Source organism: Camellia sinensis, chromosome 5 (genome assembly GCF_055761805.1).
Source record: "Camellia sinensis isolate YWXY chromosome 5, ASM5576180v1, whole genome shotgun sequence".
Lineage (NCBI taxonomy): Eukaryota > Viridiplantae > Streptophyta > Magnoliopsida > Ericales > Theaceae > Camellia > Camellia sinensis.
In genome coordinates, this window is record NC_138965.1 from 122,825,967 (window position 1) to 123,114,324 (window position 288,358).

At 38.1% G+C, this 288,358-nt stretch overlaps 4 protein-coding genes and 2 long non-coding RNA genes across 7 annotated transcripts; 4 read left to right on the forward strand and 2 right to left on the reverse strand.

The window, feature by feature from the left end:
• The first annotated feature begins 6,626 nt into the window (after positions 1-6,626).
• Positions 6,627-230,680, forward strand: LOC114268854 (uncharacterized). Its single transcript, XM_082869715.1, has 6 exons — positions 6,627-6,759; positions 20,330-20,369; positions 221,436-221,527; positions 228,601-228,780; positions 229,697-229,836; positions 230,429-230,680. The coding sequence occupies exons 3-6, from the start codon at positions 221,463-221,465 to the stop codon at positions 230,482-230,484; spliced, it is 441 nt and encodes a 146-aa protein (XP_082725841.1). The 5' UTR covers positions 6,627-6,759; positions 20,330-20,369; positions 221,436-221,462; the 3' UTR covers positions 230,485-230,680.
• On the forward strand, positions 33,811-35,634 carry LOC145790840 (uncharacterized). Its single transcript, XR_014330099.1, has 3 exons — positions 33,811-33,950; positions 34,902-35,030; positions 35,382-35,634. It is a non-coding gene; the product is annotated as an uncharacterized LOC145790840 (long non-coding RNA).
• Positions 185,908-189,331, reverse strand: LOC114319244 (protein TIC110, chloroplastic-like). Of its 2 annotated transcripts, XM_082868007.1 has the most exons (7): positions 189,233-189,331; positions 189,044-189,138; positions 188,638-188,774; positions 188,402-188,502; positions 186,875-187,091; positions 186,356-186,510; positions 185,908-186,277 (listed from the first exon to the last, which is right to left on the reverse strand). In XM_082868007.1, exons 2-5 carry the CDS (start codon positions 189,124-189,126, stop codon positions 187,035-187,037), a joined length of 378 nt encoding a protein of 125 aa, XP_082724133.1. In that variant the 5' UTR covers positions 189,127-189,138; positions 189,233-189,331; the 3' UTR covers positions 185,908-186,277; positions 186,356-186,510; positions 186,875-187,034. The 2 variants fall into 2 exon arrangements, with proteins under 2 accessions (XP_082724133.1, XP_082724134.1); XM_082868008.1 differs by lacking the exon at positions 185,908-186,277 and having other exon boundaries at positions 188,638-188,765.
• Positions 206,478-221,425, forward strand: LOC145790841 (uncharacterized). Its single transcript, XR_014330100.1, has 3 exons — positions 206,478-206,616; positions 219,792-219,831; positions 221,309-221,425. It is a non-coding gene; the product is annotated as an uncharacterized LOC145790841 (long non-coding RNA).
• Positions 230,681-258,466: 27,786 nt separating the features above from the next.
• Positions 258,467-259,668, forward strand: LOC114260569 (uncharacterized). Its single transcript, XM_082872054.1, has 2 exons — positions 258,467-259,072; positions 259,228-259,668. The coding sequence occupies exons 1-2, from the start codon at positions 258,467-258,469 to the stop codon at positions 259,666-259,668; spliced, it is 1,047 nt and encodes a 348-aa protein (XP_082728180.1).
• Positions 259,669-271,983: 12,315 nt separating this feature from the next.
• EMB3127 (Amino acid dehydrogenase family protein) lies at positions 271,984-276,790 on the reverse strand. The gene is made up of 5 exons (XM_082869716.1): positions 276,448-276,790; positions 274,025-274,350; positions 273,357-273,593; positions 273,063-273,230; positions 271,984-272,358 (listed from the first exon to the last, which is right to left on the reverse strand). The coding sequence occupies exons 1-5, from the start codon at positions 276,635-276,637 to the stop codon at positions 272,188-272,190; spliced, it is 1,092 nt and encodes a 363-aa protein (XP_082725842.1). The 5' UTR covers positions 276,638-276,790; the 3' UTR covers positions 271,984-272,187.
• Between the last annotated feature and the right edge of the window lie 11,568 nt (positions 276,791-288,358).

The following is a 288,358-nucleotide window of genomic DNA, read 5'->3' on the forward strand; positions in this document are numbered from 1 at the left end:
TCTCAGTTTCAATAAAATGCTTAGTAGCTCGAATTGAGCCGGGGGGGGTTGGGTAGCTCGGTCTTGGCAAGCTATTCGTTATCTCGATTAAAAGGAAGGCTCAGTCAAACCGGTTGAGCCTCTAGGGGCAGTTTTCTGAGTTCGGTCTAAAAAACTTAGAAAGCTGGCTTAGCCCCAAAGACTTAGCTCGATCGAAAGATAAGGTTTCAGTATGCTACGTTCTGACTTAGTTCGGTTCACTTACCTCGGCTAAAGATCTATCAAGAAAAGGTTTGACTTAAAGAAACTACTGGTAGGAGTGTTAGTTCGGTTGTATAGTCTGGTCTAACTGACATCAAACTACAAACGGTTTATTAGTTCGGTTATGTGTAATTTTGGATCAAAAGCAGTGTTCTACATGTTATTTCATGAATGCCTGAGGATTATACTAACATGGTGTTTTCAGAAGAAGCAAAGCACATGGAAAAAAAATGTATTTTACAAAACACACAAAACAAAGTACGAAAACAAAGGAAAGCAAGATAGAGGAGCAATACTAACCAGATGAAGAGGCAAGAACTGGAGATGGAAGCAAAAGGCAGCAAAACACGAACTCTTTCAGAAGACGAAGAACAGTGAAGAACTCAGTGAAAAGGAAGAGGATGAATGGTAGAAGTGGAGGGATTTTTTGCCTTAGGATTTGTTTTTGTTAGAGAGCCCAAAATTTGGGTGGGACTGTTCAAAAAACAAGGAGTACGAAGGCGGCGTGACAGTTGCATTGAGCCAATCAGTGCCTGCCACGTGTCATTGGAATAAGAAGCGATTCAGTTGCTGTGATTGAAGAGACGTTTCGACCAGACAGCTAGAGCCCGATATGAATTTAGCTCGGATTGGATAGGCTAAAGAGTTTTAGCTCGGTTGGAAAAGCTAAAGGGTTTTAGCTCGGCTGGGAAAACTAAAGGATTTAAGCTCGGCTGGAAAGGCTTAAAAACCTTAGCTCGGCTGATAAAACAGGTAATCCCTATCACGCTACGCAGATGGAATTAAGGGGCAATTGAGAGGGTAATTTATATGAAAATTGGGCCGAGCTGGGTAATGGGCCATCATGGCCGCAATACAAAGGGCTGAGTAAAAAGGCTTTAAAGTTAGTCCGGTACAAGAGCCCCGAAGCTAGTCCGGCCCGGAGGAGACTTGAAGTTAGTCCGGTCTAAAGACACTTGGAAGTTAGTCCGGTCTCGGAGTTAGCTCGGTCATGGCGTATTGTGGCTAGAACGGTCAGAACCTACTATTCGGTAGCTCGGTCTGATCATACCATGGTTTGTACATGAGAGAACCGAGATAAGGTGTAGCGGAAGGGAGAACCGAACTAAGGATAGTTCGGCCTACTCTATGGCTCAACATAACCATGATTATTTCGGTCATATAGGAGTTCGGCCATGGTAAAAACCATCTCACTTGGTTTAAGCAGTGAGGGGGGTGTTGAAGGATAAGCATTATCTTTCAGGAGTATGAATCCTAGGAGGACGCTGCATGGAGGAATAGAAGTCCTATTAGGATTGTGCCACACAAAACATATAAAAGCTCACAAATATCACCTTTGGAGAGGTAACACACAACTTTGCTTTCTGAATACATAGAGCTTTTGTCTATTTGTCAAGCTTACTGACTTAGGCATCGGAGAGGTTTCCGGCACACACCCGCCGGCTAGCTCACGTTTGTGTTTTTAGGTGATAAAACGACGACGTACAGAGGAGTGCAGACTTGATCAACAGGATTATACGAGAAGGTTTATTTCTTTCCCGTACACCTTACAAACCTAATCTCCTCTGAGCTAAGAACAACATCAAAGTTATGAATCTCCTCTGAGCTTTTATTGTAGTACTCCTTTCGTTTTATGGAGTTGTAGTTGTCCAAAAAACTTCCACTCGTTGTTATTGCTGGAGAAGTGTAAGTAATGAAATGGTTGCCACCGTTAACGCTAGAATATTGTTGCTAAAGGGTTTTCAAGATTTTGAGAGTGGATAAATTTTAAAGTTGAGATTTGGAGAAGATGAATGAGTGGTGATGGAGGTGGGTGCTCACATAAACCCAAATTCATGATATAGTAGGTGTGTAGATTTAATTGTAGGATGGGGTGTCCCAAAATTAATGATGCATTTTTTAGTAATTTCATTTAAAGTTATTATTGTAATAAAAAAAAAACTAAAAATTGGTAATTTATGGGGTGTTAATAGCACCCCTCTATTTTAATTGTTGATATTTCTCTGTAGCCTGATGGCATCTACAAGTTCAAAATAAATAAATAAATGAATAAATAAATAAATAATAGTGTGGCTTGCTTTTTTATATGTTGAAGATCAAATTAATACACTTTAAATATTAGAAATCAAAATTAATTTCACTTTGGGCCAAAAAAAATATTTAAACCTTTTATTTATTTAGATAATGAATTAAAAAAAAAAAAATCTTCTAGGCTTTGGCATTTGAGATTTGAGAATAGAGCCCTCTGCAAAATCTTGAGCGTTACTCCTAATGAGAAGTTATTTGGTGGTCTAAAAGTATTGTTCTACATCATTCATATTTAGACAAGTGTCTAATTGTCTTTCCAAGACAAACAAATAATGAGACCCATTATTTTAACCAATAATATTCAAGTTGGGACATTACCTAAATTTGCCCTAGAAACAAATTATAATTTCGCCATTCTCACACCATTCTTCAATCTTCTAGGCTTTTGCATTCCAAAAGATCTTCTTCAATCGATTTCTTCCTCAACATCTCAAAGGGTAAGTCACTCTCTTGATTATATATGTGTGTATCTCTTACTTTTATTTTTGCATTTCTCATCTCTGTCATGTTTTCTACTTCTTTTTCATCTATTCATTTTTCTTCATCTATGATCAATGCCTATCATTTTGGCAAGCCAAAGCTATAGATGATCTACCTTTCTCGTCCCTGTTCTCCTTTTTCATCTCTTCATTTTTCTTTGTATGCAGATGTTTGGGAAGTTACTATTTTAGTAGGTTATTTTAATTTTTGGCTATTTTAGGAGACTAAAATTTTTGTATTTAGAAAGATAGTAATTGGATGTGATGTTTGTGAGAGAAAAAAAGTGAAATAATTATGGGTTTAATGTGATATTTTGTCTTATTGACTATTTTAACCTATTTTGTCTTTTAGTGCTATTTTAACCAAAAAGACTAAAAAAGTTTCTTCCCAAACACCCATATGATCATTGCAACCCAAAGTTATAATTTGACGTGTTAGATCATTTCCAATCTTTCATCAAATCCTTCATCAAATTTAAATTTGATAAAAAATAGTGGTGAAAATATGGTTCAATCCTTTCATCGAACTTGTATCAAATCAAGGGAGAAACATATTTTTCATTAAATTTGATGTAATTGTTAAAACATGAAGGATTGGAGTGGGGTTTTTTTTTTAAACCAAAATTGATGAAAAGTGAAATTTGAAATGAGAATGTAATTTTTTAAAAAGATTTTAATGAAAATTTGATGAAAGAATTGAAATAGTTCATATTAATATTTTTGTTGATTTTTATCTATAATTTTTTTTTTTTTTTTTTTTTTTTGTTCTTGTTGGTACTGTTCTTGTTGTTGTTCTCATGTTCTTGCATGGCAGATTTTACTTTGGCAACTCCTATAACATGCCACTGGATAACCCTTTTCTGCCCAAGCTAATGGTAGCTGTTTTAGCTAACCATTGGAGTAGCTAGCCTTTTTTTAGCTTTTTTTTCCTCTCTTTCTTATTTTATTTTTTTATCGTTGATCTCCACATCTTTATTTTTATTTTTCCTTCCCCGTCCCTATTTATTTTTTTTGTCTTTTGTTTTTTATTTTTTCTTCATCTATGTTACCTCTTTGCTATGTTTTTGTTTGTTTATTTCATTTTCATCTCCGTTACTTATTTGTTGTCCCCTTTGCCTATAGCTTTACACCTCTCTCTCTCTCTCTCTCTCTCTCTCTCTCTCTCATCTTTGATCTGCACCCTACATGTCCGGTTACTCTCTCCTTCTTCATCTCAGTCTATTTTTTTTTTTTTCATTTTTTTCATCTATGCTTTCCATATGGTATATTATTTTTTATTTTATTTTATTTTTATCTCTATTACTTGTGTGTTTTCCCCTTTTCCTATAGTTTTATGCCTTTACCCTCTTTTGTCTCTCTGTTACGGTGTCGTATAACTAATGTATGGAATCGTATAACTAATGCATGGAATAATAATTTTTATATGTAATGTTTATGCTCCATAATATTTTTATATTTTAATAATCTTGATAGGTAATGTTTGAATGGAATGCTTCTTCAGGTTTGTTTGAGTGTGGTTTTTTTATTTATTTTTTATTTCAATGGAAATGAGAAGTGTTTCAATTTGTAATACTATACTCATTTATACGTCATGAAAATAAGATTTGAATTTTTTTTTTTAAAGAATGATGATAATTTTTTACCACAACAATGGCAACAATTTTATGGCCGTGTTTGTAGGGATTAGATTAAAACCTTGTTGGGCAATTTCCTCATTGGCACAAGTACAATTCCATTTTTTGATATTAACAGGCAAGATTGCAACAAAATAAGTAATTACACCTCTTTTTTTTTCATTGTCAATTCATACGGTCGTTTTTTGTTTTCCTTTATGTGTTTTGTTGAAACTCAATTAACTAATGTTGACATAATTTTCTTAAACTACTTAAATGAATAGTAAAACTAAATTTTTTCAAGATAAAACTATATTAATCCTATTACCCTTTTATGTGAATCAAATGCCTTTTAATTGTGAAAATTATTGATTTGATTAAGTGTAAATTCTTGTACATGTTTGCAAGATAAATATCAATTTTCACATCAATTATATCTCCAATCATCATGCAATTTGAAGTGTTAGACTTAGCAGAAACACTTACACAATCTCTTAGAAGTTCGATTTGAATTTGGAGGAAGAACATTGTCACACTAAAAATAACTTTAATAAATTTTGAGTAGTTGAGTTGGTTGCTATGAAAAAGGATTGAGATTTGGCATTTCTCTTTAACTTCAATTTGTATTTAGGCCTTGTTTGGCAGCAGGTTGGTTTAGTTAAAAAGTTATTAAAAAAATTAAAAAGTCAAAAAGCTAACAACCCATACTAAAAAGTCAAAGATTCTCTTTTCTCTCTACCTTTTGCACATCTTTTCGTAAAAAGTCAAAAAATCATCCCAAACATACTAGGTTTTTTTAGCTCATATTTTAGTCAAATAGTCAAAAAGTTACTAAATTAGCATGCTCCCAAATGAGGCCTTAGTAAAATTTTAAAAGATTTTTTCAATTTTTTTTTTAAGTGTACCTAAATTAAGTAAATTAAAAAGTGAAAAAAATAAATATTAAAAAATATTTACAAAATATGAATTAAAAACTCAAAATTGTTTTTAAAAAAATCTAAAACTAATTCAAAATCAGAATTGTTTGGGGAAATTTCAATTAAGTTAAATTTTTTTAAAATTTACAAATAACTGGTAATAATTTCTTCTACATAATTCTAATATTTATTTTTTTCAAATTAATTTGTAATTTTTTTTAAAAAAAAAAAAAATCCCAATACAAAACCCGCGGCAGCCCAATCCAATTTTCGCCCTAGAGTTGAGTCTTCAGTGCTGCTCTTCTCCTTCTTCTTCTCTCTATTCTCGGTGGGTACTTTTTGGATTCCTCTGTTTTTTCCCCTTTTTCTCAGTTGGGTAATCCTCTTTCCCTCTCTGCTTGGTGGCTATTTTTTGGGTTTCTCTGTTGTTTTTTTTTTTCCTTTTCTTTCTATCAGTGGTAATATTCTTTTCATTCTTCTTCTTGTCTGTTGTTCAGACCAAATGTATGGAGTTTGATCATCACGACCTCGAAGAAAAAATAGCAAGCATTAGCCCATGTAAACGGAAACGCCCCGAAACTCGGGTAGTAAAAAATTGGTTGTGCAAAGCTGTTGGTTTTAATTTTGTTATCTCTATATATATATATATATTTAATTTTTAAATAATGATGTGAATAACAGGTCCCTACAAAATTATTGTGCATTCTTTTTGGGGAATGAAAAATGTGTAAGACCTCCTTTTTTTTTTTTTTTTTTTTTTCACCTCCTTTGATTCTCTCTCTCTCCCTCATTGGTTAGATTTTTTTTTTTCTTTTTTTTATTTTCCTTGTCCTCCAATCATCAGCTACCACATGTGTGTGGGGTGATGGGGTGGTGATTAGAAAGGATCTCCATCACTCCTCTTGAAAAAATTCGTTGATTTAAGGGTTGTGCATCGGATCTGTCGACCTGTCAGAACCGCCCAACCCAACCCCAAATGAATGGTTGTGTGGTGTGTGGCGGACGGGCGAGGCCCAATGTTTCAAGTTGTCGGGTTCGGATTGGGAGACGGGTGATCTGCCATTTTACCCCGCAAACCCGTCCCGCCCGTGCCTTTTTTTTTTGTTCCTTTTTTTCCCCCAATTTTATACACGCCTCAGGCCCTTTTGTGTAGAATTGGCCCTAATTTCTTCACAGACACAGACCCAACACGCTGATACTCTCTCTCTCTCTCTCTCTTTCTCTCTCTACCCTACCCTACCCTACCCCACCGTCCGACGGTAACCTCCGGCCGACGATCTACACTGAACGACCGACGATCTACACGTCTGAACGACGATTTGCTTGCACTGAACGACGATCGATCTACTACACTGATACATATGCTAATGTGTACTTGGATATTGATATCAAAAGAGCTGCTTTGAAAACTTCTCCTCACAGGTAGGTATTTAATTACTACATTATTATATGAGTCCTGCTTTGCTCAATACAATTTTAATTCTACAATAAAATTTTAATTCTTACATATATGTGCATTTGTGTGTGTATATATATATATAGAGAGAGAGAGATTGTTGTCTAGGTGTGAAGGCATTATTTATGGGGTCTAGCACTATCATAGATTGTGAGAATGTCAATGGTACATACTTAAGTACTATTTTAGCATCTGCTAGTCTCCTTAGGTCTTCTGCGGTACCCGAGGATATCAAGGTCATTATTTCAATAAAAGTATTTTTTTTGGGTGCAATACAATACTATTCAATGTTTTTCAATGTGCTAAAATAATGGTACACTATTAAATATTACTTCCACTAATCTAATACAGTCCAGCTTGCCAACAAAATTTTCATACTGAAATTTGGTGGAAGAGTAAGCAAGATGGTAAAGAAAGTGAATATATGTAGTAGCACATGGTAAACACTTGTAAACAAATAACTAGATCAGAGGAGAGGAGGGGAGAGAGAGAGTCCAAAAAATAGTTAGTTCACCAGTAAACTCAAGAGAAGAAAAAGAGAAAGGAAAGAAAATACATCGGGAGAGTAACACACCATAACGATTTTGATTTATTAGCAACACTCACACGTCCACCAAAGTCGAAGATAACATCATTCCTGAATTCCAAGTTCCTTCCACACATGAGAGGAAAGATATTGAAAATTAAGGTTTAAATCATCCAATGTGAGGGAAACAGTTGAGTGTGGTGTGCTAAACCTCCTTTTAGGATTTGTGAAACCTCTTCACAACCAAAGGTGCATCAATAATATTGCAGAAATTGGGCAGTGCACTGTAAACACAAAAGTACATTAGAGATCTGAGGGTTAGATGGGCCAGCCCATTTGGAGTTGAGTAAGAACAAACATACTTGGGCAATATCTTGGAAGCTGAATTAGGAACTTGCAATGAGAATGATCCTGTGATATGTGCATCAATTGTAAAGAAGTGTAAAGAACCATATAAGATGAATTAACCTAATGAAAAATCAATTACCACAACATACATCAAACAGAAAAACTTGGAACTTTGTAAGAGCAAATGTTCAAGCACCACTATAATCACCAAAGTTTCATATTAACTTCACACTTCTCCAATCGAAAAGAGGAATCCAAATAGGAGAGCAAGTCCCCAAGAAGATGATAATTCAATAGAAGAAACTGTAGTTTCACCTGCCAAACTGTCAAATAATGATCATTTCCACAAACATCCAAATGACTAACAAACAAATATTTTTCCTACTTGACTCACAAAGACACCAAAATATGATTATCGTATCTACCAATAATGATCATAACAAATTACCATTTTTTTATCATCAACAAAATAAACTTGTCCATATCCAACAAAGAAAGAGATACAATGCAAAGTACATTACCCCACAACAATAACAAAATATCAGCAAAAATAGAACAAGAATGACTAAAATTAGCAACATTCATTGAAGTATATCATTGCCAATAGCTTCTTAAATTCCATGTTCACAATATCCATTGACACCCCATGTATGATTCAATCAAAACAACTACCTATGCCCCTTTCCCCCGCTGCTAATCTGTAGAGAATGCATTTTTCTTTTACCTTTGTCTTTGACCTTGCGTTTTATCCAAGATTGAGGTAAGCAATCTTGACAGAATTTTATTCAGCTACTTAAATGAATACCGAAAGAAAAAATATTCAAGATAAAGCTATTTATGCCTACCACCCTTCCATGTGAACCAAAGATAGGCGCCCCAAATGACCCAATCATGCCATGAAAATTATTGATTTGAATCACGTTTAACTTCTTGTGTAGCTCAGCAAGGTCAACATTTTTCTTGGTTAATTATATCTCCAACCATGCTCTAGCTTGGAGTTGTAGACCTAGGAGAAACACTTGACTCTGAGTATCTCTTGCAGCTCGATCTGGACTTGGAGGTGGAGCATTTTTACATAGAAAAGCAACTTGTCCTATGACCAAGCTATAATATAGGTTCGCTAGGTGAGATATAGCATAAACTTCCATTTCTAAGTCAATAAAATCTTCATTGCCAAACTTGGCAAAGTTAAATTCAACCCCTTCCCCTAGATTATCTATCAGTTTCACCAATGCTAAATCTCACTCTCTATTTACCGAAACCAATTTGGCTGGCCAAAATTCTTATTCATCTGCATGGCGAAGAGTTATCGTTTCAAGATTATCGGGTTGGATGTGTGCACATGTCAAAACAAGCCCACCTTGTTTAAAATGATCCCATCACAATGTACCACATTCATTATGTTTGATGGCTTTCCAACTAAGGAATACTTGCATTTGCCACTCTCATTTCCAGCCAAAGAGAGATTTTTCAAGGAGGGTATTTAATCTAGTCTCTATAAGCACCACAACTTGTTTTATTTTGTCATAAAACTGGGGCCTTTGTTATAGTAAAAGACAGTGTTCAAAGCTGATTTTCATGACCTATAAGAACAATGAGTACTGGATTACAAATTGAAACAATTCTTATATCCATGATGGAAAAAAAATATAGATAGGACAAAATATTGATGGAGAAAGGGGAAAAATAAACATGAAGAAAAAAGAAATAGATAATAAAAAATTAAAAAACAAAGACACAAACACAGACATGAAGAAAAACGTTATGCAATAATAAATTCAAGCATTACCCTGTAAATGTTACTAAAACATAAAAACTTTATGTAGTTTATAAGTAATACTTGGAATGTTGCATAAAGTTTTTATATTTTAATAATCTTTACGGGCAATGCTTGAATTTACTGTTGCATAATGTTTAATCTTCATATCTATGTTTGTGTGTCTTTATTTTTTTATTATCTATTTCGTTTTTGTTCATGTTTGTTTTCCCCTTTCATCCATTTTTTTCCCATCTCTGTTGTTTTTTTCATCATGGAAATAAGAAGTGTTTCAGTTTGTAATCCAATAATCATTGTTCTTATAGGCCATGGAAATCAGTTTTGAACAAGAATTTTCAAACAATGATGATTGCCTTTTACTACAACGAAGGCCACAATTTTATGTTAGAATGAAACATGTTGTGGTGCTTATAGAGACAATATTAATACCCTTCCTGAAAAATCCCTCTTTGGCTGGAAATGAGAGTGGCAAATGGAATTATTCGTTAGTTGGAGAGCCATAAAACATAATGAATGTGGTACATGGTGGTGTGATCATTTTAAATGAAGTTGGTTTGTTTTGACATTTGCACACATCCAACCCGATATTCTTGAAACGATAACTCTTCGCTGTGTAGATGAAGAAGAATTTTGGCTAGCCAAATTGGTTTCGGTAAGTAGAGAATGAGATTTAGCATTGGTGAAAGTGATAGATAGTCTATGAGAATGGGTTGAATTTAACTTTGTCAAGTTTGGCGATGAAGATTTTATTGATTTAAGAATGGAAGTTTATGTTATATGTCATCCGGTTGACCTATGTTATAGCTAGGTCGTAGGACAAGTTGCCTTTCCATGTAAAAATGCTCTTCCTCTTTCAAGTCCAAATCAAGCGGCAAGAGATAATCGGAGTCTTAGTGTTTTTCTCCTGGGTCTACAACTCCAAACTAGAGGATGGTTGAAGATGTAATTAACCAAGAAAGATGTTGACCTTGCTGACCTACACAAGAAGTTAAACGTGATTCAAATCAATAATTTTCACAGTATGATTGGGTCATTTGGTGCACCTATCTTTGATTCGCATGGAAGGGTGGTAAGCGTATATCGCTTTATCTTGAATAATTTTCACTTAGGTGTTCACCGAAGTAGTTTAAGAAAGTTGTGTCAATATTGCTTACCTCAGCCTTTGACAAAATGCAAGGTCAAAGACAAAGGTAAAAGGAGAATGCATTCTCTATGGATTGGCAGCGAGGGGAGAAAGGGGCGTAGGTACTTGTCCATATCCAACAAAGAAAGAGATACAAATGCAAAGTTCATTACCCCTACAACAAAAACAAAATATCAGCAAAAATAGTACAAGAATGACTAAAATTAGCAACATTCATGGAAGTAGATCATTTCCAGTAGCTTCTTAAATTCCATGTTCACAATATCCATTGACACCCCCTTGTATGATTCAATCAAAACAACTGCCTATGCCCCTTTCCCCCGCTGCTAATCCATAGAGAATGCATTTTCCTTAAGCAATCTTGACAGAATTTTCTTAAACTACTTATATGAATACCGAAGTAAAATACTCCTATCACCCTTCCATGCGAATCAAAGATAGGCTCCCCAAATGACCCAATCATGCTATGAAAATTATTAATTCGAATCACGTTCAACTTCTTTCTTGGTTAATTATATCTCCAGTCATACCGTAGTTTGGAGTTGTAGACCTAGGAGAAACACATAGGGTATGTTTGGTTTGTGTTTGAGAGATGTGTTTTAGAGATAAAAAGTACGAAAAGTCGTTTGGTTTGGTTTTTTTCAAAAGATATTTTGGAAAATTATTTTGATAGAGAGTTTTGGAAAAAGTGATTGATGTGATGTGTGTGAAAGGGAGATTTGTTTGGAAAACTTGTTTGGTTTACAAGTTTTGAGAAATTTTTTTGGAAAAATTTGTTTGGTTTGATTACTTTTAAAAACTTATTTGTAGAGAAAATTTCCCAAAATTTTTTCAGAAATACAAACCAAACGAACCCTATGACTCTGAGTATCTTGCAGCTCGATCTGGACTTGGAGGAGGAGCATTTTTACATGGAAAGACAACTTGTTCTATGACCAAGCTATAATATAGGTCCGCTAGGTGAGATATAGCATAAACTTCCATTTCTAAGTTAATAAAATCTTCATTGTCAAACTTGGCAAAGTTAAATTCAACCCCTTCCCCTAGACTATCTATCAGTTTCACCAATGCTAAATCTCACTCTCTATTTACCGAAACCAATTTGGCTGGCCAAAATTCTTATTTATGCAAAGTTAAATTCAACCCCTTCCCCTAGACTATCTATCAGTTTCACCAATGCTAAATCTCACTCTTTATTTACTGAAACCAATTTGGCTGGCCAAAATTCTTATTCATCTGCATGGCGAAGAGTTATCGTTTCAAGATTATCGGGTTGGATGTGTTCACATGTCAAAACAAACCCACTTTGTTTAAAATGACCCCATCATCATGTACCACATTCATTATGTTTGATGGCTCTCCAACTAAGGAATACTTGCATTTGCCACTCTCATTTCCAGCCAAAGAGAGATTTTTCAAGGAGGGTATTTAATCTAGTCTCTATAAGCACCACAACTTGTTTTATTTTGTCATAAAACCGGGGCCTTTGTTGTAGTAAAAGACAGTGTTCAAAGCTGATTTCCATGACCTATAAGAACAATGAGTACTGGATTACAAATTGAAACAATTCTTATATCCATGATGGAAAAAAAATATAGATAGGACAAAATATTGATGGAGAAAGGGGAAAAACAAACATGAAGAAAAAAGAAATAGATAATAAAAAATTAAAAAACAAAGACACAAAAACAGACATGAAGAAACACGATATGCAGCAATAAATTCACGCATTACCCTGTCAATGTTACTAACATATAAGAACTTTATGTAGTTTATAGGTAATAATTGGAATGTTGCATAAAGTTTTTATATTTTAATAATCTTTACAGGCAATGCTTGAATTTACTGTTGCATAATGTTTAATCTTCATATCTATGTTTGTGTGTCTTTATTCTTTTATTATCTATTTCGTTTTTGTTCATGTCTGTTTTCCCCTTTCGTCCATTTTTTTTCCATCTCTGTTGTTTTTTTCATCATGGAAATAAGAAGTGTTTCAGTTTGTAATCCAATAATCATTGTTCTTATAGGCCACGAAAATCAGTTTTGAACAAGAATTTTCAAACAATGATGATTGCCTTTTACTACAACAAAGGCCACAATTTTATGATAGAATGAAACATGTTGTGGTGCTTATAGAGATAATATTAATACCCTCCCTGAAAAATCCCTCTTTGGCTGGAAATGAGAGTGGCAAATGGAATTATTCGTTAGTTGGAGAGCCATCAAACATAATGAATGTGGTACATGGTGGTGTGATCATTTTAAATGAAGTTGGTTTGTTTTGACATTTGCACACATCCAACCCGATATTCTTGAAACGATAACTCTTCGCTGTGTAGATGAAGAAGAATTTTGGCTAGCCGAATTGGTTTCGGTAAGTAGAGAATGAGATTTAGCATTGGTGAAAGTGATAGATAGTCTATGAGAAATGGTTGAATTTAACTTTGCGAAGTTTGGCGATGAAGATTTTATTGACATAAGAATGGAAGTTTATGTTATATGTCACCCGGTTGACCTATGTTATAGTTAGGTCGTAGGACAAGTTGCCTTTCCATGTAAAAATGCTCTTCCTCCAAGTCCAAATCAAGCGGCAAGATATACTCGGAGTCTTAGTGTTTTTCTCCTGGGTCTACAGCTCCAAACTAGAGGATGGTTGAAGATGTAATTAACCAAGAAAGATGTTGACCTTGCTGACCTACACAAGAAGTTAAACGTGATTCAAATCAATAATTTTCACAGCATGATTGGGTCATTTGGTGCACCTATCTTTGATTCGCATGGAAGGGTGGTAAGCGTATATAGCTTTATCTTGAATAATTTTCACTTAGGTGTTCACTTAAGTAGTTCAAGAAAGTTGTGTCAATATTGCTTACCTCAGCCTTTGACAAAATGCAAGGTCAAAGACAAAGGTAAAAGGAGAATGCATTCTCTATGGATTGGCAGCGAGGGGAGAAAGGGGCGTAGGTACTTGTCCATATCCAACAAAGAAAGAGATACAAATGCAAAGTACATTACCCCTACAACAAAAACAAAATATCAGCAAAAATAGAACAAGAATGACTAAAATTAGCAACATTCATGGAAGTAGATCATTTCCAATAGCTTCTTAAATTCCATGTTCACAATATCCATTGACACCCCCTTGTATGATTCAATCAAAACAACTGCCTATGCCCCTTTCTCCCGCTGCTAATCCATAGAGAATGCATTTTCCTTAAGCAATTTTGATAGAATTTTCTTAAACTACTTAAATGAATACCGAAGTAAAATACTCCTATCACCCTTCCATGTGAATCAAAGATAGGCTCCCCAAATGACCCAATCATGCTATGAAAATTATTGATTTGAATCACGTTCAACTTCTTTCTTGGTTAATTATATCTCCAATCATACCGTAGTTTGGAGTTGTAGACCTAGGAGAAACACTATGACTCTGAGTATCTTGCAGCTCGATCTGGACTTGGAGGAGGAGCATTTTTACATGGAAAGGCAACTTGTCCTATGACCAAGCTATAATATAGGTCCGCTAGGTGAGATATAGCATAAACTTCCATTTCTAAGTCAATAAAATCTTCATTGCCAAACTTGGCAAAGTTAAATTCAACCCCTTCCCCTAGACTATCTATCAGTTTCACCAATGCTAAATCTCACTCTATTTACTGAAACCAATTTGGCTGGCCAAAATTCTTATTCATCTGCATGGCGAAGAGTTATCGTTTCAAGATTATCGGGTTGGATGTGTGCACATGTCAAAACAAACCCACCTTGTTTAAAATGACCCCATCACCATGTACCACATTCATTATGTTTGATGGCTCTCCAACTAAGGAATACTTTAATCTAGTCTCTATAAGCACCACAACTTGTTTTATTTTGTCATAAAACCGGGGCCTTTGTTGTAGTAAAAGACAGTGTTCAAAGCTGATTTCCATGACCTATAAGAACAATGAGTACTGGATTACAAATTGAAACAATTCTTATATCCATGATGGAAAAAAAATATAGACAGGACAAAATATTGATGGAGAAAGGGGAAAAACAAACATGAAGAAAAAAGAAATAGATAATAAAAAATTAAAAAACAAAGGCACAAAAACAGACATGAAGAAAAACGATATGCAGCAATAAATTCACGCATTGCCCTGTAAATGTTACTAAAATATAAAAACTTTATGTAGTTTATAGGTAATAATTGGAATGTTGCATAAAGTTTTTATATTTTAATAATCTTTACGGGCAATGTTTGAATTTACTGTTGCATAATGTTTAATCTTCGTATCTATGTTTGTGTCTTTATTTTTTTATTATCTATTTCGTTTGTGTTCATGTCTGTTTTCCCCTTTCATCCATTTTTTTTTTTCCATCTCTGTTGTTTTTTTCATCATGGAAATAGGATGTGTTTCAGTTTGTAATCCAATAATCATTGTTCTTATAGGCCATGGAAATCAGTTTTGAACAAGAATTTTCAAACGATGATGATTGCCTTTTGCTACAACAAAGGCCACAATTTTATGATAGAATGAAACATGTTGTGGTGCTTATAGAGACAATATTAATACCCTCTTTGAAAAATCCCTCTTTGGCTAGAAATGAGAGTGGCAAATGCAAGTATTCATTAGTTGGAGAGCCATCAAGTATAATGAATGTGGTACGTGGTGGTGTGATCATTTTAAATGAAGTTGGTTTGTTTTGACATTTGCACACATCCAACCCGATATTCTTGAAACGATAACTCTTCGCTGTGTAGATGAAGAAGAATTTTGGCTAGCCGGATTGGTTTCAGTAAATAGAGAATGAGATTTAGCATTAGTGAAAGTGATAGATAGTCTAGGAGAAGGGGTTGAATTTAACTTTGCCAAGTTTGGCAATGAAGATTTTATAGACTTAAAAATGGAAGTTTATGCTATATCACCCTCTTGACCTATATTATAGCTTGGTCGTAGGACAAGTTGCCTTTCCGTGTAAAAATGCTCCTTCTCCTTCAAATCCAGATCAAGCGACAAGAGATATTCGGAGTCTTAGTGTTTTTCTCCTGGGTCTATAACTCCAAACTAGAGGATGGTTGGAGATGTAATTAACCAAGAAAAATATTGACCTTGCTGACCTACACAAGAAGTTAAACGTGATTCAAATCAATAATTTTCACAGCATGATTGGGTCATTTGGGGCACCTATCTTTGATTCGCATAAGGGTGGTAAGCGTATATAGCTTTATCTTGAATAATTTTGACTTAGGTGTTTACTTAAGTAGTTTAAGAAAGTTGTGTCAATATTGCTTGCCTCAGCCTTTGACAAAATGCAAGGTAAAAGGAAAATGCATTCTCTATGGATTAGCAGCGAGAGGAGAAAGGGGCGTAGGTACTTGTTTTGTTGGAATCATTCAAGGTGGTTTCAAAGGATATTGTGAACACAGAATTCAAGAAGCTATTGGAAATGATCTACTTCTATGAATGTTGCTGATTTTGGTCATTGTTATGCTATTTTTGTTGATATTTTGCTATTATTATGGGTGGGTTGTATTTTGCTATTGTTACGGGTATATGTACTTTGCATTTATATCTCTTTCTTTGTTGGATGTTTCTTGTATGGGCAAGTGCTAATTTTAGTTTTTGTTTTTGTTGCTTATAAAAAATAGTAATATGTCATGAAAATTGATAGGTATGAAAATTTTATTTTGGTGTCTTTATTGATAATTTATAAGGGCCTGAAATGTTACTGGTGTAAGTTTTCTGAATGAAACTATATATTCAATTGTATCTTATTTACAAAGAGTCATCAATTTATATAAACCTATGACTGAAAACGGAAATACAACTAATTCAAATATTTACACCACAATTGTTCCTAGTTCCTAATTCCTAATATACCCAATCATGCCAAATTGAGAATATGTGTATATTCTCACTTCCCCGCTCAAACTCAAGGTGTTGTAGTAGAAAACATTGAAAGTTTGCCAAGAAGAAATAAGTGGTAGTGTAAGTCTTGGTGAAGAAGTTCGTAAGTTGCAAAGCCAAAGAGACAAAAGGAAGCGAGATAGAGCCAGACTGCAGATGTTGCCCGACAAAATGACAATCAATCTCAATGTGTTTCGTCCATTCATGGAAGACAATATTGTGGGCAATCTAAATAGCACTGCAGTTGTCACAATAGAGGGAGGTCGGAGAAGATTGAGGGACACCCAAATCAGATAAGAGACAACGAAGCCAAACAATCTCAGCAGTACCATGAGCCATAGCACGGCACTCAGCTTCGGCAGCAAAGCGAGCAACAACAATTTGTTTCTTGTTTTTTCTAGAGATCAAGGAATTGCTAAGAAACATGCAGAAACTAGACGTAGACTTGTAATCAGTAACATTACTAGCCCAATCAGAATTAGCATAAGCCACCAAATCTAGAGAAGAAGTAGAGGACAATAGTAAATTCTGAAACATAGAACCTCGAAGATAGTGAAGAATCCGAACCAATGCAGCCCAATGTGTGGAGCGAGGAGCAGAAACAAACTGGCTAATCATATGAGCAACATAGGCAAGATCAGGATGAGTAACTGTCAGATAGGCTAAGCAACCCACAAGCTCGTGATATAAAGTGGGATCAACCAGAGGGACACCATCAGTAGAGTTGAGCTTCACATTTAGCTTAGTAGGTATATCAGAAACCTTAGTATCAGTGAGACCAGCACAGTGAATGACCTAATAGCATACTTAGCCTAAGATAGAAAATAGCCCTTTGGAGAAAAAGTAACCTCAATACCAAGAAAATACTGCAATGGACCCAGATCCTTCATCTCAAAGGTGCAGAAGAGATGCTGCTTGACCTCAGAGATAGCAGAAGAGTCAGAGTTAGTGATGATCATATCATCCACATATAGTAAGAGAGCAACAAAACCAGCCGACGTATGTCACAAAAACAAAGCAGAGTCAGAAGCAGAAGGATAAAATCCAAGCTTAGTAATAGCAGTCTGAAAGTGACCATATCAAGTACGAGGAGATTACTTTAAACCATACAGAGCGCGCCGAAGACAACAAATTTGTCCTGAGGATTGGGAAAGGCTAGGGGGTGGACGCATATAGACCTCCTCAGTGAGATGACCATTAAGAAAAGCATTTTTAACATCCATTTGATAGAGGGAGCAATGTCGAATAACGGCAACAAAAATCAAGGTACGGACAATAGTCATCTTGGCAATAGAGGTAAACGTCTCATCATAATCAATATCGTACTCCTGCAAGAAACCCTTGGCAACTGGGCGAGCTTTGTTTCGCTCGAGAGAACCATCAAAATGAGTCTCAACTTTATAGACCCATTTACAACCAACTAGATTCTTGCCAGCAGGCAACGGGACAAACGCCCAACTATTAGTCTTCTGTAAGACAAACAACTCATCCTTCATAGCTCGAACCTAATTGGGATCCTGGCAGGCCTCCTTGTAAGATAGAGGTTCTAAAAAAAAAAAAATGAATAGCAGACAAAAAAGTGCGATAGGAAGCAGAAAAACTTGTATTAAACCAACCTAACCTGTTTGGAGAATGACGCTCTCTAGTAGGATATTTGTGTGCAGTAGGATCAGAGTTGTCAAAAGCAGAAGGGTCAACAGTAGGGGCAAAGACAACTTTTGGAGGGAGAGTTTGGCGACGAGAATAAACTAGCCATGGAGGAGGAGGAGGAGGAGGAGGAGGAGTAGGCTGGGGAGAAGGAGGAGAAACAGAGCAGATTCATGGGGTTCAGTGGAAAAAGAGGGAACAAATTCAGGGGGAACAGTAGAGATGTACTCATCAAGAGGGACTTCAAAAGGAAAAGCTTTGATACCAAATTGAAAAGCCCAACCCACACTTCACCTTAAAACCCAAGTATTAAGGAGAGGGAATCTAGAGGCTTATAACTAGCGCAGATAGGGCAACTCCAAACAATGTGGGACATATTCTAACACACTCCCCTGGAGGACAACATATACTAGCCGGACAAATGCTACACCAATCACAAGCCCAACCAAGCTCTGATACCATGTAAGTTTTCTAAATGAAACTGTATATTCAATTGTATCTTATTTACAAAGAGTTCGTCAGTTTATATAACCCTAAACCTATGACTAAAAAAGGAAATACAGCTAATTCAAATATTTATACCACAATCGTTCCTAATTCCTAATATACACAATCATGCCAAATTGAGAATATACACAATATATTTTCACAACTGGACTCTTCAAGGTTAACTAATTTCAGCTAAAGCTTATTGCTTGTGTTCATTTAAATTCTTTTTCGAGGGATACCTAGATTGATTAGTGTTGTTAGTAGCTACATATACATTAGGAGTGATGTTAGAAGCATCTATCCTTAGATTTTTCTCATTATACTAAATTTTACTCTTTGCATTTGTCACTTGGTAAGTGATATTGAGTTGTGTTCATGCTTATACTTGATTTGGTATACAATTGCTTGTTTGTTTGAATCAAGTGATATCTTTCAAATGTGCAACTAAATTCTTCAGTGCTATGGAGTCGAATGCTCAATGTTTACATATTTAGGTTTAACTTGCTGGACTCTTCAATTGGTAGGTCAACTAATTTTAGCTAAAGCTTATTGCTTTTGTTCATTTAAATTCTTTTTTGAGGGATACCTAGATTGGTTAGTGTTGTTAGTAGCTACATATACATTAGGGATGATATTAGAAGCATCTATCTTTACATTTTTTTCATTATACTATATTTTACTCTTTGCATTTGTCACTTGTTAAGTGATATTTAGTTGTGTTCATGTTTATACTTGATTTGGTATACAATAGCTTGTTTGTTTGAATCATGTGATATCTTTCAAATGTGCAACTAAATTCTTCAGTGCTATGGAGTCAAATGCTCAATGTTTTAGTACAAATTTTGGTTTTAACTTACTCTCTCTCATGTTATATACTCTTGAAAATCAATCAAATATCCATGTTGAATACCCGATACTAGAACGAGGGTGTGACATATATATCAAATACTTTCCATTAGACACTTTTTATATATTTAATGCTATCACTATATGTAAATATGTTATTGTATAATTATTATAAAATAAGTTAACTATATAATTAATTAATTTTATCAAAATATGATTAATTTTTACTGATTTGACATATTCTTCAATTTAAAGTGCCTCCAGTTTTTTTTTTTCTTTTTTTTTTTTTTTTTTTTGAGAAACAAAGTGCCTCTAGTTACCATATGAGTTACCATAAATTTTTTTTTTTTTATTTGAAAAACTAATAAAACTTTAATAAAGTAAAATTTATAAAAAAAATAAATAATATGACATAAAATAAAAGTGTTAATTTAACAAGCATAACATCTTTTTTACATCTATAAAGAATTAGGACCAATTTTACCCCAAATTAAAATTTCCTCCAAAATTTTGGCCAAATCCCTCCTAAATTCTTGAACCCTGAAGGACCCTCTCCTGGATTACCTCTCTCTCTTTTCCTTCTCTCTCTAATCCCCGTCTTTCTCACACAATCACTTAGTAACTCCTTCCTCTCATCCCTCTCTCACGGTCCCACGACATTTTCTTTTGGGATATTTTCTTCGTCATTTATCTCATGCCACTGCTGTAACGCCGAAATCCAAGCCACTGTGAATTGAACAACTTCGACCATTACGATTTTGCAGTTGTGTCCTCACCAGGCAACTCTCTCTCTCTCTCTCTCTCTCTCTCTCTCTCTCTCTCACTCTCAATTTCTAAACCCTAACTATATGTATGTTTTCTGCAGTTGCATATTCTCACCAGCTTATTGTTCTTCTTTCAAATCGGTGAGTTACTCTCTCTTCCCTCTCAATTTCTCTTTCCATTACATTTTTTGATTCAGCTCTAATTTTAGTATGTTCATTATTTTCAATTTTAGATTTTGATTTCAGTGTTTTCAATTTTAGATTTTGATTTCAGTGTTGTCGATGCCATTTTCTATTGATTTTAGGTGGCTTTCAAAACTTGTGTTGTTGTTGGTTTAGTTGTAGAGTTCAAATATTTGCTTGCATTTCTTGTTGCGTTTGATAAGTTTTAGTTTTTTGTGGTTGTTTGTTGAATGAGCTTGTAGATATGTTAAAATTCAATTTCAGTTTTGACAAATTCCCTCAATGTATCATGTAATTTTGGTGATTTGCATTGTCGTTGAAAATTTGATTGTTGAATTTCTACAATGAAATCATAATATTATTCAATTTTGTTTCCTGCTGATGTAATTTATGTTTCTGAAAGAATAAAACATTATGTGCCTCTGTAATTAATTATTTTTCCATCAACTTACTGCTATTTCAATCTATGATCACGGTTCATATTACCTTGAATTTCCTCATGCAAGCTTCAACTGTTCAGTGCTTTTTTTTTTTAATTATATATACATGTGTGTGTGTGTGTGTATAGTAGGGCCTTCTACATTGAATTTATATATTGTGGTTAATTTATACTTTAAAATGTTGTAGTTGTGAATCAAGATTTGCCAATTGATGTCGTAATTGTAATGAAATGCTACCATAAGCATAGCAGCAAATTTATGTTTCCAATATGATTTTTTTCAGACAGATTAGATGTGGTGTTTGAAGCAAAATATTCTCTATTTCATGAATGAGTTCCGGTTGCTTCCATATATATATATTTTTTTTGAACGGTGGGAATATATATAAAATCAACTAACAGAAAAAGTTACATCACCATTAAGGAGAGCAGCAAGAGCTGCAGGTGGGTTAGCCACCCAATTCAAAGGCAAGAGATTGCAAGCATGATTCTTTGCTACCCAATGAGCAACCTAGTTGTTGTTTCTGTTAGTCCACTTCAACTGCACATTCCCCACTCTGACCAGATGGCGGATGTCAAGAAATATTGCCAATCCTTCCCACGGGGGCACGGTTTCACCCACTCCCAGTTTTATAACTTCAAAACAGTCACAGCATGGGCTTGGGTCCTCATAGCCGCCATTCTCACAGCATGGGCTTCAGCCACAAAGGCAGAGGAAGCTGGAAAGGAGGAGACAAAGCCATCAATAACATGGCCCGCAGAGTCTCTCATAATAGCAGCAGCAGTTGCTATGGCTTTGTATATGTTAAAGCTTGCATCATAATTGATTTTACACTCCCCAAGAGGTGCAGGTTGCCATCCCTCAGCCTCCACCAGTGCTGGAACTAGTGTAGCAATGTGAGCAGTGTGGCCTATTTGGCAATGTGCATGGTATTCATACCACACCTGAGCGATTTTCTCAATTGTAGCCATGGGGTCAATAGGGACCTGATTGAATAAGAAGGCATTTCTCGCTTTCCAAATATGCCACCCAATGAATACAATTTTGTTGAGGACCAAATCCATGCCATCAACCTGCCGCTGTAATTGCATCCAACTATTCGTTCATTCTGCCACATTCACCAGACCCTTTCTCAATTCTAATATTCAACAGGCTGTCTAACCACACAGCTTGAGTCCACGGACAATCAAATAACAAATGTTCTACCAATTCGTCATCCTTCAAGCAAATAGGACAAACCTGAGAGGTTGAGCATCGCCGTCGATGGAGATTAACCTTAGAAGCCAAAAGATTCTTACAAAGTGCCACCAAAAGTGCTTGAGTTTGGGAGGGGCCTTAATGTTCCTCCGATTCTTCCAGAACCCTTGGGAAGTTGAAAAGAGCTGGACGGTTGTGACTGAGAACTCTCTTGCTTGGACATCTTTGCCACCCAATAATCAAATTTTACCGAATACAGCCCAGACTTGTTAAGATGCCAAACCAGCCGGTCTTCTCTGTCCACCAGCGAAATGGGAATGAGCTGAATTGCTTGGGAATCACCACTAGACAGAAAGTGTTGAATGTTCTCAATTTTCCACTGTTTCCTTATGGGATCAATTGCATCTAAAACTGTCACAATGTGGAGGTTTTGGGGAAGAAATCTGAAAAGAAGGCACTGTTGGTATCCATTTATCATCTCAGAACTAAATAGACTCACCATTTTGGACCTGCCATCGCATCCCTTTGTTCAAGAGATCCCTCCCCTTAAGCAAACTAGTCTAGGCCCACGAAGATCTCGCTCCAGTTGTAGCACGGAGGAAATTGGTATGTGGTAAGTACAGTCCTTTGTAGAGTTGTGCCCAGTAGGAATGTGGATTGGTGATAAGTCTCCAACCCTGTTTAGCTAACATGGCCTGATTAAAGGCTGAGAAGTCATGAAAACCCATACCCCCATGGAATTTTGAAAAACTCATTTTCTCCCAATTGGCCCAGGGAATTCCTCTATTCATTGGATCTCCCTTCCACCAAAAGTTCCGAATGACTCTATTAACCTTAGCACCAAAAGATTTAGGAAAGGCAGAACACGCCATAGCATATGAAGGAATTGCTTGGACTACCGCCTTTAACAAGACTTCTCTTCCAGCATGGGAAAGTAGTTTATTCTTCCAACCTTGCATTTTGGAAACCATCCTGTCCACCAAAACACCATAAGCAGTAGATTTGGATCGGCCCCACCATGATGGGAGTCCTAAATATTTGGCATTTGGCCTGGCAAGTGGAGTGCTTAGCAACTCACAGATCTGCCCTTTCAACTTCGGAGGAGCGTTGGCTGAGAAGAAAACTTCCGATTTACCGAAATTGAGGTGTTGACCCAAAGCCGAGCTATATACCTGGAGAGTCTGAGCCATTGCCATACTCTCCACAAGAGTAGCCTTGAAAAATAGAAGAACATCATCGGCGAAGAAAAGGTGGGACAACACTGGGCAAGTCCTCATCTTGATGCCTGTAATTTGGTTGTCCCAAACTTTCCCATCGATCAACTTGGACAAAGTCTCAGCCACCAAGACAAACAGATATGGAGACAACGGGTCGCCTTGTGTAAGGCCACAGGAGGGTGTAAAGGATGCCCTCTTTTCCCCATTCGCAAAGATGGAAAACTGGACTGTAGTAACACACGTCATTACCCAATAGATCCAAAGGTCATGAAAACCCATTTTCTGAAGCACAGCTTTGAGGAAGTCCCATTGAATACGATCATATGCCTTGGAGAAGTCTAGTTTTAAAGCTAAATCCGCTTGTCTCCCCCTTTTTTTTCTGCTTCAAATAGTGAAACCCTTCATGTGCCACCAGAATACTATCTTGAATTAGTCTGCCCGAAATAAAGGCCGCCTGATTTGGGGAGATAAGAGGGTGGAGAAAGCGTTTGAGTCGGTTGGCCATAAGCTTAGTGATAATCTTCATTTTGAAATTACACAGGCTGATCGGTCTATATTGTGAAAGTTTCTCCTAAGTCGCTTCCTTGGGAATTAAGACCGAATTAGTGTTGTTCCATTTAGGAAAAACAGACCCCACATTAAAGAAATCCCGAATTGCCAATGTTAAACCCACTAAACCTAACCCACTACTACCACCTACCACACACACTCACCTCCTCACCTAACCTACCACTACCACCTCCACTTCATCCCCTACCACTTCACCTACTACCTTCTTCTCTTCTATATATTTGATCATTGTATACATAACAAAAATATCAATATACACAACAATCTTGTAATCAAAAAATCAATCAATAATAATACATACAATTTATTCTCTCTCTTTCTCTATACATTATTTCTTACATGGTATCAGAGCGGGTTTAAAACCTAGTATTTTCGCTTCCCCGGCGGGCGGCAACCTCACCTTAGCCGCCCGCCGGACCTCAACCTATTCCGCTGATAAAATCAACAAAGATTTGTGCAACTGTAGTCATGTGTGAGGCTGATGGAGAAGAATTCTTCACCTCATATGACGAGACAGTCTGGAACTGGAAACACTGCAACATTCTGCTCTGGAATTCTGCAGCAGCTAGATTATAGCTTGGTTGAGTGCCAAGCTTTGGTTCTTCCACCCACTCTTGAACTTGCCCAGCAAAGTGTGAAGGTTCATGCTTGTGTTGGAGGGACTAGTGTGCGCGAAGATCAGCGCATTCTCTCCAGTGGGGTTCATGTTGTTGTTGGTACTCCTGGTCGTGTGTTTGACATGTTGCGGAGACAATCACTTCGCCCTGTTTACATCAAAATGTTTGTCTTGGATGAAGCTGATGAAATGCTGTCACGAGGTTTTTAAAAATCAGATCTATGATATTTTCCAGTTGCTGCCACCCAAAATCCAGGTTGGGGTGTTCTCAGTTGCTGCCACCCAAAATCCAGGTTGGGGTGTTCTCTGCCACAATGCCACCAGAGGCTCTTGAAATCACCAGGAAATTCATGAATAAGCCTGGAAAGAGAAAAAGCTCATGCTAGGATTTGCGAAGTGATTCGCTGCAGGAATTTTGGCTTTGGATGAAACCCTTACCATACTCCACTCATTCTCTCCAACTGTTCTAACTTTTTATTTTTATTATTATTATTATTATATCAAATAATCAATGCACTCATGTTCCCCACTAACAGTGTCCACTTTTGACCCAAACCATTTTCAATCCATCATTTCTCCTTCACCTTTTGCACCCCACTCACCGACTCTCTCTCCACTTTATCACATGGGTTTGTCCCTCTCTCTCCTCCATTTGATTTCAAAAATCACTTATTTTTATTTATTTTTTCCAAGTCACTTTTCCTCTTTTTTAAATACCCCACTTTATTTTGAAACAATCGCACTGATGTTTTTCATATAATCCATCTATAAATATTTTTTATCTATTTTCTTTCTCCCTTGTTTTCTTTCATTTTATTTTTATTTTTTCAACAAAACATTCCCAAAAAAAAAAAAAAAAAAAACATTTTACAAACTTGTCATTTCTTCATGCCGGGGATCAACCCCGATCAGCATTTTACACCATAAAAAAAAAAAAATAAAAAAAAATAAAAATAAAAAAACACAAAACAAAACAAAACACAACCAACACAAATCGGAACAGTGGGATTTTTCTTCTCGCCTATTCCGCCGGTCTTTTCTTCTTGCCACCGTCTTGGGCGGCCCTTGCCGGTGTTGCCTCCGTGTTTCCCACTCCACTGGGCATGATCAGTACTCCCTGCTCCTCCACTGCAGCATATGGCGGCCCTCCAAATCGGAACATAAAACTGGCCTTCCGCTTCAGCTCCTTGTTTTCCGCCTTTAGCACACTTATCTCTGCTCGCGCATCCTTATACATGCGTTGGAGCAGAGCCAGTTGGGCGTTTAACTGCTGCACCTCATTTGTCCTACTCTGCAGCCGGTTCGACAAATTTGTAACCGCAGTCATGGTTTCCACACATGACTTCAAGGTATACTGATTGGCCTCCACATCCGACTGCACCGCCATTTTTTGCTCCACCGACCGCATCGGAAAGTTCAACGGAGCAAAACCAGAGGTGTTTGGTTGAGGTTCACTGGCCACCACACCAGTTATCTCTCTTGTTGACTCGTTGAGGTCGGGAAAGAGAGTGAGCAGACCACGGGAAGATGAGGCCATGTTCTGGGTAGCTGAACGGGAAGAAGAGGCCATGTTTTTTGGGTTGCTGAGTGTTTCCGAGAAGGGTTAGATACAGAGTATTTACAGATTGTTTCAGAATGACAAGTTCAGAGGTTTCAGTCTGGTTTGGTTTCCACCGCCTCCGCATTGGTTTATATTGACACTGACGACGCGGCCGACACGCCGCTCTGTCGCTCACGTGCCTCGCCGCGTCTCCGGCTCACCTTTTGATGGCTCGACGCTTTCTGTCGGGCACGACTTTTGATGAAGTGGGCGCGCATTTTGAGGGCGCAACTTTTGATGGCACACCTTTTTATGGATTGGGCACGCCTTTTGATGGCACGCCTTTTGACAAATTGGGCACACCTTTTGAGGGTGCGACTTTTTAAGGGTCCGACAAGACTCTGTAAACTGTCCCGACATAGATTCCGGTTAGTTTCTACAAGGGTTCGACAAGACTCTGTAAACTGTCCCGACATAGATTCCGGTTAGTTTCTACAAGGGTCCGACAAGACTCTGTAAACTGTCCCGACATTGTTTCCGGTTAATTTCTACAAGGGTCCGACAAGACTCTGTAAATTGTCCCGACATTGATTCCGGTTAGCTCCTTCATGGGTCCGACAAGACTCTGTAAACTGTCCCGACATTGATTCCGGTCAGCTTCTACAACGGTCCGACATGACCCCATAAACTGTCCCGACATTGATTCCGGTCAGCTTCTACATCGGTCCGACATGACCCCATAAACTGTCTTCTACAACGGTCCAACATGACCCCATAAACTGTCTTTTACAACGGTCTGACACGACCACACAGTGTCTGCTACAACGGTCCGACATGACCCCGTAAACTGTCTACTACAACGGTCCGACAAGACCCCATAAACTGTCTTCTACAATGGTCCGACATGACCCCGTAAACTGTCCCGACATTGATTCCGGTCAGCTGCTACAACGGTCCGACATGACCCCATAAACTGTCTTCTACATCGGTCTGACACGACCACACAGTGTCTGCTACAACGGTCCGACATGACCCCGTAAACTGTCTACTACAACGGTCCGACATGACCCCGTAAACTGTCTTCTACATCGGTCTGACACAACCACACAGTGTCTACTACAACGGTCCGACATGACCCCGTAAACTGTGTCTTCTACAACGGTCTGACACGACCATACCGTGTCTCCTATCCTGTTTTATTTTATTTATCAGTTTATTTTTCTGTTTTGTAACTCTCTCCAAACTCAAGTTGGTTTGTGTCTAACCTCCTTGAGTTTGAGGGGGGCTGTTAAACCCACTACCTTCTTCTCTTCTATATATTTGATCATTGTAAACATAACAAAAATATCAATATACACAACAATCTTGTAATCAAAAAATCAATCAATAATAATACATACAATTTATTCTCTCTCTTTCTCTATACATTATTTCTTACAGCCAAACACACTGCAGGACCCACAATTTCCTAGTGATTGTGATAGAAGATGCCTGAATACCCATCTGGCCCTGGAGCTTTAAGAGAGCCAAGTTGAAAGGCTGTCGACTTGATCTCCTCATCGGTAATAGGTTTAATAAGCTCAACATTTATGTTAAAATGTACCAAAACCTACCACTACACCTACTCCACCTACTACTCCACCTACTACCTACCTCCTTTAATCTTCTATATATAGGACTCATTGTAAACAATAATATACATCAATCAATAATACAATTCTCTTTATACATTGAATTCCAACATGGTATCAGAGCAGGTTTAGAACCTAATATTTTCGCTTCACCGGCGGGCGGCAACCTCACCTTAGCCGTCCGCCGGACCTCAACCAATTCCGCTAAAGTTTTCTACACAAACCTTGACTCCGCTGCCACTAAACCCACTTCAACATTCACCTTCAAGATCAGAGCCTTCTCGAAGTGTATTGCCTCAACCACCGAGCTCCACCCAGAGTGACTCAACAAACCCACCCACTGAGTCGTGACTCAGTATCTTGCGTTGAGGCACCCAGCTCGTCCACACCACCCCGCGTCCCTTCATTCTGTCCTCAAACCCATCTGGCAACTTAACAACATCCGTTTCACCCAAACCACGTCGCGTCCTCAGAGCCCAAACTGGTTCTGCGATCTCGGTTTAAGCAATCTCTCTCTCTCTCTCTGCACCTGGTCTCTCTCTCTCTGGCACGAACTGGTTGTGGATTTGACTGTGTAGAGGAAGGGCGTCAAGCTCAGTCTGACTCATGGCTGGAACATCGGTCTCTCCGATACCGATTCTGAAGGATGAACTGGACATAATCATACCCACGCTTCGTAACCTAGATTTCCTGGAGATGTGGCGGCCATTTTTTCAACACTACCATCTCATAATCGTCCCAGACGGTGATTCGAGCAAGCTCCTCAAGGTCCCCGAAGGATTCGACTACGAGCTCGTGCCTTCTCCTCATCTTGATTATTTTTTTATTGATTTCCTCCTTCAACCACAGAGAGCACCCATCCTGAGAGAGCACATGCCTCTGTGTGTTGTTTTTTCTCTCTCCTACACTGGTCCAGTCCTCTGATGCTTCCCTTACCTTTCTTTTCTTTTACTCTCTCTCTCTGTCTATGTTTATTATATTCTCACCCATACCTCTCTTTTTTTTTATTTTTCTTCTGCAGCCACTTCCCCTTTTGCACCCACGTTTCCCTTACTTTACAACCAAACCTCTTTCTTTTGTCAGACTCCACATCCCCCACAATGTGCTGTTGCCCAAACCCATCATTCCTTCCACTAGAGTCTATAGAATATATATATATATATCTATATTTTTTTTTATCACCACCACACCACAACACAAACCAACTTCTGATTCCACAAAAAAAAAAAAAAAAAAAAAAGAAAAAAAAAAAAGAAAAAAAAAGAAGACGAAAGAAGAAGCGGAAGAACTGCACACCAAACTTATTTTATTCATGTCGGGGTTCACCCCGATCACCATTTTACACCACCAAAAAAAAAAAAAAAAAAAAAAAAAAACAAACAAACAAACAAACCAAAACCAACAGCTTTGTTTTCTTTTCTGCAGCCGGCCACCCACCGACCTCACTTCTTCGCCTATTCTGCCGCCGGTCTCTTCTTCTTGCCTCCGTCCTGAGCGGCCCTTGCCAGTGCTGCCTCCGTGTTTCCCACTCCACTGGGCACGATCACTACTCCCTGCTCCTCCACTGCAGCATATGGCGGACCTCCAAATCGGAACATAACGGTGGCCTTCCGCTTCAGCTCCTTGTTTTCCGCCTTTAGCACACTTATCTCTGCTCGCGCATCCTTATACATGCGCTGGAGCAGAGCCAGCTGGGCGTTTAACTGCTGCACCTCATTTGTCCTACTCTGCAGCCGGTGCGACAGGTTTGTGACCGCCGTCATGGTCTCCACACATGACTTCAAAGTATACTGATTGGCCTCAATATCAGTTTGCACCGCCATTTTTTGCTCCACAGACCGCATCGGAAAGTTCAACGGAGCAAAATCAGAGGTGTTTGGTTGAGGTTCACGGGCCACCGCACCAGTTATCTCTCTTGTTGACTCGTTGAGGTCTGGAAAGAGAGTGAGCAGACTACGGGACGAAGAGGCCATTTTCTGGGCAACCGAGTATTACAGAGTGTTTCAAGATATGCAGCTCTTAGAGACAATCTCTCAGAAAACGAATATCTCTCTCAGAAAATGAAGAGTTTTTTCAGAAGTTTTTTCACAAAGTTTTTTTGTCTTCGCTTCTGTCTCAAGCACAGCCTCCGCCTCAGTTTATAAAGACCCTGACGAAGAGGCAGACACGCGCATTATGCGCCGTTCGGCGCTCGACGACGACATGGGCGCGCCTTTTGATGGCCCGTCTTTTGATGGCACGCCTTTTGATGGCACGTCTTTTTATGGATTGGGCACGCCTTTTGATGGCACGCCTTTTTGAAAGATTGGGCACACCTTTTGAGGGTGCGACTTTTTAGGGGTCTGACAAGACTCTGTAAACTGTCCCGACATTGATTCCGGTTAGCTCCTTCATGGGTCCGACAAGACTCTGTAAACTGTCCCAACATTAATTCCGGTTAGCTCCTTCATGGGTTCGACAAGACTCTGTAAACTGTCCCGACATTGATTCCGGTTAGCTCCTTTATGGGTCCGACAAGACTCTGTATACTGTCCCGACATTGATTCCGGTTAGTTTCTACAAGGGTCCAGCAAGACTCCGTAAACTGTCACCACAACTGTCACAACATTGTCTGCTACAACGGTCCGACATGACCCAATAAACTGTCTTCTACATCGGTCCGACACGAGCCAGTGTCTTCTACATCGGTCTGCCATAACCATACAGTCTTCTGCAACGGTCTGACACGACCATACAGTGTCTCCTATCCATTTTTTATTTTTTCAGATTATTTTCTTGGTTTGTTACTCTCTCCAAACTCAAGTTGGTTAGTTCCTATCCCCCTTGAGTTTGCGGGGGGCTGTTAAAATGTACCAAAACCTACCACTACACCTACTCCACCCACTTCACCTACTCCACCTACTACTCCACCTACTACTCCACCTACTACCTACCTCCTTTAATCTTCTATATATAGGACTCATTGTAAACAATAATATACATCAATCAATAATACAATTCTCTTTATACATTGAATTCCAACAATTTACCTCCACGGAAACTTCGCTTGTAACCATCGAAAGGGCCTCTGTAAAGTCCCTGTCATCCGTTACTTGAAAAAGATTTTGAAAATAAGAGAGTAGGTGCTAATTGATTGCTCCATCCGACTCTAACCACTCCCCTTCCTCAGATAGCAATTTCACCAATTGATTTCTCTGCCTCCTCTAAACCACTGTTGCATGGAAAAATGAGGAGTTTTTGTCCCCGTAGTTAAGCCAATTAACCCTAGATCTCTGGTGTTGGTACATTTCCTCTTGGTTCAACACAGTTTCCAAATCCCTCTGTAATTCGCGAATTGTAGCCATTCTTGCATTAGAGTAAGGGCAAGCTTGAAGCTGTTGAATTTCGGATTTGAGAGAGTTTATTCTGATCTGGTTATCCCCAAATTTGGCCTTTCCCCAAGTGACTAATCTACGGTTGTAAGACGTGAGTTTTGTATAGAGACGGAATATCGGTGACCCATGATTGTTTTTTGCCCAGCAAAAGCTAATAACCTTAGCACATTCAAAATGAGAGGTCAACATAGACTCAAACTTGAAAAGTCGAGGAATTCTCTTCGGAGGGAGCGAGCAATGTAATAGCAAGGGACAGTGGTTGGACCCGATGAGAGCTTCGTGATGGACTTGAGCATAAAGAAACAAGTGTCGCCAGTCCACGGTGGCCAAAGCTTTATCCAGCCGTTCACAAACATTCGCCTCTCCTCCCTGATTGTTTGTCCATGTGTAGGGAGCCCCTTTAAACTCTAGATCCATTAATTCACAATCCGTCATAAACTCTTGGAAAAAATGCATCCTGGCTCTGTTGCCCTCTCTGACCCCTTGTTTTTCCCAAGACCAGCCAATCTCGTTGAAATCACCTAAACAAAGCCAAGGATAGCCATTCAAGACTGCCATCTCGTGAAGGGCATTTCAAAATCGTTTCCTTTCAGCCCAACGAGGAGGAGCATACACAAAGGTAGTTAACCAAGCTGTGCTAACATCATTGGAGGCAATGATACACCTAAAGACATTCTGAGATTTCATTCACACTTGGAGATCCACCTCGTCTTTCTACCACAAAGCGAGTCCTCTAGCAATACCCATCGGATCTACATAGCAATGGTTGGTAAAATGGAGTCTTCTCCTAATCCTTTCCAAATAAGATTGTTTATTCTTGCTTTCCATGAGAAACATTATTGCAGGGCGATGTGTCTGGCACAACCCTCGGAGGATCTGGACTGTTAGGGGTCACCCAAGCCCCTAACAGTTCCAGCTGATAATCAGCATATGTCTTGTGGCTTTTTAGGGGCAGCCACCAAAGCTCATGGGTTGACAACAGAATCATTTTCAGTTTCGGGGTACGAATTGGGGACTTGGGAGTTACAATCCTCAATCTCAATAACAGAAGGAGTGAAAGTTACCTGGCTCGGTATCGGTGTCTCAAGATCTGGCTCAGCAGTCTGAATTACCACATCCACCAAAGATAAATCCCTTAAAGGAGTAAGGCATTTGCCTCAAGGTCTTCCCTGTTTGCCTTTCTTCTTATCTGCTGGAGTGGAACTATGGCCAACTGAGTTGATCATTGGTATGAAAACCTGCTAGTTCGAGGCTTCCAGTGGTAGTGGAGGTAGAGCCCCTCTTACCCTCTAACGTTTTTTCTAATTAGAGTCTAGGTCTTCAGAAGCAAAGTCTTTCCTCTTAAGAGTCAAGTGTTGGAGGGCTTGAGAAAAGCAGCCTTCAAGTGCAAGGCCTGAGGTAAAGGGAGATTTGTCTGGAAAAGCCTCATTTAAACCGTGCTGTGGAGGCCCCCAAATTTGGGCTGGGTCAATATTGCCTATGGTCCCAATGTGGTTTGGGCTATCCGGAGGTTCTGTCACAAAATAGATGGGCCTAGTGGGGGCCCCAGATGACGGCTCATGAGGTGGATCAAGTCTAAAGCTGGGCCTTAGTCTAGGTGGAGGCCCACTATCCGCCTTATGTTTTGGAGAGGGTAATGGGCTTACCTGGCTCAACAGTTGTATGGGAGTAATCGTAATGCCAACGGCAGCATTAGAAGGAGCTTGTCAAAGTCCCCCACGTGGCGGTGTTGGGAGGTTGGAGCTCTGTCCTCCGCATGGCTCTGCCAAAGAAGTGGGATTTAGAGGCTGTGAAGGAGTGCTGCACGTATCTGTACGTGGCGACAGCCCTGGTTTTGGCCGTACTGTTGAAGCACACTCTGGTGGTTTGTTCCGGCCAGTTAAGATAGGTGCCAAACTATCTTCTAATTCATCCACTGCCCGGTGATAATATGCATTAGGAAGGCCAGTATTTCCAGCAGTAGTAGTTCGGAGCTCTGGACCATAGTGGGATGATGCACGTTCCTCTGTAGAGACAAACTTGCAAGAATTATGCTCATGTCCCAACCTTCCACAATCATAGCAAAAATTAGAGAGTTTCTCATATTTGAAAGGTGTGTTTGATTGCCTAAGGTTGTTTGAGTTTTTGCACATGAAGATTGCTCTTTTTTTTCTTTTCTTTTTTCCGGGAGGGGGGAATGTTAGTTTATCTCTTTTAAGCTTCAATGAAGATGGAAAGTAAAAGAAATATTTGGTGCAAGCATCAAGATGCACTTGCATATTTGTAGCTTTGTTCATATTTCTAGACATAAATAAATATATTAAAAATCATTATACCTATAAATACTATTGCTAATGCATCGAATTTGATGAGGTGAATATCGTTTTTATCTCTTTAGAATTCAGTTCTTTAATTTAGTGTGATTAATATAATGAACATTATGTGTATACTAATCTATACATATGCACGAATATTATGTGTATCCTCGATACAGATACAAACATTATCAACTTCAAATTCATGATTCAAACATAGCCTTACCGTTTTTTGTTTTTCTTTTTCTCATGCTTTTATGGAGGTGCATAATGATTTTTGAGAGTACATTGCTTTTTGAAATAGTATAATCTTATCCTTGTTTGGAATATAAAAAAGCAGCATGAACTATCTTCATCATCATTGTTGTTAGATGTACAATAATTGAGAAAAAACCCTATCGGTAGCATGGGTGTGACTTAAGTATAGTGTTGGTCACTTAATTGACTTGAAGGCTAATTTTCATGGTTAAACCTTTTCAGGACCAAGGTGGTCTCCATTGATTCTATTTTCCTTACGATTAATCATGGGTGTTACTTCTACGGAATAATATGGGACAAGGTTGGGAAATTGGTAGAGGTGGTTGTGATAAGAGAAAAAGGCGATGCCCCTTTGAATCTAACCATGGTTGTTGTTGATACTAGTCCCGATAAATTTAACAGGTAACTATATCTTGTATGCATTTTCATTAATGTCTACATATATTTCTATCAATCTTTAAAATGGGTGTGAATTCATGTGGTTTTTATGATATTTTGTCAAAACAAAATTGGATTTATTTTTGAGTAGTGTTATTAGCACTCGAAGAATTAATTTGGACCCCCTATTTTTTTGGATCCCTATTTCTAATTTTTGAAATGCTAAAAATTTCTTTGGACCCCCCAAATAATGTCAAAATTATCCTTAAACATTCTACGCAATTGAATGTGCACCCCCACACTCCCAAAAAAAACTTCTATTCCAAAAAAGACCTAACAAAACCTCATCCTTTTCAAACCCACGAACAAGAAGTGTAACTCTGTGACTCTGATATGCTCTCTCTCTCTCTCTCTCTCTCTCTCTCTCTCTCTTATCCGATTATGGCCAGAAAGATAGATTTCTGACATGTTTATCTGCCTTTTCCTCTCTGTCTCATGTCTACTGTTGTTATTTTGTGGTTGGTACTTAGGAAATTTTAAGAATTTTAACCATTCAAATTGTTGACAAATTTTCATGTTCGGACTTGTATTCCTGAACAAATAAGCTATGTTCGGGAATGTGTTCTCGAACAAATTAGTAATGTTCGGGCCTGTATTCCTGAATTTGGAAAAATGAAAACTTCTAGGAGGTCCAAATAATAAATGTTTGGTTAGCAGTTCTCGAACAAATAAACAAAATTCGGGCCTATGTTCTCGAATTTTGATCATATGTTCGGGAGTTCAGTCTCGAAAAAGTGACGAACATATTTTAATATTTCTATCATTTTTTTTCAAGAAACTTATCCTTACAAGGTCAATCTCCTCTGAGCTAATAACATCAAAGTTATGAATCTCCTCTAAGCTTTTATTATTGTACTCCTTTCGTTTTATGGAATTGTGATTGTCAGAAAAACTTTCACTCATTGTCATTGTCAGAGAAGTTTAGGTAATCAAATGGTTGCCACCGTTACCGTCAAAATATTGCCGCCAAAGGTTTTTCAAGATTTTGAGGGTGGGTAGATTTTGAAGGTGGGATTTGGGAAAGATGGATGGGTGGTGATGGAGGTAGGTTCTCTCACAAATCTTAATTTGTGTATAGATTTAATTGTGAGTGGGGTGTCTCAAAATTAATAATGTCTTTTGTAATAATTTTATTTGAGATTATTATTGTAATAAATAAAAAATAAAAAATAAAAAATAAAAACTAAAAATTGAGATGTCCAAAATAATTAATGGAGTGCTAATAGTAGCACTCTTATTTTCTCAGCGACTATGAGATTAGTGGGATTTATTTTTTCAGTAGTCTAGAATTTTTTCCGAGGATTCATTTCTTTGCCATGAGGTGGATGTATTAGTTACGATAACAATTTTATTGTGCTTTATTCTGATTTTGTACTGTGTACCTTTTCTTTTCAGGTGGCTGCTCCCGGATAAATCAATGTCATCTGTTTAAAAGAATTCGATTTCGATAATATGTATGAACACAAGTCTAGGGAATTATTGAATGTGATGTTTACTTTGTGCATGTTAAAAAAAAAAAAAAAAAAATTGTTCAATTGTAAATAGTTTATATTTTTCACCCTTATTTGTTTTGTATATAAGAAAATTTACCTATAAATCTCATCTTGAGAAATAATGATTCATTTAGTCTCAAATTTTTTTTTATAAACGAATTAGTCCCATTGATTTTAGAAAGATAGATTTAATATATTATTTAAAAATTAGATTTACAGTTATATCTTTATTTGTATTATGTTTATTTCTCTTTTTTGTTTGTGTTAGAAAGTGTGCACAATTTATGGAAATCAAACTTGGGTTGAATTTCGTCCAAACAAAAAAAAAAATTGGGTTGAATTTTTATATGAGAATTTTTTTTGTTTGGAAAACATTTTAAAATGAGTATAAAAAAGACTTGAAATATGAAATTTTTTAAATATTTTAAAATGATGTGGGATTCTTTAAATATTTTAAAAGGAATACAAAAACTTCTTAATAAGTTTTGAGTAAATGTACAATTTCAAATTGTAGCACTTCAATAGAACACTTTCAAAAAAAAAAATCTTTAGTGTGTTTTTTTTAAACGTAACATTCTAATATAATATTCTTAAAAAACTCAATAGTGCAACACTCTAATGTAACACACACAAATTTCTTAATATATTTTTCTTAAATGTACACTCCAATGTAACATTTAGGTTAGGTTTTTGTAATTGAAAATTTCGTTTGATAAAATTCTTTTCAGTTGTAATTTTATCTGTGAGAGTTGAATTACGAATTGAGTGGATTATATCAAAGGGTTTGTTTAACTTGTTTTATTCACAAAAAAGAGAGTTGTTCTTCGTTAGATTCTGTGAAATTTGGATTTGAAATTTTGGTGAATTCTGGAGTGGTTTATCGTCATGGATTTGACATCGGCGTCACGGATTCAACATTGAACAAGACAATTTCGAGGTGAAGACGGTAATGGAAAAGGCACATTGGGGTCGGTTTAATTTAGGCATGGATTCGCTAGATAATTGAGAGTATACTTGTATAATTCTTTTTTTGTTTTCTTAGTGAATTGTTTTGTGACTTTGACCCGTGGTTTTTTTTATCACAATTGGAGGCGCTCCAGTTGTGAGTGTCAATTTATCTTTGATTGTTTGATTAGTATTGTTATTTACTACTTAAAATTAATATATAATCACAAATCAATATCTCGGAAATTTTGAGATTTTTCAATTTCAAAAAAAGGATGTGGGATTCAAATTATTTTAAAAGGAGTACAAAAATTCTTTAGTAAGTTTTGAATAAATGTATAATTTTAAATTATGAGTGTTACGTTTGGAAAAAAAAAAAACACTATGGAATTTTTTAATGTTTTTGTGTGTGTTATATTAGAGTGCTACATTTAGAATTATATTAATTGAAGTGTTACATTTGAGAAAAATACATTACGGAGTTTTTTTTATTTTTTATTTTTATGTTACGTTGGAGTGTTACGTTTGGGAAAAGTACATTAAGGAGTTTTTTTTAGTATTACGTTTTTAAGTTTGGAAAAATCTAAAATTTCTATAGTGCGGATTACCCAAATGTATAATTTTACATTTGGAGAAATTTATTTTTATCCCTAAAAAATTAAACTCAAACATGTAAGTAATTACTTTTTTGTGTAATTTTACTTTAAAGAGACCTTTGGGTTCATAAAAAAAAAAAAAGGAAGGATCAAACAATTTAAAAAAATCACATTTTAAAATTTATTGATACTTCACCATTGTATATATTGGAACCATTTTCCAGTTAATTAACTACATATTTAATTACCTTAATCCTGTGATGATATCTACCCTTGTAAGTGTTATTGGCTTTTATACATATAAATTTTTGTGACAAACCAATTCAACTGAGGTATGGGAGTTTTTTTTTTTTTTTTTTTTTTTTTTTTTTTTTTTATTTTCTAGTGTTGGGTACAATAAAATTTAAAAGTCTGAAAAAAAATATTTTCTTTTAACGGAAAACAAGTATTTCAGTCAGAAAATGTTTCAATTTTTTTTTTTTTTGAAAGTTTAAAAAAAGTTTTATTTTCAAAAGTGAAAAATATTTTCTAGACTAAAGTTTTATCATTCGCATCACATTATTTCCACCACTACCATCATTGTTGTTGCCACCACCACCATGGCCACCTTCATCACGTTGACACCACCACTATACTGTCAGTCTGCTGCCACAACCAGCACCAAGAGTTGTTTGGGCGTTTTTTTTTCTTTCTTTAAATGTATTTTTTTATATTTGGTACAATGAAAAACGAAAATTGTGATATCTCAAGTTCTTTTTAAAACAAATTAAGTATTTCAATCTTGAATTTCCACTTCTTTTGGTATCGTTGCTACTTGGGAACCTTACAAGTCTCATGTTGTTGCCCGTTCTTCTTTAGAGTTACTCGTGTACATCCTAGTGTGTTTTGGGGTGTTGTTTTGCATTTGTGAGTGTTAAAGTGAGTCCGAGATTAATAGGAGTGCATTAAGGTAGCTAATGTCTATTTTGAGTTGGGATCGCTCGAGCGGTACTTTCGTCGCTCGAGTGGTAATGTCGACCTTCCAGTATTTTGTTTTGCAGTTTGAACTTCTAGGAATGTATATTCTTCACTCGAACAAAGGTTTAATCGCTCGAGCTGTATTTTGCAAGGAGGAAAGAAATTTTGGGAGTTGGCTTTTTTTGTTTAAGCGTAGGATTGTTTGCTCGAGTGGTCTTAGAATTTGAATTGATCGTTCAAATGCAAGATTGTTTGCTCAAGTAGTATATTCGCAGTCCACTTCAAAAAATGTGTCCAATCACTTAAAAGTTGAGCATTTACACACTTTTATTTCACTTTTCACTTCACACACACACACACACACACACACACACTCTCTCTCTCTCTCTCTACACATTAACTCTCACTTTCTTTTCTCTCATCTTTTTCTAGAAACCCACCTTATTTACTTCCTTGATCTCTCCATATTCTTTGAGATTTTGACCCTAGTGCCTTCTTTAATTTTGGAGAGCTCATACAATGGAGATCAAATTTTGACGTTGTTGATTTCAAAACTTTGTCATCTTTTTTTCTCAAATCTTGAAGTAGGGAGTTTCTTTGAGTTATATATATGTTTTGGGCATGTCTAGCTTATTTTTGTTATGATTTTTAATGAAGGGTTTGAGGTTTGGAACGATGAGTTTTGGAAAGTGTTTCAAAAATAATTTTTATGTATCTTGGTTCAAATTAAATTATTTTATGAATTTATGAACCTCTTGAAAGTATATGGAAAGGTAATGTCTTGAAAACGGAAAAAGACTCTCTTTTGGTTAAACCCTAGCTTTTTGGGAAGAAATGGGGGAATATAGATTTTTGTGAAGCAATAATGAAATTGTGGAGATTTCTTTAAGAAAATGATGAGATTATCACATGTGGTTGTGTTGTTTGAAATATCCATGAGATGAATGAATGTTGTTATTTGAAAATCTTGGATAGCATGAATATATATATGCTTGGACTATGAAATGAAAATAAGTTTTGATTGTGAATATGAGATGGGTATCATATATCACATGTATATGGATTTTGATGCGATTTGGGGTAATGTTAAGAATCGTAGAATGTTACGATAAAATCTTATAATTACACTTCATTTCATTCATTTTGCACAAGTTTTGAATATTGTTTATTCTGGCAATGCCTTTGGAATTTGTAACGCCCCAAAATAATAACAACAACTCATAACATGATATTTTGTAAAAAGTATAACTTACGATATATTTAACATTTCATTGGTATTCCTTAATCGTACAAAAGATGACATATGCATGTATACATTCATAAATCCTAGATCATGAATCTATAGCATATGTCATTTGTAAATGAATCGAAACAAAAGGGCGTACAGATAAGTTTATGCCCTAATGGCTACATCTTTCCAAGTCAATACTTAGGTACAATAAAAGTGAATTAAACTCAATACAAATAAAGTCCAAGGTTTGTACAGCAATAATTACACAAAAGAAACAAAAACAAAAATGAAGCTCTTGACTCCAAGTCCTCCCAAGTTATGTCCTTGGTGGAGGCATGTCATCAGCACCTGAAAGTTGTTTTCCACGTAGGGTGAGTTAAAACCCAATAGAGATACTTTAACACAATGTATAAAACTTAACAAAGTCATAAGGTATATGCATGCCATTTGCCAAACATTATACATTTCCATCTCCAAACAATGCAATGCCAATATTATATATCAATTCATGAAAAATATATTTTTTTATTAGAAAACAAGGCAATGGATACAAAACACTAGGAATCTCCAGGTATGTATTTTCCAGTAGGCTATACAAACACTACCAAAGCCATTTTATTGGTACTAATTGGAAGTATCGGCACCTAACTGCACAGGTTTCTGAACTTTCACCAAGGACCCATAGGTTAACATAATAAACCACAACTACACCCCCTAACTAGATTCACCAAGGTATACACTCATTTTTCTCAAAACAATACATTTTCAATGTTTAAGTATGAAACAATGCTCAATGCAAGATGTATGAGTAATTAATTTGAATCTAATCCTCATATAATTTCTACAATAATCATAACTATCCTCCACCGATAACCCAAAATAGAAATTTCTACTCAATAGATAATTTTTCAACAACAGATACAATCTCATAATTTTCAAAATAGGAGCGATAATACATATCCAACTCCACTCTCATCATCAATAGATACATTCTTCTTATCTTTTCAAATCCAACATCTTTTCCTTTTCTTTCATAAATCAAACATCAATGATTTTCAAACAAAACCTCATTTACTTTCAAAATCACATTTAAGGAAGGATATTCTAACATTTCAACACAACCCAACATTGTATACACTCCCACAACCTTTCTTAAGAATTTATTTGAAAAACCACTCTTTTATATTTTTAAATCAAACCCTAGGTTTAACTCAGAATTTCCAAATCACTAAACCTTTTCAAAGAGTAAATAACTAAGCTAAGAATCATACCAAAGGTTGAAGAAATCCATACCTTAAGAGTAGAAGAGAAAGAAAGTAAGGGTAGAAGTTTGACTAGGCTAAAAATGAGATCCTCTCCGATTAAAATGAAGCTTTTGACGAGCTCTACGTTTGTCTCCAAGGAACTATGGTGGAAAAATCAATGGATTAGGGAGTATTTGGGGTTTAAAGGCAAGAACTAGAGATAGAGGGTCGAGAAATTAGGGTTTGGAGTGCTTTAGAGAGAGAGGAAGAGATAGTTGAAAAAGTGATAAAAATTCCCTTTTCCTGAACTAATATACGCACAGACTGCTCGAGCGACCAAACCACTGCTCAATCGTTAGACACAATAAGTGACACTGCTCGAGCGACCAAAAACACCGCTCGAGCACACAATAACCCCCTCCCAAAAGTTTAGATATGCAAAAGACCGCATGAGCGAAGATCATCAATTTCCAGAAGTTTTACAGGTCTACAAAAATACTAAGAGATCTCAAAGACTGCTCGAGTGACCAAAGCATCGCTCAAGCGAACCCAAAGTGAAACAAACATCAACTCTTTTGAAAAATTAACTCCCAACTTCTTTCAAACAAAACCAATAACTCAACTCAACTATCAACAAGATGATAAAAGGCATAAACAATAATTAAAGGTACAGGATGGGTCAGGTCTAAACCGGAACCGTTATAATCTCCCTCCTTAAGAAATTTCGTCCTGAAAATTTATATCAAACCAATAATTACCGGATTTAATCCCATTGACAATCCATACTAGCAACAAAGATAAAACAGAGTCTTTTAGCGCAAAATATTACAATTCAAATCTCCAAAACACTTACAATATTTATATATTACAACATGAGAAAATTTTCAATACAAAACTCAAATATCAACAAATAGGTCTGGATATTTCTCACGGATTTCAACTTCACGCTCCCATGTCGCCTCCTTAACCCCATGGTGTCACCACAACACATTAACCAATGAAATAGTCTTGCTCCTCAAGACTTGATCCCGAGTATCTAACACCCAAACTGGCCTCTCTTCTTACGAGGTATCCTCATCTACCTTTAACTCTGTCCAATCCAACACGTATGAAGGATCAGGTTCGTACTTCTGGAGCATACAGATATAAAACACGTCATGAACCATGTCATGAACCCCAAAAAGTTGGGGTAGTAAGGCCAAACGATAAGCTACCTTCCCAATTCGCTCTAGAATCTCGAAGGGCTTAATAAATATAAGAGATAACTTTTCACTCTTTCCGAATCTCATCAAACCCCATCTCAACGATATTTTAAGAAAAACATGATTCCCCACCTTAAAAGACAAAGGCCTCCTCTTACAGTCGGCATAGCTTTTCTGATCGCTCTGAACGAAACCAACCTTTTAAGAATAAGTGTAACATTCTCTGTCGTTTTTCGGACTAGTTCAGGACCTAACATAGGTCGTCACACACCTCGGCCTAATACACTGGAGATCTACACGGTTGGCCTCAAAAGGCGCCGTACCAATACTTACTTGAAAGTTGTTATTGTAGACAAATTCCACCAATGGTAATGCCTCTCCCACGACCCCTTAAAATCGAGAACGCAAGCCTGTAACAAGTCCGCGTGGGCCTCGTGCTACAGTTCGGACTCGATTTGTGTCACGGTTCTTAATCTGAACCAAAGAGTCCAAATCTGGCAAATCGTTTTGAGAAACAGATTTTTGAAAAAGTAGTGCCAAACATGGACTGCTTTGCCAGATACAGAGTCGCCACCTAAATATTTTTTTATGGGAGAATTTAGGAAACCCTGACTCGGTGCCGAAGGCCACATGTCCGTCATCACCGGAGTTGTCTCGGCTCGGGAGCTTAGGTACGATCGGGGAAGGTCAGCTATGAGCACCCCCTTTCGCCCGGTCCGAAGACCGGCCTCTACTAACCGTGATATCCGTTTTGAAAACTTTATGTGTTCTTAAACCAATTGTTAGCCTAGAATTACTATGTTATGCGCGCAGCAAACAAGTATAGACCAAATCGCCCAAATTGGAACAAAACATTTCATGTTTGTTTTAAAAATGGTTTGCTACTCGTAAGTGGGCTAAAATGCAGGTTTTGCCACCTTCAAGTGGGCTTTTGGAAAAGATGGTTTTGCCACTATCTAGTGGGCTTAAAACTCACAGTTTTAATGCATTATTCCAATTTAGGTAATTCAACCTCCACCCACAGGCATTTCAAACAGTTTAACACATAAGCATTTAGCCGCATGGCAAGCATACTGTCATGTTAACATTCACACACATGCGAGATGCTAAAGCATAAATACTTACATCGTACTCCGTGCCAAAACAGTAAACTAGTTAGCAAAACATGCGTGTCCTAGTTCATGCTAAATTGTCTAATGCAACACATACAGGATGCAATTAGATGGGCTCGGCTAATCTTAAACATGGCATGTGAAATGCAATCAACTATCACATAGTCAATTTTTGAATTGAAGTACAAATGCAGTTAGCGTGATGTACCGAGCCCAATGCATGCAATACAAATGCATGGATGCACGCATGCATAGCATAAGGTATGCTAAAATAAATGTGCCCTAATCTACCATCATAAGCAGGTAAATAAAAGGGAAGAAAGAAGTGGGGTTGGAAGACATACATCACACGCACGCACACTTATTACAAGTTTGCCCTCGCTCGGAGGGACCAAATAAATATTACAAATTAATTAACTACGCGAGCTAATTAAATATTACAAATTAATTAACAAATTAATTATTCTAAGAAAACAGTAAACCGCCTCGGGAAGCGCGCCGTCATGCGTAGGCTGCCTCTGTTTTCTTTCCTGTGCTCCTCTGGAGGCTGCCAAAATTTCAGGACTGCTTCCTTGGATGCTGGGAGACACCACCGGCTGGGTGAAATTGCCACCGGCACTGAGATGTTGCCACCGGCACAAAATTGAAGCTGTTGGCAGAGAAAAGATTGCCGGCCGGCACCTTACACTGCCGGTCGGCAGAGTATTCCTGCAGAACCTGCAACCCACAGCAACAGAGGACAAGGCAAAGCATGGCAGCACATTTCAAGGCATATATGCACCAACCATGTCTCTTATCATTGTAATGACTCAAAGGGACATGTGCCTCGATTCTCGGACCACCAATCACGCATTTCCATGCATGATGGCCCAAAGAACCAAGTATGCAACTTTGATTTCAAATGCAATGCAAACCAAATAAACACACAAGGAGGCCTAACCTCTATCATACTCATCTCAAGAGGCAAGGTGATTCATGCAAGATGCAATGCAACTTAGGCATACGAGTTAAGGATGCAACATGCCGATACAAGCAAACATGCAAGATGAGCATGCAAATAAGCAAAGGATGGTCTTAAACATGAATTAGGCAGCTCTAGTTAGGCCCAAAACAGTGGCCATAATATGAAAATGAAGTGCCTCGAAATGCGTGCACACGAGCACGCAAACCGAGGCAATGGCATACGCAATGCAATGGCTAAAACGGCATATATAATGCAACATGGACTTATACTAACATGAGAGAGCCTCAGCCACACTCACATAAGAGGCCGATGAATGAAAATGGAGTGCCTCGAAATGCGTGCACACGGGCACGCAAACCGAGGCAATGGCATACGCAATGCAATAGCATGGAAATGGCATGCAATCATGCTAATGGAATTTCAGCACTGAAATGTGGGGGAAAACAGCCCCGAAATGAGGCGAAAACACACCCAATGCATGGAATAGTCCCGAAACATGGACTTTTGGCACCCGAAATGGCTTACAGCTATACAAAGCATGCATAATACGGACATGGAGCATGAAGACAGAAGCAAGACAGCTCTGAGACAAGCATTTTTACAGTTTATGGCATGGCCAAACAGCAAGCAAAGATAGGGCTAAAATGGCATACAAAAACGGCCCTAAACATGCGATTATGAAGCAACTCACAGCTGCTAACTCCAAATAGGTTAGGGCCCTTCAACAACATTGAAGAGGGACCCAAAATATGCACATTTACAGAACTGTAAAAGCCCCAAAAACAAACATGGATAGGGCTAAGCTCTTATGCAAGAAATGGGCCAAAAGGTGGCCAAAGAAGCAAGTATGCAAAACATTCATCAAACATCCAAAGACCCTTAATAAAACATGACAAGGGGGTCAAAATATGGCTGTTTTTAGTTCGGACCAAAGTCCAAAAACAGCAACATCAGGGGCTGCCAAGACATACAAAAATGGGACCAAAAGGAGGATATAAAGGGGAGTACAACATGGAAGTCCCAAACAGTGTTGAGCCCTTCTTCGATGTTGAAGAAGGGCTCAAAATAAGCCTATTTTCAGTTTACATCAGGCTCTAAAACAGATCATACACAGGCCAAAAAATACATGCGAGATTATGGCATTTAAGAGGGGTAATGAAGCAAGTGCAAGCTACTGTCCTCAAACAGCAATAGGTCCTCAATCAAACATGAAGAGGACCTCAAAATATGATGATTTGAATTTTGGGTCGGAGCCCAAAGATGTAACCATAAGGAGCTAAGATATAGGCTAAAAAAATGCGCAAAAGAGGGAAAGTAGGACTCACCCTTGTAGAACCAATCTTTAGCAACCTTTGGACTGAGTTTGGGAGCTTTCAACCTCTGGAGGACAGCCTCAAGCTGCTGGAATAGGCGTTGGATGCCTTGTGCTATGAGTTGATGAAGAAATGGCCCAAGAACAAGGGTATTTGGTGGTTCAATGAGAGAGATATAGAGAGAGATCAAGGGTTGTGTGTATGTATATCAGATATATCTATATATCTCTGGTTTTTTGTTCCAAAAAATCCAACCTCAACAAAGGAGGAGGAGAGGTGCTTATATAAGCAATGCCAAGCTTCTAAGACAAGCTTCAAAGGGGCCAAGGGGTTCAAGGGGGGGGTGCAAGGCTTCTAGAGGAAGCTAAAACAGCTGGCCAAGCTTCTCCAAGAAGCTTGGCCAAAAGGTTCAAGCTTCTAGAAGGTTAAGGGGTTCAAAGGCTCACAAGGTGCAAAACAAACACACATGCACGTGGGGGATCAATTCTGTGCATTCCAGCTGGCACAGCTGGAATCCACTCAATCTGCAGAATGCTCCGGAAGGTCGTCGGCTAGCAAAAACTGCCGGTCAGCACAATAAAGTACCGGTCGGCACAATAAATGGCCGGTCGGCACAATAAATTGCCGGCCGGCACAAACAGAGTGCCGATGGGTGTCCGGTGAGGTCAAAAAAGTGCCGGTGGATGTCCAGATTGAAGCCCCGGAAGTTATCTTTCCAATGGCGCAAACCTTGCATTAAAATTCCTCCTGTGCAAAAAGTTATGCCCTTTTCCGTGAAGCCGCACAGATTCGATCCAACCGGGATGATGCCCGACTTCAACTGATCATATCTCCCCCACCCGGACTTGGCTCTAGGAGATTCTTGAGTGCAAAATAAAGCCCCGGAAGTAAGCTTTCCGATGGTGGTGGCCCCATAGCTAAACTCCAAGTGTACAGATAGATAAGCCCGATTCAGCGGGGGCTGCTCGACTCGCTTCTACCCGGATTCATGCCGAACTTCTCCCAAACTAGTTTTCTCCTCTCCTTTCCTCTTTTCTTCAACTCCAAAACCCTAAACAAAGTGTTTTGAAAGATTTGCCTCTCTTCTAGCCGAAGAAACTGATTCTTTGCCCTGCACATCTCTCAACACCGAGCAAACCATCAGTAGTGCCCAAGTCTTAAGGGCGGTCAAAAATGGGGTGTCTACAAAGCCCGAAGCATGTCCTCTAAAATCTGAATCGTGCGTTCGGATTGTCTATTAGTTTGAGGATGATAAGCAGTGTTAAACGTTAATCTAGTGCCCAAGGCATTTGTAGGCTCTGCCACAATTGAGCAGTGAAATCTATCTGAGATGATAGTCATGAAGACCTCATGAAGTCAAACTATGTCCCTAACATATGGGTCAGAAAGATAATCTACCGAGTCAATCATGCGTATAGGTACAAAGTGTGCCGATTTGGTTAACCGGTCAACTATTACTTATACGACATCATTACCCTGCTGAGTCTTTGGAAGACCCACAACAAAATTCATTGTGACATTCTCCCACTTCCACTCAGCTATAGGTAAGGGTTACAACAAACCCACTGGTCGTTGGTGCTCGACCTTCACTTGTTGACAAGTAAGGAACCTCGAAACAAACAAGGCTTTATCTCTCTTCATCCACCTCCACCAAAACTGGCGACTAAGGTCGTAGTACATCTTTGTGCCTCCCAGGTGTACCGCAAGGTGTGAATGATGAAACTCTCAGAATATCTGTTCTCTACAAGATTCTGGCACAAAAAGACAATCTAGATACCTCACACTCGAGTTAGAATAAACATTCAAGCCCTTATTTACCTTACCACTAGATATCTTCCCTCGGATAGATTCCACTTTGCAATCATCTCGTTGTGCTTCTATAACTCGACTCACTAGAATAGGTTGTGCAACTATAGTGAACAAAATGGCCGACTCAACGGACTTGTCAAGATGCAAGTCAAACTTGCCCACTACGCATAACATCTCCTATTCCCAGATAGCAATACTAACTATACTACTTACAAATTTCCTACTCAAAGCGTCGGCCACTACGTTGGGCTTTCGCGGATGATGATGTAACTCGATATCATAATCCTCCATTAGCTCTATTCACCTTATCTGCCTCAAATTCAAGTCTTTTTGAAAAAACAGATATTTCAAACTCTTGTGATCAGAAAACACTTCAAATCTCTTCTCGCACAAGTAATGCCTCTAGATTTTTAAGGCAAAAATCACCGCCGCTAACTCTAGATCATAAGTAGGATAGCTTCTCTCATGTGTTTTTAACTACTGTGAGTCATACACTACCATTTTCCTTTCTTGCATCAATACACAACCCAAGCCTTCCCGAGACACATCACAATAAACCGGATAACCTAAACCTCTCTCTGGAATAATCAAAACTAGAGCGGTGGTGATTTTACCGTTAAGCTCCTAAAAACACTTTTCGCAAGCCTCACTCCATACGAATTTAATTCCCTTCCTTGTCAATTTGGTTAACGGTGAAGCCAATCTAGATAAATCTTTCACAAAACGTTGGTAATATCTGGCTAAGCCCAAGAAACTCCCGATCTCAAAGGCATTCTTAGGTTGTTCCCAATTTTGCACTGCGTCTATCTTAAATGAATCTAAAATCACCCCTTTCTCAGATACCACATGGCCTTAAGAACTTTACTTCTTTTAACCAAAACTCGCATTTCCTAAGCTTAGCATATAAACAGTGTGCCCTAAGCAACTCAACTACAACTCACAAGTATTCCTCGTATTCTTTCTTGGATGGTGAGTAGGCTAGGATGTCATCGACGAAGACAACTATGAATTAGTCCAAGAACTCACGAAAGACACGATTCATCAAATCTATAAACAAAGTTGGTGCATTGGTTAGCCCAAAAGGCATTACTAAGAATTCGTAATGGCCATACCGCATACGGAATGTCATTTTCAGAATATCTTCCTCCTTCACCCTTAATTGGTGATAGCCCGATCTCAAATCGATTTTTGAAAAATAACACGACCTATTCAACTGGTCAAATAGATCATCTATTTGTGGCAATAGGTACTTGTTCTTAACAGTTACTCGATTCAACTTTCGATAATCAATGCACAGTCACAATGTGCTATCTTTTTTCTTTGCAAAGTGAGCCGGTGCTCCCCCAAGATGAAGTACTAGGGCGTAGGGGTGTTCAAATAACTGACTACCCAACGTATCCGACCTGACCCGACCAACCCGTGTCAATCACAGACGGTTTCGATGAATATCACGGTCGACTGCAGGTGAAGTACATCATTTTTTTTTAAATTTCGGTCGAGTGACAGTTTTGTAAATAAAATATTTGATTAATCCGAACCGACCGATATAATTATTATTAATATATGCCACCGTGTTTCATGACTTATATTATGTTCCCAATAGACTTCATCTTTCCCAAGGCAAAGTCATAGACAACAGTCTACTACTCCATTCCATCATTAATACATCTCTTTCTCTCTCTCATAAAAAGCACTTTTTGAATTTCCATCAATAAGCTTATCTGATCTTCCCAAGACAAAGAGACTTTTTACCTTGTTGATACAACAGTATCACCATCTGTCCCTCTTTCTCTCTCTATCAGTCAAACGCTACCGACTCTCTCTCCTTCACTCTTTCAGAAACCATCAACTCTCTCTTCCTCTTTCTCCCTCTCTCTCAGAAACCCTAAAGTTCCTCCCTCTCTCTAACTTCCTTTATACTCTCATCATCCCTCTCATCTCAAAGTCTTTCACTCTCATTCACAGAGTTCTCAGATCTAATCGCATTCACGAAAACTGGGCTCAAGTAATGAACGGGGCACTGATTGTTGCAAATGAAAGAGCACTAATGGCAATCATTAGAAAGAGGAGTTCACTGAGTGTTGGTTGAAGACATGAACAGCGGTGCTGTATGGTAATGACGATGGTGGCGTTGTACCATAGCGGAAAGGTAAATATCTCCTCTCTGTTTTCAAATTTTATCCATTGTTCCTTTCATATATAGTATGTGAGGAAAGTAGATATGTATAGTTTGTTATTGTGATTTTGTGTATGTGCTTGGTTCTGTGATTTTGTAGGGAAGACAGAAGCCATTAAACTAAAATAGTGAAAAAAATCACTCGACTGAAAAGCATCCGCCAAACCGAACAACCGACATGCACGGTTTTGAGCATCATATGAGTCGAAATCAGATGAACTCTTCTCCACCCGAAGTAGATCGGTTCGAGTGATGATTCAGTGGTAAAACCGAGCCGACTCGACCCGTGTACACCCCTACTAGGGCGGATGAAGCCATTATCTAATAGTTCTTGGAGTTGAATCTTCAACTCGTGTAACTCGGTGGGTGCAAATCTATATGTTGCCATGGAAATCGGTGCCGTACCGGGCACCAAGTCAATAGAGAATTCAATCTCTCGGTGAGGTGGCAACCTGGTAAAGTTTTTAGAAAAGACGTCCGGGTATACACAAACTACCTTCAACAAGTTACTTCGGACCATGTCACTCTTATTACCCAAGAAGGTTGCAAGGGGAAAATTAAGCTCGCCCTGACCACGTTAGTCATACAATGGTGACAAAAATCTATCAACTCGGTCCCCCAAAATATAAAAATAATCACCACTCGAGATGCACACAGTAACTCTCCTACGGTGGCAATCTATAATGGCATGATATGAAGACAACCAATCCATGCCTAGGATGACATCGAAAACCGACATGTCTAATAAAATGAAATCAAAAGGAAGTCGGTGACCTGCAACCTCTATCTCACAACCGCAACATCCCCGATCTAAGATAACTTTTTCCCTAATTAGTGACTCTACTCTGAGCGGAGATGCTCAACGAGCCATTTCTAACCCCAAACCTAATGTGAATGCAGACGAAATAAAGGAATGAGATGCAACAGTATCAATCAACATGTTGGCAATAGAGTTGAACAACAAAAAGTTACCTCTCACAACAGAAGGTGTTGGTGACTTATCCGGTGTGGTAACAGAATACACACGCCTTGAAGGCCTCTACTCTACCTGCTCACCCCTCAGAGCATAGGTGTACACGGATTGAGCTGAAGAGGCTCCCTGATTGGCCCTCGAGGCTTATGCTGACTAGGTAAGCTAATAGCTTTATGTCTATCTCAAACTAGACGCACCAGATGTGCTACCTCCTTGAGGGCAAAACCTCCTCAAGTGCCCCGACTGTCTACACTGATAACAAGTAGGCAATTGCCTCTCACTTAGCCCTGACCTTAAGAACGAGTCAAGGACGGCATAGACTATTGCCTTCCTTCTCTTTGCTGACAACTGAAGATTTGTGGCCCAACTGATCACACTTGAAGCAAGTGAAACCACCCTGGTTACCTCTCCCCGAACCAGAACTTGGTATGGGAAAGGTCGATCTAAACTGCGCTAACTGGGACTGCTGTGGAGTGGAACCCTTTTACCGTTTGTTGTCCTTAGCATCTCCCTGAACATCTTGGTTCTTCTGTCTGGAGCCTCTCATCCGTTCATCCTCTTCTTGAATCACGGTCTCTAAGTGAGCCGCTATCTTCACTAGATGATCATAATCCCTAATCATAGATCAGATCACCTTGAAAAGGAACCCGGTCTCTAACCTCTTTTCGAACTTGATGTAATGGCATTCTTTCGTCGCCACAAGTTCCGGTGCAAACCTCAATAAGCTTGTGAAAGCCACCTCAAACTCGGCCACTAGTGTGTTCAACTGCTTGAGATTCAAAAATTGCTCCCTCAACTTCTTCTCTAGCAGTGGGTGGCAAAAACTTGTCCTAGAAGGCATTGAAAAAAGCCTCCCCCAAGTCACCCTAATACGACATCGTGCATACTTCCACCATTGACCCGTATCTCCCTTAAGTTGAAAAGATGCCAAGGTCAACCTCAACCTGTCATCGTCAATGCCAACCATTTCAAACGTCTTCATCATCTGCTCTAGCCATTCATCGGCCTTCAGTGGCTCCTTTGGATCCCCGATAAACTCATCCGGATTCAACCGAAATAACTTCCTTTTCAAAAATGACAGCCCTGTTTCTACAACGTGGGCCTAGACTTGACTCTCAGCCCTAAGAATGTCCATAGATTCCCGCAATGCTCCGGCCATTTCGCAAGCTAAAGCGCCCATGGCTTGCTGACCTGTTAGCTCGGCCACATTGGCCTGACCAACTCCCTCCTCCTTTGCTGGAATTTCATCCAGTATTGACACCTCTTACCTTTTAGGCCTGCCACGCCTAGCATTACCATATCCTTGTCTGGACATTCAAATAAAGGTAACACCATTGATTAGCACATTTATAAATGTGCTCAAGCTAATTCACTCACGTTCTAATACTGTGGAAAATAAGTAATTCATTCCACATGAGCACCGAATCACATAATCACAAACGAATTTCCTTTTTAGATAATGATCGTTCCCCGACATTGCCAGAGTTTTAATTAGAAATAGCAGTGATCAAGTGCTCTTCTAATAGGATTTCTAGAAACTCGTAGACCCAATCAATATCTTAAAAATTAAATCCCATACCTATTTAGTCACATAAACATGTTATCACACAGCATATCAGGTCTACTTCTAATATCATCTAGCGAGATAAACCCATTATAGTAAAAATCACATCCCGCGATCCCAAAGTACTCAAACCCGATATCTCTGATACCAAGTTATAATGTCCCAAAATAATAACAATAACTCATAACATTATATTCTATAGAAAGTATAACTTGCGATATATTTAACATTTCATTGGTACTTCTTAATCGTACAAAAGATGACATATGCATGTATACAATCATAAATCCTAGATCTTGAATCTATATATGCCATTTGTAAATGAATTGAAACAAAAGGGCATACAGATAAGCTTATGCCCTGATGGCTATATCTTTCCAAGTCAATGCTTGGGTATAATAAAAGTGAGTTAAACTCAATACAAATAAAGTCCAAGGCTTGTACAAAAATAATTACACAAAAGAAAAAAAATAAAAATAAAAAAAGAAGCTCTCGGCTCCAAGTCCTCCCAAGTTATGTCCTTGGTGGATGCATGTCATCAGCACTTGAAAGTTGTTTTCCGCGTAGGGTGAGCTAAAACCCAGTAGAGATACTTTAACATAATGTATAAAACTTAACGAAATCATAAGGTGAATGCATGTGCATTTCATTTGACAAACATTATACATTTCTATCTCAAAACAATGCAATGCCAATATTATATATCAATTTATGAAAAATATACTTTTATATCAGAAAATAAGACAGTGAATACAAAACACTGGGAATCTTTAGGTACATGTCTGCAAGTAGGCTATACAACCACTACCAAAGCCATTTTTATCAATATTAACCGGAAGAATCAACACCTAACCGCGCGAGTTTCTAGACTTTCACCAAGGACACACAAGCCAACATGATTTTCAAATTCAAAATCACATTTAAGGAAGGATATTTCAACATTTCAATACAACCCAACATTGTATACACTCCCACAACCTTTCTCAAGAATTTATTTGAAAAACCCATCTTTTATATTTCAAAATCAAACCCTAAGTTTAACTCAAAATCCTCAAATCACTAAACATTTTCAAAGAGCAAATAACTAAGCTAAGAATCATACCAAATGTTGAAGAAATTCCTACCTTAAGAGTAGAAGAGGAAGAGAGCAAGGGTGGAAGTTTGACTAAGCCGAAAACAAGATCCTCTTCGATTAAAATGAAGCTTTCGACAACTTCTACCTTTTTCTCTAAGGAACTATGGTGAAGAAATCAAAGGATTAGGCAGTATTTGGCATTTTAAGGCAAGAACTATAGAGAGACAGGGGGTGGAGAAATTAGGGTTTTGAGTGTTTTAGAGAGAGAGAGAGAGAGGAAGTGAAAAAGTGACAAAACCTCATTTTTCTCAAACTGATATACGCACAGATCGCTCGAGTGACCAAACCACCACTCGAGCATCAAACACAATAAGTGACACCGCTCGAGCGACCAAAAATATTACTTCCCCTCCTAGAAGTTTAGACCTACAAAAGACCACTCGAGCGAAGATCACTTATTCCCAGAAGTTTTACAGGTCTGTAAAAATACTAAGAAATCTCAAAGACCGCTCGAGCAACCAAAGCATCGTTCGAGCAAACCCGAAGTGAAACAAACAGCAACTCTCTTGAAAAACTAACTCCCAACCTGTTTCAAACACAACCAACAATTCAACTCAACTTAACTATCAACAAGATAATAAAGGGCATAAGGTAAAAAATGGGTTAGGTCTAAACCGAAACCATGATAGAATTGATTTATTGTTTTGAGAAAACAATTGGAAACCTTGAAACGTTTTAAGGAAAATGCGTTTGATAAGTCTGGATAAGAGTGTAGATGATAATGTTTAAGTTGGCCTGAGTGCCCAGAGTGAAAGACCGAAAACATGCGCGGATGATGTACCACGTGCCTTCCGATTAGGAGCCAGTAAAATGGGAGATTAGTAGTGCTTATTGTACTTACTTGCAATACACCAGCCTAGGGATTACCTGAGTCGTATTTACCACCTCGTATTTAATATTCTGGAATTTATCGAGATAATAAATTGTCTTAAAAGATCATTGCATATGATTTTCAATGAATAAAACTTGTGACTTTTGGAGCATGGCATGGCATTACATTCAATGTAAATAAGACTGGTTAAACATATATACTTTGTGAAGATATTCCTACTGGGTTTTGTGCTCATCCCTAGTGGATTTGTGCAGGAAAGGATGTGGTGATCTTGCCTAGCTGAGGGCGTGAAAAATTTTGAGAGCAAGAGGCTCTTTTCTTTGTGATTATTTTGGACAAGCCAAGGGCTTCAATTGTATGGGTTAGTTGACCATTTTTGTGTAACTAGGCTTGAGCCTCGGAACTTATAACCCTTGAGGCATTTTTTTGTTGTTTATTTCTTGTTATTGTAAGGTCGCACATGCTATAGATTCAACTTAAGAGAGCTTGAATGTGTAATGCATGTGGATCTTTCTATAATCAGTGATTTTATGTCAATTATTTGGGGTATTACAAAAGTTAATTGAAAATGTCTTCTTTTAATGGAAACAAGTTTTTTAGTTGGAAAATATTACACTTTTTTTTTGGGAAGCTAAAAAAAACGTTTCACTTTCAAAGGTGAAAAATATTTTCAAAATTAAAGTTTTGCTAATTCCATCACATTACCTCCACCACACTACTCTCATCACAACCATTGCCACCGCCGCCGCCACCACATTGGCCCCACTAATATCCTGCTGCCACAACTACTAATATGACTATTAGTATATAAGTTTTAATAATACAACCAAATTAATATGACTATTAATATATTAATTTTAATAATACAATCCAAGAAAATATTTTTGAAAAAAAAAATTGTAAAACAAAAAATTTGTTAAAATTTTTTTTTTACCATAACAAACAAAGCATTACTAAAGAAAGAACTTCATTGATAGGAAAAACATGATTCAAATCCGTTATTTCATTATTGATATTATCAAATATGTTTTTGTTTGGGAAAATAACCAATCGATGTATTGGTCGAAAAAAAAATTCACATTCATGATAAATTTTATAAATTTAAATTATTAAAGTTATAAATTGTCACAAGTATGTAATTATTTTTGAAAATTACACCTGATCTGTAATTTTCCCTTTGTTTCAATGGGTACTTATATGAATCTTAATAATTATTTATTATGCTATTATGAAAAATCAATTAAAGTAATATTGTGCCATGTCTAAACACAATAGAAATCTAAATTAGTACATAAAATGTCTTAACATAGGAGAATATCTAGAATGTTTCGGAAGGTTTTAGAATATTCTAGAGTAAGTATAGACAAATCCATTATCTACTAGAATAGAATAGATAATTTTAAAATATAATGGATAAGGAAAATATCCTAAAGTATTCTAGAAACTTACTAATGACTTTTGGATAAGTTGATCCTAATTGTCTAATGAGGATGTTGATGGTTATATAAAGAGAAGATAACTCATTTGGTAGACAAACGAAAATTAGACAGATAGAGTGAAGTTGAGATAACCACACAAAAAAGTGGCGGTAGAAAACCAACCAATCCAAATAGGGTTTGTAGTAATAATTAAGTATGGTTATTGTATTGATAAGTGTTTTTTATGTATTTGTTATGCATATTCAATTGGTTAGGATTGTTTTGTTGGTAATATAATATAGAGTTTCTTGGTGCATGGAAATGTAGAAATTTTAAACCATTTTTTTCCTTTTTTTTGACATACTAATAACTTATAGAGGAAGAAGATTTTGGCCACTAAAGAGGTTTTTTTTTTGACATACACATAACTTATAGAAGAAGAATTTTGGCCAACTAAATTGGTTGATATAAAAGGGGATTGACATTTGTATTAGTGAAATGAATGTGTATGGCTCGTCAAATACTTCACTCTTATAAAAAAAATTATGTTAATTTGATTAGATATCGATATCTAGTTGATCATATCACATTTATATCAATTATAGGTGTGATTTTAGAAATAAATGGTTGAATGACGCCATTTTGTTTTGTTTCACTCCAAGAAGATGTGAGTTGGCTTTTTAACTTTTTGACTTTTTGGTTATTTTAACCTAGGCAAAAATGCCTCATTTGGGTTAGGATTTTTTATTTTTTTGACTTTTGTGAGGAAAAAAATGAAATGATTATGGTTTGGACATGACATTTTGTCTTAACCTATTTTGTCTTTTTGTGACTGTTTTAGGCTGGTAGCTCCAAAAACTTGGATGCCAAACAAGGGCAGTGTTCACTCACTCTAGAGTAGAGGTAGAGGATCCTTGCAAGTTGCATCTATAAAAGGAGCAGAAAATAGCAAAAAGGAGCTTAACCTGCTCAAACCCAGAAAAATTTCTTCTCGTTTTCTTCCTACTTATTGGTTAGAACCAGTTTCTTTTCATTTTTTCTTGATTTTTTTGGTCTCCATCGCAACCATCTCTCTCTCCCTCTCTCTCTCTCTCTATATATATATGAGAGGGGAGATTTGCGCGTTAGTACGACCGAGCTACGATAACGCCGATCATGACGAACCGCACGCTGCCGAGCAGACTCCTCTCTTGCTCAGCCCAGCGACCTGACTTGCATGGCTGGAGAGGTCGACCGGCCAAACACGAACCAATGCCTGGCCGAGCTATGGCGCGGCCGAGCGCGCAGCAGTGTCTGACGACTAAGCTAAGAGCAGCCCGGACTGCACTTGAGGTGCGATTAGCGTCGGCATGCGCCTAACCGATCGGCCGAGATGGATGGGCTTCATGTGATCAAGGATGAAGAACAGTGGAAGTCCAGCGTGCTTCATGGCCGTTCAGTCAGTTGGGACCGATCATAAATAGACCGGCCATGAGCATAACACTTTGGCCCCTTTGCCAAGGGGCAGGTCGGCGTTCATTAGCTCGGTTATGTGTTCGAGGAGGCAATTCTCCACAGGGATCCAGCTGGTCGTGGTACTCCGGTTAAGTGTGCCACCTGGGCCAATGGCGTGAGGGGGAGGACATCTGCTCCACGCACGCACCAATACCGTTTGGCAGTTCCGCATGTACTGGTTGGAGGACAAAATCTTTACACGCGTAAGGTGGTGAGAGGCAAGCACTGCCACCTGTCCAGGGAAGGACAACAGAGGCGGTGCGCGCATGATCTTGGGGCTGCATGGCCAGCCTAGAAATAGTGGAGGAAGGTGAACGTTAGAGGTATGCAACTTCTTTCCCAAAGAGAATACTCTCTCTCTAACAATCTTCTTCTTCCTCAAGTGGACTGACTTGATCGTCGGAGGGTCTATCTGGCACACCACCGCCGGGCAGCTCACCGTTTCTGTGTTGCCAGGTAGACGCCGTCAAGAGAAGCTTGGAGTATAAGGAGTACGAAAAGCAGAGGATATTTCGCCCTCGTACAATTGGCGCCGTCTGTGGGAAGTTCTTTGATACTCAACCCTTGTTCTTTGAGCTTCTTCAACCATTTCCATGGCCAACAACGGCGAAGCCCCACTGTCCGTCGTCGATGGCGTCACACCTGAGTACGTCCGCTTGAGAGAAGGTCCTCCGAATATTCCAGCCATGGCGGGCCTAGAGACTCCTTCGCGAGGTGCGTGAGACAAATGCGGGAGGAGTACTGATCGCTCGCAGAGTCCGGAGAGCCGCCGACGCCGAGGGGAGTCCCATGCGCAGCGCCTGGAGCACAAACTCAAGGACCAAGACGCCCTCATTCGCAAGATGGCGGCGGAGATGGAGCTGCTGAAACGCCAGATTAAAGGGAAGGGTGTTGCTGGAGAGGGCAACCTCAGTGAGCGCACCCCGTCCCCTCGTAGTAGCAGTCGCCGCCAGGGGAGGACTCACTCTCTCTCCATCACCAGGAACTATGGGGTTGGAGATTTCGACCAAAGAGAGGGCAGGTCCCTCTCTCGCGACAGCACCTACCGCCCCTCACGCCCGACGCCGACGTTGGGATCCTCTTTCTCCACACGTTCCAGGGACTTGAGGGATGTATTAGAGGAGAGGGTGTGCCGTCGGGAGGCTCGGAGAGTGCCGGCATTACAGAGGTTGAGCGCTCCAGTTCGCTGTAGTGAGGAAGTGATGATGCCAGCCCCCAAAGTGATGGCCCCTGCGCTGGTGGACAAAGAGCTGGCGCGACTTATAGCCACGCCGCTGTCTCCGAAGATTGAGAGTATGCCATTCCCCGCCAGATTCCACCAGCCAAAGTTCACTTTGTACGACGGCAAGACGGATCCGTACATGCATGTGAGCCATTACCGGCAAGTAATGGCTGGACACCGGCGCAACGACGCCTTGATGTGCCTCATATTCCCAGTAAGCTTGGGAGAGCTGGGTTTGAAATGGTTCGAAAGGCTCCCGAAGGGAAGTATTGAGGGGTGGCAGCAACTAGCGGAAGCTTTCGTCACCAGATTCAAAACCAACACACGAACGCTGAAGGAGGTCGACCATCTCCTAGGCGTCAAGATGGAGCCTGGATGTTCGTTGAAGGCATACAATGCAAAATATTGGGAAACTTACAATGAGATCCTCGACTGCCCCACCAATCTGGCAATCACTCAATACAAACGGGGTCTCCCAATCGGACATAGGCTGCGAGATTCACTCACGATGCATCAACCCACAACCATGGAGTCATTGATGCAGCGGATCAATGAGCACATTCGCGTAGAGGATGATGCCACCTCCGCGACCGAGAAGGCTAATCCGGTCGCGGCGGACAGAAGGGTGACGGGGAAAGTTCACTCGGTTGGGCAGGAGGATAACCGCCCAAACAATCAGTCAAAAGATCAGCGCCATGGTTCAAACCGCAATAACAGAAACAAGGGTCGCCGAAACGACTGGGCTGACACTCCCCGTGATGCAGCGGAGGATGCCAAAAGAAAATTAAAGGCACGAACTGGAATCACCACGGTATTTAAAATTCCCATCTACCGCATTTTGAGCAAGATTTGAGGTGAACCCTTCGTCCGTTGGCCGGCCAAGTTGGGGAGTGCGCAGAGGGGCTTCAATTCAAAATATTGCTGCACTTTTCATGAAGAGCGGGGGCACCGAACAGAGGACTGCTTGTCGCTTAAACAACACTTAAAGGAGTTGGTGGCGGCAGGGCATCTTGACCAATACATAGATGGGAGCACCAAGGCCACGCCAACGGACCAAGCCGAGCCACACGGCCTGGCCGCCCTAGAAGCGCCCCCGCAAGGTGTAATCAACGTCATCCACGACATCATTGAACCGGCCAGGGTCTGCGAGCTGAGGGGGATGATCAAGAAGGCCGAGCACATGAGGGAAGTGCTCTCTGTTCAGCCCGCTGTGAAGAAGGAAAAGACCGAAGAGAGGGACATCCTTTCATTCTCAACCAAGGACTTGGAAAGAGTTGAGATGCCGCACAATGATGCTTTAGTAGTCACTCTTCGCGTCAAAGACTTTGACATCAAGAGAATCTTGATCGACCAGGGGAGTTCGGTAGAAATTATGTATTATGACGCGTTTAAACAAATGAAGTTGGAAGACAAGGACTTGGCCCCCGCAACGTCCCCTTTGGTCGGCTTCAACTCACAGCCAGAATGGCCAATCGGAAAGATTATTTTGCCGGTCAAAGCGGGATCGGTCGTAAAGCAAGTAGAGTTCTGGGTGCTCAAAGTTCCATCGACTTACAACTTGATCTTAGGCAGGGATTGGCTGCACACCATGCAAGCAGTTACTTCAACCTTCCACCAAGTCATGCGCTTTCCGGCACCAAGCGGGCAAATAGAGGAAGTTTGGGGGGACCAGGTGATGGCGAAACAATGCTTCATTGCGGTAAATGGCAGCCAAGTGGCCAAAGGGTTTGTCTAAATGATTGAGGGGCCCGAGGGTAAAGAGGTCCTTGAAGACGTAGGAAGAAAGGCCGAGGAAAAATCGGTCGAAGATTTGGTGGAAGTGCGCATTGACGAAAATGATCCAACTAAATTCTTCCTCTTGGGATCATCCTTGTCTAGCGCCGAGCGGATGGATTATGTCAACTTCTTGGTTTCCAATTTGGAGGCCTTTGCCTGGACGCCTTACGACATGCCTGGCATCGACCCGAGCTTCATTTGTCATCAGTTGAATGTCTTCCCCAATGCACAGCCAGTCATTCAAAGGACGCGCCGCTCAGCCTTGCACCATGCTGAAGTGGTGGCAGAAGAAGTGAAGAATTTGTTGGAAGTTGGGGCCATAGAGGAGGTGCAATACCCTCGGTGGATATCCAACACGGTGGTTGTTCCGAAGAAGAATGGCAAGTGGCGAGTCTACGTTGACTACAAGACCGTCAACCGAGCTTGTCCCAAGGATAGCTTTCCCCTCCCGCGAATTGACCAGCTGGTGGACTTAACCGCTGGCCATCAAAGGTTTAGCTTCCTGGACGCATATCGCGGCTACCACCAGATAGCCATGTATAAACCGGACAGAGAGATCACGTCGTTCACAACCCCCAGTGGCTTATATTGCTACAAAGTCATGCCGTTCGGATTAAAGAACGCCGGGGCGACTTTTCAACGGATGGTGACAAAGATGTTCGCCCCAATGCTGGGCCGCACCATGGAGGCCTACATCGACGATATGGTGGTGAAAAGTAAGGAGAAAGCTCAGCACCTCTCCGACCTAGCAGAGATGTTTGCTATACTTAAACGCCACAAGCTTCGTTTGAATGCTTCCAAATGCGCCTTCGGAGTCAGCACCGGGAAGTTTTTGGGTTTTCTGGTCACAAATCGAGGGATTGAAGCTGACCCATCACAGATCAAGGCTATACAAAACCTGGAGCGTCCTAACTCCACGAAGGACGTGCAACATCTTGCCGGGATGGCAGCCGCGTTGAACAGATTTATCAGCCGGTCTTCTGATCGTTGCAGGCCCTTCTTTAAAACTTTGAAGTCCAAGTTCTTCTGGGATGACGAGTGCGACCACGCACTAGCAGACCTGAAAGCATATCTCTCCTCAGCCCCTATTTTGGTCACACCTCAGCCGGGCGAAGAGTTGTACCTCTACTTGGCTGTCTCTCAACACGCAGTCAGCGCGGTATTAGTTCGTGCTGAAGGCATCCAGCACCTACCAATCTTCTATGTAAGCAAGACTCTGCTTCCAGCCGAAACAAGATATCTTCCCTTGGAAAAATTGGCGCTGGCCCTAATGATGGCGTCAAGAAAGCTGGCACACTATTTTCATGCCCATACAATAGTTGTGTTAACCGAGTTCCCGCTCAAAGTGCTTTTTGAAAAGGCAGACTTCACTGGGAGAATTTTGAAATGGGCCGTGGAATTAGGGCAATATGACATCATGTTCCGACCGCGCACCGCAATCAAGGCTCAAGCACTTGCTGACTTTGTGGCAGAATTTGCCCCTGGGATGCATCCAATCTGTCCAATTGATTTGGTTGGTGCGGATTTAGCACAACCCATGGTTCTGGCAATAAAAACAAGTGTTGGTACGCAAGAGGAGGAAGGGCAAAGAGCGACCGAACCAGCGAAGGCGAATGACTCGATGAGGGAGGAAGTCGACCATGACGAGGAAAGAGACCAGAATGAGCCAACCAGAGACTTGGATTTGAGGAGTTCCCAAAACCCTTCTGATTGCTGGAAGCTGTTTGTCGGCGAGATGTGGAAACTCTTCGTCGATGGGGCATCCAACAGACATGGGGCCGGGCTGGGTATCGTGCTGACTTCACCGGACGGAATGATTATTGAACAAGCAATTACGCTCGGTTTCCCGGCGTCCAACAAAGAGGCAGAATATGAAACCCTCCTTGCCGGGCTAAGAAGTGCACTAAGAATGAAAGCGTCGGCCCTGATGGTGTTCAGTGATTCCAAGCTGGTGGTCAATCAAGTCTCAGGGGAGTACGAGGCCAGGGATGAAAGAATGGCCAAGTATCAGGCGCTGGTGCGTGCAGAGATCAAGAAGTTCGATGCCATAAGGGTAGAGCAGATCAACCGCGAAGGAAACAACACGGCTGATGAGTTGGCCGGGCTCGCTTCTACTCAGACATTTTTTCCCAACCCCTTGATGATAGAATTTTTACCCCGGCCAAGTATAGAAGAACCGGAAGTGGCCGAGGTACTTTGCACCGACTTGGGCCCTTCTTGGATGGATCCTATCATCGCCTTCCTGAAAGATGGAATTCTACCTAAAGAAAAGAAGGCGGCACACAAGATCCGGGCGAAGTCAGAGCGGTTTTGGCTCTCCCCGTCCGGGGCCTTGTACAAGAAATCTTTCACCGAGCCGTATTTGCAATGTGTCCACCCCACTAAGGTGGAGGCTTTCCTCTATGAGATACATGAGGGCATCTGTGGCAGCCATACTGGGGGCAGATCCTTGGCTTACCGAGCAATTTCTCAGGGTTATTGGTAGCCGTGCATGCAGGCAGATGCGCAAAAATATGTTCGCAGGTGCGCGAAGTGTCAGAAGTTCGCCCACTAGATCCACCAGCCGGCTAGAGATTTGCTCCCTCTCACGAGTCCTTGGCCATTCGCGCTTTGGGGGTTGGATATTGTTGGGCCTCTCCCAGCTGCACCAGGCAATCGCAAGTTCTTCATCGCAGCCACCGACTATTTCACCAAGTGGGTTGAGGCCGAGCCACTAGCGACCATAAAGGAAAAGGACGTGAAGAAGTTTGTATGGAAAAACGTCATCACCCATTTCGGTATACCCAAGGCCCTCATCTCGGATAATGGCACTCAGTTTGATGGCAAACTCTTTCACAGATTTTGCGAAGAATTGAAGATCGAGTTCTACAATTCGACACCGGCCTATCCTCAGTCGAATGGTCAAGTAGAGGCCTCAAACAAGACCATCCTGGACGGGCTGAAGAAGCGGCTTGAGAAGGCTAAGGGCAAGTGGGCTGAAGAACTCCCTAATGTGCTCTGGGCATACCGCACTACGCCAAGGCGGTCAACCGGGGAAACACCATTCGCTTTGGCCTATGGCATGGAGGCCGTCATCCCGTTGGAAATTGGCATGCCAACCATCCGCTCTGAAAATTTCCAGCCTGATCTGAACGATGAAGTCGTGGCATTGGAACTTGACCTCGCTGAGGAAAGGAGGGAGTGAGCGCTAATCCACATTGCTACTTACCAACAAGAACTATCCAAAAAATACAACAAGGCAGTGCACCCCAGGCTATTCAAGATTGGGGACTAGGTATTAAGAAAGGTGCTAGGCAACACGGTGGTCCCTGGCGAAGGAAAGCTCGGTGCAAATTGGGAAGGACCATACAAGGTGATTGGTCTTGCTGGTAAAGGGGCATACCATCTGGAAGATTTAGATGGCAAGGCTGTCCCCAGACCATGGAATACGGCCAACCTTAAGGTCTTTTACTTTTAAGATGTAATTTGCTTCTTTTGCTTTTAAGATGTAATTTGCTTGTGTTGTTTAGCTTTTCTAGACCTTTAGCCTTTTGGCACTTAATGTAAAAGATAGCAATGCTTTTGTAGTGAAAAATAGCCCTCTTGTTGTTTGGTATTACATCTTTGTACAATGACATTGCAAGGACGCAAGGCAATTATAGATGCCAGGGGCAAATAGACCGATCTGAATGGAACCGGACTGACTTTCTCTGGCTGACATGAGGCATACCGCGCAAACCGTTGGAAAGATTGGCCTGCGAAGTAATTGGTATATTAGCTTAGGGGCCGAGCTGAATCTTGCTCGCCCAGCTGGGTGTTGGCGTCCTGACCAACTTAAATGGAATATTGGTGTTTTACACAATGTTAAGGCCGAGATGAATTTGATCGGCCGAACGATATGTTGGTGAATTGCCCAACTAATAATAGCCGAGCTGACTTTGCTCGAAGATGGAAATATTGACGTTCTGTCCAATCCATTGGCCGAGCTGATTTTGCTCGGAAAGATCGAAACGTTGGTGAATTGCCAAACTTACAAGATCCAAGCTGGTTTTGCTTAGACGAAGGCAATGTTGGTGTCCTATCCAACGCCAGGCCGAGCTGATTTTGCTCAGCCACATTGGGACATTGGTAATTCCAATGTACGCCGAACTGATTTTGCTCAGGCGGAAATGAAATGTTTGTGATTTCCCCCAACTTCCTATTGGGACCAAGCTAATTTGCCCCACCCAAAAACGAGACTTAGAGCGTTGTCAAAGCCAGAATGGCGGAGCTAATTATTGCCCAAACCGAGCTGATTATGCTCGGCTCAGGGAAAGAAGTGAGTTTAAGTGGAGCAACTCTAATTTCAGCTCGACTTGGTCCGCGGCGAAGCCGACCTACCAGTTTGAATCAAGGAATTTATGCACATGCCAACTGAACAGAAATGGAAGTTAAACGAGCAAAAAGCATAAAATTTTCATTGATAAAGGAAATTTCAGTACAAGATGGGGGACATAGCCCGTTACATCCAAAAAAAAAAAAAGGAGACAACAAAAACAAAAACAAGGAAGATCTTTAGTCCAGTTCAAGGTCCACGGTTTGCTCGGCTGCCTCCACCGTCTGCTCGGCGATCTCTGCTGTCTGCTCGGGCAGGTTTTTCCCGGCTTCATCGTCTGCTCTATTCTCCGCAGCAACCTCCCGATCAGCCACTTCATCTTTCGCATGTTGGGATGCTTCGGTGGTGGTTTGCTCGGCTTGTTGCGCAGCGGCGGTTGCTTCCTTGGCCTTTTTCCTTGCCTCGGCGATAAACCGATTCTGGGTAGCACTGGCGTACGCCTGTATATAGACCGGGATATAGGCTGCAGGGGGGTTAAGGAACATGTCAGCGTCCTGACCAAGGCCAACGTTTTCCACGACGGCTTTCCAACCGCACTGGAAAAAGATGTCCATGGTCGCTTGGACCTGGCGCTCGTAAGTCTTCTCGCCCTGAGCGTATCCCCGGTCCTCGGCATCATCGACCGCCTTGTCCATGGCTACCTTGTTGGCATCGCGCAGTTTTCTCAGCTCGGCACGGTACCGAGCCTTCATCGACTTCACAGCCCGTTGCTTGTCGTCGTCAGCTCGGTCGACCTTTTGGCTCAGGATGTCTCGCTCCGCCGTGACCGCTTCTTGCGCGGCCTTGAGTTTTGTTATCTCGGCCTTTTGGGCTTTATTCTCGGCAATGGCCTCACGCAGACTCTGTCGCACGGTGATCATACGCTTGTGGGCGAGGTAATTCTTTTGCGCGGCCTGCAAGCAAATGAGAGATCATAAGTACAAAGGAAACCAAACAAAAACCGAGCAATGACTTGAAGACAAACTGAAAAACTTACCAGCACTATCGACTTGGCTGTCGAGCAAAGCACTTTCAGATCGGACAGCTCGTCGTGCTTCTTCATGTCGGCTGGAAGGATTAGCCCCTTGGTCATGTGAAACCAAGGGAGTAATCCTTGTCCACATACACTGAATCCGCAAATGAGACTGCCTGGCCCTTGAACGTTATCTCGGGCGCCCAGATCGGGGGGGAACTTGGGGATTTGGAGGGCCCGCCCAGTGGTTATTCGGTCTGGTCGCCCAGCTCGGTGGTGCCGAGCTCTGTGGAGTCTTCATCAGCGAGGCTTTGTCCGGCCGGGTCCTTCCTCGATCTTTTCTTTGACCATCATCCGCACCTGCGAGGGCCAATACCGTACTCTTCTTCTGCCCGGCAGGTGCGGATGATGTTCCCTCGGTTGCCTCCGATGGCTGGGACTCGCCCTTCTCACCAGTAATCATGGACTTGATTGCCCTGATTTTCGTCATTTCTTGCTCGGCGGTGAGTGGAACAAGCCTAATCGGTGGCAAGTTTGGATCTGGTTCTGGGGATGGCGCACGCAGAAAGTCGGTAACCTGGCTCTTGCGCGGTGCGGTGTAGTGGTATGTCTGTTCAAAGCCGAGCAGTTTCGAAGCCTCCCTCTCCTCGGCAGGATGGCACAGTAGGGCTCTGATGGCCCCTTGGTTGGCCTGATGGTAGTCTGCTACTAGGTGCTTATCTGCAAAAAGAAGACAAGTGTTAGATCGGCATGGGAAGTAATTGACGCATAAAGAAAATAGCGCGGTCAGCCGAGCGACTCACCGGCACTGCCAAAATCCTTTCTAATATACCATCCCGGTATGGGTGCCTCGGTGTCCTCATAGCGACCAGACACCCACAAGAAGTCGTCGTCGTTGGTCTCCTCGTCTGGGTTGCCCTCTATTAGCTTTGCTCGGCCCTTCTTGACTTTGAGGTACCAGCAAAGCCCACTCTTATTTCTACTTAGACTATACTGATGGAAAACTTCGGCCAGACCGAGATTAAGACCGAGCCTCCGGTTCAGCTCGGTGACCCCGTTTATTATTTTGTAAGTGTTATTTGAAACCTGGGTCGGGCAAAGCCTTGTCTGCCTCAAAAATTCGCAGATCAAGGGTTGAACTGGGAAGCGGAGCCCTCTCTCTACTATTGATACGACGGTAAAGGGGCACCGGTCTAGATCCCCCCAAGGGGTGTCTCCCTTTTTGGCGAGCTCTAAGACGACGTCATCTGGATGTTGTACTCCCTACGAAACTCGGCCATCGCACCGGGCGAGCTCACCATGAATTGGTACTTGCCCATCTATCTCAGTTTTATTTGGTGAACTAACTTGTACCTCGGACAAAAATGTTTGGTGTAATTGCTCGGTCTTTGAGCTCCACCAGTGATGGTTCTTGACGGAACTAATCGGTCCTAGTTTGTTCTGTATTGTTAAAAAATGAGGCCAAGGGTTAGCGCGGCATAAATTCCACGGCTCCTATTGAAAATAGCTCAGTGAAGGATTTTTGGTGTATTACCGGCCTGACCCCCATCTCGGCTAGACTACTTGGTCGATTTCCTAGCTTGGTTCATTCCTATTTGCAGATCTAACGGAGTATCCAGCTCGGTTAGGCTTTGAAGTGGAGACCTCAAGTTACAGCTCGGCGCGTTCCTATTTACCAATCTAATTAGAGTATTCAGCTCGGTTGCGACCTCGGTAAGAAGCCACAAACCAGTTTTTGCTCAGCTATAGCTCTACCTATGGATCTAGATAAGCGTTTAGCTCGGTTCTACCCAGATTTAAACTATTCATCCCAGAAGTGGGGCGAACTCGTTTGAACCAAGGAGGAACAGGGGGCTCAGAGGCCCCTTCCATTCTCAAAGTTTCCATTTGCCCTACGGTGTGCAGGTTCTAAGCAAAGAAAGGGGGCACTGGTGGTCACAAACAAAAAAAAAAACACGAAGCACAGCAGCACGGAAATGAAAAATTTTGAGAAATAGAAACAGAAAATGCAAGGGAGGGTAATGTAACTTACCAGGGGGACAAATGCGAGGGTGAACGCAACCTCGAGAGCTCGATTGCTGCCTTCGAAAGGATCTAAAATGGAGGATGTAGCACAGAGACAGTAATGGCAGTGATCTTGGGGGTTCGAAGGTTTGAGAGGTTTAGGGTTTATGTGAAAGAGAAGGTGAAAAGTGAAGGGTTTTAGGCCCTTCGTTGGAATATAAAAGAGGGGGGAAAGAACCCCAAACGGCTGCGCCGTTTGAATTCTGCGCGTGCAGAACAGCTGGCTGCACGACCCAATGGCATGAAGCCACGTGGCACTGGAAACGCGGCTGTCAGTACGGCTATACAACCTTTGATGAGACTGCGGAAGAAATGGCTGACCAAACGGGACAGCTCGGAGATAGATATGCCCCCAATCATGCTCGGCTTGGTGATGGCGCAACTCATCCGTTAGCTCGGTCACGATGGTAACCCCAATCGCGACTAGGTCGGATGGGGTTACGGGGCAATTGAGAGGGGAGATTTGCACGTTAGTACGATCGAGCTACGATAACGCCGATCATGACGAACCGCACGCCGCCGAGCAGACTCCTCTCTTGCTCGGCCCAGCGACCTGACTTGCACTGCTGGAGAGGTCGACTGGCCAGACACGAACCAATGCCTGGCCGAGCTATGGCGCGGCCAAGCGCGCAGCAATGTCTGACGACTATGCTAAGCGCAGCCTGGACTGCACTTGAGGTGCGATTAGCGTCAGCATGCTCTTAACCGATCGGCCGAGATGGATGGGCTTCATGTGATCAAGGATGAAGAACGGTGGAAGTCCAGCGTGCTTCATGGCCGTTCAGTCAATTGGGACCGATCATAAATAGACCAACCATGAGCATAACACTTTGGCCCCTTTCCCAACGGACAGGTCGGCGTTCATTAGCTCGGTTATGTGTTCGAGGAGGCAATTCTCCACAGGGAACCAGCTGGTCGTGGTACTCCGATTAAGTGTGCCACCTGGGCCAATGGCGTGAGGGGGAGGACATCTGCTCCACGCACGCACCAATACCGTTTGGCAGTTCCGCATGTACTGGTTGGAGGACAAAATCTTTACACGCGTAAGGTGGTGAGAGGCAAGCACTGCCACCTGTCCAGGGAAGGACAACAGAGGCGGTGTGCGCATGATCTTGGGGCTGCATGGCCAGCCTAGAAATAGTGGAGGAAGGTGAACGTTAGAGGTATGCAACTTCTTCCCCAAAGAGAATACTCTCTCTCTAACAATCTTCTTCTTCCTCAAGTGGACTGACTTGATCGTCGGAGGGTCTATCTGGCACACCACCGCCGGGCAGCTCACTGTTTCTGTGTTGCCAGGTAGACGCCGTCAAGAGAAGCTTGGAGTATAAGGAGTACGGAAAGCAGAGGATATTTCGCCCCCGTACAATATATATATCCAATCAGCTTACATCCTCTTTTTTCTCTAGGAGGGAGTGGTGGCCTACCAGGCTATTGACTCTTCTAGATTGGGATATTTTGTGTTTTTTAAACATTTTTTTTAAAAAAATTAGCTCTTTCTCTCTCTATGTGTATCTTGTTTCTATGCATATTTCTGTTTTATTTGGTGAAAATTTGAATCTGAAATGCATTTTAAGTGTCTGGAGTTTGATTATGGGCAAAATTAGTTTGATTACTAGTAAAATGGGTCGTTGCTACTAATAAATATCATTTTTTTTTATTCTCTTTGTTGTATCTCTGTTCATAAAAGCCTATGTAAAGTGCTATGGTTACCATATGAGCTATGTAACCACTCCTCGCGGAACACCATCCCCCATGTGTAAAAACAAAGGGAGAGAGGAAGGAAGTGATTCGGTATTCATTTAATTTATTGTTTAAGAACCACTAATAAAATCATTAAAAAGAAAAATTAGACTTCATGATCTCAATTCTTCGAAGGAATAATAAAATAAGACCTCTTTTTGAATTCACCCAAAAAAAAGATCTCTTTTTGATATTTTGGTTTGGCATGTTTAAAAAAAGCCAAAAAGTCACTATCCTATTTAAGTCACATCATCTTATTTAAGTCAAATCACCTCTCTAACACATCACTTCAAACCCAACCCAAACCTAACCCATGTTTCATAAAAAATCAAAAAGTGCACTTATTTAGATCATCCCAAACAACCCCAAAATCTCAACAAATCTTGAGTCACAGTTGCATTGTGAGAAGTGACAATCTGACTTAATCACTCAATGCACCACGGGGCCCAATGATCAAGAAATATGAATCTATCCTGTGATCTTCATAATCACATCGTGGACCTTGTAAGTAGATGGACCTTGAGTTTGGTTGGCGTAGTTTACATTATAGGGATTTTTGGTGAAAAACCCCTTCCATGGGGCGTTTTTGGTGTGAAGCCCACGGAATAAAATAATGGTCCCAAAACTTCCTCAAATTAAAAAATATGATCAAAAGACTGAAATACCCTTATATAAATGGGCAAATATGAAACGATTGAACCGTGTCTCTCACCTCTCACTCTGTTTCATCGTTTGAAAACCCTCCTCTGAAAACCCTCTTTCGAATAACCTAGCATCCAAAACCATCCTTCCACTACCGCCGTGAGCAACACTGCCATCAACATTAAGGAGCTTTCATTAATACCTCTTGATTTCTTGTTGTATGTGTTCTCTAGCCTTTGCTCATTATATAAATGTGTATATCAATTTGTATATGAATATATATATATATATATATATCTAGTTATGTATGCGAATGTGATTGTAGTTTCGTCATTTCTCTGATTTCGATTTTAATTTGGTGTAGATTTATCAATTTCTGGTTAAATGTGAATCGTACATGTTAATTTCATAACTGTGTTGCGTATAGTCGCAATTATGACAAGGTTTCTTGGAATTTTCCTAAATTTAGGCCAATGTTCTTGATCTTGCAGCAAATTTTTAGTCTGATGTTGTCAATATATGTTTTTGTGGTCTTTATATGTAATTTCTATACATTGCTAGAAGTATCTTTGTTTCTGCACCATCATTTCTTCATTATGGCGATGCAGTTGTGTCAATATTATTGGTTCTAGAATTTTTGTAGGTGTTTTTTTGTTTATTTGCTAGGATAATTATTCCGAGTAAAATTTTACTTTAAATTTTACTTCCAATTAGAGTAAAATTGTACTTTCACTGTAAAACTTTACTGTTACATTACAATGTTTGTGCATTTTTATGCTTTTCCTTCCCACTCTGATTTTTTTTTCTAAATTTATTTTCGCATTATTCTTTATTTTCTTTAGTTCTCATTGTTTGTCACTTTGTTTTTTAAAGTAAAATGTTACACTATTGATACAGGAAAACTTTTTAGTGTTCTAAAATGCTAGAAGTAAATGCAGAGATGCTGCTGATGATGATTTTGAAGTTCCACCTACAGTTGTACGAAAGAAGAGACTCCCTCAAAAGCCTAGCAAAAATGGTAAAAAAATCCATGAGCACCGCAAAGAATGAATCTAATGATGATTTTGAGCTTCCATCAACAGAACCGAGAAAAGGCTCCCCTAATGAGGATGAAGGCTCTCATGAAAGTAATTCAATACCTTCAACAACAAAACCTTCAAAGTTGAAGATTGTACATAGAATACAGGAGAGGGAGAACTACATGAAACAATATAGGTCAAATGTTGTTTCATTGATAAACCTAATGCAAGATACAAAGTTCACTAAAACACACATCACTACCCTCAAGAAAACAGCTTTTAGGATGTTATTCAAATCTTTTTGGAAGAAACAAGATGTGGTGTTAAAAAAGTTCAAGAAAGTTGACAATAATGTCATGGTTGTGATCAAGTCTTATGATTTTGATGTAAAGGGATTCAAGCTTGGGGGGAAAACGTGTGACATACGGGATGATGACGTTACTTTGATTTTTGGGATAAAATCAGGAACGAAAAAATTAGATATCTCTGTAGACACCCCATTTTTTACCGCCCTTAAGACTTGGGCACTGCTAATGGTTTACTTGGTGGAGAAAGGTGTGCAGGGGAAAGGTTCAGTTTCTTCAGCAAGGAGAGAGTCAAATCTCAACTTCATACCCCTTTTTTTGGACCAAAACAATCTTGATCAAAATATTTTAGATCTTAAAACCCTCTCTTTCAAAATATTTTTGAAATAAAGTTCCTACAATGTTCCAAGGCTCACATTTTGTTAAATGTCGCGCTTTTCGGTAAACCGGGCAAGGACAAAGTGGAAATGAATGAAAGAGAGATGAAATCTTTGAAAAATCTTTCAAAACACCTACTTAGGGGTTTGGAGTTGAAGAAAAGAAGAGAAGAGGGAAGAAACCCAGTTGGGGGAGAAAATGGGCATGAACTGTTAAGAGAGAGTCGAGCAGCCCTTGCCGAATCGGGCCTATTCATTTGCATACTTGGAATCCAGCTATGAGGCTACCACCGTTGGAAATATTACTTCTGGGGCTTCATTTTTCACTTAAGAATCTCCTAAAGCCAATTTCGTACGGGGGAGATATGATTGATTGAAGTAGGGCATCACTCCGGTTGGACCGAATCTGTGCGGCTTCACCAAAACAGGAATAACTTTTTTCATAGGAGGAATTTTGATGCAAGGCTGGTGCCATTGGAAAGCTAACTTCTGGGGCTTCAACTTGGACACCTAGCTGACCACTTTTGGACTTCCCAATCACTGGCCGACCACCTTTCTTTCCGGCAGACTAATTTTTTGTCCTGAAAAACCAGAAAAAGTAGCAGGCCGACCAGAAAAGGTGGTCGGCCGACCACTTATGCCTAGAAAGCTCAGAATTGACAGAGATTTTCCCTCCAGCTGTCTTCTACAACCTCCAGCTGTCCTATAATTAGATATTTTCGAACCAACTCTCCTTTTTGCTATATATGATAATATATCTCCCATTTTTCAAAGAAGAACTTCTTGGAGAAGCTTGGGAGCTTCTCACTCTAAAAAAGTCTCTCTCTCTCTCTACAACTTCCAGACCTAAAACCTCTGCCTCTCTCTCATTCTCTTGCCTTTGTGTGCATAACAAGAGCTATACTTAGAGAAATACTCCTAGTTTGCCTAGGCATCCTTCATGAAAGTTGATCACCATTGGCTTGGGGTCCCTTGGAACCTATTTTTGGCCTAATTAAAGGTTGTTTAGCTCAGAAAAGTGATTTTTTTGCTTCTGTCCTTCAAGGTTCTTCAAGGGTGATAAACTACCCTCTTTATTCCCCTTTTTGAGCATTATTTTGATCCATCTTTTAGCTGTACTTCCAAGCATTTTTGAGCTTTGACATAAACTGAAAAGAATCTTATTTTGAGTCCCTCTTGAAGTTTGTTTAAGGACATTTTTCTGTTAGAGGTCATCTACCCCCTTGTATTCTCCATCCCTCTTTTAAGGCTTATTTTACTTCATATCTTAGCCTTACTTGCAAGCATTTTCGAGCCTTGACATAAACTGAAAAAAGTCTTATTTTGAGCTCCTCTTGAAGATTGTTTAAGGTTATTTTTCTGTTGGGGGTCATCTACCCCCTTGCATGCTTGTTTGCATCTTATTTTGAGCCTTGCATCTAGGCCTTGGTTTTGTGCTTTGTTTGGCCTTCTAGCCACTGAAATCCAGTGGATTTTCAGTGGCTAGCATACTATTTTGAGAGCCAAAATCAGATGGGGGTGACCCCCTTTATCCTTGCCTTGTTTGTTGGCCCTTTTGGCTTTACAAAGGAGCTCCACTTTGCATGTTTTGAAGCCATGTTTCAGGCCCTATTTGGTGAGTTTTAAGGTCTGCATAAACTCCGTCTAGAGCCCATTTTGCCATATAAAGTGTCTTTATGCATGTGTAGAGCAATCCTATTCAAGGCCTTTCAAAGGGGCTTTTACTTGCATGCTTCCAAGACTAATTTCAGGACCTTTTTGGTGAGTTTTAGGATCCTTATAACCTCTGTCTAGAGGTGATTTTTCCATTTTGTATGTCTATCTTATATGTGTGGAACAACCCCTTGCATGGCCTTCTAAAGGAGCACATCATTCTTGCATGCATTGACTGAGTTTCAGTGGGTTTTTGGGCATTATTTGGCATGGCATACTTCTATTTTTGGCTGGTTTGGTGAGCTCTCATGTGCTTCATATAGCTGTAGTGCAAATCATGGTTCACTAGCTTACTTCGCATGCTTTGTTGACCCTTGATTTTAGCTCTTTTTGGCCTTGCCTTAAACTGATTTTGTGCATATTTTGGATTGCCCTAGCTCTATTTTTGGGTCTCATGGTCGAATGATGTTTGTTTTGCATGCTTGTAGTTCAATACACTTGCCTAGCTTTGAGTTTCGAGGTCCATTACATGTATATGCTGAGGCATTTTCTTGTTTTGGGGCCATTATACATCATATTTCAGAGCTTATGTGAATTCCATATTCCCATGTTTCATACTCTTTAAATGCATTTGAGAGTCGGGCTTGTATGCCTCATTTACCGACCATTGAATGAGCTCCATTTCTTTGCATTCCGAGCCATCATTTTAGGTCATTTCCCCACTATTTCAGACCTGCCTAGGGTCTATTTAGGGTTGGTTTTGCCATTCGAGTATTGCTTTATGTACCTCTAGTGTAACCCGCTTACTAGTTTCGGTATTCGGGCCATCTAGCTTGCATTGTGTGACATATTTTCATGATTCGGAACCATTGCGTATCATGTTTCAGAGCTGAAAATTGCATGTTTGTAGGCCATCTTTCATCTCTTGCCATGTTTTGGTAGAGTGGCATTTGATGCCTTAGGTTCGGTCCATTGCATTCGTGCATATTTGCATGTATTTCGGTTGTCTCATTTTCCTCATATGGCTACTGATGTGAGTGTAGCTGAGGTCCACTCATATTGGTGTAAGTCCACCTTGCATTGTGTGTGCCATTTTAGTCCATAGCATTGCGTATGCTAGGTTGCATGTTAGTCGCATTGTGTATGCCATTTCATTGCGTTATGTTTGGGATAAGACTTAGCCCAAACACGAGAAACGAGGGACGTTTCGTACCCGAAGTAACGGAACGTGCCTCAATTCTCGGTTGCCGACACTCCGGATTACCCATGATGGAGTCTAGGCCTTGTTGTGTTGTCATATGCATTCATTTCACATCGAGTTGTGCAATTCGACCCCTCGGCCATCATGCATCGAGATGTGTGATTGGTGGCACGAGGATCGAGGTGTGCATACATATGTGAAAATACTTTGCCATGCTCATTTCTTGCTCTCTGTTGCAGCAAACCAGAAATCAGCAGTCTCCTAGAGCTTTGCACAGCATTCCGAGATTAATCGCAAACAGAGGCAAATTGGGGCATCGCGAGGAATTTTCCGACAAGGCGACTCGAACATGCATGTACCTTTCATCATTCGGAGCAGAGCTGGGGTGGTCCATTTAGCTTGCATGCTAATTCATTTTCTTTCCTAGTTAATTTGTTAATTAATTAGGGTTTTGTAATATTTAATTAGCTAGAGTAGTTAATTATTTATTCGGACTGTACTATTTATTTGGACTCTCCGAGCGAGGGCAATTGTGTAATAAGTGTGCATGTTTGTGATGTATGTCTTCCAACCCCACGTCTTTCTCCCTTTTATTTACCAGCTTATGATGGTTAGATTAGGGCATGTTTCAATTAGCATCTATATGTTCGCATGTTTGCATGCATTCATCTGTATTGCATGCACCGGGCTCGGTGCATCATGCTAACTGCATTGTATTTCAATTCCAAGTTGAATACATGTATCGATTGTTGCATCTCGTATGCCATCTTAGAATAGCCGAGCCTATTGTAGTTGCATTTTTGCATGTGTTGCATTAGGCATTCTTAACATAGTTAGGATTCATGCATGATTTCTAATTAGCTTCTTTCTTTGGCTCGGAGTACTCGGTAAGTGTTTATGCTTTAGCATCCTTGCATGTGTGTGAGTGACTGCCATAATAGCATGTTTACCATGAGGCTAACTGTTTATGTGATATACCTGCCTGAATGCCTATGGGTGAAGGTTAAGTTATCTGAATTGGAATAATGCATTGACTGTGAGTTTTAAGCCCACTAGATAGTGGCAAAACCATGTTTTCTAAGCCCACCCGAGGGTGGCAAAATCTGCATTTTAGCCTACTTGCGAGTAGCAAACCGTTTTCAAAACAAACATGAGATGTTTTGTTCCAATTCAGACAACCCAGTCTATACTTGTATGTTGTGCGTATCACATAGTAATTCTAGGCTAATAACCAGAATAAGAACGCATAATGTTTTCAAAACTCGATATCATGGTTAGTAGAGGCCGATCTTTGATCGGGCGAGCGGGGGTGCTCACGAAGTGACCTTCCCCAATCGTACCCAAGTTCCCGAGCCGAGACAACTTTGGGGATGACGGACACGTGGCGTTAGGCAAACGAGTCAGGGTTTCCTAAATTTTCCAAAATAAAATATTTAGGTGGCGACTCTGTATCTGGCAAAGCAGTCCACGTTTGACACTTCTTTCAAAAAAATCTGTTTTCAAAAACGATTTGCCGAATTTGGACTCTTTGATGATTCTTCAGTCTTGCATTGCACTCTGCGAGATTAAATACAAGACCGTGACATTTGAGTCCTGAACTGTAGTGAGCCCAAATGAACAAAACAGGATCTCCCTCCCGGGACGTTTGGGGACGTCTACAGTCTCATATGGGAAGAAATAAGAAACACCTTTTGTATGGAGAAGGTTAGGAGATGTATTGGAAAGTACAATAACAGTTGATGTTAAGGATGTTACACGAATAGTGTGTTTATTTGTTTTGGCAACTTTGTTATTCCCAACAACCGGTCTAATAATTGGATGGGCTTTTGTCGCCCTTATAGAAGGTTTGGAAATGATGAATTCATATGCATGGTCGACTGTAGCTGTATCCATATTGACTACTTCAATCTAATCTTCATTAGGATGTTCTAAAAATGTAATTGGAAGTGTACTTCTTTTGGTAAGTAAATTGAACTACTTGAAATATTACGCAATCCATCTTTAGAGAATTAACTAATTTTGATTTTTCATATTATAATATTGGTTTGCGAGCACACTACTCTCATTCAATATGAAGGCAAAAATTTGTGTCCAAGGCTCCTTCGATGGGACTTATCAAAGTTGAGAAAAAAATTGATGAAGAGGTAATTGCAAAAATTAAAGCTCGAAGAGGCATCATCTTTTCAATCTCAGCCTTACTAGTTCACTTTGTTTAAAATTATACTTACATAATAAAATATTACTCTTGAACAGAGTAGAATTTTTCTTAAAAGCAGAGTAAAAGTTTACTTACAATCAGAGTAATCTTTTATTTTCAAACAGAGCAAAATTTTACTTTGTTGGTTAAAGTTTGCTTCATTGATGACTTCTTTTCTTTTTCTTTTTTTCAAATGCAGGTGAATCACAATCAACTAAATCCCATTCCCAAAGAAGAAATGAACTTCATTCGCAATCATGAGAAAAAAGATACAATGGACATAGAGGAAAAATTGGAGATTGAAAAAGATGAAGAGCATGAAGCTGAAACTATAGGAGATGATCAACCTCTAAAGGACTTCATGATCTTGGGAAATTAGAACGAGTTCAAAAATAAAAGAAGAAGCTAAAAAGTGAGAATATGGCATTGGTTGAAGAACTAAAGAAAATAAGGGAAACAATGTGTCACAACCCTGATCCCTGATTAACGTTAATCCATGATTAATTATGCCTAATCAGTAATTAAAGAGAAATTCTAAATTAAACTGCATATGTGTGTTACATTATTTGTGTCTATATCTGTTTATCGTGGAAAAGATCTGCTCTTGTTTTCTTTTAGTTACAAATTGAAGACCTTATCGGCATTAGATTTAGAAATTGACTTGATTTATATGTTAATTAGGATTTATAGGATTTTATGGTAGATTTAATTAAAATTCAGTTTAGAACAATTAAATTAGATTAATTAACACTCTTGTTTTTCCTCATTCTTGAACCAAACGTGAGGGAGAGGGAGAGGAGAGAAATTAAACTCAAACCAAGAGAATTGCTTGAGATCTAGAGGAAATTGAAGAGGGCTTGGAGGATTAAGCCACCACACTTGAGAATTCAAGACTTAAGGTAGGAATCCACCCTTTTAATTGTGAAATAGGTGAATTCATGAGGGTTTTGGGCTAGAATTTAAGGAAGCTAAGTCAATTCATGCATGCATGTCCATATCATGGAGTTTGAGGGTGATTTCATGAGAATTCTCACATACATGTTCATTTCTTCACAAATTGAGCATGATTTCAAAGGATTCTTTCATGCATGTGTTCATCTCACTTATATTTTGGAAATTCATCATGTTTTCTATCAATTTTCCAAATTTGATCATGTTTTGAAATGAGTGAGTACAAGAGAATTCATGCATGTTATGTTCTTGAACATTCATAAAGTTTAAGTTGAAATTTTGTACAATTGGTATGCCTTTGGGCCATGATTTCATGAAATGATCTTCAAGTCATGATGTTTTGTGAGTTTCTAAATGTTTTCCAGAATTTTGGCCCAAAATATTGAGTTTTGAAGTGTTTTGTTTGGGTTTGAAGCTTGGAGATCAAATCTGGAAATTCCAGATTTTGCATTCACGCTCGAGCGAGCACTCTGAGTGCGTGCACTTCTGCTCAAGCAACCTGAGGTATGCTCAAGCGTGAAATGCATGTACCCAGAAGTTCATGTGTTTTGCAGCATGCTCAAGAGACAGAAGTCACGCTCGAGCGAGGGTCTGAGTCTTACGCTCGAGCGGAGATCGAGTGTCCGTCGAGCGTGAAATTCAAGCAACCAGTACTTTTTCAAAGTTTGCAGTCCGCTCAAGCGAGGGGTGTCACGCTCAAGCGAAGCCTTACTTTTGCATGTCCACTCGAGCAAGGAAAGCCACACTCAAGCGTGTACCCTGTTTTCAGCAAGTTTTGGAAAATGTTTTCAAATGCATTTTTACATTCTCATTCCATCCTAGGCATTCCTAGGCCATGATTAAGACACCATAATTGGGTTAAAGGCTAGAAACACACAAGTAATCTATGTTCAATTCGAGCATGTGTATTCAACGTATGTATCTATCATGTTTTGTAGGTCACGCGCCTCAAGATAAGTGATTTGCCTACTCTACGCGTCTATTTGGAGCCACCGGTTATCTATGAGTAATAACTCTGTAAAGTTACATTTAACTTTAATTATCTTCTGATGATATGAAATGATAAGTTTTCTGAAATGCTATGTTTTGTATGAATGAATGATTGTCCAATTTTCTTTGAAATGTATTTGTGGTATCCTTAGCAGAAGCCCTCGCCAAGGGGACATAATATTGTGGCTTATGGTCATGAGGTCTTAGCCTGGGGGTTAATACCGTGGCCCAAGCCCTCGCTAGGGGGAAATAATACCGTGGCACAAGCCCTCGCCCGGGCGAAACAATACCGTGGCCCACGTATGAGATATGTTACCCGGTATCGGAGGTTCCTTTATGGAACTTGATATGCTTGACCATAGAGACATGTTTATGCTAATGGAGGTACCACACATGATATGTATAAGGATAAGATTATGATTCTATTTCCGCTATCTGATTATGATTTCGAATTGCTATGAGGTTTGAATTATGTTATGAGCATCATTCATTAAAGTCTTTACTTTGTTATTATTCATTGGGCTTCAGCTCACTGTTTATATTATGTATGTAGGTGAGCAGGCATGTGACCAGGCCCTGAGTTAACGGCCTATGTTTTAGTTTTTGTCAGCCAGCCTTTGCTCCTCCCAAGGAGGTTCTGGATGAAGTCAAGTTTTGTGGCTGTTTTTGTAATCGTATTAGACTATGTCTGTTGTTAAGTTGTGGGCGAGATTTTGGCATGAACGCCTAAGTGTGATATGTAAATATTATATCTTGTGACTTCACTCGTAAGTCTATAAAAGTTTTAAGCTATTATGTCCCATGTATGTCGTCGCTCATTGGACCTTGTATATTTTTGTATATTTGCTTCTGCAGCCCCTAATGTTTTGCTAATCTATCAAGAGGCCTTTAGTAATCCAAGGATTACTGGCCGGTTACGATGTTAAACCCATAGGGGCGATTTTTGGTCGTGACAGAGCGGTATCAGAGCACGTGTTTTACCACACACACAAGTCCACATGAGCTTAGGATGTCCTAATAAGAAGTAGGGGCATTCCATCTGCATGTATAAGTGTGTGTGTTTAAAAGTGAAAGCATAAATCCGGTTATAATCATGCGATATAGGAACAAACAATCTGAATAATGTAAAAAGGACTATTTGCCTATGTACATAATGTCTTGTTTACCTATAGCAAATGGACAATACGAGAAGTGATGGAATGGCTGAATTATCTGAGGCTCGAATGAACAGAATGGAACAAATGCTTACAGCTCTAACTGAGGTAGTAATGCAACAACAGAGGCAACAAACTTTACCTCCTCCACCTCCGCCAACCCAAGTTGAACCGGACAACAACAATATTATCAATCTGACTCAGAAGTTCATGAAAATGAAACCGCCAACCTTTCTTCGTGGAATTGAACCGTTAAAGGCTGAAACATGGTTGTTGGAGATAGAGAAATTGTTTGAAGTATTTCCCTGTTTCGAGGTTCGGAAAGTTTTATTGGCCACCTACATGGAATGGCAATGAGAACATGACATGGGCTCAATTTAATACAATTTTCTATGACAAGTACTTTTCCCAGTGCTTTCGAGACCGGAAGCTTCCAAAATTCCAGGAACTCAAACAAGGTAGAATGTCCGTAGCTGAATACGAGGCTAAATTTACTGAGTTAGCCAGGTTTGCTCCTCATAAGGTGGACACGGACTACAAGAAGGCCCACAAATTTGAGGGTGGGATGGATTTAGATATACTGGATCGGGTGAGAGTTCTTAACCTACCCACGTATGTGAATGTATTGGATAAAGCACTGATGGCAGAGGCCATTCTGGCGGCAAAGAAACAAACTACAACTCCATCGACTGAATGGAAAGGCAAGAGGGCTGGGTTTAATTTCAAGAAGGGCCAATTATTTTTGAAGAAACAAAATACAGGATCCTCCAGTGGTTTTGGTCAGAGTAGTGGATCCATACCAAACTGTCTGAATTGTGGCAGGAAACATAGAGGAGTATGCCATAGTGCATCTGGTGCCTGTCACCGGTGTGGCAAAATTGGCCACATGATAAAAGATTGTCCAAAGGGATCCGGGAATGCCAGTCACCCCACAGCAAGTTTAGCTGGGTCTGTTCCAGCGGCCATATAAAATTCCAGAACTAATGTCAGGGGCAACAACGGGACTGAAGCGTTGAGACAAGGGAGAGTATTTGCCTTGGTGCCTAGGGATGTACAAAACACTAAATCAGTAATGTCAGGTATCATTTCTATCTGTGCTTAGAATGCATATGTGCTGATTGATTCTGGTTCCATACATTCATTTATGTTGCATGCTTTTTCTCAGAAATTAACTAGACCGTTAGAACCTATGAACTGTTTGTTATCTATATCTACACCGTCTAGGGTTCTATGATATGTGCTTATGTTTATTCGGCATGTGATCTTATGATTGGTGAAATGACATTGTATGTTGATTTACTACCCCTGAACATCGATTATTTTGATTGTATTTTGGGTATGGATTGGTTGGCTAAGTACTGCGCCACCATTGATTGTGTGAATAAATCTGTTGTATTTTGTTCGCCCAGTATGTCTGAGTTTACTTTTACTGGGAATGGGGTAGTTCCTCTGCCATACGTGATTTCATTTCTGAAAGCTAAAAAGCTGTTAAGAAAGGGATGTCGAGGCTACTTGTGTAGCGTGCTGACTGTGTCTTCGGATAGTACCAATGTAGAAACTATTCCTGTGGTTTGTGATTTTCCTGATGTGTTTCCCAATGATCTACCGGAGGATTTAATCGATAGGGAAATTGAATTTACTATTGATGTAATACCTGGAACATAACCCATCTCCAAGACTCCATATAGGATGTCAACTTCTGAATTGAAGAAATTAAAAGTCCAATTTCAAGAACTCTTAGACAAGAAATTCATTTGCCCGAGTACCTTACCTTAGGGTGCTCCAGTGTTATTTGTCAAAAAGAAAGATGGATCTTTGAGGCTATGTATTGACTATCGGGAATTGAAAGTGACCATTAAGAACAAATATCCATTACCCCGAATAGATGATTTGTTTGACTAACTCCAAGGAGCTCAAGTGTTCTCTTAAATCGACCTTAGATCCGGATATCATCAGTTAAAGGTCAAGGCAGAAGATGTTGAGAAAACTGCATTCAGGACTAGATATGGACACTATGAATTCTTAGTTACGCCATTTGGGGTAACAAATGCACCAGCTGTTTTTAAGGACCTAATGAATAGGGTTTTCAAACAATACATCGATGAATTTATTGTTGTATTTATTGATGACATTTTGATTTATTCTAGAGACAGGGAAGAACATGGGAACCATCTGAAAACTACCTTGCAGATTCTAAAAGAAAGGAAATTGTATGCAAAATTGTCCAAATGTGAGTTCCGGCTTGACAGTGTGACATTTCTGGGGCATGTAATCAACAAGGATGGTATTTCTGTTGACCCTCAGAAAATTGAAGCTATTGTGGACTAGCCTAAACCGACGAATGTGACAGAAGTTAGAAGTTAGAAGTTTTCTGGGACTTGCTGGCTATTACAGAAGATTTGTGAAAGACTTCTCAAAACTTGCAATGCCATTGACACAATTAACACAGAAGAATGTACAGCTTGATTGGGATGATCAGCGTGAATCAGCCTTTTAGGAGTTAAAAACCAGACTAGTGACTGCACCGATTTTGACCTTGCCCAATGGTTCAGATGGGTTTCAGATTTACAGTGATGTATCTTACAAAGGTTTGGGCTGTGTATTAATGCAAAATGGGAAGGTAATTGCTTATGCCTCTCAACAACTCCGTCCACATGAAAAGAATTACCCAACACATGATCTTAAACTGGCAGCTGTAGTGTTTGCCTTAAAGATTTGGTGACATTATCTGTATAGAGCGACTTACGAGGTGTACACGGATCACAAAAGCCTCAAGTATTTCTTTACTCAGAAAGAACTGAATATGAGACAAAGGAGATGGTTGGAACTAATCAAGGACTATGATTTGCAAATTTTGTATGATCCAGGTAAAGCTAATACTGTAGCTGACGCTTTGAACCGAAAGTCGATTGGGAATTTGTCATGTTTGCTGTCCAGTCAAAAAGAATTGCTAGATGACCTGGAAAAGAATAAGATTGAAATTGTTTTGCGAGAGCAATGTGGGATTTTAGCTGCCATTTCCGTCCAACCTGCAATCATTGAAGAAATCAAACAGAAACAACTTGAAGATGAGTACTTGAAAAAGATTGTGGAAGAATTTGATTAAAAACCAAAACCAGGGTTTGTGTTTGAGAATAATGTGTTGAAATTTTAGAGTAGGCTTTGTGTACTAGATTCCTCTGATTTGAGAAAGCGTGTTATGTCCAAAGCTCACAGCACCAAATTTGCCATGCATCCGGGGAACACAAAAATGTATCATGATTTGACACAGAATTTTTGGTGGCCTGGAATGAAAAAGTGCATTGCAGATTTTGTGGCTAGATGTTTACATTGCCAACAAGTTAAAGCCGAACATCAACGACCCGCTGGTTTGTTACAATCGCTTCCAATACCGGAATGGAAATGGAAGCGGAAGCATATTACCATGGACTTCATTGTGGGATTGCCTCACTCTACTTGAGGTATGGATTATATCTGGGTTATAGTTGATCGTTTAACTAAGTCTGCCCATTTTTCTACCTGTTAAATCTATTTACAATGTGGACAAATTGGCCAATATTTATATGAATGAGATTGTGAGGTTGCATGGAGTGCCAGTATCTATTGTATCTAACAGGGACTCAAAGTTTGTTTCAAGATTTTGGCAGAGTTTGCAACAGGCTTTGGGGACTGAACTAAGATTGAGTAGTGCTTATCACCCACAAACAGATGGTCAAACTGAACAGACTAACCAAACTTTGGAAGATATGCTCAAAATGTGTGTATTAAACTTTCAAGGGAATTGGGAGACCTATTTGCCATTGGTTGAATTTGTGTACAACAACAGCTACCATTCAAGCATTAGAATGGCTCCTTATGAAGCTTTATATGGAAGAAAGTGCCGATCTCTGATATGTTGGGTTAAGGTAGGTGATAGACCTTTGTTGGGACCGGAACTTGTACAGGAAACAACAGAGAAAGTGAAACTGATCCAATAGCGTCTGAAAACTGCACAAAGCCGACAAAAGAGTTACGCTGATGTCCGGAGAAGAGATAGAGAATACGAAGTTGGGGACCACGTGTTCATAAAAGTGACCCCTATGAAGGATCAAACTCGGTTTGGTGTAAAAGGCAAGTTAGCACCGAGGTATGTTGGGTCGTATGAGATTCTTGAGAAGATCAACTCCATGACGTATCGGGTAGCCCTACCTCCAGTGATGGAGCATATGCACAATGTTTTTCACGTATCTATGCTTCAAGAATGTTTGAGAGATCCGCTACATGTGATTGAGCCAACTCACGTACTTTTGAAGGATGATTATACATACGAAGAACGGCCAATTCAAATTGTCAACCGAAGAGTCAAAAGACTAAGGAACAAAGAAATCCCATTAGTGAAGGTTGATTGGCAGAATCATGGGGGAAGCTATACAACCTAGGAAATAGAAGAAGACATGATGAAAAGATATCCTGAATTATTTCCTTTGAATCCGGTATTCTTCCAGAATGAAGGTAACTCGAGTTTGGAGGACCAAACTTTATAAGGGGGAAAGACTGTAACAACCCCGATCCCTGATTAACGTTAATCCATGATTAATTATGCCTAATCAGTAATTAAGGAGAAATTCTGAATTAAATTGCATATGTGTGTTTGTAGACACCCCATTTTTGACCGACCTTTAGACTCAGACGTCACCAGTTGAGCGCTCGGTGATGTTACATATTGTGCTCGTTCTGAGGTTTTAGAGTCTCGGCCGCAAGCCTTGCCTCCAGACTTCGGGGCTCTTTTGTGCTTTGCCTCGGTTTGCGAACCAGATTCTGTTTTCTCTGTTTTCTCTTTTCGAAGGGAGGGAGAGGTCTCGTAGATCATCTCTCAGTGGCCGTAGGCTACGTCTCGTGGTCGTAGGCCATTTTTCCCGTTCGGAGCCCGGTTTCCGATTTTCGGAGCCGTCGGCCGTGTGCCTCGGTTCGGGACCGCTTAGCTACCTCCGTTTGCTCTGATTTTTGGCACACACCTTATTTTCTCCCTTTAGAGGGACACTGTGGCCCAGGAGACCACCTTTGTGGTCATACGCCACTTCCGGTGCCTAACAGCCTATTTTCGGGGCCTCGGACCGCGCGTTTTGGCCCCCGAACCTTCATTTTGCATCCGTTTTGGTCCATTTTTGGTAGAGAGACCCTATTTTCACTGTTAGGGAAGTGGTAGGAAGGTGTCCGGCCACCTATTCCCCTGAAAAGCCAGTCTTCTCATTTTCTCTCTCCAAAAGCCAGTTTTTTTGACAGAAAGCTAATTTTTCCCACTTTTGAGCCACATTTTCTGGCTTTTCATACCACCATGGTGATCTACTCATCTGGGAGGCCACCAATATGGGTAGGCCAACCAGTAATTCACTTTGACCCTTTTGAACCTGGCTTAAAAGCTAGCTTTTCTCTCTTTTGGGTCACATTTTCTGGTTTTTCTCCACAGGGCTGTGTTTTACTCATCTGGGAGGCCACCTTTCTGGGTAGGCTGACCAGCAATTGTTCTTGAACCTTTTGACCCCTGGTCGGCCAACCAGGGGGAGTGGCCAGCCGGCCACTTGAACTGGCCGGCCTGCTTATTGCTTTTCCTCTCTTTGAGTGTAATCCAGCTGTGCCAGCTGGAGATCATTTGGGGCATCCTCCATACACGTGTATGGAGGATCTTTCAAGCTTCCAAGGGAAGCTTTGGCCTCTCTTCTCTATAAGAGAGGCCCTCCTCTTTGTATCTTAGGTTAGACACTTTTGCTTAAGGCATATACACCTCTCCCTCCATTTCTACCATTCCAAGCTCCAAAACCCTAACTTCCTTGGTCCATTTACACTACAACCCATAGCACCACACCACCATCATCCATTCCAGCCCCTTGGAAGTCATTTGCAGAGGTTGAAATCCCATTCCCTTGGACCAAAGGCCGCTGGAAAGTTGGGCTACAAGGGTAAGTTCCTATTCTCCCATTTTTTTTACAATTTTGTTCTATATCTTATCCCCTTTTGCTTACATTTTTGGGCTTCTGCCTCAACTTAAAAAAGTCTTATTTTGAGCTCATATTCATGTTTTATTAAGGACTTTTCTCTGTTTGAAGTCTTCTACTCCCCCTTTGTGCTTTATCCCTCTTTTGGGACTTATTTTGCATGATATATTAGCCCTACTTTTGAGCATTTCTGGGCTTCGAGACAAACTGTGAAGTACCTTATTTTGAGCCCCTCTTCAAATTTGTTGAAGGGCTCTTTACTATTTGTGGCCATCTACTGCCCCTTTCCCTTTATCTCTCTTTTAGGGCTATTTTTGCATCATATTTTAGCCTTACTTGTGAGCATATTTGAGATTTTCCATAAACTTTAAAGTATCTTGTCTTGAGCCCCTCCTCAACTTTGTTGAAGGGCTCTTTACTGTTTGAGGCCTTTTGCTACCCTGTTTGTTCAATCTCTCTTTTAGGGCTGTTTTTGCATGATACATTAGCCTTATTTTTGAGCCATTTTAGACCTCGACCTAAACTGGAAAAAATCTTGTTTTGATATCATATTTATGTTTGATTAAGGTCTATTCTCTGTTTGGGGTCATCTTCCCCTATGCATGCTTCATTCCTTCATGATTAAGGCTATGCATTAGAGCACTTGCATTGGCCATGGTTTGGCCTCTTAGCCATTGAAATCCAGTGGATTTTCAGTGGATTTAACGCATTTTTGAGGGCCAAAATTAGAGGGGGGTGACCCTATCTCTCCTTGTCTTGTTTGGGGATCTGTTAGGCCTTCTAAAGGGACCCTATTTTGCATGCATCGAAGTCACTTTCCAGACCTCATTCTGAGGGTTTTGAGGTCTACCTTGGCTCTTTCTGAGGCCCATTTCACCATATTTTAGGTCTATGTTGCATGTGTAGACCAATCCCATTGAAGGCCTTTCAAAGAAGCCTTTCTTTGCATGTTACCTAGACCAATTTCAGGGTCAATTTGGTGAGTTTTAGGGCTGTCATATTTGATTTCCAGAGTTGGTTGTGCCATGCTAAGTATCCTTGATGCATGTGCTTAATTACCCCTTGTATGCCCTTCCAAAGAAGCCCCTCATTTTTGCACATGTTGGCTGCATTTCAGTGATTATTTGGACATATTTTGGCATGTTTTATTCACTGGTTTTTTCTAGTTTGGTGAGATTTCATATGCTTCATATGCATGCCATGTAAACCATGTTTGCTAGTCAAAGTTGCATGCTATTTTAGTCTATCATGCTAGCATCTTTTAGTCATGCTTTGAACTAGAAATGTTCATGTTTTGGGATTGCCTTGGCTCTGTCTTTGTGTTTCATGGTCAAATAATGCATGCTTTGTATAGCTACAAGTCAATACATGTGCCTAGTTTTGAGTTTCAGGGCTTACTCTATGCATCGGGTGCCATGTTTGCATGATTCGGGACCATTTAGCATTATGTTTTAGTGCTGAAAATTACATGCTTGAATGCCATGCTTCATCCTTGCCAGACTTCGGTAGAGTGGCATTTAATGCCTTAGGTTCGGTCCTCGGTTTGCGTGCATGTGTGCACGCATTTCGATCATCTCATTTTCATCTAACCGCTACTGATGTGAGTGTGGCTGAGGTCCAGTCATGTTGGTGTAAGTCCATTGTGCATTGTGTATGCCTTTTCAATTCATAGCATTGCGTATGCTAGGTTGCCTGTTAGAGCTTTGTGTATGCCATGTTACATCGAGCATTGTATCTGTCATATCATAGCATTGCGTATGCTAGGTTGTATGTTAGTTGCATTGTGTATTCCATCTCATTTGCATTGTGTTTGGGATAAGAGTTAGCCCGAGCACGGGAAACAAGGGACGTTTCGTACTCTGAGTGACGGAACGTGTCTCAATTCCCTGTCGCCGACACTCCAGATCACCCATGATGGAGTTTAGGTCTTGTTGTGTTTTCATGTGCATTCATCTCATATTGAGTCGTGCAATTCGGCTCCTCGGCCATCATGCATCGATATGCGTGATTGGTGGCACGAGGATCGAGGACTGCACTCCCTGAAGAGTAGTCATGCATACATATGTGAAATACTTTGCCATGCCCCTTTCTTGCTCTCTGTTGCAGTAAATCAGAAATCAGCGGCCTTCTGGAGCGTTGCGCAATATTCCGAGAACAATTGCAAACAAAGGCAACTCGGGGCATCGTAATAGATTTCCGCGCAAGGCAACTCAAGCATGCATCATTCATCATTTGGAACAGAGCTAAGGCGGTCCATGGATTTGCATGCCAATTTACCTGCTTTTCTAGATTAATTTGTTAATTAATTAGGGTTTTGTATTTATTCAGACTATATTATTTATTCAGACTGTATATTATTTATTCAGACCCTCCGAGCAAGGGCAATGTTGTAATAAGTGTGCGTGAGTGTGATGTATGTCTTCCAACCCCACGTCTTTCTCCCTTTTATTTACCAGCTTATGATGGTTAGATTAAGGCATGTTTCAATTAGCATACAGCATGATAGCATGTTCGCATCATTCATCTGTCTTGCATGCACCGGGCTCGGCGCATCATACTAACTGCATTGTATTTCAATTCCAAATTGAATACTTGTTAGTTGTAGCATTTCATATGCCATCTCAGAATAGCCGAGCCTATCTTAGCTGCATTTTGCTTGTGTTGCATTAGGCATTTCTGTATAGTTAGGATCATGCATTGATTTCTAACTAGTTTCTGTTTTGGCTCGGAGTACTCGGTAAGTTTTATGCTTTAGCATCCTTGCATGCGTGTGAGTGGCTGCCATGATAGCATGCTTACCATGAGGCTATTTGCTTATATGATATACCTGCCAAAATGCCTGTGGGTGAAGGTTGGGTTATTTTAATTGGAACAATTCATTAAATGTGAGTTTTAAGCCCATTAGATAGTGGCAAATCACCTTGTTTTCTAAGCCCACCTGAGGGTGGCAAATCCACATTGTAGCCTACTTGCGAGTAGCAAACCGTTTTCAAAACAAACATGAGATGTTTCGTTCCAATTCAGGCGATCCAGTCTATACTTGTATGCTGTGTGCATCACATAGTAAATCTAGGCTAATAACCGGAATAAGAACGCATAGTGTTTTCAAAACCCGATATCTTGGTTAGTAGAGGCCGATCTTTGATCGGGCGAGCAGGGGTGCTCACGAAGTGACCTTCCCTAATCGTACCCAAGTTCCCGAGCCGAGGCAACTTTGGTGATGACGAACATGTGGCCTTAGGCAACGAGTCAGGGTTTCCTAAATTTCCCCAAAATAAAATATTTAGGTGGTGACTTTGTATCTGGCAAAGCAGTCCATGTTTGGCACTTCTTTCAAAAAAATCTGTTTTCAAAAACGATTTGCCGGATTTGGACTCTTTTATGATTTCATTGGTCTTGCATTGCACTCTGCGAGATTAGATACAGGACCGTGACATTGAGTCCTGAACTGTAGTGAGCCCAATGAACAAAACGGGGGGGATTTCCCTCCCGGGGTGTTCGGGGACGTCTACAGTTTTTGGTGACTCTGCTGGCGACGTTAGAGAGCTTGACTCGAACTCATGATATCTTGTTTTGATTTCATTTATGTGTCTCTTTGCATTGCATATGCATTGGTACGCCTAGGACACCGTGTTTGCCATCTGCCATTCCTGAACGGTTTGCCGGAGGCTTGACTTTGTCAAAGCATGCCATAAGGCTGACCGATTGTGGGCTCTGACAATATGGGAACACAAACCCCGGTTTTACTGAGGCACCCTTTTCGACCATTCGACCTGGTGCATATCGAAATCTATAGTGACTATTCCAAACTAGGACAGGTTGCTTACCCGATGTTAGGTTGTTTGAAAACTGCTGCGTGCATAGTGAAACCCTAGCTCCTGACAAAAATTGGACAGGGAAACCCTACCCCTCCATAGGGGTGTTTTGGCTCTCACTTATCTGCTATGTGCTTTAGAGTTGGCCTCTACAGGATTGCATGTATCAGTTTGTAAGTTTGAGTATCAGGCCTGTGGGCATCAGGATCAGTATTTGGGGAATCAGTTTTACCTGAGGGTATCAGTTTACAGGCAAAATTTTGGGGGCAGAATTCAGTAGAGGGCACAGTCATCCTAGTATGCTCATATCTGTTTTGGTGAAATCAGGCTGAGGTGCTGTCTGTTTTCTCTTTTGCTAGGTAGTCCTAGAACCATAGCTTCAGAAGGCTCTGATATCCCCCGAGGTTCATCGGACTTGCGCTGATAGACTTTGTCGGGTCAGATATTCAATTCAAGGGCAATCAGTGTTCCTTTGCCAGAGGCAGCATAAAAGGGTCGGTCAAGCACAGATCACCAGTTCAACAGTTCCTAGATCAGTGGCCCTTATCCACCCCACCAGTGAACAGTCAAGCTGAGGCCTCAGTTTTTATCACAGAGATAGATATACCAGTCAGTCAGTCGGAATAACAGAACATGGCAGGAATGGAGGAAATGATGCGTCAACTCCAAGAGAGCATGAAAACCATGCAACAGGATGCTGCTCGTCAAGCAGAATTTTCCAAACAGCAGGCTGAGATCATGGCTCAATAGGTAGACTTAATTGCCCGGCTGCAGCAGTAAACAGGAGCATCTGCTTTACATCAGGCTCCTCCCCCACCCAGAGTTCCAACACTCGGGGAGACAGCTAATGTCCAGGAAGATACGGACATTCCGACAGGGCCACCTCCGACCCTGATCCTACCCCAGCTATCTAAAGCACCGATCAACCTGCCGGATTCACCGTTTGAGTTCGAGTTAGACCCTACAGTGCTGAAGGTGAGCAAGCTGGAAAAGATGTTCAAGAAATCTCAGAGAGTAAAGTCCATTCCGGACATTGAGGACGGGTATACCGACGCAGCTGTGACGCTGCCGAACATATTTAAGATGCCACACATCGACCGATTTGATGGATCTGGGGATCCCATGGTGCATCTTCGGTTGTTTTCGGACATACTAAGGCCGATGGGCCTCACCAGACTACAGAAACTTTCATTATTTGGCCGGACCCTGTCGGGTGTGGCAGCCATCTGGTACGTAAAATTGGAAGATGATGTCACGAGGAATTGGGATGAGATGGCCGAGGCCTTCGTTGCACAATACTCGTATAACACGCAAATCGAGATTACGACCCGTGATCTTGAGACGACGAGGCAGGAGCCTAAGGAGAGCTTCTCAGAATTCGTGGCCCGCTGGAGGGCCAAAGCCTCAATGATGACCATTAGGCCAACGGACAAGGATCAAATACGGATGGTTGTGCGTAACCTCCAGCCCAAACTAATGCAGAAAATGATCGTGCTCCCCTTCCCTACCTTTTCAGATTTGCATGAGATGGGAGTACAGATCGAGGATGCCATGAAGCAGGGCCTTATTGACCAGGAGAAGGAGCAGCCTAGGCGGGCATTTTCCCGCAATTCGAATGCGACCACCAGTGGTGATGCGGCCGCAAGATCTTCTGAAGTGGGCATGGTCACCACCACCACATCAAAAACAGCTACCCCATTCACCGGTGCGTCCGAAAGTAGTTCACAGACGGCCAAATACCCACCTCGAGTCAAGAGGGTTTTCACCCCACTTCATATGCCTTTGTCAAAGGCTCTAGAGGTCTTAATCCGGAAGGGATATCTGAAACCATTGGAACAACGGCCTCTACCCGATCCTCTCCCTCCAAAGCATGACCAGACTAAATACTATGCCTACCATCAACAAACCGGTCATGACACCGACAGTTGCTTTCGTCTACGCCATGATGTACAAGATCTGTTTGACAACAGGGTCATTGCCGCACCAGGTCCTGCAAAGTCTATCGGCACTTGATCAGTGAACTTGTGGGAGATAATGTGATGTGATCAAGGGATGAACCACCTGCAGGCGGCGCTCAGTTTACTCTTAATGTGGCGTATGGCACACACTGTTTCGAGCATTTGTGAATGCTAGTTTTTGTAGCTTCTGACTTGGGTGTTGAGTCAGTTCTGTAGTTTTGTTTTGAGTCTGTCTCTTTGTTTTGAGTCAGTCTTTTTGATTAAGGGTCTGTCTTATTGTATCGAGTCAGTCCTGTTGTACAGAAGTCGGGTGATTCCGGGGGTGTTACCTCGGATATCATTATTTTGTTTTGTGTCTGTCTTTTCGCTTCCTTGTGAGTCTGCTTCTGCCGAGGAGCCAATAACACCAGAAGATTTGAATGAAACAGTAGTGGTTTTTCATGCTTTTGTGCTTGCTTCTACCTTGTGCCGGTTGTGCCAGAAACTTGAATGAAACGACAGTTCTCTTCACCTGCTCTTCTGTGCCTTGAAATCATTGTATTGACCTAAGCTTTTCAAAACTTTTTCTAACACTACGGTGAAAACAAAGAGGAAGGAATTCCTCGGATTTTGCAAAAATTTGATCAATTGAGAGAAAGAGAGGTGTGCTAAGCCCTTAATGAATGAAATCATGCTTGTCGGCGTGAGTACTGAGAAGGACCCTGGCTTGATCCAGACTGGTTCCACACTATCTTCAGCGCGAGCGATTTGTCGCTTCTTTAAAAACTTTCAAAAACAAAATGTTTTGCGTAGTCCTGCGAAGACCTATGTGGAATCGCTCTTGAGATTGTGCAGCTTAGGATCGCTCTCAGCCTTGAGACTTGACCCCCCCTTTGCTTTCCGACCTTGAGCCTTAACTCAGAATGTTCAACGGTCAACCGCAATGTGAGGCCTGTGTGGCCAGATTCGAAGGAGCCCTCGACCTAGAGGCAGAAAAATGTCAAATGTGCTCGAAGAGCCGAAGATGGATCATCCCGCAAAGATGAAGATCGGCGAGAATGCCAAATCCCAGAAGAGAGGAAAGAAGAAAATACTGTTGAAGGACAACTAAGTTCCTATCCACAACACTAGGGGCAAATTCAGCCCCCATTGGATGGACTCTTGCATCGTCAGTGAACAGCAGCCATTCCCCTGGATTCAGATGGCTTCGAGATCTCAAACCATTCCATATGGACAAAAGCTACACTTTTACCCTTGAGAGGCTCGCTGGGCTGAAAACCCGGAAGGGCGACCCAGGCAAAAATTAGACCAAGAAAAGAAGGAAAAGAACAAAAAAAAGAAAAAATGCAAAAATAAAAATGAAGAAAGTGCAAAAAATGAAGAAAAAATTGAATTAAAAAAAAAGAAAAGAAACAAATAAAAATTTGGAAAGAAAAGAAAAACAGAGCTCGCAAGGTTGAAAACCCGGAAGGGCGGCCTTAGCAAAAGTTAGAGCGCAAAAGGAGAGGTTAACACCCGAGTGTACCTTAACCCGAACTACGTAAGGCTTGATTCCCATGTTTGGGATACGTAGGCAACTTCATCTTGAAGTCCAGCCACAAACACTTCGAATTCGACCATGTCCATGTAATGGTTTTGACCATCACTATCTTCTCTGTATCCGAGAATTTGGTTGTGTTCGTCACTCTGAGGACTGACTACAATGCGCTGTGGTGCCATTCAAACAAGGGGCAACTTTCCGTTGCCATTCAATGCACTGCGGTGCCGTCCAAACAAGGGGCAACTTTCCGTTGCCATGCAGTGTCCTCCAAGCAAGGGGCAATTTTCCTTCAGATCTAAGGTTGTGCATCTCAAGAGTAGGTTCCGTGCTCGTTGAACAGTGGTCGTTTGCGAAAATAGTTTTTGAGAATTTTTACTGAGGTTGACTAATTCTCTCAAAAATTATTCCATTTTTCCAAAACTGAACCATTTCTTGGACCTAAGACAGGAAAATTTTCAGTGCTCACAGCCTGACTTGCATGATTTTAAATCAGAAAATCGAACAAACATGTTAATCTAACTCTTATGTTGGTCAAAATTGTTTTAGTAGAAAGCCAAAACAAAAAATGGTCAAAATAATGAACTAGGGGCACAATTGAGTCAAGCTTCCTGTCTTTTCCCTGTTGTCAATGCATTTGCCAGAAAGGGCACCATACTTGCCAAGAAGGACACTCTACCTACCGGAAAATGGCACCACTGAAGTTGACCGCAACAGGGGAGAAAGCTCTCACATCCTCCAAGCAATGAGGTATCAAGTCAAGTGCGAAGCACGAACTGGAATGGACCAAGATATTCCACTCTCTCATCTGGACAGATCTGATCACGTCCAAACTCCCCAGCAAAGCATCGTCAACCGATGCTAGCTGCAGATTTGCTACACACTCAGTTGTAGCGCAGCCCCTCTGTGGCAGAAACTCACTGTTGTGAACAAGATTGAGAATCTGGTAGAATACCAGGGGCAAGAGCCCACAATTTCCAGCTTATCCATCAACCACCCAGGGGAGGGATGAAAAAAAATGAGAGATTGAAGAATAGAAAGATGTGAGCTGAGAGAAAAAGTAAAAAAATGGCTTTTTCAGAAAAACAGAGCCTGAGGGCCGAGTGATGTGAGAATCACAAATTAGAAAGGGTAGGAAATAATACCCATAGAAACTGGCTCCTCGTGCACTAAGAGGTCTCTCGTCTTTGTAATACGTCTGTGTGTCATGTCTTTTGTTTTGTTCGTCTCGATTCTTGCTTTGAGTCGTTCCGAGCGTGTCTCGATGTGTTTAGGGTGTTTACTTTTGTTTTCCTTTGTTGAGTCATGATGCGCTGTGTCCATTCGTAGACTCAATACCCAGTTAAGAATTCATTTTCAATTTCGATTTCAAAATAAAATCGTTGTGTGCTCAGAATGCTGTGTCATTCTCCACATTTGTGCAAAATAGTATTTGTTCTTTCATAAAACCGCAGGGTTCAACCCAGGTCATGTCAGAACAGTAAAACCAGGACCTATTTGAAGCTATATGGGTTCCAGACTACAAAGCAAAAGAAAAGAGGGAAAATGTCGGGTATCTGAGTTTGTTTCAACTTCAGTAAGTTCCGAGACTGCATTCCGTGTGTACCTCTTCAAGTCTTGCCAATGCTCCGAAGTATGAGTGTGCCTCTACCTCAAGCTCAAGATCAAGTCTGCTTCAAGCCAAAATGGCAATCAGAAGTGCTCTCCTCGAGTACTGTTTCGTGCCAGGGACATCTGGGCCGTGTCTGCAATGAGTTCCTAGGAGACCAACTGCGACGGTGGAAACTAGAGTTTGAATGGCTGATGCCTAGAACGTAAAGGTTTAGGATTTCCGGGACTAAAGTCTGGTTTAAAATACCCAGGGGTGTATCCCCGGCTTGAAATCTGTATGGAAACCCCATAGGTTGAGATAGCGTGTATGCACCTCAATTCTGGATACTAAACCAACCTAGTCTGTCACCCCGTTGGAGAATAGCGAAAGTTGTGAATATGATCAGGAAGAAAGGCAACATCCAAAGTGTTCTACGTGAAGAACCCTTGTCAGCATTTCAGAACCTTTGTACTATGATTTGAAGGTAAAGTGTTCGAAGAGCACAAGGGGAGATCTCCATCGGAGAAGAGCGGTTCACCGCCATTCACCTCATGAGGTGCTTTCTAAAGCGCTGGTTTGTCCATTTATTGCTTTCCTTAAGCATCATGCATTGTAATGCATTGTACCTATCAAGTTTTTTTCTCATTCATGCATGATATTGTATGTACGGTTCATTCAAAGAAGTTCCGTTTGACATCATTTATTTAGTGTATCAATCACACTTCATTCAGTTAGTGTATCAATCACACTTCATTTATTTAGCGTATCAATCACACCTCATTCACCCTTAGTGTATCTATCACACTTTCTTACTTCACTTTTGTGTATCTATTACACTCTCACTCAGTGTATCAATCACACTTCACTCATTTTGTATATCTATCACACACATTCTCGTTTTTTGTATCACACTTCATTGATTTAGTATATCTATCACACACATTCTCGTTTTCTGTATCACACTTTCAGTGTATCAATCACACTTCATTGATTTAGTATATCTATCATACTCTGTTCACTAAGTGCATCTATCACACTTCGTGTTCACATTTAGTATATCAATCATACTTTGTTCACTAAGTGCATCTATCACACTTTGTGGTCACCTTTAATATATCTATCATACCTGTTCACTAAGTGCATCTATCACACTTCGTGTTCACATTTAGTATATCAATCATACTTTGTTCACTAAGTGCATCTATCACACTTTGTGGTCACCTTTAATATATCTATCATACCTGTTCACTAAGTGCATCTATCACACTTCGTGTTCACCTTTAGTATATCTATCATACTCTGTTCACATAGTGCATCTATCACACTTTGTGTTCATTTTCAGTATATCAATCATACTTTATTCACTAAGTGCATCTATCACACTTCGTGTTCACATTTAGTATATCTATCATACTCTGTTCACATGGTGCATCTATCACACTTTGTGTTCATTTTTAGTATATCTGTCATACTCTGTTCACTAAGTGCATCTATCACACTTCGTGTTCACATTTAGTATATCAATCACACTTGTTCACTAAGTGCATCTATCACACTTTGTGTTCACCTTTTGTGTATCCATCACACTTGTTCACTAAGTGCATCTATCACACTTTGTGTTCATTTTCAGTATATCAATCATACTCTGTTCACATAGTGCATCTATCACACTTCGTGTTCACATTTAGTATATCAATCATACTCTGTTCACATAGTGCATCTATCACACTTTGTGTTCATTTTCAGTATATCAATCATACTCTGTTCACTAAGTGCATCTATCACACTTCGTGTTCACATTTAGTATATCAATCATACTCTGTTCACATAGTGCATCTATCACACTTTGTGTTCATTTTAAGTATATCTATCATACTCTGTTCACTAAGTACATCTATCACACTTCGTGTTCACATTTAGTATATCAATCATACTCTGTTCACATAGTGCATCTATCACACTTTGTGTTCATTTTCAGTATATTTATCATACTCTGTTCACTTAGTGCATCTATCACACTTTGTGTTCATCCTTTTGTGTATCCATCACACTTGTTCACTAAGTGCATCTATCACACCTTGTGTTCACCCTTTGTGTATCTATCATACGTGCTTACTCACTTTGTGTATCTATCACACGTTCGCTTTGTGTATCTATCACACATGCACACTGTATTCGCAGTAAGAATTGTAGTAATTCTCTTACACCCTTTCTGCATGTAATGTAGTTAGATTTGTGTATGCTTGCTTAAAATTGTTGCATGTTATGCTTCATCACAGCTTTCTTTGCATGATCATGAGTTATATTCGGCTTTGTGCATATCGTTTTACATTTTGCCTCTGCCTGCGGGCATTCCTGCAGGCACGTCTTTGTTATTTTGTTTGTTTGTCTAAGTCTTCAGCCTTGTCAAAAATGGGTCGTCTCTAGGCTTTGACATTCACTCCCGTCACTTATGACTTCCGAGTTCTGTCAAAGAGGGGAAACTGTAGACACCCCATTTTTGACCGACCTTTAGACTCAGATGTCACCAGTTGAGCGCTCAGTGATGTTGCATATTGTGCTCGTTCTGAGGTTTCAGAGTCTCGGCCGCGAGCCTTGCCTCCGGACTTCGGGGCTCTTTTGTGCTTTGTCTCGATTTGCGAACCAGGTTCTGTTTTCTCTATTTTCTCTTTTTGAAGGGAGGGAGAGGTCTTGTAGATCATCTCTCAATGGCCGTAGGCTACGTCTCGTGGTCGTAGGCCATTTTTCCCGTTCGGAGCCCGGTTTCCGATTTTCAGAGCCATCGGCCGTGTGCCTCGGTTCGGGACCGCTTAGCTACCTTCGTTTGCTCCGATTTTTGGCACACACCTTATTTGCTCCCTTTAGAGGGACACTGTGGCCCAGGAGACCACCTTCGTGGTCATACGCCACTTCTGGTGCCTAATAGCCTGTTTTCGGGGCCTCGGACCGCGCATTTTGGCCCCCGAACCTTCGTTTTGCATCCGTTTTGGTCCATTTTTGGTAGAGAGACCCTATTTTGACTGTTAGGGAAGTGGTAGGATGGTGGCCGGCCACCTATTCTCCTGAAAAGCCAGTTTTCTCATTTTCTCTCTCCAAAAGCCAGTTTTTCTGACAGAAAGCTGGTTTTTCCCACTTTTGAGCCACATTTTCTGGCTTTTCATACCACCATGGTGATCTACTCATCTAGGAGGCCACCAATATGGGTAGGTCGACCAGTAATTCACTTTGACCCTTTTGAACCTGGCTTAAAAGCTAGCTTTTCTCTCTCTTGGGTCACATTTTCTGGTTTTTCTCCACAGGGCTGTGTTCTACTCATTTGGGAGGCCACCTTTCTGGGTAGGCCGACCAGCAATTGTTCTTGAACCTTTTGCCCCTGGTCGGCCGACTAGGGGGAGTGGCCGGCCGGCCACTTGAACTGGCCGGCCTGCTTATTGCTTTTCCTCTCTTTGAGTGTAATCCAGCTGTGCCAGCGGGAGATCATTTGGGGCATCCTCCATACACGTGTATGGAGGATCTTTCAAGCTTCCAAGGGAAGCTTTGGCCTCTCTTCTCTATAAGAGAGGCCCTCCTCTTTGTATCTTAGGTTAGACACTTTTGCTTAAGGCATATACACCTCTCCCTTCATTTCTACCATTTCAAGCTCTAAAACCCTAACTTCCTTGGTTCATTTACACTACAACCCATAGCACCACACCACCATCATCCATTCCAGCCCCTTGGAAGTCATTTACAGAGGTTGAAAGCTCATTCCCTTGGACCAAAGGCTGCTGGAAAGTTGGGCTACAAGGGTAAGCTCCTATTCTCCCATTTTTTTTACTATTTTGTTCTATATCTTAGCCCCTTTTGCTTACATTTTTGGGCTTCGGCCTCAACTTAAAAAAGTCTTATTTTGAGCTCATATTCATGTCTTATTAAGGACTATTCTCTGTTTGAAGTCTTCTACTCCCCCTTTGTGCTTTATCCCTCTTTTGGGGCTTATTTTGCATGATATATTAGCCCTATTTTTGAGCATTTTTGGGCTTCGAGCCAAACTGTGAAGTACCTTATTTTGAGCCTCTCTTCAACTTTGTTGAGGGATCTTTACTATTTGAGGCCATCTACTGCCCCTTTCCCTTTATCTCTCATTTAGGGCTATTTTTGCATCATATTTTAGCCTTACTTGTGAGCATATTCGAGATTTTCCATAAACTGTAAAGTATCTTGTTTTGAGCCCCTCCTCAACTTTGTTGAAGGACTCTTTGCTGTTTGAGGCCTTTTGCTGCCCTGTTTGTTCAATCTCTCTTTTAGGGCAGTTTTTGCATGATACATTAGCCTTATTTTTTAGCCATTTTAGACATCGACCTAAACTGAAAAAAAATCTTGTTTTGATATTATATTTATATTTGATTAACGTCTATTCTCTGTTTGGGGTCATCTTCCCCTATGCATGCTTCATTCCTTCATGATTAAGGCTATGCGTTAGAGCACTTGCATTAGCCATGGTTTGGCCTCTTAGCCACTGAAATCCAGTAGATTTTCAGTAGCTTTGACACATTTTTGAGGGCCAAAATTAGAGGGGGGTGACCCTATCTCTCCTTGTCTTGTTTGGGGATCTTTTAGGCCTTCCAAAGGGACCCTATTTTGCATGCATCGAAGTCACTTTGCAGACCTCATTCTAAGGGTTTTGAGGTCTGCCTTGGCTCTGTCCGAGGCCCATTTCACCATATTTTAGGTCTATGTTGCATGTGTAGACCAATTCCATTCAAGGCCTTTCAAAGAAGCCTTTCTTTGCATGTTACCTAGACCAATTTCAGGGTCAATTTGGTGAGTTTTAGGGCTGTCATATTTGATTTCCAGAGTTGGTTATGCCATGCTAAGTATCCTTGATGCATGTGCTTAATTACCCCTTGTATGCCCTTCCAAAGAAGCCCCTCATTTTTGCACATGTTGGCTACATTTCAGTGATTATTTGGACATATTTTGGTATGTTTTATTCACTGGTTTTTGCTGGTTTGGTGAGATTTCATATGCTTCATATGCATGCCATGTAAACCATGTTTGCTAGTCAAAGTTGCATGCTATTTTAGTCCATCATGCTAGCATCTTTTGGTCATGCTTTGAACTAGAAATGTTCATGTTTTGGGACTGCCTTGGCTCTGTCTTTGTGCTTCATGGTCAAATAATGCATGCTTTGTATAGCTACAAGTCAATACATGTGCCTAGTTTTGAGTTTCGGGGCTTACTCCATGCATCGGGTGCCATGTTTGCATGATTCGGGACCATTTAGCATTATGTTTCAGTGCTGAAAATTACATGCTTGAATGCCATGCTTCATCCTTGCCATGCTTTGGTAGAGTGGCATTTAATGCCTTAGGTTCGGTCCTCGGTTTGCATGCATGTGTGCACGCATTTCGGTCATCTCATTTTCATCTAACAGCTACTGATGTGAGTGTGGCTGAGGTCCAGTCATGTTGGTGTAAGTCCATTGTGCATTGTGTATGCCTTTTCAATTCATAGCATTGCGTATGCTAGGTTGCCTGTTAGAGTTTTGTGTATGTCATGTTACATCGAGCATTGTATCTGTCATATCATAGCATTGCGTATGCTAGGTTGTACGTTAGTCGCATTGTGTATGCCATCTCATTTGCATTGTGTTTGGGATAGGAGTTAGCCCGAGCACGGGAAACGAGGGACGTTTCGTACTCCGAGTGACGGAACGTGTCTCAATTCCCTGTCGCCGACACTCCGGATTACCCATGATGGAGTTTAGGTCTTGTTGTGTTTTCATGTGCATTCATCTCATATTGAGTCGTGCAATTTGGTTCCTCGGCCATCATGCATCGATATGGGTGATTGGTAGCACAAGGATCGAGGACTACACTCCCTGAAGAGTAGTCATGCATACATATGTGAAATACTTTGCCATGCCCCATTGTTACTCTCTGTTGCAGTAAATCAGAAATCAGCGGCCTTCTGGAGCGTTGCGCAATATTCCGAGAACAATTGCAAACAGAGGCAAACCGGGGCATCGTAATGGATTTCCGCGCAAGGCAACTCAAGCATGCATCATTCATCATTTGGAACAGAGCTGAGGCGGTCCATGGATTAGCGTGCCAATTTACCTGCTTTTCTAGATTAATTTGTTAATTAATTAGGGTTTTGTATTTATTCAGACTATATTATTTATTCGGACTGTATATTATTTATTCGGACCCTCCGAGCGAGGGCAATGTTGTAATAAGTGTGCATGAGTGTGATGTATGTCTTCCAACCCCACGTCTTTCTCCCTTTTATTTACCAGCTTATGATGGTTAGATTAAGGCATGTTTCAATTAGCATATAGCATGATAGCATGTTCGCATCATTCATCTGTCTTGTATGCACCGGGCTCGGCGCATCATACTAACTGCATTGTATTTCAATTCCAAATTGAATACTTGTTAGTTGTAGCATTTCATATGCCATCTTAGAATAGCCGAGCCTATCTTAACTGCATTTTGCATGTGTTGCATTAGGCATTTCTGTATAGTTAGGATCATGCATTGATTTCTAACTAGTTTCTGTTTTGGCTCGGAGTACTCGGTAAGTTTTATGCTTTAGCATCCTTGCATGCGTGTGAGTGACTGCCATGATAGCATGCTTACCATGAGGCTATTTGCTTATATGATATACCTGCCTAAATACCTGTGGGTGAAGGTTGGGTTATTTGAATTGGAACAATTCATTAAATGAGTTTTAAGCCCACTAGATAGTGGCAAATCACCTTGTTTTCTAAGCCCACCTGAGGGTGGCAAATCCACATTTTAGCCTACTTGCGAGTAGCAAACCGTTTTCAAAACAAACATGAGATGTTTCGTTCCAATTCAAGCGATCCAGTCTATACTTGTATGCTGTGTGCATCACATAGTAAATCTAGGCTAATAACCGGAATAAGAACGCATAGTATTTTCAAAACCCGATATCATGGTTAGTAGAGGCCGATCTTTGATCGGGCGAGCCGGGGTGCTCACGAAGTGACCTTCCCCAATTGTACCCAAGTTCCCGAGCCGAGGCAACTTTGGTGATGACGGATACGTGGCCTTAGGCAACGAGTCAGGGTTTCCTAAATTTCTCCAAAATAAAATATTTAGGTGGCGACTCTGTATCTGGCAAAGCAGTCCATGTTTGGCACTTCTTTCAAAAAAATCTGTTTTCAAAAACGATTTGCCGGATTTGGACTCTTTGATGATTTCATCGATCTTGCATTGCACTCTGCGAGACTAGATACCGGACCGTGACATTGAGTCATGAACTGTAGTTAGCCCAATGAACAAAACGGGGGGGGGGGGATTTCCCTTCCGGGGCGTTCGAGGACGTCTACAGTGTCACATTATTTGTGTCTATATCTATTTAACGTAGAAAAGATCTGCTCATGTTTTCTTTCGGTTGCGAATTAAAGGCCTTATCGGCATCCGATTCAGAAATTGACTTCATTTATATGTTAATTAGGATTTATAGGATTTTATGGCAGGTTTAATTAAAATTTAGTTTGGAACAATTAAATTAGATTAATTAATAATACTTAGCTTAATTTAGATCAATTACTTAAATGCCACTAAGTGAGCTTATGCATGACCAGTTCTACACCTTATTACATGTTTTAACACTCTTGTTTTCCCTCATTCTTGAACCAAACGTGAGGGAGAGAGAGAGGAGAGAAATTGAACTCAAACCAAGAGAATTGCTTCAGATCTAGAGAAAATTGAAGAGGCCTTGGAGGATTAAGCCACCACACTTGAGAATTCAAGACTTAAGGTAGGAATCCACCCTTTTAATTGTGAAATACGTGAATTCATGAGGGTTTGGGGCTAGAATTTAAGAAAGCTAAGTCAATTCATGCATGCATGTCCATAACATGGAGTTTGAGGGTGATTTCATGAGAATTCTCACATGCATGTTCATTTCTTCACAAATTGAACATGATTTCAAAGGATTCTTTTATGCATGTGTTCATCTCACTTATATTTTGGAAATTCATCATGTTTTCTATCAATTTTCCAAATTTGATCATGTTTTGAAGTGAGTGAGTACAAGAGAATTCATGCATGTTATGTTCTTGAACATTCATAAAGTTTAAGTTGAAATTTTGTACAATTGGCATGCCCTTGAGCCATGATTTCATGAAATGATCTTCAAGTCATGATGTTTTGTGAGTTTCTAAATGTTTTCCAGAATTTTGGCCCAAAATATTGAGTTTTAAAGTGTTTGGTTTGGCTTTGAAGCTTGGAGATCAAATCTGAAAATTCCAGATTTTACATTCACGCTCGAACGTAGGAGTTCACGCTCGAGCGAGCACTCTGAGTGCGTGCACTTCCGTTCGAGCTACCTGAGGTACGCTCGAGCGTGAAATGCATGTACCCAGAAGTTCATGTGTTTTACAGCACGCTCGAGCGACAGAAGTCACGCTCGAGCGTGAGATTCAAGCAACCAGTACTTTTTCAAAGTTTGCAGTCCGCTCGAGCGAGGGGAGTCACACTCAAGCGAAGCGTCATTTTTTGCATGTCCGCTCGAGCGTGACGAGGAAAGCCACGCTCGAGCGTGGACCCTGTTTTTAGCAAGTTTTGAAAAATGTTTTCAAATACATTTTTACATTCCCATTCCATCCTAGGCATTCCTAGGCCATGATTAAGACACCATAATGGGGTTAAAGGTTAGAAACACACAAGTAAGCTATGTTCAATCCAAGCGTGTGTATTTAACGTATGTATCTATCATGTTCTATAGGTCACGCGCCTCAAGATAAGTGATTTGCCTACTCTACTCGTCTATTTGGAGCCATCGGTTATCTGTGAGTAATAACTCTGTAAAGTTATGTTTAACTTTAATTATCTTCTGATGATATGAAATGATAGGTTTTCTGAAATGCTATGTTTTGTATGAATGAATGATTGTCCAATTTTCTTTGAAACGTATTTGTGGTATCCTTAGCAGAGGCCCTCGCCCAGGGGACATAATATTGTGGCTTATGGTCATGAGGCCCTAGCCCGGGGTTAATACCATGGCCCAGGCCCTCGCCCGGGGGAAATAATACCATGGCACAGGCCCTCGCCCGGGGGAAGCAATATCGTGGCCCACGTATGAGATATGTTACCCGGTACTGGAGGTTCCTTTATGGAACTTGACATGCTTGACCATAAAGACATGTTTATGCTAATGGGGGTACCACACATGATATGAATAAGGATAAGATTATGATTCTATTTCCGCTATCTGATTATGATTTCGAATTGCTATGAGGTTTGAATTATGTTATGGGCATCATTCATTAAAGTCTTTACTTTGTTATTATTCATTGGGCTTCAACTCACTGTTTATATTATGTATGTAGGTGAGCCGGCACGTGACCAAGCCCTGAGTTGATGGCCTATGTTTCAGTTTTTTTCAGCCAACCTTTGCGCCTCCCGAGGAGGTTCCGGATGAAGTCAAGTTTTGTGGCTATTTTTGTAATCGTATTAAACTATGTTCGTTGTTAAGTTGTGGGCAAGATTTTGGCATGAACGCCTAAGTGTGATATGTAAATATTATATCTTGTGACTTCACTCGTAAGGCTATAAAAGTTTTAAGCTATTATGTCTCATGTATGTTGTCACAGCTCATTGGACCTTGTATATTTTTGTATATTTGCTTCCACAGTCCCTAATTTTTTGCTAATCTGTCAAGAGGTCTTTGGTAATCCAAGGATTACTGGCCGGTTACGATGTTAAACCCATAGGGGCAGGTTTGGGTCGTGACACAATGAAAAAAAAAATGCAGGAGGATCAAGAGGCAAAAACAAAAGATATGATGGAAAAGATGAGTAGCACTGAGAAACAAATGGAGAAACAGATAAAGGAGTTTGAAGTACTCGAATCTAAAAATAAAGAGTTTGTTAAACAAATTGAAAAAAATGCAGTTCATGCGGCTACCCAAGCTTTTGCTTCGGAAGAAATGCCACATGCTAAAGGAGTGTAACAAGAGCAAGACATTGGGATTCAGGCTACATTGAAAGAAGCACCTCTAGTGATAGAGCTATTGCAAACATCCATGGTCCAAAAAATCAAAATCAAGGCAAGAAAGAAAAAAGAAATGTCTGATTTTGAATATGAGACAAGAGAGAAAAAGAAAAAAAAAGACCACAAAACAACCAATTGAACTGATATCAAATGAAGTGATTTGTGTTGACAACTTGCCTCTAAGCCAACCAAAACCAGTTGAAAGGGTTTCGTATCCAGATAAGGCTGCAATATGCAAATTGCTTGATGAGAATGATAAGTGTCTACTGACCAAGATTTACAATTTGGAAACAACAGACTGTGACAATAGTACTGAATAAAAGTAACATGTTACTCTAAAAATAAGTAACATGTTACTTTGTAATAAATTGTGACGTAGTATTTAATAAAAGTAACATGTTAACATGTTATTTATCAATAAATTGTGACAGTAGTATCTACCTTGATCCTTATCCTTCGTTGTAGCTGTTAACAATGTGCCCTTATATTTCCCCTTAAAAAAAGTACCATCGATAAACAATAGAGGACGGCAATGCCTAAACCCTTGAATGGAAGAATTAAATGCAACAAAAACTTCTTGAATCATCTAGTTTAATGGTTATAGTCAAGCTGCAAATAGCTATCAAGATTTGTGCTCATCACAATATCTATATACCATCGAATCTCGTCATAAGACATAGAGAAATCCCCAAAAGTTGTAGTCCTAGCTTTCTCAACTCCCAACCAAGTATGATTGTATGTAATGGTGAGCCCGTATTGATCTATAAATTGATGTACAACATCAATTGGACGAGTTTGGGAATTCGCACAAACTTCATTAACAATCAAACCTGAAACCAAATTTGAACTCATTCTTGAGTTTTTAAAAGTACGAATTGCAGCTCCATAACTATGCTCACCATGTAGAGTCCTAATGTTGAAAAAAATTATTAACACTCTCTAGAGATATATGTACTCACCATAAACAACCTTTAGACTCCCGCATTGAACACACAGCAGTGACCCAACACTTCTTGTTCTTTACATACACAAACTCAAATCCTATCTCAATGGCATATTTACATAATGCAGTCCGGAAATCCTTTGCACCTCCAACAAATCTTTAACCTATATGAGTAATTCCATTCACCCATCCAGAAGACTACAAAGTCCTTTCTTCATGGCAACAAAACATAAGAAGTAAATCCATTTCATCATCACTAAGGTTGGATCCATTAGCCTCAACCAATTCTCTAACTCGATGTTTTTCATTTGAATTGCCCATTTTAGTAACAATCACATCAACTCAATCAACACCAAGGGGATAAACAAGGGACAACATATTCTGAAAATTAGAATCATCATCAATCATGCATTACAAATGTCCAGGTAAACAATACGATAACAGTATGCAACCACTACTATCAAACTTCTTCAATTTATAACTTAAGAAATTAGTTAAATCCTTTAATGTGTAGTTTGACACAACCTTGAATACAATGGTATGATCACCATACTTGCATAACAACATAAGAGGTGGAACCATTTTTCAAATCTGCAATCAATTGACAATAAAAATTTACTGTCAATCAAAGTAAAATTTTACTATCACTACAAGTCCAAAAACAAATCATAGAAGCACACAATACCATAGTAAAATTTTATTGTCATTCTATTAAAAAAAATACATAACACATAACACCAAAGTAAAATTTTACTCTCATTTTATCAAACAAAAATAGAGCGCAGACTAGAGTAAAATTTTACTCTCATTTTATCAAACAAAAATAAAGCCCATAGTACCAAAATAAAATTTTACTCTCATTCTGTCAAACAAAATCAGATCATACACAATAAAAATAAATCAAAAATTTTTTTAAAAAAACAAAAAAATAACTAATCAACACACCTAATTGAACTCAAATAATAATCAAACACGTGATTGAAACAAAACCTCTAAAACTCAATCAACACTCTCAATCTCAATAAAACTCTCAAAATCTGATACAGATTTGAAATGTAAGCTCTCGTTTAATTGAGAGTGTTGATCGTCAACGGCGAGATCGTCTATTGTTGACTGAGGGCGGGATTGTTGGTGGCGAGATCTTCAGATTTCGATATCGTCTTCATTGATTTTGGAGACCATCTTCACTGATTCAAATATATGAGATCCGTGTATATATGAGATCAGATTTTCAAATGTATGATATATATATATATATATATATCTATATATGTGTGTGTGTGTGTGTGTGTGTGTGTGTGTGGAAGGGCAATATTGTCACAAAAAAAAAAACAAAAAAAAAAGAGAAATTATGGAATGTCCTTATTGAGCAACGCACCTCCTTAGGGGCTTTTTGAAGTTAAATTAATTGAGTTGTCTTTTACCTTAAAAAAAAAGGCCCAAAAGGAGGGGTTTCACCAAAATACCCCTAAATTGTAACTCTTTTTTTTTTCTTTATTTTTGGTTATTTATTTTCTTCTTTATTTTTAGTTATTTATTTTGAAAGTCTTTGTAAAACTGTTAAATGCAATTTTTATTTATGAAAAATATTTGAGAACTCTAATTGAGCACTTACAATCATCTCCCAATGATATAGAATGGGTCATGTTAAAAGGTGGACCCGTACTCCTCATCTTTCTCTTTATTCTCTCTTTTTTCCACCTCATTAGAGGCCAAAATGAAGGTCATGTATTTGGAAAATGTAACACCACTTTTTATTTATAGTCTATTAAATAAAAGTACATTAAAAAAAATTTAAAAATTAATTATCTAAAAGTTCAAATGAATACTTTTAACTTTTATTTTATAATTATCAATTTTTAACTTAATTTAGGGTAAAGCACTAATAAATCCCACATTTAGATCTTATACACTATTTAGTCCTACCTTTTTTCTTGTAAACTAACAAGTCTTATTTCAATGTTAATGACAGTTTTTGGACATTATTGCACTGCTTGTTTCTCCCAGATGTGAGGGGTAAAAAGGGGGTTTCATTGATGTGAAAATTACAAATCTTTCCAAAAGCTTACTGAAGAGTTTTTTTGGTTTCCCTCCTAATTGATCAAAACGGAAGAGACGAAGATGGCAAGTTTTGCGTTTGCAATGTTAGTGTGGTGAAAACCCTACATTTTTACAGAAAACGTTTCAGGTAATGTGAACTCATCATTACGACCTACACAAATTAACATTCGGTTTTCCTCCCAAACCCTAGAAATAAGAAAACCCTCTTCTGTAAGTGAAATTGCGTCATCGATACACAACGGAAGTGAATAATTTTGTGGTCGTGGTTGACTTTAATGACATCACTCCAGCAATATTCGAGGTTTCATTCACTCATCGTCGGCCTCTGCGGCTGTGTTAGTGAACGATGGTGTTAGTTATGTAGCCCCCAATGTCGATTTCCTTGTTATTCTATTTGATTCGGTTTGTGTGTTCAACGTTAGAGTGTGTTTTTGTTCTTGACGATATGTAGTAGTGTTAGTTACTAAATAGTGATTTAGTAGATGTTAATGGATGGGTGGATTTCAAACTGTATTGAGAGTATGGTCATGTAATGGCTAATCGCTTTTGTGGTTGGTGTTCTGGTAATGTAAATTTATGTCTGACATTAGATTGTTGTGGTGTATTTTGGCATCAGTTTAATTGTAATGCGATTGGTTGTATTGGTTGTGTTGTTATTTCCCCTATTTGTCAGTGGTATATATGGTGGAGGTGATGTGAAATGATAATGACATCAATGTTAGTTAAGTGTAATATTGATAATTTACATGTTAATGAAATGCAATGTTAGTCGCATTTGTTCATTCTGTTGTTCTTTTGCTGAATGGTTGGGTCCCATTTTGGTTGGGTTTGTTTACGGATGTGTTGGTTTGTGGTTTAAATTGAATTAGTGTCAGGCAGTTTGAATTGCAATGTTAGTCGCACTTGTTTAGTGGGTTTTGTCCTTATGTTGTTAAATGGTTGGATCCCCTTTTGGTTGGTTCGTTTACGGATGTGTGGCTTTGTAAAATAAATTACATCCCTGTTAGGTAATATGTGATGGCAACCACATCCATGTTGGTAAAATGTTTGACGTAGTGGTATGTCGATTGGACGAATGACATTTAGATATATGCTGGAATAAAATGGCACTCCATGACATAATGCTATCATCATTAACACTGCATCGACCGAAAATTAGACAATGCAACCAGCAACCACATTCATGTTGATAAAATGTTCAACGTAGTGGTATGTTGATTGGGCAAATGAAATTTAGATATATACTAGAATTTATGTGCGATTGGTTGCAAGGGGTGGATAGCGTGATAACCCGTAATGGTCTCTTTAGTTTTTTATTTGTAAAATTTTGTGTTCATGTTGGTAAATCTCTTTGAAAATATAGTGTCTTGAAACACCACAAACGAGGTAATGTCATCCACCCACAAATTACTCCACTAAATCCCCACAAAGAAAATAGAAACGTAAAAATTTACTTTATTTACACACCCCCAACATAAAAATAAAAAATAAAAAATAATCCAAACAAAATTACACGCAAGGGCAAACAAGTAAACTCTCAAATCAAGAAAATACAATATATCCAAAACAAAAAAGAATAATTGATTTGACAAAAAAAAATATAAATTTAGAATTAAATGGAATAACTTTTCTTCAAATAAAATTTATGAGTAATTTTTTCCTTAATTTATTGGGAGAATAAATTACTTTTACTTTTATTTTATTCTCTCTTTTATTTAATTACTTGACAGTGGCGCAAATTTTAAGTAAACCCCCTTAATTTATATGTATGTTAATATTGGCAATTCAGACTCATATTTTTTTAATTTAACAGTTATTTATACCAAACCCACACCCCCCGCCCCCATCTATTAGTGAATTTATGAATTTGTACATTTCAATCGCTTAATTATAAAAATATATTGTTTTTTATCTGAACTTACCACCTCTAAAAAGATATATTTATATGACTTTTAAAATTAAAGAAGTCAATATATACAAATTTATAAAAAAAGAAGAATAAAATAATATTCATTAATAATGGAAGGAATGTTAGTATAAGTAGAAAAACAACAATGTTAGGTGATTCGAAAAATCATGATTTGAATGGTTTGAAACATTCAAAATAACATTTTTGATATAAAACGACGTCGTTTTAACACATTCGAACTACTCAAAACACAAAAATTCGGACTACTAAACATTTTGCGTAGAGAAATGTTTAATCCACACAAAACAGAGTCCCCCGACTAGCCCGGATTTACTGGCACCAATTTTGCAAACACTCAACCCACGCTCCTCTCGGTCTCGCATTTTTCTCTCGCTCTCACACAGACCCACGCTCCCCTCTCTCTCTTTCCTTCCTCACTCCTGTGTCACAGCACTCCTCTCTCTCTCTCTTCTATCTTCTCGCCGACGACCAAACACTGTCTCTCTCAGCAAACAATCCCATTTTTGCATATATAAAGTGGGTTTCTATCATCGCCAAAATATAGTTATTTCTTTTTTCCACTTGTTCATGGCTTAATATCTTCTGGGTTTTCTTCATCTTCCCATTTCCATCTCTCTCTCTCTCTCTCTCTCTCCTGTGTTTAATTGTTTGGTTTCACTCTTGAAATGCCCTTTTTGTGAGATGCTCTGAATCTCACACCATGATCCTTTCAGTTTCCTAATTCCATTTTTTAGATCTCTTTTTGGATTCTCCAAACTTTCCCAATCTAAAACAACTCATTTTTCAATCATGAAAAGTAAAGTGTGTGTTCCTTTAAATAAATCCCAAACTGGGTTTTTTTGTTCTATTTTCAATCTTTGATTGCATTCCTCTCAAACAGTAAAATCTCATTCCTCAAACCAATTAACCCTATCCAATTCTTGTTTCTTTTTTCAATCTTGAAAAAGCAAAGTGAGTGTTTCTTTTAAAAAAAAATTCCAAACTGGGTTTTGTTCTATTTTCAATCATTGCTCAAAAAGTGAGTTTCTATTCTAGTAAAATGGCAGCTCTGGGACAGCTTTAGAGAAACCCATTTCTCTATTTACAAATAGAGACTACTTCCAGTGGCGTGGTTCATGAAAGGGTGTGGGTGGTTCAAGGTGGTGATTGATGAATCTGGGAAGGTGAAGTTTTGCATGGCGATCCAGGCACCGGCAGAGAAGGAAGAAGGAGAAGAAGAAAGAAGAGGCAGGAGGAGAAGAGAGTGCGAGAACCAGGGGGGTTTGGTTTGGGAGCTTGATTCCACACACTTCAGCCAAGGCTGCGGCCTGTGGTCTGGCCTGTTTTAATTAAACAGTCGGATTCCCCTTGTCCGTACAAGTTCTGAGTCAATTCGCCTTGTCTGTCCAAGTTCTGAGTCGATTGTTCGCTGCCCGATTAAGACCCCTCGAGAAACCATTCCCAGTCCATCCCCTGCCTGGATCAGCCCGCCAAGGCGGGCTTTGGGTCAAAAAAGAGGGGCAGTGCCCCGCCTTCAATTCACGAACTAGGGTTTTGCTTCAGATTGATTAATTTTTTTGGCCTTTCACGTTGCCTGAGTTCTTGATCCCTAGGAAATTACTGTTGCCTTCAAAGTCCAACCAATGCAGAAGGTTCACTTTCCACCATTTTGTAACATTTATTTAAAATAAAAATAAAAAAATTTAAAGAAAAAAAAGAAAAAAGAAAAAAGAAAAGAAGCATTTTATGGATCATTCTGACAGAAAAATATACAGTATACATACAAAGTAAATTAATATTTTGAGATTCATTCCATCAGAAAATTGCAGCAACCATTGTCTTCGTCTTGGCAGCAATACAATTGTAAGATCAAAATATGTGAAAATGGTTCCCATGTAAAAAATAAAATAAAAATAAAAAAAGGCATCAAGTTTGAAAGTAGGAAAATATTATATAAATCAACAAATCTTTGAAAACTTTTCACTTACTACGTAACATGCAGTAACAAAACTTTAGCATCTGAAATGGGACCAACTAAAATAATAGTGTCACATATGTGAGTAAGAAAAATTATTTGTTGGTTTATATAACATTACTCATACAAATACTCATCCCTACATCAAATAATGCATTTTCTATTTCCCAAATTTCAGATATTGAAAAAAATTAAACGATAGAAACTACATGAATCAACGGTTAACAATAGAAACTACATAAATAAGAATGGGGCAACTCGACTGAATCAAAACAGTAATATTGAAAACCTCACTTGAAGTTGTGCACTCTCTTCGCTGCGCTGAGAGAATTAGATAGTTAGGGATGGCAATTTCACCCCGGCCCGACGGGGACCCGACCCCCCGACCCCGATCAGAATGGTTTTTCTCCGAAAAATATCCCCGTGGGGACGGGGATGGTATTTAAAATTAAATCCCCGAAGCATTTCGGGCCAGGGACGGGGATAACATTCACAGCCCCGGACCCGGCCCGTCCCCATCCCCGTCCCCGTCCTCGTATCTCCCCGAAGTGATATTACGAATATGCCCCTGTGTATATATATGTGTGTGTTTAGGGTTTAATGACACATTGACACAATCCCAACACAAACAAACACAAGGGCTGCTCTCTCTCTCAATCTCTCACTCTCACTGCCGTTCTCTCCACTCCCTCAGACGACCACGTCTCTCATCTCTCTCTCTCTCTCCCTCACTCAAATTTCTCCCCCTCAGACCACGTCTCTCATCATCTAGAACAGATCTAAACCGATCCTCCACCACCACCGCCTCCGTCATCATCATCTAGGTCAGATCTAAACAGATCTGAACAGATCCGCCGATCCTCCACCACCGCCTTCGTCGCCATGGCTTCCTCATCGCAACACCGCCTCTGTCCGGCCTTCACTGCAGCTCCGTCGCAACACAGCTTGACGAACAGATACAGATCCGCGGTTTTTTTTTTTTTTAAGTTGTTGATGATGATGATATATATATATATATATATATATGCGTGTGTGTGTATATATATCTTCAGATTTTTGAGATTTGAGATTTTTTTTGAGATATATATATATAACTTCGTTGAATCGTCGCCAGATTTTTGATATATATGTATATATATATATATATGCGTTGATGATGATATATATGTGTAATGAAGAATTTGAGATTTTTTTTTTTTTAAGTTGATGATGATGATAGATTATACAACAGATTGAAATTTTTAATGATGATGATGCTGATGATAGATTACTGAAACTGAATACAACAGATTGAATTTTTTTTTTTGTGTTAAAAAAAAATAAAAATGAACAGGTCGGGGATTTTCGGGGTCGGGGAAACCCGATCCCCGATCGGGGGCGGGGGTGGGGGGACTGATGGGGTCCCCGTCGGGGATCGGGGCCGGGGCCGAGGAATTTCTCACTATCGGGGATCGGGGACGGGGAGTGTGGTCCCCGGCCCCGCCCCGCCTCGTTGCCATTCCTACATTTGTGGATCACTCGTACAAACACAGTAATTCCCAAAGGTTGTAGTAACCTATAGCCATAGTAGATTGATAAATGATCTGTACAAGAGATAAATGTTTCTTAATTTTAAAATATTGTATACTAAATAAGAATTGTTTTTTCCCTCCAAAAAAAAAATTAAGACTTGTTTTTATATTATTGTAACAATATCACAAAATAAGTAGATTGAAGTCGAGAAACTGATTGAATTTATTATTATTTTTTCATTGCAAATTTTATATCAAATTTTAACACCATGATCTTAACTCAATATGAAGAAAACAATATCAGTTTATTTATTGATAAAAAATAATAATAATATCAATTTGAAGAAAGAAAATTATGTTTATTTATTGATGATGATAATGATGATGATGATAATAACAATATTGTTATAGGCTAATCAAGAATTAAGGGGATCTATTATTGCAAAATGACGTAAACTTGGTAGTTAGGCATCACTTTTATACCAGTTATGTTTTAGAGCTCTAAATCCACCATTAGAGAGGTGGAAATGGAAAAAAAAAAAAAAAAAAACAAGACACAACACACACTGTGGCAGTGGGTGAGTGTCACGACTCAAACCCGCCCCTATAGGTTTAGCATCGTAACCGGCCAGCAATCCTTAGATTACCGAAGGCCTTTGAACAGATTAACATATAGCTAGGGGCTGCAAAAGCAAATAAACAAACTTACAAAGTCCATAGAGACATATATGGGACAGGAAATTAAAAACTTTTCATATACACATATGCATATATACAGATGTGGCGTCGAATGGTATAGTAACCTTACATCACCCAAGCCACATACACAAGATTTCAAGCGTGTTCAGACCAGACATAAACATTTTGGAAGTACAAAAGTCCCAAGGACACAAAACTCAACAGATCACAAAAGGGAACCTTCACTAGAGGCATGATAGCTGGCTGACATCAAAACTCGCCAGGCAGCATCTCAGGCCTGGTCTTGCTCACCTACATACATATAAATAAATAGTGAGCGGAAGCCCAGTGAACAATAATAGAGTAAAGGGTTTAATGAATGTTGTCCATAATAGTTACATAAAACGCTATTTAGTAGTTGTCAGAAATGGCTTCATAAACCTGTTCAGAAGTCATAGTTCATAACATATATAGATTCAGAATCATATTCATAATCAAAATTTGTAGTTAATCGTACGTGATACATTCATTAGCCCTAGCAAATACAGTTGGGCCATAAAGGGACGACCATAAAGGCATACAGTTGACCCATAAAGGGACGGCCATAAAGGCATACAATTGACTCACGTGCACGGAGATAGTACAGTTGGCTCATGAGACGTACAGTTGGCCCATAAATGAGATGTAAGGATCCATAACAGTTGGATCATGAGACATACAGTTGACCCATAATTGGGACGTAACATAACAGATAACAGATATCATTTGAAGCTAAGAATGTCACGAATACATTTCAGACACATTGGACGAACAATCATTCATACAGAAAATGTTATTTCAGAAAACAGATCATCTTATATCATTCAGAAAATACTTATAATTGAACATAGCTTTACAAAGTTATTACTCACAGTTGGCTTCGAGTGCAGACAAACAGAGCAGATTAATCAAATGGTTCGAGGCACGCGACCTACACGAACATACATACAAATACACACTTGAAATACACGTTCGAATTATTCATAACTTGCTTTATTTGTTCATGGCGTGTTTCTAGTCTTCAACCTCATTGTGGAGTCTTAATCATGGCCTAGGAATGCCTAGGATGGAATGAGGATGTAAAAATACACTTGAAAACATTTTCCAAAATCTGCTGAAAACAGGGTCCACACTCGAGCGTGGCTTTTCTCGCTCGAGTGGACATGCAGAATGTGAAGGTTCGCTCGAGCGTGGCTTTCCTCGCTCGAGCGGACTGCAAACGTAGACAAAAGTACTGGTTGCATGATTTTCACACTCGACGGATGCTCAATCCTCGCTCGAGAGTGAGACTCAAATCCTCGCTTGAGCGTGACTTCCCTCGCTCGAGTAGACTGCGAAACATATGAACTGCTGGGTATGTGCATTTCACACTCGAGCGCGACTTACGTTGCTCGAGCGGAAGTACACGTACTCAGGGTGCTCGCTCGAGCGTGAAGTCCCCTGCTCGAGCGTGGATCAAATTTCTGGAATTCCCAGCTTTGTTCTTCAAGTCCAAACTCGACCTCCGAGGCATCAAACCTCATTTTTCTGGGCCAAAACTTGAGAAAATACATGAAGACCCTTGGAACAACATAAATTAAAGATCAATTCAAGAAATCATGGCTCAATGGCTTGCCAATTGTACAAAAATTCAACTTGAAACTCAAGAATGATCCACGAACTAGACATGCATGAGCTCCCTTGTGCTTTCTCACTTTAAAGCATGATCAAACTTGATAAATTGATAGAAAACATGGTGAATTCCTAATTTACAACCATAATATGAACATGCATGTGAGAATTATGTGAAGTTCAACTCAATATGCTATGATATATGCATGCATGTATGGAATTCACCTATTCAAGCTCAATCCTTCTCCTAATATGGATTTTCTTTTGATCTCATGAGTTAGCTAACTTAATTATATCATCAAAAGTTTGAATTCTCACCTAAACTTCCCAATTGAGTTTCAAGTAGTCTAATTCTTGAGTGATCAAGCTAATTCTCCTTAGTTGCCTTCAATTCTCTAGCAAATCACTTGGGTTGAACTCAATTCTTTCTTCCTCTCTCTCTCTCTCTCTCTCTCTCTCTCTCTCTCTCTTTCTCACGTTTTTCTTCCTTGAGGAGGCTCAAATGTGTATAATGAATGCAAAAAGATGAGCTAGTGGGGTTAAAAAGGCTCACTAAGTGATAGGTAACAAGACTAATCAAATGGCATAAATTTAATCTAATTTAATCGTTCCAAATCGAATTTCAATTAAACCTTCCATAAAATTCTATAAATTCCACATAGCACATACATCAAGTCAATTTCTGAATTGGATGCCGATAAGGCCTTCAATTCACAAACCAAAACTAAAACATGAACATGTCTTTCTATGCTAAACAGATATAAACACTATAACGCAAAGCACACATGCAAATAAATTTAGAATTCCTCATTAATTACGGATTAGGCATAATTAAGTATGGATTAACGTTACGTAGGGATTGGGGTTTTTACAGTCTTCCCCCCTTAAAAGAGTTTGGTCCTCCAAACTTGAATTACCTTCGTTCTGGAAGAACATTGGGTCCAATGGAAACAAATCCGGATATCTCTTCATCATGTCTTCTTCTGTTTCCCAGGTTGCATAAGTTCCTCCATGATTCTGCCAATCCACCTTCACTAACGGGATTTCTTTGTTTCTTAGTCTTTTAATCTTGCGGTTCACAATTTGAATAGGTCTCTCCTCGTAAGTATAATCATCCTTTAGGAGTACATGAGTTGGCTTAATCACATGTAATGGATCCCTCAGATAATTCCGAAGCATAGAGACATGAAAGACATTATGCATATGCTCCATAATCGGTGGTAAGGCCACCCGATACGTTACGGGGTTGATTTTCTCCAGAACTTCATTTGATCCAACATATTTTTGCGCCAACTTACCCTTGACACCAAATCGAGTGTGCCCTTTCATTGGGGTCACATTGATAAACACATGGTCCCCAACTTCGTATTCCCTATCTCTTCTTCGGACATCAGCATAACTCTTTTGTCGGCTCTGTGTGGTTTTCAGTCTCTGTTGAATCAGCTTAAGATTTTCAGTCATTTCTTGTACGAGTTTCGGTCCCAACAACGGTCTGTCACCTACTTCGGCCCAACAAATCGGAGATCGGCATTTCCTACCATACAAAGCTTCATAAGGAGCCATCTCGATGATTGAATGGTAACTGTTGTTATACACAAACTCAGCCAATGTCAAGTAGGTCTCCCAGTTTCCTTGGAAATCTAACACACACATTCTGAGCATATCTTCCAAGGTTTGATTAGTTCGTTCAATTTGACCATCTGTCTGTGGGTGATAGGCGCTACTCAACCTCAGTTCTGTCCCTAAAGCCTGTTGCAAGCTCTGCCAAAATCTTGATGTGAACTTCAAGTCTCTGTCAGACACAATAGATACTGGCACCCCATGCAATCTCACAATTTCATTCATATAAATATTGGCCAATTTGTCGGCATTGTAAATAGATTTAACAGGTAGGAAATGAGCAGACTTAGTTAAACGATCCACAATGACCCAAATAGAATCCATACCTCGGGAAGAGCGAGGCAATCCCATAATGAAATCCATGGTTATGTGCTCCCATTTCCATTTCGGTATTGGGAGCGGCTGTAACAAACCAGCGGGTCGTTGATGTTCGGCTTTAACCTGTTGGCAATGTAAACACCTAGCCACAAAATCTGCAATATACTTTTTCACTCCTGGCCACCAGAAGTTTTGTTTCAAGTTATGGTACATCTTTGTATTCCCTGGATGCATAGAAAATTTAGTATTGTGGGCTTCAGACATAACACGTTTTCTCAAATCATAACAATTAGGCACACAAAGACGATTCTGAAATCTCAGCACATTATTCTCAAACACAAACCTTGGCCTTGGTTTTGAATCAAGTTCTTCCACAACCTTTTTCAAGTATTCATCTTCAAGTTGCTTCTCTTTGATCTCTTCAACGATTGCAGGTTGAGCAGAAATAGTGGCTAGTATTCCGCTCTGTTCACGTATCACCATTTCAATCTCGTTCTTTTCCAAGTCATATAACAATTCTTTCTGGCTAGTAAGCAAACATAACAGATTCCCCACTGATTTTCGGCTCAAGGCATCCGCCACAGTATTAGTTTTCCCTGGATGATACAAAATCTGCAAGTCATAATCTTTAATTAGTTCTAACCATCTCCTCTGTCTCATGTTCAACTCCTTTTGGGTAAAGAAATATTTGAGGCTTCTATGATCAGTATACACTTCACATGTAGTTCCATATAGATAATGTCGCCAAATTTGAAGGCAAACACTACAGCTGCCAGTTCAAGATCATGTGTTAGGTAATTCTTTTCATGTGGACGGAGTTGCCGAGAAGCATATGCAATTACTTTCCTATTTTGCATTAACACACAACCCAAACCTTTATAGGACGCATCACTGTAGATCTGAAATCCATCAGTACCATTGGACAGAGTCAAAATCGGTGCAGTCACTAATCTGGTCTTCAATTCTTGAAAAGTCAACTCTCTTTGTTCGTTCCAATCAAACGGCACATTTTTCTGAGTTAACTAAGTCAATGGCATGCCAAGTTTCGAAAAGTCTTTTACAAATCTCCTATATAAATCTGCAAGTCCCAGAAAACTTCTAGCCTCGGTCACATTCGTCGGTTTAAGCCAATTCACAATAGCTTCTATTTTCTGAGGGTCAACCGAAATACCATCTTTGTTGATTACGTGTCCCAAAAATGCCACACTGTCAAGTTAGAATTCACATTTGGACAGTTTGGCATATAGTTTCCTCTCTCTCAGAATCTGCAAGGTAATTCTCAGATGATTCTCATGTTCTTCCCTGTCTTTAAAATAAATCAAAATATCGTCAATAAACACAACAATAAATTCATCAAGGTATTGTTTGAAAACTCTATTCATTAGATCCATAAAAGCTGCTGGTGCATTTGTTACCCCAAATGGCATGACTAAAAATTCATAGTGTCCGTATCTAGTTCTGAGTACGGTTTTCTCCACATCTTCTGCTTTAACTTTCAACTAGTGATACCCGGATTTAAGGTCAATCTTGGAAAACACTTGGGCTCCCTAAAGTTGATCAAACAAGTCATCTATTCAGGGCAAAGGTATTTATTCTTGATGGTTACCTTATTTAATTCCTGGTAGTCTATACATAATCTCAAAGATCCGTCTTTCTTTTTGACAAATAGGACTGGAGCACCCCAAGGTGAAGTGCTCAGGCGGATGAATTTCTTGTCTAACAGTTCTTGTAATTGGGTTTTCAATTCTTTCAATTTTGAGATTGACATTCTATAAAGGGTCTTAGAAATAGGTTGTGTTCTCGGCGCTACTTCTATAGTGAACTCAATCTCCCTATCAACTAAGTCTCCAGGCAAGTCATCCGGAAACACATCGGAAAATTCACAAGCAACATGGATAGTTTCCATATTGGTCTTATCAGAGGTCTCAGTCAAAACATAGCACATGCAACCCCTACATTCCTTCCTAAGCAATTTAACAGATTTCATGGCAGAAATCAGGTACGGGGGAGGAATTACCCCATTTCCAGTAAAAATAAATTCAAGCATACCCGGAGGTCTAAATGCAACAGATTTACTTGCACAGTCAATAAGAGTACAATATTTAGTCAACCAGTCCATACCCAGAATACAATCAAAAATATCAATGTTCAAGGACAACAAATCAACATACAATGTCATATCACCAACCATAATGTCGCATGCTGGATAGACATAAGTACATAACATAGAACCCCCAGACGGTGTAGAAACAGATAACACATATGTCATAAGTTCTAGTGGTCTAGTTAATTTCCGAGAGAAAGCATGCGATACGAAGGAATGTGTAGAACCAGAATTGATCAATACACATGCATTTTGAGAACATATAGGAAGTATACTAGACACCATAGTTTCGGTGTTTTGTACGTCACCAGGCACTAAAGCAAACACTCAACCTTGCTTCAGAGGTTCTTTCCCAGTATTAGCCCTAACATTTGCTTTTGATCCAGAAGCAGATCCTGCCAAACTTGCTACAAGACGGTTGACACTTTCGGACCCGATTGGACAATCCTTTATCATGTGATCCGTCTTGCCACACTGGAAACATACACCAGATACTCGATGGCAAACCCCTCTGTGTCTCCTCCCACACTGAGCACAATTAGGCGTTGATCTACCACTTTGACTTGAGCTGCTAGACGATCCCGTATTTTGTTTCTTATTCCCAGTAAATGAACGGCCCCTTTTGAAACTGTTTCCGAACCTTTTCCCCATCTAATCAGTTCGTGGAACAAAAGTTTGTTTCTTTGCTGCCAAAATGGCTTCCGCCATTAGTGCCCTATCCAATACATTCACTTACGTGGGTAGGTTAAGAACTCCCACCCGATCTAGTATCTAAATCTAGTCTGCCCTCAAATTTGCGGGCTTTCTTATAGTCCGTGTCGACCATATGAGGAGCAAATCTGGCTAGCTCAGTAAATTTAGCCTCGTACTCCGCTACGGACATCCTGCCTTGTTTGAGTTCTTGAAATTCTGAAACCTTTCGGTCCCGAAAGCACTGGCAAAAGTACTTATCATAGAAAATTGTATTAAATTGAGCCCATGTCATATTTTCGTCATTGTTTCGAACCAACAACCACCACCTCCGAGCTTCATCCTTCAGCATGTAGGTGGCCAGAAGGACTTTCTGAGTTTCAGAATAGGGAATTACCTCAAACAATTTCTCCATTTCCAACAACCATGTTTCAGCCTTTAACGGTTCAATTCCGCCAAGGAAGGTTGGCGGTTTCATCTTCATAAACTTTTGAGTCAGATTGATTATGTCACTGTTGCTTGGTTCCACTGGTGCCGGCGGAGGTGGAGGAGGTAGAGGGTGTTGTCTCTGTTGTTGCATTACTACCTCAGTTAGGGCTGTAAGCATTTGTTCCATTCTACTCATCCGGGCCTCCGAGGACCCTGCTGTATCATCACTTCTCACATTGTCCATTTGCTATAAGTAAACAAGTCATTATAAACATAGGCAAATAATCCTTATCACTTTATTCAATTTCTTTGATCTCATAACACATGATCATAATTGAATTTACGCTTTCACTTTTAAACAAACACACTTAGGCATGCAGATGGAATGCCCCTACTCCTTACTAGGACATCCTAAGCTCTTATGGACTTGTGTGTGCGGTAAAACACGTGCACTGATACCTCTGTCACGACCCAAACCTGCCTCTATAGGCTTAGCATCGTAATCGGCCAGTAATCCTTGGATTACCGAAGGCCTCTGAACATATTAACATATAGCTAGGGGCTGCGGAAGAAATAAACAAACTTACATAGTCCATAGCGTTGTGCAGACATATATGGGACAGGAAATTAAAACTTTTCATATACATATATGCATATATACAGATATGGCGTCGAATGGTACAGTAACCTTACATCACCCAAGCCACATACAAAAGATTTCAAGCGTGTTCAGACCAGACATAAACATTTTGGAAGTACAAAAGTCCCAAGGACACAAAACTCAACAGATCACAAAAGGGAACCTCCACGGGAGGCATGATAGCTGGTTGACACCAAAACTCGCCAGGCGGCATCTCAGGCCTGGTCACGCGCTTGCTCACCTATATACATATAAATAAATAGTGAGCAGAAGCCTAGTGAACAATAATAGAGTAAAGGGTTTAGTGAATGTTGTCCATAATAGTTACAGAAAACGGTATTCAGTAGTTGTCAGAAATGGCTTCATAAACCTGTTCAAAAGTCATAGTTCATAACAGATATAGATTCAAAATCATATTCATAATCAAAATTTGTAGTTAATCGTACGTGGTACATTCATTAGCCCTAGCAGAGACAGTTGGGCCATAAAGGCATACAGTTGACTCACGTGCACGGAGATAGTACAGTTGGCTCATAAGACGTACAGTTGGCCCATAAATGGGACGTAAGGATTCATAATAGTTGCCTCATGATACATACAGTTGACCCATAATTGGGATGTAACATAATGGATAACAAATATCATTTGAAGCTAAGAATGCCACGAATACATTTCAGACACATTGGATAACCAATCATTCATACAAAAAATGTTATTTCAGAAAACAGATCATTTTATATCATTCAGAAAGTACTTATAATTGAACATAGCTTTACAAAGTTATTAGTCACAGTTGGCTTTGGGTGCAGACAAATAGAGCAGATTAATCAAATGGTTCGAGGCACGCGACCTACACGAACATACATACAAATACACACTTGAAATACACGTTCGAATTATTCATAACTTGCTTTATTTGTTCTGGGCGTGTTTCTAGTCTTCAACCTCATTGTGGAGCCTTAATCATGGCCTAGGAATGCCTAGGATGGAATGAGGATGTAAAAATGCACTTGAAAACATTTTCCAAAATTTGCTGAAAACAGGGTCCACACTCGAGCGTGGCTTTTCTCGCTCGAGCGGTCATGCAGAATGTGAAGGTTCACTCGAGAGTGGCTTTCCTCGCTCGAACAGACTACAAACATAGACAAAAATACAGGTTGCATGATTTTCATGCTCGACGGACGCTCAATCCCCGCTCGAGCGTGAGACTCAAATCCTCGCTTGAGCGTGACTTCCCTAGCTCGAGCAGACTGCGAAACATATGAACTGCTGGGTATGTCCATTTCATGCTCGAGCGTGTCTTATGTTGCTCGAGCGGAAGTACACGTACTCAGAGTGCTCGCTCGAGCGTGAAGTCCCCCACTTGAGCGTGGATCAAATTTCTGGAATTCCCAGCTTTGATCTTCAAGTCCAAACTCGACCTCCGATGTCATGACCCGAACCTGCCCCCGTGGGTTAAGGACATAACCGGCCAGTAATCAAAAGATTACCTACGGCCTTAAACCGAAACAACGTATTTTAACAGAGTTAATGGGGGCCAAACAGAAGCAATTTAAAACTTTGTCCTTAGAGCTGTGCTTACATGGCACATTAAAACAAACCATACACATATACATTAATAACTCACAATAGATACACAGTACCATAAAGTTCTATACAGACAGGATCATCCAAAACTAAGTCAACCCATGAAAACTATATACAGACATATTCAAATACTTCGCCAACATAACAACTTAGAACAAAATGGCAAAAGGCGAAGGTGAGTCCAATGCGTGAGACACATAGGCTGACTTTCCAAAACTCGGTTGTTCCATACAGACTTCACTAGGGCTGGGTCTGGACCTCTCTTGGCTCACCTACAAACATATGAATGAGCGTGAGCGAAAGCCCAGTGAACGATGTCAAATAAAGAAATTACATTGGAACATTATACATCAGACGACCTTGGGCCCAATTCATTCATGTCAAACTGGCCTTTGGCCTTTTCGAACGTTCATATCAGACTGGCCTTTTGGCCTTATCAAACTTTCGTATCAGACTGGCCTTTCGGCCCTTCCAAACTTGTCATTTCAAACTGGCATTTAAGCCTTTCAGACTTTCATTTCAAACTGGCATTTAAGCCTTTCAGACTTGTCATATCAAACTGGCATTTAAGCCTTTCAGACTTTCATTTCAAACTGGCATTTAAGCCTTTCAAACTTGTCATATCAAACTTTGTCCACCATTCAACATTAATGAACTTTACCAAACTTACGTAGAAGTAAGCAATTGGACAATAACATATTTCAGATATTACTCACAGTGATCGGCTTGTGGATTTGCCCGGGATCTTGACCCTACACATCACATAACACATATGGGTCACAATTAATTTAATTCGTTCTTTAATTCACATTTTCCTCTTTAGGCTTCATTCTTATCTCTTTAATTCAATTACAATGCTCAAAGTATGCCTAAGAGTGATTAGAAGTGAAAGAGGATGGAAAACGAAACACTGAACGCGTAAACAAAATTTCAGAAAACAGGGTTCCCGCTCGAGTGTGGACTTCCCCGCTCGAGCGGACCCTTAAGGCCTGCAAAAGTACTGGTTGCATCAAAAATACGCTCGAGCGTGAATTAGGGCGCTCGAGCGGAAGGCCTATCTACAAAAGCTCCCCGCTCGAGCGTGAAATATCCCGCTCGAGCGGACACCAAGTCTGCAAAAAGTACTGGGAGCACGTATTCCCCGCTCGAGTGGCACTTCCTCCGCTCGAGCGGACGTAAAAAATTCTGGGTTTTCCAGAACACTCTCTTGAGTTCAAACTTGACATTTCAACCACTTTTCTTGCACATTATGGCTCCAATTTCACATATACTTGTACTAACATGGTACCAATACTAAAATACATTAACATGGAGCTCAATTTCATGAATCAAACACATGCATGGCTCATTTTCCACCAAACTCATTATCAATATAACAATTTCATGCATTCAAAGCTTCTACTCCCATGGATTGTACATGCATGTGATACATAACCTTCATTCTCATCCCATATGATGGAAAGGTGGACAAATACATGGATTTCAACCAAATTGCAACATGAGTCATGTAGTTCAAGCTCAAATATGCAAATTCCAAACAATTACATACATGCATGCATATATAGTCTTCCAATTCAACAAAACCAACTCAGAACATGCTCTTGACCATTAATTAACTTTGAACACACAAGATTACACATTAAACTCATGAATTCAAGAATCAATGCTTACTTAGAGGTTCAATTCCTCCTGTCTATGGTCAATTCTAGAGTTGGGCTCCAAAATCAAGCTTCAATGATCAAACTCTCAATTTCCTTCACTTTCTCTCTCTTAGCCGACCCTCTCTCCTTCTTTGAGTCCAAAAATCAGCCAAAATGCACTAAAGGAAGGAATTTGAGGGTGTAATGCCCTTACAACATAACCCATTAATGCCAATATAATAATAATAAAGTAATTGGGCACTAATTCATCAATTTAATCGATTTAATCTAGTTCGGATCAATTTTTCAATTAAACTTCACCATAGGCTCTAAAAATTATGCTAATCATAATGACGTAATCAATTTCGGGTTCTGTGGCCGATAAGGCCTTCAATTTAATTTCCAAAGCAGATAGTCAAACAGATATTCCTACGGTGAACAGATAGAAATTCAAAACCACATATTTTCACATAATAGCACACAAAATCGTACTAAACACATAATCATACTCATATTAAGGACCAATTAGCATACTACAGAACAGGGGTATCACATCCGAGGCATCAAACCTCATTTTTCTGGGCCAAAACTTGAGAAAATATATGAAGACCCTTAAAACAACGTAAATTAAAGATCAATTCAAGAAATCATGGCTCAATGGCTTGCTAATTGTACAAAAATTCAACGTGAAACTCAAGAATGATCCATGGACTAGACATGCATGAACTCCCTTGTGCTTACTCACTTTAAAGCATGATCAAACTTGATAAATTGATGGAAAACATGGTGAATTCCTAATTTACAACCATAATATGAACATGAATGAGAGAATTATGTGAAGTTCAACTCGATATGCAATGATATATGCATGCATGAATGGAATTCACCTATTCAAGCTCAATCCTTCTCCTAATATGGATTTTCTTTTGATCTCATGAGTTAGCTAACTTAATTATATCATCAAAAGTTTGAATTCTCACCTAAACTTCCCAATTGAGTTTCAAGTAGTCTAATTCTTGAGTGATCAAGCTAATTCTCCTTAGCTGCCTTCAATTCTCTAGCAAATCACTTGGGTTGAACTCAATTCTTTCTTCCTCTTTCTCTCTCTCTCTCTCACGTTTTTCTTCCTTGAGGAGGCTCAAATGTGTATAATGAATGCAAGGAGATGAGTTAGTGGGGTTAAAAAGGCTCACTAAGTGATAGGTAACAAGACTAATCAAATGGCATAAATTTAATCTAATTTAATCGTTCCAAATCAAATTTCAATTAAGCCTTCCATAAAATTCTATAAATTCCACATAGCACATATATCAAGTCAATTTCTGAATTGGATGCCGATAAGGCCTTCAATTCACAAACCGAAACTAAAACATGAACAAGTCTTTCTACGCTAAACATATATAAACACTATAACGCAAAGCACACATGCAAATAAATTCAGAATTCCTCCTTAATTACGGATTAGGCATAATTAAGTATGGATTAACGTTACGCAGGGATCGGGGTTGTTACAGTGGGACCCACTGCCACATCACTAGTGGCACCTCTAATTAGAGGTCTCAAGCTTTATTGCTTTTATACAAGTTGCCTTCATCCTTCATATGTCACATCCAACTTGTGTAGTCTCAATTTTTTTTGGTGTCGTTTGGAATGAGGGTTAGGTTGGCTTTTCGGCTAAATTAGTCATAAAAAGACAAAATAAGTTAAAAAATTGATAAGACAAAATGTTATATCTAAACCATAATTATTTCACTTTTTCTCCCATAAAAATCAAAAAAGCCAATCCAAACGAACTTTTTAGCTGAGATTAAAATAGTCAAAAAGTCAAAAAAACAAAAAAGTAATCCAACTTTCCAAACGAAGCCATCTGTCTTTGTGGAATAATGCTACACATTTTTTTTTTAAGAAAAACATTTAAGGAGACTTACGTGCATATAATAATAAGTGAACTTATTATTTAATAGGTCCTGTGATAATTAATGACTTTCATCAAACACTATTAAAAAATGTCCATAATTATTAATTTTCAGCGGCAGTTTAAAAATTGTCACAAAAAATGTCACTAATATAAGTTTTAGTGCAGTTTAAAAAAAAATGTTACAAAAAAAGTCACAAAAAAAGTTACTGATTTTTAACTTTCAACGGCAATTTGAAAAATTCGTCACAGAAAAACTTCACTAACTGTAAATTTTAGTGACAATTTATAAAAACCGTGATTAAAAAAAAAGTCACTAATTGTCAATTTTTAGTAGCATGTAAAAAAATCGTTACAAAAAATTATTTTTAGTGACGATTTTACTAGGACTTAGGCCTCATTTGGCATGCGAGTGTTTTAGCCTAAAAGCTAAAAAGTTACTTAAAAGAACCAAAAAAATGTATAACCTATATCAAAAAAATCAAAGATTCCCTTTTCTATCTACTTTTTGTACATCTTTTCATTAAAAACTTAAAAGTCATTCCAAACATACTAGTTTTTTATTACCTCATATTTCAACCAAAAAGTCAAAAAGTTACTAAAATAATATGTTCCCAAACGAGGCCTTATTTTCAATAGGATTTAATAATAATTAAGTCTAACTATTATAATCTACTGGTATTTTACCCTATTTTCCCATCATTTTCTAATGGTTAAAATGACAACAAATTTCAGTATCTCCAACAACAACTTTGAAATCTAGAGATGCAAAATTTATTTGAAGGTTTAGGGGACATTTTGATATCTTCAAATTTAATATATCTAAAAATAAATACTCCAAGTAAAATACCTTAATTTTTTTTTTTTTACTTCTCTAAAAAAGGTGGATCATATTAAATAAACATAAATAAAAAATTTATTTGGCATCACTCATAAGAGCAAACAGATCTCACCCATTGATTTGTATAAATCTCACAGAGATCAATGGTTCAGATATATGGCCATGTTTGTTTGAATGGATTAGATAAGGGATGATTGTAATGCAATAAACTGTTAGCCTTGAGATAAATAGTCTCTGTATTATTTGGTTATTAATGATTTGTATTCCATGTTTGTATGGTCGGGTGGAGCTGTCATTCTTATGGATTTGGATGGCCTCGAGTTCTCCCAACCGATCAACATGGACAAGTTGAAGAAATACTATCCCTGAGTGGCTCGCTAGGTCGAAAACCCGAAAGGGCAACCTAGGCAAAAGTTAGAGCACAAAAAATTTGAAATAAGAAAAACTTAGCTCGCAAGGTTAAAAACCCAAAAAGGGCAGCCTTGGCAAAAGTCAGAGCGCAAAAGGAGAGTGTTAAAACCCGAGTGAACCTGAACCGAACTACGTAAGGCTTGATTCCCATCATCGGGATACGTAGGCAACTTCATTATGAAATCCAGCCATAAACACTTCCAAATCAACTGTGTCCATGTGATTGTTTTGGTCATCTTTGTCTTTTCTGCATCCAAGAGTTCGGTTGTGATCTCCAGTGCAGTGCTATTCAGACAATGGGCAACTTTCCAGTTATCGGATTCGGGGTTGTACGTCTCAGTGATAGATCTTAGGTGTGTCCAGTTGTGATCCTTACCGAAAATGGTTTTGAAAAGTTTTAACAAAAGTTGATTTTGTTCAAATTAATCTTTTTACAACTTAGACCATTTTTGGACCAAAAGAAAAAATTTCAGTATCCACAACCTCCAATTTCATTGATTTCAATACAGAGTTCTCCGACTCTTGATACAAATTGAAGTTTTTTTTTATTACATTCAAAAGAAAACTTGAAAGTACAGATAAAAGCAATAAACTTGGGGCATAGTTAAGTCATGTGTTCCTGCGCCCCCTCCTAGAGCTTGTGGAAGCTTCAGATGCCAAAATAGGCCCAGTTTGTGCCTCGTCTTCAAGCCAAGCAACGCATTCACCAGAAAAGACACAACTGAAATTGGGAGCGGGGGCCAAAAGTTCTCTTGTCCACCATGCAGTGGCATACCAAGCTAGCTGTGGGCCTCGAATCGAAAATGAATCTGGGTACTCTATCCCCTGTTCTGGGCAAGTCTAGTCATGGCCGAACTGATGCCTAAATCGAAATGGAAAGTAGAAGACACAGTGTGTCAAGCCAACCAACTGAATGCTGGGCTGTCGGGACATGCTGTAGCTCATCTCAGGCAGATCAAACCAGGGGCAACGCCAAGCGATGTCAACAACAGACCTGTTACACATCCAGTGGCACCACCATCCCTCGTTTAGAAAGTCAACTAGTCATGGGCGAAAGAAATAGCCGCGCGCTGAGTACGCTAGGCAAGAGTCCACTACTTTCAACTTCTCTTAGAGCCAAACTTGGGGAAGGATGAAAATAAGAGAGATTACGAAATAGAGAGGTGTACGTGGAGAGAAAAGTGAGAAAAGGGTTTTGAGAGAAAAATAGAGCCTGAGGGCCGAGTGATGTGAGAAACACATGTGAGAAGGGTGGGAAACATTACCTACAGCAGTAGTGAACTTCCTGCAAACTTGGTTTTCTCCCGATAATGGAAATCATCCAAGCCCATCAAAGTTTTGGCAAGTGTCAACCCGATGCAGCTTTTGCCTTCTTTCAAGCCTTGGGCAACTTCGATCAAGCGAATGCTAGACCCTCTGAAACCAGGGGCAAGTAGAAAATGGGCCAACATGCACAAGCAAAGGGCATGTTGCCGAAAACCTTGCCAAAGACGATTGCCGGCGTCGGAAAATTGATAAATAAGATTGGGGATGTCTAACTCCCCGTTGTGAACCAAAGCTCGGGCATCATGCAAAGTGAACCCGTACATCCTTCCTAAAGCCTGGATGTGGCCAAAACGAGACTGGGGCAAGATTTTCTCGTCGCGCCGGGATTCCATCAAAGCTTGGAATTCTTCGATTGAGGGGCATATCTGTTGTCCCCCAAAGCTGAAAACATGTGTTACCGGATTCCAATATCTCGCTGCGGCATGAAGGAATGGAAAACACAGTGGAGTACGGCTCAACGGGAATAGTGCATTTAGCCAAAAAATCTCAGAAATTCGATTTTTCCGAGCCATCTAGAGTCGCAATCCAATTGGAGAGTTTTTCAGCGAAGAATGGTTCCATTTGGGGCAAAAATGGAGCTGAAATGAAGAAACCACGAAGTTAGAGCTATTGTAGAAGATAAGGCATTAAGTGGAATATAGGTGGCAGCAATCTAGAGGCTCCCACCATAACTGGCCAACCGACCAGTTAGAGTAACCGGCCGGCCACCTAAGTGGCCGACACCCACCACCAAGTGGCCGACAATGGCTATAAGTGGCCGACAGCCTCTTTTTGTCCCTTGCAGAGTGTCTTTGATCTTCCTGTGTGATGAGGATCCTGAAAACCTATGTTCTGTTCTCCTCTGGACGCGTCCTAATCTTCGGCTTTGCAGTTTTGTTGACTTGTTTTCAAGTTTGTTTCAATTCAATTCGTTGCAATTTGTTTACCGAGTTGTTGCAATTTGCTTATCGAGTTGTATTTTTTTTGTTTATCGAGTTGTTGTTTTTGTTTATCGAGTTGTATTTGTTTTGGATGTCGAGCCATTGTTCTGGTTCATTGAGTTGTCTTATTTTTTTTTTTTGTTAGTTGGTTCACTACCTGATTAAGACAATGCAATTTGAACGTGCAATTTTCAAAAATTGATCTCATTTTCATGCTGTGCAATGTTATGTGATGCTCAGAATATAAAATGCAACACTTTTTAATCAAAAAGCTATTTTCATTCAATCATGGTTTCTTTTACAAATGGTACAAGTTTTAAAGAAAATAAAGCTGCCTAAGGCTGTACAATGTGCTAAACGCTACTAGCAAAAAGAAAATAAAGCAAAAACATCTGAATCGATGCCACTCATCTCAGATCAAGAGGCTCTCTTCATCCTCTTCCTTGGCTGAGCAGACTTAGAGTTGTCGCCGCCAGCGCCACTATCCGAATCTGAGTTGGAACCGGAACCAGAACTGCCTCCGCTCCCATCCTCGGAGCCCTCCTCAGCATCATCTCCAGCCTCAAAACCTAAGCCGGTGCCGTCGCCTCCGCCCTCAGATGACTCTGACTGTGGACCCGCTAGCTCCTCGTCCTCACTAGACTCGTCATCGTCATCGCGCGTGACAGGCTCCCGACGTCTCCCTCGGCTATGTGCCGAAATCTCTCTCTTTGCCGCTGGAGAAGGCTTTGAGGGCCCTGTCTGCAAGGGTGTGACCTAAAAAGGCAATTTGAATACATTAGTCGTAGCATAAGAGCATAAGTATAGTATCAAGTATGGTATGCAGAGTGAGTATATGCAGAAGTCAGATACAGTATGTGCATGCAGTGTGTCGTGTCAGATGTGATCTATGCATGCAGTGTATCAGTACAATATGAGGAAATGCTCAGTTGAGATGTCAGTTTTAGTATATTAGCAGAAATGCGATAACCGAAATGCAAGAAAGCTGAACATTACTTGAATGCCGTGGGAGCTAAGCATTGTCTCCCTCCTTAAGATCATGCCCTCAAATGAGGCCAGCACCTCGAGTAATCCCTCGACATATCCGATAGAGGGCTGCAAATGCAAATTGAAACAATCAGTAGATGAACAGATGAGTATCTAAGTGATAAATGAAAGCTATAATACATACCGATGGTGAGTTCAATGTCCTGCCATATCTGTGACCAGGCAACGGAGGCTCAAGCGGAATCTGATAGGGCACTCCAGAGTACCACCAACCTGTCAGCTCGATCGAAAGATCTGGCCATCCGACACTCTGCCTGGTGGGAGGCATCCCTCTAGCCTCACCCCTTGGTGCTCGGGCCCTGCGAGTCGAAGGGACGTCTGCTGCCTGAGCCCTGCTCGACGAAGTAGTATCACGTGTCTTCCCCGTGTGAGCATGAGCACCTGCCAGAGGGGGCATGAGGTACGCCTGGATGTAGATCGTATAGTCCCCCTCCCCAATGAACCAATCTACATCTACACCTTGTATGAAGTTAGTAAGCTTCTAAGGGGAGAGACTCTATGTGGCCCGCATAGATGGTGGAGGCAGTAAGGGAACTGACTGCAATGGCAGGCCTAGTGTCTGGCGCATGAAGCGCTCTCTAAGAAACCAGGCCCATCCTACTGGCCCCTCAAGCAGGAACCGATATCGAGAGGCGCCCCGAGCTCCGGCAAAATGAAATTTGGTACCATCTGGCATCGCCGCCCTGGGCTGCCATGTGATCTACAGACAGCAAGTGCATGGACTGATGAGTTGCTATTAGATATGTGAAATAAATTGAAGCTGAAAGCAGAAAAAGAAAAAAAAAACTGTGCGTTTTGAATTACCTCCACTGTCCTCACTATATCAAAGTACTGGCGCAGGTATGGGAGGGTCTCCCGGGCCCTCGGCTGACACCGACTGTCTTATCGATGTGAGTAGGGTACCTCGAGAGATGTCTCGACCTCTGGCTCAGGAGCAAGCGCTGGGAAATAAACATATGCCTACAACTGTGAAAAGGAATGCAGTGGCAGTAAGAATACAGATAAACACAAAAAATACAGAATGCAGAAAGTACCAAATACATAAAGTGCAGAAAACGAAGTGTGTATAGTATGCAGTGTGTGCAGTGTGCAGAATATGCTAAACAAAAAATAGATTGTGTGTGCGATGTGCAGTGTACAGAAAGTGCATAGCAGAAAGCATGGCAGAAAATGTAAAGCTGAACAGTAAAGCATACCTCCCAGGCTCTCAATAGCCGCCCACTCTGTTCCTGCTCCTGCGGGAGGTCGAGCTCATATAATAGTAGAGGGTAGCAAGGCCGGCGCCCCCCCCAATCATAGTGCCGAGCCTGGGATAGGTCCACTAAGGCGCTCAGCAGATATAGCCCAACTGTGTTCGCCTTGTCGGCAAATAAGGTAGTGCCGAAAAGGAACATGAGGAAGCCTCGAGCGTACTGCTCTATCGCCTCGATCATCGTGGGCTCTCCCCCTCTGAAGTGGTCAGTAAACCAAGTGTACCGGACCAAGCCTGAGGATCAAAAAATAGGCAGGTGTTCTCCCAGCAGATAAGCCCAAGCGGTGTCCCACTCACCTATGTCGGAGTCGTATGGGATCGGCCAGCCTCCTACCTCAAGGCCTGTCAGCATGGCGAAGTCATACGGGGTCACGGTCATATCCCCTGTGGTAGAGAAATGGAAAGAGTTGGTGGTGTCTCACCATCTCTCTACCAATGCACCTAAAAGGGTCCTGCTCGCCATAAGGCGCGACAGCCCCATGCAAAATAAGCCGAACTCTGCATCATCAACAATCTGCCGGACGCCGTTAGGGAGGTCTATATACCACTCCCTCGCCATGGTGAACCCGTATCCGTGGGTGAAATGAGAGTCAACCTGTGTGGATGAGCAAAAATGCTGTGTGTGAATGTTTTCAGAAAGAGTAGAAATACAGTGTGTACATGTATGAGCAGATGAAATACAGTGTAAAAAGTGCGAACTATACGAGAAATGTAAAGTGCATCGCAGAAAATGTAAGAGTGTAGTATGTACCTCAGAGGCGTCATGGGACAAATGAGACTCTGGCTCCCGTAACAGCAGGTCTGCAGGTGCGCGGTGTGCAAATCCAGTAAAGTGGTGGACTGTGCTAGGTGGTAGTACATGTGCCTCGGGATGATACGTCGTTGGGTCGAACGACCGGACTCTGGGCGGTAGCGGAATGTACTCAGGCTCCTCCGCCATCCTCGGAGAACCCCCACCGTGTGAAGCGTCCTCTGCCATCTGGAAAGAAGGTGAAAAGTAGGCAAAAGTGAGCAAAATGGGCGAAAATGCCAAAAGTCAACTCTCGGAAAGAGAAAAAGGCAAAAAAGTCAAAGCCCGGGAAAAGGTGCTAAACTCAAGATCAACTTGAGGGAAACAAACCTCAAATGGTGAAAATTGAGAAAAAAGCTCCAAAAACAAGTTTTGATCGGTTCAAAACGAAGGAAACCGAAGGGTTTTAGCGAATCAACTTCACGGGGGGTGTTGAAAAACGGGTAAAAAGTACAGATCTGAGAGGAAAAAGTGTCTAAGGGTGAAAAGCAAGAGGTTTCAGCACTGTGTGTGTGAGGAAAAGTTTTTTGGGGTTGTGTTTTTAAAGTTCTCCATGCAAAAAGACAAAATTGTCCCGAATCTGCCACAACTGGCCGACCGGCTAGTTTTTGTGGCCGACCGGCCACTTAGGTAGCCGATAGCAATGGCAAGTGGCCGACATGCTTCCAGGGTGGCCGGCAGGTGTCCAGTGTTCCCCCTATGTGTTTTCAGGTTGTTTTGAGTCCTTGGTTCTCAAGAAAGTGTAAGAAAAGTCCACTTTTCAGCTCAAAGTGTCTCTGCGAAAATTCAACTCATGTCTTCGATGCGTAACTCATCGTCAGGTGGCATGAACATCCTTTTGAAATACACTGTAACTCCTCTGAGAGGTAAATCGGAGGTGGCAGCTGAATCAGTCCTTTTTAGACGCGCATTTCTTTACTCAGTATTATGCATGCTATTGATGTTGCATTGCGTGTGCATCGTTATCCTTGTGCACAAAACACATATAATGCATTGCATTGCATTACCCATGTTCTTATGCTGCGTAGAATATGCATGTCATTTTGTATCGCATTGCGCATGCCTTTACATTTGCATAGAAATTGTCCGTACATGTTGCATTGTGCATACATTAGATGTTGTATAAAACATGCTCTATGTTATGCTTTTGTTTTGTTCCTAGCATAATGTGCATGAAACATGTCTCGCTAAGCGTTGTGTCATGGTCATTCGTCTTGCATCGCACATGCATTCCTATTGTCTTGTACTTGTCAAACTTTCCTTCTTATGTAGGCACGATATTGTATGTACGGTTCATTCAAAGCTGGTGCAACCAGACGATGTTGTATGTACGATTCATTCAGAGGAATTCCGGGTAAGATCATTCTTGTCCTTTGAACTCCCTTGCTTTGGTTAGAAACATTCGGGTATGCCCGGTGTTTATTCCACTCCCTTGTTGGTTAGAAACATTCAGGTACGCTCGGTGTTTACACCACTCCTTGATTTGGTTAGAAACGTTGGGTTGTGTGCCCGACGCTTATACAACCCCTTCGGTTAGAAGCGTTTGGGACGTGTGTCCGACGCTTATACCACTCTGTTCTGGTTAGAAGCATTGGGTTGTGTGCCCGATGTTTATACCATCCCCTTTGGTTAGAAGCCTTTGAACCGTGTGCCCGACGCTTACACCTCCCTCTGGTTAGGAGCATTTGGATCGTACGCTCCACGCTTATACTACCCCTTTGGTTAGAAACATTAGACAGTGCTCTGATGTTTATACCACCCTTCGGTGTTTGCACCGCTCCCTTTTCCCTCCCGCGTGTGGCACGTTAGGATGTTTTGGTTAAATGCATCTGGATGAATTCTGATGCTTATACCGCTTGTTGTTTCGGTTGCATAATAGTTGGATGCATTTCACCTGTTATTATTGTTCTCTGTGGTTCGGAACCTTAGGGTGTGTCCTTAGGTTCGCACCGCTTCTCTCCTCACGTGTGCCACGCGTTGGGATTTTGTTTGCTGCCCCGGCTGCGCCTGACGATTGTTTTTCTTTACCTTTTATGCGTAAGGCGCAGTTAAGATTGCATAATTTTCTTACATCCTTCATGCATTAAATGTGGCTTGGTTCACGTTAACTTGCTTGTGTACAAGTTTGCTATAGCATTTCTTTGTATAGCATTTGCATCTAGATATTTCATTACAGCCCTCATTGCATGATCATAAGTTATGTTCGGCATTGTGCATGCCATTTGCGTTTTGCCCCTGCCTGCGGAAGCATCTAGATTGTTAGCTTGCTTGTTTGTCTCAGTCTTCGACCTTGTCAAAAATGGGTCGTCTCTGGGCTTTGACATTCACTCCCGTCATTTCATGACTTTCGAGTTCTGTCAAATAGGGGCAATTGTAGACACCCCATTTTTGATCGACCTTAATACTCAGACGGCATCGTTTGCGCACTCGATGATTACGCATGTTTGTGCTCGTTTTGAGTACTCGAGTTCTCGGCTGAGCGCCTTGTCTCTAGGCCTCTAAACCCTCTTTGTTTTGGCCTTATTTTTGGGCCAAACCTTGGTGCCTCTTGCTTGGAGGGGAGAAGGGCCTTGCCAGCCACTTTTGGCTATTGTCAGCCACTTTTCCTCTTTGCCGGCCACTTGAAGTGGTCGGTCGGCTAGGAGAGGTGGCCGACGGCCAATTTTCTCATTTTTTAGATATTTTGTGTGCTAGCTGTGCCAACTGTTGATCACTGAATGCATCCTCCATATGGAGGGATGAAACCAAGCTTTTTGTTTGTTTTTCTATATAAGGGGAGGTCCCTCCCCCATTTTGAGGGTTCAGAAAATTTGTGAGCAAATTTCACTCTCTCTAGAACTCTCTCTCTCTCACTTTTTATTTAGTGCTTGAAAGTGAGTTTTCTTTACATTTTTGCATACAACCCCTTAGCCAACTTAGGCTACCTTGTAGCTGAGGTTCTTGGAAGTCTTATTTGAGCTTTTAAAAGCTGGTTTTGGCTCAGAAAGTAGCCATTTGTTGCTGTGCTTCAAGGGTAAGAACTTAACTCTTTTAAGCTTTGTTTTAATTCATTGTTTGGCCACCTTTGTGTGCTACTTTGAAGCTGGTTTTAACCTCAAAAAAACTCTGTTTTTAAGATTTTAAAATGGTGGTTTAAGCCTTGTTTGATTAGGGGGTGGTTTCCTCCCTTTGCTCTTTGGCTTGTAAAGCCTTTTGAGCTATCTTTCAAAGCTTTTTCAACACCTTTTTCTTGGCCTTTTAACCACTATATTCCAGGAGAATTTCAGTGGCAAAAAATTTGTTTTGAGGTCCAAAATAGGAGGGTGTGGCATCCCCTCCTTGTGTCTTGTTTGCACGTGTAGATGGCCTAATATTTGAGCATGCTTTTCTACCTTTTTGTGGCTTAGTTCAAGCATGTTTTTGGCTTTGTTTTGACATGCTTCAACTCTATTTTTGGTTGGTTGGAACACTTCTTGCTTGCTTTTTGTACTTGTAGTGCAACCATGCCTACTAGCCTAGCATACTTGATGATTTAGCCTATCATTCTAACTTGTGTTAGTATGATCTCAGCATGTTTTTGCTACTAATTTAGCATACTTTAACTCCTTTTTGAGTGGTCTTGGTCATATGAGCGTTGTTTTGTATGATTGTAGTGCAAATGGTCTTCACTAGCTTTGTGTTTTATAGCCTCTAACATGCTTTGCTTGAGAGGATTGCATGATATAGCATCATTTAGCATATAATTTCAGTGCATATACTTCAGTCACACTCTCACATACTTCACTCTTTCATTGCTTTTGAGAGTTGTGCTTTATGTCTTACTTGCAATCCAACATGTACGCATGATTTTATAGCTTTTTGTGATTCAATTCCCGCATGATTTTGCTACTGAGTCGGCATGTTTAAGCTCTGTCCAGAGCTGGTTTGGTCATTTAAGCTTAGTATTGCATGCCTCTTGTGCGATGCTTTTCACTAGCTTTGATGTTTTTGGCTCTTAATATGTTGTACATGTGTTGCTTGCATGATTTAAGGTCTTTTGCATGCCATTTCAGCACTGAAATTCTGTAACCTTCCTCATTTCTTCATTTTTCCATTTGTTTTGAGGGTTAGTTACCTTATGCTTGTGTTTAAGATTAAGATAGAGCTTATGCTCAATGGCTTTAACTCTCTTTTGAGGGTTCCTCCTAGCCAAAGGCATGAACTCTCCCATGTCTTAAACCATCCTTTGGTTAACCCCTCTCTCATTAGAGGACTTTCACATTGGACAAATTGGTTAAAGAATGGCTTGGTAATGCTAAAATGAGTAAATAAAATTAAATCAAGTAAAACATGACTAAGATAAGCATGTTGTTTGCATTGCATGTGTTTGGATCGGACGTTAATCCAAACACAAGAAATGTGGGACATTTCATACTCAAAGTGATGAAACGTGTCACGTTTCTTGGTCGCCGCCACCCTTGATCATGCATGATAGGGTGGTGGCCATTTGAGTCTTATGTACGCATTCACTAAGCTTGGACACGCTTGATTCTTTGGTCATCATGCATGAAAATGCTTGATTGGTGGCTTGAGAGCCAAGTGCCACACTCCTTTGAGCTTGAGAAATGATGAGGAGGGTGGCAGTACACACATTTCCTTGCAAATGCATTGTTGTGCCTCTATTGTTCTTTGTCGCAACAAAACCAGAAGCCTGGAAAAACAGGTGGCTGACCGGCCACTTATACTAGCCGACCGGCCAGTTAAGTTGGCCAGCAACCACTTTTTGTGGCCGACTAGCCACCAGTCCATTTTTGTGCAAAGTGTTCCTGTTTTGAAGCAAAAGCAGTCTAGAATGTTAGTTCGATCTTCAAAGATTAAGGCAAGTGCAAATAGAGGCAACCGATAGAAAAGCGATGGATTTTCGGGAGAAGCCAACCGAGCATCCATGTCTTCCTCGCCCATGAGGCCGTTTTATTGCTTTAATTAGCATAGTGTAGCTGATTATTCAACTTGTGTTGTAATGTTTTAATTATCTTAGCATAGCTATTTATTTCAATTTGATTTGTAATAATTAATTAGCTTAAAATAGTTAATTAGTTGTTTTGTAATAATTAGCTTACCTTATTTATTCAGACCCTCCTTCGCGAGGGCGCAATGTTGTAATAAGCGTGCATGTGTGTGTGCATGTCTTCCAACCCCATGTCTTTCTCCCTTTTACTTTACCGCTTTCGATGGTTAGTTTAGGTCGCGTTTTGATTAGCATACCTTATGCTTTGCATGTTTGCATCATTCATTTGTCTTGCATGCACCGAGGCTCGGCGCATCATTCAAACTGCATCGTATTTCAATATTTCTATGAATACGTATAACAATTGTTGCATACATATGCCTTCTTAGATAGCCGAGCCTATTTAGTTACATTATTGCATGTGTTGTATTAGGCATCTTGTATAGTTAGGATCATGTATATTTCTAACTAGCTTTTGTTTTGGCTCGGAGTACACTGTAAGCTTTTACGCTTTAGCATACTTGCATGTGTGTGAGTGTTGCCATGATAGCATGCTTGCCATGAGGCTATTTGCTTATGTGATTAACTGTATGAATGCCTATGGATGAAAGCTTTGTTGCTTGAATTAGAACAATTCGACGATTGTGAGTTTTAAGCCCACTTTGCGAAGTGGAAAAATCATGTTTTGAAGCCCACTTGTTTGGTGGCAAATCCGCGCTTTAGCCTACTTGCGAGTAGCACTTTCAAACTATTTTCACAAACAAACATGAGTCGATTTGTTCTAAGTCTCGCAACTTAGTCTATACTTGTATGTGTGCGTCACATAGTAAAGTTAGATTAATAACCGAAATAAGAACACATGAGGTCTGTAAAACAACATATCATGCTTAGTAGAGGCCGATCTTTGATCGGGCGAGCAGGGGTGCTCATTGCATGACCTTCCCCTCTCGTACCCAAGTTCCTGAGCCGAGGCAACTTTGTGGCCTTTGGCACGAGTCAGGGTTTCCTAAATTTTTCAAAAATAAAATATTTAGGTGGCGACTCTGTAATCTGGCAAAGCAGTCCAGTTTTGGCATTGTTTGATTTAAAATCGATTTTCTAAAATGATTTGCCGGATTGGACTCTTTGGTATTTATCAGTCTCACATTACATTTTGTGAGATTAGATTCAGAACCGTGTTAGGAGTCCAAACTGTAGTAAGACCAATTCACGCCTCTCCGAAAGGGGGGCGCGCGAACAAAGTCAAGTCTACAGTTATGAAACTACAAAATTTTACAGTTTTAAACCATAATTCATTCTAGCACCAAAAAATATTGAAACTACAAAATTTTACAGTTTTTACCATCTGTAACTAAAACTCGAAAACAACTTGTTCAGAACTTGAAAATTTTCTCTATTAAAACAGGAAAAAAGAAGTGTATAGCAGAGAAAATGTAGAAAAATTAAGAGATTGAAGGAGAGAGGTAGATATAGAGAGAGGATTGTACTCCAGCAACTATTTTTTGCTTAGATCTACTCAGATCTGATGTAGATTTACTTATATCTGATGTAAGTAGATCTACTCATCTTCTTCATCAAAACATATCTTCTTCACCGGCAGTGAAGGTGAAGTATGGAGTCGGCGGTCGGTGGTTGCCGGTGAACCCCAATCGATGGTAGTCGTCGATTGTTGATGACTATATATCAGAAAGAGAAAGAAAAGAAGCAAGTTGTGGTTGCCCGTTGACGATTGTCAGAAATCAGAAAGAGGAAAAGGCAGAGAAGAACAAGGTTGAGAAGAAGAAAAAATTATAGAACTTTTGAGTATAAACAAAAAGTTGTAGAACTAAATAGGTCACACCTTTTTCAAAGAGGACTTCTTGGTTGTTTGCCCTTTTTGTTTCAATGCTGATTTACTCATAGGCATCTAAAAGATGAAGAGTTTGAATTATTAAAATGAGACTCGCGATGGGCCTACAAATCCAAAACTTGAGTAATCCTTTGTGAGAACTGTAGACAACCCATCTTGTTTATGGAGAAGAGGATTCCTAGCCATAAGCTTAAATAAGAATTATTATCATATACTACATTAGTATTGCTAAATCCACACAATTTGTTCTATCCAAATTCACACAATTGAGACTCTGACCAGTAAGAGTCTCTCATTTTGTAGACTATTATCAGTTAAAGTCTCAATCATGTACATTCGAACGAAGCAAATTATATGTGGATGAATCATTAATCATATTACATTTGCAAAACATGACTATGAAGGGAGAATCTTTCCATAATTCATGCTTCTAGTGTGCTCATGGAGGTTGTTCCTTTTTATACTCTTCCTAATTTGCCTTTGATGGGGTTCTCTATTGCAACCACCATTTTGGTAAGCTTTTTATGGAGAAAGGAAATTATAATAATGTCCTCCAGGCAACTGTAGACACCCCATTTTTGACCGTCCTCAAGACTTGGACGTCACCGTTTGAACACTCGGTGATCATCCATGTTCGTGATCGTCTTGAGTTCTTGGAGGTTTCGGTCGCGCGCCTTGCCTCAAGACCTCTCGACTTGTTTGTTTTGTGCTTGGTTGTGCACCAAACACTTGTGTTTTTGCTTCTGAGGGCAGGGAATGGCTTGTTGGCCATCCCCACACCTCACCGGCCTTGGCTTGAGGCCACCGGCCCTGTTTTCTTGCTACCGGCCAAATATTTTGGTCAGTTCACAATGTTTTTGGTCTGCCGGCCATTTTTGTTGGTCAATCAGCCATATTTTCCAGCCGACCCCTTTCCACCTGCTTTTGGCAGATATTTTATGCCAGCTGTCACAGTTGGCATCCACAATACACCCCCTCCATACACGTGTATGGAGGGATTTGCTCCCTTGTGTTGGCTTCTCCAAGAAGCTTAGGAATTGAATTCCTATAAAAGGAGGGCCTCCCATCCTTTTCCAGAGGTTGAACAACCTGTGATATATGATATATATCACTCTCTCTATATATATATCTCTCTCTATATTTGTGTGTGTAATAGTGTTCAAAAGGGGTTTTTGTTCTTAGTTTTGCACTAAAACACCTAGTGTTACACTATACTTTGGTTGTTGAGGTTTTAAGGGATTGATTTCAGAGTTTTGAGTTGGTTTTTGATCAAAAGGAGGTGCTAAAGTTGGTGTTCTTGAAGTGTTCTTCAAGGGTGAGAACTTACCCTTTTATTCCCCATTTTTGCTTAAGGTTTTAGACCTATTTTCATATTGTTTCAAGCTTAGTGTATAATTGATAAAAGTTCTGTATTTTTATGCTTAAGATGTTTCATTAAGGTCACTTTTGTGTTGGGGGTCGTCCACCTCCTCTTAGGCCTTGTTTGGTCTCTTTTTGTGCCTTCCTCCTTGGGCTTTGTAACCCTTTTGTTTTGGCCTTCTCACCACTGAAATCCAGAGGATTTTCAGTGGTAGAGAAGTGGTTTGGAGGTCTTGTATAGGGGAGAGACACCCCTCTCCCCTTATGACTCATTTTCTTACATTTAGGACTTATAAAGGTAACATGTTTGCATAGCTTTATTTGGCTCTATTTCAGAGGGTATTTGGTGTTAGTCTATCATGTTAGACCTCTGTTTCATGTTGGTTCGATGGCCTATTGTTTGCATCATGCACTTGCTTTGTAATCCCCCCTATTGTCATAACATGTATCATGCATTTAGACCATCATACTTGCATGTTTTAGCTTGACTTCATGAAGCTCTTATCCATGTTTTGACATGTTTAAGCTCTGTTTGGTGTTGATTTGGTCATGTTTGCCATGTTTCGTATAGCCACCATGCATCCTAGCTTGTTAGCTTTGAGTGTATGAGTCATGAGCATGCATTATTTGGGTTGTTTCAGTGATTGGGAATCATTTATCATGCTATTTCAATCCATGCTCCATGCTTGTATGCTTGTATTTACCATCCTTTCAAAGCTTTGAAGAGTTGTTCCTTTGTGCTTTAAAATAGGTCAATGTGCATGCCTCTTTGTTTAAGTCCTTGGGATGCTATATCAGTGGATTTTGGAGGTCCTTTTGGCATATTATAGCTCTATTTTTCTTTGAATAATCCATGCCATGTGTGGTTAAGGTAGTTGTAGTGGAATGCTCTCTTTGTGGCTTTGAATGCCCCTCATTTTTGCGCCCATTTCCTAGCATGTTTTGGCCTCATCCCATGCATGTTCTAGCATTATTTTGGCCTGCCATGGGGCTGTTTTGGGTCACCTTGTGTAGACACCCCATTTTTGACCGTCCTCAAGACTTGGACGTCATCGTTTGAACACTCGATGATTATTCATGTTTGTGCTCGTCTTGAGTTCTCGGAGGTTTCGGTTACGTGCCTTGCCTCAAGACCTCTCGACTCGATTGTTTTGTGTTTGGTTTCGCACCAAACACTTTTTGTTTTACTTCTGAGGGTGGAAAATAGCTTGTTGGCCATCCCCACACCTCACCGGCCATGGCCTGAGGCCATCGGCCCTGTTTTCTTGCTACTGGCCAAAGGTGTTGGCCAGTCGGCATTGTTTTTGGTCGGCCAGCCATTATTTTGATCAATCGGCCACTTTTTCTGGCCAAGACCTTTTCTTGGGGAGGCTTGACCCTTCTGAACCTTTGGTTTAGCTTATTGTGGGTGGCTTGAACCTTTTGAATCCCTTGTTTTAGCTTCTTGAGGAAGCTTGAACCTTTTGAACCCCTCGTTTTAGCTTCTTAAGGAAGCTTGAACCTTTTGAACCTTTGTTTTAGCTTCTTGAAGAAGCTTGAACCTTTGCCTAGCTTCTTCAAGAAGCTTGAACCTTTCTTAGCTTCTTGAGGAAGCTTGACCCCTTTGCTCTAGCTTTCTCAACAAACTTAACCCTTTTTGCTTTAGCTTCTAAGAGAAGCTTGACCCCTTTGCTCCAAGCTTCTAACCTTTGTTCCTCTATAAGAGAGAGCCTCTCCCTCATTAGAAAAGGTTCCAAAAATTTTTTTCTAAGGCATACACATATATCTTTCTTTGTCTCTACACTTAGGCTTAGAAAGAGTGAAGCTCTTGGCCCCTTTGCACACCAACTCTTAGCCTAACACCTCCATCATCAACCTAAGGATCTTGGAGGCCATTTTTAGAGGTTGAAGGTCTGGTTTTTTGGTCTCAAAGCTGCTGGTTTTGCTGAAGCTACAAGGGTAACACACTTTACCCTCTTTTGGTCTTTATTTTGCTTCATCTTTTAGCCATACTTGCAAGCATTTTCGAGCTTTGTCATAAACTGAAAAAAGTCTTATTTTGAGCTCCTTTTGAAGTTTGTCTAAGACCACTTTTATGTTTGGGGTTTTCTACCCCCTCTAAGGCCTTGTTTGGCCTCGTTTTTGTGCCTTTTTTGTGAGCCTCGTTTTTGTGCCTTTTTTGTGAGCTTCGGGACCACCTTGTATTGGCCTTCTCACCACTGAAATCTAGAGGGATTTCAGTGGTGGGGATGATGTTTTGAGGTCCTAAAAAGGAGAGGGCCATCCCCTCTCCTTATTGTCTTGTTTACTTGCATTTTTGGCCTTACAAAGGAGCCCATATTTGCATGCATCCCAAGCTTGGTTCAGGCCCTTTTTGGTGAGTTTTAGGACCTGCATAAGCTCTTTCCAGAGCTGGTTTTTCCATATTAGATGTCCTTCTTGCATGTGTAGAACAACTCCTTTCTTGGCCTTTCAAAGGAGCACCTCATTCTTGCATGTATTAGACACATTTCAGTGGGTATTTGGTCATATTTTGGCATTCCATGAATCTTTTTTTGGCTGGTTTGGTGATCCCTCATATGCTCCATATGCTTGTAGTGTAAACCATGGTTACTAGCTTACATTGCATGCCATTTTAGCCTATGATTCTAGCACCTTTTGGCCATGTTTCAAACACGTTTTGTTCATATTTTGGGCTTCCTTAGCTCTGTTTTTAGGCCTCTTGGTCGATTGGTGCTTTCCATGCATGGTTGTAGTGTAATAGCCTTGCTTATCTTCTAGTTTTGAAGCCCCTTACGTGCGTTGCTTGAGGTGTTTGCATGTTTTGATACCATAGGGAATGCTATTTCAGAGCTTATATGTATGTCATATTCTCATGTTTAGCATGCCTTCGATGCGTTTGAGAGTTGCATCATTATGCCTTGTTTATGAGCCTTTGCATGAGTTTCATTTTAGCGCATGTCAAGCCCTCATTTTAGCTTATTTTGCCACTTTTTGGGGACTGCATGAGGTCTGTTAGGAGTTGGTTTCATCATTTGTGCATTGCTTTGCGTACCTCTAGTGTAATGTACTTCACTAGTTTCGGTATTGGAGCCTTCCTACATGCATTGCACGAGTTGTTGCATCATTTCGGAGTCATTTTGTATGCTATTTCAGAGCTGGAGTGTATGCCATTGTGCCTCATGTTTCATCCTTGTCATGCTCTTGGAGAGTTACATTTTGTGCCTTAAGTCACGGGGCCATTGCATTGTGCATGTTTGCATGAGTTTTGGTGCCTTGATTCCATCATTTTTGGCCACTGATTTTGGCATGCTTGAGAGCTACCCATGTTAGTGTAAGTCCATCTTACCATGTTGTTGCATGCTTGTTTCATTTTGCATGTTGTTGCATGCTATACACGTCCACATGTTTAGGTTGTGTACACATTGCTTGTTTGAATGTTCATGTTGCATACTTAGCTTGCATGTTTAGGATGCATAACATTGTGCATATCATGCATGCCTTGCCTCTTGATCAAGCATGATAGAGGTTGGGTCCTTTATTTGTTTTTGTGTGCATTCCATTTGACATTGAAATTGCACACTTTGGCCTCTTGGACCATTATACATTGAAATGCGTGATTGGTGGCCCGAGGGTCGAGGATCAAACTCCCTTGAGTCCATGACATGATAGGGAGGTTGGTTGTGCAAACATTTGATGTGAAATGCATTGCCATGTCCTGTCTGTCCTCTGCTGCTGTCAAAACAGGGTTCTGCAGGAAGATATAGTCGACCGACCATTTTCAGTGCCGATCGACCAATAATGGATGGCCGAGAGCATAATAGATGGTCGATGACCACTTTACCATGGCCGGTGACCATTCCTCTTGGTCGATGACCTTCCACAGTGATCAGGGAGTGATGCTGAAGCATCCTTGGGACTTGTGCAGTCTTCAAAGATGCAGAGCAGTGTAAACAAAGGCAACTTGTGCATGGCGACGGATTTCCGAGCGAGGCGAATCGAGCATGCAAGCATTTGACCCTCTTCCCGAGGTAGCTTTATTGCTTTAGTAGTTTAATTAATTTGTTAATTAATTAAGATTTTGTAATATTTAATTAGCTTGTTAGTTAGTTAATTTGTATTATTCTTTCGGACCCTCCGAGCGAGGGCAATTGTGTAATAAGTGTGCGTGAGTGTGTGCATGTCTTCTAACCCCCACTTCTTTCTCCATTTTACTTACCTGCTTTCACTAGTTAGTTTTAGGGCACGTTTCAATTAGCATACTTATGATAGCATGTTTGCATCATTCATCTGTATTGCATGCACCGGGCTCGGCGCATCATGCTAACTGCATTGTATTTCAATTCCAAGTTGAATACATGTATTGGATTGTCGCACCTCATATGCCATTCTTAGGATAGCCGAGCCTATCTTAGTTGCATTTTGCATGCGTTGCATTAGTCATCTTAACATGAACTAGGATCATGCATGATTACTAACTAGTTTCTTGTTTTGGCTCGGAGTACACTGTAAGTGTTTATGCTTTAGCATCTCGCATGAGTGTGAATATTAACATGACAGCATGCTTTCCATGAGGCTAATTGCTTAGGTGATATAACTGCCTGAATGCCTGTGGGTGAAGGTTGGATTGCTTGAATTGGGATAATTCATTGAAATCTGTGTTTTAGCCTACTTACGAGTAGCAAACTTCAAATCATTTTCCAAACAAAATGGATATGCGATGCTTTGTTCCAAATTAGGCGATCTGGTCTATACTCGTGTGTTGTGCGCATCACATAGTAAATTGTAGCTAATTAACCGGAATAAGAACACATATGTTTTCAAAACGAGATATCATGTTTAGTAGTGGCCGATCTTTGATCGAGCGAGCGGGGGTGCTCATAGCTGACCTTCCCCAATCATACCCAAGTTCCCGAGCCGAGGCAACTTTGGTGATGACGGACATGTGGCCTTAGGCAACGAGTCAGGGTTTCCTAAATCTCCCAAAAATAAAACATTTAGGTGGCGACTCTGTATCTGGCAAAGCAGTCCATGTTTGGCACTTCTTTCTAAAAATTTGTTTTTCAAAATGATTTGCTGGATTTGGACTCTTTGGTGATTTATCAATCTCACATCGCAACATTGTGAGATCAGATTAAGAACCGTGACAATTTGAGTCCGAACTGTAGTGAGCCCAAATGAACAGAATGGGGTTTCCCCCCCGGACGTTCGGGGACGTCTACACCTTGGTCCTTTGGGGCTTGGTTGATATGGCCATGGTTCAAGTCCTTTGGCTAGCTTTGAGCTTTAAGTCCATTAGCATGCCATGCTTGTCTTGTTTAGTTGATTTGGCATCACTCTTAACATGATTTCAGAGCCTATTGCATTGTCATATTCTCATGTTTATCACACCTCACTCATATTTGAGGATTGCGCATTGTTGCATAGTTTATGGATCAAAGTGTGAACATGCGTGTTTTGCCCTTTTGGCGCCTTAATTCATCACTTTGGCTACTGTTTTGGACGTGGCTGAGGTCTTCCCACTATGGTCTAAGTCCATCTTTGTATATAGCTGCATGCTTAACATGGTACATCTTGTTGCATACTTGCTAGTTTACCTTTTGTCACATGCTCGTGTAGGTTGCTTTGCATTTGGCATGCTCGCTACTTTAGCCTTTGTGTGCATGCTTGAGCCATGTTGCACTTGGCATATTCATGTTACATTGCATTACTTTGAGTCGGCATGCTCATGTTGCATTATTTGCATGCATTGCACTATATTTGGCATACTTGCATGCATTGCATTGTTGTTTGGTTTGGGGTGTCAAACCAAACATGAGGATCAAGGGACGTTTCGTACTTAAAGTGACGAAGCGTGCCTCAATCTCCGGTCGTTGACACTCTTGACCCAACATGATAGAGTGTGTAGCATTCATTCCATATTGATATGCACCTTTGACACCTTTGGCCATCATGCATCGAAATGCGTGATTGGTGGTTCGAGGGTCCCTTGAGTTCATAGCATGATAGGGAGGGTGGTCGTGCATACATTTGGCTTGCAAATTCCATGCCATGCACTGTCTGTCCTCTGTTGCAGCAAAACCAGTGTTCTGCAGGAAGAAATGGCCCGTCGGCAACTTTCAGTGCCGGCTGACTATCAATATCCAGCCGATGGCCCCATCTTTGGTCGATGACCATCCTTCCATGGCCGGTAGTCCTGTCTCTTGGCCGATGACCTCCCACAGTGTTCAGGGAGTGGTTCAGAAGCAGCCTTGGGATTTGTGCAGCTTTCAAAGGCATGAAACAGTGCAAACAAAGGCAACAGTTGGCATGGCAACGGGTTTCTGAGCGAGGCGAATCGAGCATGCATCATCCAATCATTTCGAGGTGGAGCTGTGGCGACCTCTTTAATTTCATACTTAGATTGTTTTGTAATTAATTTGTTAAATACTTAAGGGCTTTGTAATATTTAATTAGCTAGGGTAGTGATTAATTATTCAATCTGTATTATTTATTCGGACCCTTCGAGAGAGGGCAATGTTGTAATAAGTGTGCATGCGTGTGTGAATGTCTTCCAACCCCACGTCTTTCTCCCTTTTATTTACTAGCTTTTGATGGTTAGTTTAGGGCATGTTTTAATTAGCATCCTTATGCTCGCATGATTACATCCATTCATTTGTCTTGCATGCACCGGGCTCAGCGCATCATACTAACTGCATTGTATTTCAATTCCGAATTGAATACGTGTATCAGTTGTTGCATTTCATATGCCATTTTAGAATAGCCGAGCCTATCTTAGTTGCATTTTTGCATGTGTTGCATTAGGCATTTCAGTATAGTTAGGATCCATGCATGATTTCTAATTAGCTTCTTTCTTTGGCTTGGAGTACTTGTTAAGTATTTATGCTTTAGCATCCTTGCATGCGTATGAGTGACTGCCATGATAGCATGCTTACCATGAGGCTATTTGCTTATGTGATATAACTGCCTGAATGCCTGTGGGTGAAGGTTGGGTTATTTGAATTAGAACAATTCACCAATTGAGAGTTTTAAGCCCACTTGAGAGTGGCAAAATCATGTTTTCTTAAGCCCACTTGAGGGTGGCAAATCTACTTCTTAGCCTACTTGCGAGTAGCACCATCAAACTATCTTTCAAATAAACAAACATGAAATGTTTTGTTCCAACTCAAACGATCCAGCCTATACTTGTATGTTGTGTGCATCACATAGTAATTCTAGGCTAATAACCGGAATAAGAGCACATAATGTTTTCAAAACTCGATATCATGGTCAGTAGAGGCCGATCTTTGATCGGGCGAGCGGGGGTGCTCACGAAGTGACCTTCCCCAATCGTACCCAAGTTCCCGAGCCGAGGCAACTTTGGTGATGACGGACACGTGACCTTAGGTACGAGTCAGGGTTTCCTAAATTCCCCCTAAATAAAATATTTAGGTGGCGACTCTGTATCTGGCAAAGCAGTCCATGTTTGGCACTTCTTTCTAAAAATCAGTTTTTCAAAACGATTTGCCGGATTTGCACTCTTTGATGATTTATCGGTCTTGCATTGCACTCTGCGAGATTAGATACAGGACCGTGACATTGAGTCCAAACTATAGTAAGCCCCAATGAACAAAACGGGATTCCCTCCTGGGACGTTCGGGAACGTCTACATCAACTACTCATATTGAACCAAAACTGGCTGAGGACAATGAGCCAAATGCCGAAACAGACCAGACAGAGATGCATGCATGCACCTTCATTCCCCATTTCATTTCTGAGTTTCAAAAAAAAAAAAAAAAAAAAAAAAAAAAAAAAAGTTATCTAGCCAAAAACTCTTCTTGTGGTGACTTTTTTTTTTTTTTTTTTTTTTTGTTCTCACGATTCAAAAAATCGTGCTTCTTGTTTGTTTGCTTATTCAAGAGGTTATGTATGTGATATACAAATGTTCATGATATGTTATAATAACCTTTATGATGTTTTGCCAAAACCTTAATTCAATCAAATTTTTCACAAAGAATACGTTTAGGCCTTGTTTGATTAACAATATTAATACTAAAAAGATTAATAATCTCATGAATTAATGTATGATTAGTTATCCAATTAAATTAGTGAGATAATCATTTATTAAGTATTCATTTTGTTTTATTTTTTCATACTTGGAATTATGATTTCCAACTGCTCTCAGTATTAAAAATTCACTAATTTCATCGGATTAAATATCCGCCATATATATAATCCTGTTAATAAAATTTACAATCAAATATGAGATTGTAAGTCCACAAACTAATAATTCCAATCTTATGCTATAGTTCTACTAATCAAACATGCCCGTATAATGTGATGCTTGGTGCTAAGTTATTTTTGTGATGTCAACTAATCGAGCTATTCAACGAATTGGCTTTGATCTTGACATACTTAAGAGTTTCCTCAAATTGCATATGTTGAAACCTATTTGATAAAGGAATTGAGACCAACAAGTATTCTACTTGAATCTATGCCAATTATTTGTTATAAAATAGGGTTAATATTACATTCTATCCCCTTAATTATTACTAAATATTTTCTTACTCTTAAATTTTAAAATCATACATTTAAACCTTTCTTTTTTCTTTTCTTTTTTTTTTTTTTTTTGTCAATAGATAAATAAGAGAGTGATTACAATCATAATAAATATTTACATAATCGAATAAGCCTCTAATCTACAATAATTAGAAAGTCTAACAACTAAGCCCACAATAATTAAAAAGTCTAACAATCAATAATTGAAACTTAGCAAGCCCAACAACAAACCCACCAAGCCCAAATCCAACAACCCATCCAATCAATCCCTATAATAGGAGAAAAATAAAAATCACCACAAAGGGCCTCTACATTTAAACTAATCAATTATCAAAAATTTAGTTTCAGTCCCTTGTAGGGTTTCAGTCCCGCTAGTAGGGGAGAAATTATATTTTGTCCTAAGGACAAGTTCATGTGATGCTCCAAATTAAATTTGATTGGTTAAAATAGTGGATCCTATCACTTTTGTATCTCCTTTGAGAAGATAAATTGATAAGTATCCGGTCTTGAGTGGTGTGGAGCAATACATTTGTTGTCTCTGTTCTCCTTTCCCCTTCTTCATCTCTTCATTTTTCTTCGTCTATGATCATTGCAACCCAAAGTTATACTAAATACCTTCTTTAGTAGGGACTTTTTTTTTTTTTTTTTTGAGATCTATGCCCTGGAAACTGCTAAAGGTTATTTTGGTTTGTTAAATCTTTGCAAAAAATGACTGTTTTGGATTTAAACTTTAATTTTCTCTCGTAAATCATGAAATACAAAGACCAAAAAATCTATCTATTCAATTTTTATTTTAGAATTTTATATCTAATATTGATATTATTTTAAAGACTTTGAAAAGATGAATTTAAAAATATCATGTTTATTAAAAATGGATTTATATTTTTAAAGTTATAGAATTTAAAAAAAAAAAATTTAGCACAAAGTATACATAGAAGGTAAAAATGTCAAAAATTGTCTTTATCACCATATGTTTGGATTTACCAACTGTGATGTGCATACATTTTTGTTAGCCCTAAGGTTATTTGAATTTAAATTCTTATTGATTTTGATTATCGACAAATATTTTGAAACAATTTATTTATTCAAAATTTTCAAAATAGTATTATATTATTGCTCTTCATTGTTTCTAATAGAGGAACGCTTCAAAATTGTCAATTTCTCATGAATATTGGTACCTCAAAAACATGGAATTAGCATTTCTATGCAAAATACTATTTGTGCCTTAAACAGGTCCAAGGGTCGACACCAAGACAACAAGGGTCGACACCAAAATGAAATACACAATGCCTAAGTGTTGCAGCAGCAAGGGTCGATACCAAGAATGGCAAGGGTCGACATTAAATTTCAGAACACAATCCAGCAGTAAGGGTCGACACCAAGAATGACAAGGGTCGACACTAAAATTCAAAATACAAAGTTCGGACTTCCAGGAAACAAAGGGTCAACACCCAGTTTCGAAAAGGTCGACACTAGGAACACTTGGAAATCACACAAAGAAGAAAAGAGAAGCAAAGGGTCGACACCCAATCTATAGGGGTCGACACCCATAAATCTGGTGTCACGCCCCAAAATTTGGACAATTAAATAACACATTAAATTAATTAAATAACACATTAATTCTCATGTAGCCACGTAATTAATAAAGCCAAAAATAAAATAAAGTAATAATAATAAATAATGACTTACAAAAAATCAAGGTCGGTACAATATACACACCTCAACAGAATCTCGTCCCGAGATTCGATAAAAAAGAGTACTAAACAAAAAACTCCGGGTGCATACACTGAACTTTCTCTTCCAATTCCCAAGTGATATCATTATCATCCTCGCTCCATTGCACTTTCACCAAGTTCACTTTCTTATGCCGCAACTGTTTTACATCCCGGTCTAGAATAGTAACCGGTCGCACCACATACGTTAGATCGTCACTAATCTCCAACACTTCTGGTGATACTACTTGGGAAGGGTCTTATACACACTTCTGCAATAAAAATACATGGAACAAGTTGTGAATCATAGCCACATTACCAATCCTCTCCGTGATCTCGTATGGTCCCATAAATCTAAGTGCCAACTTTCTCTTCTTTTCGAACCACATGATACCCTTCATCGATGAGACCTTCAAAAACACAAAATCTCCAACATTCAACTCAACCCCCTTACGTTTTCTATCAATGTAACTCTTCTAACGACTCTGTACAATCTTAATACATTCCCGAATAATGTTCACCTTCTTTGTGGTTTCCCTCACCAACTCTAGCCCTAACAACGGCACATCTTCTACCTTCATCCAACAAGCAGGTGATCAACATGGCCTCCCATACAAAGCCTCAAAAGGTGCTATCCCGATGCTGGAGTGATAGCTATTATTATAAGCAAAAACTCCACCAATGGCAAGTGTTCTTCCCAACTACTACCAAGATCAAGGACACAAGCTCTCAACATATTCTCCAAGATCTGATTTACCAGCTCAGTTTGCCCATCTGTCTAAGGATGATAAGCCATGCTCAAGTCTAACCTAGCACCCAAAGCATGCTGAAAACTCTCCCAAAACTCTGCTACAAATAACGGATCATTATTTGAAACTATAGAAACTGGCACGCCTTGAAGTCGCACCACCTCCTGAATATATTGCCTAGCTAGTTTATCCATAGTTCGGTGAGCACTGATAGGAATAAAATAAGAAGACTTGGTGGGTCGATTCACTATCACCCAAATAGATTCATTGCCTCACTTAGAGCATGGCAATCCATCCACGAAGTCCATAGAGATGTACTCCCATTTCCAAGTAGGGATCTTGAGAGGTTGCAAAAGTCCAAATGGTCGTTGGTGTTCTGCCTTAACCTGTTGACACACATAACATCGAGAAACATACTCTCCTACGTCCTTCTTCATACTTTCCCATCAAAACGTCCTCTTCAGGTCATGATACATCTTAGTCCCACCAGGGTGAATGGTATATCAGGACCTATAGATATCATCCATGATCTCTTTCCTCAATTCAACAATGTTAGGTACACACAACCTGTCCCTGAATCGCAATCCCTCATCTAAGTCCACAGACTAATCAGTAGGACAATCATCGATCAAATCCACTACAAGGTCATCGAGCTTGCTGACAAGAAACCCATCTAAATACTGCACCTGACGAACTTTACCCAGTAATGTCGACTGCGCGGTCAAACTATCAATGTATGCCCTCTCGATACCCTTTATTAATTGAACATTATGCATCAAAATGAACTCCAAAGACTTCCATTCCTGAATCATAAAAAAAAAAACTATAATCCCATGTTGTCAACTAAGTGCATCTGCGACCACTTTTCCTTTCCTTGGGTGGTAAAGGATCTCGAAATCATAACTACTAATGAATTCAACCCACCTTTGTTGCCTCATGTTCAACTTTTTTTGAGAAAAAAGATATTTAAGACTCTTGTGATTTGTGTGTAACTCAAAACTTCCCAAACAAGTAGTGTCACCACACTTTCAATGCAAAAATAATTGCTGCCAACTCTAAGTCATGAGTAGGGTATCGTCTCTCATGAGGTTTTAACTATCGAGAAGCATGAGATACAATCTTCTAATGCTGCATCAACACACATCCCAACCCAGTTCCACTTGTATCAGTAAACACAACTAACTTTTCCCCTTGTACTGGTATAGTTAATACTGGTGCTATAGTCAACCGCTACTTTAACTCCTGGAAAGCTCTCTCACAATCATCTGTCCTTATGAACTTCACATTCTTGCGGGTCAACTTGGTCATGGGTGATACAATAGTAGAAAACTTCTCTATAAATCTTCTATAATAACCAGCTAGTCCTAATAAACTCGCTACTTCCATTCTTTGACCGCAATAACTTTCTCAAGATCTACCACTATCCCCTAATTGGATACAGCATGTCCCAAAAATCGAACTTCTTTCTCCCAAAAGTGACACTTACTGAACTTAGCGTATAACTGCTACTCCCTCAAAGTCTGCAACACAACTTTCAAATGTTCTCTATGTTCTTCCTCATTCTTAGAATACACTAGGATATCATCTATGAAGATAATCACAAATTTATCTAGATACAGTTGAAAAATTATGTTCATCAAGTCCATGAAATAGGCAAGAGCATTGGTCAAACGAAAAGGCATTACAGGAAATTCGTACAATCCATACCGAGTCCGAAAAGTAGTAAGCGGTATACTTTCCTCTGACACACACATCTAATGGTAACCCGTTCTGAGATCAAACTGAGAGAACACAGCTGCCCCCTTCAACTGATCAAACAAGTCATCAATTCTAGATAACGAATACTTGTTCTTGATAGTCACCTTGTTTAGCTCTCTGTAATCTATGCACATGCAGAGAGTGCCATCTTTCTTGAAGACAAAAATCGCTAGTGCTCCCCACGGGGAGTTACTTGAATGTATGAACCCTTTCTAAAGCATCTCTTCTAGCTGCTTTTTCATCTCCACAAGCTCTTTAGGCGCCATTCTGTATGCCACCTTAGAAATCGGTGCAGTTCCCAGCACTAGGTCAATGCGAAATTCTACTACTCGTCGAGGTGGAGGTTCAGGTATCTCCTGAAATACATTCTCAAACTCACATACCACATCTACCTCACTAATATTCTGCTTAGGGATTTCTACCGAGCATAAATAACTCGTCATCACTGACTCTTCTCCATCGCTAGAAGTGTGGGTAAGTCGTGGCATACCGAGAATATCTATATTTACGGTCCTTCTAGCACAATCTAGAGTCACAAAGTGTTTTCGCAGCCAATCCATACCCAAAATAATTACAAACCCCTCAAACCCTAACACAATGAGGTCCACATACAAGACTCTGCTCGTAAAATCAATCTCAAAATCTTTACACATCTCATAAAGAGTAATTGCCCCTTCTAAAAGAGTCTCAATGCAAATAGGTCTAGATAAGAAGGTAGTTACAAGATGTTCTCTTTCTATAAATTGCCTAGATATGAAAGAATGAGAGGCACCAGTATCAAAAAGTACTCCAATGGGTTCTTGAAAAAGATTAAAGATACCTTCCAACCATTACCTTTAAGTTAAACATACAAAAAGAATTCGTTCATAAATACCTAGAATAAATTTAACCATTAAACTAAACCAGCTAACCCAAGTTTCCACATCTGAGGATCACCTAAACTCTCACAAGTCTAGGGTAACCTAAAGCTCTGATACCAAACTGTCACGCCCCAAAATTTGGACAATTAAATATTAAATTAAATAACACATTAAATTAATTAAATAATACATTAAATTCTCATGTAGTCACGTAATTAATAAAGCCGAAAATAAAATAAAGTAATAATAATAAATAATGACTTATGAAAAATTAAGGTCGCTACATCTGTGTTTCAAAAAACCTAACCGCCCATTCAGATCTAGTCTGACACAGTTCATTTCCTAGCCGCTTTTTGTGATCTGTGTACAGAATAAGTCATCATTTCTGATCTTTGAGCAGACCTCTCTATCATAATAGCTTCTACCAAGAGTCGACTTATGAGCTTGAGCATTTAATGAAAGCTTGAGCATTTAATGAACATCCTCTTCCCAAGACTTGTTGGCAACCTGTATACACCCATGCTCTGATCCATGCAGCTAGAAGATATCATAGATGATATGCTCCAATGGCTAGAAGATTTACCCATGCTTCTCTCCAACAACTAGAAGCCATTAATGCTATAAAGAAAGAAGCTCTCCACATCCAAAGACACAACTCTCCAACACAAGAACACCAAAGAATTCAAGAGCTTTTATTATACTTCATTGTACTTCCACTTTCATATCTAAGTGAGTTTTAAATCCCCTCTGTGCTTACACTTTCATATCTATCTTTTGAGAGAGAAAATTTATAAACGAGGACAGTTGTACCTCTTGTTCTTCTTCCTTATTTTCTGAGTGAAACACTTGTAAAGTGAGGCATTTAGTTGAGAGGTTCTCAACAGATAAGAGTAAATCCTTTGTAAAAATCCACAAGCCATGAGAAGCTTGGTGGTGTATTGATTCGATTCCTAGTGAAGGAATTCTCAAGGAGGTATCTTAAGGAGTGGACGTAGGCCGGTGAGTCGAACCACTATAAATCCTTATGTTTGAGCTCTTCTTCCCTTCTTCTTATTTTATGTTCTATTGATTGCCTACTAAAATTATTTACTTAATTTATTACAATCAATTTTCTGTCCATATTTTTTTTAATAACCCGATTCACCCCCTTTTGGGTTTCTTACCTGGGTAACAATTTTTGATAATTCTATTTTCACACACTAAATCCCCTCAAAGCACACACTTAATGAACATTTTCTCAGTGCGTAGATTAAAAACAAAAAATGTTCTCAATACACATCTCTTCATTTCAATAATGCCATCATTTTTTACTTTCAAAGCCCTAATTTATTTTTCATTCACCCACTCTTCCTTTTCCGGAAAACTTGCAATGTTTTCCATGTTGTTACCGTTGCCATTACTGCCACCTATGAAGCAAGGGTACTTCGAAAACATGTCGTACTCGTACCAGATATTTACCGACGTATGGTACCTTGTATGGTACTTTTACATACATATTGGGTACACGAAACACATACCCAAAATTTTTCTTCTTAATTTTTGGCATACCTAGGCATATACCCAGGCCGTACCGTACCTCAATTGAAACAATATTTTCTTCTACTGTAGAGATAAAACTCATTTCACTAGATTTTTTTTTTTTTATTTTATGCTTAGCATGATTTTAAAATTAAACTATGGTTTGTAAGTTATTTAAGATATTGACATTTAATTTTGATTTATACTTTTACTTTTGACATTAAATGTTAATTGTAGGCTGGACCTTAACAAATTAAACCATTTAATTAATTTTTGCATTACGTTAAATTAAAAATAAATACTTTTTTACAAGCGTACCAAGGCGTACCCATATCCTTTTTTTTTTAATTTTACCGTATCAACGTACCTGTATCGTACCAGTACCAATACTTGTACTCGTGCTTCATAGACTACCACTCTTAGCCCCCCGCTACTACTCCCAACTCATCCTTGCTCCAACTTAGACCTCCATAATCTACTCTCGTTACCCACCATTCCTTCAAAACCCTAAACTTTGCAACCTTATTTACCACAATTCGATCTCTATAAACCTTTCTATCGTCGTGAACCCTATGTATCTAGATCTATTTTAAGGTTGATATTCGGTCAAACCCTATAGGTTCAAGTTGATATTTGAAAAAACTCTATTAGTTTGGCGATTGATATTTGAACGGTGACGATCCCTCCAATACTGATTATCCAGATGATTTGAGAGAGAGGTTAGAGTTCGAAGAGGGTGTGCATGATTGACTCAGAAAGAGAGTGAGAAAGAGGACAAGGTGGAAAGGTTAGTGACTAGAAAGATAGTGAGAGGGAGGATTATAAATGAAGAAGACAAAAAAGATGTAGCTAGCCAGCGACAAGTAATAGAGTGGTTGGTGGGGGTGATTGGTGGATGTGTATTATGAAATTAGAAAAATAAAAAATAAAAGTTTGTCTTAAATGGTAATTTAATTAAGAGATAAAGATGTGATTTTGAAAAAATTCACTAAGTGTGTGCCAGAAGATTTGGTGTAGAAAGAAAATTATCTATACATTTTTTTCTTATGACCAACAAATATCAAAACTTGGACTTCTGTCCTAGAACATTCCATCACATGGACTGTTGGCCAATTGTCCCTTCTTTTTATTTGTTACACTTATTTTTGTAATTTTTTAAAGAATGATAACAAGTATAGGGATAGGGATGGTAATTTTCCCTACCTCACAAGGGTATTCACTGCAACAACGAGAAAGTGGGACATGGATGGGTTTTGTTTAACCCACTCTGATTATATATATATACTAGTGATCACTCGTGCTATGTATGGAATTTTATAAAATCAATAATTATCATATAAAATTTATTATTTGATTATATTTTTTAATATTTTTATTTAGTGTGTGTCTATAAATCTTACTTCAAATCATTAAAAATATTTAATATTTCACATTATTGAATTTTTTTTTAAAAACTATCATACATTAAGTAAATTATCACATAAATAACAGCTAATTTATCTAAGAATTACTTCCGACAACCAAAAGTAGAATAACAAAGGCATAATATAATTTAACAAAATGATTAATATTAAATAAAGGTAACGCTAATTTTGTTTAATTAACAGTAGATATTACATTAATCCCCACATAGTATAATGAATTAAAATAAAATTAATTTTAATTCCCATTATATTCAGTTAGTGGTTAAATTTTTTTCACATGTTATTTGTTTTTTTTGGTTATATTGATTCATTAAACATGAATAGGTTTGAAATGATTATAAAAATAAATAAATAAATAAAATAAGATTTGGAAATGCATTAAAGTTGAATTGACAAACATAAAGAATATAAATATTTAAATTATTCAAAATAAATTACCATTTTTAGTATGAGATCTTTTCCATTTATTCAAACTCTGAATCTGAATAATAAAAAAAAAATTAAAAAAAGAAGAATTTTTTGGTTTAGTTCTCAAAGGAAATGAATTTCTGAAAATAAATTTAATCATGAGTTATTTTAACAGGATAATCAACAATAAAAAATCAACTGATGAATACATTTAAAATATAAATCCATATCCAATAAATTTTGATGTGTTCATTTTCAATCTAACATCTACACCAAAAAAAAAATTAAACACACTAGTCAATAAATAAGAGATTTAAAAATTGATAATAGTAGTGCTTTAAAAAAAAGAATAAAATCTCAATTAAATGACACATTATTAGCAAAAAGAAAGAAATAAAGAAAAAAATAGATTGTAAAAAAAAAATTAAAAATAAAATAATAATATCCATTTACATAAACTCACTTTCTCACAAATGTAAAGACTCATGCAAGTACATATTTCAAATGTAAATCAAATATTTAAGACTTTTTGGCAATGAAAAGGGATCAGAAATGACTCAATGTTGATTTTTTTCCTTCCCCAATCTTCTGTTCATGGTTACTTTTGCAGGAACTTGTTTTTATATTGAAAAGATTATGCTTAGACAAAAGATATTTATAGAATGCTATCATATTTAAAAGGGAGCTTTTTTGATAAATCCATTTTCTAAGAGGTTTATTCCATCCAACCCATATTCTTTTTGACTATTCCATTAGGTCCAATTTGAGATAAGAAGACCAAAATACCCTTTTCATCTACTTATGTTCCATTTAGTTTACATTATTTTCTTATGTTTCAATAAGTCCTACGGGTGACATAATTATCAAAATACCCTTAATGTGAATCTTCACACCGTCAATATAAATGTTTATATCGTCAATGTATAGGGGCCCGGCTCATGTCGATCCTCGTGGGTGCCAGAAAAAATTCGAGTCGGGCCAAGCCGGCCCACAAGCCAAAAAAATATGCCCGACCCGACCCGTTGATAATATGAATATTCACATTGACAAGTTAACATTCACATTGATAGGAGTGTAAAATTGGCCTGCGGCCCGTGGGCGGCCCGAAACCAGCCCGTCGCCCGGGGCGAGCCCGGGCCGACCTGTTCACAATATGAATATTCACATTGACATATTAACATTAACATTAACATTGGCAAGAGTGTAAAATTGGCCCATGACCCGTGGGCAGCCCGAAGCCCGGGTCCGAGCCCAGGTCAGGGCAGGCCCGGCCCAGCCCGTTGACAATGTGAATATTCACATTGACATGTTAACATTCACATTGATAGGAGTGTAAAATTAGCTCGCGGCCTGTGGCCGGCCCGAAACCTGCCTGCGGCTCGTGGGCTACCCTGGGCGGGCCCGGCCCGACCCGTTGATAATGTAAATATTCACATTGACATGTTAATATTCACATTGATAAGAGTATAAAATTAGCCCGCGTCCCGTGGCTGCCCGAAACTAGCCCACGGCCCGTGGGCGGCCCGGGGTGGGCCCGGCCCGGCCTGTTGACAATGTGAATATTCACATTGACATATTAACATTCACATTGATAAGAGTGTAAAATTGACTCGCGTCCCATGGGCGGCCCGGGGCGAGCCCGGTCCGGCCCGTTGACAATGTGAATATTCATATTGACATATTAACATTCACATTGATAGGAGTGTAAAATTGGCCCGTGACTCGTGGGCGGCCCGAAGCCCGCCCGCTGCCCAGGGCGGGCCCGACCCGGCTCGTTGACAATGTGAATATTCACATTGACATATTAACATTAACATTGATAAGAGTGTAAAATTAGACTGTGACCCGTGGGCAGCCCGAAGCCCGGCCCCGGGCCGACGCGGGCCCGGCCTGTTGACAACATGAATATTCACATTGATATGTTAACATTCACATTGATAAGAGTGTAACATTAGCCCGTGCCCCGTGGCTGCCCGAAACACGCCCACGGCCCGTGGGCGACCCAAGGCGGGCCCGACCCGGCCTGTTGACAATGTGAATATTCACATTGACATGTTAAAATTTACATTGATAAGAGTGTAAAATTGACTCGCGTCCCATGGGCGGCCCGGGGTGGCCCGGGTTTGGATCCGGGCCTACCCCGGGCCGCGGGCGAGCTTCGGGCAGCAGACAAGTTTTACACTCCTATCAATGTTAATGTTAACATGTCAATGTGAATATTCACATTGTCACGGGTCGGGCCAAGCCCGCCTCGGGCTGCGATCGAGCTTTGGGTCGCCCACGGGTTGCGGGCCAATTTTACACTCCTATTAATGTGAATGTTAACATGTCAATGTGAATATTCACATTGCCAATGGGCCAGGCCCGCCCTGGCCCGAGGTCGGGCTTCGGGCTGCCCATGGGTCACGGGCCAATTGTACACTCTTATCAATGTGAATGTTAACATGTCAATGTGAATATTCACATTGTCAATAGGCCGGGCCAGGCCAGGCCCGGGCCGCCCATGGGCCGTGGAGGGGTTTCGAGCAGCCACGGGGCGCGGTCTGATTTTACACTTCTATCAATGTGCATGTTAACATGTGAATATTCACATTGTCACGGGTCGGGCCAAGCCCGCCTCGGGCTGCGGTCAGGCTTCGGGCTGCCCACGGGCTGCGGACCAATTTTACATTCTTATCAATGTGAATGTTAACATGTCAATGTGAATATTCACATTGTCAATGGGTCGGGTCGGGCCGGGCCTGCCCCGGGCCGCGGGCGGGCTTTTAGCGGTCCATGGGCCGCGGGCCAATTTTATACTCTTATCAATGTGAATGTTAACATGTCGATGTGAATATTCACATTGTCAACGAGCCGGACTGGGCCCGCCTCGGGCCGCCCATGGGCTGCGGACGGGTCTCGCACCGCCACGGGACGGGGGCCAATTTTACACTCCTATTAATGTGAATGTTAACATGTCAATGTGAATATTCACATTGTCAACGGGCCGAGCCGGGCCGAGTCGGGCCTGCCCTGGGCTGCTATCTAGTTTTATACTCTTATCAATGTGAATGTTAACATGTCAATGTTAACATGTCAATGTGAACATTCACATTGTCAACAAGCCAGGCCGGGCCGGCCCACGGGCCGTGGGCGGGTTTCGGACAACTACGAGGCGCAGGCTAATTTTACACTCCTATCAATGTGAATGTTAACATGTCAATGTGAATATTCACATTGTCAACGGGCCGGGCCGGGCCCGCCCCGGGTTGCGGGCGGGCTTTTGGCCGCCCATGGGCCGCGGCCCAATTTTATATTCTTATCAATGTGAATGTTAACATGTCAATGTGAATATTCACATTGTCAACGGGCCGGATCGGGCTCGCCCCGGGCCGCCCATGGGCCGCGGGCGGGTTTCGCGCCGCCACGGAACGGGGGCCAATTTTACACTCCTATTAATGTGAATTTTAACATGTCAATGTGAATATTCACATTGTCAACGGGCCGGGCCCGCCCTGGCTCGCGGGCTGGTTTCGGGCCGCCCACGAGCCAATTTACATTCCTACAAATGTGAATTTTAAAATATGAATGTTCACATCATTAAATTGCTAATCGTTGAAAAAATATTTATAAGGGTATCAAAATTAAATATAAGGGCATAAGTGTCCAAGAAAATAATGTAAATCAAGAAAATGGATTTTATGGAATAAAACTATACATACATGGGACTAAATGGGTTAAAAAATTCCTTCATGGACTTCTTGAGTTAAAACACTTCTAAATTGGACTTATCAATAAAAATCCCTATTTAAAATTTATATGAATAATTAGTTGAAGATTTTAAAAGATAAAATATTAAGTTCACCTTGAAGATAAACTTTAAAAAAATTAAACTGAAATATATGAGAATTCTATAACAAACTAACAAAAGATAAATATAGATCGTTAAAAAAAATTATCATCTTTTTGGGATATTTATCTCCCAATCTTAATCTTTTTATTTTAAATATTTTGTTATCTTTTATTTAAATTTTCATTTTGTAGTTCAAATCTAAATAGTTATATTTTTATTTTTGCATATTTTTTCATCTCTATTTTTTTGTTATTTTTATATAAATAGTTATCTTTTTATTTAAAAAATTATCTAACTCGTAATCTTTTTTTATTTGAATATTAATCTTTTATTTGAATTTTTATCAATTCAAAATATGGAATTGTATTAAATTTAAACTTTACATGGATAATTAATTGATTATTTTAAAAGGTAATATAATAAGTTCAACTTGAAGATAAAATTTAAAAAAGATTATCCTGAAATATATGAAAATTTTACAACAAACTCATAGAAGGTAAATATCAATCGTTAAAAAATTTATCATCTTTTTGGGATTTATATCTCAATTTAAATATTTTTGTTTAAATGTTTTTTATTTTTTATTTGAATTTTTTTTTTCTAGGATCTATATCTCAATCTAAATTTTTTTTATCTTTTATTTGAATTTTTATTTTTCAGATCAAATCTAAATAGTTATATTTTTTTTTTTGTATATATTTTTGTTCTCTATTTTTTTTTGTTCATATATAAATAATTATCTTTTTATTTTAAAAATTATTTGACTCGTAATATTTTTTTAATTAAATATTTTTTATTTAGTTTGTGTTTTTTAACATTTTTATTTAGTTTGTATACATAAACCTTACTTCACATCATTAAAAATATTTAACATTTCACATTATTGAAATTTTTTAAAAAAACTATCATACATAAATAATAGCTATTTTATCTAAGAATTATTTCAGACAACCAAAAGTAGAGTAACAAAGGCATATTATAATTAAACAAAATGACTAATATTAAATAAAAGTAACACTAATCTTGTTTAATCAGTAGTAGATATTACATTAATCATCCTTCATAGTATAATGAATTAAAATAAAATTAATTTTAATTCCCATTATATTCAATTAGTGGTTAAATTTTTTTTCCCATGTTATTTTTTTTTTAGTTATATTGATTCATTAAACATAAATAGGTTTTGGGATGATTATAAAAATAAAAAAAAAAAGATTTGGAAATGTATTAAAGTTGAATTGACAAACATAAAGAATATAAATATTTAAATTATTCAAAAAAATTACCATTTGTAATATGAGATCTCTTCCATTTATTCAAACTCTCAATCTGAATAATAATAAAAAATTAAAAAAGAAGAAATTTTTGGTTTAGTTCCCAATGGAAATGAATTTCTGAAAATAAATTTAATCATGAGTTATTTTAACAGGATAATCAACAATACATTTAAAATATAAACCCATATCCAATAAATTTTAATGTGTTCTTCATTTTCAATCTCACGTCTGCACTAAATAGTTATCTTTTTATTTTTAAAATTATCTGACTCGTAATCTCTTTTTTTTTTTTTTGAATATTAATCTTTTATTTGAATTTTTATCAATTCAAAATATGGAATTGTATTAAATTTAGACTTTAAATGGATAATTAATTGATGATTTTAAAAGGCAAAATAATAAGTTCAACTTAAAAATAAAATTTAAAAAAAGATTAAGCTAAAATATATGAGAATTTTAAAACAAACTCATAGAAGGTAAATATAGATGGTTAAAAAATTTATCATCTTTCTGGTATTTATATCTCAATCTAAATGTTTTTTTTTTAATCTTTTATTTGAATATTTATTTTTCAGTTCAAATCTAAATAGTTATATATTTTTTTTGTATATATTTTTATCTCTATTTTTTTGTTGTTCATATATAAATAATTATCTTTTTATTTTAAAAATTATTTGACTCGTAATATTTTTTATTTAAATATTTTTAATTGTTCATATATAAATTGTTAACTTTTTATTCTTAAAATTAAATGACTCATAATATTTAGTTAACTTTTTATTTTTAAAATTAAATGACTTGTAATATTTTTTATTTAGTTATTTTTAATCTTTTATTGGACTCTCTATATTATTTTGTGGTTGAAATTTAAATAGTTGTCTTTTTATTTTTTATTTTTATATTTTTATCTCTACCTCCTTGTTATTCATGATCTAAATAGTTATCATTTTATTTAAATATATATAATCCTTTTGGCTTTTAAGATTTAGATAATTGACAAATGATTGAAAATTAAGAAAAGTGGGAGGGGAGACTTGAGAGGTGACACGTAGAAGAGATAATCCGTAAGAGTTTAGTATTAAGAGTTTGAAAAATTCTCATATTCCACTATATTTGCTTTATCTCTATTTTTTTGTTGTTCATATATAAATAATTATCTTTTTATTTTAAAAATTATTTGATTCGTAATATTTTTTATTTAAATATTTTTTAATTGCTCATATATAAATAGTTAACTTTTTATTTTTAAAATTAAATGACTTGTAATATTTTTAAAATTAAATTACTCGTAATATTTTTTATTTAGTTATTTTTTAATCTTTTATTTGACTCTTTATATTATTTTGTGGTTGAAATTTGAATAGTTATCTTTTTATTTATTTTTTTATATTTTTATCTCTACCTCTTTGTTGTTCATATCTAAATATTTGTTGTTCAAATCTAAATAGTTAATCATTTTATTTAAATATATATAATTCTTTTGGCTTTTGAGATTTAGATAATTGACAAATAATTAAAAATTAGGAAAAGTGGGAGGGGAGACTCGAGAGGTGACACATAGGAGAGAGAATCCGTAAAAGTTTCGCATTAAGAGTTTGAAAAATTCTCATACTCTATTACATTTGCTTATATAGATAGTATAGATATATATATTATATAGATATAATTTTTTTTTTAAATTAAAAAATTAAAATATTACACTTAACATTTATTTTCATTCATTTGTTTCTCATCTTCTATCTTTTTACTCTCATTAACTATAAATTATATCTACGTAGTCTTTCTAAGAAATAAGAGCCAGTAAAATTATTATTATATTCTCTTCTCTCATAGGAGTTCTCGTCCTTGCCTCTGTGTAAGGTTTCTCTTCTCTCGTAGGAGGGCTTGGTTTGGGGTGAAGCTTGTTAGGAATGGAGTCGGCCCTTGAAGAGCTTTCTAACCGCCTCCTATTAACAGAGGAGGAGGAGGCAGTGGTGGTTGTGGGTGAGGCTCATACAAAGTCGAGTACGGAGAGGTCTTGGCTTTGCTTGGTCGGCCGGATTCTTACTCACCGACCTGTTAATGCTGAGGCTTTTCGATCCACTATGGCTGCGGTTTGGAAGCCTACTAAAGGTATGCATTTTAAAGCATTGGGTGATAATTTATTCTTATTTCAGTTCAATCATATTGTTGACAAGAAGTGAGTTTTGTTGCAAGGACCATGGAATTTTGATAAACAATTGGTTCTCCTAGAGGAGTTGGATGGGTCGTTGTAGCCGTCTGAAGTAAAATTTAATTCTGTCTTATTTTGGGTCCATGTGATTGATTTACCTATTATTAGTATGACTAAGGAGGTTGGGATGTTGATTGGTAATGCTATTGGCACTTTTGGTGATATGGAATATGCTGAAGGAGGTGTGGTTTGGGGAAAATTGCTTCGGATTTGGGTTGCGATCAATATTAACAAGCCTCTGAGACGGGGTATGAAGATTACTTTGGGGCAGAAGGACCCAGTGTGGGTCTCCTTCAAGTATGAGAGACTTCCAAATTGTTGCTTTGCCTGTGGCATTCTGGGTCACAATCAAAGAGAGTGTGAACTTCAGTTGGTTGGCCAAATCGCGCAAGAAGGCTCTCATGGCCAATATGGATCGTGGTTGCGGGCGGAAACTGTCATTGGTCAGCGACAGAGTGGGCCATTCACATCAGGGGGTGGTGCTTCAGTTGGGAAACTGACACATGACAAGGATGACAGAGAGTCTTCTAGTAGCCAGAGCCAGAGTCTTGTTCGCAAAATGGGAACCACTCCGGCGCCAGTGAATGGGGGGTGTAAACGGTATTGTCCAAGAAAGAATAGATTCGACAAGCTTAAATCAAGGCCCTGGAATATCCCGATTGGGATTGGAAGTCAACCTTAGCGGATTGCATGGGGATTTGCCTAACGTGGTGCAATCTCCACAATTTCAAATTCTAGCTAGGCGGGAAGTAGTAGGCCCATTTTTGGGACTTGGGGACCAAGCTATGCCAGGTAACAATATTTGAGCTTTTGATGGGCCTCATTTGGGGGTCGTGGGCTTTAATATCCGTATGTTAGATGCTCAAAGTGTTTCTCCTGTAAGTGGTCTAGGCTTGGAGAGATCCAACAGTCCCAGGATTGTCGATGATGGGTTATCTGTTGTTGCTAAGTTAGGTGGGGACCACGCTTTGGGTTTGCATACAAAGACCAGAAAGAATTGGAAGAGGCTAGCATGAGAAAGATGTGGTAATGGGGTGGTTAAGCCAACTGTGGACCGTAAACGTAAGGGGGAGATAAGTTCATCGAGGCCAAAGAACGATGAAAGTAGGTTGGAAAAGAGATTGAAAGCGGCTATCGACATGGTGGCAACAGATGTTGAGCGACAAGCAACGGTGGTGGCTGCAGCGCAGCCCCGTCGATCCCAATAAGCTGCCTAAGCTGGAACTTCCGTGGGCTTAAGAACCTGCGGACTATTCGCAATCTTCAGTGGGTGCTGAAGATAAAATATCCTAGTTTGGTGTTCCTTACAGAAACCATTTGTGATTTGAAACGAATTGAAGTGTTGCGATGCAAGTTGGGTCTGACTAGAGCTTTTTCGGTGGATAGAGTTGGGAGATCAAGAGGTTTAGCGCTACTCCAGAAAAATGATGTTCAGGTGTCAATTCAAAGGTACTCATGTGGTCATATCGATGCTGTGGTGGAGTCTAGGATTGGGTTGATTCCGTGTAGACTAACTGGGTTTTACGGCAATCCAGATGGATCCCATAGGGAGGCTTCTTGGCAGTTGATGTATCGGCTAGCAAGCTTGTCAGATTTGCCGTGGATGATCGTTAGGGACTTCAATGAACTCTTATTTAGTCATGAGAAAATTGGGATGGGCCAACGCAACCACCATCAAATTGATACGTTCCGTAATGTGGTCAACGATTGCGGACTTGTTGATTTGGGGTATGTTTGTGCTAAGTTTACATGGTGTAACAATAGGCAAGGTGGGTTGGTGCGTGAAAGATTGGATCATGGTCTGGCTACTGCTGCTTGGATGGGAGCTTTCCCAAACACTACTGTGTTCCATCTTGTTTGTAAGACATCGGATCATGTTCCATTACTGGTTGATATTTTAGGTAATAAGCCGATTCCTCATAACCGTGGCTGGGGGTCTTTGATTTATTATTTTGAGGCCATGTGGCTTCGGGAGGAGGAGTGTAAGGTCATTGTTCGTAATAGTTGGTTAGTGGATGGGGATCCCACAGTGAGGGGGTTACGTCATAATCTAGAGTGTGTCTGTACGGGGTTACTTTCATGGAGTCGAACTAAATTTGGGGATGTCTGAAGGAGAGTTCAGGACAAGGTGGAGGAGTTACAGAAAATTGAGAATGTGGACATCTGGAACAACAGTGCACAGTTGGCTCGGACCGAGTTACGGACTGAGGTTGATGAACTCTTTGAGAGAGAGGAGGTGTTTTGGTTTCAGCGTGTAGGAGATCAACCCAAGTTGGCCACATGGTAAAAGGAAGGCAAAAGAGGTTGGCATGAGTTGGCAAGCCATGAGGCTTGAGTTGGCAGCCATGAGGCTTGCCATGCGCCAGCAACAAAGGAGAATATTGGGCTGGCAGCCAACACACCCATGAGGCCTCCTCCACCTTCTGTTTGGTGTATAAAATGGAATGGTGATGGTGAGTTGAATACACGGCAAACATAAGAGAGAAACACACTGCTGAGAGAGAGGCACAAAACAGAGAGAGCTAGTGAGAGCTATATTCTGTTTGTGTATCAGAGAGTGTGAGAGAGTGTGTTATATAGAGAGACAGTGAGTTGAGAGTGTGTAATCTCCTCCATTTGTTGATATATAACAACATCGCTCCCGTGGACGTAGGCCGGTTTGCCGAACCACGTTAAAAGTCTTATGTTTTTGCTTGTGAGTGTCCCCTAGTGTGCCCAAGATCCGCAACAATTGGTATCTGAGCCCGGGTGGAGAAAAATCGAGTTTTTTCCGAAAGTGACCAGATTTCGAAGTGGTCGAAATCCACTTTTGAGCATACCAGGAGGAAGGTCAGGAGGAGAGGAGTCCAGAACAGCAAAAACAGAGCCCAGAGGAGCTTCTACGCGCCCTCACGCGCCTCTAGAAATTTACGCGTGACTCCCAGTCTCATCACGCGCCCACACGCGCCGTTCAGACCCCCGGCGCGTGGTCCCAGTCTCACCCACGCGCTCCACGCGCGGACGAAGGAAGAAGACGCGTGAGTTCACGCGCGACACGCGCCGCACGCGCGTACCAAGCCGCCGGAGCCGAAGCTGCGTTGACCGAGCTGGAGCCGCTGACCGAGCCGCTAACCAAGCCGCTGGCTGAGCCGAGGACGTCAGCCTGACGTCAGCAGAACCGGAGGAGTTATCTGGTGCTTCTCAGGCGCACCAGATTCAGCAGATCTGAACCGTTGAAACTATTTTGGCTAGATCTAGGCCATTCGGAGTCCGTTTTTGGCGATCCAATAGTGAGTTCCAACTATTTAGAGTATTCCGGACACATCCGTACAGTTAGTTTTTGAATCGGAGGCATTCAAACTCTTTTGGCTAGATCTAGGCCATTCGGAGTCCGTTTTTGGCGATCCAATAGTGCGTTCCAACTATTTGGAATATTCCGGACCCATCTGTACGGTCAGATTCTTAAATCAGAATTTCTTTAAAAAGGGAAGAAATTTACAATGGCAGGAAAAGGCGCAAGTTTCATGATTGAGCCTTTTAATGGCAGTAATGACTTTACCCTATGGCAGCAAAGGGTGAAAAACATTTTAACACGAGAAGGTCTGGTGAAAGCTCTTCTCAAAAAGTCCAACAAACCGGAAGACATGAAGGATGACAAGTGGGAGGAGTTGAGGGAATTGACAAACAGTACAATTCAGTTGTATCTCGGGAACAACACACTCCGGGAAGTCATCAGTGAAGTAGATCCGGTGGAGCTATGGGCAAAGTTAGAGATGAGGTACAAGTCAAAGTCTTTGACAAACCGGTTATCTCTGAAGAGGCAGCTATATACACTTAGAATGCCAGAAGATGCGAACCTCACAGAACATCTGGACGAGTTCAATAGGATCACAATGGAATTGGACACCATTGGAGACAAGACCCAGGAGGAAGATCAGGCTATGATCTTGCTGGTCTCTCTACCTGCATCATATGAGCATCTCAGGACAACTCTATTGTACGGGAAGGATGCTCTTGGACTGGATGAGGTGATTGCTACGCTCATTTCTCATGAGTCGATGAAGAAACAGGAAGGTAGCAGTAGCAAACACCCAGAAGAAAATGCCATGGTTGCCTCAGAAAATGAGCAAGGCAGAGGTAGGTCCAATAATAGACGGGGTAGATCCAAATCAAGAGGACGTTCGCAATCAAGGTTAGGCTTCAGGAGAAAGTGTTATTACTGTGATCAGGAGGATCACCTCATAAAAGACTGTGCAAAGCTCAAGGAGGACAAGGCACACAAGGAACAGGCGAGCTCATCAAATGTCGCTGCTGCAGTAAATGCTAAGGATGAGTATGCATTTACAGTTTCGTCGAGTATGATGAAACCTGACTGGATCTTAGATTCCGGAAGCACATATCATATATGCATGGATAAGAAACTTTTTTCTACCTACCAAGCCAAGGATGGAGGTATTGTTCGAGTGGCTAACAACACTGTGAGTAAGATTGTTGGCATGGGAACAGTACGGCTGAGAATGGAAGATGGAAAAATTTTCACGTTGGATGGAGTCCGACACGTGCCAAGACTGAAGAAGAATCTAATTTCCTTAAGTATGCTAGACATGAAGGGTTATAGCTTCACATCTAGCAAAGGAAATCTCAAAGTCATCCATGGAGATACGGTGATGCTACATGGACGACTGGAGGGGAATCTGTACAGGCTTGTGGAGAAGGTTGTGACAGACGGAGCTACTGTCACTTACCGGGCAAGACGTACAAGACATGCACAGAAGAGACATAGGGCCCAGCAGACATGGCAACCAAAGTGTACAAGAACGCATGGAGGCAGTTCGGAGGTGCACAAGACGGAGCCATTGCGGCCAATTTTAAAGACAGCTCAGAGCAAAGAGACCAAGACAGCAAAGCATGTCCCAGGGAAGAAAGTTTCTTTTGCTCCTGAATTAGAGACATATTGGGATCTCTCCAAGACTGGATGGAAGGGAGAGATGCCATCTCAAAGAGTTGCAAAGTAAGCTTTGCATGGCACTCCAGTGAGGGGGTGTCGGGCACTCCAGGCAGGGGGTGCTATTATGGATCACCTCATATGGGTTGAGGGGGTGATTTGTAGGAGATCAACCCAAGTTGGCCACATGGTAAAAGGAAGGCAAAAGAGGTTGGCATGAGTTGGCAAGCCATGAGGCTTGAGTTGGCAGCCATGAGGCTTGCCATGCGCCAGCAACAAAGGAGAATATTGGGCTGGCAGCCAACACACCCATGAGGCCTCCTCCACCTTCTGTTTGGTGTATAAAATGGAATGGTGATGGTGAGTTGAATACACGGCAAACATAAGAGAGAAACACACTGTTGAGAGAGAGGCACAAAATAGAGAGAGCTAGTGAGAGCTATATTCTGTTTGTGTATCAGAGAGTGTGAGAGAGTGTGTTATATAGAGAGACAGTGAGTTGAGAGTGTGTAATCTCCTCCATTTGTTGATATATAACAACATCGCTCCCGTGGACGTAGGCCGGTTTGCCGAACCACGTTAAAAGTATTGTGTTTTTGCTTGTGAGTGTCCCCTGGTGTGCCCAAGATCCGCAACACAGCGTGCTCGAACAAACTGGTTGCAGGATGGGGACTGCAACACGTCTTTTTTTCATGCTAAGGCTTCACAGCGGCATAAGAAAAGACGTATTTCGGGATTGGAGGATGCTCGAAGCCAGTGGTGTGTTGAGGATTCTGGATTGCAGAGCATTGGATTATTTTGAGCAATTATTTACATCCCATGGCCATAGTGGAATGGACGGAGTCCTTGAGGCAATCACATCTTAAGTACAGGATGATGTGGTTTCAGCACTAGATAGAGACTTAACTGCTGATGAGGTATGGTAGGCTTTACATCAGATGCACCCTACGAAAGCTCCTAGACCAGATAGGAAACATGCGCTTTTATACCAGCGTTTTTGGTTGGTAGTTAGGGTTCATATGACCCGAGCTGTTCTAGGCATCTTGAATGGATCCGATGATGTGGGTCTGATAAATGATATGTTTATAGTCCTCATTCCGAGGGTAAAGGAGGTGAAACGAATGGCGAAATTTCAGCCAATTAGTCTATGTAATGTGATCTACAAAGTTGTGAGTAAAGTGTTGGCCAACCGGTTGAAGAAGGTATCTTAAGCTTGACATAAGCAAAGCCTATGATCAAGTTGAGTGGGGGTTTCTTAAAGGGGTTATGGAGCACATGGGTATGCCAAATCGATTTGTTGATCTTATCATGGGATGTGTTTCAATGGTGTCCTACTCTGTTTTGATCAATGGGCAGCCGACTGTGGAGTTTCGTCTGACAAGGGGAATTCGTCAAGGGGACCCATTGTTGCCCTATCTTTTTGTGTTGTGTGCTAAGGGGCTGTCGGCATTAATTACAGGGGCGGAGGCAAGTCATCATCTTAAAGGTATGGCCATTAGCCGAGGGGGGCCTCACATATCTCATTTATTTTTCGCTGATGATAGTTTCCTTTTTGGAGTGGCCAAATCAGAGGAGATTCTAGTTATTCAGGGATTATTGCAGGAGTATGAGTTTGTATCTGGACAAAAAATTAATCTTCATAAATCAGCCATCCTTTTCAGTGCTAATGTGGATGATGTGGATAGGAAGGCTTTGCGACAACTTCTAAATGTGGGCATCATGGTTGATATGGCAACTACCTGGGCCTACCATACCTTATTGGTGGGTCCAAAAAAGGAAGTGTTCAACTTTATCAAAGACAGAGTTTGGAAACGGATTAGTGGATGGAAGGAAAAATATCTTTCGGTGGTAGGAATAGAGGTTATGATAAAAGTTGTGGCTCAATCCATTCCTACTTATGTTATGTCATGCTTCCAACTCCCAGAAACACTTTGTGCTAAGATTGACTCCATTGTGTGTCGATATTGGTGGGGACAAGGTGAAGACAAGCGGAAAATTCATTGGACCTCATGGGAAGCTTTGTGTTGCCCGAAATGGGAGAGAGGAATGGGCTTCCGCCGATTATCGGATTTTAACAGTGCTCTGTTGGCCAAACAGGGATGGCACCCTCTTAATTCCTATGACTCGTTATTTGCTCGATTGATGCGGGCCAAGTACTATCTGATCTCGACGTTTTTGGAGGCAGAATTGGGGTGCAATCCCTCATTCACATGGCGGAGTATTTTTAATTCTAGACCCCTTTTGATGGCCGGTTTACGGTGGCAAATTGGGGATGAGCACACTGTTAAAATCTAGGGTGATAGGTGGTTGCCTCAGGGTCATTCTTTTCTTCCATTTTCTACTCCTTATCTTCATGATGATACCAAGGTGAGTTTCTTGTTGGATTCGGACTATAAGTGTTGGGACTTGGCAAAGTTACAGACCCAGTTACTTGATATTATTGTGGAAGTGATTCGGAAAATTCCTATTAGCCCTTACCTGCCTCTGATACATTGATTTGGCATTATTCTCAAGATAAGAGATTCTCGATTCGGTCTGCTTATCACCTCCAAATGAATCTGTCAAGGATTGGGACCTCTCCAGAATCGTCCAATAGAAAGGAAACAAAATGGCGGTTTTGGAAAAGGGTTTGGCACTTACAAATTCCGAACAAGATCAAGTTCTTTGCATGAAAGGTATGCTTGAATATTATCCCAACCCAGGACCGGTTATGGCAATGACGAGTGCCTATTGACCTTGGGTGTGACTGCTGTGATGAAGCTATGGAGACGTTAGTACACTGTGTAAAGGATTGTGAAGTGGCACAACAAGTATGGGCTGCCAGTCCCTTGGCGTTGGTTACGGATATTAGGGTGGGGTATAACTTTTATTATTGGGCAGTTGAGGTTGAGAAGCAAGTTGATGAGGCAGGCTTGGGGTTGTTCTTTGTACTGTGTTGGTGTCTATGGTCTGCCCAAAACCAAGCTATATTTAATAATGTTAAGCGGGTAGCGACCGTGATTGTTCAGAGAGTGTGTTCTTATATTCAAGAATTCTATCAAGTCAGAGCCCGAGTTCAAGGCCTGAGGATCTGTGCTAATCCAACGAGATGGAGGCCACCACCAGTGGGTGTGCTCAAGATTAATTTCGATGCGGCAACGTTTGGTGATCTGGAGGCCATTGGGGTGGGTGTGATAGTTCGTGAGGGCACACGGGAAGGTTATTGCAGCCATGTCGAAAAAACTTCCTCGTTGGGTTGACGCGGATTGTGCTGAAGCTTTGGCGGCGGTAAGTGCAATTGCGTTTGGTGCATAACTGGGTCTAAGTCATATTCACTTGGAGGGGGACTCTTTGTCCATTATTAAAGCATTCCACTATGATGGTCAAGTGCCATCCTCTTTTGGGCATATTCTCCAAGGTGCTATGTGTACAAGCCGCTGCTTCACAAGTTTTTGCTGCTCGCATGTGTTACGAGGTGGCAACAAGACTGCTCATGGGCTGGCTCGTATGGCGGGTCGTGTGACCGGTCGGAGAGTTTGGAAGAATGAGGTGCCGGCTAAATTATGCAGGGTTATTCGAGTTGGGTCTGTTTAGTTTTTGATTTGCATTTGCCTTTCTTAAAAAAAAAAAAAAAAAAAAACAAAAAAAACAAAAAAAACAAAAAAAACAAAAAAAACTATAAATTATTACTCATAATATATAATATTATTTCTATTTTTTATTAATATTTTTATTTTTTTAAGTAACAAAATTAACTACTCGTCCACTTGCTATCCTAATTTGCTCCACCTTAATATGATACAAGGCAAGGCCGGGACAATATAAACCTGTTGTATTGCCATCCCTAAAGGATCAATGTTGGGAAGTCGTCCACTGCTCGACTTAACCCTATTTACTTATTTAATTTTTTATAAAAAATTAAAAATGATATTTTAGGTTGATTTAATTTTTTAGACTAGTGTTGGGGTTTCAGTTTTAAGTTTCTCTGACTTATAATAATTTTAAATTTTTTTGTAGTGATAATTATATTTTTAATTCTCAAAATATGAGGTTGATGTCTATTTAGTTATTAATATTTAAATTGTGTCAATCCGGTCTTCAAATCCAATATAAAAGTGTTTCAATTTAATTCTCCAATTTAAATTGAAACCATTATATATATATATATATATATATATATATGTATGGGAGAAAAGATTAACACAATTTAAACAATAGAAATAAGGGGAATTTTATAAATGTGTTTTATAAGGGAAAATAAGGAGAAAACAATAAAAATGTGTATTATAAATGCAAGAAGTCTTGAGTTAGAATTGACATCCTTATAATTGTATGATTGACTCAGGACTCGTTCATTCATTTTGACCCATTTGGTCATAGAATGAATAGATCATTGGGATTTCGGTTATAAAATGAGTTGATCATTGGAATTAATATTGTGTGACAAGTGTTTCTTCATCACCTAGAAGATTATATTATCTGGAAATGTTATACCATGAAATTAACTCAATGCCTTTGATATGACTTATTGGGATGCAAGGTTGAGTAAGATAAGTGAATGTTGATGATATGCCTAAGTGAGTTATTTTTTACTTCTGAAGATAAATGACTTTCCTTGTAGAACCAATGGAGTAAATCCCCCACCTATTCGACTCGGTGGCTTATGAATTGTATGGGGACAAATATCCAAATTATTGTCGCCTAAGAATTTGTGGACCAAGCATTCAGATTAGTTATCGATGTTATATCAAATACATAATCTAATTTGAGGACTTTAAGTGACTATCTGCAATAAAATGTTATGATTCATTTGAAACAAAAGAGTCAGATTATGAACATCATTGGGATTAACCATTTGCAACTTGGAGTATATGAATTATGAATCACTATATGTGAGTAACAACTCCATAAAGCTGTTTTTAGTTATAAATATTTTCTCGATGATATGATATGATCTGTTTTATGAAATGCTATATTTTGAATGAATGAATGATTGTCCAAATTTCTGAAATGTATTCGTGGCATCCTTAGCATCATGTGATATCTGTTATTTGTTACCCGGTACCGAAGGTTCCATCAAGGAACTTATCTGCTCTGTATCTGTTATTTATTACCTGGTACCGGAGGTTCCATTATGGAACTGGTTATTATAACCACTACCTGCTCTGTATATGTTTTGTTAGCGTTAATGGATGTACCACATATGACTATATGTGAATTCTGAATGTGAATATGAATCTGTTTCTAATCTGAAATATGTTTTCTGAATATATTATGGATATCATTCATTAAAATCTTTATCTTGTTGTTGTTCACTGGCCATCAAATCCATAAATTGAAGTATGTGAATTGCTTGATCAATGTGTTTTATGTATAGATGTTGAGAGGTCAGTTTTGAGATCTGTTTGTGTCGTTGGTTAGTACCAAATAGCTTTTGATGACAATATAAACTATTATGAAATTACCAATTGGGGTAGTTGACCAACAAAAGAATGAAATGAGTTGAACTCCTGTGATGAGAATCGAATGGAAAAGATGTTACTTGGGAACAAAAATTAAAATGAGAAAAAGCTTTGTGGTTGATTTATGGTACAAACGTCTTAAGTTTGGAGGACCAAACTTTCTAAGGGACAGAGAGTGTGACAACCCCACTATGTATTATATTTGGCATTTAATTATTTAAGGAGATTTGGATTTTAATTAGTTATTATTCTGATTTAATTTGGGATTTACGAGGATTATGAAGCCCAATCGGTAAGTGATTTTAATAATGATTTATTTTGATGTTAGAAATTGAGAGTCTAAATGGCTTAAAGAAGTGAAATTAATTAGTTGAATCATGTTGATTTCAAGTATTGACCCATTTGGGAGGTTAATTAAATATTCGATTTAGCTTCGATTCAGTTTAGTAAAATTAAAATTAGATTAATTGGGTTCAAATTGGAGTTAATTAAATTAATTACGTTATAAGGTTTGAGAAATTATGATTATTATGAATTAAATCTATTTATGAGGTGTCCAATTTAAACATGTAATTTATTTATAAGGATTTCGAGTCTGACTTGAAATTGAAGGCCTTAGCAACTTGAGACACTCAAATTGATAGTAGCAATAAGTTCAATTTGATATTTGGAGCATTTGGGAGTTTAACTAAAAATTTGATTCAGATTCGTAAAGTTAAATATAATTAATTGGGCTATAATAGGAGTCAAACTAGGCTAATTAAATTATGTGAAATGTGTAATTAGTTGTGATTAATTAAATTAAATGCTATTCAAGTGTTAATTATAATTGGTTAGGACTAAGTGATGATTAAGTTAAATTAATGTGTAAAATATAATTAATTGGGCTATAATAGGAGTCAAACTAGGCTAATTAAATTATGTGAAATGTGTAATTAGTTGTGATTAATTAAATTAAATGCTATTCAAGTGTTAATTATAATTGGTTAGGACTAAGTGATGATTAAGTTAAATTAATGTGTAATTGGTGTGCCAAACAAATCCTAATCAATTAAATTGATGTGCAATTAGTAAATTAAGTTAATTCTAATTAATTATATGTGAGAAGAGAGACAGAGAGAGAGAGAAAAAGAGAGAGTACTCAATTGAGTTGTTGTATTGGATGTATGTATGCACGTGTATATGGGATAAAAGGAAAAGAATGTAGGGATTCAAAACAGAGAGTTAAAGAGAGGGAGAGAGGAGCTATACGGGAGAAAGAACAAGAAGAAGAGGGTTTTGTTGGATATCAAGGTTCAAGCTAAGAATTATGGAAAATTCATCTTAAGGTGAGAAATTTCATCCTTTTTCTTGTATTGTTTAATTAATTTAAACAAAAATTGATTCAAGGTAGATTTTGAGAGGATTAAAAATAAAGATTTGAAGATCAATTATAGAAGTTGATAGAAATTGGGTCTTGCATGTTCAATCAAGTTAGGTTGAAAAATATGACTTATGATTCTTTAAATTTGTTAAGTTTGAGTTTAATTTTGAGAATTATACTTGAATTAGGTCCCATAAATTGCATGCAACAAGATTTATTTGAAGATTTGATCCATGCAATGGAGTTAGGTTCAAATTTATGGAAATTAATTTAGAGATTAATCACTTTGGGGTTTGAATTTAGTTGTCTTAACATGAAATTGAATTTCAATTGTACATGCATCATGAATTTTCAAGAGCCTTGAAAGTTCAATTCATGATCTAAAGTTTGTGGGTTTGAAATTGGACTTGATATAAAGAAAATGAATTAAATTTAAATTTGGACAAATTTATAAAGAAATTATTATTTATGTTTGAGAATAAAAATTAGTTTGATTTTGATTTAGATTCTATTCATGCAAATATTTGTGAAAGGGCTTTATAGATTCAATTTTATATTTCATAAAACAAAGAAAGAAGTGAAAGATGAGTTTTACAACATGAAATCCAAGGTTTACATTTTAATTGAAATCATGGAATTTTGAAATATAAGTGGAATTAACTTTAAATATATGTAATTGGGAACATTTTTGCATATTTGAGTGAGTCATGCATGAATTTGAAGCCTTGGAAATGTGTTTTGAAGTTTAAACAACATTATAGAAAACCCAGAATTCGCCATCATCGCTCGAGTGAAGAAGTTGTCGCTCGAGCGTAGAATGCAAGCAACCAGTATTTTTGCAAACCAACGGGTCCACTCGAGTAACCAATGTTGTGCTCGAGCGAAGAACCCTGTGTCAGAAAATTTTGAAAAGCTATTTCATATGTCAATTTATGTTCTCTTTCACTCTTAAGCACTCTTAGGTATGTACTAAGCATTATAAATGAACTATAAAGTTAGAAAGAGCCTAAGAGAATTAAATGAATTAAAGAACGGAATGAATTGTATTGTGACCCGATTTCTATGTGTATTATGAATTGTGTAGGGTCCACTACAAGGGTGAACCAGGCATCTGAACACTGTGAGTAATATCTTAGTAAAGATATTTTCAAGTATATTATTTTCCAAGTGCTACTTCTATATAAGCTCCATAGATTTGTTGATTTGAATTACGAATGAGTATTTTATACGCCTAATTTTCTGTATAAGCTCCATGGATTTTTTATTTGAATTACGAATGAGTATTCTATATGCCTAATTTTTGTATAAGACTCTGTGAAGAATATGATTTGGGCCCAAGGCCATTTGATATGTGATAAGAGTGTGAATTGGGCCTGAGGCCGTTTGATACGTTTGATATGTCTAGATTGGGCCAAAGGCCGTTTGAATAATATGTGATGGGCCCAAGGCCGTCTGAACACGAATGCAATGGGCTAAAGGCCGTTTGAATATTATTATGGGCCAAAGGACGTTTGAATATTATGATGGGCTAAAGGCCGTTTGAATAATATGTGATGGGCCTAAGGTCGTCTGAATACGAATGCAATGGGCCAAAGGCCGTTGAATATTATGATGTGCCAAAGGCCGTTTGACTATTATGATGGGCCAAAAGCCTTTTGAATATTATGATGGGCCTAAGGCCGTCTGAATACGAATGCAATGGGCCAAAGGCCGTTTAAATAATATGTGATGGGCCCAAGGCCGTCTAAACACAAATGCAATGGGCCAAAGGCCATTTAAATATTATGATGGGCCAAAGGCCGTTTGAATAATATGTGATGGGCCCAAGGTTGTTTGAATACGAATGTAATAGGCCAAAGGCCATTTGAATATTATGATATGCCAAAGGCCGTTTGAATATGAATGTAATGGGCTAAAAGCCAACCGAATAAAAAGGTTATCATGATCACGAATATGAATATGCACGTAGATATGAATATGAACATGTAATATGATTAGACAAGTGCTTTGGACATGAGGTCGTTTTGCCCCTCTGATATATCTTAAGCATGATGAATTGGACTCGAAATCGTCCTGCTTTTGATTTACATGTAATATGAATTAATGTGATTTACTTAATTAAGAATCTTATTCATACAACTGCTTTACTTTAGTATTATTCACTAGGTGTTAGCTCACTCTTTATATACATATACATGTAGGTGAGCAATTGGAGGATCAACATTAGACTTTGCTCGGAGTCTGCCTCTTTGTCAAGCCACCAAGAAGTACCTCTACATAGAGGCTTTATTTTATTTTGTCAGGCTTGAGTTAATCTTTGTGTTTTGTTGAAAGTCCTCCAAGTAGTGTGTGGGATATGTTATAAAATACGCCTTCGTACATGTATATATAAAAGTGTGTTAAAAATGTTTTAATTACTACAGTTGATCTTGTACGCACAGCTCAGTGGACATTATTATTTTTGTTTTGCTTTCACTTCAAGCCCCAATTATATTTAAATATTTTGAATTTTGTCTTTGAGGTCATAGGTAATCTTCAGATTACTGGCCAGTTACGACGCTAAGCCTGCGGGTTTGGGTCGTGACAAGAATTGTCTCATAAAGTGAGTATCAATAAAAGCTAGGTTTAGATTTGGACTTAGTCTTGGTATGGAAATAGCCTAGGTTTGTGTTTGTGCATGCGTTGGGTTTAGTCTTGGACTTGGACTTAGATTTGGACATAGTCTTGAGCATGAGGTGAGATGTGTTGCGCTTAACTTGTGCATGTGTTTAAGATTAGGCTTGGATCGGATTGTGATCCAACATTCGTATCGGTTTTGCAACCCATCTATTTGAATTATTCAAACATTATTATATACATATTTATTTATATATATTAAACACATGGGAGTTTTAAACTTTTTGTAAATCTCATCTTTTGATGTTGGAATTGATGATCATATTAGTGGCCATGAGTTTTTAACCTTTGTAACTCTAGCCCTAATGGCTAGAGTTGATTACATTTGATGACCCTATTGATGTTAGCCTTCATGCCTAAGGTTCTCCCCTACAAGGATAAAGAGTGACCTTTTCCCTCCAACTTTGGAAAAAGATGAAAAGAGGATTGTTTGAGATGAAAAATTTGTGATTTCTTTTTGTGAGAAAGTTGGAGATGTGCTTACACCAAAGAAAAAATTCAAAGATTTTTTTTTTTCTTATCTTCTTTTTGCTAGCCCCTTCTTTGGTTCTTGTTAGAAAGAGAGTGCTACCCTTAGTCAATTTGTCGAAGCTATCTAGGAAGTGTTCATGCAGTAGCTAGTTTCAACCATCGTATTTTGGGAGATAGATGTCGACTTTCTTCTAGCACCCATTGGCGAGGCGACGAATCTATTTTGAGGAAACTGTGTATACCACAGGTTTCGATTTGCTTCATTTCTTGTCATTTGTTCTTTAATTTTTCAAAATTAATTTTACCTTGATGAGTTCTAATCTTTAGTTATTCATGTTAATAATTTATTCTATTAGTGATTTTATTTAGGCGAGTTTTGTGATGTAATCTAGTTCATTCATGTATTTTTAGTTTTGTAGTTTATTCTGTATTTTTTTGTCATTTCTATTTAATTTTATTTTATATATTTTTTCTAGTATTATTATGGAAAAATGCCAATAAGCCTTGTCTCACCTCACAAGACTGCATCTTCTCCTATGGACATCTCACTAAGTTAACCTCATACTAGATGGGTTCCTCCTCCCCAAGGAATGCTCAAAGCTAACTACGATGCTAGGTTCTCTTTTGAGGGTAGGAAGTCTACAATTGCTATTATCCTTCGTGATTGGAATGGTAAACTGGTGGATGGTGTTGTGTCTTCTGTCTAATTCAAGAAGAAGCCCGTGCTACCAAGTTGGCGTGTATATTTCTTCAAGCTCTTGGCCTGACCAATGTTCAAGTGGAAAGTGATAACAAATTAGTGATTGATTTAAGTGAATTTAGAGTTGCTTTCCCCTTGGGAAAGCCTTGCGTGTTTCCAAGATATTCAATCTGTAGGTAAACGCTCAGGTTTCTTTTTCTCCTTGGTGCCTAGAGCAACCAATCGTGTAGCCCATTGGCTTGCTTTAGCCCACTTGAAGGGATCTCTCCCCTTAGACTGGGTTGGGAACCCACCTTTCAGCTATGAAGGATATTTTAAGAGTGGTGCTATTAGCACCCCAAGAATTAATTTGGACCCCCTATTCTTTGGACCCCCATTTATAATTTTTGAAACCCTAAAAATTTCTTTGCACCCCCCAAATAATACCAAAATTATCCTTAAACATTCCACCCAATTGAATGCACACCCCACACCCCCTACACCCAAAAAAAAAAAAAAAAAAAAAAAAACCTCTATTCCAAAAAAACCGTAACAAAACCTCATCCTTTTCAAACCCACGAACAAGAAGAAGAAGAAAAACTCTGTGACTCTAGTATGCTCTCTCTCTCTCTCTCACATCCAATTATGGCCAGAAAGATAGATCTCTAGCGTGTTTATCCGCCCCTTCCTTTCTCTCTCTCGTGTCTACTGTTGCTATTTTGTTTTTGGTACTTAGGAAGTTTTAAATCATGTATGTTCTTTCTATTCCTTTGAAATAGCACTATGTTACGTGAATCTAAACTTGTCCTTTGTTTTGCTTAGTTTGTTTTGTTGATTTTGTTCATCTACTAATTGCCAGACACTAGATAACATTTATATGGTTTACTTTTGCTAGAAAATCTAATCCAAATATAACCCAAAAAATAAAAATAAGAAAACAACTATTGTTTTTCCATTCCTATATTCATGATTTTATTTGTCTTTTTTATATTGAAGCCTATATTCTTTATTGTGTTTGTTACCTCCATTATCTTACATAAGCTACTTGAGTAGATATCTGGGTTTGCTAATTATACATTAATCTGAAACTTTAAAATAAGTTAAATAAATCTTATACTGGACAAAGATATGCTATAAATGGGGAATGACAAATTAATCTTAGTCTTATGATTGGGCACATTGAGTCTTTGGGTGACATTAAATGTCTCCCTCACACTTTGGTCTGCATTTGAGGTTACAAATGCATAATTTTGAATGGGACTCATTAAATATATGAAGGGATTGATAGTATGCTATGAGTTTTATGATCTCATGAAATGTTACTGTTCCAAATAGTTTGTATTATTTGTGTTGATGATACTTTGTTACATGGACTTAGGGTATGTGTGTCACATTCGAGTATATGTCTAACTTCTAAGTGTCAAGTTCATCTAATTCTAATGTCAAATACAGCCAAACTGATAATGATACGGCAGATGTGGGATGAAGAATTATTAAATGTTAGAATCTTTATAAGGTCTTTTAGGAGTCTGACTTAGAAGAAACAATTGTTTTACTATTGAAAGAGAACTACAATAGAGAACTTCATTAATCAATTTGTCTAATTGTATGTACAAAGATTTCATTATACAGAATTTTGTATCCTAAAACTAAAGGTTTTGCTAAACTAATTAATGCTCAACTACTAAACAAGTATAGGACATAGTAAAACTCACAACCAAACAACCTGGCAGAAGTAGATTCAAATGCTCTGAATTTTCCATTCTTAAAGTCTCTTTAGCTGGTAAAGAATCATTAATTTGTTCTGAGATGGCCCTCCTTTTTTTTTTCTTTTTTAAGTTTCTTGATGGATGATTATGCTATATATATTTTTAATCTGAGATTATCACTTAGTGACTTCTCTTTCTCATCTTTTGACACATAATTGTGGGTCCTATGCAGTCAATGACTGCTTGGTTTGTAAATAATTTATTTGAATTGTAGAGACCAAAAGAAGAAAAAGAATCCTTTGACCTAACTTGCTTTTGATCATATACACGGCTACATAGCACTTCATAAGCACAAACAAGCTAACTTTCTTTTCATATACAACATGTCTGCTCTTGCATATAATTATATTATTTATTTTCATTTTTTCCTTCCCTAGTAAGTATTTTTTTCATTTTTTTTAATTACTATACTTGTCTTACCTTGTAAAATATTGTGTCTTCCAAATGTTGCAGCTAACTTATGGACGTTAACAATACAACTCGAAAGTAGCAAGCGGCATCTTTGAGGCGTAACACAACCCAAGTACCTCAAAATGTCGGTCAGAAACGTCGTGCTTGTAATGTTCAAGTTGACGAATTTGATGGTGCTGAACCCATTGTCAATGATATTGGTGGCAATGAAGAGCAAACAAACATTGCTGCCGTTGACCACCACACGGACATTCCTGATGTTGACCATCCCATGGACATGCCTGGTTCAAGTGAAGAGCTTGCTACATCTTTTCCCGGGCGCCCAGTCACTACAAGAAATGTCACTTTTGGCTACCAAAATATTGGTCGCCAAAAGTCACATATTTAGTCGCCGAAACGATTTAGCGACCATAATATTTTGTCGCTAAGCTTGTCGCCTTTACCCTGTCGGCGATAGTATTGGCTTTTTAGTCGCTGAAAGTTACCACATTTGGCTACTAACTTGTGTTTAGTCGGCAAAAGTATCACTTTTAGCTACTAAATTATTAGTCGCCGAATGTACACATTTGGCTACTAACTTCTTTTTAGTCGGCAAAAGGTATCACTTTTAGCTACTAAATTATTAGTCGCTGAATGTACACATTTGGCTACTAACTTCTTTTTAGTCGGCAAAAGGTATCACTTTTAGCTACTAAATTATTAGTCGCTGAATGTACACATTTGGCTACTAGCTTCTTTTTAGTCGGCAAAAGGTATCACTTTTAGCTACTAAATTATTAGTCGCCGAATGTACACATTTGGCTACTAACTTGTGTTTAGTCGGCAAAAGGTATGTTTCCACCACTAAAAAATTAGTCACTAAAAGTGCTACCATAATTTGAGAATAACTATTATAGACCAAAATATTTGGTGGCCAAATAATTTGAGAATAACTATTACGTATTTGGCTACCAAAATATTTGGTAGCCAAATACTTTACCGTGTTTTTTTTTTTAAATAAAATTTTCTATAAACAACCTGTACAAATTAATCCATCACTAAATCTATTATTAATACAACCTGTACCCTGTATAAACAATATAATCCATCAACGGTAAATATGTTATCAAGCATTCAACAACGTGCACACATTTCAGTTCCAACCATCCAAAAAATTAATATTGAACGTCCACTTATATATATATTACAAATTTCATAAGAACCATGTCTAATCCCACGTCAAGAATTTAATTCCATACATAATACTGGAATAACGAAATTAATTGTACACCTATAACTTCTGTACCACAACAAAAATTATATTCTATACTGCCACAAAACTATTTTGTACCACGTACTATGTTAATTTCTACCAAATTAACTGATATTTACTCTACCAAAAAAATATTTTGTAGAAACCACTATATAAAAACATATCGACTTTTGTATGTCCAAAAACATCTGCAAAAAAGGGGAAAAAAATCATTAGTTCGGTACGTGTAGAGGCACTTCTGGACGACATATATATATCGTAATAATTTCAAACATTAAAATGACGAGGAGAGTAATATCTATTAACTAATGCAAGACATCCAAACATGGACCCATAATAAGGCGGCAACAACAACATGCGTGCACACACACAAGTGATACCTGAGAGTTCTCAGAGATCCACACACCCACACACCTTAATCAACTAGAACGAAGCGTACAAGACTCTTCATCAATAAGTTCAATTATGTCAGCATTTCTGATTCAAATGAGTCGCACAGAACAATTTTAATTCATTGCATTAAGAACAATTTTAGAAAAAAAGTACATTGAAAACTTTCCAAGAAACAGTAGTGGGAGGGGAAAAAATAAGTAAAATAAAACAATTTTCACATTTTCAAAAGTAGTGGATCCATCAAAAGGGAGAATGAAAAAAAAACCGAGAATGTATGAAAAAAGAAAAGAAAAGAAAAGAGAACCAATAACAGCAACATTCTTGATCATCTGACCTTTTCATTTTACCAGATATCAAAATGGAAACCAAGAGTAAAATGAGTTTTTGAAACTTCTAAATATTTCAATTTCCCAGATTCCCAGCTGGAAAGAGGGTAATAAAATTGAGTTTTTAAAACAAAAATAAACCATAAGCTCTTTCCCTAATTTAAATTATCAAGCAAAATAAACAACCCAGCAAAACCAAATAATTTTCATATAAGTTCTCATCCAAGAGCTCAGGTCAATATATAAATCTTTGAATGAGAATATAATGCAAGTATAAGCTCTTTCACATTGCATAAGAAGCAATATTTCTCTTATGCAATAAATGGTTGAGTTAAACACATAAGTTTCCTGGTTAAAAGGCATATGGGCCCAGTTATATTATAATGCCTATAAACTAGGTAAAGCTTTACATCTTAGTAGCACAAGGCCATGAGTTTGGGGTTGTTCTTCATCAACATAGCAGTCGTAGGACAAATGGAGAGATTGACTAGTCTTGTTCAATTTTATTGTGGGAAATTAAGGACATTAAGAAGCTTAAAGAAGTGCAGAAAATAAAGAGCCAAGAGTTAAAGGCAGTTCATGAACACAGTAGTCATTGGACAACCGAAGAGAACAATTAGGCTTCTTCAATCGGGTTTGTTGGCTTAAAGAAATTCAGAAATTTAAGAAAACAAACATATATCAATATATAAAACTCACCCAGCAGCAAATTAACCAAAAAAGAGAGAATGAAATAATACTCTAATAACACCTCAGCTGATATGTATCCCTATAATGTCACCCACATTTCTTCCTTTGAATACTCCAAAAAAGGCCAAAAGTAAAGTTGCATACAAGTATTAGTTATTATGTTCCCATTATTGATGTTGGAAAATACTTATTGAGGTACTTCAGGCAAATACATACAGAATAAACATAGACATACAGAGTCTATATAAACTAAAATTATAGAATATTTTTACTACCAATGAATAACATCACATAAAAAGAAAAAAAATTACAATGTGTACACAGACCACAACTAAGCCCATACCTTTGTTTTTACATGATGGAAAGTTGTTTCAATATGTATTAATAAAGACTAGCGAATCTCAGGTGCTTAATTTATGATTTAATCCAATTAATAAATAAACCAAGCATGACAAATATAAATAGATAAATGAACCAATTAACACACACAAAAAAATTAAATAAATAAGGTTTTAAATTGTTGTTGGATAAGATGGCATTACAGCATGATTACAGGGTTGGCAATAAAGAAACAAGTTTATGACATTTTCAACTCTAACTCACAACGTAGGTGTCCTATTTTTGTACCGTATGTCCCTACATGTCACATTTATCACCGCGAAGCTTCCCGTTACGAAAAAACAATGGCTCGGGGGCAGTTTTGCATTTTCGCCCTCCGAACCCCTTTTTTCGACTAAGTTTATGACATTATCAACCCTAACTCCCAACTTATGTGTCCTACTTACATACCGTCTGTCCCTACATGTCACATTTATCACCGGGAAGCTTCCCGTTACGAAAAAATAGTGGCTTGGGGGTTGTTTTGCATTTTCGGCCACCGAACGCCTTTTTTCGACTATGTTTGCAGAGATATATTCAATCCTAACTCCCAAATTAATGACATTTTCAACTCTTAAAGCGAACATATTTAAACAAAGTAAGTGTGACATTAATGAAATTGTTCTTACCAAAAAGCAAACGTCGGATGCCCAACTTAGATTCCCAAGAGTTGTGACAGTTTGGCGACTACGTTATTAAGATGCTCGACCTTTGCATTTGTCTCCTCCCTTGCCTTTTGTCCCTCCTCCCGCTCTTTCAACATCTCATTGGATAATTGAATGCGCTCCTCTCGCTCTTTCAACAGTTCATTGTAGAAATTTAAGGAAGAGGGTAACGGAAAGTTTAGCCATTACCCAATACCTAATCTACCCTCCCAGCAACCGCTCACTCAGAGACCAAACACTGCATAATGGTAGTTTTTCTAGTTAAAACACATTATATAACAAGCTACATCGACATGAAAGAAGCTATCATGCTTACCTTTTCAAACAAGCTGCCACAGATATCTTCATGAACTGCTTCAACAGTTTCGCGAGGAATACAAAGCATGATCTGCAACCGCTCCAGAGATCTAACATCTTCCTTGCTGAGCTCTCCATCAGCAACAGCTTGTTGAAGCTTTTGCCGGTAAATTTCTAAAATAAAAATGAACATAAACAAATCAGACTCTTTTGTGATTTAAGTTCACTAAAAAAAATTGGGAAAACATTTAGAGCAATTAATATCAAGGCACATGACAAAAGATTTACATTCCTTTCCTCTGCTACTCCATGTTACAGTACATGTTTCACTTCACATTCATGGTATGTACCGTATCTAATTGGTAGAAAAGATATTTACAGTGCAGCTCTAAAAAGAAGTTGCTGACTACCATTTGACATGCAAGCATGTGTGGATGGTGGAAAAGCTCAAACAATAACAGGGAACGTCTACTGCTGTATGCAATAAGTTCATAACAGCAATTTCAGTGTAGATGATAAAATGTACAATCTATCTGACCTTCATGGATCCCAATAGCTTTCTGTGGATCAAAGTGCAACTCCTCGCAGAGGTTTTGAAGGAATTCTGCTTTACTCTGAGCAGCTTCTAAATCACCGCTTGATACAGACTGAGCAAGTCATTTACGATATATTTTTGAAGTAACATCCAGCATAATGGATTATGCCTCCCGTTTACCTAAACCAAATATATTCCTCAATTGGTTCAATGCAGCAAGCTACAAACAGAGAAAAAATAAAGGTTAAAAAAAATTAAATGACTGTCAAACATAAAAACAGAAGACAGAAAAAGCAAGCACCCAGACAACATAAAAAACCAAAAGAAATTAGTAATTCATTTTGATGGCAACTGAGTTTTAGTCATAGATCAAGGTCCCCCCAACACCAACAATTCTTGCACCAACTTAATATCTTTTAAGCAACACTAGTCTACATGCACCTTTTTAGATAAAGATATACAATAAAGTAGTCTCAACTTAAAACTAGAGAGACACATAACACACTTATTATATTTCTCTTCAAATTTAGGAAATACACTATTAGCTTTATTCCCTTAGAATTTGAAGAATACATCATTAAGTTCATAAAATAAAATTAACAAAGAATTAACTCCTGATGTTGCATTTTGCATACCCAACAAGGGTCAGCAACAAAAGCTCATAACCTTATGTGCCATTAAACTCTGGTTATGACCTCCTCCCAGTTAGGTTCAAGCCATCATGTCTTTTCACATCCTCAACTTATATTTAAGGCCTTCCACCGGTTCTTATAACTGCTTATCCTTGAGCCATACTCCCTATAGGTGCAGTCATTTATCTTTGTGGCACAATACCAAATCATCAGTTTTTTATCTTCCTCTGCTTGGTGCTAATGCAAATTTAAGCTTATCACAAATGAACTCATTTCTTCTTCTATCTTTGTTGATATTTTCTTTCTTTTATGAGTTATTGATTCTTTTGTGGACACAAGGCCAGATCAACATCCTTATTCCAATGACACTCTATTTAAAAACATTTTTCCATTCATTTTATAATTAGATTAGAGGCACATATGCTCTTCCAGAAAAAGGTTAGGTTCATTCGAAAATCATTAAATGATTGTAATAATCCTCTCAGTAGTAATATGCAAAAATTGTGAAACTGGATCTTCTAAACCGTTATGTGCGTAGTTAAACAGTGAAGTGTGTTGCTGGCCTAAATACATTACATGGACAAAGCAAACATAATCCACTGCACAAACAAAAGAACTACACAAGTCAGCATCAATATTCATCAGGTAGCACAAGTGCAGCTCATATTGCAACCAACAAACACGCAGCATAGTGTCTGAAAATTTTCATCCAAACACAAAACTACTACAGTTTATTTAGTGGAAAAGTTATCTGATCAGTTGAAAGTTGATACAGTACATACAGAATTAATAATTCGCCTCACAGCTAGACTAAATGGCTTGAGAAAATAAACATCTCTACAGAATAATCCACAATTGGATTTAAGTAAAGCAACATCTTTGCCCAAGGGAAAGTCACCTTATTCTCTTCCATGCGACCACTTGATAGTGCATCCGTAACATATGCTCTAAATAGGAGCTTCAAGTCATCCATCTGTCTATCACCATCATACTCACCACCTAAGCCAAAAAGTCTGTGTTAACTTCAGCTAGCAGTTTTTAAGAAGTAATGCCAGCAAGCAGATTCAGGATGTATGAGCAGTAGAACTAAATAATCTCCACGAGGAACACGAAACAATCAATTAGCATCCCTACCTATTAAATTCACTGGCCCAACCCCACGAGCAAAGCGACTAGCATCAGGATGCTTCCCCAATGAGATCAGTAAATTATTGAATGCCAGCATCTTATTAAGCTCTTCAATGACATGTGAAGCTGTCTTGCTGGATACCCTAAGTTTATTTTAGGTAAGGCAAATGCTAGAGAGAACAATATTAACCACTATAATGAGACAAAACATCTAGTGTGCCCAAGGGAGGAAAAAAGAAACAAAATATCATTTTGCAGTCAATAATTTGGAATGGTAAGAGCGTGCACCATACACAATCTTAGTCAAACATTTAAGGTAAATTATGAGTGTTTTACTACATTAAAAAGAATGTCCACCAATTTTGTTTAATACTGGCATAAGTTGTTCTAGTAAAGGAAGTTGTGGTCATACACTGTTCTTGCCCTAGACTTCAGCATACTGAGCGCAGTTGATATGTTTTCCTCGACAAGTTTTCTTGTATGCACTCTAAACATGTCTTCTGCAAGCTGCGAAAAACAGTCTCTAAAACATAAAGAGGCAACTATAAATCATTAAATATGTATTAAGGTTTATTAATAACAGCACAATTAGAAAGCGTACCTCATCAGAAAGTCGATAAAGAAGTTGGGCTTCTCTCAGGCTAACAAGCTGTTTCACATCAACATCTGAAACATTTAACCTTCGTTAGCATTGAGAGAGCCTTAGCATTGCCAGAAAACATGGGGAAAAGAAATGGAAGTGTGAGAAGTGTTCAAAGATCTATGACTTCACATGTTAGTCGGCAATTTCTTGCATAGAAACCATTCAGAACCTGATTTAAATCACCCCATTCAGATTACCAAAAATAAATTTCCAGAAAATTGAATTAAATATTCTGATCAGCAAGAACATAATGATTTTTTATGGAAAAAATTCCATAGCATTGCGAAAGATATGCGGCAACTGGAAATACAAGAGATGATTATTAAAATATGAATGCATCTCAGAAAGACTTTAGAGAACGTCAACGAAGATATATTTCTCATAAGCAAAAAGATCAATAATTGCACCCAGTCTCAAAGGCACCAGAGGGAAAACTAAGAAATGCAACCCATGATTTAAAACCCAAAAACAAAAAACGAAGGTCAAGGACAAAGGATGAATGTAGCTGATCACAAGTACATTGAAAATAAAATCCATTTAATCTGAAGAAATTATTTTGGTTAGTCAATTCCCTGAATGTTCACTTACAATATTATTATATTCTACAAGCATATTTTAACTTAAAATGCACAGTGACACCAAATGTTTTTTTTTTAAAAAAAGCATACACAGCTAGGCCAACAGATCGAAAGTCATGATCCATGGGTACCATGCTACTACTATATGTTCATTCAAGAACACAACATCAGCCGAAGAATCTACAAGGACAATCTAATCCCTGCCCTTGTTTTACCAAAACTATGATAACTGCATCTCTTTTCCAAGACACAAAATATCATACCTCAAGTGTGAATACTTATTCATTTGTTGATTTTAAAATCATTCATATCTCAAGATTCTCAACCTCCACATATTACATCAATTTCATACATTGGAAATGCAACTATGAAGAAGAACAGTAGGTATATATTAAGTACCTCAACATTCTTACCAAGGCATCCAAAAGCAACGAGCAGCTAGTATATTTACTCAAAACCATAAAAATTCCTCTTTTATATGTACTACTACTACAAGACTTTGCCCTAGTTTATGTAGCAAATGGGTTGATTCACCCCAAGCATTGCCCTAATTTTTAATTTGAATCACATTTCAATAACAATGCCCTAATTGAGGGCATTTCGTACTTCATATTCTGTGTGTTTTGACACACACACACACACACACACATATATATATATATGTAGATATATATATATATATGTATGTATGTGTGTGTGTGTAAACAGAGACAGATAGAAACTGAGGCAAATCGAGAGGGAGATACAGAGAGAGGGAGAGAGAGATGCGAAATTCAAACATACCTGGGAGGGAGTTCGGGGGAGTTCGGGCGACGGAGACTATTCCTGTACAGAAAAGGGCAGAGGCGTGAGTGTACATATGATTTGGGAAAATAATCGAGTATATATGGAATCAATGTTGTGAATATATGATTCGTGTGTGTGTGTAAACAGAGAGAGAGAGAGAAAGAGGGAAACCGAAAAGCCGTGTGAGATGTTTAAGAAATGGAGATGGAGATACAGAGAGAGAGAGGGAGATACCTGGGAGGGAGTGCGGGGGATGATATAGCAACTCTTGCGATGGAGATAGAGCAGTGATAGAGGCGGGAGTGCGAGAGGGAGGGAACTGGGATCCTTTTGCAATGCAAATAGAAGAAGAAGTAATATTCCCTCCACAATTTCGTGGGACGTTTGGCGACCAAAATCAAATTAGTCGCCGAAACTAATTAATTCTAAAACAAACTTTTGGCGACCAAAATTTTGGTCGCGAAAGGTAAAAACGTGACATTTTTTTTTTTTGTTTTCATTCGACAAAACAAATCGAAAAATTATAATTTTGTTCTAAAATTTCAAAAAAAAATCAGTAAAGATAAAAAATAACAAAAAAAATAGTAAATATTTGTTGCTTATTTTGAATTTTTAAAACATATATATTTGTTAGATTCGGCTCGAAAAAGAGATTATCTTAAAATAGGTGTTTTTTTAGATGTTGCCCAATGGTTCATGTGATAGAAAAATAAAATTAAAAATATTAATTGATTATCTTAAAAGAAAATAGAAGTAAATGTTACAAAGTTTGTAACATTAATGTTTTAAAAATTGAACCATAACATAACAAATATATTAAAATTATATTTAAATAAAAATATAAGTAATAAAATTATAAATTATAAATATTAAATTATCTTAAATATTTGTCCTAATATTTTTTTCAAAATACATAATTTCAAAATTTCAAAATTTCAAAATTTTTGCAAATACATAATTTCAAAATTTTCCCTATAATTCAATATTGTAAATATTTTTTTAAAAGACTAATACTATACAAATAGAAAATTTTATTGTGAATTTCTTATTTTAAAATAAATTAATATAAAAAACAAATTTATTTATAATAATCATATTACCGCATTATTGTCAAAATTTATTTATTTATTTTAAAAAAAAATTTAGGGGGTATGAATTAGAATAGAGATGAGATTGAGAAGTTTTTTTCCTTCCACAGGACTAATAAAAAAATAAAAGAAATCAAACACAAACTCAAACACAAGGAAGCCTTCAAATTGGTCCCAGATTTGAAACGGTCAACTGTGATCAAGATCTTGTCTGCTTTTGTCTTCCCAACTCTGTAATTCACTTCTTTCCAATACATAGGTCGATTGATATATATATATATATATATACACATTTCCAGAGACACATGATTTTCATTTTTCTTCTTTTTTCTCTTCTCCAGGATCCCCAAATTCCTCATACATATACACACACATTTGCAGAGATATATTAATAGTGAAACTCACAACTGTTATGTTGCTGATAAAATCCACCCTTGTTCTGAGAGGATTTATGAAATGCTGCATGAACTCTTTCTACCGATGAAGGGAGACACTAATTTTACAGATTTTGAATATTTTATGTAATCAGTACACTGCATTGTGCCTAAGTTATGTGGTGGTGCAACGGACAGAGTGACTTCAAATATAAGAATATTTGAGATTAAAGAAAATTGACTTATTATCTTCTTTAATTCAAACTGTCATCATCAAAATTAAGGTCAATTAACTATCATAATATTATCATCAGGATTGCCTCTAGTCTATAAAAGTGGATCAGGCATGCAGTCTTGCTATAGACTAAATTTGTTTTGGTAGTCAAAACTGGTCGCCAAAAATGTGTTTTCTTGTAGTGTTGTTATATAACTATTTTCCCAACTTTGAAAATATTTGTAGAAATGGTGTGGTGCAACCACGGTAGTAGTAGTTGTGGTGGTGGTGATGTGATGATAGTTATGAGGTGGTTTGATGATGTGATGTGGTGATGGTGATAGGATAGTGGTGACATAGACGGTGGTAGCATTGGGAATGATAGTGAATCTTCATCTACTAAGGCCTCTTTTGGGAAGACTAAAAAAGTCAAAAAGTCAGTTTTTAATCTATTTTCGGTCACATCATTCTCTTTATTTTTTTATATGTTTTTCAAAAAAAATTAAAAAGTCAACTTTTAACCATGATAAGTATCGTTAATTTCATAATATCATTTTAAGAGAATTAACCACGTTAAAAATTAAGTTGATCAGATATCGGTAGACATTTCAAAAATTCTAAAATAACCCCTGAGATATTAATTCGTAATCATATTTCAATTTTAACTAGTGAATACCAATCTTGATCAAACAATCAATAATAAATCAACACAAAAAATAATCCACTAAGAAGACAAAAAAATAAATGAATTACACATGAGTACTCTCAGATAGACAAAAAAATAATCCACTAAGAGAAGAAATATAAAGAAATCACACGCCAAAGTCATAATTGGATTACCTATAATCCACTATCAAAAAATCATAATTGGATTACCTATAATTGCGATAAAAAAATCACACGCCAAAGTCATAAAATAATCCACTAAGAAGACAAAAAAATAAATGAATTACACATGAGTACTCTCAAATAGACAAAAAAATAAAAGATAAAGAGAAAAAAGATGAACGAAAGACACACAGACAGATAGACAAACAGACAGAGAAAGAAGAGTGATGAGTGAAAGAGAGAAAAATAAGAGTGGTGGTAGTTGAATGGCATTTGCAGTAGTGGTAAATGTGGTAGAAAAGATAGGTGGTGAGAGAGAGAGATGAGTGAGAGACGAATAGAGAAAAGAGATAGAGAGACAGAGAAAGAGACAGAGTGATGAGCGAGAAAGAGACAAAGTGGTCGCTAAAAGTGCATTTTTTTTGTAGTGGATCGATAAATCGAAAGGGAGCTCAATAAATAAAGAAGACAGATAATTCAAAACTCTTTTCAAAACTTAGTTCAAATCAATTTTTTAAATATTTTAAAAATATTTTAATTTTGTGAGAGACAGATAAAGAAGAGAGAGAGAGAGAGACAGAGATAGAGTGATGAGCGAGAGAGAGAGATAGACAACGTGGCTGCTAAAAGTGTATTTTCTTATAGTGGATTGATAAATCGAGAAGGAGCTCGATAAATAGAGAAGATGGGAGTAAGAAAGTGAGCAAGACGAACATAGTAAGAGAGAAATAGACAAATAGACAAGTAGACAGAGAGAGATAGAGAAGAGTGATGAGTGAGAGAGAGACAGGGAGAGAGAGATAGACAGAAAAAGAGATAGAGAGAGAAAGAGAGAGAGAGATGAAGAGATAGAAAAAGAGAGAGAAACAAAAGATGAGCGAGAAATAGACAAAAAGAGAGAGAAATAGAGCGAATATTTGCTGCTAATTTTTTTTTGAGTCAATGAAAAATAGATCAGGCTTGTTAAATTAATATTTTTTAATTTTATTTATTGTTTATACTTTTTACTTTATTGGAGTTTTATGACTCAGTTTGTGAAAAAAAAAAATTACAAAGTTTAGAAATATTTACAAAGTATAAATTTAAAAATAAGTCATACAAATCTAATTTATTTACTCATAAGTCATGAGTGAATTATTTTTACACACTTAGCCCTCATTTTGATAATGAAATTTTTTTAAAACTTTTTAAATATATGTTTTGTGTCTGTAAAATGATTATTTCATTAGTACTGGTAATAATATTGAAAAATTTATTAACATGATAAATAATTGGGATATTTTGTCTTTTATTTGTGAATTTTGATTTATTCTTAATTTATTAGTGTTATTGAAATATGATGATGTAAAAAGTATAAATAGTTTAATTGTACTTTTTAAAAATAATAAATTTATTATTAAAAATTAAATTCGTCAGACTAACCTGTAACTATGCCTTTAAATTTTTGCAATGTAAAACTATCGACAAACAGCCAATAACAAGTTGCCCATTTTAGCATACCTTTCGCGTGAGGGCCCAATTATTAAAAGATGTGTTCAACCATCAAATGAAAGCCGACTACTTCTTCCATCTAAAAATAATAATCTATTTTCAGAATTTAATTTCTTTTTATAATACAATTATTACATTTTAAAAATATTAATTTTTCAAAATTGCCTTTTGATAGTATATTTTTTTAGACATATCAATTGTCATAATTGTACTTTTTGTATTATTAATGGATTTTAAAAAAGGACAAAATAAGAAATTCATTTTATTTTAATAATTAATTTCTTAAAAAAATTAATATTTTGAGATAATAAAAAAAAATAAGATATTAATATTTTTGGATGGTGGGTGTACAACCTCTTAATAAAAATAAAAATAAAAATAAAAATAAAAATAATTAATTTTCTTATTTTCATTCGGCTACCAAACAATTTAGTAGCCGAAAGCAGGTATACAGCGACTAAAAGAAATTTTGTCGCCGAAACTTGACATTTGGCGACCAAAAGTTTGGTCGGGAAAGATTAAAAATTAATTTTTTAATTTTCATTCGGCTACCAAACAATTTAGTAGCCGAAAGTAGGTATACAGCGACTAAAAGAAATTTTGTCGCCGAAACTTGACATTTGGCGACCAAAAGTTTGGTCGGGAAAGATTAAAAATTAATTTTTTAATTTTCATTCAGCTACCAAACAATTTAGTAGCTAAAGGTACCTCTACGGCTACTAAATTTTTATTTAGTTGCCAATTGTCATATGTTTAGCTACTAAAAATTGTTTTAGTCGCCAATTGTAATATATTTAGCTACTAAATTTTTTTTAGTAGCCAATAATCAACATTCCCCTACTAAAAAAAATTAGTAGCTAAAAAGTTGACTTTTGCCGACTAATATTATTTTTGGTAGCCAATTCCGTGACTTTTGGCGACTAAATTATTTTTGGTAGCTAAAAGTGGTCGGCAAAAATGCTTTTTCTTGTAGTGAGTTGATCCTTCCATTCTGACAAATTTTAGTTGTCATATAGCAGCCAAAATTTGAAATAATGAGGTATAACTTACAAACTATTGTCTTGTTTTAATCATTTTAATAAATAAAAAAAAAATGAGAGATGCATGACGCTATTGTGATATGCAATGATGCAGGAACGAGATTTGTTGAGATGCTTGAACCATGGCTCTAAGGTTGCCAATTGGTCTTTAACATCGGAAGGAGTTGACAACTTTAAATTTGTGAACATTATTAAACATTTAGGATTGTATTCTTTAACTAGTTGCTCATACAAATTTGTGAATGGGGTAGTTATATCTGCCTTTGTTGAAAAATGGCAACCTGAGACTAATAGTTTCCACTTGCCATTTGGTGAGATGTCTGTGTCATTAGATGATATAAGTAACCATATTAGGAATTCCTGTGACTGGTACATCTATTTTAACTAGTAAGTTATCATGGGATGAAGCTGCAAAGGTGTTGGTTAAGTCATTGGGAGTGTTAGAAGATGATGCAGTTGTTGAGTTGAAGGAAGCGCAAAGCCAATCAGTGCAATTGGAATGGTTACATGAAAATTTTCAATCAGTTTCAAATGCGGATTCAGATGATTTCATTCATTATGCAGCGAGGGCATATTTATTATTCTTGCTAGGTTGTACCTTGTTCGTTGACAAGACTACAAATCATGTTCCTGTTGTGTATCTCCAGTTGCTCGAGGATTTGAATTTAGTTCATTCGTATGCTTGGCGTGCAGCTGCATTAGCTTTTTTGTATCAGCAATTGGGTATGGCAACAAGTCTATTATCAGACAAATAGCGGGATACGTGAAACTATTGGAGGCTTAGATCTACGAACATTTTATATGTGCTAGAACCCATCCAAATTTAAATTATACAGAAAACCAGCCTCGGGCTTATCGTTGGATTCCTCGTACACAATCTGGTTTATCAGTTTCCGTGTTAAAGTCATTGCGAGAGAACTTGATATATTGGAGGCTCATGAGGTAAAAAAGTAATGTGTAATTCCTTTGTGTCATTGATCTTTTATAGAGAACTTATGATTTTGTGTATTCTTTATAGGTTATTTTGGATCCATATATTGGTAAACGTGAGAACCATCCATTTGCTAAAGTTGCTTACTACACTGGATTGCTGAAATGCATGGATATTGTTGAACCCTATCATCCAGATAGGTTTTTGAGACAGTTTGGAAGGGTGCAAAATATTCCCCCGCCTCCACTTGCTCCACTTTCACAAGGATTTACTGCTGGCAAGTATTGTCTTTTGTACAAATATGTGGATCGGATTACAGAGAGGTGGAAAAATCATGTGTTATCTGAAGTGGAGTGTAGTGAGCCAGTTTTACATCCATGGGATTACACGCCTAATTACATGGATTAGTATTGTCGCATTTCCAATGTCACTATTCAAAATCCGGCACATCGACCTACATACGACCCACGTTCTGAGGCATCAATAGCTGATACTGACTCACAACGCATTTCAAAAGCCTTGACTATAGCACATCCAATAATGCAGTTGGATTAAATTGAAGTTATTAGTACTCCGGAGTCTCTGTACAATGCATTCAAACAAATGACGGAATTATTAGAGGGCCAGCACATAGATGAAGAACAACACTCCCCACCGGAACAACACTCCCCATCAGAAAAACAATAATCCGTTGAAGAAAGTTTGGTTTATTACCGTCTCCTTTGTCCTCACCCTCGCTAAACTAACACTGAACACAACTGAAATTTCATGATCATTTGTGGGATACTATGGATGTTTTGTTTTTAGAATTGAATGTTTATGTGTATTTTCGTATTAGTATGGATGATTATGGACCATCCTTTTGACTTAGTAATATTATGGGTGATTTCGTCATGGTTGCTTTGATGTACGACAGAAGTTATGTTCGCACCATGGTTTTCAATTAGTGATTTCATTAATGCTTTTGAGTTATATATGTCGTGTTTGATTGTTATGATTGCTTTAACTATTGTTGTTGTATTTTTATCATTATATATACATCATCATTGAGTTTAAGAGATTTCTATGTCCAAGCCTGTATTCCCGAATATTACTTATTTGTTTAGGAATGCGTTACGTAATATCTGGGCATGTATTCCCGAACATGAAAAAATGCAAACTTCTACAAGCTTTAAGAATTTTGACCGTTGAAAGTGTTAAGAAGTTTCCATGTTCGGGCCTGTATTCCCGAACATTACTTATTTGTTTGGGAATGCATTACTGAACAAATAAGTAATGTCCGGGCCTGTATTCCCAAACATGAAAAAATGCAAACTTCTACAAGCTTTGAGAATTTTGACCGTTGAAAATGTTAAGAACTTTCCATGTTCGGGCCTGTATTCCCGAACATTACTTATTTGTTCGAAATGTGTTACCGAAAAAATAAGTAATATCCGGGCCTGTATTCCCAAACATGAAAAAATGCAAACTTCTGCAAGCGCTAAGAATTTTGACCGTTGAAAGTGTTAAGAAGTTTCCATGTTCGGGCCTGTATTCCCGAACATTACTCATTTGTTCGGGAATGCATTCCCGAACAAATAAGTAATGTTCGGGCATGTATTCCCGAACTTGCATAAATGAAAACTTTTGCAAGCCTCAACAATTTTAACCGTTGAAAGTGTTAACAAATTTCCATTTGGTCAAAGTTTAATATTTTTGATTAACAAAGATAAGTAACACCAACCAGTTTCATAAACAAATAAAACTGAAATTCTTCAGATAACAAAAAAAACATGTTATAAACATGTACATCTACTTCGCTAGAACTTCATATGTCTATATCTAACTCTATTGTCTCAGTTGTCGCTTCACTCGATCCTACGAGTGAAATGAAATGCTACACTCGGGCATTGCAAGTTGTCTCCGATCCTGCTACAACAGGTAAATGGTAATGTCACCAATTCATTACTATAGGTGGCACCGGGTGACCATGCACCAAGAAGACCTACAAATATGAAATAATGGTAAATTACAATTTACTATTGTATTGCTAATAACGAAAACAAATTTGTTTCAATAATGGGGCTCATAATGAGTACCTGAACGAAATGGTTGTTGTTGACAAACCTAACACATATCTCCTCGCGAGATGCAATCGGTATTGGGATCATCCTAAGAGGAAGAAAATTGAGACATTGTTGAGAAGATAAGTGAAATAACACAACATTGTAAAAAGATGATATCAGATGACCCATTTTAGCCATTGTCATCCAATGACTATATCCAACATTTGATTCAAAATACGCTAAAGTAGTAGTTAACTCATCTACTCTTTTTTGGCCCCAAAATAAACTATTGTAGTGATCTATATGGGCATGTAAACTCAATCTTCCCCAAATCCCATCAATCCAACAATGGTTTGGAATCCACAATTACCATCAACATCAACATTCTTCACGAATTGAATATATGGCCTCAAACTTGAAGGAAATTCACCTACAAAAGACAAATTGTTTTTTTTTTTGCTGATCGATGTGGATATACCTACATGCATACAATCCATTGCTAAAGTTAGTTAATACATGTTATTGTACAGTTATAAACATAATTAATCAGTTTGCAAACTCACACCTTTGGTCATTGCATTGATTTTAATTTCTTTGGACACGTATTTTTCTTCAAACCTACACTTGGTGAATAATTGTCCTGTGCAGATGAAACAAACTCAAAGACAGAGGGCTCACGACGAGTAGAAGTATCAATCTTCAAGGATGGTGAACCCGTGGGTTAAGCTTCACTTCAGGTTCAATCAAGAATGTACTCTCAAGTGTATTTATCTCCCTCAACTTTTTTAACATTTGAACCTACATAGTTCGATCTACCTCTTCATAACGTCGAGCAAACATATCTAACTCTGATTTGCAATTCAAAAATGAATTTGATTTTTTAGAAGTATTAAGCATGTCAAGCTTGGACTAATGTGGATCTACAGAAGTTAGAGGAATTGGTTGATTTTCTCTCATATAATCTACTATTTCATGAGCACATGGTAATCCATGTGTGCGCCGAACAGCACAACTGCATGTAACAATGTCAATGCCAACAAAAGATGCTCACTTGGACTCTGCCAATATCATTTTCCAATGTTGAAATAGACATGTTCCCATGAAGATCTTTAAATTGAGTAGGCTTGAAATTATGTTGCACAATTGTCTTGCTCTTCTTAAACGATGATTTGATGTCAGTGTGTTGCAACTCAAACAAATTGTGTATCCTTGACCAATTTGACTGAAAACTTGACTAGATCCAAGACATCTCTTGCGCTTTGCATGTGAACTCTCTACCCTATATATGTAAACCATTACAATGGTAAAACAGGAAAATATATATTGTTTTGTAAATAATTGAATTTACCAGTTCGTTGTTGAATTTCCCAAGCGCACACATGTATCTGTCCATGCAGCTACAAATCTCTTCTTATATGTATCCAACCAAGAAGATGTGACATATTGAAGTGCCTCTATATAAAAGCCGAACTCATTTTGTAGCAATACAAGTCGTTGCATGTACATTTCTTCAGAAGATGACATAACCAACATATTCCAACTTGTTATAAACATATCCCATTTCTCCTTCTTCTCAAACAATTTCTTGCATTTGGCCAACACATTTTTATTAATATGCCATCTACATAACAAACTTGTAGCTTGTGGAAATATCGTTGCAATAGCATTCATTAGACTCAATTCTCTGTCTAAAACAATAACATTGGGAAAACTATTCTCATCCATTAAACTACGCAAAATACCAAGTGCCCATGCATAATTATCCTCCCTCTCATACTGGAGGTATGCAAAACCCACAGAGAAAGTCTTTTTAGTGGATGTTACTCCTACAATCTCTAAAAGTGGCAAACAATATTGATTGGTCTTATATATACAATCCATTAGTAACACACGTGGGAATGCACGTAGCAAATCCAAACTAATTGGATGTGCAAAAAACAAATCGGTAACAGTCTCAATATCTTTACAATTCTTATGCCATTCTATGTATTTGTTCACCGCTAACTGACCCAATAGTAGCTGAATTTCAGATCTCCCAGCCTTCTCAAAAACTTTATGCCGTTGACGTGCATTGTAGATTGTTTTCATTGTGGAAACATTTTCACTATTGCGCTGTTTAAGTGTGTCTAATATCTCACTTGGTCGTACCATACTTTTCGACATATCAACCAACAAAGAAGTTTCCTTATGTGATAACCTCCCAGCATAAGAATGACCTTCAAGACAAACCGCAACAGGATGATTATGCACACCACATATCATGATCAATGTCCAATCATCGTTTGTATCTAATTTTTTAGCTTTTAACAGAAAATGACAGTCATATTTTTTAGTACTAGTAAGCTTTAATTTTTTTTTCCTTAGGTCTAGTGTTTTTCCTAATGTCCCTATAACATCCACTCCTCTCACAAGAGTTAGTGTTGGTTTCTTACGATAAGTACCACCCGCACCTGATTTCTTCACAACAATAACCAAACCATTTCTCCTCCCAACATCACGTGCCCACCGAATTAATTCATCTCAAGACTTGAATATCTAAAATTGCAAAAAGAAGGTAATGATTTTGTTACCAATATACACATAAAGAAATAAATTAATGCACATTAACAATATATATGTGAAAACGATTCATATATAATTTTCAATACGTTCATATATTACTTCGTGAGTCACAAATTCATTACTATAATCTATTATGAATTCTGAGCCAACTTTGCTACTTCTATTTGACTCGCCATCATCCTAAAATAAATAACAATACAAATTAAATTTCAAAATATGATCAATAAAACAGGTCCGAACCTATGAATAATGTTCGATTACCTACTTCTGAACAAATAATAAATGTTCGGTTACCGGTTCCCGAACAAATAAACAATATTCGAGCCTGTGTTCCCAAATTTCGGTCAAATGTTCAGGAGTTCAGTCTCGAAAAAATGACAAACAGATTTTATTATTTTTGTCATTTTTTTCAAGAAACTTACCCTTACAAACCCAATCTCCTCTGAGCTAAGAACAACATCAAAGTTATGAATCTCCTCTGAGCTTTTATTGTAGTACTCCTTTCGTTTTATGGAGTTGTAGTTGTCCAAAAAACTTCCACTCGTTGTTATTGCCGGAGAAGTGTAAGTAATCAAATGGTTGCCACCGTTAACGCTAGAATATTGTTGCCAAAGGGTTTTCAAGATTTTGAGAGTGGATAAGTTTTAAAGTTGAGATTTGGAGAAGATGAATGAGCAGTGATGGAGGTGGGTGCTCACATAAACCCTAATTCATGATATAATAGGTATGTAGATTTAATTGTAGGATGGGGTGTCCCAAAATTAATGATGCCTTTTTTAGTAATTTCATTTAAAGTTATTATTGTAATAAAAAAAACTAAAAATTGGTAATTTATGGGGTGTTAATAGCACCCCGCTATTTTAATTGTTGATGTTTCTCTGTAGCCTGATGGCATCTACATGTTCAAAATAAATAAATAAATAAATAAATAAATAATAGTGTGGCTTGCTTTTTTATATGTTGAAGATCAAATTAATACACTTTAAATATTAGAAATCAAAATTAATTTCACTTTGGGCCAAAAAAAATATTTAAACCTTTTATTTATTTAGATAATGAATTAAAAAAAAATCTTCTAGGCTTTGGCATTTGAGATTTGAGAATAGAGCCCCCTGCAAAATCTTGAGCATTACTCCTAATGAGAAGTTATTTGGTGGTCTAAAAGTATTGTTCTACATCATTCATGTTTAGACAAGTGTCTAATTGTCTTTCCAAGACAAACAAATAATGAGACCCATTATTTTAACCAATAATATTCAAGTTGGGACATTACCTAAATTTGCCCTAGAAACAAATTATAATTTCGCCATTCTCACACCATTCTTCAATCTTCTAGGCTTTTGCATTTCAAAATATCTTCTTCAATCGATTTCTTCCTCAACATCTCAGAGGGTAAGTCACTCTCTTGATTATATGTGTGTGTATCTCTTACTTCTATTTTTGCATTTCTCATCTCTGTTATGTTTTCTACTTCTTTTTCATCTATTCATTTTTCTTCATCTATGATCAATGCCTATCATTTTGGCAAGCCAAAACTATAGATGATTTACATTTCTCGTCCATGTTCTCCTTTTTCTTCATCTCTTCATTTTTCTTTGTATGCAGGTGTTTGGGAAGTTACTATTTTAGTAGGTTATTTTAATTTTTGACTATTTTAGGAGACTAAAATTTTTGTATTTAGAAAGATAGTAATTGGATGTGATGTTTGTGAGAGAAAAAAGTGAAATAATTATGGATTTAATGTGATATTTTGTCTTATTGACTATTTTAACCTATTTTGTCTTTTAGTGCTATTTTAACCAAAAAGACTAAAAAAGTTTCTTCCCAAACACCCATATGATCATTGCAACCCAAAGTTATAATTTGACGTGTTAGATCATTTCCAATCTTTCATCAAATCCTTCATCAAATTTAAATTTGATAAAAAATAGTGGTGAAAATATGGTCCAATCCTTTCATCGAACTTGTATCAAATCAAGGGAGAAGCATATTTTTCATTAAATTTGATGTAATTGTTAAAACATGAAGGATTGGAGTGGGGTTTTTTTTTTAAAACCAAAATTGATGAAAAGTGAAATTTGAAATGAGAATGTAATTTTTTAAAAAGATTTTAATGAAAATTTGATGAAAGAATTGAAATAGTTCATATTAATATTTTTGTTGATTTTTATCTATAATTTTTGTTGTTGTTGTTGTTGTTGTTGTTGTTCTTGTTGGTACTGTTCTTGTTGTTGTTCTCATGTTCTTGCATGGCAGATTTTACTTGGCAACTCCTATAACATGCCACTGGAGAACCCTTTTCTGCCCAAGCTAATGGTAGCTGTTTTAGCTAACCATTGGAGTAGCTAGCCTTTTTTTAGCTTTTTTTTCCCCTCTTTCTTATTTTATTTTTTTATCTTTGATCTCCACATCTTTATTTTTATTTTTCCTTCCCCGTCTCTATTTATTTTTTTTTATCTTTTGTTTTTTATTTTTTCTTCATCTATGCTACCTCTTTGCTATGTTTTTGTTTGTTTATTTCATTTTCATCTCCGTTACTTATTTGTTGTCCCCTTTACCTATAGCTTTACACCTCTCTCTCTCTCTCTCTCTCTCTCTCTCTCTCTCTCTCTCATCTTTGATCTGCACTCTACATGTCCGGTTACTTTCTCCTTCTTCATCTCAGTCTATTTTTTTTTTCATTTTTTTCATCTATGCTTTCCATATGGTATATTGTTTTTTATTTTATTTTATTTTTATCTCTATTACTTGTGTGTTTTCCCCTTTTCCTATAGTTTTATGCCTTTACCCTCTTTTGTCTCTCTGTTACGGTGTCGTATAACTAATGTATGGAATAATAATTTTTATATGTAATGTTTATGCTCCATAATATTTTTATATTTTAATAATCTTGATAGGTAATGTTTGAATGGAATGCTTCTTCAGGTTTGTTTGAGTGTGGTTTTTTTATTTATTTTTTATTTCAATGGAAATGAGAAGTGTTTCAATTTGTAATACTATACTCATTCATACGTCATGAAAATAAGATTTGAAATTTTTTTTTTTAAAGAATGATGATAATTTTTTACCACAACAATGGCAACAATTTTATGGCCGTGTTTGTAGGGATTAGATTAAAACCTTGTTGGGCAATTTCCTCATTGGCACAAGTACAATTCCATTTTTTGATATTAACAGGCAAGATTGCAACAAAATAAGTAATTACACCTCTTTTTTTTCATTGTCAATTCATACAGTCCTTTATGTGTTTTGTTGAAACTCAGTTAACTAATGTTGACATAATTTTCTTAAACTACTTAAATGAATAGTAAAACTAAAATTTTTCAAGATAAAACTATATAATCCTATTACCCTTTTATGTGAATCAAATGCCTTTTAATTGTGAAAATTATTGATTTGATTAAGTGTAAATTCTTGTACATGTTTGCAAGATAAATATCAATTTTCACATCAATTATATCTCCAATCATCATGCAATTTGAAGTGTTAGACTTAGCAGAAACATTTACACAATCTCTTAGAAGTTCGATTTGAATTTGGAGGAAGAACATTGTCACACTAAAAATAACTTTAATAAATTCTGAGTAGTTGAGTTGGTTGCTATAAAAAAGGATTGAGATTTGGCATTTCTCTTTAACTTCAATTTGTATTTAGGCCTTGTTTGGCAATAGATTGGTTTAGTTAAAAAGTCAAAAAGTTACTAAAAAAGTTAAAAAGTCAAAAAACTAACAACTTATACTAAAAAGTCAAAGATTCTCTTTTCTCTCTACTTTTTGCACATCTTTTCGTAAAAAGCTAAAAAGTCATCCCAAACATATTAGGTTTTTTTAGCTCATATTTTAGTCAAATAGTTAAAAAGTTACTAAATTAACGTGTTCCTAAACGAGGCCTTAGTAAAATTTTAAAAGATTTTTTCAATTTTTTTTAAGTGTATCTAAATTAAGTAAATTAAAAAGTGAAAAAAATAAATATTAAAAAATATTTACAAAATATAAATTAAAAACTCAAAATTATTTTTAAAAAATCTAAAACCAATTCAAAATCAGAATTGTTTGGGGAAATTTCAATTAAGTTAAATTTTTTTAAAATTTACAAATAAGTGGTAATAATTTCTTCTACATAATTCTAATATTTAATTTTTTTTAAAATTTACAAATAAGTGGTAATAATTTCTTCTACATAATTCTAATATTTATTTTTTTCAAATTAATTTGTAATTTTTTTTAAAAAAAAAAAAATCCCAATACAAAACCCGCGGCAGCCCAATCCAATTTTCGCCCTAGAGTTGAGTCTTCAGTGCTGCTCTTCTCCTTCTTCTTCTCTCTCTTCTCTGTGGGTACTTTTTGGGTTCCTCTGTTTTTTTCCCCTTTTTCTCAGTTGGGTAATCCTCTTTCCCTCTCTGCTTGGTGGCTATTTTTTGGGTTTCTCTGTTGTTTTTTTTTTTTCCTTTTTCTTTCTATCAGTGGTAATATTCTTTTCATTCTTCTTCTTGTCTGTTGTTCCGACCAAATGTATGGAGTTTGATCATCACGACCTGGAAGAAAAAATAGCAAGCATTAGCCCATGTAAACGGAAACGCCCCGAAACTCGGGTAGTAAAAAATTGGTTATGCAAAGCTGTTGGTTTTAATTTTGTTATCTTTTTATATATATATATATATATAATTTTTAAATAATGATGTAAACAACAGGTCCCTACAAAATTATTGTGCATTCTTTTTGAGAAAATAAAAATGTCTAAGATCCATTTTTTTTTCACCTCCTTTGACCCTCTCTCTCTTTCATTGGTTGGATTTTTTTTTTTTTTTTTTGTCTTCCAATCACCACCTGTCACATGTGTGTGGGGTGGTTGTCACATGTGTGTGGGGTGGTGAGATGGTGATTGGAGGGGTTTCCATCACTTTTTTTGAGAAAATTCGTTGATTTAAGAGCTGTGCAGTGGATCTGTCGACCTGTCAGAACCGCCCGACCCGACCCCAAATGAATGGTTGTGTGGTGTGTGGCGGACGGGCGCGGGCCCAATATTTCAAGTTGTCGGGTTCGGATTGGGAGCTGTCATTTTACCCCGGAAACCCGACCCGCCCGTGCCTTTTTTTTTATTCCTTTTCCCCCCCAATTTTATACCCGCCTCAGGCCCTTTTGTGTAGAATTGGCCCTAATTTCTTCACCGACACAGACCCAACACGCTGAGACTCTGTCTCTCTCTCTCTCTACCCTACCCTACCCTACCCTACCGTCCGACGGTAACCTCCGGCCGACGATCTACACTGAACGACCGACGATCTTCACTTCTGAACGACGATTTGCTTGCACTGAACGACGATCGATCTACCACACTGATACATATGCTAATGTGTACTTGGATATTGATATCAAAAGAGCTGCTTTAAAAACTTCTCCTCACAGGTAGGTATTTAATTACTACATTATTATATGAGTCCTGCTTTGCTCAATACAATTTTAATTCTACAATAAAATTTTAATTCTTACATATATGTGCATTTGTGTGTGTGTATATATATATATAGAGAGAGAGAGATTGTTGTCTAGGTGAGAAGGCATTATTTATGGGGTCTAGCACTATCATAGATTGTGAGAATGTCAATGGTACATACTTAAGTACTATTTTAACATCTGCTAGTCTCCTTAGGTCTTCTGCGGTACCCGAGGATATCAAGGTCATTATTTCAATAAAAGTATTTTTTTTGGGTGCAATACAATACTATTCAATGTTTTTCAATGTGCTAAAATAATGGTACACTATTAAATATTACTTCCACTAATCTAATACAGTCCAGCTTGCCAACAAAATTTTCATACTGAAATTTGGTGGAAGAGTAAGCAAGATGGTAAAGAAAGTGAATATATGTAGTAGCACATGGTAAACACTTGTAAACAAATAACTAGATCAGAGGAGAGGAGGGGAGAGAGAGAGTCCAAAAAATAGTTAGTTCACCAGTAAACTCAAGAAAAGAAAAAGAGAAAGGAAAGAAAATACATCGGGAGAGTAACACACCATAACGATTTTGATTTATTAGCAACACTCACACGTCCACCGAAGTCGAAGATAACATCATTCCTGAATTCCAAGTTCCTTCCACACATGAGAGGAAAGATATTGAAAATTAAGATTTAAATCATACAATGTGCGGGAAACAGTTGAGTGTGGTGTGCTAAACCTCCTTTTAGAATTTGTGAAACCTCTTCACAACCAAAGGTGCATCAATAATATTGCAGAAATTGGGCAGTGCACTGTAAACACAAAAGTACATTAGAGACCTGAGGGTTAGATGGGCCAGCCCATTTGGATTTGAGTAAGAACAAACATACTTGGGCAATATCTTGGAAACTGAATTAGGAATTTGCAATGAGAATGATCCTGTGATATGTGCATCAATTGTAAAGAAGTGTAAAGAACCATATAAGATTAATTAACCTAATGAAAAATCAATTACCACAACATACATCAAACAGAAAAACTTGGAACTTTGTAAGAGCAAATGTTCAAGCACCACTATAATCACCAAAGTTTCATATTAACTTCACACTTCTCCAATCGAAAAGAGGAATCCAAATAGGAGAGCAAGTCCCCAAGAAGATGATAATTCAATAGAAGAAACTGTAGTTTCACCTGCCAAACTGTCAAATAATGATCATTTCCACAAACATCCAAATGACTAACAAACAAATATTTTTCCTACTTGACTCACAAAGACACCAAAATATGATTATCGTATCTACCAATAATGATCATAACAAATTACCATTTTTTTATCATCAACAAAATAAACTTGTCCATATCCAACAAAGAAAGAGATACAAATGCAAAGTACATTACCCCACAACAATAACAAAATATCAGCAAAAATAGAACAAGAATGACTAAAATTAGCAACATTCATTGAAGTATATCATTTCCAATAGCTTCTTAAATTCCATGTTCACAATATCCATTGACACCCCCTTGTATGATTCAATTAAAACAACTACCTATGCCCCTTTCCCCCGCTGCTAATCCGTAGAGAATGCATTTTTCTTTTACCTTTGTCTTTGACCTTGCGTTTTATCCAAGACTGAGGTAAGCAATCTTGACAGAATTTTATTAAGCTACTTAAATGAATACCGAAGGAAAAAATATTCAAGATAAAACTATATATGCCTATCACCCTTCCATGTGAACCAAAGATAGGCGTCGCAAATGACCTAATCATGCCATGAAAATTATTGATTTGAATCACATTTAACTTCTTGTGTAGTTCAGCAAGGTCAACATCTTTCTTGGTTAATTATATCTCCAACCATGCTCTAGCTTGGAGTTGTAGACCTAGGAGAAACACTATGACTCTGAGTATCTCTTGCAGCTCAATTTGGACTTGGAGAAGGACCATTTTTACATGGAAAGGCAACTTGTCCTATGACCAAGCTATAATATAGGTCCGCTAGGTGAGATATAGCATAAACTTCCATTTCTAAGTCAATAAAATCTTCATTGCCAAACTTGGCAAAGTTAAATTCAACCCCTTCCCCTAGACTATCTATCAATTTCACCAATGCTAAATCTCACTCTCTATTTACTGAAACCAATTTGGCTGGCCAAAATTCTTATTCATCTGCATGGCGAAGAGTTATCGTTTCAAGATTATCGGGTTGGATGTGTGCACATGTCAAAACAAACCCACCTTGTTTAAAATGACCCCATCACCATGTACTACATTCATTATGTTTGATGGCTCTCCAACTAAGGAATACTTGCATTTGCCACTCTCATTTCCAGCCAAAGAGAGATTTTTCAAGGAGGATATTTAATCTAGTCTCTATAAGCACCACAACTTGTTTTATTTTGTCATAAAACTGGGGCCTTTGTTGTAGTAAAAGACAGTGTTCAAAGCTGATTTTCATGACCTATAAGAACAATGAGTACTGGATTACAAATTGAAACAATTCTTATATCCATGATGGAAAAAAAATATAGATAGGACAAAATATTGATGGAGAAAGGGGAAAAACAAACATGAAGAAAAAGGAAATAGATAATAAAAAATTAAAAAACAAAGACACAAACACAGACATGAAGAAAAACGTTATGCAACAATAAATTCACGCATTGCCCTGTAAATGTTACTAAAATATAAAAACTTTATGTAGTTTATAGGTAATACTTGGAATGTTGCATAAAGTTTTTATATTTTAATAATCTTTACGGGCAATGCTTGAATAATGTTTAATCTTCATATCTATGTTTGTGTCTTTATTTTTTTATTATCTATTTCGTTTTTGTTCATGTCTGTTGTCCCCTTTCATCCATTTTTTTTCCATCTCTGTTGTTTTTTTCATCATGGAAATAAGAAGTGTTTCAGTTTGTAATCCAATAATCATTGTTCTTATAGGCTATGGAAATCAGTTTTGAACAAGAATTTTCAAACAATGATGATTGCCTTTTACTACAACAAAGGCCACAATTTTATGATAGAATGAAACATGTTGTGGTGCTTATAGAGACTGCATTAATACCCTCCCTGAAAAATCCCTCTTTGGCTGGAAATGAGAGTGGCAAATGGAATTATTTATTAGTTGGAGAGCCATCAAACATAATGAATGTGGTACATGGTGGTGTGATCATTTTAAATGAAGTCGGTTTGTTTTGACATTTGCACACATCCAACCCGATATTCTTGAAACGATAACTCTTCGCTGTGTAGATGAAGAAGAATTTTGGCTAGCTGAATTGGTTTTGGTAAGTAAAGAATGAGATTTAGCATTGGTGAAGGTGATAGATAGTCTATGAGAAGGGGTTGAATTTAACTTTGCCAAGTTTGGCGATGAAGATTTTATTGACTTAAGAACGGAAGTTTATGTTATATGTCACCCGGTTGACCTATGTTATAGCTAGGTCGTAGGACAAGTTGCCTTTCCATGTAAAAATGCTCTTCCTCCTTCAAGTCCAAATCAAGCGGCAAGAGATACTCGGAGTCTTAGTGTTTTTCTCCTAGGTCTACAACTCCAAACTAGAGGATGGTTGGAGATGTAATTAACCAAGGAAGATGTTGACCTTGCTGACCTACACAAGAAGTTAAACGTGATTCAAATCAGTAATTTTCACAGCATGATTGGGTCATTTGGTGCACCTATCTTTGATTCGCATGGAAGGGTGGTAAGCGTATATAGCTTTATCTTGAATAATTTTGACTTAGGTGTTCACTTAAGTAGTTTAAGAAAGTTGTGTCAATATTGCTTACCTCAGCCTTTGACAAAATGCAAGGTCAAAGACAAAGGTAAAAGGAGAATGCATTCTCTATGGATTGGCAGCGAGGGGAGAAAGGGGCGTAGGAACTTGTCCATATCCAACAAAGAAAGAGATACAAATGCAAAGTACATTACCCCTACAACAAAAACAAAATATCAGCAAAAATAGAACAAGAATGACTAAAATTAGCAACATTCATGGAAGTAGATCATTTCCAATAGCTTCTTAAATTCCATGTTCACAATATCCATTGACACCCCCTTGTATGATTCAATCAAAACAACTGCCTACGCCCCTTTCCCCTGTTGCTAATCCATAGAGAATGCATTTTCCTTCAGCAATCTTGTCAGAATTTTCTTAAACTACTTAAATGAATACCGAAGTAAAATACGCCTATCACCCTTCCATGCGAATCAAAGATAGGCTCCCCAAATGACCCAATCATGCTATGAAAATTATTGATTTGAATCACGTTCAACTTCTTTCTTGGTTAATTATATCTCCAATCATCCCGTAGTTTGGAGTTGAGTTGTAGACCTAGGAGAAACACTATGACTCTGAGTATCTTGCAGCTCGATCTGGACTTGGAGGAGGAGCATTTTTACATGGAAAGGCAACTTGTCCTATGACCAAGCTATAATATAGGTCAGCTAGGTGAGATATAGCATAAACTTTCATTTCTAAGTCAATAAAATCTTCATTGCTTAACTTGGCAAAGTTAAATTCAACCCCTTCCCCTAGACTATCTATCAGTTTCACCAATGCTAAATCTCACTCTCTATTTACTGAAACCAATTTGGCTGGCCAAAATTCTTATTCATCTGCATGGCAAAGAGTTATCGTTTCAAGATTATCGGGTTGGATGTGTGCACGTGTCAAAACAAACCCACCTTGTTTAAAATGACCCCATCACCATGTACCACATTCATTATGTTTGATGGCTCTCCAACTAAGGAATACTTGCATTTGCCACTTTCATTTCCAGCCAAAGAGAGATTTTTCAAGGAGGGTATTTAATCTAATCTCTATAAGCACCACAACTTGTTTTATTTTGTCATAAAACTGGGGCCTTTGTTGTAGTAAAAGACAGTGTTCAAAGCTGATTTCCATGACCTATAAGAACAATGAGTACTGGATTACAAATTGAAACAATTCTTATATCCATGATGAAAAAAAAATATAGATAGGACAAAATATTGATGGAGAAAGGGGAAAAACAAACATGAAGAAAAAAGAAATAGATAATAAAAAATTAAAAAACAAAGACATAAAAACTGACATGAAGAAAAACGATATGCAACAATAAATTCACGCATTGCCTTGTAAATGTTACTAAAATATAAAAACTTTACGTAGTTTATAGGTAATAATTGGAATGTTGCATAAAGTTTTTATATTTTAATAATCTTTACGGGCAATGCTTGAATTTACTGTTGCATAATGTTTAATCTTCATATCTATGTTTGTGTCTTTATTTTTTTATTATCTATTTCGTATTTGTTCATGTCTGTTTTCCCCTTTCATCCATTTTTTTTTCCATCTCTGTTGTTTTTTTCATCATGGAAATAAGAAGTGTTTCAGTTTGTAATCCAATAATCATTGTTCTTATAGGCCATGGAAATCAGTTTTGAACAAGAATTTTCAAACAATGATGATTGCCTTTTACTACAACAAATGCCACAATTTTATGATAGAATGAAACATGTTGTGGTGCTTATAGAGACTATATTAATACCCTCCCTGAAAAATCCCTCTTTGGCTGGAAATGAGAGTGGCAAATGGAATTATTCATTAGTTGGAGAGCCATCAAACATAATGAATGTGGTACATGGTGGTGTGATCATTTTAAATGAAGTCGGTTTGTTTTGACATTTGCACACATCCAACCCGATATTCTTGAAACGATAACTCTTCGCTGTGGAGATGAAGAAGAATTTTGGCTAGCTGAATTGGTTTCGGTAAGTAGAGAATGAGATTTAGCATTGGTGAAAGTTATAGATAGTCTATGAGAAGGGGTTGAATTTAACTTTGCCAAGTTTGGCGATGAAGATTTTATTGACTTAAGAACGGAAGTTTATGTTATATGTCACCCGGTTGACCTATGTTATAGCTAAGTCGTAGGACAAGTTGCCTTTCCATGTAAAAATGCTCTTCCTCCTTCAAGTCCAAATCAAGCGGCAAGAGATACTCGAAGTCTTAGTGTTTTTCTCCTAGGTCTACAACTCCAAACTAGAGGATGGTTGGAGATGTAATTAACCAAGGAAGATGTTGACCTTGCTGACCTACACAAGAAGTTAAACGTGATTCAAATCAATAATTTTCACAGCATGATTGGGTCATTTGGTGCACCTATCTTTGATTCGCATGGAAGGGTGGTAAGCGTATATAGCTTTATCTTGAATAATTTTGACTTAGGTGTTCACTTAAGTAGTTTAAGAAAGTTGTGTCAATATTGCTTACCTCAGCCTTTGACAAAATGCAAGGTCAAAGACAAAGGTAAAAGGAGAATGCATTCTCTATGGATTGGCAGCGAGGGGAGAAAGGGGCGTAGGAACTTGTCCATATCCAACAAAGAAAGAGATACAAATGCAAAGTACATTACCCCTACAAAAAAAGCAAAATATCAGCAAAAATAGAACAAGAATGACTAAAATTAGCAACATTCATGGAAGTAGATCATTTCCAATAGCTTCTTAAATTCCATGTTCACAATATCCATTGACACCCCCTTGTATGATTCAATCAAAACAACTGCCTACGCCCCTTTCCCCTGTTGCTAATCCATAGAGAATGCATTTTCCTTCAGCAATCTTGTCAGAATTTTCTTAAACTACTTAAATGAATACCGAAGTAAAATACGCCTATCACCCTTCCATGCGAATCAAAGATAGGCTCCCCAAATGACCCAATCATACTATGAAAATTATTGATTTGAATCACGTTCAACTTCTTTCTTGGTTAATTATATCTCCAATCATCCCGTAGTTTGGAGTTGAGTTGTAGACCTAGGAGAAACACTATGACTCTGAGTATCTTGCAGCTCGATCTGGACTTGGAGGAGGAGCATTTTTACATCTAAAGGCAACTTGTCCTATGACCAAGCTATAATATAGGTCAGCTAGGTGAGATACAGCATAAACTTTCATTTCTAAGTCAATAAAATCTTCATTGCCAAACTTGGCAAAGTTAAATTCAACCCCTTCCCCAAGACTATCTATCAGTTTCACCAATGCTAAATCTCACTCTCTATTTACTGAAACCAATTTGGCTAGCCAAAATTCTTATTCATCTGCATGGCGAAGAGTTATCGTTTCAAGATTATCGGGTTGGATGTGTGCACATGTCAAAACAAACCCACCTTGTTTAAAATGACCCCATCACCATGTACCACATTCATTATGTTTGATGGCTCTCCAACTAAGGAATACTTGCATTTGCCACTCTCATTTCCAGCCAAAGATAGATTTTTCAAGGAGGGTATTTAATCTAATCTCTATAAGCACCACAACTTGTTTTATTTTATCATAAAACTGGGGCCTTTGTTGTAGTAAAAGACAGTGTTCAAAGCTGATTTCCATGACCTATAAGAACAATGAGTACTGGATTACAAATTGAAACAATTCTTATATCCCTGATGGAAAAAAAATATAGATAGGACAAAATATTGATGGAGAAAGGGGAAAAACAAACATGAAGAAAAAAGAAATAGATAATAAAAAATTAAAAAACAAAGACATAAAAACAGACATGAAAAACGATATGCAGCAATAAATTCACGCATTGCCCTGTAAATGTTACTAAAATATAAGAACTTTATGTAGTTTATAGGTAATAATTGGAATGTTGCATAAAGTTTTTATATTTTAATAATCTTTACGGGCAATGCTTGAATTTACTGTTGCATAATCTTTAATCTTCATATCTATGTTTGCGTGTCTTTATTTTTTTATTATCTATTTCGTTTGTGTTCATTTCTGTTTTCCCCTTTCATCCATTTTTTTTCCGTCTCTGTTGTTTTTTTCATCATGGAAATAGGAAGTGTTTCAGTTTGTAATCCAATAATCATTGTTCTTATAGGCCATGGAAATCAGTTTTGAACAAGAATTTTCAAACGATGATGATTGCCTTTTACTACAACAAAGGCCACATTGTTATGATAGAATGAAACAGGTTGTGGTACTTATAGAGACTAGACTAATACTTTACTTGAAAAATCCTTCTTTGGCTGGAAATGAGAGTGGCAAATGTAAGTATTCATTAGTTGGAGAGCCATCAAGCATAATGAATGTGGTACATGGTGGTGGGGTCATTTTAAATAAAGTGGGTTTGTTTTGACATGTGCACACATCCAACCCGATAATCTTGAAACGATAACTGTTCGTCGTGTAGATGAAGAAGAATTTTGGCTAGCCAGATTGGTTTCAGTAAATAGAGAATGAGATTTAGCATTGGTGAAAGTGATAGATAGTCTAGGAGAAGGGGTTGAATTTAACTTTGCCAAGTTTGGCAATGACGATTTTATTGACTTAAAAATGGAAGTTTATGCTATATCACCCTCTTGACCTATATTATAGCTTGGTCGTAGGATAAGTTGCTTTTCCGTGTAAAAATGCTTCTCCTCCTTCAAGTCCAGATCAAGCGGCAAGAGATACTCGGAGTCTTAGTGTTTTTCTCCTAGGTCTACAACTCCAAACTAGAGGATGGTTGGAGATGTAATTAACCAAGAAAAAATGTTGACCTTAAGTTAAACGTGATTCAAATCAATAATTTTCACAGCATGATTGGGTCATTTGGGGCACCTATCTTTGATTCGCATAAGGGTGGTAAGCGTATATAGCTTTATCTTGAATAATTTTGACTTAGGTGTTCACTTAAGTAGTTTAAGAAAGTTGTGTCAATATTGCTTGCCTCAGCCTTTGACAAAATGCAAGGTCAAAGGTAAAAGGAAAATGCATTCTCTATGGATTAGCAGCGGGGGGAGAAAGGGGTGTAAGTACTTGTTTTGTTGGAATCATTCAAGGTGGTTTCAAAGGATATTGTGAACACGGAATTCAAGAAGCTGTTGGAAATGATCTACTTCTATGAATGTTGCTGATTTTGGTCATTGTTATTCTATTTTTGTTGATATTTTGCTATTATTATGGGGTGGTTGTATTTTGCTATTGTTATGGGTACATGTACTTTGCATTTATATCTCTTTCTTTGTTGGATGTTTCTTGTATGGACAAGTGCTAATATTAGTTTTTGTTTTTGTTGCTTATAAAAAATAGTAATATGTCATGAAAATTGATAGGTATGAAAATTTTATTTTGGTGTCTTTATTGATAATTTATAAGGGCCTGAAATGTTGTTGGTGTAAGTTTTCTGAATGAAACTATTTATTCAATTGTATCTTATTTACAAAGAGTCATCAATTTATATAAACCTATGACTGAAAACGGAAATACAACTAATTCAAATATTTACACCACAATTGTTCCTAGTTCCTAATTCCTAATATACCCAATCATGCCAAATTGAGAATATACACAACATATTCTCACTTCCCCGCTCAAACTCAAGGTGTTGTAGTAGAAAATATTGAAAGTTTGTCAAGAAGAAATTGAAACCGAGCGGTAGTGTGAGTCTTGGTGAAGAAGTTCGTAAGTTGCAAAGCCAAAGAGACAAGGAAGCGAGATAGAGCCAGACTACAGATGTTGTCGGACAAAATGACAATCAATCTCAATGTGTTTCGTCCATTCATGGAAGACAATATTGTGGGCAATCCAAATAGCACTGCAGTTATCACAATAGAGGGAGGTCGGAGAAGACTGAGGGACACCCAAATCAGATAAGAGACAACGAAGCCAAACAATCTCAGCAGTAGCATGAGCCATAGCACAGTACTCAGCTTCGGCAGCAAAGCGAGCAACAACAATTTGTTTCTTGTTTTTCCTAGAGATCAAGGAATTGCTAAGAAACATGCAGAAACTAGACGTAGACTTGTAATCAGTAACATTACTAGCGCAATCAGAATTAGCATAAGCCACCAAATCTAGAGAAGAAGTAGAGGATAATAGTAAATCCTGAAACATAGAACCTCGAAGATAGTGAAGAATCCGAACCAATGCAGCCCAATGTGTGGAGCGAGGAGCAGAAACAAACTGGCTAACCACATGAACAACATAGGCAAGATCAGGATGAGTAACCGCCAGATAGGCTAAGCAATCCACAAGCTTGTGATATGAAGTGGGATCATCTAGAGAGACACCATCAGTAGAGTTGAGCTTCACATTTAGCTTAGTAGGTGTATCAGAAACCTTAGTATCAGTGAGACCAGCACAGTGAATGACCTAATTAGCATACTTAGCCTAAGATAGAAAATAGCCCTTTGGAGAAAAAGTAATCTCAATACCAAGAAAATACTGCAATGGACCCAGATCTTTCATCTCGAAGGTGCGGAAGAGATGCTGCTTGACCTCAGAGATAGCAGAAGAGTTAGTGATGATCATATCATCCACATATAGTAAGAGAGCAACAAAACCAGCCGACGTATGTCACAGAAACAAAGCAGAGTCAGATGCAGAAGGATGAAATCCAAGCTTAGTAATAGCAGTCTGAAAATGACCATACCAAGTACGAGGAGATTACTTCAAACCATATAGAGCGCGCCGAAGACAACAAATCTGTCCTGAGGATTGGGAAAGGCTAGGGGGTGGACGTATGTAGACCTCAGTGAGATGACCATTAAGAAAAGCATTCTTAACGTCCATTTGATAGAGGGAGCAATGTCGAATAACGGCAACAAAAATCAAGGTACGGACAGTAGTCATCTTGGCAATAGAGGTAAACGTCTCATCATAATCAATATCGTACTCCTACAAGAAACCCTTGGCAATTGGGCGAGCTTTGTTTCGCTCGAGAGAACCATCAAAATGAGTCTCAACTTTATAGACCCATTTACAACCAACTAGATTCTTGCCAGCAGGCAACGGGACAAACGCCCAACTATTAGTCTTCTGTAAGGCAAACAACTCATCCTTCATAGCTCGAACCTAATTGGGATCCTGACAGGCCTCCTTTTAAGACTGAGGTTCTAAAAAAAAAAAATGAATAGTAGACAAAAAAGTACGATAGGAAGCAGAAAAACTTATATGAGACCAACCGAACCTGTTTGGAGGATGACGCTCTCTAGTAAGATATCTGTGTGCAGTAGGATCAGAGTTGTCAAAAGCAAAAGGGTCAACAGTAGGGGCAAAGACAACTGGTGGAGGGAGAGTTTGGCGACGAGAATAAACTAGCCATGGAGGAGGAGGAGGAGTAGGCTGGGGAGAAGGAGGAGAAACAGAGCAGATTCATGGGGTTCAGTGGAAAAAGAGGGAACAAATTCAGGGGGAACAGTAGAGATGTACTCATCAAGAGGGACTTCAAAAGGAAAAGCTTTGATACCAAATTGAAAAGCCCAACCCACACTTCACCTTAAAACCCAGGTATTAAGGAGAGGGAATCTAGAGGCTTATAACTGGCACAGATTGGGCAACTCCAAACAATGTGGGACATATTCTAACACACCCACCTGGAGGACAACATATACTAGCCAGACAAATGGTACACCAATCACAAGCCCAACCAAGCTCTGATACCATGTAAGTTTTCTGAATGAAACTGTATATTCAATTGTATCTTATTTACAAAGAGTTCGTCAGTTTATATAACCCTAAACCTATGACTAAAAAAGAAATACAGCTAATTTAAATATTTACACCACAATCGTTCCTAATTCCTAATATACATAATCATGCCAAATTGAGAATATACACAATATATTTTCACAACTGGCCTCTTCAAGGTCAACTAATTTCAGCTAAAGCTTATTGCTTGTGTTCATTTAAATTCTTTTTCGAGGGATACCTAGATTGATTAGTGTTGTTAGTAGCTACATATACATTAGGGGTGATGTTAGAAGCATCTATCCTTAGATTTTTCTCATTATACTAAATTTTACTCTTTGCATTTGTCACTTGGTAAGTGATAGTGAGTTGTGTTCATGCTTATACTTGATTTGGTATACAATTGCTTGTTTGTTTGAATCAAGTGATATCTTTCAAATGTGCAACTAAATTCTTCAGTGCTATGGAGTCAAATGCTCAATGTTTACATATTTAGGTTTAACTTGCTGGACTCTTCAATTGGTAGGTCAACTAATTTTAGCTAAAGCTTATTGCTTTTGTTCATTTAAATTCTTTTTTGAGGGATACCTAGATTGGTTAGTGTTGTTAGTAGCTACATATACATTGGGGATGATATTAGAAGCATCTATCTTTACATTTTTTTCATTATACTATATTTTACTCTTTGCATTTGTCACTTGTTAAGTGATATTTAGTTGTGTTCATGTTTATACTTGATTTGGTATACAATAGCTTGTTTGTTTGAATCATGTGATATCTTTCAAATGTGCAACTAAATTCTTCATTGCTATGGAGTCAAATGCTCAATGTTTTAGTACAAATTTTGGTTTTAACTTACTCTCTCTCATGTTATATAGACTCTTGAAAATCAATCAAATATCCATGTTGAATACTTGATACTAGAACGAGGGTGTGACATATATATCAAATACTTTCCATTAGACACTTTTTATATATTGAATGCTATCACTATATGTAAATATGTTATTGTATAATTATTATAAAATAAGTTAACTATATAATTAATTAATTTTATCAAAATATGATTAATTTTTATTGATTTGACATATTCTTCAATTTAAAGTGCCTCCAGTTTTTTTTTTTTTTTGAGAAACAAAGTGCCTCTAGTTACCATATGAGTTACCATAAAAATTATTATTTTTATTTGAAAAACTAATAAAACTTTAATAAAGTAAAATTTATAAAAAAAATAAATAATATGACATAAAATAAAAATGTTAATTTAACAAGCATAACATCTTTTTTACATCTATAAAGAATTAGGACCAATTTTACCCCAAATTAAAATTTCCTCCAAAATTTTGGCCAAATCCCTCCTAAATTCTTGAACCCTGAAGGACCCTCTCCTGGATTACCTCTCTCTTTTCCTTCTCTCTCTAATTCCTGTCTTTCTCACACAATCACTTAGTAACTCCTTCCTCTCATCCCTCTCTCACGGTCCCACGACATTTTCTTTTGGGATATTTTCTTCGTCATTTATCTCATGCCACTGCTGTAACGCCGAAATCCAAGCCACTGTCAATTGAACAACTTCGACCATTACGATTTTGCAGTTGTGTCCTCACCAGGCAACTCTCTCTCTCTCTCTCTCTCTCTCTCTCTCTCTCTCAATTTCTAAACCCTAACTATATATATGTTTTCTGCAGTTGCATATTCTCACCAGCTTATTGTTCTTCTTTCAAATCGGTGAGTTACTCTCTCTTCCCTCTCAATTTCTCTTTCCATTACATTTTTTGATTCAGCTCTAATATTAGTATGTTCATTATTTTCAATTTTAGATTTTGATTTCAGTGTTGTCGATGCCATTTTCTATTGATTTTAGGTGGCTTTCAAAACTTGTGTTGTTGTTGGTTTAGTTGTAGAGTTCAAATATTTGCTTGCATTTCTTGTTGCGTTTGATAAATTTTAGTTTTTTGTGGTTGTTTGTTGAATGAGCTTGTAGATATGTTAAAATTCAATTTCATTTTTGACAAATTCCCTCAATGTATCATGTAATTTTGGTGATTTGCATTGTCGTTGAAAATTTGATTGTTGAATTTCTACAATGAAATCATAATATTATTCAATTTTGTTTCCTGCTGATGTAATTTATGTTTCTGAAAGAATAAAACATTATGTGCCTCTGTAATTAATTATTTTTCCATCAACTTACTGCTATTTCAATCTATGATCACGGTTCATATTACCTTGAATTTCCTCATGCAAGCTTCAACTGTTCAGTGCTTTTTTTTTAATTATATATACATGTGTGTGTGTGTGTGTGTGTGTGTGTGTGTGTGTAGTAGGGCCTTCTACATTGAATTTATATATTGTGGTTAATTTATATTTTAAAATGTTGTAGTTGTGAATCAAGATTTGCCAATTGATGTCGTAATTGTAATGAAATGCTACCATAAGCATAGCAGCAAATTTATGTTTCCAATATGATTTTTTTCAGACAGATTAGATGTGGTGTTTGAAGCAAAATATTCTCTATTTCATGAATGAGTTCCGGTTGCTTCCATATACAATTTGGTATTACTTTTTTCTTGGGGTAAATTACACTTTGCACCCTTGAATTTTGCACCAAATTTCACTTTGGTCCCTACACATGAAATCGTGACAGTCAACCCTCTACACTTCTGGTCAAATCGTGACAGTCAATAATGTGACAAGCATATGACTATAAGATGATAGCAAAAGAGAAAAATCACCCAAATTTCCTGTCTATACACATTTTGTCCTAAAATTTATATTAAATTTTGATTGTATTCAGCTAAAACAAAACGTAAATTGTGAACGATTAAGGAGATAAACTAGGGTTTTGCAAAAATTGGAATAATGAAACTTTGTTGTCCACAATAATAGTCTTTGATTTCTCTGCTGCATTTTTTTTTTTTAATTCAAAAGCTCTACTGTCTTACCTTTTCGTCCTAATTTTCAGCATATGAACACACACACACACACATATATGTATGTATATATATAACTCTCACATGCTTATCACGTGGGACAGTATACTGGTGGGAAATGATAATGATTTTCCTTTCTTGCCCTCATTTCATAGTCACATGTTTGTTACATGACTGGATTTTGTTAAAAACTTAAATAATTGAGTAACATAAGGGGCAAATTGACACTTGACCAGAAATGCAAGGGTTAAATGCCACGATTTTATATGTAGGGACCAAAGTGGGATTTGACCAAAAGTGCAGGGAGTTGACTATCACGATTTCATGTGTAGGGACTAAAGTGAGATTTTGTGCAAAATGTAAGGGTGCAAAGTGTAATTTATCCTTTTTCTTGCATAGTACTTGAAAGGATGTCAGGTGACAACGATGCTCAAATGGAAGCAAGGTTGGGGCTTGAAATCTAGTGAATTTGCTACTCCTTACAACTGCAAGTAATTTTTTAATTCTACTATTTTCCTAGGAAATTTCATATGTTGTGGCATCTTGGTTTGATTCTTGAGGAATTGACATAAGCATGTGGGTTTATTGTTGGGCAATTTGCTAGTATACTCATTTGTGATCCTTGCATATTTTTTTTTTTTTTTTTTTTTTTTTTGAACGGTGGGAATATATATAAAATCAACTTACAGAAAAAGTTACATCACCATTAAGGAGAGCAGCAAGAGCTGCAGGTGGGTTAGCCACCCAATTCAAAGGCAAGAGATTGCAAGCATGATTCTTTGCTACCCAATGAGCAACCTAGTTGTTGTTTCTGTTAGTCCACTTCAACTGCACATTCCCCACTCTGACCAGATGGCGGATGACAAGTAATATTGCCAATCCTTCCCACGGGGGCACGGTTTCACCCACTCCCAGTTTTATAACTTCAAAACAGTCACAGCATGGGCTTGGGTCCTCATAGCCGCCATTCTCACAGCATGGGCTTCAGCCACAAAGGCAGAGGAAGCTGGAAAGGAGGAGACAAAGCCATCAATAACATGGCCCGCAGAGTCTCTCATAATAGCAGCAGCAGTTGCTATGGCTTTGTATTTGTTAAAGCTTGCATCATAATTGATTTTACACTCCCCAAGAGGTGCAGGTTGCCATCCCGCAGCCTCCACCAGTGCTGGAACTAGTGTAGCAATGTGAGCAGTGTGGCCTATTTGGCAATGTGCATGGTATTCATACCACACCTGAGCGATTTTCTCAATTGTAGCCATGGGGTCAATAGGGACCTGATTGAATAAGAAGGCATTTCTCGCTTTCCAAATATGCCACCCAATGAATACAATTTTGTTGAGGACCAAATCCATGCCATCAACCTGCCGCTGTAATTGCATCCAACTATTCGTTCATTCTGCCACATTCACCACAGACCCTTTCTCAATTCTAATATTCAACAGGCTGTCGAACCACACAGCTTGAGTCCACGGACAATCAAATAACAAATGTTCTACCAATTCGTCATCCTTCAAGCAAATAGGACAAACCTGAGAGGTTGAGCATCGCCGTCGATGGAGATTAACCTTAGAAACCAAAAGATTCTTACAAAGCGCCACCAAAAGTGCTTGAGTTTGGGAGGGGCCTTAATGTTCCTCAGATTCTTCCAGAACCCTTCGGGAAGTTGAAAAGAGCTGGACGGTTGTGACTGAGAACTCTCTTGCTTGGACATCTTTGCCACCCAATAATCAAATTTTACCGAATACAGCCCAGACTTGTTAAGATGCCAAAGCAGCCGGTCTTCTCTGTCCACCAGCGAAATGGGAATGAGCTGAATTGCTTGGGAATCACCACTAGACAGAAAGTGTTGAATGTCCTCAATTTTCCACTGTTTCCTTATGGGATCAATTGCATCTAAAACTGTCACAATGTGGAGGTTTTGAGGAAGAAATCTGAAAAGAAGGCACTGTTGGTATCCATTTATCATCCCAGAACTAAATAGACTCACCATTTTGGACCTGCCATCGCATCCCTTTGTTCAAGAGATCCCTCCCCTGAAGCAAACTAGTCTAGGCCCACGAAGATCTCGCTCCAGTTGTAGCACAGAGGAAATTGGATACAGTCCTTTGAAGAGTTGTGCCCAGTAGGAATGTGGATTGGTGATAAGTCTCCAACCCTATTTAGCTAACATGGCCTGATTAAAGGCTGAGAAGTCATGAAAACCCATACCCCCATGGAATTTTGAAAAACTCATTTTCTCCCAATTGGCCCAGGGAATTCCTCTATTCATTGGATCTCCCTTCCACCAAAAGTTCTGAATGACTCTATTAACCTTAGCACCAAAAGATTTAGGAAAGGCAGAACACGCCATAGCGTATGAAGGAATTGCTTGGACTACCGCCTTTAACAAGACTTCTCTTCCAGCATGGGAAAGCAGTTTATTCTTCCAACCTTGCATTTTGGAAACCATCCTGTCCACCAAAACACCATAAGCAGCAGATTTGGATCGGCCCCACCATGATGGGAGTCCTAAATATTTGGCATTTGGCCTGGCAAGTGGAGTGCTTAGCAACTCACAGATCTGCCCTTTCAACTTCGAAGGAGCGTTAGCTGAGAAGAAAACTTCCGATTTACCGAAATTGAGGTGTTGACCCGAAGCCGAGCTATATACCTGGAGAGTCTGAGCCATTGCCATACTCTCCACAAGAGTAGCCTTGAAAAATAGAAGAACATCATCGGCGAAGAAAAGGTGGGACAACACTGGGCAAGTCCTCATCTTGATACCTGTAATTTGGTTGTCCCAAACTTTCCCATCGATCAACTTGGACAAAGTCTCAGCCACCAAGACAAACAGATATGGAGACAGCGGGTCGCCTTGTCTAAGGCCACAGGAGGGTGTAAAGGATGCCCTCTTTTCCCCATTCGCAAAGATGGAAAACTGGACTGTAGTAACACACGTCATTACCCAACAGATCCAAAGGTCATGAAAACCCATTTTCTGAAGCACAGCTTTGAGGAAGTCCCATTGAATACGATCATATGCCTTGGAGAAGTCTAGTTTTAAAGCTAAATCCACTTGTCTCCCCCTTTTTTTCTGCTTCAAATAGTGAAACCCTTCATGTGCCACCAGAATACTATCTTGAATTAGTCTGCCCGAAATAAAGGCCGCCTGATTTGGGGAGATAAGAGGGTGGAGAAAGCGTTTGAGTCGGTTGGCCATAAGCTTAGTGATAATCTTCATTTTGAAATTACACAGGCTGATCGGTCTATATTGTGAAAGTTTCTCCTAAGTCGCTTCCTTGGGAATTAAGACCGAATTAGTGTTGTTCCATTTAGGAAAAACAGACCCCAGATTAAAGAAATCCCGAATTGCCAAGCACACTGCAGGACCCACAATTTCCTACTGATTGTGATAGAAGATGCCTGAATACCCATCTGGCCCTAGAGCTTTAAGAGAGCCAAGTTGAAAGGCTGCCGACTTGATCTCCTCATCGGTAATAGGTTTAATAAGCTCAGCATTTACCTCCACGGAAACTTCGCTTGTAACCATCAAAAGGGCCTCTGTAAAGTCCCTGTCATCCGCTACTTGAAAAAGATTTTGAAAATAAGAGAGTAGGTGCTAATTGATTGCTCCATCCGACTCTAACCACTCCCCTTCCTCAGATAGCAATTTCACCAATTGATTTCTCTGCCTCCTCTAAACCACTGTTGCATGGAAAAATAAGGAGTTTTTGTCCCCGTAGTTAAGCCAATTAACCCTAGATCTCTGGTGTTGGTACATTTCCTCTTGGTTCAACACAGTTTCCAAATCCCTCTGTAATTCGCGAATTGTAGCCATTCTTGCATTAGAGTAAGGGCAAGCTTGAAGCTGTTGAATTTCGGATTTGAGAGAGTTTATTCTGATCCGGTTATCCCCAAATTTGGCCCTTCCCCAAGTGACTAATCTATGGCTGTAAGACGTGAGTTTCGTAGAGACAGAATATCGGTGACCCATGATTGTTTTTGGCCCAGCAAAAGCTAATAACCTTAGCACATTCAAAATGAGAGGTCAACATAGACTCAAACTTGAAAAGTCAAGGAATTCTCTTCGGAGGGAGCGAGCAATGTAATAGCAAGGGACAGTGGTTGGACCCGATGAGAGCTTCGTGATGGACTTGAGCATAAGGAAACAAGTGTCGCCAGTCCACGGTGGCCAAAGCTTTATCCAGCCATTCACAAACATTCGCCTCTCCTCCCTGATTGTTTGTCCATGTGTAGGGAGCCCTTTTAAACTCTAGATCCATTAATTCACAATCCATCATAAACTCTTGGAAAAAATGCATCCTGGCTCTGTTGCCCTCTCTGACCCCTTGCTTTTCCCAAGACCAGCCAATCTCGTTGAAATCACCTAAACAAAGCCAAGGATAGCCATTCGAGACTGCCATCTCGTGAAGGGCATTTCAAAATCGTTTCCTTCCAGCCCAACGAGGAGGAGCATACACAAAGGTAGTTAACCAAGCTGTGCTAACATCATTGGAGGCAATGATACACCTAAAAACATTCTGAGATTTCATTCACATTTGGAGATCCACTCATCTTTCTACCACAAAGCGAGTCCTCTAGCAATACCCATCGGATCTACATAGCAATGGTTGGTAAAATGGAGTCTTCTCCTAATCCTTTCCAAATAAGATTGTTTATTCTTGGTTTCCATGAGAAACATTATTGCAGGGCGATGTGTCTGGCACAACCCTCGGAGGATCTGGACTGTTAGGGGTCACCCAAGCCCCTAACAGTTCCAGCTGATAATCAGCATATGTCTTGTGGCTTTTTAGGGGCAGCCACCAAAGCTCATGGGTTGACAACAGAATCATTTTCGGTTTCGGGGTACAAATTGGGGACTTGGGAGATACAATCCTCAATCTCAATAACAGAAGGAGTGAAAGTTACCTGGCTCGGTATCGGTGTCTCAAGATCTGGCTCAGCAGTCTGAATTACCACATCCACCAAAGATAAATCCCTTAAAGGAGTAAGGCATTTGCCTCAAGGTCTTCCATGTTTGCCTTTCTTCTTATCTGCTGGAGTGGAACTATGGCCAACTGAGTTGATCATTGGTATGAAAACCTGCTAGTTCGAGGCTTCCAGTGGTAGTGGAGGTAGAGCCCCTCTTACCCTCTAACGTTTTTTCTAATTAGAGTCTAGGTCTTCAGAAGCAAAGTCTTTCCTCTTAAGAGTCAAGTGTTGGAGGGCTTGAGAAAAGCAGCCTTCAAGTGCAAGGCCTGAGGTAAAGGGAGATTTGTCTGGAAAAGCCTCGTTTAAACCGTGCTGTGGAGGCCCCCAAATTTGGGCTGAGTCAATATTGCCTATGGTCCCAATGTGGTTTGGGCTATCCGGAGGTTCTGTCACAAAATAGATGGGCCTAGTGGGGGCCCCAGATGACGGCTCATGAGGTGGATCAAGTCTAAAGCTGGGCCTTAGTCTGGGTGGAGGCCCACTATCCGCCTTATGTTTTGAAGAGGGTAATGGGCTTACCTGGCTCAACAGTTGTATGGGAGTTATCGTAATGCCAACGGCAGCATTAGAAGGAGCTTGTCAAAGTCCCCCACGTGGCGGTGTTGGGAGGTTGGAGCTCTGTCCTCCGCATGGCTCTGCCAAAGAAGTGGGATTTAGAGGCTGCGAAGGAGTGCTGCACGTATCTGTATGTGGCGACAGCCCTGGTTTTGGCCGTACTGTTGAAGCACACTCTGGTGGTTTGTTCCGGCCAGTTAAGATAGGTGCCAAACTATCTTCTAATTCATCCACTGCCCGGCGATAATATGCATTAGGAAGGCCAGTATTTCCAGCAGTAGTAGTTCGGAGCTCTGGACCATAGTGGGATGATGCACGTTCCTCTGTAGAGACAAACTTGCAAGAATTATGCTCATGTCCCAACCTTCCACAATCATAGCAAAAATTAGAGAGTTTCTCATATTTGAAAGTGAGCCAAATATCATCATTCCCCTGACCCCATTGGAGCCACAAACCCCGGGGTAACGGTTGTTGGGTGTCAATGGCCACTCTGATCCGTACAAAGCTTCTGTAGAATAGAAGGCCCTTAGTATGCGCTTCAACACGAATCAAACAGCCAATCCTACCCCCTAAAATATTGCCATTCTGTTTGGTGAGTTTTTGAATGGGGAGTCCATGGACTTGAACCCGAAAAGGGCATCAAGTGAAGTCTAATTCCTCTGCCGTCTGACTTGGAGAAAGGGGTTGCACAATCAAAAGCCACCCCATAACCGACCATGGACTGTCACGTAGGATGCAATGGCGGTCATCATCCTCGCTGAAATGAAATAGATACACATTGTCATTCCATGGAGAGAGATTGTGAGTTCACCATGGGTCCTCCAAGCGGTTCGAATGATGTTAGACACAGCCGTTTTGTTCAGGGGCTTGGGAGCTAAGATTTTTCCGATTAGACAGTGGCTGGAAGTGTTTTCACTCTCCCCGCTACCTTCGACCAAGAATAAACCATCGGCAATAGGTAAGAGAAGTGACGACGGGGATGGGTGGGAGCGATCTGGCATATAGTCCATTGCCAAGGAGGAATAGAAAAAAAAACAGGGGAGAAGGAAGGAAAGCAAGGGATGGAGAAGAGAGACGGAAAGAAAGGGAGGAGGTGAGATGAGGGACAAACCCTAGAAACACCAGAAGAAATTTAGGCTGAGGCTCTCATTCTTGAGAGAGATGCTCTCATTTTAGAGAGAGACTATAACATTTTTCCCATTCAATATTGTGATCCTTGCATTTTTGTTGACCTTATTGTTGGGTAATTTGCATTTTGAATATTTAAATAGTCCCTTATTCTTCCATCACCTACATACTGTTTGATAGAATGCTTTGGTACAAAATGTCTTTTGGCCATGCTTGGGTTGAATGAAAGGTGTGTTTGATTGCCTAAGGTTGTTTGAGTTTTTGCACATGACGATTGCTCTTTTTTTTCTTCTTTTTTTTCCAGGAGGGGGGAATGTCAGCTTATCTCTTTTAAGCTTCAATGAAGATGGAAAGTAAAAGAAATATTTGCTGCAAGCATCAAGATGCACTTGCATATTTGTAGCTATGTTCATATTTCTAGACATAAATAAATATATTAAAAATCATTATACCTATAAATACTATTGCTAATGCATCGAATTTGATGAGGTGAATATCATTTTTATCTCTTTAGAATTCAGTTCTTTAATTTAGTGTGATTAATATAATGAACATTATGTGTATACTAATCTATACATATGCACGAATATTATGTGTATCCTCGATACAGATACAAACATTATCAACTTCAAATTCATGATTCAAACATAGCCTTACTGTTTTTTGTTTTTCTTTTTCTCATGCTTTTATGGAGGTGCATAAAGATTTTTGAGAGTACATTGCTTTTTGAAATAGTATAATCTTATCCTTGTTTGGAATATAAAAAAGCAGCATGAACTATCTTCATCATCATTGTTGTTAGATGTACAATAATTGAGAAAAAACCCTATTGGTAGCATGGGTGTGACTTAAGTATAGTGTTGGTCACTTAATTGACTTGAGGTTAATTTTCATGGTTAAACCTTTTCAGGACCAAGGTGGCCTCCATTGATTCTATTTTCCTTACGATTAATCATGGGTGTTACTTCTACGGAATAATATGGGACAAGGTTGGGAAATTGGTAGAGGTGGTTGTGATAAGAGAAAAAGGCGATGCCCCTTTGAATCTAACCATGGTTGTTGTTCATACTAGTCCCCATAAATTTAACAGGTAACTATATCTTGTATGCATTTTCATTAATGTCTACATATATTTCTATCAATCTTTAAAATGGGTGTGAATTCATGTGGTTTTTATGATATTTTGTCAAAACAAAATTGGATTTATTTTTGAGTAGTGTTATTAGCACTCGAAGAATTAATTTGGACCCCTTATTTTTTTGGATCCCTATTTCTAATTTTTGAAACGCTAAAAATTTCTTTGGACCCCCCAAATAATATCAAAATTATCCTTGAAACATTCTACATAATTGACTGTGCACCCCCACACTCAAAAAAAACTTTTGTTCCAAAAAAGACCTAACAAAACCTCATCCTTTTCAAACCCACGAACAAGAAGTGTAACTCTGTGACTCTGATATGCTCTCTCTCTCTCTCTCTCTCTCTCTCTCTCATCCGATTATGGCCAGAAAGATAGATTTCCGACATGTTTATTTGCCTTTTCCTCTCTCTCTCATGTCTACTGTTGTTATTTTGTGGTTGGTACTAAGGAAGTTTTAAGAATTTTAACCATTCAAATTGTTGACAAATTTTCATGTTCGGACTTGTATTCCTGAACAAATAAGCTATGTTCGAGAATGTGTTCTCGAACAAATTAGTAATGTTCGGGCCTGTATTCCTGAACTTAGAAAAACGAAAACTTCTGGGAGGTCTAAATAATAAATGTTTGGTTAGCAGTTCTCGAACAAATAAACAAAATTCGGGCCTGTGTTCTCGAATTTTGATCATATGTTCGGGAGTTCAGTCCCGAAAAAGTGACGAACATATTTTAATATTTCTATCATTTTTTTTCAAGAAACTTACCCTTACAAGGTCAATCTTCTCTGAGCTAATAACATCAAAGTTATGAATGTCCTCTAAGCTTTTATTATTGTACTCCTTTCGTTTTATGGAATTGTGATTGCCAGAAAAATTTTCACTCATTGTCATTGTCAGAGAAGTTTAGGTAATCAAATGGTTGTCACCGTTACCGTCAAAATATTGGTGCCAAAGGTTTTTCAAGATTTTGAAGGTGGGATTTGGGAAAGATGGATGGGTGGTGATGGAGGTAGGTGCTCTCATAAATCTTAATTTGTGTATAGATTTAGGCCAAGTTTGGGAAGACTAAAAAAGTGCACTTTTTGTCTTTTTGGACTAAAAAATTGAGGTTGAAAATATGGATGTTTGGGTTAACTTTTTGACTTTTTATTGAAAAATATGTAATAAAAAATTGTAAAAATTGATTTGTAGGGAAAAATTTGAATTGGGAGTTGTGCAGCCGTAATTGTTGACTTTTGGTGAATAGTGTTAACTTTTTGAGTAACTTTTTGGCTTTTTGACTTTTTTGGAAGTTCCCAAACTTGGCCTTAATTGTGAGTGGGGTGTCTCAAAATTAATAATGTCTTTTGTAATAATTTTATTTGAGATTATTATTGTAATAAAAAAAAACTAAAAATTGAGATGTCCAAAATAATTAATGGAGTGCTAATAGTAGCACTCTTATTTTCTCAGCGACTATGAGATTAGTGGGATTTATTTTTTCAGTAGTCTAGAATTTTTTCCGAGGATTCATTTATTTGCCATGAGGTGGATGTATTAGTTACGATAACAATTTTATTGTGCTTTATTCTGATTTTGTACTGTGTACCTTTTCTTCTCAGGTGGCTGCTCCCGGATAAATCAATGTCATCTGTTTAAAAGAATTCGATTTCGATAATATGTATGAACACAAGTCTAGGGAATTATTGAATGTGATGTTTACTTTGTGCATGTTCAAAAAAAAAAAAAAAAATTGTACAATTGTAAATAGTTTATATTTTTCACCCTTATTTGTTTTGTATATAAGAAAATTTACCTATAAATCTCATCTTGAGAAATAATGATTCATTTAGTCTCAAAATTTTTTTTATAAACGAATTAGTTCCATTGATTTTAGAAAGATAGATTTGATATATTATTTAAAAATTAGATTTGTATTATGTTTATTTCTCTTTTTTGTTTGTGTTAGAAAGTGTGCACAATTTATGGAAATCAAACTTGGGTTGAATTTCGTCCAAACAAAAAAAAAAATTGGGTTGAATTTTTATATGAGTATTTTTTTTATTTGGAAAACATTTTAAAATGAGTATAAAAATGACTTGAAATATGAAAATTTTTAAACATTTTAAAATGATGTGGGATTCTTTAAACATTTTAAAATGAATACAAAAACTCTTTAATAAGTTTTGAGTAAATGTACAATTTCAAATTGTAGCACTTCCAAAAAAAAATCTTTAGTGTGTTTTTTTTAAACGTAACACTCTAATATAATATTTATAAAAAAACTCAATAGTACAACACTCTAATGTAACACACAAATTTTTTAATGTATTTTTTTTAAATGTACACTCCAATGTAACATTTTATGTTAGGTTTTTGTAATGAATAATGTTTTAGAGCACTAAATTGGGAGCTCTAGAGTATCACTAATGATGTGGCACAGTGGCTCCCACCAAAGTGATGTGATGTTTTGGCTTGAGTTTGTTTTTTTTTTTTTTTAAGCTCATCAGAGCTATTAGTGGGCTAAAAATTAGTGGGATGAATCACCACTCTTTTGTAATTGACAATTTCGTTTGATAAAATTCCTTTCAGTTTTAATTTTATCTGTGAGAGTTGAATTACGAATTGAGTGGATTATATCAAAGGGTTTGTTTAACTTGTTTTATTCACAAAAGAGAGAGTTGTTCTTCGTTAGATTCTGTGAAATTTGGATTTGAAATTTTGGTGAATTCTGGAGTGGTTTATCGTCATGGATTTGACATCGGCGTCATGGATTCAACGTTGAATAAGACAATTTCGAGGTGAAGACGGTAATGGAAAATGCACATTGGGGTCGGTTTAATTTAGGCATGGATTCGCAAGGTAATTGAGAGTATACTTGTGTAATTTTTTTTTTGTCTTCTTAGTGAATTGTTTTGTGACTTTGACCCGTGATTTTTTTTATCACAATTGGAGGCGCTCCAATTGTGAGTGTCAATTTATTTTTGATTGTTTGATTGGAATTGTTATTTACTACTTAAAATTAATATATAATCACAAATCAATATCTTGGAAATTTTGAGATTTTTCAATTTCAAAAAAAGGATGTGGGATTCAAATCATTTTAAAAGGAATACAAAAATTCTTTAGTAAGTTTTGAATAAATGTATAATTTCAAATTATGAGTGTTACGTTTGGGAAAAAAAAAAAAACTATGGAATTTTTTAATGTTTTTGTGTGTGTTACATTAGAGTGTTACATTTGGAATTACATTAATTGAAGTGTTACATTTGAGAAAAATACATTATGAAGTTTTTTTTATTTTTTATTTTTATGTTACGTTGGAGTGTTACGTTTGGGAAAAGTATATTAAGGAGTTTTTTTTAGTATTACGTTTTTAAGTTTGAAAAAATCTAAAATTTCTATAGTGCGGATTACCCAAATGTATAATTTTACATTTGGAGAAATCCATTTTTATCCCTAAAAAATTAAACTCAAACATGTAAGTAATTACCTTTTTGTGTAATTTTCACTTTAAAGAGACCTTTGGGTTCATTAAAAAAAAAAAGAAAAAAAAAGGAAGGATTAAACAGTTTAAAAAATTACATTTTAAAATTTATTGATACTTCACCCTTGTATATATTGGAACCATTTTCCAGTTAATTAACTACATATTTAATTACCTTAATCCTGTGATGATATCTACCCTTGTAAGTGTTATTGGCTTTTATACATATAATTTTTTGTGACAAACTAATTCAACTGAGGTATGGGAGTTTTTTTTTTTTTTTTTTTTATATATATATATTTTCTAGTGTTGGGTACAATAAAAATTAAAAGTCTAACAAAAAATATTTTCTTTTAACAGAAAACAAGTATTTTAGTCAGAAAATGTTTCAAATTTTTTTTTTGGAAAGTTTGAAAAAAGATTTACTTTCAAAAGTGAAAAATATTTTCTAGACTAAAGTTTTATCATTCGCATCACATTATTTCCACCACTACCATCATTGTTGTTGCCACCACCACCATGGCCACCTTCATCACGTTGACACCACCACTATACTGTCAGTCTGCTGCCACAACCAACACCAAGAGTTGTTTGGGCGTTTTTTTTTCTTTCTTTAAATGTATTTTTTTATATTTGGTACAATGAAAAACGAAAATTGTGATATCTCAAGTTCTTTTTAAAACAAATTAAGTATTTCAATCTTGAATTTCCACTTCTTTTGGTTATCGTTGCTACTTGGGAACCTTACGAGTCTCATGTTGTTGCCCGTTCTTCTTTAGAGTTACTCGTGTACATCCTAGTGTGTTTCGGGGTGTTGTTTTGCATTTGTGAGTGTTAGAGTGAGTCTGAGATTAATAGGAGTGCATTAAGGTAGCTAATGTCTATTTTGAGTTGGGATCGCTCGAGCGGTACTTTCGTCGCTCGAGTGGTAATATCGACCTTCCAGTATCTTGTTTTGCAGTTTGAACTTCTAGGAATGTATATTCTTCACTCGAACGAAGGTTTAATCGCTCGAGCTGTATTTTGCAAGGAGGAAAGAAATTTTGGGAGTTGGCTTTTTTTGTTTAAGCGTAGGATTGTTTGCTCGAGTGGTCTTAGAATTTGAATTGATCGTTCGAATGCAAGATTGTTTGCTCAAGTAGTCTATTCGCAGTCCACTTCAAAAAATGTGTCCAATCACTTAAAAGTTGAGCATTTACACACTTTTATTTCACTTTTCACTTCACACACACACTCTCTCTCTCTCTCTCTCTCTCTCTCTCTCTCTACACATTAACTCTCACTTTCTTTTCTCTCATCTTTTTCTAGAAACCCACCTCATTTACTTCCTTGATCTCTCCATATTCTTTGAGATTTTGACCCTAGTGCCTTCTTTAATTTTGGAGAGCTCATACAATGGAGATCAAATTTTGACGTTGTTGATTTCAAAACTTTGTCATCTTTTTTTCTCAAATCTTGAAGTAGGGAGTTTCTTTGAGTTATATATATGTTTTGGGCATGTCTAGCTTATTTTTGTTATGATTTTTAATGAAGGGTTTGAGGTTTGGAACGATGAGTTTTGGAAAGTGTTTCAAAGATAATTTTTATGTATCTTGGTTCAAATTAAATTATTTTATGAATTTATGAACCTCTTGAAAGTATATGGAAAGGTAATGTCTTGAAAACGGAAAAAGACTCTCTTTTGGTTAAACCCTAGCTTTTTGGGAAGAAATGGGGGAATATAGATTTTTGTGAAGCAATAATGAAATTGTGGAGATTTCTTTAAGAAAATGATGAGATTATCACATGTGGTTGTGTTGTTTGAAATATCCATGAGATGAATGAATGTTGTTATTTGAAAATCTTGGATAGCATGAATATATATGTGCTTGGACTATGAAATGAAAATAAGTTTTGATTGTGAATATGAGATGGGTATCATATATCACATGTATATGGATTTTGATGCGATTTGGGGTAATGTTAAGAATCATAGAACGTTACGATAAAATCTTATAATTACACTTCATTTCATTCATTTTGCACAAGTTTTGAATATTGTTTATTCTGGCAATGCCTTTGGAATTTGTAACGCCCCAAAATAATAACAACTCATAACATGATATTTTGTAAAAAGTATAACTTACGATACATTTAACATTTCATTGGTATTCCTTAATCGTACAAAAGATGACATATGCATGCATACATTCATAAATCCTAGATCATGAATCTATAGCATATGTCATTTGTAAATGAATCGAAACAAAAGGGCGTACAGATAAGTTTATGCCCCAATGGCTACATCTTTCCAAGTCAATACTTAGGTACAACAAAAGTGAATTAAACTCAATACAAATAAAGTCCAAGGTTTGTACAAAAATAATTACACAAAAGAAACAAAAACAAAAATGAAGCTCTTGACTCCAAGTCCTCCCAAGTTATGTCCTTGGTAGAGGCATGTCATCAGCACCTGAAAGTTGTTTTCCACATAGGGTGAGTTAAAACCTAATAGAGATACTTTAACACAATGTATAAAACTTAACGAAGTCATAAGGTATATGCATGCCATTTGCCAAACATTATACATTTCCATCTCCAAACAATGCAATGCCAATATTATATATCAATTCATGAAAAATATATTTTTTTATTAGAAAACAAGGCAGTGGATACAAAACACTAGGAATCTCCAGGTATGTATTTTCCAGTAGGCTATACAAACACTACCAAAGCCATTTTATCGGTACTAATTGGAAATATCGGCACCTAATTGCACAAGTTTCTGGACTTTCACCCAGGACCCATAGGTTAACATAATAAACCACAACTACACCCCCTAACTAGATTCACCAAGGTATACACTCATTTTTCTCAAAATAATACATTTTCAATGTTTAAGTATGAAATAATGCTCAATGCAAGATGTATGAGTAATTAATTTGAATCTAATCCTCATATAATTTCTACAATAATCATAACTATCCTCCACCGATAACCCAAAATAGAAATTTCTACTCAATAGATAATTTTTCAACAACAGATACAATCCCATAATTTTCAAAATAGGAGCGATAATACATATCCAACTCCACTCTCATCATCAATAGATACATTCTTCTTATCTTTTCAAATCCAACATCTTTTCCTTTTCTTTCATAAATCAAACATCAATGATTTTCAAACAAAACCTCATTTACTTTCAAAATCACATTTAAGGAAGGATATTCTAACATTTCAACACAACCCAACATTGTATACACTCCCACAACCTTTCTTAAGAATTTATTTGAAAAACCCCTCTTTTATATTTTAAAATCAAACCCTAGGTTTAACTCAGAATCTCCAAATCACTAAACCTTTTCAAAGAGTAAATAACTAAGCTAAGAATCATACCAAAGGTTGAAGAAATCCATACCTTAAGAGTAGAAGAGAAAGAAAGTAAGGGTAGAAGTTTGACTAGGCTAAAAATGAGATCTTCTCCAATTAAAATGAAGCTTTTGACGAGCTCTACGTTTGTCTCCAAGGAACTATGGTGGAAAAATCAATGGATTAGGGAGTATTTGGGGTTTAAAGGCAAGAACTAGAGATAGAGGGTCGAGAAATTAGGGTTTGGAGTGCTTTAGAGAGAGAGGAAGATATAGTTGAAAAAGTGATAAAAATTCCCTTTTCCTGAACTAATATACGCACAGACTACTCGAGCGACCAAACCACTGCTCGATCGTTAGACACAATAAGTGACACTGCTCAAGCGACCAAAAACACCGCTCGAGCACACAATAACCCCCTCCCAAAAGTTTAGATATGCAAAAGACCGCGCGAGCGAAGATCATCAATTTCCAAAAGTTTTACAGGTCTACAAAAATACTGAGAGATCTCAAAGACTGCTCGAGTGACCAAAGCATCGCTCAAGCGAACCCAAAGTGAAACAAACAGCAACTCTTTTGAAAAATTAACTCCCAACTTGTTTCAAACAAAACCAACAACTCAACTCAACTATCAACAAGATGATAAAAGGCATAAACAATAATTAAAGGTACAGGATGGGTCAGGTCTAAACCGGAACCGTTATAATCTCCCTCCTTAAGAAATTTCGTCCTGAAAATTTAAATCAAACCAATAATTACCGGATTTAATTCCATTGACAATCCATACTAGCAACAAAGATAAAACAGAGTCTTCCAGAGCAAAATATTACAATTCAAATCTCCAAAACACTTACAATATTTATATATTACAACATGAGAAAATTTTCAATACAAACTCAAATATCAACAAATAGGTCTGGATATTTCTCACGGATTTCAACTTCGCGCTCCCATGTCACCTCCTTAACCCCATGGTGTCACCACAACGCATTAACCAATGAAATAGTCTTGCCCCTCAAGACTTGATCCCGAGTATCTAACATCCAAACTGGCCTCTCTTCTTATGAGGTATCCTCATCTACCTTTAACTCTGTCCAATCCAACACGTATGAAGGATCAGGTTCATACTTCTGGAGCATACAGATATGAAACACGTCATGAACCACGTCATGAACCCCAGAAAGTTGGGGCAATAAGGCCAAACGATAAGCTACCTTTCCAATTCGCTGTAGAATCTCGAAGGGCTCAATAAATATAAGAGATAACTTTTCACTCTTTCTGAATCTCATCAAACCCCATCTCAACGATATTTTAAGAAAAACATGATTCCCCACCTTAAAAGACAAAGGCCTCCTCCTACAGTCGGCATAGCTTTTCTGATGGCTCTGAATGAAACCAACCTTTTAAGAATAAGCGTAACATTCTATGTCGTTTTCCGGACTAGTTCAGGACCTAACATAGGTCGTCACCCACCTCGGCCCAATACATTGGAGATCTACATGGTTGGCCTCAAAAGGCGCCATACCAATACTCACTTGAAAGTTGTTGTTGTAGACAAATTCCACCAATGGTAATGTCTCTCCCACGACCCCTTAAAATCGAGAACGCAAGCCCGAAGCATGTCCTCTAAAATCTGAATCGTGCGTTCGGATTGTCTATCAATTTGAGGATGATAAGCAGTGTTAAACGTTAATCTAGTGCCCAAGGCATTTGTAGGCTCTGCCACAATCGAGCAGTGAAATCTATTTGAGATGATAGTCATGAAGACCCCATGAAGTCAAACTATGTCCCTAACATATGGGTCAGAAAGATAATCTACCGAGTCAATCATGCGTATAGGTACAAAGTGTGCCGATTTGGTTAACCGGTCAACTATTACTTATACGACATCATTACCCCGCTGAGTCTTTGGAAGACCCACAACAAAATTCATTGTGACATTCTCCCACTTCCACTCACCTATAGGTAAGGGTTACAACAAACCCACTGGTCGTTGGTGCTCGACCTTCACTTGTTGACAAGTAAGGCACCTCGAAACAAACAAGGCTTTATCTCTCTTCATCCACCTCCACCAAAACTGGCGACTAAGGTCGTGGTACATCTTTGTGCCTCCCAAGTGTACCGCAAGGTGTGAATGATGAAACTCTCAGAATATCTGTTCTCTACAAGATTCTGTCACAAAAGGACAATCTAGATGCCTCACACTCGAGTTAGAATAAACATTCAAGCCCTTATTTACCTTACCACTAGATATCTTCCCTCGGATAGATTCCACTTTGCAATCATCTCGCTGTGCTTCTATAACTCAACTCACTAGAATAGGTTGTGCAACTATAGTGAACAAAATGGCCGACTCAACGGACTCGTCAAGATGCAAGTCAAACTTGCCCACTACGCATAACATCTCCTATTCCCAGATAGCAATACTAACTATACTACTTACAGATTTCCTACTCAAAGCGTCGGCCACTACGTTGGGCTTCCCCGGATGATGATGTAACTCGATATCATAATCCTCCATTCAAGTCTTTTTGCAAAAACAGATATTTCAAACTCTTGTGATCAGAAAACACTTCAAATCTCTTCTCGTACAAGTAATGCCTCAAGATTTTTAAGGCAAAAATCACCGCCGCTAACTCTAGATCATAAGTAGGATAGCTTCTCTCATGTGTTTTTAACTACTGTGAGTCATACACTACCATTTTCCTTTCTTGCATCAATACATAACCCAAGCCTTCCCGAGACACATCACAATAAATTGGATAACCTAAACCTCTCTCTGGAATAATCAAAACTAGAGCGGTGGTGAGTCTACCGTTAAGCTCCTGAAAACACTTTTTGCAAGCCTCACTCCACACGAATTTAATTCCCTTCCTTGTCAATTTGGTTAACGGTGAAGCCAATCTAGATAAATCTTTCACAAAACGTTGGTAATATCTGGCCAAGCCCAAGAAACTCCCGATCTCAAAGGCATTCTTAGGTTGTTCCCAATTTTGCACTGCGTCTATCTTAAATGAATCTACAATCACCCCTTTCTCAGATACCACATGGCCTAAGAACTTAACTCTTTTAACCAAAACTCGCATTTCCCAAACTTAGCATATAAACAGTGTGCCCTAAGCAACTTAACTACAACTCGCAAGTATTCCTCGTATTCTTCCTTGGATGGTGAGTAGGCTAGGATGTCATCGACGAAGACAACTATGAATTAGTCCAAGAACTCACGAAAGACACGATTCATCAAATCTATAACCGAAGTTGGTGCATTGGTTAGCCCAAAAGGCATTACTAAGAATTCGTAATGGCCATACCGCATACGGAATGTCATTTTCAGAATATCTTCCTCCTTCACCCTTAACTGGTGATAACTCGATCTCAAATCAATTTTTGAAAAATAACACGACCTGTTCAACTGGTCAAATAGATCATCTATTTGTGGCAATAGGTACTTGTTCTTAACAGTTACCCGATTCAACTTTCGATAATCAATGCACAGTCACAATGTGCTATCTTTTTTTTTTTGCAAAGTGAGCCGGTGCTCCCCAAGGTGAAGTACTAGGGCGTAGGGGTGTTCAAATAACTAACTACCCGACCTATCCGACCTGACCCAACCGACCCGTGTCAATCACGAACGGTTTCGATGAATATCACGGTCGACTGCGGGTGAAGTACATCATTTTTTTTAAAATTTCGGTCTAGTAACAGTTTTGCAAATAAAATATTTGATTAATCCAAACCGACCGATATAATTATTATTAATATATGCCACCGTGTTTCATGACTTATATTATGTTCCCAATAGACTTCATCTTTTCCAAGGCAAAGTCATAGACAATAGTCTACTACTCCATTCCATCATTAATACACCTCTTTCTCTCTCTCATAAAAAGCACTTTTTGAATTTCCATCAATAAGCTTATCTGATCTTCCCAAGACAAAGAGACTTTTTACCTTGTTGATACAACAGTATCACCATCTGTCCCTCTTTCTCTCTCTATCAGTCAAACGCTACCGACTCTCTCTCCCTCACTCTTTCAGAAACCATCGACTCTCTCTTCCTCTTTCTCCCTCTCTCTCAGAAACCCTAAAGTTCCTCCCTCTCTCTAACTTCCTTTATACTCTCATCATCCCTCTCATCTCAAAGTCTTTCACTCTCATACACTGAGTTCTCAGATCTAATCGAATTCATGAAAACTGGGCTCAAGTAATGAACGGGGCACTGATTGTTGCAAATGAAAGAGCACAGGTGGCAATCATTAGAAAGATGAGTTCACTAAGTGTTGGTTGAAGACATGAACAGTGATGCTGTTTGGTACTGACGATGGTGGCGTTGTACCATAGCGGAAAGGTAAATATCTCCTCTCTGTTTTCAAATTTTATCCATTGTTCCTTTCATATATAGTATGTGAGGAAAGTAGATATGTATAGTATGTTATTGTGATTTTGTGTAGGTGCTTGGTTCTGTGATTTTGTAAGGGAGACAAAAGCCATTAAACTAAAATGGTGAAGAAAATCACTCAACCGAAAAGCATCCGCCAAATCGAACAACCGACATGCACGGTTTTAAGCATCATATGAGTCGAAATCAGATGAACTCTTCTCCACCCGAAGTAGATCGGTTCGAGTGACGGTTCAGTGGTAAAACCGAGCCGACTCGACTCGTGTACACCCCTACTAGGGCGGATGAAGCCATTATCTAATAGTTCTTGGAGTTGAATCTTCAACTCGTGTAACTCGGCGGGTGCAAATCTATATGTTGCCATGGAAATCGGTGCTGTACCGGGCACCAAGTCAATAGAGAATTCAATCTCTCGGTGAGGTGGCAACCTGGTAAAGTTTTTAGAAAAGACGTCCGGGTATACACAAACTACCTTTAACAAGTTACTTCGGACCATGTCACTCTTATTACCCAAGAAGGTTGCAAGGAGAAAATTAAGCTCGCCCTGACCACGTTAGTCATACAATGGTGACAAAAATCTATCAGCTCGGTCCCCCAAAATATAAAAATAATCACCACTCAAGATGCACACAGTAACTCTCCTACGGTGGCAATCTATAATGGCATGATATGAAGACAACCAATCCATGCCTAGGATGACATCGAAAACCGACATGTCTAATAAAACGAAATCAAAAGGAAGTCGGTGACCTGCAACCTCTATCTCACAACCGCAACATCCCCGATCTAAGACAACTTTTTTCCCAAGTAGTGACTCTACTCTGAGCGGAGATGCTAATCGAGCTATTTCTAACCCCAAAACTGATGTGAATGCAGACGAAATAAAGGAATGAGATGCAACAGTATCAATCAACATGTTGGCAATAGAGTTGAACAACAAAAAGTTACCTCTCACAACAGAAGGTGTTGGTGACTTATCCGGTGTGGTAATAGAATACACACGCCTTGAAGGCCTCTACTCTACCTACTCACCCCTCAGAGCATAGGTGTACACAGATTGAGCTGAAGAGGCTCCCTGATTGGCCCTCGAGGCTTGTGCTGACTAGGTAAGCTAATAGCTTTATGTCTGTCTCAAACTAGACGTACCAGATGTGCTACCTTCTTGAAGGCAAAACCTCCTCAAGTGCCCCGACTGTCTACACTGATAACAAGTAGGCAATTGCCTCTTACTTAGCCCTGACCTTAAGAACGAGTCAAGGATGGCATAGACTATTGCCTTCCTTCTCTCTACTAACAACTAAAGATTTGTGGCCCAACTGATCACACTTGAAGCATGTGAAACCACCCTGGTTACCTCTCCCCGAACCAGAACTTGGTATGGGAAAGGTCGATCTAAACTGCGCTGCTTGGGACTGCTGTGGAGTGGAACCCTTTTACCGTTTGTTGTCCTTAGCATCTCCCTGAACATCTTGGCTCCTCTGTCTGGAGCCTCTCATCCGTTCATCCTCTTCTTGAATCACGGTCTCTAAGTGAGCCGCTATCTTCACTAGACGATCATAATCCCTAATCATAGATCAGATCACCTTGAAAAGGAACCCGGTCTCTAACCTCTTTTCGAACTTGATGTAATGGCGTTCTTTCGTCGCCACAAGTTCCGGTGCAAACCTCAATAAGCTTGTGAAAGCCACCTCAAACTCGGCCACTAGTGTGTTCAACTGCTTGAGCTTCAAAAATTGCTCCCTCAACTTCTCCTTTAACAGTGGGTGGCAAAAACTTGTCCTGGAAGGCATTGACAAAAGCCTCCCCCAAGTCACCCTAATACGACATCGTGCATACTTCCACCATTGACCCGTATCTCCCTTAAGTTGAAAAGATGCCAAGGTCAACCTCAACCTGTCATCGTCAATGCCAACCATTTCAAACGTCTTCATCATCTGCTCTAGCCATTCATCAGCCTTCAGTGGCTCCTTTGGATCCCCGATAAACTCATCCGGATTCAACCGAAATAACTCCCTCTTCAAAAATGACAACCCTGTTTCTACAACACGGGCCTAGACTTGACTCTCATTCCTAAGAATGTCCATAGATTCCCGCAATGCTCCGGCCATTTCGCAAACTAAAGCGCCCATGGCTTGTTGACCTGTTGGCTCGGCCACATTGGCCTGACCAACTCCCTCCTCCTTTGCTAGAATTTCATCCAGTATTGACACCTCCTACCTCCTAGGCCTGCCATGCCTAGCATTACCATATCCTTGTCTGGACATTCAAATAAAGGTAACACCATTGATTAGCACATTTATAAATGTGCTGAAGCTAATTCACTCACGTTCTAATACTGTGGAAAACAAGTAATTCATTCCACATGAGCACCGAATCACATAATAACAAACGAATTTCCTTTTTAGATAATGATCGTTCCCCGACATTGCCAGAGTTTTTATTAGAAATAGCAGCGATCAAGTGCTCTTCTAATAAGATTTCTAGAAACTCGTAGACCCAATCAATATCTTAAAAATTAAATCCCATACCTATTTAGTCACATAAACATGTTATCACACAGCATATCAGGTCTACTTCTAATATCATCTAGCAAGATAAACCCATTATAGTAAAAATCACATCCCGTGATCCCAAAGTACTCAAACCCGATATCTCTGATACCAAGTTGTAACGTCCCAAAATAATAACAATAACTCATAACATGATATTCTATAGAAAGTATAACTTGCGATATATTTAACATTTCATTGGTACTCCTTAATCGTACAAAAGATGACATATGCATGTATACAATCATAAATCCTAGATCTTGAATCTATATATGCCATTTGTAAATGAATTGAAATAAAAGGGCATACAGATAAGTTTATGCCCTGATGGCTACATCTTTCCAGGTCAATGCTTGGGTACAATAAAAGCGAGTTAAACTCAATACAAATAAAGTCCAAGGCTTGTACAAAAATAATTACACAAAAGAAAAAAAAATAAAAAAAAATAAGAAGCTCTCGGCTCCAAGTCCTCCCAAGTTATGTCCTTGATGGATGCATGTTATCAGCACTTGAAAGTTGTTTTCCACGTAGGGTGAGCTAAACCCAGTAGAGATACTTTAACATAATGTATAAAACTTAACGAAATCATAAGGTGAATGCATGTGCATTTCATTTGACAAACATTATACATTTCTATCTCAAAACAATGCAATGCCAATATTATATATCAATTTATGAAAAATATACTTTTATATCAGAAAATAAGACAATGAATACAAAACACTAGGAATCTTTAGGTACATGTCTGCAAGTAGGCTATACAACAACTACCAAAGCCATTTTATCGATATTAACCGGAAGAATCAACACCTAACCGCGCGAGTTTCTGGACTTTCACCAAGGACACAGAAGCCAACATGATTTTCAAATTCAAAATCACATTTAAGGAAGGATATTTCAACATTTCAATACAACCCAACATTGTATACACTCCCACAACCTTTCTCAAGAATTTATTTGAAAAACCCATCTTTTATATTTCAAAATCAAATCCTAAGTTTAACTCAAAATCCTCAAATCACTAAACATTTTCAAAGAACAAATAACTAAGCTAAGAATCATACCAAATGTTGAAGAAATTCCTACCTTAAGAGTAGAAGAGGAAGAGAGCAAGGGTGGAAGTTTGACTAGGCCGAAAACAAGATCCTCTCCGATTAAAATGAAGCTTTCGACAACCTCTACCTTTTTCTCTAAGGAACTATGGTGAAGAAATCAATGGATTAGGCAGTATTTGGCATTTTAAGGCAAGAACTATAGAGAGACAGGGGGTGGAGAAATTAGGGTTTGGAGTGTTTTAGAGAGAGAGAGAGAGAGAGGAAATGAAAAAGTGACAAAACCTCATTTTTCTCAAACTGATATACGCACAGATCGCTCGAGTGACCAAACCACCACTCGAGCATCAAACACAATAAGTGACACCGCTCGAGCGACCAAAAATATTACTTCCCCTCCTAGAAGTTCAAACCTACAAAAGACCACTAGAGCGAAGATCACTTATTCCTAGAAGTTTTACAGGTCTGTAAAAATACTAAGAAATCTCAAAGACCGCTCGAGCAACCAAAGCATCGTTCGAGCAAACCCGAAGTGAAACAAACAGCAACTCTCTTGAAAAACTAACTCCCAACCTGTTTCAAACACAACCAACAATTCAACTCAACTTAACTATCAACAAGATAATAAAGGGCATGAGGTACAAAATGGGTCAGGTCTAAACCGAAACCATAATAGAATTGATTTATTGTTTTGAGAAAACAATTGGAAACCTTGAAACGTTTTAAGGAAAATACGTTTGATAAGTCTGGATAAGCGTGTAGATGATAATGTTTAAGTTGGCCTGAGTGCCCAGAGTGAAAGACTGAAAACATGTGCGGATGATGTACCACGTGCCTTCCGATTAGGAGCCAGTAAAATGGGAGATTAGTAGTGCTTATTGTACTTACTTGCAATACACTAGCCTAGGGATTACCCGAGTCGTATTTACCACCTCATATTTAATATTCTGGAATTTATCGAGATAATAAATTGTCTTAAAAGATCATTGCATATGATTTTCAATGAATAAAACTTGTGACTTTTGGAGCATGGCATGGCATTACATTCAATGTAAATAAGACTGGTTAAACATATATACTTTGTGAAGATATTCCTACTGGGTTTTGTGCTCATCCCTAGTGGATTTGTGCAAGAAAGGATGTGGTGATCTTGCCTAGCTGAGGGCGTGAAAAATTTTGAGAGCAAGAGGCTCTTTTCTTTGTGATTATTTTGGACAAGCCAAGGGCTTAAATTGTATGGGTTAGTTGACCATTTTTGTGTAACTAGGCTTGAGCCTCGGAACTTATAACCCTTGAGGCATTTTTTTGTTGTTTATTTCTTGTTATTGTAAGGTCGCACATGCTATAGATTCAACTTAAGAGAGCTTGAATGTGTAATGCATGTGGATCTTTTTATAATCAGTGATTTTATGTCAATTATTTGGGGTATTACAAAAGTCAACTGAAAATGTCTTCTTTTAATGGAAACAAGTTTTTTAGTTGGAAAATATTACACTTTTTTTTTTTGGGAAGCTAATAAAAACGTTTCACTTTCAAAGGTGAAAAATATTTTCAAAATTAAACTTTTGCTAATTCCATCACATTACCTCCACCACACTACTCTCATCACAACCATTGCCACCGCCGCCGCCACCATATTGGCCCCACCAATATCCTGCTGCCACAACTACTAATATGACTATTAGTATATAAGTTTTAATAATACGACCAAATTAATATGACTATTAATATATTAATTTTAATAATACAATCCAAGAAAATATTTTTGAAAAAAAAAATTGTAAGACAAAAAATTTGTTAAATTTTTTTTTTTTACCATAACAAAAAAGCATTACTAAAGAAAGAACTTCATTGATAGGAAAAACATGATTCAAATCCGTTATTTCATTGTTGATATTATCAAATATGTTTTTGTTTGGGAAAATAACCAATCGATGTATTGGTCGAAAAAAAAATTCATATTCATGATAAATTTTATAAATTTTAATTATTAAAGTTATAAATTGTCACAAGTATGTAATTATTTTTGAAAATTCCACCTGATCTGTAATTTTCCCTTTGTTTCAATGGGTACTTATATGAATCTTAATAATTATTTATTATGCTATTATGAAAAATCAATTAAAGTAATATTGTGCCATGTCTAAACACATTAGAAATCTAAATTAGTACATAAAATGTCTTAACATATGAGAATATCTAGAATGTTTCGGAAGGTTTTAGAATATTCTAGAGTAAGTATAGACAAATCCATTATCTACTAGAATAGAATAGATAATTTTAAAATATAATGGATAAGGAAAATATCCTAAAGTATTCTAGAAACTTACTAATGACTTTTGGATAAGTTGATCCTAATTGTCTAATGAGGATGTTGATGGTTATATAAAGAGAAGATAACTCATTTGGTAGACAAACGAAAATCAGACAGATACAGTGAAGTTGAGATAACCACACAAAAAAGTGGCTGTAGAAAACCAACCAATCCAAATAGGGTTTGTAGTAATAATTAAGTATGGTTATTGTATTGATAAGTGTTTTTTATGTATTTGTTATGCATATTTAATTGGTTAGGATTGTTTTGTTGGTAATATAATAGAGTTTCTTGGTGTATGGAAATGTGGAAATTTTAAAGCATTTTTTTTCTTTTTTTTGACATACTAATAACTTATAGAGGAAGAAGAATTTTGGCCAGTAAAGAGGTTTTTTTTTGACATATAGATAACTTATAGAAGAAGAAGAATTTTGGCCAACTAAATTGGTTGATATAAAAGGGGATTGACATTTGTATTAGTGAAAGCTAATGAATGTGTACGGCTCGTCAAATACTTCACTCTTATGAAAAAAATTATGTTAATTTGATTAGATATCGATATCTAGTTGATCATATCACATTTATATCAATTATAGGTGTGATTTTAGAAATAAATGGTTGAATGACGCCATTTTGTTTTGTTTCACTCCAAGAAGATGTGAGTTGGCTTTTTAACTTTTTGACTTTTTGGTTAACCTAGGCAAAAATGCCTCGTTTGGGTTAGGATTTTTTATTTTTTTGACTTTTGTGAGGAAAAAAATGAAATGATTATAGTTTGGACGTGACATTTTGTCTTAACCTATTTTGTCTTTTTGTGATTGTTTTAGGCTGGTAGCCCCAAAAACTTGGATGCCAAACGAGGCCAATGTTCACTCACTCTAGAGTAGAGGTAGAGGATCCTTGCAAGTTGCATCTATAAAAGGAGCAGAAAATAGCAAAAAGGAGCTTAACCTGCTCAAACCTAGAAAAATTTCTTCTCGTTTTCTTCCTACTTATTGGTTGGAACCGGTTTCTTTTCATTTTTTCTTGCTTTTTTTGGTCTCCATCGCAACCATCTCTCTCTTTCTCTCTCTCTCTCTCTCTATATATATATATATCCAATCAGCATACATCCTCTTTTTTCTCTAGGAGGGAGTGGTGGCCTACCGGGCTATTGACCCTTCTAGATTGCGATATTTTGTGTTTTTTTAACATTTTTTTTAAAAAAAATTAGCTCTTTCTCTCTCTATGTGTATCTTGTTTCTATGCATATTTCTGTTTTATTTGGTGAAAATTTGAATCTGAAATGCATTTTAAGTGTCTGGAGTTTGATTATGGGCAAAATTAGTTTGATTACTAGTAAAATGGGCCGTTGCTACTAATAAATATTATTTTTTTTGTTTCTCTTTGTTGTATCTCTCTTCATAAAAGCCCATGTAAAGTGCTATGGTTACCATATGAGCTATGTAATCCACTCCTCGCGGAACACCATCCCCCATGTGTAAAAACAAAGGGAGAGAGGGAGGAAGTGATTCAGTATTCATTTAATTTATTGTTTAAGAACCACTAATAAAATCATTAAAAAGAAAAATTAGACTTCATGATCTCAATTCTTCGAAGGAATAATAAAATAAGACCTCTTTTTGAATTCACCCAAAAAAAAGATCTCTTTTTGATATTTTCATTTGGCATGTTTAAAAAAAGCCAAAAAGTCACTATCCTATTTAAGTCACATCATCTTATTTAAGTCAAATCACATCTCTAACACGTCACTTCAAACCCAACCCAAACCCAACCCATATTTCATAAAAAATCAAAAAGTGCACTTATTTAGATCATCCCAAACAACCCCAAAATCTCAACAAATCTTGAGTCATAGTTGCGTTGTGAGAAGTGACAATCTGACTTAATCACTCAATGCACCATGGGGCCCAATGATCAAGAAATATGAATCTATCCTGTGATCTTCATAATCACATCGTGGACCTTGTAAGTAGATGGACCTTGAGTTTGGTTGGCGTAGTTTACGTTATAGGGATTTTTGGTGAAAAACCCCTTCCATGGGGCCTTTTTGGTGTGAAGCCCACGGAATAAAATAATGGTCCCAAAACTTCCTCAAATTAAAAAATATGATCAAAAGAATGAAATACCCTTATATAAATGGGCAAATATGAAACGATTGAACCGTGTCTCTCTCCTCTCACTCTGTTTCATCGTTTGAAAACCCTCCTCTGAAAACCCTCTTTCGAATAACCTAGCATCCAAAACCATCCTTCCACCACCGCCGTGAGCAACACTGCCATCGACATTAAGGAGCTTTCATTAATACCTCTTGATTTCTTGTTGTATGTGTTGTCTAGCCTTTGCTCATTATATAAATGTGTATATCAATTTGTATATGAATATATATATCTAGTTATGTATGCGAATGTGATTGTAGTTTTGTCATTTCTCTGATTTCGATTTTAATTTGGTGTAGATCTATCAATTTCTGGTTAAATGTGAATCGTACATGTTAATTTCATAACTGTGTTGCGTATAGTCGCAATTTTGACAAGGTTTCTTGGAATTTTCCTAAATTTAGGCCAATGTTCTTGATCTTGCAGCAAATTTTTAGTCTGATGTTGTCAATATATGTTTTTGTGGTCTTTATATGTAATTTCTATATATTGCTAGAAGTATCTTTGTTTCTTCACCATCATTTCTTCATTATGGCGATGCAGTTGTGTCAATATTATTGGTTCTAGAATTTTTGTAGGTGTTTTTTTGTTTATTTGCTAGGATAATTGTACTTTCACAGTAAAACTTTACTGTTACATTACAATGTTTGTGCATTTTTATGCTTTTCCTTCCGACTCTGATTTTTTTTTCTAAATTTATTTTTGCATTATTCTTTATTTTCTTTAGTTCTTATTGTTTGTCACTTTGTTTTTTAAAGTAAAATGTTACACTATTGATACAGGAAAACTTTTTAGTGTTCTAAAATGACAGAAGTAAATGCAGAGATGCTGCTGATGATCATTTTGAAGTTCCACCTACAGTTGTACGAAAGAAGAGACTCCCTTAAAAGCCTAGCAAAAATGGTAAAAAAATCCATGAGCACCACAAAGAATGAATCTAATGATGATTTTGAGCTTCCATCAACAGAACCGAGAAAAGGCTCCCCTAATGAGGATGAAGGCTCTCATGAAAGCAATCCAATACCTTCAACAACAAAACCTTCAAAGTTGAAGATTGTACGTAGAATACAGGAGATACAATATAGGTCAAATGTTGTTTCATTGATAAACCTAATGCAAGATACAAAGTTCACTAAAACACACATTACTACCCTCAAGAAAACAGCTTTTAGGATGTTATTCAAATCTTTTTGGAAGAAACAAGATGTGGTGTTAAAAAAGTTCAAGAAAGTTGACAATAATGTCATGGCTGTGATCAAGTCTTATGATTTTGATGTAAAGGGATTCAAGCTTGGGGGGAAAACGTGTGACATACGGGATGATGACGTTACTTTGATTTTTGGGATAAAATCAGGAACGAAAAAATTAGATGTCTCTGTAGACATCCCATTTTTGACCGCCCTTAAGACTTGGGCACTGCTGATGGTTTACTTGGTGGAGAAAGGTGTGCAGGGGAAAGGTTTAGTTTCTTCGGCAAGGAGAGAGTCAAATCTCAACTTCATACCCCTTTTTTTGGACCAAAACAATCTTGATCAAAATATTTTAGATCTTAAAACCCTCTCTTTCAAAATATTTGTGAAATAAAGTTCCTACAATGTTCCGAGGCTCACATTTTGTTAAATGTTGCGCTTTTCGGTAAACTAGGCAAGGACAAAGTGAAAATGAATGAAAGAGAGATGAAATCTTTGAAAAATATTTCAAAACACCTACTTAGGGGTTTGGAGTTGAAGAAAAGAAGAGAAGAGGGAAGAAACCCAGTTGGGGGAGAAAATGGGCATGAACTGTTAAGAGAGAGTCGAGCAGCCCTTGCCGAATCGGGCCTATTCATTTGCATACTTGGAATCCAGCTATGAGGCCACCACCGTTGGAAATATTACTTCCGGGGCTTCATTTTTCACTCAAGAATCTTCTAAAGCCAATTCCGAACGGGGGAGATATGGTTGATTGAAGTAGGGCATCACTCCAGTTGGACCGAATCTGTGCGGCTTCACCAAAAAAGGAATAACTTTTTGCACAGGAGGAATTTTGATGCAAGGCTGGTGCCATTGGAAAGCTAACTTCTGGGGCTTCAACTTGGACACCTTTCTGACCACTTTTGGACTTCCTAATCACTAACCGACCACCTTTCTTTCCGGTAAACTAATTTTTTGTCCTGAAAAACCAGAAAAAGTAGCAGGCCGACCAGAAAAGGTGGTCAGCCGACCACTTATGCCCAGAAAGCTCAGAATTGACAGATATTTTCCCTCCAGCTGTCTTCCACAACCTCCAGCTGTCCTATAATCAAATATTTTTGAGCCAATTCTCCTTTTTGCTATATATGATAATATATCTCCCATTTTTCAAAGAAGAACTTCTTGGAGAAGCTTGGGAGCTTCTCACTCTAAACAAGCCTCTCTCTCTCTCTCTACAACTTCCAAACCTAAAACCTCTGCCTCTCTCTCATTCTCTTGCCTTTGTGTGCATAACAAGAGCTATACTTAGATAAATACTCCTAGTTTGCCTAGGCATCCTTCGTGAAAGTTGATCACCATTGGCTTGGGGTCCCTTGGAACCTATTTTTGGCCTGATTGAAGGTTGTTTGGCTCAAAAAAGTGATTGTTTTTCTTCTGTCCTTCAAGGTTCTTCAAGGGTGAGAAACTACCCTCTTTATTTTCCTTTTTGAGCATTATTTTGATCCATCTTTTAGCTATACTTGCAAGCATTTTTGAGCTTTGACATAATCTGAAAAAAGTCTTATTTTGAGTCTCTCTTGAAGTTTGTTTAAGGATATTTTTCTGTTAGAGGTCATCTACCCCCTTGTATGCTCCATCCCTCTTTTAAGGCTTATTTTACTTCATATCTTAGCCTTACTTGCAAGCATTTTCGAGCCTTGACATAAACTGAAAAAAGTCTTATTTTGAGCTCCTCTTGAAGATTGTTTAAGGTCATTTTTCTATTGGGGGTCATCTACCCCCTTGCATGCTTGTTTGCATCTTATTTTGAGCATTGCATCTAGGCCTTGGTTTTGTGCTTTGTTTGGCCTTCTAGCCACTGAAATCCAGTGGATTTTCAGTGGCTAGCATACTATTTTGAGAGCCAAAATCAGAGGGGGGTGACCCCCTCTCTCCTTGCCTTGTTTGTTGGCCCTTTTGGCCTTACAAAGGAGCTCCACTTTGCATGTTTTGAAGCCATGTTTCAGGCCCTATTTGGTGAGTTTTAAGGTATGCATGAACTCTGTCCAGAGCCCATTTTCCCATATAAAGTGTCTATTATGCATGTGTAGAGCAATCCTATTCAAGGCCTTTCAAAGGGGCTTTTACTTGCATGCTTCCTAGACTAATTTCAGGACCTTTTTGGTGAGTTTTAGGATCCTTACAACCTTTGTCTAGAGGTGGTTTTTCCATTTTGTATGTCTATCTTATATGTGTGGAACAACCCCTTGCATGGCCTTCTAAAGGAGCACATCATTCTTGCATGCATTGACTGAGTTTCAGTGAGTTTTTGGGCATTATTTGGCATGGCATACTTCTATTTTTGGCTGGTTTGGTGAGCTCTCATGTGCTTCATATAGCTGTAGTGCAAATCATGGTTCACTAGCTTACTTCGCATGCTTTGTTAACCCTTGATTTTAGCTCTTTTTGGCCTTGCCTTAAACTAATTTTGTGCATATTTTGGATTACCCTAGATCTGTTTTTGGGTCTCATGGTCGAATGATGTTTGTTTTGCATGCTTATAGTTCAATACACTTGCCTAGCTTTGAGTTTCGAGGTCCATTACATGTATATGCTGAGGCATTTTCTTGTTTTGGGGCCATTATACATCATATTCCAGAGCTTATGTGAATGCCATATTCCCATGTTTCATACTCTTTAAATGTGTTTGAGAGTCGGGCTTGTACGCCTCATTTACCGACCATTGAATGAGCTCCATTTCTTTGCATTCCGAGCCATCATTTTAGGTCATTTCCCCACTGTTTCAGACCTGTCTAGGGTCTGTTTGGGGTTGGTTTTGCCATTCGTGCATTGCTTTATGTACCTCTAGTGTAATCCGCTTCACTAGTTTCAGTATTCGGACCATCTAGCTTGCATTGTGTGACATATTTTCATGATTCGGAACCATTGCGCTTCATGTTTCAGAGCTGGAAATTGCATGTTTGTAGGCCATCTTTTATCCCTTGCCATGTTTTGGTAGAGTGGCATTTGATGCCTTAGGTTCGGTCCATTGCATTCGTGCATGTTTGCATGTATTTCGGTTGTCTCATCTTCCTCATATGGCTACTGATGTGACTGTAGCTGAGGTCCACTCATATTGGTGTAAGTCCACCTTGCATTGTGTATGCCATTTTAGTCTATAGCATTGCGTATGCTAGGTTGCATGTTAGTCGCATTGTGTATGCCATCTCATTGCGTTGTGTTTAGGATAAGACTTAGCCCAAACACGAGAAACGAGGGACGTTTCGTACCCGAAGTGACGGAACGTGCCTCAATTCCCGATTGCCGACACTCCGGATTACCCATGATGGAATCTATGCCTTGTTGTGTTGTCATGTGCATTCATTTCACATCGAGTCATGCAATTCGACCCCTCGGCCATCATGCATCGAGATGCGTGATTGGTGACACGAGAATCAAGGTGTGCATACATATGTGAAAATACTTTGCCATGCTCATTTCTTGCTCTCTGTTACAGCAAACCAGAAATCAGCAGCCTTCTAGAGCTTTGCACAGCATTCCGGGATTAATCGCAAACAGAGGCAAATCGGGGTATCACGAGGAATTTTCCGACAAGGCGACTCGAGCATGCATGTACCTTTCATCATTCGGAGCAGAGCTGGGGCGGTCCATTTAGCTTGCATGCTAATTCATTTTCTTTCCTAGTTAATTTGTTAATTAATTAGGGTTTTGTAATATTTAATTAGCTAGAGTAGTTAATTATTTATTCGGATTGTACTATTTATTCGGACCCTCCGAGCGAGGGCAATTGTGTAATAAGTGTGCGTGTTTGTGATGTATGTCTTCCAACCCCACGTCTTTCTCCCTTTTATTTACCAGCTTATGATGGTTAGATTAGGGCATGTTTCAATTAGCATATATATGTTCGCATGTTTGCATGCATTCATCTGTATTGCATGCACCGGGCTCGGCGCATTATGCTAACTGCATTGTATTTCAATTCCAAGTTGAATACATGTATCGATTGTTGCATCTCATATGCCATCTTAGAATAGCCGAGCCTATTGTAGTTGCTTTTTTGCATGTGTTGCATTAGGCATTCTTAACATAGTTAGGATTCATGCATGATTTCTAATTAGCTTCTCTCTTTGGCTCGGAGTACTCGGTAAGTGTTTATGCTTTAGCATCCTTGCATGTGTGTGAGTGACTGCCATGATAGCATGTTTACCATGAGGCTAACTGTTTATGTGATATACCTGCCTGAATGTCTGTGGGTGAAGGTTGGGTTATCTGAATTGGAATAATGCATTGACTATGAGTTTTAAGCCCACAAGATAGTGGCAAAACCATGTTTTTTAAGCCCACCCGAGGGTGGCAAAATCTGCATTTTAGCCTACTTGTGAGTAGCAAACCGTTTTCAAAACAAACATGAGATGTTTTGTTCCAATTCAGACAACCCAGTCTATACTTGTATGCTGTACGCATCACATAGTAATTCTAGGCTAATAACCAGAATAAGAATGCATAATGTTTTCAAAACTCGATATCATGGTTAGTAGAGGCCGATCTTTGATCGGGCGAGCGGGGGTGCTCACGAAGTGAACTTCCCCAATCGTACCCAAGTTCCCGAGTCGAGGCAACTTTGGTGATGACAAACACGTGGCCTTAGGCAAACGAGTCAGGGTTTCCTAAATTGTCCAAAATAAAATATTTAGGTGGCGACTCTGTATTTGGCAAAGCAGTCCACGTTTGGCACTTCTTTCAAAAAAATCTGTTTTCAAAAACGATTTGTCGGATTTGGACTCTTTGATGATTCTTCAGTCTTGCATTGCACTCTGCGAGATTAAATACAGGACCGTGACATTTGAGTCCTGAACTGTAGTGAGCCCAAATGAACAAAACGGGATCTCCCTCCCGGGACGTTCGGGGACATCTACAGTCTCATATGGGAAGAAACAAGAAACACCTTTTGTATGGAGAAAGTTAGGAGATGTATTGGAAAGCACAACAATAGTTGATGTTAAGGATGTTGCACGAATAGTGTGTTTATTTGTTTTGGCAACTTTGTTATTCCCAACAACCGGTCTAATAATTGGATGGGCTTTTGTCGCCCTTATAGAAGATTTGGAAATGATGAATTCACATGCATGGTCAACTGTAGTTGCATCCATATTGACTCCTTCAATCTAGTCTTCATTAGGATGTTCTAAAAATGTAACTGGAAGTGTACTTCTTCTTTTGGTAAGTAAATTGAACTACTTGAAATATTACGCAATCCATCTTTAGAGAATTAACTAATTTTGATTTTTCATATTATAATATTGGTTTGCGAGCACACTACTCTCATTCAATATGAAGGCAAAAATTTGTGTCCAAGGCTCCTTCGATGGGACTTATCAAAGTTGAGGAAAACATTGACAAAGAGGTAATTGCAAAAATTAAAGCTCGAAGAGGCATCATCTTTTCAAAAAATTAAAGCTCAAAGAGGTATCATCTTTTCAATCTCAGCCTTACTAGTTCACTTTGTTTAAAATTATACTTACATAATAAAATATTACTCTTGAAGATAGTAGAATTTTTCTTAAAAGCAGAGTAAAAGTTTACTTACAATCAGAGTAATCTTTTACTTTCAAACAGAGCAAAATTTTACTTTGTTGGTTAAAGTTTGCTCCATTGATGACTTCTTTTCTTTTTCTTTTTTTCAAATGCAGGTGAATCACAATCAACTAAATCCCATTCCCAAAGAAGAAATGAACTTCATTCGTAATCATGAGAAAAAAGATACAATGGACATAGAGGAAAAATTGGGGATTGAAAAAGATGAAGAGCATGAAGCTGAAACTATAGGAGATGATCAACCTCTAAAATACTTCATGATCTTGGGAAATTAGAACGAGTTCAAAAATAAAAGAAGAAGCTTAAAAGTGAGAATATGGCATTGGTTGAAGAACTAAAGAAAATAAGGAAAACAATGTGTCACAACCCCGATCCCTGATTAACGTTAATCCATGATTAATTATGCCTAATCAGTAATTAAGGAGAAATTTTGAATTAAACTGCATATGTGTGTTACATTATTTGTGTCTATATCTGTTTAACGTGGAAAAGATCTGCTCATGTTTTCTTTTAGTTACAAATTGAAGGCCTTATCGGCATTAGATTTAGAAATTGACTTGATTTATATGTTAATTAGGATTTATAGGATTTTATGGTAGGTTTAATTAAAATTCAGTGTAGAACAATTAAATTAGATTAATTAATAATACTTAGCTTAATTTAGATCAATTGCTTAAATGCCACTAAGTAATCTTATGCAAGACCACTTCTACACCTTATTACATGTTTTGACACTCTTGTTTTTCCTCATTCTTGAACCAAACATGAGGGAGAGGGGGAGGAGAGAAATTAAACTCAAACCAAGAGAATTGCTTGAGATCTAGAGGAAATTGAAGAGGGCTTGGAGGATTAAGCCACCATACTTGAGAATTCAAGACTTAAGGTAGGAATCCACCCTTTTAATTGTGAAATACGTGAATTCATGAGGGTTTTGGGCTAGAATTTAAGGAAGCTAAGTCAATTCATGCATGCATGTCCATATCATGGAGTTTGAGGGTGATTTCATGAGAATTCTCACATGCATGTTCATTTCTTCACAAATTGAGCATGATTTCAAAGGATTCTTTCATGCATGTGTTCATCTCACTTATATTTTGGGAATTCATCATGTTTTCTATCAATTTTCCAAATTTGATCATGTTTTGAAGTGAGTGACTACAAGAGAATTCATGCATGTTATGTTCTTAAACATTCATAAAGTTTAAGTTGAAATTTTGTACAATTGGCATGCCTTTGGGCCATGATTTCATGAAATGATCTTCAAGTCATGATGTTTTGTGAGTTTCTAAATGTTTTCCAGAATTTTGGCCCAACATATTGAGTTTTGAAGTGTTTGGTTTGGGTTTGAAGCTTGGAGATCAAATCTGGAAATTTCAGATTTTGCATTCACGCTCGAGCGAGCACTCTGAGTGCGTGCACTTCTACTCGAGCGACCTGAGGTATGCTCAAGCATGAAATGCATATACCCAGAAGTTCATGTGTTTTGCAGCATGCTCAAGAGACAGAAGTCACGCTCGAGCGAGGGTCTGAGTCTTATGCTCGAGCGGAGATCGAGTGTCCGTCGAGCGTGAAATTCAAGCAACCAGTACTTTTTCAAAGTTTGCAGTCCGCTCAAGCGAAAGGTGTCACGCTCAAGCGAAGCCTTACTTTTTGCATGTCCGCTCGAGCGAGGAAAGCCACACTCAAGCGTGTACCCTGTTTTCAGCAAGTTTTGGAAAATATTTTCAAATGCATTTTTACATTCTCATTCCATCCTAGGCATTCCTAGGCCATGATTAAGACACCATAATGGGGTTAAAGGCTAGAAACACACGAGTAATCTATGTTCAATCCGAGCATGTGTATTCAACGTATGTATCTATCATGTTTTGTAGGTCACGCACCTCAAGATAAGTGATTTGCCTACTCTACTCGTCTATTTGGAGCCACCGGTTATCTGTGAGTAATAACTCTGTAAAGTTACGTTTAACTTTAATTATCTTCTGATCATATGAAATGATAAGTTTTCTGAAATGCTATGTTTTGTATGAATGAATGATTGTCTAATTTTCTTTGAAAAGTATTTTTGGTATCCTTAGCAGAGGCCCTCGCCCAGGGGACATAATATTGTAGCTTATAGTCATGAGGCCCTAGCCGGGGGGTTAATACCGTGGCCCAGGCCCTCGCCAGGGGGAAATAATACCGTGGCACAGGCCCTCGCCCGGGTGAAACAATACCGTGGCCCACGTATGAGATATGTTACCCGGTATCGGAGGTTCCTTTATGGAACTTGATATGCTTGACCATAGAGACATGTTTATGCTAATAGAGGTACCACACGTGATATGAATAAGGATAAGATTATGATTCTGTTTCCGCTATCTGATTATGATTTCGAATTGCTATGAGGTTTGAATTATGTTATGAGCATCATGCATTAAAGTCTTTACTTTGTTATTATTCATTAGGCTTCAGCTCACTGTTTATATTATGTATGTAGGTGAGCAGGCATGTGACCAGGCCCTGAGTTAACGGCCTATGTTTCAGTTTTTGTCAGCCAGCCTTTGCTCCTCCCAAGGAGGTTCCGGATGAAGTCAAGTTTTGTGGCTGTTTTTGTAATCGTATTAGGCTATGTTTGTTGTTAAGTTGTGGGCGAGATTTTGGCATGAACGCCTAAGTGTGATATGTAAATATTATATCTTGTGACTTCACTCGTAAGTCTATAAAAGTTTTAAGCTATTATGTCCCATGTATGTCGTCACAGCTCATTGGACCTCGTATATTTTTGTATATTTACTTCTGCAGCCCCTAATTTTTCGCTAATCTATCAAGAGGCCTTTAGTAATTCAAGGATTACTAGCCGGTTACGATGTTAAACCCATAGGGGCGAGTTTGGGTCGTGACAGAGCGATATCAGAGCACGTGTTTTACCACACACACAAGTCCACATGAGCTTAGGATGTCCTAATAAGAAGTAGGGGCATTCCATCTGCATGTATAAGTGTGTGTGTGTTTAAAAGTGAAAGCATAAATCCGGTTATAATCATGCGATATGGGAACAAACAATCTGAATAATATAAAAAGTACTATTTGCCTATGTACATAATGTCCTGTTTACCTATAGCAAATGGACAATGCGAGAAGTGATGGAATGGCTGAATTATCTGAGGCTCGAATGAACAGAATGGAACAAATGCTTACAGCTCTAACTGAGGTAGTAATGCAACAACAGAGGCAACAACCGTTACCTCCTCCACCTCCGCCAACCCAAGTTGAACCAGACAACAACAATATTATCAATCTGACTCAGAAGTTCATGAAAATGAAACCGCCAACCTTTCTTAGTGGAATTGAACCGTTAAAGGATGAAACATGGTTGTTGGAGATAGAGAAAATGTTTGAAGTATTTCCCTGTTCCGAGGGTCGGAAAGTTTTATTGGCCACCTACACTCTAAAGGACGAAGCTCGGAGATGGTGGTTGCTAGTTCGGAATGGCAATGAGACAATGACATGGGCTCAATTTAATACAATTTTCTATGACAAGTACTTTCCCTAGTGCTTCCAGGACCGGAAGCTTCCAAAATTCCAGGAACTCAAACAAGGTAGAATGTCCGTAGCTGAATACGAGGCTAAATTTACTGAGTTAGCCAGGTTTGCTCCTCATATGGTGGACACGGACTACAAGAAGGCCCACAAATTTGAGGGTGGGATGGATTTAGATATACTGGATCGGGTGAGAGTTCTTAACCTACCCACGTATGTGAATGTATTGGATAGAGCACTGATGGCAGAGGCCATTCTGGCGGCAAAGAAACAAACTACAACTCCATCGACTGAATGGAAAGGCAAGAGGGCCGGGTTTAATTTCAAGAAGGGCCAATTATTTTTGAAGAAGCAAAATATAGGATCCTCCAGTGGTTTTGGTCAAAGTAGTGGATCCATACCAAACTGTCTGAATTGTGGCAGGAAACATAGAGGAGTATGCCATCGTGCATCTGGTGCCTGTCACCGGTGTGGCAAAATTGGCCATATGATAAAAGATTGTCCAAAGGGATCCGGGAATGCCAGTCACCCCATAGCAAGTTCAACTGGGTCTGTTCCAGCGGCCAGATCGAATACCAGAACTAATGTCAGGGGCAATAACGGGGCTGAAGCATTGAGACAAGGGAGAGTATTTGCCTTGGTGCCTGGGGATGTGCAAAACACTAAATCAGTAATATCAGGTATCATTTCTATCTGTGCTTAGAATGCATATGTGCTGATTGATTCTGATTCCATACATTCATTTATGTCGCATGCTTTTTCTCGAAAATTAACTAGACCGTTAGAACCTATGAACTGTTTGTTATCTATATCTACACCATCTAGGGTTCTATGATATGTGCTTATGTTTATTCGGCATGTGATCTTATGATTGGTGAAATGACATTGTATGTTGATTTGCTACCCCTGAACATCAATTATTTTGATTGTATTCTGGATATGGATTGGTTGGCTAAGTACTGCGCCACCATTGATTGTGTGAATAAATCTGTTGTATTTCGTTCACCCAGTATGCCTGAGTTTACTTTCACTGGGAATGGGGTAGTTCCTCCGCCATACGTGATTTCATTTCTGAAAGCTAAAAAGCTGTTAAGAAAGGGATGTCGAGGCTACTTATGTAGCGTGCTGACTGTGTCTTCGAATAGTACCAATGTAGAAACTATTCCTGTGGTTTGTAATTTTCCTGATGTGTTTCCCAATGATCTACCCGAGGATTTAATCGATAGGGAAATTGAATTTACTATTGATGTAATACCTGGAACATAACCCATCTCCAAGACTCCATATAGGATGTCAACTTCTGAATTGAAGAAATTAAAAGTCCAATTTCAAGAACTCTTAGACAAGAAATTCATTTGCTCGAGTACCTCACCTTAGGGTGCTCCAGTGTTATTTGTCAAAAAGAAAGATGGATCTTTGAGGCTATGTATTGACTATCAGGAATTGAAAGTGACCATTAAGAACAAATATCCATTACCCCGAATAGATGATTTGTTTGACCAACTCCAAGGAGCTCAAGTGTTCTCTTAAATCGACCTTAGATCCGGATATCATCAGTTAAAGGTCAAGGCAGAAGATGTTGAGAAAACTGCATTCAGGACTAGATATGGACACTATGAATTCTTAGTTACGCCATTTGGGGTAACAAATGCACCAGCTATTTTTATGGACCTAATGAACAGGGTTTTCAAACAATACATCGATGAATTTATTGTTGTGTTTATTGATGACATTTTGATTTATTCTAGAGACAGGGAAGAACATAGGAACCATTTGAAAACTACCTTGCAGATTCTGAAAGAAAGGAAATTGTATGCAAAATTGTCCAAATATGAGTTCTGGCTTGACAGTGTGACATTTCTGGGGCATGTAATCAACAAGGATGGTATTTCTGTTGACCCTCAGAAAATTGAAGCTATTGTGGACTGGCCTAAACCGACGAATGTGACAAAAGTTAGAAGTTAGAAGTTTTCTGGGACTTGCTGGCTATTACAGAAGATTTGTGAAAGACTTCTCAAAACTTGCAATGCCATTGACACAATTAACACAGAAGAATGTACAGCTTGATTGGGATGACCAGTGTGAATTAGCCTTTCAGGAGTTAAAAACCAGACTAGTGACTGCACCGATTTTGACCTTGCCCAATGGTTCAGATGGGTTTCAGATTTACAGTGATGTATCTTACAAAGGTTTGGGCTGTGTATTAATGCAAAATGGGAAGGTAATTGCTTATGCCTCTCAGCAACTCCGTCCACATGAAAAGAATTACCCAACACATGATCTTAACTGGCAGCTATAGTGTTTGCCTTAAAGATTTGGTGACACTATCTGTATAGAGTGACTTGCGAGGTATACACAGATCACAAAAGCCTCAAGTATTTCTTTACTCAGAAAGAACTGAATATGAGACAAAGGAGATGGTTGGAACTAATCAAGGACTATGATTTGCAAATTCTGTATGATCCATGTAAAGCTAATACAGTAGCTGACGCTTTGAATCGAAAGTCGATTAGGAATTTGTCATGTTTGCTGTCCAGTCAAAAAGAATTGCTAGATGACCTGGAAAAGAATAAGATTGAAATTGTTTTGTGAGAGCAACGTGGGATTTTAGCTGCCATTTCCGCCCAACCTGCAATCATTGAAGAAATCAAACAGAAACAACTTGAAGATGAGTACTTGAAAAAGATTGTGGAAGAATTTGATTAAAAACCAAAACCAGGGTTTGTGTTTGATAATAATGTGTTGAAATTTTAGAGTAAACTTTGTGTACCAGATTCCTCTGATTTGAGAAAGCGTGTTATGTCCGAAGCTCATAGCACCAAATTTGCCATGCATCCAGGGAACACAAAAATGTATCATGATTTGAAACAGAATTTTTGGTGGCCTGGAATGAAAAAGTGCATTGCAGATTTTGTGGCTAGATGTTTACATTGCCAACAAGTTAAAGCCGAACATCAACGACCCGCTGGTTTGTTACAATCGCTTCCAATACCGGAATGGAAATGGAAGCATATTACCATGGACTTCATTGTGGGATTGCCTCGCTTTACTTGAGGTATGGATTATATCTGGGTTATAGTTGATCGTTTAACTAAGTCTGCCCATTTTTCTACCTGTTAAATCTATTTACAATGCGGACAACTTGGCCAATATTTATATGAATGAGATTGTGAGGTTGCATGGAGTGCCAGTATCTATTGTATCTAACAGGGACTCAAAGTTTGTTTCAAGATTTTGGCAGAGTTTGCAACAAGCTTTGGGGACTGAACTAAGATTGAGTAGTGCTTATCACCCACAAACAGATGGTCAAACTGAACAGACTAACCAAACTTTGGAAGATATGCTCAAAATGTGTGTATTAAACTTCCAAGGGAATTGGGAGACCTATTTGCCATTGGTTGAATTTGTGTACAACAACAGCTACCATTCAAGCATTAGAATGGCTCCTTATGAAGCTTTGTATGGAAGGAAGTGCCGATCTCTGATATGTTGGGTTGAGGTAGGTGATAGACCTTTGTTGGGACCGGAACTTGTACAGGAAACAACAGAGAAAGTGAAACTGATCCAATAGCGTCTGAAAACTGCACAAAGCCGACAAAAGAGTTATGCTGATGTCCGAAGAAGAGATAGAGAATACGAAGTTGGGGACCACGTGTTCATAAAAGTGACCCCTATGAAGGATCAAACTCGGTTTGGTGTAAAAGGCAAGTTAGCACCGAGGTATGTTGGGTCGTATGAGATTCTTGAGAAGATCAACTTCATGACGTATCGGGTAGCCCTACCTCCAGTGATGGAGCATATGCATAATGTTTTTCACGTATCTATGCTTCAAGAATGTTTGAGAGATCCACTACATGTGATTGGGCCAACTTACGTACTTTTGAAGGATGATTATACATACGAAGAACGGCCAATTCAAATTGTCAACCGATTTTGACTAAGGAACAAAGAAATCTCATTAGTGAAGGTTGATTGGCAGAATCATGGGGGAAGCTATGCAACCTGGGAAACAGAAAAAGACATGATGAAAAGATATCCTGAATTATTTCCTTTGAATTCGGTATTCTTTCAGAATGAAGGTAACTCGAGTTTGGAGGACCAAACTTTTTAAGGGGGAAAGACTGTAACAATCCCGATCCCTGATTAACGTTAATCCATGATTAATTATGCCTAATCAGTAATTAAGGAGAAATTCTGAATTAAATTGCATATGTGTGTTACATTATTTGTGTCTATATCTATTTAACGTAGAAAAGATCTGCTCATGTTTTCTTTCGGTTGCGAATTGAAGGCCTTATCGGCATCCGATTCAGAAATTGACTTCATTTATATGTTAATTAGGATTTATAAGATTTTATGGCAAGTTTAATTAAAATTCAGTTTGGAACAATTAAATTAAATTAATTAATAATACTTAGCTTAATTTAGATCAATTACTTAAATGCCACTAAGTGAGCTTATGCAAGACCACTTCTACACCTTATTACATGTTTTGACACTCTTGTTTTCCCTCATTCTTGAACCAAACGTGAGGGAGAGAGAGAAGAGAGAAATTGAACTCAAACCAAGAGAATTGCTTCAGATCTAGAGAAAATTGAAGAGGGCATGGAGGATTAAGCCACCACACTTGAGAATTCAAGACTTAAGGTAGGAATCCACCCTTTTAATTGTGAAATACGTGAATTCATGAGGGTCTGGGGCTAGAATTTAAGGAAGCTATGTCAATTCATGCATGCATGTCCATATCATGGAGTTTGAGGGTGATTTCAGGAGAATTCTCACATGCATGTTCATTTCTTCACAAATTGAACATGATTTCAAAGGATTCTTTCATGCATGTGTTCGTCTCACTTGTATTTTGGGAATTCATCATGTTTTTTATCAATTTTCCAAATTTGATCATGTTTTGAAGTGAGTGACTACAAGAGAATTCATGCATGTTATGTTCTTGAACATTCATAAAGTTTAAGTTGAAATTTTGTACAATTGGCATGCCCTTGAGCCATGATTTCATGAAATGATCTTCAAGTCATGATGTTTTGTGAGTTTCTAAATGTTTTCCAGAATTTTGGCCCAAAATATTGAGTTTTAAAGTGTTTGGTTTGGCTTTGAAGCTTGGAGATCAAATTTGGAAATTCCAGATTTTGCATTCACGCTCGAGCGTAGGAGTTCACCCTCGAGCGAGCACTCTGAGTGCGTGCACTTCCGCTCGAGCTACCTGAGGTACGCTCGAGCGTGAAATGCATGTACCCAGAAGTTCATGTGTTTTGCAGCACGCTCGAGCGACAGAAGTCACACTCGAGTGAGGGTCTGAGTCTCACGCTCGAGCGGAGATCGAGCGTCCGTTGAGCGTGAGATTCAAGCAACCAGTACTTTTTCAAAGTTTGCAGTCCGCTCGAACGAGGGGAGTCACGCTCGAGCGAAGCGTCATTTTTTGCATGTCCGCTCGAGCGTGACGAGGAAAGCCACACTCGAGCGTGGACCCTATTTTCAGCAAGTTTTGGAAAATGTTTTCAAGTACATTTTTACATTCCCATTCCATCCTAAGCATTCCTAGGCCATGATTAAGACACCATAATGGGGTTAAAGGCTAGAAACACACGAGTAAGTTATGTTCAATCCGAGCGTGTGTATTTAACGTATGTATTTATCATGTTCTATAGGTCACGCGCCTCAAGATAAGTGATTTGCCTACTCTACTCGTCTATTTGGAGCCATCGGTTATCTGTGAGTAATAACTCTGTAAAGTTATGTTTAACTTTAATTATCTTCTGATGATATGAAATGATAAGTTTTCTGAAATGCTATGTTTTGTATGAATGAATGATTGTCCAATTTTCTTTGAAACGTATTTGTAGTATCCTTAGCAGAGGCCCTCGCCCAGGGGACATAATATTGTGGCTTATGTTCATGAGCCCCTAGCTCGGGGTTAATACCGTGGCCCAGGCCCTCGCCCGGGGGAAATAATACCATGGCACAGGCCCTCGCCCGGGGGAAGCAATATCGTGGCCCACGTATGAGATATGTTACCCGGTACTAGAGGTTCCTTTATGGAACTTGATATGCTTGACCATAAAGACATGTTTATGCTAATGGAGGTACCACACATGATATGAATAAGGATAAGATTATGATTCTATTTCCGCTATCTGATTATGATTTCGAATTGCTATGAGGTTTGAATTATGTTATGGGCATCATTCATTAAAGTCTTTACTTTGTTATTATTCATTGGGCTTCAACTCACTGTTTATATTATGTATGTAGGTGAGCAAGCACGTGACCAGGCCTTGAGTTGACGGCCTATGTTTCAGTTTTTTTCAGCCAGCCTTTGCGCCTCCGGAGGAGGTTCCGGATGAAGTCAAGTTTTGTGGCTATTTTTGTAATCGTATTAGACTATGTTTGTTGTTAAGTTGTGGGCGAGATTTTGGCATGAACGCCTAAGTGTGATATGTAAATATTATATCTTGTGACTTCACTCGTAAGTCTATAAAAGTTTTAAGCTATTATGTCTCATGTATGTCGTCACAGCTCATTGGACCTTATATATTTTTTGTATATTTGCTTCCGCAGTCCCTAATTTTCTGCTAATCTGTCAAGAGGTCTTTGGTAATCCAAGGATTACTGGCCAGTTACGATGTTAAACCCATAGAAGCGGGTTTGGGTCGTGACACAATGAAAAAAAAAATGCAGGAGGATCAAGAGGCAAAAACAAAAGATATGATGGAAAAGATGAGTAGCACTAAGAAACAAATGGAGAAACAGATAAAGGAGTTTGAAGTACTCGAATCTAAAAATAAAGAGTTTGTTAAACAGATTGAAAAAAATGCAGTTCATGCGGCTACCCAAGCTTTTGCTTCGGAAGAAATGCCACATGCTAAAGGAGTGCAACAAGAGCAAGACATTGGGATTCAGGCTACATTGAAAGAAGCACCTCTAGTGATAGAGCCATTGCAAACATCCATGGTCCAAAAAATCAAAATCAAGGCAAGAAAGAAAAAAGAAATGTCTGATTTTGAATATGAGACAAGAGAGACAAAGAAAAAAAAAGACCACAAAACAACCAATTGAACTGATATCAAATGAAGTGATTTGTGTTGACAACTTGCCTCTAAGCCAACCAAAACCAGTTGAAAGGGTTTCGTATCCAGATAAGGCTGCAATATGCAAATTGCTTGATGAGAATGATAAGTGACTACTGACCAAGATTTACAATTTGGGAACAACAGAAACTGTGACAGTAGTACTGAATAAAAGTAACATGTTACTCTAAAAATAAGTAACATGTTACTTTGTAATAAATTGTGACGTAGTATTGAATAAAAGTAACATGTTAACATGTTATTTATCAATAAATTGTGACAGTAGTATCTACCTTGATCCTTATCCGTCGTTGTAGCTGTTAACAATGTGCCCTTATATTTCCCCTTAAAAAAAGTACCATCGATAAACAATAAAGGACGGCAATGCCTAAACCCTTGAATGGAAGGATTAAATGCAACAAAAACTTCTTGAATCATCTACTTTAATGGTTATAGTCAAGCTGCAAATAGCTATCAAGATTTGTGCTCATCACAATATCTATATACCATCAAATCTCGTCATAAGACATAGAGAAATCCCCAAAAGTTGTAGTTCTAGCTTTCTCAACTCCCAACCAAGTATGATTGTATGTAATGGTGAGCCCGTATTGATCTATAAATTGATGTACAACATCAATTGGACGAGTTTGGGAATTCGCACAAACTTCATTAACAATCAAACCTGAAACCAAATTTGAACTCATTCTTGAGTTTTTAAAAGTACGAATTGCAGCTCCACAACTATGCTCACCATGTAGAGTCCTAATGTTGAAAAAAATTATTAACACTCTCTAGAGATACATGTACTCGCCATAAACAACCTTTAGACTCCCGCATTGAACACACAGCAGTGACCCAACACTTCTCGTTCTTTACATACACAAACTCAAATCCTATCTCAATGGCATATTTACATAATGCAGTCCGGAAATCCTTTGCACCTCCAACAAATCTTTAACCTATATGAGTAATTCCATTCACCCATTCAGAAGACTACAAAGTCCTTTCTTCATGGCAACAAAACATAAGAAGTAAATCCATTTCATCATCAGTAAGGTTGGATCCATTAGCCTCAACCAATTCTCTAACTCCATGTTTTTCATTTGAATTGCCCATTTTAGTAACAATCACATCAACTCAATCAACACCAAGGGGATAAACAAGGGACAACATATTCTGAAAATTAGAATCATCATCAATCATGCATTGCAAATGTCCAGATAAACAATAGATAACATTATGCAACCACTACTATCAAACTTCTTCAATTTATAACTTAAGAAATTAGTTAAATCCTTTAATGTGTAGTTTGACACAACCTTGAACACAATGGTATGATCACCATACTTGCATAACAACATAAAAGGTGGAATCATTTTTCAAATCTGCAATCAATTGACAGTAAAAATTTACTGTCAATCAAAGTAAAATTTTACTATCACTACAAGTCCAAAAACAAATCATAGAAGCACACAATACCATAGTAAAATTTTATTGTCATTCTATTAAAAAAAATACATAACACATAACACCAAAGTAAAATTTTACTCTCATTTTATCAAACAAAAATAGAGCGCATACTAGAGTAAAATTTTACTCTCATTTTATTAAACAAAAACAAAGCCCATAGTACCAGAATAAAATTTTACTCTCATTCTGTCAAACAAAATCAGATCATACACAATAAAAATAAATCAAAATTTTTTTTTAAAAAACAAAAAAATAACTAATCAACACACCTGATCGAACTCAAATAATAATCAAACACGTGATTGAAACAAAACCTCTAAAACTCAATCAACACTCTCAATCTCAATAAAACTCTCAAAATCTGATACAGATTTGAAATGTAAGCTCTCGTTTAATTGAGAGTGTTGATCGTCGACAGCGAGATCGTCTATTGTTGACTGAGGGCGGGATTCTCGGTGGCGAGATCTTCAGATTTCGATATCGTCTTCATTGATTTCGGAGACCATCTTCACTGATTCAAATATATGAGATCTGTGTATATATGAGATCAGATTTTCAAATATATGATATATATATGTGTGTGTGGGGGGGGGGGGGGAAGGGCAATATTGTCACAAACAAAACAAAAAAAAAAAAAAGAGAAATTATGGAATGTCCTTATTAAGCCACGCACCTCCTTAGGGGCGTTTTGAAGTTAAATTAATTGAGTTGTCTTTTACCTTAAAAAAAAAGGCCCAAAAGGAGGGGTTTCACCAAAATACCCCTAAATTATAACTCTTTTTTTCTTCTTTATTTTTGGTTATTTATTTTCTTCTTTATTTTTAGTTATTTATTTTGAAAGTCTATGTAAAACTGTTAAATGCAATTTTTATTTATGAAAAATATTTGAGAACTCTAATTGAGCACTTACAATCATCTCCCAATGATATAGAATGGGCCATGTTAAAAGGCGGACCCATACTCCTCATCTTTCTCTTTATTCTCTCTTTTTTCCACCTCATTAGAGGCCAAAATGAAGGTCATGTATTTGGAAAATGTAACACCACTTTTTATGTATAGTCTATTAAATAAAAGTACATTAAAAAAAATTAAAAATTAATTATCTAAAAGTTCAAATGAATACTTTTAACTTTTATTTTATAATTATCAATTTTTAACTTAATTTAGGGTAAAGCACTAATAAATCCCACATTTAGATCTTATGCACTATTTAGTCCTACCTTTTTTCTTGTAAACTAATAAGTCCTATTTCAATGTTAATGACAGTTTTGGACATTATTGCACTACTTGTTTCTCCCAGATATGAGGGGTAAAAGGGGGGTTTCGTTGATGTGAAAATTACAAATCTTTCCAAAAGCTTACTAAAGAGTTTTTTTGGTTTCCCTCCTAATTGATCAAAACGGAAGAGACGAAGATGGCAAGTTCTGCGTTTGCAATGTTAGTGTGGTGAAAACCCTACATTTTTACAGAAAACGTTTCAGGTAATGTGAACTCATCATTACGACCTACACAAATTAACATTCGGTTTTCCTCCCACACCCTAGAAATAAGAAAACCCTCTTCTGTAAGTGAAATTGCGTCATCGATACACAACGGAAGTGAATAATTTTGTGGTCGTGGTTGACTTTAATGACATCACTCCAGCAATATTCGAGGTTTCATTCACTCATCGTCGGCTTCTGCGACTGTGTTAGTGAACGATGGCGTTAGTTATGTAGCCCCCAATGTCGATTTCCTTGTTATTTTATTTGATTCGGTTTGTGTGTTCAACGTTGGAGTGTGTGTTTGTTCTTGACGATATGTAGTAGTGTTAGTTACTAAATAGTGATTTAGTAGATGTTAATGGATGGGTGGATTTCAAACTGTATTGAGAGCATGGTCATGTAATGGCTAATCGCTTTTGTGGTTGGTGTTCTGGCAGTGTAAATTTATGTCTGACATTAGATTGTTGTGGTGTATTTTGGCATCAGTTTAATTGTAATGCCATTGGTTGTATTGGTTGTGTTGTTATTTCCCCCATTTGTCAGTGGTATATATGGTGGAGGTGATGTGGAATGATAATGACATCAATGTTAGTTAAGTGTAATATTGATAATTTACGTGTTAATGAAATGCAATGTTAGTCGCATTTGTTCATTCTGTTGTTCTTTTGCTGAATGGTTGGGTCCCATTTTGGTTGGGTTTGTTTACGGATGTGTTGGTTTGTGGTTTAAATTGAATTAGTGTCAGGCAGTTTGAATTGCAATGTTAGTCGCACTTGTTTAGTTGGTTTTGTCCTTATGTTGTTAAATGGTTGGATCCCCTTTTGGTTGGTTCGTTTACGGATGTGTGGCTTTGTAAAATAAATTACATCCCTGTTAGGTAATATGTGATGGCAACCACATCCATGTTGGTAAAATGTTTGACGTAGTGGTATGTCGATTGGACGAATGACATTTAGATATATGCTGGAATAAAATGACACTCCATGACATAATGCTATCATCATTAACACTGCATCGACCGAAAATTAGACAATGCAACCAGCAACCACATTTATGTTGATAAAATGTTCGACGTAGTGGTATGTTGATTGGGCAAATGACATTTAGATATATGCTAGAATTTATGTTTTTATTACGTAATAGAGTGCGATTGGTTGCAAGGGGTGGATAGCGTGATAACCCGTAATGGTCTCTTTAGTTTTTTATTTGTAAAATTTTGTGTTCATGTTGGTAAATCTCTTTGAAAATATAGTGTCTTGAAATACCACAAACGAGGTAATGTCATCCACCCACAAATTACTCCACTAAATCCCCACAAAGAAAATAGAAACGTAAAAATTTACTTCATTTACACACCCCCAACATAAAAATAAAAAATAATCCAAACAAAATCACACACAAGGGCAAACAAGTAAACTCTCAAATCAAGAAAATACAATATATCCAAAACAAAAAAGAATAATTGATTTGACAAAAAAAATATACATTTAGAATTAAATGGAATAACTTTTCTTCAAATAAAATTTATGAGTAATTTTCCCTTAATTTATAGGGAGAATAAATTACTTTTACTTTTATTTTATTCTCCCTTTTATTTAATTACTTGACAGTGGCGCAAATTTTGAGTAAACCCCCTTAATTTATATGTATGTTAATATTGGCAATTCAGACTCATATTTTTTTAATTTAACAGTTATTTATACCAAACCACCCCCCCCCCCCCCCCCCCCCCCCCCGGCCCCATCTATTAGTGAATTTATGAATTTGTACATTTCAATGGCTTAATTATAAAAATATATTATTTTTTATCTGAACTTATCACCTCTAAAAAGATATATTTATATGACTTTCAAAATTAAAGAAGTCAATATATACAAATTTATAAAAAAAGAAGAATAAAATAATATTCATTAATAATGGAAGGAATGTTAGTATAAGTAGATAAACAACAATGTTAGGTGATTCGAAAAATCATGATTTGAATGGTTTGAAACATCCAAAATGACGTTTTTTATATAAAACGACGTCGTTTTAACACATTCGAACTACTCAAAACACAAAAATTCGGGTTACTAGACATTTTGCGTAGAGAAATGTTTAATCCACACAAAACAGAGTCCCCCGACTAGCCCGAATTTACTGGCACCAATTTTGCAAACACTCAACCCACGCTCCTCTCGCTCTCAAGCATTTTTCTCTCGCTCTCACACAGACCCACGCTCCCCTCTCTCTCTCTCCTTCCTCACTCCTCTGTGTCACAGCACTCCTCTCTCTCTCTCTTCTATCTTCTCGCCGACGACCAAACACTGTCTCTCTCAGCAAACAATCCCATTTTTGCATATATAAAGTGGGTTTCTATCATCGCCAAAATACAGTTATTTCCTTTTCCACTTGTTCATGGCTTAATATCTTCTGGGTTTTCTTCATCTTCCCATTTCCATCTCTCTCTCTCTCTCTCTATCTCTCTCTCTCTCCTGTGTTTAATTGTTTGGTTTCACTCTTGAAATGCCCTTTTTGTGAGATGCTCTGAATCTCACACCATGATCCTTTCAGTTTCCTAATTCCATTTTTTAGATCTCTTTTTGGATTCTCCAAACTTTCCCAATCTAAAACAACTCATTTTTCAATCATGAAAAGTAAAGTGTGTGTTCCTTTAAATAAATCCCAAACTGGGTTTTTTTGTTCTATTTTCAATCTTTGATTGCATTCCTCTCAAACAGTAAAATCTCATTCCTCAAACCAGTTAACCCTATCCAATTCTTGTTTCTTTTTTCAATCTTGAAAAAGTAAAGTGAGTGTTTCTTTTAAAAAAAAATTCCAAACTGGGTTTTGTTCTATTTTCAATCATTGCTCAAAAAGTGGGTTTCTATTCTAGTTCTGAGTCGATTCGCCTTGTCTGTCCAAGTTCTGAGTCGATTGTTCGCTGCCCGAGGAAGACCCCGAGAAACCGTTCCCAGTCCATCCCCTGCCTGGATCAGCCCGCCAAGGCGGGCCTTGGGTCAAAAAAGAGGGGCAGTGCCCCGCCTTCAATTCACGAACTAGGATTTTGCTTCAGATTGATTAATTTTTTTGGCCTTTCACGTTGCCTGAGTTCTTGATCCCTAGGAAATAACTGTTGCCTTCAAAGTCCAACCAATGCAGAAGGTTCACTTTCCACCATTTTGTAACATTTATTTAAAATAAAAATTAAAAAAAAATTTAAAAAAAAAGAAAAAAGAAAAGAAGCATTTTATGGATCATTCTGACAGAAAAATATACAGTACACATACAAAGTAAATTAATATTTTGAGATTCATTCCATCAGAAAATTGCAGCATCCATTGTCTTGTCTTGGCAGCAATACAATTGTAAGATCAAAATATGTGAAAATGGTTCCCATGTAAAAAATAAAATAAAAATAAAAAAAGACATCAAGTTTGAAAGTAGGAAAATATTATATAAATCAACAAATCTTTGAAAACTTTTCACTTACTACGTAACATGCAGTAACAAAACTTTAGTATCTGAAATGGGACCAACTAAAATAATAGTGTCACATATGTGAGTAAGAAAAATTATTTGTTGGTTTATATAACATTACTCATACAAATACTCATCCCCACATCAAATAATGCATTTTCTATTTCCCAAATTTCAGATATTGAAAAAAATTAAACGATAGAAACTACATGAATCGACGGTTAACGATAGAAACTACATAAATAAGAATGGGGCAACTCGACTGAATCAAAACAGTAATACTGAAAACCTCACTTGAAGTTGTGCACTCTCTTCGCTGCGCTGAGAGAATTAGATAGTAGCATTGCTATAGTCATTGGACCGACTCCCCCAGGAACAGGAGTAATGGCTGAAGCAATTTTGCAAGCCTCCTCGTAACAAACATCTCCGACCAAACGATAACCCCTTGCGCTTTTCGCATCCTGTCACAGAAGATGCACAAAGAATCAGCACAATTCAGTCCAGCATTTTCCCATTCATTCCCCCCAATCCCCAAGTGCAGATATATTTCAATACATCTCTTACTGAACCTTATGGTGTCTAAACCATAATTTCTTCTCTTTCAATGATTAAGAAAGCAAAAATAAGACAAATTTTGTGTGCACGTGTATGTGTGTGTGGCTGTGAGACACACAGAGAGCTTGTAAAAATAGTTCTGCTATGAACACAAAAACTTATCACAAAACCCAACACAGAATATACATTAATGGATAAGACTATATAAAGATTGTTGGTGGGATCCTCATCTAGAAAACTTATCCATCCATTTACATTTTGTGTCCGGTTTTATGATTAAGAAAGCGAAAATAAGACAACTTTTGTGTGTGCATACATATGGGTGTGTGTGTGTGTGTTGTGTGTGTGTGTGTGTGTGTGTGTGAGAGAGAGAGAGAGAGGGCTTGTGAAAAAAGTTTTGCCACAAACACAAAAACTTATCCCGAAACCAATACATGAATAGATAAGATTTTATGAAGTTTGTTGGTGGGTGGGATTCACATCCAGAAAATCCTATCCATCCATACACATTTTGTGTCCAGTTCTATGATTGGTTTCTGTGTTCTTAGACTTAATTCTTGTGAAAATGTGATGTAAGCATGACAAAAAGCTTGGGAAAGACCCTGCTCACCTCAACTGGATTAATTCCAACATCAATAATAACTGCACCCGGCTTTATCCAACTACCCCGCACCATGTTCGGCATGCCTACCGCAGAAATGATGATATCTGCTTGTCTTGTGATCTCCTCTGGATTCTTGGTTCTTGAGTGGACAATACTGACAGTAGCATCTTCCCTCTACCAATGAGAGAGTACATCAACGAGCAAAAAAAGGGGGGAACAGAATTCAACTAGAGAGAAATAACATCAATCATAGCTTGGACAGAGATTAACATAAAAGAAATGCAGTAAATATTATATTACTTGCAGCAAAAGGGCAGCTGGCATTCCAACAATATTGCTCCTGCCAATCACAACAGCCCTCTTTCCCTCAATTTGCACACCATGTCTATGCAACAACTCTATGCATCCTTTAGGTGTACACGGTACAAACAAGGGTTCTCTACCACGCATCGCAAGACGGCCAATGTTCAGTGGGTGGAATCCATCCACATCTTTCTCAATTGAAACAGCATTTAAGATTTTCTGCTCATTCATATGCTGGTTCAAAACCCGCAAACACAATCAGAACTCTATATTTTCCAGAACTTAATTTATTTGCATTCGTTATGCAGTTTTAAAAATGCATAAAAAAACTAAATAATTATGATAAGGATCTTACCATTTATTTTCCATAACTTTTTTTTTTTTTTTTTTTTTTTGCATACTCCCTTTGGGTCCATTTTTCGATATGTTCAAATTCAAATTAAACAGAAAGGACATTTCAGCCCGTAATAAATACCTTTGCGTTACTTTTTTTCAACCAGATTTAATCCTAACTAAAGCAAAAACTTCGATAGTTTCTGTATTGAACAGAGATTTGTCAGAATTTTCTAATATTTGTATCTTTTAACCTGTCTATTCTATTCTTATAATGTCTCATAATTGCACTACTTTAAAAGAAAATGCGGTATTTAGAAGTAGGTACTTACGGGAGGCAGAGGTAACTGAACAAGAATGCCATGTACTGAGGGATCATCATTGAAGCCTGAGATATACTTAAGCACTTCCTGTTCTGTGGAGTCTTCAGGCAAATGCGCTTCATAGGAATTGATCCCCACAGATTCACAAGCTTTTTTCTTGTTGCGTACATAAGTTGCAGAGTCCTTCCTATCACCAACTAGGATAACTGCTAATCCTGGAACAACACCAATAGCATCCTTCATCCTTGATATTTCAGCAGTTATCTCATCTCTGATTTGCTTTGCAATTGATTTTCCATCAATGATCGTTGCAGAGGTTGCAGATGCCATTACAACTGCGCAATAATCCAAATAAAAAAGATAAAAACAAGAAAACTCTTTGGGTACCAAAAGAAAACCAGAACAGAATAATGTTCATATACAGTCAAAACACAATAAAACATGCTTAGATAATTCAAAATAAAAGCTTCAAACCAAAAGTTACTAGGCAGAACCGAAAGCCCATTCAGTGAAGCCATGTATCGCATAATTGGAGCAGCTATATTACTATGCCTTTCAATGCATAAACATCCATATTGGACATGACAGAAAGTGATTGTGCTTATGCATGTGTCTCCAACAAAACAAAGAAAATAAGGAACTTCTAAATCATTAGTAGTTCCATTTCAAAACTGCTTAACCTAGTCATTTATGGTAGTATTCAAATGAGTAAAGCACCCATGATTAACAAGACATGTAACTTCTTAACTACTATAAATTATCCAACCATGTCACAATGTCTTAAACGCAAGAACGAGTAGAAGTTAACATTGAGACACACCTGCAAATTGAATGTGTATCAAAGTTCACTTGATAACATAGTGCAAAGTTGCTCATGTCCAGAGGCGGATGGCTAGTCTCAACTAATATGAGGAACTCTGTGCACACGAATAGAGAGATAAGGTTTAAAGTAACATGAGGCGTGAAACCATTTCAATGTCAAGTTTCATCACTTCTGCATAAATTCTCAACTGATTTTACATTTATTATGGTATGGAATATGTGTTTATCAACTGATTTAACATTTATTACAGTTTAGCATAGATGTTTTAGTTGAGGGCTTAAAAGTTAGGATCACTTTGGCTAAATTTTCACCAACAAATCATTTAAAACTTAAAAGGCTATTAACTGATATAGAATGGTTTATAACATATGCCTCCATCCCTTTTTTCAAACTATACATATATAAAGTACAACTTCAAAAGAACCATTTTAACAACTAAAGATTACATTTGATGTACAAAGCAACTTCTCCAAAATGGTTTTGGTTCTTCTTCAAAAATTAACACATTTAATGAAATGGGGTTTTACACATGATGGTGCATGGATTTGTCTTGATTGTAGCAACAATTTCAATGGAAAGCAAATGGCCTTAGTAAGCATATATATTGCTCTAAATCACCAAGCGTAGAAGCAACTACATCATTACAATAACATCATTTATGAGTCATATTTAAAATATATATAATTAAAAAAAAAAAAGGCAAACAGGCAAAATGGAAAAAATCTCACAAGATTGTTCTCAAATTGTGTTTGAAAAACCAGCAGTGGTAGCAAGAAGCCAATGAGAGAATACAGTCTAACAAGAATGGATGAGTAACATTTGATGCAACATTCTCACATCACTGCTTGTGCATACTCCAGAGGAGAATTAAGAGTAAATCATCATACTCTCATTCACATTTCTAATAGCACAACACAACATTATATAATGCTAAAAAGAGTGCCAACATCTTGTGCGAGATTCAATTTCCTCCACGCTCCTTTTCATTCCCTGAACAATATTAAAGCAAAAGTTCACAAAAGGCAAGCCTCATGTCTCGAGCATTTCGCAATCTTTTCTTCACCATTTTTTTCCCCTTCCCTGATTCCTCTCCCAAAACCCACACCAATGATGTAACAGAGCACTAGACACACTCAACACGCTCGACAAAATGCCCAATCACTCATGTTTCACATACATAAGGGTGAGTTTGGTTAGGAACATAAGATGAAGAGGTAAAAAGTCCATCAAAAGAGAACAAAAATTGAAACTTTTGCCGCATTTATTTAGCATGAAAGTGGTGAAAACTGCAAGAAACTTAAATTTAAATTTCCTATACAATCCATCTCAGCATGGTAACTTGGCTTTTAGCTCCTATCCCAATTTTCCTACAATAAAATAAATTTTACAATCACTTTCCCTTTCACTTTTCATCATATTTTACACTCTAAAGATTAAACAATGTTCATTCCTTACAAAGCACATTGAGAAACTTAAACTAACTTATGCCACAGAAACCTAATTCATATTGTCTAATTCTTTAAAAATAAATAAATAAATCTCTATGAGAAAATATAGCAAATAAAAAAGAGAATTAGCATTTGAAAGTAAGCTTTGAAGAGACAAGTACCAGTGAGAACAGAAGGAGAAGAAGGTGAGTGACCGTTGGCGACGATGGTTCTGAGGAGGCTATGATTCGAAGGTGAAAACTTGAAGGGCATCGACCAGTGAGAGTGAAGGACGCTGAGTCGACTCAGGGGCAGAAACCGAGTCGCCGCCGCGGTAGAAGATGAACAGTCCGCGAAAATCACCGACGCCATTTTGAGGAATTGGACTGTCAGCCCTATGCCGAGAAACTAGGGTTTTACAGGTTCTCTGTGTGTGTGTGTGTGTGTGTGTGTGTAAAGAGAAAGTTGATTTCCTAGTGCTGAGAAAGTTGGGAGAACCGAGAAATGAAGAGAGCAGCATGCTTTGTTAGAGTTTTTCAAAAATCCTTTTTAAAAAAATTTATTTTTTATTTTTTGTGTTTTTTTATTTTTATTGAATTTTTTTAATATTTTAAGTAATTTATTTTTTATTTTTTATACATACTTAATATAAATATACCTAAAAGGTAAAAAATTTATGAAAAAAACTTTTAAAAATTCACTAAATATTAAAAATATAAAAAAAAATACGATAATTCAGTACATTTTTTATATTTTTATGTATTTATTAATTTTTTTAAATATTTTTTTACAAATTTTTTACTTTTTAGATACATATAAGTAAAGTGCATCTAAAAAAGTAAAAAAATGTTTTAAATTTTAAAAATATTCACTAAAAACAAAAAAATAAGAAAACCAAAAAATTCAATTTTCAAAAAACTTAATCCAAAAAACTCAAACCAAACACACTGATAGAATTATGGAAGCAGAGAGTGGAGTGGCGACTGGTCACCGGTTCAATTGCCTCCGGGTCAATTTTCTGGGCGAAACACAGTTGATAAAGAGGTTGGATCTCAAGTTGTTTAATCAGTACGTAGTGTGGGTTTAATACTCCCGCTGTGCGAGTTCTGACTTAAACGGAGTTTGTCTTAAGGAGTAGGGTAAGTTTTTAGGCTAAAGTCTCTTCTCACTTGGAACGGCTAACAGGATACCCTAATAATTTCTGTAAGAGATACTGCCTTGGACCTGCGGAAAAGTAGGAAGAATTTTCTTGTAAAAAATAAAAATAAAAATTTCAGCGAAGGGTGTTGTTTGATTGGAGATGTTTTTGTTATTTATTTATGGTTAAAATTACACTCATAACCATGTATATTTATGAAATTATACTTCCACACCTCACATTTGATGATTCTTTAGTGACAGTATTATTGTACTTCTAATAAATTCCAAAAATTCATTTCCCTCTGCATCCCTCTGATGTAAATAATTTATGGGCTTTTAAAATAGAGAAAATGAATGAAACATCTCTCTCTAATTTTGTGTAGTAAGCAAGGTACAGGATTTTTTTTTATTATTAGATAAGGTCCCTTAACATTTTTACAGAGAAAATTTGACTTAGAGAAATTTTATCCGACTCAGAGAAATTTCGATTCCGACTTCTGTGAAGTTAGAAAAAATTATCTATGAAAATTGAAAATTTTCTAAATCGGGACGAAATTTCTCTGAGTCAAGTAAAATTTCTATGAGTTATTAAATTTATAGTCTATTGGACTATGATGAAGTCTCTCATCACCGAATTACCAATGAGACAAAGGACTTGGTTTTGAAAAAGAAGCCATATATTTATCTATATATAAGAAAAATGAAATTTTTAATAAGTAACATTGTGAGAGTTTCAATATCTCATATTGGTTTAACCATGACTTTAATAGTTTGGGTAATGTTTAAGTGTGCAACCCCCTTAAGGTTGCACACCATATGCAAGGTGTAAATGGTGTAAATGTAAAAAAACCCAATACATAGAATGTGTAAATGCAAGGTCGTAAATGCCTTGCATACCATATGCAAGGCACACTTAAGAAAAGTCCTAATAGTTTTATCAAAATATATTGATTAGATTTGTTTAATTCGAGATAAACTAAAGATTGATCTGATTAAAGATTGAACCACTTTGATTGCTTGATCAAAAATAAACTTTCCATCCAAATAATTATTAACTTTTATTTTATAATCCTGCATCGGGAAAAAAAATGAGTTGTTTTACTTCTATAAAGTGAATTTTAATATTGTAGTAATGTGCATGCTTCAATTCAAGCTAGTTAAATTTTAAAATTAAAATAATATTTAAAAGTTTTAATTAATTAATTTTGTATAAGTAGATTGGTCATTTGACCTAACCGATTAGACTAAACTGTTTTCAGTGAGGAGTATTGTGAGAATTTCAATATCTCATACTAATTTTCTTAATTTTAAACAATTAAGAAAATCTCTATTAACTAGCTAAATAGTCTATGATTTATTTGATAATCCCACACCGGGAAAAGAAGGAAAAAATAAATTATTTTACTCATATAAAATGAATCTTATACTCTCATTTAATATTGTAGTGTTATGCATGTTTCAATTTAATATAATTTAAATTTTAAAATAAAATTTAAAAATTTTAATTAATTAATTTTTGTGTAAGTTGGTTGGTCTTTTGACCTAACCGATTAGCCTAAATCATTTTTGATTTGACTAAGGGGTTGTTTGGGATGACCTAAATAAGTGTACTTTTTGTCTTTTTACGAAAAGATGTGCAGAAAAGTAGAGAGGTGATGTGATGAAAAAAAGATAAAAAGATGGATTATATTGGAGTTGTCAAACTTGGCCTAATTCGTTGGTTTAACTGCGATTTTAACAGTTTTATCAAAATATATTGATTAGATTTATTTGATTCGAAATAAACTACATATTGATCCGATTAAATATTGAACGATTGAGATTGCTTGATTAGAAATAAACTTCCCGTCCAAATAATTGTGAATTTTTATTTTATAATCTCACATCAAAAAAAGAAAGAAAAAAATGAATTGTTTTACTTATATAAAATAAACTTTAATATTATAGTATTGTGCATGCTTTAATTCAAGTTAAGTCAGTTTAAATTTTAAAATTTAAATATCATTTAAAAGTTTTAATTAATTAATTTTTATATAAGTTGATTGGTCATTTGACCTAATCGATTAGGCTGAATTGTTTTTAGTGAGGAGTATTGTGAAAGTTTCAATATCTTATACTAATTTTTTTTTTTTTATTAATTTTAAACAATTAAGAAAATCTCCATTAAGCTAGCTCATTAGTCTATGATTTATTTGATAATCCTACATCCGGAAAAAAAGGAAAAAGTGAATTGTTTTACTTTTATAAAGTGAATCTTATACTCTCATTTATTATTGTAATGTTGTGCATGTTTCAATGTTTCAAATTAATATAATTCACTGTGTTTGGTTTGAGTTTTCTGGATTAAGTTTTTTGAAAATTGACTTTTTTGATTTTTGTGTTTTTTTGTTTTTAGTGAATATTTTTTAAATTTTAAACATTTTTTTTTACTTTTTTAGATGCACTTTACTTAGATATATCTAAAAAGTAAAAAATTTGTGAAAAAATATTTTAAAAAATTAATAAATACATAAAAATATAAAAAAATGTACTAGATTCTTATATTTTTTTTTGTATTTTTGGTATTTAGTGAATTTTTAAAAGATTTTTTTTATAATTTTTTTTACTTTTTTGGTGTATTTATGTTAGGTGTGTCTAAAAAGTAAAAAAATTACTTAAAATATTAAAAAATTTAGTAAAAACAAAAAAATACGGAAAATAAGAAAGTAAAATTTTTTGAAAAGTGTTTTGAAAAACTGGAAACCAAGCAAGGTGTTAAATTTTATTATTAATTAATTTTTGTGTAAGTTGGTTGGTCTTTTGACTTAGAGTCCGGATTCTCGGCCGCCCTACCCGGCAGCCCCCAAAACGACGTCGTTTTGGGGGCAAATTTTCAACAAAAAAAAAAACGCAGAGGAAGAGAGGGAGGAAGGAGAGGACGGGGGAGGAAGGAGGAGGGAGGAGGAGGAAGGGAATGAGGGGGCCATAACCAGTGGGGAAGGAGGAGGAGGAGGCGGAGGCGACAGCGGTCGGGCGACGATCGGACCTGCGACGGCGAGTCTTCGGCGAATCCGGCTGGCGAGCTCGACGACCTCCCCTCCCCTTCCTCTCTCTCTTCCTCCTTCCTCCCTCCCCTCCCCTCCCCTCCCCTCCCCTCCCCTCTGGTTCTGCGAAGAAGAGAGAGAAATCAAGAATGAAGAAGAAGAAGAAAAGAAAAAAAAAACAAAAAAAACCCCCAAAACGACGTCGTTTTGGTGGGCTGCCGAGTAGGGCTGCCGGGTAGGGCGGCCGAGGATCCGGATTCTTTGACTTAACCGTTTAAGCTAAATCATTTTTTATTTGACTAATTCGTTTGTTTAACCACAATTTTAACAATTTTATTAAAATATATTGATTATATTTGTTTAATTCAAAATAAACTAAAGAATGATCTGATTAAATATTGAACGACTGAGATTGCTTGATTAAAAATAAATTTTTATCCAAATAATTGTAAATTTTTATTTTATAATCCCACATCGGAAAAAGAATGAAAAACTGGATCGTTTTACTTCTATAAATTGAACTTTAATATTGTAGTGTTGTGTATACTTCAATTCATGCCAATTTAAATTTAAAAATTAAAATATCATTTAAAAGTTTTAATTAATTAATTTTTGTATAAGTTGGTTGGTTATTTGACCTAACCGATTAGGCTGAACTATTTTAGTTTGATCGATTAGCCGGTTTAACCACAATTTTTCATAGTGATTTTCTTAATTTTAAATAATAATTTTTTTTTTCCATTGGTTAACTTTCATTTAACCATATAAAAATAAAATTCTAATTAATTTATAATTTATTTTATAATCCTACATCAAGAGAAGATGAAAAAAAAGTGAGTTGTTTCACTTATATAAAGTGAATCTTATACTCTCATTTAATATTGTAGTGTTGTGCATAATTCAATTCAAGACAATTTAAAGTTTAAAATAAAACCTCTAATTAGCCTATGATATGATTTATTTTATAATCTCACATCAGGAAAAGAAAGAAAAAGTGAGTTGTTTCATTTATATAAAGTGAATCTTATACTTTCATTTAATATTGTAGTGTTATACATGTTTCAATTTAAGACAGTTTAAATTTTAAAATAAAATTTAAAAGTTTTAATTAATTAATTTTTGTGTAAATTAGTTGGTCTTTGACCTAACCGATTAAACTAAATCATTTTTTATTTGACTGATTCGTTGGCTTAGCCGCGATTTTAACAGTTTTATTAAAATATATTGGTTAAATTTGTTTGATTCGAAATAAATTAAAGATTGACCCAATTAAAGATTAAATGACTAATATTGTTTGATTCGAAATAAACTTCCCGTCCGAACAATTGTTAAATTTTTTTTTATACAATCCCACATCGGGAAAAAAAGAAAAAAATAAGTTATTTCATCAGTTATATAAAATAAACATATGCTTCCATTTAATATTATAGTGTGATATATGTTTCAATTGAAAACAATTTAAATTTTAAAATAAAATAAGATTTAAAAGTTTTAATTAATTAATTTTTATGTAAGTTGGTTAGATTTTTGATCGATTTCAACGATTTTTTCAATATATATATATATATATTATTTTATTTCTAAAATGTATGTTTAAGTTTTATGACAAACTTTAATATAGAATAAACTAAAACTTTAAAAAAAATTATAAAATGAAATTTATTTTTATTTTATCATTAATATAATTTTTTTTTTTTGTAATTTATTCTATTTTTTTCATCTTTATTTTTATTTTATGACCCCTATTACTTATTGTGAACTTAAAATATACAATTAATAACATAATAATTGTAATATATATATATATATATATATTCTAATAAAATAGTTAAAATTTAATTCATTCTAAATTATTTTTTTATACTTTTCAAATAAATTTTATATTATTATTTAATTTTAAAATTATTTTTAATTATTTATTTAACCTGTGCATCGCACGAGTTTTTATGCTAATTGGGATTATAAGCTAAATGGCTATATTACCGTGTTTGAACATTTCATGGGAATTTGTGCCTTGGCTACTCATGGCCGGTGTTGAAATTTAGGGGGCTCATGACGAATTTTGAAAATGAAACCCTTCTTACATTGAAAAAAAAAAGTTTATAAATAAAATGATAAGTTATAAGTTTTTTATTTGTTTATAGTTACAAAAAAATTTACTTGCACATATAATCATTAAAATTATAAACAAAAATTTACTTTCATATATTAAGATAAGAAGCAATCATTACAAATACTCAAAAATAAAAAAATAAATAAAAAAAACTAGTCTTGTTATTTTATAGTTTAGTAATATCCAGTTTACAATTGAACCAATTATTACATAAGCATTACCCTTCTCACATTTTTAGCTGCAAAATCACTAATGAAGCTTGCATAATCGAATTTATCCACCATATCCTTTTCAATGGATAACAAAGCTAACATATTCAATTTGTGGACTGTGTTTTTTCTTTTTTTTTTTTGGCCTCATGTTCAATTGGGCCTATATAATATTTGTGTCCTTCTTTTATATTTAAAACACAAAATTATATTTAGGACCCCTATTTTTAGCCCAAATTTGGGAACCCAATGTGCAAGCCTCTCTTGTCTGCTTTGAGGGCCCAGCCACTTGGTTACCTTCCACTCTTTGATCATGGTTTAAATTTCAACTCAGGTAAGAGTTGGAAAATATATATATATATATCAAGTGTAAGCGTGTCTATAATGAAGTGCATATAAAAGATTGTGAGGATGTAAGTGCCACTTACACCCCTCTATATATTGACAATTTTTTTTTTTTAACTCTCACTTGCATATAATTCCTCCATCTTTATTTACTTTCATTCTTTTCTTTTGTTGCAGATTGTACTGTTAATTATATATTCGTTGCGGATTTTTTTTTCTGTCTTTTTATAAACTATGTTATTTGCTGATAAAAATAAAATTGAGTTAAAAAAATACAATCACTGTGGTATCATATTTGATACTCCCTCCGTCCCAAAATATTAGTCCCTTATTCCATTTTTCATTGTCCCAAAATATTAGTCCCTCTTTATAAATCAAGTACAAAAATAATATAAATTTCCTATTTTGCCCTTCTTTTTAATTAATAAACAATTTAAAAAGTACAATTATGACATTGATATTCCCAAAAAATGTACTATCAAAAGGGTAATTTTGGAAAATCAACTTTTTTTAAATGCAATAAGTGTACTACCAAAAAAAGTTAAATTCCCCAAAAAGGACCAATATTTTGGGACGGAGGGAGTATGTCATTTTCATTTGTTTGTTGGTATTTAGTCAAAGTTTAGTAGTGATGCAACAACGATATTTATAAACTTTTATATAATTAACCCCATTTAGCAATGACAAAATAAATAATAATTTTTACTAATCTAGTTGTCATCAAACAAACACATTTTTTTTTAAATTCTCTCGGAATTGTTTGGAATGTTCTAAATAAGTTGTGGGGATGTATTTTCTGAATACCAACACGTGGCATGGTGACGCCGACGTGTCAGCCGAGGTGCCACGTGCCCTGGTAGTTAAGCCGAGGTAATCTCGGAGAAGCCGAGGTCATCTCCGAAGATATCGGAATCCGAGATAAGAGGCAAGAGTCCTAAGGCAAAGAGGGGACTTAACCAAGATAAGGATAAAGCTCTTAGGGAGTTTATCTTTATCTCTTGAAGAGTCCAGAGTAAACAGTAAATTGGAGTTCATAGAAGTCATACTTTTAGTGGGACTTGGATTGAGTATATTATAAAAGAGAGGCACCCCCGTGGGTCTAAGGTATGTAATTTATACTTTGAGTATTCAGTTTAGTATTTGATTATCTTTGAGAGATATACTGACTTGATCGTCGGAGTGCCAACGGGTGGAAGAACCACCGCCGGAGCTTTTTCTTTCTGTTTCAGGTTGCTTAAGCCATCTATTCTGCTTGTGCTCTTCAGCTGATCACTAAACGGGCAGTGTGGTCAGATTTTCACCCACACAATTTGGCGCCGTCTGTGGGAACGAAGGAAGAATAGATGGCCAGTAACGGACAACAGGAAAATATTGGGGATGACGCTCCCACTGGGAGTGGCAGACCAATTGACCTTGACGTCGAAGGAGATAACCACAATGCAGAAGCCCGTGACCAGGGTCACAGAGAGAACGACGTCATCCCAGAAGGCGACACGTCAAAAAGAGCAAACCAAGGAAAGTACTACAATGAAGATAACCTCCAGGTATGGAGGGACAGGTGCCTACGGAGGAATGAGGAAGTGAAAGAACTAGCAAACAAGTTGGCGGACCTCCAGTCAGTCGTCAACTTCATGATGCAGAATAATGTTATGCAGCCACCATACCCGCTGCAAGATACGCCGATGTCGGCGAACAACACTCAGAAGGATGGAAGAAAAACAATCCCCGAAGTCTCTCAGCATACCAGAAGCGGAAGGCATTCTCACCGGCCTTCCAGGGAAGTCGGACGAGAAAAGCCGAGGCAAGAAGAGTCCCGAAGGACACACCACATGAAGAATCCAGACCCCAAAGAACATCGACATGTTCAGGGGCAAGTACTCCATTTTGACACAACCCATGAAGAAAGATCCAAACGACCCCACCACGAGGCCGAAAGCAATGTACCAAAAAGACTAAAATCCAAAGACAGCCGAGCTCCAGGGAGGAGCAAAGAAGACTTAAGGGACTACCTCAAGAGGAGGCAGCAGAATGCAGAAGCCGAGGTAAACTCCCCAGTGAAACCGAAGACAGCCTTCTCGGTGGAACTGGACAAATTCGAACCGCCCAAAAGATTCAGTATGCCGAGGTTTCAAATCTATGATGGTAAGTCAGATCCAAACTTTCATGTTGGGCTATACCTAAATTCAATGGCGTTATATAGCGGGAACGAGCCGTTGCTCTGCAAAGTATTCCCCTCATCCTTTGGGGAGATTGCATCTGATTGGTTCCATAAGTTACCAAAATGAAGCATAAAGACATGGGAAGGCTTGGCCGAGATGTTTGTGGCCAGATTCGTGACCAACAAACTGCAACCCCTGAGGGTTGATGCTTTGATGGCTCTAAGAATCACCAAGGAAGAAGGCCTTAGGACCTATGCGAAGAGGTACTACGAGGTGTTCAACCGAATACCTGAATGCAACCAGGAAGTAGCAGTCGTGTCTTTCAAGAACGGCCTGAAAGATGACTGCCCACTACGGAAGTCTTTGGCAAAAACATTGCCAAAAAGCATGGAAGAACTCATGGCAAGAATTGAGAAATACGCCAGGGCCGAGGAAGATACATCGGGAAACAAAGAAGTAAAACAAGAGAAGGGGAACGGCTCGCCAAAGCGAGCCCGAGTCAACAGTGGGCCGACCAAACAAGAAATAGAATTAAGAAATAAACAGGCGGTAACAACGGTATTCCGGATCCCAATCCATAAAATCTTAGATCGGATTCGAAATCAACCATATTTCAGGGCTCCGGCAAGAGCACCGGGGGAATTCATGGGAAGGAATGTTGGTAGACGATGTGCCTACCACAATGAAGAAGGGCATCCAACTCAAGGCTGCAGAGCCTTAAAAGCGCACCTGGAGGACCTGGTAAGACAAGGCCTTCTGAGGGACCTGGTCGATGAGGCCAGAACAAGGGAAGAGCAGGCAAGGCTGCCTCAAGCACCAGCAGCACCCCCTCCCCCAGCACAGCTACCACAAGCAGGAGAACCGAGGGTGGTCAATGTAATCCACTCAAGGGTCAACGAAAACGAAGTCAGAGGAGAAACCCAGAGGGTAAGACATTTACAGCATATCTACCAAATCGGGGAAAAGAGACATCGGCCAGAAGAATGCCAAGGGCCGATGATAGCCTTTACTGAAGCCGACCTAGAACTGGTCCAACATCCGCATAATGATGCCTTGATAGTATCCCTCCAGGTTGGGGAGTACCAAGTAAAACGCATCCTAATAGACCAAGGCAGCTCCTGTGACATCATGTACGTCAGATGTTACAAAGAGCTAGGCCTTCACCTCGATGACCTAGAACAATCCAGCGGCCCGATGGTCGGCTTTAATGGGACGCCGACATGGCCACTGGGTGCAACAAGCTTGGAGGTACAAGCCGGCACTAAGAAGATCAGGACGGAATTCCTGGTAATTGACACACCCTCACCATACAACATCATCCTGGGAAGACCGTGGTTGCATGCAATGGGGGCAGTTCCCTCGACGTTGCATCAACTACTCCGGTTCCCAACAGAGCATGGGATTGAAGAAGTCAGAGGGGATCAACTACAAGCCAAAAATTGCTCCATGGCAGCAATAAAATCCACTTGTAGTATACGGGAGCCAAAGAAAGCAGAAGTTGAAGATGAGGACATGGAAGTCCTAGAAGACGTCGGGAAAGAACCAGCCGAGAAAAGCGAAGAGGCGCTAAAGAAAATCCTCGTCCAGGAGGGCGACGAAGAACGATTTTTTCTTCTCGGCTCAGGCTTAGCTAGAGAAGAAGAAAAAGAACTGGAAGATTTTTTAAGGGAAAACATAGAGGCGTTCGCCTGGACACCTTATGAAATGCCTGGCATTGACCCCGAGGTCACTTGCCACAGTCTGAATGTCGACAGATCGGCAAAACCTGTGATTCAACGAGCCAGAAGGCCGACGTTAATGCACGTCGAAGCAGTCGAGGAAGAGGTAGACAGACTCCTTGAAGCCAGGGCCATCCGAGAAGTCCAGTACCCAACGTGGCTGTCCAACACAGTAGTAGTGAAAAAGAAGAATGGCAAGTGGAGAGTTTGTGTAGACTTCACCAGCCTCAACAAAGCTTGCCCGAAAGACAGCTTTCCTCTGCCCAAAATCGACCAACTGGTAGACGCCACCTCGGGACATGAAAGGATGAGTTTTTTAGATGCATACAGAGGGTACCACCAGATTGCTATGTACCCTCCAGACGAGGAGAAGACCGCGTTCATCACCCCGAAAGGCCTGTACTGTTACAGGGTAATGCCTTTTGGGCTGAAAAACGCAGAAGCAACCTATCAGAGGTTAGTAACAAAGATGTTTAAACACCTGATTGGCAAAACGGTAGAAGTTTACATCGATGATATGGTCGTAAAGACCAAGGAATCAAAAGGTCATCTTGCCGACCTAAAAGAGGTCTTTGACATACTCAAAAGATATCGGCTCCGACTCAACGCCTCAAAGTGTGCCTTCGGAGTTGGGTCAGGTAAATTTCTAGGATATCTGGTAACAAGAAAGGGCATTGAAGCCAGCCCAGACCAAATCAAGGCCATCCTGGAACTACAGAGTCCAACATCGGCAAAACAAGTTCAAGTGCTCACTGGAAGGGCCGCAGCGCTAAACCGATTCATCAGCAAAAGCTTAGACAAGTGCAGACCCTTCTTTAACCTGGTGAAAAAAGCCACAGACTTCCTATGGACGGAAGAATGTGAAGCTGCCTTAGCCGACCTAAAAAAGTACTTGACCACAACCCCGGTCCTTTCTAACCCAATCCCAGGGGAGGAATTGTTTTTGTACTTAGCAGTCTCTGAACACGCAGTCAGTGCAGTGCTAATCCGAGAGGAAAAAGGGGAGCAAAAGGCTGTCTATTATGTAAGCAAGACTCTGGCTAACGCGGAAACAAAGTACCTCCCACTGGAAAAATTAATGCTAGCCTTAGTAATGGCCTCAAAGAAATTGAGCCATTACTTTCAGGCACACAAGATTGTGGTTCTAACAGAGCACCACTGAAGTCCTTATTACATCAAGGAGACTTAACAGGAAGAATAGCAAAATGGGCAGTAACACTAGGCCAGTTTGACCTAGAATTTAGGCCAAGAACAGCAATAAAGAGCCAAGTTTTGGCCGACTTCGTCGCAGAACTCACACCTGAAGCCATCACACCTCGGGCTCCGTCAAGCCAAGAGGAACATTGCCCCGACAAGCAAAAAGAATCCCAGTCAAAGACAAAAAAG

Excerpts from the sequence above, each read along its gene's own strand:
- LOC114319244 (XM_082868007.1), bottom strand. The coding sequence starts at position 189,126 with ATGTTTAGAGTGCATACAAGAAAACTTGTCGAGGAAAACATATCAACT. Across the intron at positions 188,775-189,043 it reads AAGTCTAGGGCAAGAACAGT|GGTATCCAGCAAGACAGCTT; the intron begins GTATGACCACAA and ends AAATAAACTTAG. Across the intron at positions 187,092-188,401 it reads GTCGCATGGAAGAGAATAAG|CTTGCTGCATTGAACCAATT; the intron begins GTGACTTTCCCT and ends CTCTGTTTGTAG.
- LOC114268854 (XM_082869715.1), top strand. The coding sequence starts at position 221,463 with ATGCTCAAATGGAAGCAAGGTTGGGGCTTGAAATCTAGTGAATTTGCT. Across the intron at positions 228,781-229,696 it reads AGTCCCCATAAATTTAACAG|AAAAATTTTCACTCATTGTC; the intron begins GTAACTATATCT and ends TGTGATTGCCAG. Across the intron at positions 229,837-230,428 it reads ATGGATGGGTGGTGATGGAG|GTGGCTGCTCCCGGATAAAT; the intron begins GTAGGTGCTCTC and ends TTTTCTTCTCAG.
- LOC114260569 (XM_082872054.1), top strand. The coding sequence starts at position 258,467 with ATGTCCGTAGCTGAATACGAGGCTAAATTTACTGAGTTAGCCAGGTTT. Across the intron at positions 259,073-259,227 it reads ATGTGCAAAACACTAAATCA|GGTTCTATGATATGTGCTTA; the intron begins GTAATATCAGGT and ends TACACCATCTAG.
- EMB3127 (XM_082869716.1), bottom strand. The coding sequence starts at position 276,637 with ATGGCGTCGGTGATTTTCGCGGACTGTTCATCTTCTACCGCGGCGGCG. Across the intron at positions 274,351-276,447 it reads TTCTCCTTCTGTTCTCACTG|TTGTAATGGCATCTGCAACC; the intron begins GTACTTGTCTCT and ends ATTATTGCGCAG. Across the intron at positions 273,594-274,024 it reads TTCAGTTACCTCTGCCTCCC|CATATGAATGAGCAGAAAAT; the intron begins GTAAGTACCTAC and ends GTTTTGAACCAG.